This window comes from Loxodonta africana, chromosome 6 (assembly GCF_030014295.1).
Source record: "Loxodonta africana isolate mLoxAfr1 chromosome 6, mLoxAfr1.hap2, whole genome shotgun sequence".
Classification (NCBI taxonomy): Eukaryota; Metazoa; Chordata; class Mammalia; order Proboscidea; family Elephantidae; genus Loxodonta; species Loxodonta africana.
The window spans coordinates 101,444,735-101,733,092 of record NC_087347.1 but is presented as its reverse complement, the minus strand read 5'-3'; positions in this window follow the sequence as shown (position 1 = coordinate 101,733,092).

Genomic DNA, 288,358 nt, shown 5'->3' with positions numbered 1-288,358 from the left:
AGATAAGATACTTAGGAATAAATCTTACCAAGGATGTAAAAGACCTATACAAAGAAAACTACAAAGCTCTACTACAAGAAATTCAAAAGGACATACTTAAGTGGAAAAACATACCTTGCTCATGGATAGGAAGACTTAACATAGTAAAAATGTCTATTCTACCAAAAGCCATCTATACATTTAACGCACTTCCGATCCAAATTCCAATGTCATATTTTAAGGGGATAGAGAAACAAATCACCAGTTTCATATGGAAGGGAAAGAAGCCCCGGATAAGCAAAGCACTACTGAAAAAGAAGAAGAAAGTGGGAGGCCTCACTTTACCTGACTTCAGAACCTATTATACAGCCACAGTAGTCAAAACAGCCTGGTACTGGTACAACAACAGGCACATAGACCAATGGAACAGAATTGAGAACCCAGACATAGATCCATCCACATATGAGCAGCTGATATTTGACAAAGGACCAGTGTCAATTAATTGGGGAAAAGATAGTCTTTTTAACAAATGGTGCTGGCATCACTGGATATCCATTTGCAAAAGAATGAAACAGGACCCATACCTCACACCATGCACAAAAACTAACTCCAAGTGGATCAAAGACCTAAACATAAAGACTAAAACGATAAAGATCATGGAAGAAAAAATTGGGACAACCCTAGGAGCCCTAATACAAGGTATAAACAGAATACAAAACATTACCAAAAATGATGAAGAGAAACCCAATAACTGGGAGCTCCTAAAAATCAAACACCTATGCTCATCTAAAGACTTCTCCAAAAGAGTAAAAAGACCACCTACAGACTGGGAAAGAATTTTCAGCTATGACATCTCCGACCAGCGCCTGATCTCTAAAATCTACACGATTCTGTCAAAACTCAACCACAAAAAGACAAACAACCCGATCAAGAAGTGGGCGAAGGATATGAACACACATTTCACTAAAGAAGATATTCAGACAGCCAACAGATACATGAGAAAATGCTCTTGATCGTTAGCCATTAGAGAAAGGCAAATTAAAACTACGATGAGATTCCATCTCACACCAGCAAGGCTGGCATTAATCCAAAAAACACAAAATAATAAATGTTGGAGAGGCTGCGGAGAGATTGGAACTCTCATACACTGCTGGTGGGAATGTAAAATGGTACAACCACTTTGGAAATCTATCTGGCGTTATCTTAAACAGTTAGAAATAGAACTACCATACAACCCAGAAATCCCACTCCTCGGAATATACCCTAGGGATACAAGAGCCTTCATACAAACAGATATATGCACACCCATGTTTATTGCAGCTCTGTTTACAATAGCAAAAAGTTGGAAGCAACCAAGGTGTCCATCAACGAATGAATGGGTAAATAAATTGTGGTATATTCACACAATGGAATACTATGCATCGATAAAGAACAGTGACGAATCTCTGAAACATTTCATAACATGGAGGAACCTGGAAGGCATTATGCTGAGCGAAATGAGTCAGAGGCAAAAGGACAAATATTGTATAAGACCACTATTATAAGATCTTGAGAAATAGTAAACCTGAGAAGAACACATACTTTTGTGGTTACGAGGGGGAGAGGGAGGGAGGGTGGGAGAGGGTTTTTTATTGATTAATCAGTAGATAAGAACTGCTTTGTGTGAAGGGAAAGACAACACTCAATACATGGAAGGTCAGCTCAATTGGACTGGACCAAAAGCAAAGAAGTTTACGGGATAAAATGAATGCTTCAAAGGTCAGTGGAGCAAGCGCGGGGGTCTGGGGAACATGGTTTGCGGGGACTTCTAAGTCAATTGGCAAAATAATTCTATTATGAAATCATTCTGCATCCCACTTTGAAATGTGGCATCTGGGGTCTTAAATGCTAACAAGCGGCCATCTAAGATGCATCAATTGGTCTCAACCCACCTGGAGCAAAGGAAAATGAAGAACACCAAGGCCACACGACAACTAAGAGCCCAAGAGACAGAAAGGGCCACATGAACCAGAGACCTACATCATCCTGAGACCAGAAGAACTAGTTGGTGCCCGGCCACAATCGATGACTGCCCTGACAGGGAGCACAGCAGAGGACCCTGAGGGAGCAGGAGATCAGTGGGATACAGACCCCAAATTCTCATAAAAAGACCAGAATTAATGGTCTGACTGAGACTAGAGGAATCCCGGCAGCCATGGTCCCCAGACCTTCTGTTGGCACAGGACAGGAACCATTCCCGAAGACAACTCATCAGACATGAAAAGGGCTGGTCAGCGGGTGGGAGAGAGATGCTGATGAAGAGTGAGCTAATTATATCAGGTGGACACTTGAGATTGTGTTGGCAACTCTTGTCCGGAGGGAGGATGGGAGGATAGAGAGAGAGGGAAGCTGGCAAAATTGTCAAGAAAGGAGAGACTGAAAGGGCTGACTCAAGAGGGGGAGAGCAAGTGGGAGTAGGGAGTGAGATGTATGTAAACTTATATGTGACAGACTGATTGGATTTGTAAACGTTCACTTGAAGCTTAATGAAAGTTATTAAGAAAAAAAGAACCTATGTGGTGGTTAATTTTATGTGTTCAACTTGGCTAAGCTAAGGTGCTGAGCTTTCTGGTCAAACATTCGTCTAGATGCTGTTGTAAAGTAGGTACATGCGATTAAACCAACTGACCTTAAATAAAGTAGATTACCTGCCATGATATGGCTGGGTCTCATTTAATCAGCTAAAGGCCTTAAGAGCAAAAAGTGAATTTTCCCTAGAATTTATTCTGCTTCCAGACTATAAATAAATATCTTGCCAGAATTCCTTCACTCTTCCTGTCGCCTGACCTATGGATTTTAAGACACAAGACTGCAGGAATCTCCAGCCTATTGACTGACCTATAGATTTTGAATTTGCCAGCACTCACAATCATGTGAGCTAATTTCTTAAAATCTCTCTTTCTCTATCATGTGTACCCAGTATCTAGATATATAGCTATGCAATATATATACATAAATATTCTCTTCCTCTTTCTATTATATATATATAAGTATATGTATGTTTTTATATACATACATATATATGTGTCTGTGTGTATGTATATATATATATACACATATCAGAGCCCTGGTAGCACAGTGGTTAAGAACTATGTTCTACTCTGTCCTATAAGGTCAGTGAGTCAGAACCTACTCGACGGCACCTAACAACAATTATATGTATATATATATCTTAACTGATTCTATTGCTCTAGCGAGCCCTAACTAAGATAACCCACTTTAAAGATTGCATAGAGCTTTTAAATAACAAGGAATGTGATCACAAGAATCTATAGGATAATAAGATCAGTGAATATTATGAGACCAAAGGGACTATACCTTATTATTTTGGTATCCCTAGATATCCGTACTTGGCATACCAAAGGCCTCAAATATTTGGTAGACTGTATAAAGTCCAGAAGAGTCTTTTGTGAACTGATTAATCTCATAGTGAAGTATTAGAGGACATAAGATTTTTTTTTTAACTTTTATTAAGCTTCAAGTGAATGTTTACAAATCCAATCAGTCTGTCACATATAAGTTTACATACATCTTACTCCGTACTCCCACTTGCTCTCCCCCTATTGAGTCAACCCTTTCAGTCTCTCCTTTCTTGACAATTTTGCCAGCCTCCCTCTCTCTCTATCCTCCCCTCCCCCCTCCAGACAAGAGTTGCCAACATAATCTCAAGTGTCCACCTGATATAATTAGCTCACTCTTCATCAGCATCTCTCTCCCACCCGCTGACCAGTCCCTTTCATGTCTGATGAGTTGAGGACATAAGATTTTATGTGAATTTGTAGTCATATGATTGAAAAATTTTTGGTTGCTGAAAATGTAGACAATACTCTATATTGCTATTTTAGCATATTTCTAAAGCTATACTAGTGAAGTTATTTAACCTCTTTGAGCCTTAGGTTCTTCATCCATAACATAGAGATATTGATAATACTTAGTTCTTTGTGTTCCTTATAATATAATCTATATAATGTCCTTACTATAATATCTTACTTATTGTAAACCTCTGGCAAATAATAGCTGCTATTTTATTGTTAACATAAGGAGCCTTGGTGAATATAAGGAGCAGAGGGATTTCTGCTCATTGATAAGCATTCAACTGCTAACCAAAAGATTGGTAGTTTGAACTCAGCAGAGGCTCTGTAGAAGAATGATGTGGCAGCCTGCTTCTGCAAAGATTACAGCCTTGGAAGCCCTAGGGACAGTTCTACATTGTCCTATGAAGTCGCTATGAGTCACAATTGACTCATTGGCAATAGGTTTATCACTGGTATTATTAATACCATCATTGTTATTAGAGATAGTAGCCGTGTTCCACCATGTTCCATAGGTAGAAATAATTAATATTGGAAATCTATAGACAACTCCTTTAGGCATTTTATATGGTTAATGCAGTCATTTTAACGTGATTGACCAATATAAATATACATGTGAGGTGCCTTATCATTTCTTTCTTGAAAATTTTGCTTACAAAGTAGTTTCCCATTTCTAGGCTGAGTATAAATCTCCTCTTCTTCCTCTTGCCCCTGTAAATGGGTTCAGCCTTTTTAGTGACTTTACTTGAATTTTTGGAAATTTTGAAATTAAAAAATATATATATATTAGCTTTCCTCAGCATCTAAAATTGACCATAGGGTATAAACATTGTGTATTCAAAATTTAAAGACACGCTGAATGAAATATGTTCAGAGGAGCTGATATTTTTATTGCATTGTAGTAAAGATTTCACTAGTTTATGGATGATTGTTTTGGATTGCCTATTATTTTAATAAAACAAAATTTTATATTAATAATGAACTCATTACATAATGAATACATTCAGTCTGTGTGTGAATATTCTCTGATTTATAACTTAAAGGACTACTGCAAAACACATTTGTCAAGTATTAAGGTATATATCCCTAAAACGAGTAACTTTTTTTTAGTATTTAGACTTCAAGCATATCTTTTTTTTTTAGCACACACTCTTCTCTTTTTTCCATTTATAAAAAAAAAAATATAGTACATCAATAAATTACAATTTCCTTTTGTTAAAATCTCAAAATACCAACATAAAGAATTTAAAAACACAAAGTGGCTATTAAAACATCCTAGGCAAATTGCCTCTCAATAATACAATCTGCTTCAGTGACATAGCATTTATGTTTCAAAGATTGCTATAAATCCTAATGACTCAATGGGCACTATGTACTTACATTTTGAGTATGATATTTGACCAAAGTATCTATCATTGGTTTCAAACATATTGGAAAATAGCAATTTTGTGCTTCACTGTAAATTTATTTTATTTGTATTAATCACAATTGCATGTTCCTGTCTATTTAGTCTTTGAAGATATAAAAACAATGAATTTACAACCTGTTTCACTCACAAATGAATTGTGCTCCTGAATTTTAACATGCTTATTCCCAAAACTATTAGCTGTGTATCTGCTTTATGGGATGTTCCTACATAAGCTAGCTGTTCATCAATTTGGTGTCCATACATTTCTTTGAAAGCTATATTATAATTAGAGTTTAGGTTAATACTATTCAGTAACCATAAAACAGACATAAAATAATTATAACTCATTTAGTGAAATTAGAAAAGGCACAATTATTAGACTCCCATTGTGAAGTTTTGCTGTGAGGGATAGATAATCTATCTGTGAGATGTACTTTAAGAACACCATTTTCAAAGAAATAAAGTAGATAGATTACTGCTTTGTTTTTGTGCATTTGGCGCAGAAGAAGTGGGACCGAAAACTTGGGCTGTAGATAGGAGTTTGCTGAACTTTCCTGAATGTTTTATAGGCAAATGAAGAAACAGATCTGTGGGTAGTAAAGGCTTAAGAGGGATTTCTGATCATTTTAATATGTGTGAAGCTGAGAAATTATATGTCTGAGAGTTAGCAAATACGTTACACAAAATAGTTTGTAATTGTGATGTACATTTTCAATAGATATGCAAAAAAAAAAAATTTTTTTTTTCCACATTCCCAGCTACTCAAACCCTGTCTGGATAGCTTAATGCTTAGTCATTTACTTTCAGTATGGTCCTGAGTGACTGGTTTTCGTGAGTGCCAGAGGGAGTACATTAGGATCTACAGTTTGCCTTATTATTCATCTATTCCCTAGCAAAGGTATTCTATCTATCCAGAGATAAATGAGAAAGGATACTGTAAGACTTGGGACTTTAAACAGGGGAAAGTAATAGAATTTCTCTACTTTCCCTATTAGAATATTTTTTTCAACTAAATATTTTACATTGATATGGGAAATTAAATGTTCAAAAAAGGTAAAAGAATATATATGTATATATAAAATAAATCAGACAGATCCATAACATCAATATATTTAATTTCCTTCAACTGTTGCTGAGACCGATGTCTGGTGGCAAGAATTTGTATTGCTGGGCTGGGCAAGATGGCGTATTCCGTGCAGTGAAAGGACCGTATGACATATCTACGTCAGCTCCATGCGGGACTGAGAGGGAGAATAAAGTCACTTGGCATTGAGCTTAAGAGAGGCGCAAAGGTCCATTCTTCCTTCCTCATTATCTTTAATGATCTGTTGTTAATATTTGTCTTATTTAGTAATATAGTCAAATCTGTAATATAATCCCAGTATTTGTGAAAACAAATTTTGACAGCTATTGCAGTGGGAGGGCATCAGAAATTAGGGAATTGAGATCTCATGAAAAAGCTAATCGAAAACATGGAGACACACTGTTAGAAAAGAATGAAGTTCATCACTATTTGACTTGTATGATAACATGAAACTTCTGTTTTGATTCTTGTTAAGTGAAAGCAAAGGTACGTTCAGAGACCTATTTTCTCTGACAGCTGTGAACAAAAAAAAAAAAAATAGACTTCCTTCTGAGAGTACTTTTCTGTCATTTAAACCGTTTACATGTTTCTTTGCCTTTACCTTTCTTTCTCGCTTTCTAACCACCAGGGATCCAGTGCTAGCACCGGGTCACTGCAGCTCTGTCCAGCTCTAGACAGATGTTGCTGTAGTCAGGGTTTTCTGATGACAGAATGAGCTTTCCAGAATGCACTGGTAAGAACTGTGGCAATCGTTAGGCTTGTCATTTAGAACAAATAAAAGGCAAGTCATTGATTACTTTCAACACTCACTACCTCCTCTTTCTGACTACGTGTAATGCTTTTGTTTTTCCTCTCCAAAAACAACAGTAGGATAGTAGCCTCCCAAAACAGGCCACATTATTCATCGAACTGGGAAAGACTCCTAGGCATCATCATTTACACCGAGCTGAAAGGAACGGAGAGTTTTAAGATGAGTTCAGTCTTACTAGACAAGTGAGGGGAATTAATTGAATGAAAATGCAAAATTAAAAGCCAATGATGAATTTGGCTAATTTCTTCCCCTTCCAATGTTCCAGTATATTCCTCTGACCATTCTCCAGGAACACTGCTTGAACTAACAGCTATGAATTATAGGTTTCCACTAAAGTATGGATTTTTTTTTCCTTTTTATAAGAAAAAGTAGGTGATGAACAGTTGTATCAATGATTTAGAGGGTTCATTCCAGTTTTTAATAATCCCATGTGGCTTTAAAATATTTTCATATATCTCTCAACAGGTTTCCTAGTATACAGCTGTGAAGTTAGTAGGGCAACTGAAATAGGAGAAAAGGTGCTCTAATTTTTCTGTAACAGTATTTTTAGGGATCAGGTGAGAATTTAATGGCAGAAATAACTATTAAACTATTATTTAATGTTTATAGTGAATTAATTTAATTAAATTAATAAGTTATTTATTAAAAAATAATCAACCAGTCTGATTTGTTTGATTTTAAAAATTAAAACCACTATCTATCCATCTGTCTATATATCTTTGAAATGTCAAGTCAATTTATTCAAAACCACTAGACAAGTGTATAAGATACAGCATAAAGTAAGAAAATAACTTATGGCAAACTGCTTCGTGTTTGCTGTGGATATTTTCTCTGACACATTTCTCTTAGATCAGTGATGTTTTAATATCGATAAAATTTCATTGTCAGGTGAAGAGAAGATAAAGGGAAGGGAGATTATATTGTTTATCCGAACAGATTTTTATTAGTAACCTTATATATATCAGTGCTAAAAACATTAATATCAAAATTAAAGTATCCACATCATCTAAAAATACTACATGTTGTTGATTTAAAAAATTTGCTAGAACATAGGAAAAATAGACTGGAATGAAGAAAAGATCCATGAAGTATTTACAAGATGATTCTTACTATAGGCACTGAATTTCTTAGGATAGGGATTCCTAACGTCACCATACACACCATTTTAATGATATTAACAATGAAGAAAGAGTAAATAGCGTTTTTTTCTGAAAGTGAAGATAGCATTTAGAAGACTGCTACAATTGGAGAAAATTATTATGAATATTAATAAAAGCCACTTTTTTCAAAATTTTAGATAATTTAAGTCTTTCTAATTATGAAAAAAGAATATCAACATATTATATAAAAGTTAGGATCCAAATATTTTAGATTCTTTGAGACTTTTATTTTTCTCCTGCTTTGATTTAACCTGTAAGTATAATGCCTTTCCCTTTCTATAACAACAAATTATTAAAATAGTTTTAAATGTGTATTTGTGCTATTTATTTGTAATAATTTATAATTTATATAATTGATTTGCAATAAAACTAGATTTCAGACTTATAGATATTCCTTTTAAATAGTCTCAAAATTTATATAGAAAAAGAATGTTTATATAGAAGGTATATTTCTACTATAGATGGACTAAAAAAAATAACACCTTAATATATTTCCAATGTATCTTGAAATGTTAATGTTTGTTTTAGGCCAAATCTGACAGATTTTAGCTTAAAACAATATTAGTTTTCATTGTGAATATGTGAGAACCATGCTCTGTATATTTTAACTGCAATGCTAACATAATAAAATAAGCATGACCTTCCATCTCTCCCCTTCTATTTCCAGACCACTTCACAGCCCTGGGTGTCCTTCAACTTCAACCTCATTCTTTTGAAAGACTTTTAGTTAATTTATTTTATTTTGATAATTTTGGTTCTTTTTACTGTTGGTTACACCTCAGTATAGTATTTTGAAATTTTTGAGATAAAAAACATAGCAAGGTCATGAGGAAATCTGCAACAATAAGCAGTAAGAATTCAAATGATTTTCAAGTTTCAAGTCTTAGATATCCTTTCTGATCTTTAGGAAGAGAACTGTTAGAATAAACAGCAAAAGTTATGATATTTTTGAAACGAAACAACATGCCTATCCTTCTGGTGTTCTTAAGAGTTTTCTTCTCAGAAAAGAGCATTGTTTTCTAGGTTACTTAATCAATGGGAAATGTGAGATCAAATGCAAAACTAAGCAAGATACAGCTTCAGCCATGAGACAGAAACAAATCTCTAACTGTATGCCTTCATAATTACTAACTTAGACGTATTTTCCATTAGAATATGTTACAATCATAAGATGGATAGCTGACATAGCAGTATCAAATTTGATGAGCTAACCTAAACTTATTCATTTTTTAACCTAAGCTTAATCCAAGAAGCTTATTCTGGTTAGAAGTAAAATAAAAGCACAGATATATGCTGAAATATAATTTTCATATAAACAAACAAACAAAAAAAAAATATCATCGTGTTGATTCTGACTCATAGTGGCCTAACAAAATATAATTAAACTCATGAGTTTGAAGTGCTATAGTAAATTCTTTTTCATGAGTCCATTACAACATTAATTCTTTAAATCTAAATCAGATCACCAGCAAATTAAAAAAAAAAAAGAGAGAGAGAGAGAAAGAACGAGACTAAAAAGGAAGGAAAAAATGTGAGGATGGGAGCGGTGGAGGGAGGGATATCAGAAGCAAGAAAGGAAGGAGGGAAAATACAAAGCACAAAAGAAAGAGCAAAAACCTAAACAAAATAAGGCATTACTGTAATATTGATATTTGATATTTTGAGCCCATTTGGTCAGGGTAGAATTTTTTGTCAGTTTAAATTCAGAATTTTAAGACTGGTTTTTATAGGATGATAATTCTTATGATATTTAACTAATGTTTTTCTAAATCAAATTTATACTCTTCATTGAATTTATCATATTCTTTTGTAACTTTTCTCAACTTTATAACAGTAAATTAGCACAGACGTTTGTAACAGAAGGAGCCACTCAAGAAAAAAAATGAAGACATCTGTTTTTTTTTGAAGAGGACAGGGAACCTACAAGAGGAATGAGGCAAGAAGAGCCTCTTATGCGAGCAGGGCTAACAAGAGGCTGAGGTGACTCTGACTCCAATCCGGTCAAAGTGAAGCCACGTAGGTTATTGTTGTATAAACACCGTTATGGGAAAGGGAGGAAAAAAGCCAGGTGGAATGTCATAGGAAAAGCTAAACAAAACAAAACCGGGATCCAAGATACTTTAATACAGAGATAGAAATCACTGTATATCTGAAAATTACTGAGTTACATGAGTCCTATCTAGATTTGAAAATCAAACTGAAGTGAGATTTTCACCGTGTTGCTGTAACCCCAATAAGTGTTATGATTCAAACACGGTACTGGGCAGTGGTTTAAAAAACTCAGAGTTAAGCATTGAGGCGCTTTGTCCAAAAACACTTGGTTTAGGCAATAGAATTCCTTTGCTATGCTCAAATAAAATCCACTTATAATTTTTTTTTTTATAAAAACTAGATTTTCACAACAAGTTGTTGTAGTAGAAACTGGATAGAGGGTAACAAAGTTCAAAGATTTTTAAAAGGGCAAAGAGCTTTTAAAACTATCTTCAATTGTTTAGATATGAGAAAACATAGACCCGGAGATGTTAAACTTCGTTATCTAGAAGTCTCTTAACCACTGAAATAGATGAACAGATTTTATATATATATGTATTTTTTTATATATATATATATATACACATATATATATACGTAATGATGTCAATATATAGATAGGAATGTATATTAATATATATTTAAAATGAATTATATTCATTTTTACATGTTATAAGCTTTTCTAAATAATTTCTAATCATGTCATAACCCACTTTTCTTTTAAAGTGAATATTTATCCAGTTATATTTCCTTAAAAAATCTCTATTTCATGAATCTCTAAAGTTTAAATACCTTCCCTTTAAAATAACTTACTTCAGTCTCTTAAAAAATAAGTTTTACAAGATTGAGTCAGAAGCTATATGTCCCAGCAGTCATAGGTGTCATCTATTTTTCTTTTTCCAGATAAGCCCAAGGTGGATAGATAGGTACAGAGACAGAGATATATTACTTTCATAGCCCCAAATCTCCAACCTTCCTAATAATTCATAGTGTTTTGCTTAAACATGAATTGATATATTTGAAAGAGTGGATAGCTCTTCTGTGTCAAGAATATAGTCATCAATTTATTAGAAAGGGATTGAATTCCAGTTTGTAACATTATTTATATTTCTCCCTGACTCTTATCTGCAATGATTGGCCCAATCTATATTATCTTTTACCTTTTGCCTACTAACATCAAGAGCACTTCTTTTTACTAGTCTCTTGGCACTCACTGATGCTTAAATTTAATTGAGCCGTAAGTTTCTGTTTAATTATGAGGCTCTGTGATACCTTCAGCACTTTTTCCTATGACTACTGTAACGTTTTCTCTATAACCTCTTTAAAACCCTCATCTATTAAACGCCTAGTAGACAAGCCATTTTAAAAAGGAAGACTAATTAAAGCATTGCAATTATTTTAATGTATTTTTTACATTTTAGCAAAAATCTTTCTTTAAATGTACCTTGCGGAATACCCTAAACACTTGCCTTTAATGGTCTCGTTTTTACTAGAAAAGTCTTTGTCTTGAAAATCAAAGACTATATATTTAATCACAGGAAGAAGGTGTCAAGATTCAATTGCGCTTTGTTTTCTAGCCTAGTTAAGTTGTGTTCTTTAAATGATGCTTACTATTTTCCAGAGTAAGTATCTCAGTGTGAAAGCTTCTCTATGATTAGTTAAAAGTACAAAATTTTGAAGAGGTACTGTGACAGGTATTCATTCAATCCAGCACTTAAGAGTTAAATCTGGGAAATCTTCATAATGTATAATATCCACAGGTAACTTTCTAAAACTATTTGTTAATTCCCTGGATAATTTGTCTTTACATCGAAACATTCCCAACCACCTTTCCATTTAATTTGTGTTTTGCTCTTGCCAAAAGACGAATATACAGACATCCAACAGGGATTATAAACTGAGATTTTGAGTTCTCCAAATAAAACTTTGAAAATGACACTGGCTATGGAGGGAACAAATGTTTTCTATGCTCTCTCACATTAGGTCAGAACTCAGAAGCTACAACATTTCCTCTAAGCTGTCTACTTAACTGAGTTTTAGGGAATTGCCGTGGCAAATAAATCCCTCCCCGTTTCTCCCAGGAGAAGCATCATTTGCTTAAGCTATTTCTTAAATTTAATCTGAAGAGAGAACTGTTAATGAAACAGATCTTGCTGAATAAAATTTGTGATATTATTCTAGGCAGCTTTTGTCACTGAACTTCCATGTATTTATTATTCTCCCTCCACCATTTGGGCAGAAGTACCCTAAGAGTGGATATGAATATGTAAGTGTGAAATTCTTGGTGCCTTCAGTTGGGTTTCTTTAAAGTGGAAACTGAAACATGGATTCAAATCCACGTAATTTATTGAGGGCGTGCTCTTCCAGAAACCTCTGTAAGAGAGTGGGGGATGCAATATAAGGAAGGGAAGAGGCAAAAGCCCAAGCAAGTATGTAGCCTCTAACAAAAGTAAGCCTTTGGCCTGTACCATCGTGATAATGTTCTCGTAATCACTCCATTTTGAGGCAAAGGATCTCAGGTGTTTGTAGCCCATATAAGTTCCTGTTGGGGCATTTGTGAAGGTGGTGTAACCTTCCATATATCCTCTGGAGAGGCAGATCCTGTCAAACTAGATCAATTCTTCTGAAAAACTCATGGTGTAAGTATTTATAGAAATCTAAGCATACAGGATGAAATTTGAGTGAAATAGAAATAGCAGAGAGTACATTTGGCTTTTAACCTTTAAAAGCAGGAGCTCTCAAAATATAATCTGGAACCAGCAACATCGGTAAGACCTGGGAATTTAGTAGAAATACAAATTATTTGGTACTGTCCTGCACATGGTAAATCAGGAACTCTGGAAATAGGACCGAAAAATCTGTGCTTTAAAATGTATTCCATGTGATTCTGATGCATGCTAAAGTTTGAGAACCACTGTTCTAAAGTCATCTTGGTAAGTTCGTGGAAGAGTATGAAAGACTATTTGCTAGAGCTGCCCCTCTGTCACCTCAGAAAATAAAAATAAGTCCACTGACTCCAGGAATGAGGGATGTTGAGATGGAGAGGAGAGAAAAGACATGAGACATTGGGACAGATCCCTGAAAATGAGGCCCTAAGTCCTGCCTTTTCTTCTAAGATCAAATGGCAAGAGGGGCAGGAATTACGGAAAACCAAGGAGCTTGAGGTATTCCAGGGTAGAGTAGAAGGTTATCCCGAAGAGGAACCAACTGTGTCTCCCAAATATTCGGATTTTCTATAGATTTTCCTGCTATTGCTACTGCGAAAAATATCTGACTCAAATTTACATGAAAATGAAAACTCAGCATCCATGAAAAGTTTCTATGATGGATAAGAAAATAGCTTTCTTTTTGCAACTTTTAAATCTAGTAAAGGTGGAATAACAGAAACAAGGCTTAGTCTCTCATCTTAAACCTATAGAAACCAAGATAGGAGAGATGAAAAACAATGGTTTTCACACAACAAGCAACATAGGACTCTTAGTCTTGACAGAAGAGAAAAAATGAGGTGATCTTATAATTGTCCAAGTTTATTGCCTGGAGGCTATTTCCAGGCCATGTTTAGGCAGGTGGAATCTAAACGAAGCCCAGAATTTTTTGTTTCCCTAAATTGAGAAGGGAGTGATTAGACTTTTAGGAGGCTTGCTGTTACTGTTAGTTGCCATCAGTTAGCTCTGACTAATAATGACCCTGTGTACAAACAGAACAAAATCCTGCCTGGTCCTACTCCATCCTCACAATCATTGCTATGTTTTCGCTCACTGTCCCAGCCACTGTGTCAATCCACCTTGTTGAGGGTCTTCCTCTTTTTCGCTGACCCTCTACTTTACCAAGCATGAAGTCCTTCTCCAGGGATTGGTTCTTTCTGATAAACAAGTAGAACCTGAGACATGGTTTCAAATCCATGTAATTTTTTGAGGGTGTGCTCTTTCGAAAATTTCTGTACAAAGTCTCTCCATCCTTGCTTCTAAGAAGTATTCAGGCTGTACTTCCTCCAGGACAGATTTTTTCATTCTTCTGGCAGTATTTCATTGTCTTTAGTTATCTAGTGGTGCTATAACAGACATACCATAAGTGACTGGTTTAACAACAAGAAATTTATTCTCTCACGGTTTAGGAAGCTAGAAGTCCAAATTCAGGGTGTCAGTTCCAGGAGAAGTCTATCTCTTTCTGTCAGCTCTGGGGGAAGGTCCTTGTCATCAATGTTTCCCTGGTCTAGGAGCTTCTCAGGACAGGAACCCCAAGTCCAAAAGACATACTCATATTCTCCCTCCTGAAATGGTTTAAGTTGAGCAATTCTTTTTGGTACAGTGACTCTGTGTATTCATTCCATCTTCTTTTGGTGCTTCCTGTGTTGTTCAATATTTTCACTATAAAGTCCTTCAGTATTGCAACTCGAGGCTTGAATTTTTTCTTCAGTTCTTTCAGCTAGAGAAATGCTGAGCATGTTCTTCCCTTTTGCTTTGCAAACTTCACGTCTTTGCACATTTGATTATAATACTTTACTTTGTCTTCTCAAACCACCCTTTGAAATCTTCTGTTCAGCTCTTTGACTTCATTATTTCTTCCATTCACTTTAGCTTCTCTGCATTCAAAAGAAAGTTTCCTAGTGTCTTCTGACATTCATTTTTCTGTATTTTCTTTTTTTCCTGGCTTTTTAATGACCTTTTGCTTTCTTCGTAATGATGTTCTTGATGACATCCCACAATGCATCTCGTCTTCGGCCAGTAGTGTTCAATACTTCAAATCTATTCTTGTCAATGTCTCCAAATTCAGATGAGATATATTCAAGGTCATATTTTGGCTCTCATGAAATTTTTTTCAGCTTCAGCTTGAACTTACACATGAGCAATTGATGATCTGTTCCACGGTTGGCCCTTTGCCTTGTTCTGACTAATGATACTGAGCTTTTCCGTCTTATTTTTCCACAGGTGCAGCCTATTCAAATCCTGGTTTTCCATCTGTTGAGGTCCATGTGTATAGTCAATGTTGTTGAAGGAAGGTGTTTGCAATGAAGAAATCACTGGTCTTGCAAAACTCTGTCATGGGATCTCCAGCATCGTTTCTATCACCAAGGCCATATTTTCCAACTGTTTTGTTATTGTTGTTGTTAGGTGTCCTCTAGTCAGTTACAACTCATAGTGACCCTGTGTACAAAAGAACAAAATACAGCACAGTCCTGTGTCATCCTCACAATTGTCACTATGCTTGAGCCCATTGTTGTAGCCGTTGTGTTAGCCTATCTTATTGAGGGTCTTCCTCTTTTTCGCTGACCCTCTGCTTTACCAAGCATGATGTCCTTCTCCAGGGACTGGTCCCTTTTGATAACAAGTCCATAGTATGTGAGACAAGGTCTCACCATCCTTGCTTCTAAGGAACATTTTAGCTGTACTTCTTCCAAGATAGATTTGTTCTTTCTTTTGACAGTCCATGGTTTATTCAATATTTATCACCATCACCATAATTCAAAGACATCACTTCTTCTTCAGTCCTCCTTATTCATTGTTTAGGTTTCACATGCATATGAGGCAATTGAAAACACCATGGCTTGGGTCAGGTGCACCTTAGTCCTTAAAGTGGCATCTTTGCTTTTCAGTAAAGAGATCTTTTACAGGATATTTGCCAATGCAATGCATTGTTATCTTGTCTGCTGCTTCCATTGGCGTTAACATTGGTTTTCCACTACTGATCCTTCTTTGTTTCCAATCACTAGTAATTATCAATGCATCTTGATTGCATGTTTGATCAATTTCAAACTACAAAGTTGGTAAAAAATTCTTCAATTTCCTCATCTTTGGCATTAGTGGTTGGTGCTTAAATTTGAATAATAGTTGTATGAACTGATCAGTCTAGCAGATGCATAGATATTCTTCTATTACAGACAGCCTTGGTCTTCAGGATAAATCTTGAAATGTTCTTTTTGATGGATGAGTGTTATGCCATTCCTTTTCAATTTCTTTCCCAGCATAGTAGACCATATGATTGTCTGATTCAAAGTGGCCAATACCAGTCCATTTCAGCTCATTAATGGCTAAGATATGGATCTTTGTGCACTCCATTTCATTTTTGATGATGTCCAATTTTCCTAGATTCATACTTCTTGAATTCCACATTCCTAATATGGATGGATGTTTACAGCTGTTTCTTCTCATTTTGAGTCATGCCACACTAGCAAATGAAAGTCTCAAAAACTTGACTCCATCCATGTCATTAAAATTGACTCTACTCTGAAGAGGCAGCTCTTCCTCAGTTGTATTTTGAGTGCCTTCCAACCCGAGGGCCTCATCTGCTGGCAATATATCAGACAATGTTCCACTGCCATTCATAAGGCATTCACTGACCTATTTTCTCAGAAGTAGACTGCCAAGTCCTTCTTCCTAGCCTGTCACAGACTGGAAGCTCCTCTGAAACCTGTTCCTCATGGGTGATCCTGTTGATATTTGAAATAACGGTTACATAGCTTCCAGCATCACAGCAACAGACGAGCCAACACAGTATGACAAACTGACAGATGCATGGTAGAGAAACATGGTAGCAATATTAAAAAAATATATACATATATAATTTTTACTTTTTTGCCCTTTGCTTTTTAATTCTATTGTTTAATTTTTCTAGCAAGCACTCACCACATTTTTAGTGTTTCTTCCTTAATATGATTTCTAAAAATAATTAAGAACTTGAGTGCATAATATGATTCTTTATAAGTAGATCTTGCAGCTGTCATTGCTAAAATTACTTAAAAATTCACCCCTCCCATGTGAAGGATAGCAAAATTTTGTCATATAATGTTTAAGTATTTTTTAAAAAAAGGATAGCACACAATTTATAATTTCATAGTACAAAGCATAAGAAGTAGGATGGCAAGAAAACATGTATAGTTTGTAAAAGAATGATCACTTCATAATGTGAATATTAGAAATTATACCTTAGCAAAATACTCCTTTTGACGCTACGCAAGAGTGACTAAAATGACTTATGGGGGTCAGGGTATTTTAAAAGAATGAAAAACACTAACGTGAAGCTAGATAGTAAAACTTTCTGGGCAGACCAGATTGATAACTAAGACTATACCTTGTTTCTTTTCTCCTTTTTAGCCCAATTCTGAAATGTGAGTATATCAGAATTACTTTTCTGATTCTGATAAGGTAGCTTTCTTCTTCTGTGCCTGAATAAGTCTTGGGATCTTGTGAACTAGGCTAACACCTTGTGACTCAATGTGTCAAGTGTGGACCAGCAGACCCTGAGAGACTGGCAGAAATGCATAATCACAGGCCCCACTGTAGGCCTGCAAAATCAAAATACATATTTTCACAAAATGCTCTGCTCACAGTTTAGAGCAGTTACTCTCAATCTTGGTTGTACATTCAAATTACCAAAGATGTAAACCACAAAATCAAAACAAACAAATAAGAAGAAACAATAATAACATCAAACTCAGACTAATTAAATTACAGTGCTCTTAACCACTGCGCCACCAGGGCTCCAATTGAACTGGAGGTGGATCCCGATTGTGATATTTTAAAGCTCTAAAAATTCCAAATGGCAGATCTGTTGAAGATCACTGTTGATGACGTGGTAGGTATGCAATCCATTTATGACCATACAGGTTTCCTTCTTAGGGACAGAATTGCTGTGCCTGAATCACAAATGCAAGATCAGGACCTTGTTATTTTACAAATAGCCCAGATACCAACTGCCTGCCTGAGCTTCAAGTATTAATTGCCCCAATATTCCCCTTTGTTCTACTTCCTTGTCTATCAGGAATTAAACCTATCATTACTCTTAAAATTAACTACCGCTTTCTATTATAATCACATATTGGCAGACATTTTCCACCCCATGCAATTTCACTATCTATAAATAGTGGAAAAGAACTCCAGGCTATTGCACTTCCAAGACCCTTCTCATGCCCGTTCTTTATGAAACATCTTGGACATTTATTCCGTGGGCTAGACAATGATCATCTACTTTGTACTTCTGTGTTTTTGTATTTTTTATGGCTTATCTTAACTTGCTAAGTATTTATTATTTATGTATCTTATCATTGTCAATTATTTTAAATGCCTTGATCATTTGATTAATCTCTGTAACAAAAGTATTGCTGGTGATCTTTCAGAATTCAAGATCTAATCCTGAAAATTAATAATCCTTTCTTGATCATCAATGAAATTAACCACATTATTTTCTTTATTTTGATCATTTTCATACATGAATGTCATGAGCTCTTCTGCAAGTGCCCATTCCTTGCACACTCAACTGCAGACAAAGAAAAACACTGTTGTTGATGTTAGGTTCCATCGAGTCAGTTTCAACTCATAACAACTCTGTGTACAACAGCAGGAGACACCCCAGATCCTGTGTCATTCTCACAACCATTGCAATATTTGAGTCCATTTTTTCAGCTATTGTGTCAACCCATCTTGTTGGCAGTCATCCTCTTTTTCACTGACCCTCACTTTATCAAGCATAATGCCCTTCTCTAGGGACTGGACCCCCTGATAACACGTCGAAAGCACATGAGTCTCTCCATCCTCACTTCCAAGGAGCGTTTTAGCTGTACTTCTACCAAGACAGACTTGTTTGTTCTCCTGGAAGTCCATGGTGTATTCAATATTCTTCTCCAACACCGTAATTCAAATTCATCAATTCTTCTTTGGGCTTCCTTATTCATTGTTCAGCTTTCATATGCATATGAGGTGATTGAAGATATCAAGGCTTGGGTCAGGCACATCTTAGTCCTCAAAGTGACATCTTTGTTTTCAACACTTGTAAAAGGTCCTTTGCTGCAAAAGAAAGAATCATTTGACTTCTTGATTGCTGTTTCCATGGGCATTGATTGTAAATCCAAGTAAAATGAAATCTTTGACAGCTTCGATATTTTCTCCTTTTATCATGATGTTGCTTATTGGTCCAGTGGTGAGGATTTTCGTGTTCTTTACCTTGAGATGTAATCCATACTGAAGGCTCTGGTCTTTCATCTTCATCAGTAAGTGCTTCAAGTCCTCTTCGTTTTCAGCAAGTAAAGTTGTGTCATCTGTATAACACAAGTTGTTAATGAGTCTTCCTCCAATCCTGATGTCAGTTGTTCTTCTTCACAAAATCCAGCTTCTTGGATTACTTGCTCATCATACAGATTGATTAAATATGGTGAAAGAATACAACCTGATGCACACCTTTCCTGATTTTAAACCACACAGTATCCCCTTGCTCTATTCGAACAACTGCATTTTGATCTATGTACAAGTTCCTCATGAGCACAATTAAGTGTTTTGGAATTCCCATTCTTCCCAATGTCATCCATAATTTCTTATGATCCACACAGTCAAATGCCTTTCTATAGTCAATAAAACACAAGTAAACATCTTTCTGGTATTCTCTGCTTTAAGCCATATTCCATCATATACCCTGTATATAATATGTCTATTTCTATTTCAAAACAATTTGACCTAATAAATGATGAAAATATTATTTTGTACTCAAATGTATCTTTATATCTGTGGACATCTAAGATCTAATACTTCAGTTCATTCATAAAACTATTGATAGCTAAACATTGAGCAGTATCTCTTGCTCAGCTTGTTAAACAATTTGAGTTAACTCATATAATTCTGGGTAATCATGAGTCTAAATCCAGCAGCTAACAACAACAAAACTCCTTTTAAATAAGGTTACATTTATTGTATTTAATCATAGGATAATTTTGATTAGATGTTTCTACTCCTTTCTGCAAACATTTATTGACAGCCAGTTCTGTGTCTGTACTGTGAATGTCCATATGTGTAAAGCATTCTGAGACTGACACACCTTGCACCAGTGTTGAGTAAAGGAAATCTGGAAAAATGTGTGTAGAGCAGAAACTGAATGGATGGATGCTAAAAAAAAATAGTTGTAGGGGGTGACGCAGAAAAAGAGAATGTATAGTGGTTTATGCTTTGCACAGGATTGAGTTTTTTTTTTTAAGGATAGTGAAAATTTAGGGTGTATCTGGTAGACATTAATATCTATAGATGTATTACTGGAATCAGTTCGTCATACTGTGGGGGCTTGCATGTTGCTCTGATGCTGGAAGGTATACCACCAGTATTCAGATACCAGCAGGGTCAACAATGGTGGACAGGTTTCAGCTGAGCTTCCAGACTAAGACAGGCTAGGAGGAAGAACCCAGAAGTCTACTTCTGAAAATGATTAGCCAGTGAAAGCCTTGTGAATAACAGCAGAACATTGTCCGATATAGTGCAGGAAGAAGAGCCACCCAGGTTGGAAGGCACTTAAAAGATGACTGGGGAAGAGCTGCCTCCCCAAAGTAGAGTTGACCTTAATGATGTGGATGGAGTCAAGTTTTCAGAACCTAAGTTTGCTGAAGTAGCACGATTCAAAATGAGAAGAAACAGCTGCAAACATCCATTAATAACCAGAACTTGAGATGTAGAAAGTATGAATCTAGGAAAATTGGAAATCATCAAAAATGAAATGGAACACATAAACATCAATATCCTAGGCATTAAAAAAAAAAAAAAAAAAAAGGCATTAGTGACCTGAAATTGACTGGTATTGGCCTTTTTGAATAGGACAGTCATATGCCGGGAAAGACAACTTGAAGAGGAATGGCATTACATTCATCATCAAAAAGAACATGTTAAGATCTATCCTGAAGTACAATGTTGTCAGTGATAGGATAATATCCATATGCCTACAAGAAAGACCAGTTAATATGACCATTATCCAAATTTACAAACAAACCGCTAAGGAAAAAGATGAAATTGAAGACATTTACCAGCTTCTGCAGTCTGAAATTGATGGAACATGCAATCAGGATGCATTGATAATTATTGCTGATTGAATGTGACAGTGGGAAACGAAGAAGGATTGGTAGTTGGAAAATATGTCCTTGGCGATACAAATGATGCCGGAGATCACATGATTGAATTTTGCAAGACCAATGACTTTTTCATTGCAGATACCTTTTTTTACCAACATAAATGATGACAATACACATAGACTTCACAAGATAGAATACGCTGGGATCGAATCGACTACATCTGTGGAAGAGACAATGGAAAAGTTCAATATCATCAGTCAGAACAAGGTCAGGGGCCAACTGTGAATTAGACCATCAATTGCTGATATGCAAGTTCAAGTAGAAATTGAAGAAAATTAGGACATGTCTATGAAAGCCAAAGTATGACCTGGAATATATCCCACCTGAATTTAGAGATTATTTCAAGAATAGATTTGATGAGTTGAACACTAATGACCAAAGACCAGACGAGTTGTGGAATGACATCAAGGACATCATACATGAAAAAAAAAAAGATGTCATTAAAAAGACAGGAAAGAAAGAAAAGATCAAAATGGATGTCAGAAGAGACTCCGAAACTTGTTCTTGAACATCAAGTTGCTAAAACAAAAGGAAGAAATGATGAAATAAAAGAACAGAACAGAAGATTTCAAAGGGTAACTCCAGAAGACAAAAGATAAAGAATTATGATGCCATGTGCAAAGAGCTGGAGATAGAAAACCAAAAGGGAAGAATATGCTCAGCATTTCTCAAGATGAAAGAACTGAAGAAAAACTTCAAGCCTTCAAGCCTTGAGTTGCAATATTGAAGGATTGTACAGGGAAAATATTAAACGACACAGGAAGCATCAAAAGCAGATGGAAGGAATACACAGAGTTACTATACCAAAAAGAATTGATTAATGTTCAACCATTTCAAGAGGTAACATATGATCAGGAACCGATGGCACTGAAGGAAGACGTCCAAATGGAACTGAAGGCATTGGCGAAAAACAAGGCTCTGGTAATTGACAGAATATCAATTGAGATGTTTCAGCAAATGGATGCGGTGCTGGCAGTGCTCACTCCTCTATGCCAAGAAATTTGGAAGACAGCTACATGGCCAACCGACTGGAAGAGATCCATATTTATGCCTATTCCCAAAAAAGGTGATCCAACTGAATGCAGAAATTATTCAAAAATATCAGTATCACACCCAATTAAAATTTTGCTGCAGATCATTCAAAAGCAGCCGAGGCAGTATATTGACAGGGAACTGGCAGAAATTCAGGCTAGATTCAGAAGAAGACGTGGAACCGGGAATACCGTTGCTGATGTCACATGGATCCTGGCTAAAAGCAGAGAATATCAGAAAGATGTTTGCCTGTGGCTTATTGACTATGCTAAGGCATTCAACTATGTGGATCATAACAAATTATGGATAATACTGTGAAGAATGGGAATTCCAGAACACTTAATTGTGCTCTTGAGGAATCTGTACATAGACCAAGAGGCAGTTGTTCAAATTGAACAAGGGGATACTGCACGGTTTAAAGTCAGGAAAGGTGTGTGTCAGGGTTGTATCCTTTCACCTTACCTATTCAGTCTGTATGCTGAGCAAATAATCCAAGAAGCTGAACTATATGAAGAAGAACAGGGCATCAGGATTAGAGGAAGACTCTCTAAGAACTTGTGTTATGCAGATGATACAACCTTGCTTGCTGAAAGTGAAGAAGTCTTGAAGCACTTACTGATTAAGATCAAAGACTACAGCCTTCAGTATGGATTATGTGTCAACAAAAAGAACACGAAAATCCTCACAATTTGACCAATAAGCAACATCATGATAAACGGAGAAAAGATTGAAGCTGTCAAGGATTTCATTTTACTTGGATCCACAATCAATATGCATTGAAGCAGCAGTCAAGAAATCAAAAGATGCTTTGCTTTGGGCAAATCTACTGTGAAAGACCTCTTTAAAGTGTTGAAAACCAAAGATGTCACCTTAAAGACTGACATGCGCCTGACCCAAGCCATGGTATTTTCAATTGTGTCATATGCGTGCAAAAGCTGGACAATGAATAAGGAAGTCCGAAGAAGAACTGAGGCCTTCAAATTATGGTGTTGGCAAAGAATATCGAGTATATAATTGTCTGCCCAAAGGATGAAAAAATCTGTCTTGTAAGAAGTGCAACTAAAACGCTCCTTAGAAGCAAGGATGGCAAGACTACATCTTACATACTTTGGACGTGTTATCAGGAGGGATCAGTCCCTGGAGAAGAACATCATGCTTGGTAAAGTAGAGGGTCAGTGAAAAGAGGAAGACCCTCAACAAGATGTACTGATACAGTATTTGCAACCGTGGGTTCAAGCACAACAACGATTGTAAGCATGGCACAGGACTGGGCAGTGTTTCGTTCTGTAGTACACAGAGTCATTATGAGTCAGAATCAACTCGAGGGCACCTAACAACAATGACATTATTGGAATGATGGGCAAAACTGAGTGTTTCAGAAGGGGACCCCCTGTGATATTGGGTGATTGAATTTTAATTCTTCATAATTGATTCTATCATGGATGAGAAACATCCATTATGCCAGATGTTAGGGTTCGCTCATAAGCTGGAGAAAAATGGCTACATATGTAATATGTCAGTTTCCTTCACTTGAAACAGTTTGCAAAGACAGACACTGATGACATAGAATTGTGACGATAAATTATGATTTTTACTTAGGCACTGGAAACCCTGGTGCCATAGTGGTTAAGTGCTACAGCTACTAACCAAATGGTCAGCCGTTTGAATCTCCCAGACGCTCCTTGGAAACTCTGTGGGGCAGTTCTACTCTGTCCTATAGGGTTGCTCTAAGTCAGAATTGACTCCATGGCACTGGGTTTTTTTTTTTTTTTTTTTTTGGTGTACTTAGGCAGTGGAGTAGAAAGGTCCCTGGGTGCCACAAATGGTTTGCACTCGACTGCTAACCTAAACATTTCTGGTTCATACCCCCCCAGCAGCACCATGAAGGAAAGCCCTGGCAATCTGCTTCTGTAAAGATTACAGCAGAGAAAACCCTATGCAGCCATTCTATCCTGTAACACACGGGGTCTCCATGAGTCAGAACAACTAGACAGCAATGGGTTTGGTTTTTAGCTTTTGTTTAGTGAATAAGATCCATAAATAGCTAATACCAGTAACTTAAAGTAAATTAAGACAAGGGATACAATACTATTATATAGAAAGTAAACACAATTTTAATGGACAGCTCTATCTCAAGTAATAAGGTTTAGATTAGGGACTAAGTACCATATTGAACTAATGATCTTTTTTCTACAAAACTCTAAAGCTTTGTGGTTATGGTGCATTAATATGACTCAGAATATTTGCATAGTAATCAAAATTTTAACATTAGCATTTACCTAGTCCATTTATTTTAGGATTGTGGCTCTCGTTCAGATCGTCAGGACTTGAAACCCAGAGCTGCTCCTTATTAGCTGTGCGTCCATGGGAAAGTTTCTTATTTGTGACTAAATTTTGTTTTCTGTAAAATAGATTTGATAATTGTACCTACTTCTTGGGGTTGCTTAAAGTTAAATAAATTTACATATGTAAAGAGCTTCTCTATATGGATGCCATATGCATACAATAAGTTCTTTAAAATATTTGATATTATCACTGTTATTTCCAAGTAGAAATAATAAAAGAGTACTAATATCACTACCTTAAATCACCGCTCCTTCATATAAAATTCCAATTTTTGGTAGTATATCTCAAATATTATTTTCCCATTAACATTGAAAAACTAATGTTTCTGAATAATATTACAATAGTGTTTTTTCCATACAAATAACATAAATGACACAACACTGTTTCAACTGAACTTCAGTTAAAAGTTCGTATGTGTACATGTTGAATAGTTGGTCAAACCCAGGATTGAATGATAATGCACAAATACCTGAGATGAAAACATCAATGAATTAAGACATACTCAGCAACATTAGCTGAAGGAATTATAAAAATAAAACCAATATATAAAAGGAAATGCCTTAGAATGTTTTGGAACTTTCTGTTTCAATGGCTTAGGCTTAACAATGCAGAATGCAGACTGCTAGTGAAATTTTTTGGCATAACAGACAAAACCAAGAAAATCCTCATAATTTATACATGCAGATCCTGCCCTTTTTGACACCTTAAAAGCCTCTGACAATTTTTCTTAATGCCCATTCTTGGGTAATGTTGTGATAGTATAATTTGAATCTTTAGATTTGAAGATGAATATTTTATCCTAGTTTTCTTTGTGAAAAGTGAAGTATGGTAGATGAACTAACCTCATTATCAACCACATTAACAAAAGGTAGCAAACACAGTAGAAAGATTGCCTTCCAAAATGCATGAGTTATTAAATGCCAAACATAAACTGTGCAGACAACTGATAAAGCAAAAGCATCTTAATGTTAGCTAGGACTGTTTAAAAAAAAATGTGAACCACATCTCTTGATTTAGAAAAATGGTTATATTCCGATACGATAATAGACATGTTTATCAGTGCTGATGATAGTGAATGTTATAGTGATTGTACAAAAGGTGAAAGGGTGGAACCTTCACTCATGTGCCTAAAACTGTAGAATTAATGAACCATAGGCCATATCTTAATTTGACCTCTTTTTTTTTCCTATTGCTTGCCCTGCCATGCATTCTAAACTATTGTAGGTAGTGCCTTGCTGTTTTGCTTAGCACTTCATTGAAGAATGCCTTTTATTATCTTTATTCTCTTTGTACCAAAAGAAAAGAAAATTAAAAACAAAAGTTTAGATAAAGCATTCATGTAACTTTTCCTAGGTTTCCCTAGGTAAAGCCACATAATCACAGTATCTTTTAATAAAAAAAGGTCTGTTACTCATTCATGCTGCATGTTGGCTGTGGGTCACCTGTGCCTCCTCTTTGCTTTACAGGTCTTCATTACTGGATCCAGGCTAAAAGGGTAGCTCCCATCTGGGACATAGTGTCTCATGGCAGAAGAAAAAGAGAAATAACTGAAATAGTCAATGGCTCGTAAATTTCTTCTCAGATATGGAGTCATCATTTCAGCCTTATTCCATTGGCCAAATTAAATCAAATGGCCATGCCTCATATCAATGGACAACAGAAGCAAATGCCTCCAACAGGAAGCCACTTCCATTTATCTGGCAATGGGAAGGTACGTATAATCATCTTATTGAAGGAGAGTGAATTATTTGGAATAATCTACCATATCCTGTTCTTATTTGAATATATTCACTGCCTTTCTACCTGCACACGAAATAAATACGTTTCCCCAACAAAGAAGATACCTCCAAAGTTCCAACCAATCATGATATCAGACTAAAGTCTATAGTCTTTACATGCTTTTACATCATGATTATGGCTCCTTTTGATCCAGAAACATGTGAACTACAAAGACAAGCTAGCTGTACTCTCCACACCAAACATTTAGTAGTGGAACAGGGATAATATAACCTCAATAAACACTTAATTTGGAAAGGGGAAGAATGAGAGGAATAAAACATGTGATCCGTAGCAAATCTGTAATTAGTCCAGACAGATATTTTATGTGTCCGTCTGCTTTGGGAACAGGGAATCTTCCTTGATTAGGCCTCAGTTCTACTCTTTGGATATATTGTCAGACTATTGTTCTCTATGGAGCTATGGCAGGGCAGTGCTTGAGTGATGACTGTTAACCAAAAGGTTGGCCGTTCCAACCTACCAGCCACTCCGCAGAAGAAAGATGTGGCAGTCTGCTGCTGTAAGGACTACACTAAGGAGTAGTTCTACTCTGTCCTATAGGGTTGCTATGAATCAGAATTGACTTGATGACTTGATTTTGGTTCCACTTCAAATTGATCCTTTTTCATCTTCCTTGGGATCTTCTAGGAAAGTGTTAAATTGTATGTGCTCCCTGGGGCTAACCAGCATTAATAGATGTTACGAGATCAAAGTCATTTAAAGTTTCGTGTTGTGCTTTGTTATTTACTTGTTTGTTTATTTCACAGCCTAGGAGTTATTTTGGAAGTCCACAACTCTCAAAATGTCATTGTGATGGTTAAGGTCGTGTGTCAGTTTGACTGGACCATGATTTTCCCTGGTTTGGGCGTTGTATGATGTTGTGATCACTTCCATAATGAGATTTGATATATGTGATCACCCCCATGATGAAATCTGTTGTGAGTAGCCAGTCAGTTGAGTGGGAGTTTCCTTGGGCCATATGGCCTGCATTTTGTATAAGCAGACATTCTGGCAAGGCTTGTTGATTTTTGCTTGTTCTGGATGCTGCAGCTGCCTCCTGTTCATCTGAGCTCTGGTTCTTGGGACTTGAGCTAGCAGTTTGCCTAAGGTCTTGCCTACCCATCTTGGGATTCTTCAACCTTTGCAGCCTGTGAGCAAGTGCCCTGCTCTCTGACTGGCCGATCTTGAGTTCTCCAGCCCCTGAGGCTACATGAATCTGGAGAAGCCTCTATCATGACCCGTGGACTTGGGACGTTCTAGCCTCTACAACTGTGTGAGCCATTTCCTTTATATAAACCTCTCTGTATATGTACTTACACGCTTCACTGGTTTTTCTTCTCTAGAGAATTCAGCCCAAGACAGTCATCTGTACGATTCCAATAAGGTGCCTTGGTGATGCAGTGGTTGAACGCTTGGCTGCTAACTGAAAGGTTAGCAGTTCAAACCCACCAGATGCTCCACGAGAGAAAAATGTGGCACCCTGCTCCCATAAAGATTACAGCCTTGGAAACCCTATGTGGCAGTTCTACTCTGTCCTATAGGGTCAATATGAATCAGAATCAACTCGATGCCAACAGGTTTATGTTTCCGATCAGCTCTATGTTCTGAATCATGCCCATGAGTCTTTTCACAATGTTCTTTTCTTTCTCTAAAAGTGACTGCTTTTCTGAGTTTAACTAAGGCAGACTAGTATTGTTATGTGCCATTCAGTTGCTTTTTGACTCATATTGACCCCATGTGACAAAGTAGAACTGCCTCATAGGGCTTTCCAGGCTGTAATCTTTACAGGAACAGATTGCTAGGTCTTTTTCCTTCAGAGCCACTAGGTGGGTTAGAACCACCAATCTTCTGGTTAGCCACTCAGGGCTTAACTTTTGTGCCACCAGGGCTCCTTAAGGCAAGCTGGCATTCTCCTTGATTTAATCCTTGTCATAAGGCCAAGGCTTAATCAGTCTTTGTTATTCAAGGGATTTCTCAATTTTATTTTTACCAGTTGAAGATGAGAAACAGCTTCAACCCTGCAAATCCTGAAATTCCTAGTTCTTCGTTTTCCTTCCAACATGACCTTTTATTTTTTTTTGAGTGCGTGTCTTTCCTGTGCTAACTTTACAAACGCTGCCAAAAAGCAACTCAAGTCACTAAAGTTACATTTTTTTTCCCCAACCTCTTCACCTAAAATGCAAGTTTGTTGGGTACATTATCTTTCAAGTCACTGCAAGAGGCAAATTTACCAAACATATTACCATTCTATAAAATTTCTCTATTTTTTCAGTCTCTTCTAACAGTTTCCTCACTTCCTCTTTTTGTAGGTAACAACAATAACATATCATGGTAACGACAACAATAAACTTTAATTGTTCACATTGTAAAGATTTATTTCTTGTTTGCATTGCATTTAAGTTGGAGATCACCTCTACTTCACTTGTCTTTTTCATCCAGAATCTAGGCTGAATGAATAGTTACAATTCAGGGCATACCATTTTTTACAACTGACAGAAAATGAAATGACCTCATCGTTCTTAAAACTTCTGCTCGGACTTGGTGGGTGTCAATTCTGATCACATTCCATTGGCTGATGCGAGTCACATGGCCAAGATGCCAAATTGAGTGGGGGTCCTACGTGCCCTTTTATCAAAGATAAGCAAGTGATTGTGAGCAATACTACCATCTCCTATAACCCATAGTTTCAAAATTAATGTGTAAGAGTGTTAACACTAGTTTCAAAGTTTCTAGTGTGTTTGTGTTTCCCATTTTAAGAATGTAATAGTCAAGTTAAAATGTAATAAAAGGATATACGTTTTTACTTTGTGAGAAAAAGATCATTAACAAAGTAAGCAAAATGAGAAACTAAACAAAAAACCTAGGTGCTATGTGATATTCTTGAGAAAAGCTGTTCAAATAATATCTATACTACTTGTAATAGATTAAATTTTATGGTTAACACATGTTAGGAAAGCTAAATTGTCTATAAATATGTAGCTGAAGCTGTGTGACTCTCAAACAAATAGAAAAAATAGAGGAATTCAGAATTAATATAAAGTTCAAAACCAAATTCTCCAGCTTTGGGGGCAAAGTATGTCTGGATCTATTAGCTGTGCGAATTTAGCAATGAAATGATGCCTATAGAAGGCAAGAATTGATCAGACACCTTTTTACAGTTAATCCTACAAAATTGAAAAGTTTAAGGCGTTAAAAAGTACATACATTGTACAACTCAAACAGATGTGCCTTAGAAATAGAAGAGCACTCAGTACTGGATTAAATGAATCTTGTCCCAAGTATGGGAACTGCCGGATTCTCTCGTTCCTGTACCAGCTGCCTCAGCTGTTAACAATGTTGGCAGTTAATAGAAAAGGTGACTCAGAAGCATGATTCTGGTGGGAGCACCTGTGGGGCTTATTCTCTCCTTGATAACTGCTACTAAATATAGCCTTCATGTACTGAACGTACACTGAATGGGAAAGCCAACAAAAGAGCACACTCAATTATATCAAATTAGCATCTGAGTGTATGTAATCACAGAGTTTAGACCAGAGTTATTAAGCTGTCCTTTTGTAGCACAGTGACAATGACTGAAAATGATCCCATAGTATAATGTAAGGGGTTTTATGAATGCATGGTGGAATCCGTTATAATGTTTGGATGCTGACACTGGAGTTTTGCAGAATATTTCCACATACTCGGGACTGAGAGAAAAGAACAGACTTCATCTTTTCCAAAGTACTGTCTGTTCATTTTAAGCTTTGCCATCTGACAAGTTTTGTATTTTTATGGCAATTCCAAATTTAGAAGAATAGAAGCATGAGTCTGAACTAATAGAGAACAAGTTCACACTAACTGGACCTTCAAAACTTTATAATAATGATAGCAACACTCTAAAGATCTCAAAATGAAAATATTTTGTAAGCTCCACAAATTCTCACAAAAAAAAAAAAACTACATTTCTTGGCAAAGGTGATAGATAAGGTATGGGACCAGGAAGTTGAATTTATTGTAGCAACCAACATCTTTGAATGAATAGCCACAACTCTTATGAGATGCTCCTCTGACACCCTTTCATAACTTTCGCCTAGGCAGAGGTCTAAACCCGATCAAAGTAAAAAGAAGCTTAGGATCTGCCCTCCTGGACCCATGGCCATAGGTGGGAAACCTACCTGCCACCCTGATATTATGACACTGTATTGTTTTGTTTGCTGTATTAAGCCTTGTTTGCTGTATTAAGCCTCTTCTTTACAGAACTGCAGGCCTTTGAGAGCAAAAGCCGTTTATTAGGTATTGAGCAAGGTGGAAAAGGCCCTGGAATCAGACAAACTTGGCTTTGATTTCTGACTCAGGTGCCTATAAACTGTGACTTTTCCAGTTTCCTCATCCATAAAATAGATATAATCATTGTGATAGATGTCTTTCTTTCTTTTTTTTTTTTTTTTGCTTCCTCCTCCCCAAACCCTTCCACTGTGGCCTCTGAGGCTGACCTGTATGGACTATTTCAATGAGCTCATTTTCCCTCTGGCTTCTTTATTAGGTTTAAACAGGTAAGTTTTGGAGATTGGGTGGCAAGGGAAAGTGAAGTTGGAGTCCCTGTGTGGTCACTCAGGGTTGGTGTATTTTAGCACCTGTGTTTTAAGGTGTTCACCTTCACAACAACCCTATCCCTGTGTTTCAAGTTTACTAATCACTGCCTCCTCTTGTCCCTTCAGTATAGGAATAGTGGAGCCCCCATTTTCCTTACTAGCTTCAGGTTTCTCACTATCCTTTGTGGATTACCTAAACCCTGCCCAAGTCTTTAAATTAATCATGTATTAATTAGTTGAATAATCTTAATTTGAATGCACCATCTCTTCTTTTTTGAAGATGCTAATAGAGTAACACATTCCTCCCTGGATTTTTAGAAAATATTAAATATTTATTAATATGTGTGTTTTTATCCTTAATACCTACCACAATTATTTATATATTATATACTTAATAAATTTTGATGAATCAATTAATTATTAAATTAAATTAAATTTGGATAATATAGTTGATCTCAGGAATACCAATATACAATACAGGTATTCCCTGATTTACCACATGTTAGAATTATGAGGAACCACACTTAGGACTGTCTATTTTTTAGGTTTTTTTTTTTTTTTGTACATTTTATTGTTAGTAATGTGTACTACGTACAACTTTGTAGCACATAATTTGCTGATGTTAACATTCTCAGATGTTCACTCACAGGTGTTTTTATGTAATGTTTCCAACCCAAAAGACAAATAAAAATCGGATTAATAAAGATACTGGTAATAAAAGACAATAAAAATGAAAACTAAAAAAAAAAAAAAAGAGGCCCTTAGCTTAAGTCAGAACTTACCTATGGCAAAGTTGTTGGAATGGAACCCAGTCATAAATTGGGCACTACCAGTATGTCCTAATAATGGATCTGAAGAGTATAACTTTTTCCCCTAAAAATAATCTGCATGTAGCCAATGTATGAGCTCCACATCAAGAGTGAAATTTATGAATCTTTAGATAATCCATAAGAATCAGGACGTCCTGTTCATTTCTGTTTGATAAGGTAGTCCAGAATTATCAGTGCAGATTTTGGTATGGAATGTTCTGCCTTTATTCGAAGATGTTATCATGAGTAATAAATCTGTCTAAAACACAGAGCCAACATCAGGAATGACAACTCATATCTTTATTTACTACTTATATTTGATTCTCATAAACCTTAAGAACTGTGATATTTTATCTTAATTTCAGCTCAAGAGTCAGAGAAATCTGTTATTGCCTTATAACACTTCTTGTTTGTAAATCTCTTCAATTTTGAAAAACAAAAATTTCTTTATAGCTAGGCAATTATAAATCCAAGTATCCCTACTCTGTTATTTTTCTGAATAACAGTAGTTGTTATACAATTTTGATTATCTTAATATCCAGTAGATGATATAAAAACTTAATATCAGGACAGTTGAAAGTGAGCAAATGTAACTTCAGTATTTTAAATAACGATTCTTATATAATGGGATCTCTGTTGGCGTAGTAGTTAAGAGATCAGCTGTTAACCAAAAAGGTCAAATCCACCAGCCACTGCTTGGAAACTATGGGGCAGTTCTACTCTGTTCTATAGGGTAGCTATGAGTTGGAATCAATTTGATAGTAATTATTTTTTTCTTATGTAATGAAAAGTCTTCTGTCAAAAGTAACCCAACTTTTTCACAAGGTTTTCATATCAATCTTTTGGCATAACTTTCTATAACCATAAAAAAAAAAAAAAAAAAAAACACGGATATTAGGGAAAAAATAATTTCATTGTCTAATTCATAGGTCATTTTGTGGAAAAATTGTGAATGACCTAGATGCATTTACAAGTAAAAGTGAAACAATAAAAACACAAAATGATTATAAAATAATTGCTTAACTCTTTTAAAAAGACAATTAGTATCCTTATCTAATCATACGATGACCTGAATCACTTTGCTAGAATCAAAATCTTTCATGACCACAAACGAACTGACAAAATTACTGAGAAATTCAACCTGAGCTAAAATCAAAAAAACCAAACCCATTGCTGTCGAGTTGATTCCAACTCATAGCGACCCTATAGGACAGAGTAGAACTGCCCCATCGAGTTTCCAAGGAGCACCTGGTGGATTTGAACTGCTGACCTTTTGGTTAGCAGCAGTAGCACTTAACCACTAAGCCACCAGGGTTTCCGCTTAAGCTAAGGCAAGTGAAATTTTTGTGGCAATAGACTAATGTTTAACACATAAATTCTGTCTTCATTTATATACCTCCACCGACAGTATTGCTATGCTCCCTTTTGCCTCAAAAATGGTTATCCATATCTTGAAAGTAGGAAGAAATTTTTGACGATAGATGTTTAATTGGGTGAAAGCAATCTTTCTCTCCAGCAAAGCCCAATCATTCAAAATTCATGACGATGATACCATAAATCATTATACTTGGTCCAGTGGTCAACTTTACTCATCAGTGTTTTTATGTAATATGAGATAAGTCAATTCCATCTAATTACACCCTTAGAGCTTTACTAGATCTGTAGACAAAGTATGACTGAGAGATGGTATAGGATTCACCAATCAATTTTTGTCAATTTTCTGATCAGCTTTCAAACAGTGTTTACAACCAATTAAAACATATGAACAGTTGCTGAAAACCTGATAATGTGGTGAAAGTAACTAGTTGATGAGGAAAGAGACTCTGTTTTTAGGATTAGATGACCTAGTGCAAACTAATTATACTAAGTCCAATAATATAGTATATGCACCAATAAATGTATTAAAAACATTTTCATTGTGGCATAAAATAATTTTTAATGTTTGAATTGAGAAAACAATATATATAGGATATCACAGTTTAAGAATCAATAGGTTTTCAAAAAAGTGAGGTGTTATTAAGAAGTACAGAATAATTAAAGTCATAACAGCTTGAAAATGCATGGTATTAGGCAAACTAAATTTTTTCTTGTAGAATATAAAATAGGGAAGTGGTAAAAATGCAGAATATTTGCTAAGGGCTTTGAAAGATGTGTTAAAGAGTTTTAGCTTTAATCAGTAGGCAAGAAGAAGCCACTGACGGTTTTTTGAGCAGGGAAAAAACAAAGATCAGGCATATTTTATACAAAATATATCTGATGAAAGAGAGGAAAACCTATGAAAGAAGAAGAGTGTATTAGGAAAGCTAAAGCTTTATAATAAATAGATCCCATAATATAGTGGCTCAAACACAATAGGGGTTTCTTTCTCACGTAACAGTGCGGAGCAGGTGTTCCTGGTAGGGCTAAGGAATAGAAAAGGCTCTGCCACATGCACAAACAGGCTGAGAGCGGCCCTTCCATCTTCAACATGTGGCTTTCGATGACAGAAAGAAGGGGGTTAAAGCAAGAAGGAATACACATGGGAATTTTTATGAGAACAGACATGGGAATGGCAGACATCATATTGGCAGATATTCCATTGACACAAGCTTAGTCATGTGACCAGATCTAACTGAAAAGGAGGCTGGAAATTGAGTTCTCAGACTGAGCAGTAACAGGCCAGGTACAACTCAAATACCATGTAATGAAAATAGTATAGATTTTCCTGAACAACTAGCAGACTCTACTGCAGAAGCTAACACCTCACTTCATTATGGCGAAGATTCTTACTGGAGAACAAAGTGAGTTTGAGAAGCCTAACTCCCCCTCTCTTGATGATTATACTTACTGACTGTTTTAGGCTGGGTTCTCCAAACAAGCAAAACCAGTAAAGCATATAAATATATACAGAGAGAAAGATTTATAACAAGGAAACAGCTCACTCAATTGTTGAGGCTAGAACGTCCCAAGTGGATCAGGATAGAGGTTTCTCCTGATTCACGTAGCCACAGGGGCTGGTGAATCCAAGATGAGTAGGTCAGAAAGCAGGGCTTTTGCTCACAGCCTGTGAAGGTTGATAAATTCCAGGGTCAGCAGGCAAGACTGCAAGACTTCTCCTGATTCATGTAGTTTCAGGGGCTGGTGAATCCAAGATTGGCAGGATGGAGAGCAGTACTCTTGCTCACAGCCTATGAAGATTGATGAATCCCAAGATCAGCAGGTAAGCTGCTAACTTAAGTTCCAAGAAACAGAGGTCAAACAAATGAGAGGCAGTTGCAGGATCCAGAACCAGCCAAAGTAGGCAGTGGCAAGCCAAGCAGGAAGTAGGCAGTGGAGGGAGGAGAGATGAGGGTAGAGAGGGTAGTGAGCAGCCACATATCAAATTTCAACAGAGAACTCATCACAACATTATGCAACTGCCAAAACACTGAGAGTCTTGGCCCAGCCAAGTTTACAAACAATCTCAACCATCACAGTGAAACTACTTCCCATTGATTTGTAGAGCCCTCCTGTTGGAAGAAGATACATCCTTGTACCACGGATACCAGGTTTGTCAAGTGACTTTTCCTGGTTAACAAAATACAAGTTCTTGAAGGAGCATTCTGGTTCTTCTTCCTCCAAGACTCATTAACAACCTGTGCTATGCAGATGACACAACCTTGCTGGCTGAAAGTGAAGAGGACTTGAAGCACTTACTAATGAAGATCAAAGACCACAGCCTTCAGTATGGATTACACCTCAACACACACAAAAAAAAAACACAAAGAAAACAAAAATACAACTGAACCAATAAACAACATCATGATAAATGGAAAGGAGTTTGAGGTTGTCAAGGATTTCATTTTACTTGGATCCACAATCAACACCCAAGGAAGCAGTAGGCAAGAAATCAAAAGGCATGTTGCATTGGACAAATCAGCTGCAAGAGATCTCTTTTAAAATGTTAAAAAGCAAAGGTGTCACCTTGAGGAATAAGTAGCTCCTGACCCAAGCCATGGTGTTTTCAATTGCCTCATATGCATATGAAAGCTGGACAATGAATAAGGAAGACTGAAGAAGAATTGAAGCCTTTGAATAGTGGTGCTGGCGAAGAATATTGAATATACCATGGACTGCCAAAAGAACAAACAAAATCTGTCTTGGAGGAAGGAGAACGAGAGTGCTCCTTCAAAACGGTGATGACAAGACTACACCTCACATATTTGGACTTGTTGTCAGGAGGGATCAGTCCCTGGAGAAGGACATCATGCTTGGTAAAGTAATCAGCAAAAAAAGAGGAAGACCCTCAATGAGATGGACTGTCACAGTGGCTGCAACAATGGGCCAAAGCATAGCAACAATGGTGAGGATGGCACAGGACCGGGCAGTGTTTCCTTCTGTTGTGCATGGGGTCACTATGAGTAGGAACCAACTCAACGGCACCTAACAACAACAGCAACAAATAAAAAGAATATAGCCAATGAGAGAACAATATAAAGCAGGATTTTTCAAAGGAAACCCATCCGCTTATTTCTGAAGCACAGAAAATATCTTCGCTATTTCTATTTATTTTAAATGCTGCCTACCTTAAAAAGGTAAAATTCTGCACTTTTTCTACCCTTGCTATTTAGAGCCTCCCAGTGATCTTCATATGCTGGTTTAATTCTGAGTTTCTCCTCAATTACTTAGCAATGAAGCATTATGTTTATCTCAATTCACTGAATTTCATTATTTTTCTCAGTCTCACTCAAATTGTGTATGTGTAATAAAGACTATACCAAGTCCTTTTCCTCTGCAAACATTTAACAGCTTGGTCTCACTCTATTTCTTTATCCTACGATCTATTTCCTATGTCTGTATTATCTTTAGTTAAAAAGGGTTTGAGCACACTAAGAATGATTATTCTTCCAGTCCTTGTCATTTCTTCATCTGGTCTCTCATGAATTTCCTAACTCTTGGTCTTTCTGTTTTACTTGCAACAAATCAACATAATGCATTGAAAACTATTTACCTCATGATTCTGCAATGGAATGTGAACTGCCTGTCAACTGACTGCTATGGATGACTATTGCTCTTAAAGAGGCTAAATGTCACTTTAGGTTATTTGGAAACATTTTGAATACATCATACATGTTTAAAATAATTATTCATAACAGAGCCATATAAGCAGTGCCTGTCAGTGGAGAGGAGTTATTAAAGAAATGAACATCACACATTATTATGATGGAGTCTATTGCACAAACTTAATATCATATTAGAAACTCTTTGCATTTAATTAATCTAATTTTAAATGATAGTGAATATTCATTCTATCAAGTTCTATATGCTTTCTACTTGGCCAAAATTTGCTGACCTATAGCGTATTTGGAAACCCTGGTGGTGTAGTGGTTAAGTGTCATAGCTACTAACCAAAAGGGTAGCAGTTGAAATCCACCAGGTGCTCCCTGGAAACTCTACGGGGCAGTTCTAACCTGCCCTATAGGGTCACTATGAGTCAGAATCAACTCAGTGGCAATGGGTTTGGTTTTTTGTTTTATAGCATATTTATTGTATGTACCAAAAATACTAATATTGTCATATCTTTTTTTTGAAAAAGTGCATTTCTATAATAGTATGTATAGTGTAAATATTTTAAGATACTTTGTGTGTGTATATATATGAATATATGAATTCTCAGGAATATATATATTCTCAGGAATAATTCTATAATAATGCATATAAGAATGCCTTAAGTAATTGTATTTGTATTATAGAAAATATTTATTTTTACCGTAGCCTGTATTTTTCTACCATGAACTATTATTACTTACACGCAAAAATATATATGTCTAACTTTTCGCTAATACAAATTTGTCTTAGTTTATGATGTATTTGAGAAATGTTTGCTGCCCCTAATTTTTTTCTATAAATTTAATATTGTATCATCCTATTCCAATAGTGTTAAAACAAATTATTAGAAGAAAATTGAGCGATTTATCTAGGAACAAGGTTTTTGCCCTAATTTGGCAAAACTGAGTCCCACCTAAATTAATTAATTATGCAAAGACAAGGGGTTAATTCACAACTTCTAAAGCCAGGCTTATAACAGGAGTCTTAACTGGTAAAAATAATATTCCCATGTAAACAAGGTGTTCGGTTCCAAATCAGCGTATTCATTGCCAAATAAATTAACCATTTTTGCATAAGTAGTTCTTTACCTTTGATGTCCATTGGTAATCCTTGACTCTTACCTCTCTCTAAGTTGTAACATCGCTAACTTTGACACAGAGCTGCTAATAAAACCTCATCCTTTTGTTATATATTTTTTCAATATTCTAAGAAGCCTAAAACCTTCTACTCAATTACTAATCATGTTAGCAACACGGGTTTGCCATCAGTGTCATCTAAGAAATATGTGGCATTAAAAGTAAGCTTTAGTTTTCATCTACTGTTCTATTCTGGACAGTCTATACTATTCACAACAGGTCAGACCATTCTTCTTATATCATATCACCTCTTCAAATGGCTAATTAAAAAGAACAAGAGCTATCTTTAGTATCTTTAGGCACTATTTACACACAATGGCTAAAAGTGAGTAAAGTTTTATTCACCTTTTGAAATACCGCATATTTCTTTGAAAACACACACACACACACACGCAATTGAAAGAATGTCTCTCCCTGAAAAAATCTTATCTGATAATAAACTTTCCTAATATTTTCCTGCTAAAGATTAATAAACTTCTCTTGAAACTTATATCTAATTTATGTGACTTTAAGGGTCATGCTTTAATAACAATGATGAAACACGATTATTACTTCCTAATGCTGAAATTACAGTTTTTACATTGTAAATTTTTCCTGCTATGCGCCCTGTGGCACTAACATCTTTATCACTCCATGTGTTTCTAGTTTTAAAACCTTTACCCCTGCTGTTTGAAAAATATTTCTCATTTTCATCCCCTATGGAGTACAGAAATCCCTAAAGGCAAAGCCATTAGTGATCTCTCTGCCTTTCCCCAAACACGTATTATGATCACCAGTGCTGTTCCTACTGCCTCATTGGCTTTTGGTAAAGTATGCAAATGAGATGTTCAAAATACACACTTTTTGCAACTGTGCAAGTTCATACTGATTTATAAAATGGGCAGGCTATTAAAGTGACTGAAAATGTCAGCAAGATTTATGCATGGGTGACAAATTGTATTGGAAATGTTCATTTTTAACATGCTGCCCTAGGTTTTTTTTAACAACCTAGATATTCTCTGTGATACATTTGTTTTAAGGCCATTTTTCCCTCCCCAAACATACTTTTCACAGTGACTTTTTGACTGGAAAAATAGACAATGCTACTTCACAATCATACAAATTGTATTTTATCACAGAAAGCAGTACTTGGATGACATAATAAATTTCTTTTTTGACACCCATTTTCCCTATATACCATTAGTCCACTATGGTTAAATAGCTTCCCTTTATAGCAGATAACTTGAATTGCATGCATAAATATTTCATCACTAAGATGTAAAATTATGTAACTATCAAAACAATTACCCAGTCACCTCTGAGGAAACTATTTCATTCATATTAAAAATGCACAAGCAAGGAACAAAGGAGAGGAGTGATGAGTGACAACCGACAAAGATCTGCTAGAGTTTATGATTCCGTCTTTGGAAAATTCCACATTAAAAATGGTCTAAGCGGTATTCAGATCACTTTTCTCTATTATTTGTGAATTTGTTCCGGTATATTCCAGCTCTGTCTGTGATTCAACCAGGCACTTGAAGCACTCTTGCCAGGGCAAGTACTGTCTTTGAGCAGAGGTCTTGATATTTTATATCTCTGGATGGCAGCCATTTATTCACTAAATGAGGCAAAGGAATAGGAAAAATCGTGCTGGAGCCAGTTTGGGCAAAGATATTTGAGAAATTAACTAGGTCACCCTGGCAGACCTCAGGAGGTATTATATACATAAGAGAAACAGCGCAAGTAAGTGTAACAGTGTGGTGTATTACAGTTACAGATGAGCGGATTCTGGACATGAGATGTAGTCAGCTGAAGAACCACCTATGATTAATGTTACAATGAATAGATCTTATGTGCATGACTATGTAGTCTTTCTAGCGGGAAAATTTGGTATTAGAATTCTAATTCTACTTTTTATATTCAGATCAGTTTGTAACAATAATATTACTGCAACTGATTTTCCTAATTAGTTCATTAAGTTGCATAACAATTGGTTTATAACCAGCAGCTCTTCCTGATGGAAAGACGATGAAGATAAAACTGATTTAAAGCCCATTTCGGATCCTCATTCTTACACGTCTGTATGTCCTGGTGTCTGATGCAGCTCTTCGTGTAGTAATCCAGCTCGTTGGTTGTGCCAGCCTCTCTCCCCTGTTTTCACTTAAGTACCATAGCTACATACTTGCTTATTAAAGGGAGTTAACATTATGCATTTTACTGAAAAAAATTTCCAAACACCGTTAACGGAAAGAAGAAACAAAAAACATCTGCTTTTCATTGAGAAGTGCCATCTTAGAGCATGCAACAGAATGAAAATTTTAAGAGAAAGTAATAAGAGTTATGAAAAGGCAAAGATTTGTCTAGGTGAAGACGCAGCTTGAGAAGGCTGGGAGACATAGTTTCATCTTGTTTGTTGTCATTTCTGACTAAAAACTGTTTCATTTTAATGGAAAAAATGCCATTTGCAAGATATTATTTGCCTCTTTTCTGTTTAAAATAAGTAAATAATCGTTTATGTTAACGCTGATGTAACCTCATAATATTTTCCTCTACATTTTTAACATTGCTTCCATGGCTGTTCTGACCCATCAGTCTATTCACACCAGAAAGTGTTTGCCTTAAAGTTATTATCAAGAAACATACTTATGATTGACAGTCATTGGCATAGAAACATGTTTACCCAGAGGATACAAGTGGAAACATTCAAGGCAGAGGAACAGAGAGTACATTCACGAACATCTGGTATAACATCAAGAAAATCTGTCTATAAGACAAGCAAAGTCCATCTTTTTCCTTCTCTCTAAATTGAGAAGCATTAGATGGGTAATTTACTACAAGTGGTTGAGTCAGGAGTTTAACCCATGAAGCCTAGGGTTAAATTAAGAGATTGAAACGTACACACACACGCGCACACACACACACACACATACACATATACTCATGTGTTTGGAGATAAGTATGTGTGGCTGTAATATAATGTAGATGAATATAATGCTTAATAAAATATTACTTTAAAATACCACTTGATTTTTAAATTTATTCATAGAAAGAAAATAAAATGAAACAAAAACTATAACACAATGAAGCTCTTAGCATGCTGTTGTTGTTGTTGTTAGGTGCCACGCAAAAATTGCTAATTGCCCTTCTGTACAAGTGGAAATGTCACCATTTTCTACATTGTGTTGACTCTCCCTCTGGAAGTCTCATATTGGTTTATTTCCCTAACAATAATTCTTTGTTTGCAGAGTTAGCAATACAGGAATAAAAATAGTTTTTTTTTTTTTTTTCCCAATCTTTGTGAATTGAGAAACAAATAAATGGTAGATGCTGGATTCAGTTGAAATGACAGAAGCATTAAAAAGTGATACTTTCTCTCTGGGAAGGAGTGATGTATAATGAGAATGAGCAAAGTGGAGTCCCTCTGTGGTGCAAATGGTTAACATGTTCAGCTGCTAACCAAAAGGTTGGAGGTTCAAGCCCACCTAGAGGCACCTCCGAAGAAAGACCTGGTGATCTAATTCTGAAAAACCAGCCATTGAAAACCCTGTGGAGCAGAGCTCTACTCTGACACACATGAGGTTGCCATGAGTCAGAACTGATGTAATGGCAACTTTTTAACTGGTTCCTAGATTATCCCTTGAGATAAAATTTCACTGCCCATACACTCTTCATTGAGGGTGAAGGGGTGGGAAGTGCTCATCAAGAGTCAGAATTTTGGTGTTATCCTTTTCACGATGAAGAGTAGTAGTCCCTTGCATAAATGAGTGACATTCTAGTGAGACAATGTATTTTATTTGACACTATTTCTACATGAAAGTTTGAAAAATATAAGCCTCCTACAACTCCTCCCCCATCAATACAGACCTTTCTAATTTCTCCAAAAGAGGTGAAACCAGAGGCCTTTTATCTAAGTCCCACCCTACTTATATCATTCTCATTTATCTTTTGAAATATCAGCCTTGATGTTATTGCACAGTAAAAAGGCTGCAATGGGGCCCCTGTCAAAAGACAATTTTCTTCCTTGAATGATAAGCAATGGGACATGTAAGAACAAAAAGCCAACTGATTAATGGCATGCAATTCATCTACAATTATCCGGCCCATGTTACACAGTCATTGTATAGATTGGACTAGATCATTAAATTACGTGACAGCAATCAGCCATCTAACTTTAAAAGAGGTGGGAAGAGCCAATTTAAAAACTTAATATCTCAGGATGATACAGTAGCCTGAGAAAACCAGCCAATTTAGAGAAAATTACCATATGTACCAACTAGAATGATAGATGTGAGCCTTAGCTAAGCATTTGGCCCTGTGCTGATGATGTTTAGAAGTCAGTAAAGAGCTCTGTGCTTCTTCAATATGTGTTTGAAAATGGTAGTGGTTGGGATATTTTACACCTACAAAAAGTGAAATACAGATTCCAGAAAGAAATAGTTTCTCATGGTAATTTTCCACTTCCCACTATTTTACTAGGATCTCTGGAGTCAGATTTTAGGAAGTGAAGATCAATGTTTTATTGTGCTCTTCATGTTTAATGCTTTGTTGTGTGTCATATGTATTATGTCTTTGTATGATATACTTATGTATTAAATATGCATGCTGCAAACCAGTGGCCTAAAGTTCTTATTAAAAATGGAAATGAGGGTTTTAGGTAACAATAGAAAGATCCATTGTAAATTTCTCATGTATAATTATCACGTAATTATTATTGACAGTCAAATTAGCCATTTGAAATGTTAGAAATATATGTATACATATAGATATATGTCTAAATACATATACATATATGTATAAATATGTGTATAAAATATATGTATCCTCTGTCTCATTCTTTCAATTAAAGAACATTATTGAAGATGTAACTTTGTGCAGGCACTCGGGGTGTAGGGAAACTAGGTAGCAGACTCTAGGGATGCAGGGAAAAAAGAACCTGCTCTAAAAGAACTCAGTCTAGTGGGGAGGCAGAACCCGTGATTATAGTTGACCTGGACAGACACTGTGCCAGGAATAGACACATGATGGATGATGGGACAGAGTGCATCGGAGAGAAACTCAGCGTAGATTACAATCACGAAGAATGACAATAGTATCAAATTAAATAGTATAACGGAGCCGACGGTAAATTTTTCTAAAATAACAAATAATAAATACTTAAACATACCTTATATCATATATACCTATCAAATTTTCATTCAGTATCTCTCATGATTTTCTCATAAGTAAATGATGGCATTTTCTCTACCTTAAATATGCACTTGAACTTGTGTAGAATGCTTATCATCATATCTTAACATGGCTTTACTGGAGGTCCGAGAGGTTTATGAGCAGTTTTCAGGGTCAGGTAGTATTTGAATTTCCACTGAGGCAGGTGTAAATGCCCCAAGATTATCTGGAATGATGGCTGATTTCTATTTTCTCCTGGTGAAGAGCAATTTGATTATATGACTCGATTGTAGATATGGTGCTTGAGAGACCTGGGTAAATGTGACTTTATATGGTATGATTATATTTTGAATTGCTTTAGAACTCTAAAGGAGAAAATCATATGGTATGATTTTTTTCTCCTTTAAATTGATAAGAAAATCTCCATTATAGAACTTCTGTCTGCTGAACACAAGTAGTTGGTAACTGACTTTGAATCACAGCTGCTTTTTTTTCCCTAAAAGTTAAAAGAACCCAGGATACAGGAGACAGAGCAAAATCAGTATGAATGTAACTCTATGAGTCTCTGGATGACTCTCATTTGATGCAGCACAATACAGGGCACTGAGGTCACACATTTTTCTTTGGGCTAGATTATTAAAACCTATTTGTCTTCATGGAGGCACTCTCATGAAATAACTTTTAAATGATCCATGAGATTGTGCACCTAACATACACTCCCATTTATACCTGCTGCTTTTAAATGAAGTATATCAGGTGAATTTTTGGCCTAATGATAATGCTGGTAATAGTAGTAGTAACAATATTATTCATAATTTGTTGAGCCTTTGTGCACACATAATTATGTGCTAGTTACTCATAAGGGTATACCATGTATTATCTCATTTAGTCCTAACAATAATTTTATTTACTCCACTGAGACATGCAGAGGGCTCATCAATTTGCCACGGGTCACACAGGTAAAAAGGGGTGGGACTTGGATTGAATGCATTCAATCTGACACTTTTTAGCCCTCATGCCACATTGCTTCCATACATCACACTAAGCCTAAAGCTTTTACAACATTAGGAACCCTCTTTAAGAGAAAGGAAAAAGGTTATGACTACATAGATATTAGTGTGGAATGAGATAACATGTACAATTATCAATTTTTTAAAAAGCTGATAAATATTGTGAACAGCACAAAATCTTGAAAAATAATATTTTTGTAATTAGCTACCTGGCACATCTCTGTCATCTTTTTTTCCCCTACATGGTGGGTTGTACTTGTTCGATCACCTTTTCATACAGCTATGAGTTCTTAAAGTTTTTCTAAACAATGAATAGGTAACCAATGTTTCCTCTAGCATATTAGATCATTTTCTTATAGGTAGTTTAGAAAAATTTCCTTCAGGTTCACAACTTGTTATTCGTAAGAGCAACGTGAATGTTTAGGATTGCCTCCAAATTTGAGGAAACTTCTACCAAGGTTCTTTTTAAATATATATACCTACATATGAGTCGTAAGATTTGGAAAAAATTCCCACAGACTAGCTTGTTATTTAGAAAATTCCAAACCTTGTTTCTCTTCCACTGCCAATATTCTTCCAGTGCCTGGGCTCCGTAAGCTATGATCATGCTACAAAGCAATCTCTGAATTTGCACCTTTGAGTCTGATCCATGCAAAGTAGGCACAGCGGGTAAAAGAGTATACCTGGTGGCCATTCTCACACCATGATGGCTAGCAGAAACCAAACATAGATATGTAGTGCCCCTAAATTTAGCAAACAAAAATACATAATGCCCCGTTAAATTTGAATTGCAGATAAACAACAAATATTAGGGAGACATAACTTATATGTTTAAAAATATTAACCTTTTTTCTGAAAGGCAAACTTAACTGGATGTCCTATGAAACCCTACAGAAGTGTCTGTGAACCACATAGATATATCTCAGTAAAGCCAAACTGATGTTTCCCAGGTAAACTTCCTCATAGTAATATCCCCCAAATGGCCCACGGTCATTCCAGCACCAAATGACCATAGAAGATGGGCAAGAAAGAGGAAACTGGAAGGAAAATAGGTAGCAGTTTTAACCAATTGCATTTAAAATATCTTACTTTTTCAAATTTTGCAAAATACGTAACCACGTAAACTCATTTACAGAGCTACTACAAGTACTCTGGAAGGGCCCCTTGCAAGTGAAAAGCTACAAACCTTAGCTTCATAGTTAATCTGCCTCTGTTCACTGTACCTACAAAAGGCAACACTCTACTGGTTCCAAGTGTTCTGAGGGTGCACCAACCTTTCCAAAAAGCTCCACCAAATCAGCCCCACTTGACCTTGAATTGTTTATTCTCTGAGTAGTCATATGCTCAGATTGTGCTATATGATCTCATGCCTATTTGTCTGCAATTGAAACGTGTTTATTTTCTGTTTCCCAACTAGGTATCCAAGTATATACCTATGTATATATGGTATTTGTTCACAATTAGATTTAAAATTTCTCCACATTTCTGCCACCCTTTGCATGTTTCTTAGGGTTAGTCAATAAGACTCAAGTGGTAGGAAGGATGGAAAAGTTAGTACAAAAATGTGTTGGTGCTATTTTTTGTATAATTAATAAAAAAAACAAACCTGTTGCTATATGGGGTAAGTTCTACTCTGTCATATAGGGTCACTTTGGGTCAGAATCAACTTGATGGCACATAACAACAGCATAACTCACATAAGGAGTCGCTGGGTGGAAAGGTTAAGCACTTAGCTGTTAACAGAAAGACAGGAGATTCAAAGCCATCCAGTGACTGTTCGAGAGAAAAGACCTGTTAATCTTCCCCTGTGAAGAGTACAGACTAGAAAACCCTATGGGGCAGTTCTACTGTGTCATATAGGGTTGCCGTGAGTTGGAATTGACTCCACAGCACGAAACAACAATGTATCTCATAAGGAATTCCTGGGTGGCCCAAACTGTTCACTGACCCAGCTAGTAACCAAAAGGTTGAAGGCGAAAGTTCACAACCATTGAAAACCGTTTGCAGTGCTTTTTTATTCTGACACACATGGGATCACCATGGGTTGGAGTCAACTTGATGGCAACTGCTATTTTTGTTTGTTTGCTTGTTTGTTGCTTTTCATAATTCACATAAAGTGATGTGGCTTTTCTGTTTAGGAAACCTGGTGGATGTCTCTTTAGATGTGAGAGGTGAGGCCCCTTAGATTAAGGTCCTAGGGAAAGGGGCAGCAAATGGTTCTACACAACCCTAGGAGAAGAATATTGAGTTTTCACAGGCATCCTAGGGCAAGAGGGGGTAAGGATGCGGGAAAAGGGAGATGTACACAAGGGCTGGATTGAGAACACAGAGTTCAAGTGCCATGTGGAGAGACCAGAGTTCTCAGGACAGATGCGATCAGTGAGACGTTCTCCAAGGTGGAAAATGGTTCATATATTTACAGGTATGCCAAAGTCTGGTATTGTTTTAGTCCACCTCACTGAGTTCTAATAACTGTTTTCCATCTAACAATCATAAGCCAACATCTGCTGCACACAGTAAATTTGAGTTAGTGGTACGCTAGAAGAATTAAGGAGGAAAGGTAATGTCTATTATGGAACAAGGTGGACCAGTAAAACAAGAACTGGATTTTGTTGCAACATAAAAAACTGCTTTGAAGCAGGTTAGATTTTGGGCTGGCAAAGCGAGTATTAAAAAAAAAAAGTCAATTTCAACTCATAGTGACCCTATAGGACAGAGTAGAACTGCCCCATAGAGTTTCTAAGGAGTGCCTGGTGGATTAGAACTGCCGACCTTTTGGTTAGCAGCTGCAGCTCTTAAGCACTACACCATCAGGGTTTCCAAAGCCAGTATAGGGCATTTAAAAATCCATGGACAATTTGACAGAGGCTGTATATAAAATGCTGAAAGCATAATATTTGAGTATCAAAGAAAACTGAAAGCAGAGAGAACATGAAGATATCATCAAGTGGGCAATATTTAGCAATCTATGCTTATTCTTTTAGCAGCTGTTCATCTTCCCTCTCACCTGCTTTGGCCTCTACCACACATTATTTATTTTTTCCTTTATCCTTCATTCATTAATTACATGGGTAAGACAGAAAGAAAAGCCCTGAACTAACTACATACCGCTTCAAACAATGCCTACCACACATTGCGTTTTATTCCCAACCCTGTTGAGTATCTCTTGTTTCCTCACTGTACTTTATTTATAGAACTTCCAGCTACATGCCCAACACAGGTAAAATGTCAGGCAGTGTAAACCATATTTCCCTGTAGCCCTTTGGCCGTAACATTATAAAGGAAGCACCTTTAATTCATCATGTTCTCCTTGAGTGCCCACAGCTGTTTCACTTAGCAGAGCCCAGTATCCTTCCGTGTATGGGCTTGGAGCGATGTAAAAAGACTATAAAATGAAGGGGTTGTATGGGGTGACCTCTAAGGTAGCTTCCAGCCCGAATATTCTGTGTTGCTGTGACTCCATCCTCCATAGATAAATGTTCAGTTGAGTGCACAAGGAAACAGCCAGGCTTTCCTTGTATTCTGTATTAAGGGCAAGACCATTTGCCAGTGTGCATAGTTTCTGGCTAAATATTTGCCAACCTAAGCTATAATATACCTGATGTCATAATATTCTAAAACTGGGACTACACTTCTAGAAGAATCACTTGTGATATTTAATATCTATCCTTAGGTTTTTATGAAGATTTTCAATTAAAGAGATAAGAGCTAAGGTAACAGGGATGGATGGAGGGGTTTCTTAAATGCATTATTTGACACCTAGTGAAAAAAAGAACTTGAAAAAAATAAATACACCCCTAAGAGTAATTTTATATTTATTGCACTTAATTTAACAAATTATTGCAGGAAACACATAGACAGCATTTTCCCAGTAAAATTATTATACTTAAATGAACTTTTGACAATGTATTAATTACAAGGACATGACCACATTTATTCTGCTGATGCAGTAATTACACGCATTAAAGAAATATTTGTCCACAAACCATGCAGTGTACTTCAAAACAGCATTTATTCCCAAATTACATTTCCTGGATATCTGTGCCCTCTTTCCAGTTACTAGTAATTTTTAATTTTAAAGGAAGAGAGAAGTGACAAGAAATTTGAAAAATACTGTATACATGCTTACTGATGTGAAAACATTCAAATGGAGATCTTTTTAATCATAGACTCCTTTTACTTGGAAAAAATAATTATGCGATACCTAAATTCATGCATTTTAGATGGAAAATGGATAACAATAACCACGATATAGCAAGCTTCTTCCCTCTTCCCTGCCTATCTTTAGTAATCAGAAAAAATGCAGCCTAAATTTTAAACCAAGTTATGATTTCCCACGAGATAACAATAGGAGGAAAAATAATATAATTTGTAACTGTCTGAAAGATTCAAATATGCAATTTATCTTAGAAATCGTGAAAACTTTTCAGACATATTAGTAATTGTTAACAATACAATGAGAATAGTTGTAACCTCTCTAGTGATTCATAGGAACAAACATGTTCATCTTCGCTTTGGACACTGCGAAGCTCAATTGCAGAAAGGACAGAAGGATGACTTCCTTAAAGTTGCATAGCTGGTGAAAAGGCATGTTGAATTCTGAATTAAAGAGCTGTCTCAATGAACTTAACAAAAGAAACTTTCTCTCTCAGTGACGGTTCTTAAGCTTTCAAAGTAATGGAGATACAGCTCTCTATTATAGCATTTGGAGCTCTGATATTGAATTTATTCTCCCATGTCATTGGAAGAATTTGTATTAACTCAGCGTTCCAAACATAGCATTTAAGAGATATTTTAAGTCCGTGGATATTTGGAGGAAAATGCAGGATCTACCTTGATTTTAAAGCTTTCCGTGAAAGGAAAACCTATAATGTTCCTAGTTCCTTAGATCATGAGGTGGTTCTGAATCATAACACAGGGGATCACACAGCATTGACGTTCCATGGGCAGTTGGATGGGTGACTAAAAGGTCTATGCACAAAGCAGGAAACCTTGATTTTTGTTAACTTACTTCTGTGAGAACACAGAATAATTCAGATTGGATGATCTCTAAAGTAAGTTTTAACTCTAAATTCATTGGAGAGATTTCATAAATTATAAAACACTACTTAAGTATGTGTGTCTTTTAAAAACTATCAGCCAGGTGTCAATTTGTCATACTGTGGTGACTTGCATATTGCTATAATGCTGGAAGCTTTGCCACTGATATTTCAAACGCCAGCAGGATCACCCATGGTGGACAGGTTTCAGTGAAACTTTCAGACTAAGACAGAGTTGAAGGAAAGGCCTGGTGCTCTACTTTAAAAAATTAGCCTATGAAAACATCATGGATCATAACAGAATATTGGCCTATGTAACCCTGGAAGATGAACTCCCTAGATTGGAAGGCACTCACAATACATAGTGCCTGCAACAGTGGACTCAAGCATGACAACAATCATAGAGATGTAGCAGAACTGAGCAACATTTTATATATAAGGTCTCCATGACTTGGAGGCAACTGGCTGGCAACTAACACCAACATACATGAGATTTAAGATTTTTATATGCTTTCAGCAGCACAGAAAATCCCTGCTGTAAATAAAATTTAAGTATTTCTCTTAATTAAAACACAGATGTAGTTATTACTAAAGTTTGTTTTAAAAATAGTTGTAGACATAAAGTAGAGGAGATTGTTTTTGTTAAGGGAGAAAAAAGTAGAGAAACAAAGGAGAAAAGTAGTAGGACTTTCATGTCCAGAACTCTATTAAGGTTAGAAAATTCCCATCCCCATCTAATTAGAATGTCTGCCTTGTATTTCTGCTTCAGCTGCTATATAATCTATTTCTGCTGCTGAGAATGATTGAGAAATACTATTCATTTAAGTGTGTTAGATCAGTAGATAAATGTATATATGGCTCAAAAGGTCAGTGAAAGATTGACATAAATTATCTTCATTTATTTTTAAATCCTTCGTTTTTATACACAAATGGCTAAGCATGGGACTACCGACCAAAAAATTGGTGGTTCATACCCACCCAGAGGCATCTCAAAAGTAAGACCTGGTGATCTGCTTTTGAAAGGTCACAGTCTTGAAAACCCTACGGAGCAGTTTTACTGTCCACACCTGGGGTCACCATGAGTCGGAATCTAAAAACTAACAATGGCAACAAAAAGCCTCCTGCAAAATTGTGCATAAATGAAAAGCCAGAGGAAAAGCGATGATTTAAAAGGTGTTTTAGACTATTTCTTTTTATGTAATTACACATTTATGGCTCCTGACTAAAAACTACCCATATTTTTGGTTTCCAAAGCACTCAGTGAAAAATTCTGTGATATATACTGTATGTTGATTTCATACACCAAAGCTATGACTATCTGTTCAAAATCTATTTTTGTGGGTTTTGTGGTTATAGAAATTAGTCTTCCACATCTGGCTCTGTCCCAAGAGTCAGAGAATCTGGCCATTAAAAAACAAGACTCTCACCACAGAATCCCACATGTGCGGAATTAGTTTAGGAAAATGTGCTTCTCACTAGAAAAAATTGTGTTAACTCAGGGAGCTCCTGATCAAGAATTCCTCTTTCGTATCTCTTATTTTTTATCAACCATCAAGCTCAAGGTGAGTTTATTCCAAGAAAAACAGAATTTTATCAATAAAAAACTAATTATACTTATAAAAAAATTATACTTATACATATGACTATATAACACATCTACATATTTATATACAATAAGAAAATACATGATAATATTAATATACACTTAAAATATGAAAACTCATCTTTATTGCACATTTACTACAGGTCAAATATTCCTCTAAGCAATTTACCAAAACTATCTCATTGAATAATCACAACAACCCTACACATTAGGTGCTGCTGTTATTCCCATTTTAAAAATTGGAAAATTTAAGCATTGTTTTCTCTCAGCTGGTAAAGTGGTAGAGCAAGGATATGATTCTAAGTGATTCCTCTTTAGATCCTAAGCTCTGGAGCAAGCCCTCGTCAATGACATTGGTCCTCGGGTTTGCAGCAGGTGTTCTGACTCCTGTGTTATGGCACTTGAACACATCAGAAAGTTAACAGAGATAAGTTTCAGTGAATTGCAAATATTCTGTGTATACATATATTCTGTTTATACATGCCCAGTTAAGCGGATTTACCGAGTCTATTTTTTTAACTAAATTACATAAATGCATAAATGATTTCTGGGTAAAATAGAACACTGAAATATTGAACACTAAGCATAATTTTAAATTTATATAATTTTGCTTCTTATTTTTCAATGATTTAGAGAAGCTATTTTTTTTTTTATAGTTCTCAGTTATGATAATGAAGGTAAAGGCTGGACGTGTGTAGCTGTGGGAAGTCATGATGTGTGTACGCACGGGCTCTGCTAGTCGGCTAAAATGCTCCTGTAGGCCAGACATTTCTAGGATACTCATGCCTTGTTTTCTCTTTGAAATACAATTAAGTTGCTTTGTTTAAAATTAATTAATTTAAACAGTTGAAGGTACACTAAAAGCAATGTTGTTGTTGTGTGTTGACATGGAGTCAATTCTGACTGAGAGTGATCCCATATGTGCAGAGTAGAACTGCTCTGTAGAGTTTTCAAAGCTGTGTGTGATCTTTGGGAAGCAGACCACTAACCCTGTCTTCCGGGGTGCCCCAGGTGGGTTCCTACCATCAATCTTTTGGCTAGTAGTGGAGCACTTAACTGTTTGTACCACCCAGACACCTACTAAAAGTAATAGTGATAGAGAAATAAAACTGAGTGCATTTGTTTTTTGAGGAATAAGAGTTATTTTGTCCTAAATCTGTAATTATCAATTTTTTTGGTCTCTAGACAAAAATTCTTAAAATTTATAAAAGATCTCAAAGAGCTTTTGTTTATGAGAATTAGAACTTTCACTATTTGACTTATTAGAAATTAAAATTGAAAAAATACTAAAATGAGTATTTACTGAATCATTTAAAAATAATGAAGATGATGTCATGAATTGTGTCCCCCAAAAATATGTGCATCAATTTGGCTAGGCCATGATTCCCAGTGTTGTGTGATTGTCTACCATTTTGTCATCTGATGTGATGTTTCTGTGTGTTGTAAACCCTACCTGCATGTTGATGAGGTAGGATAGGCAGCAGTTATATTAATGAGGAAGGACGCAATCTACAAGATTGGATTGTGCCTTGAGCCAATCTCTTTTGAGATATTAAAGAAAGGAGCAAGCAGAGAGATAGGGGGACTTCATACCACCAAGAAAGCAGTCCCGGGAGCAGAGCACATCCTTTGGACCCAGTATTCCTGTGCAGAGAAACTCCTAGTCCAGAGGAAGATTGATGACAAGGACCTTCCTCCACATCCAATGGAGAAAGCCTTTCCCTGGAGCTCATGCCCTGAATTTGGACTTCTAGCCTACTAGACTGTGAGAGAATAAACTTGTTTGTTAAAGCCATCCACTGTGGTATTTCTGCTACAACCGCACTAGATGACAAAGGCCGGTGGCCATGTTGTCTACTAACATAAATAATATTTTAGTCTTATTTTGAAAATAATTTTAACCTTTCAGATCACTGTCCTCAAGTAAAATGTGTTTGTTTTGGAATGTTAAAGAGCCTAATGAAAGAGAAAATTTGGGAAATAAATTTTATTTGCCTTGGTATATACTACCTGAGTCTATAAAGAAGTGAAGAAATGTGCTGAATTGTTGACAAAGGTCACTTAATCTTATTAGTCTTGCTTCCTTGGTTTACTGATTAATGTCTTTGCCTAAAATATGAAATGTTATTCTTTATCTGCTTTACCTAATCTGCCTCAAAAACAAAGATTCTGTGTCTTGCCCTGTTCTTTATGCTGACTTAATTATATTCTTGGCTATTGAAGAAAAAAATAAAATAAAGAAACTTCATTTCCTCACTTATGAAAGAAACAGGGTTCTTTATAAACAAGTTAACTTTTATGTTTATTTTAAAGTATTTTATTTCCATTTTGGTTAAATAAGTAGCCAAGTATCATCTTCAGACATCAATGACCCTACCTTAATAATAAATACTTTTCGACAAATATTTTGGGTTTTTCTTTCCCAAATCAGATCTTAAATATGAATAAAAGTTTCAGGATAATTTTGGCACCTAAATCTAGTTTTGAAATTTCCCTGAAAGCCTACTGGATAATTACAAAGTACATATTATTTCACCTTATAAAAAGATACATATTAGAACCAATAAAATTTCTTTGCTGTGCTACTTTTGGAGGGTTTCATGGAAAGAGCTATTAGATCAGAGGAGATAAGCATCTGACCTAAGTTAAATTTGGCTGAAAGCAGAGAATACCAGAAGGATGATTAAAAAAATGTTTTATTGACTATGCAAAGGCATTCGACTGTGTGGATCATAACAAATTATGGATAACATTGTGAAGAATGGGAATTCCAGCAAACTTAATTGTGCTCATGAGGAATCTTTACATAGATCAAGAGGCAGTTTTTTGGACAGAACAAGGGGATACTGCATGGTTTAAAGGCAGGAAATGTGTGCATCAGGGTTGTATTCTTTCACCATACCTATTCAATCTGTATTCTGAGCAAATAATCCAAGACGCTGGATCATATCAAGAACAGGATATCAGGATTGGAGGAAGACTCATTAACAACCTACTTTATGCAGATGACACAACCTTGCTTGCTGAAAGTGAAGAGGACTTGAAGCACTTACTAATGAAGATCAAAGACCACAGCCTTCAGTATGGATTACACCTCAACATAAAGAAAACAAAAATCCTCGCGACTGGACCAATGAGCAACATCATGATAAATGGAGAAAAGATTGAAGTTGTCAAGGATTTCATTTTACTTGGATCCACAATCAACAGCCATGGAAGCAGCAGTCAAGAAATCAAAAGACACATTGAATTGGGTAAATCTGCTGCAAAGGACCTCTTCAAAGTGTTGAAAAGCAAAGATGTCACCCTGAAGACTAAGGTGTTCCTGACCTAAGACATGGTATTTTCAATCACATTGTATGGGTGTGAAAGCTGGACAATGAATAAGGAAGACCGAAGAAGAACTGATGCCTTTGAATTGTAGTGTTGGCAAATAATACCATGGACCGCCAAAAGAACGAACAAATCTATCTTGGAAGAAGTCCAACCAGAATGCTCCTTAGAAGAAAGGATGTGAGACTGCATCTTACATACTTCGGACATGTTGTAGAAAATAGTAATGCAAATGATCCTCACCAATACATTGCAAACTGTTTTGTCCAATAGAATACAATTGATCATTGGTCTGTGACTATTGATCAATTTTACATCTATTTTCAAATTCATTTTGGCATTCCTGCTCACCTCTCTTTTTGTGGCTCTCTCTCTCTGTTTCTCTCTTTCTTTCTCACTCAGTCTGTATAATATGTTCTTTGTCATCTCCTTTGAACCAATTTTAATATCTTACTGAAATCAGTTGCTGCAGAGTTGATTCGGACTCAGTGTCAACCCATGTGAATGACAGCACAACTGCACTCCATAGGGTTTTCAATGGCTAATTTTTTGGAGGTAGATTGCCAGGATTGTCTTTTGAGGCACCTTTGGGTGGATTCAAACAGCCAACTCTTCTAGTTTCCTCATTAGTAACTTAAAGAAAATCTTTGGCATATATTGCTTAAAATTAAAAAAAGAAAAGCTATATAATTTATTCAGATGACAGAGGATGCATCGAGAGATGGGATGCATTCCAGAAGATGAAATAACATACGTAGAATCACTGTAGCAAGAGAGGGCAAAGCCTATGCAAGAAACTGAAAGAAGGGCCGGTACGTGGGACAGACAGTGTAAGACAAGGCTGGGAGGTGTAGGCATGATCCTAGTATATCAGAAACTTCAGGTCACATTAAACAGTTTAATTTCTACGTTTATTTCCAAAGAAATGGAAGTCTGTTAAAGTGTTTTCAGGTGAGCAGGGGAGAGACAGGTTTTAGATAATTAGATCAGATGTCAAAAAGATGGCCCATTAAGGAGAATGAATCAAAGGAGAGACAACGTAGAAGCAGACTGCTGAGGTCTAAGTGATATGTTATAGAAGATTGAAAAAAAAAAAAAAAGTGGTGGCAGTGAAGATGAAGAGAAATGGATTAACTTGTGAGATATTTTCTAAAGCAATGAATTATCCACTCATGTATTTTTCCAATTTTGATACCCATATATTCAAATATTCTTTATAATATAATCTATTGACAAATGAGGAATATTCTATAATTTCAAAAGATTTCTGAATTTAGTTTTGGATGTGCGTTTGGGTCACTGCTGTTTTGTATTGCCTGAGTAGGGACAGGAAGAAAAGACACATGGAAGCACCTGGCAAAACACCAATGACAGGGAGCATCTCTTGAGGATAGATTTTTTGAAGAACAAGGATTGAGTCAGAGTCAAAGTTTTGCCATCAACAGGAAGAGAAATTACAAGTGTCTCAGAATGTAGGAACAATGTGGATTGCCTTGTTATTTTATAACGATTGTGTGTGTGAGAGAGAGACAGAGACAGAGGAACAGAGAGAAAGGGACAGAAAGAGAAATGGGATTGGGTGGGTAAATGGTGTTGACATTAATGGGACTTCCAGTCAGCCCCAGAGATGAAAAACAATCTCCAGTTTCATATGATTGAGGGAGCTGGGAGAACGTTGTGTTTCCGAGCCATGAGTACGGCAGTATCCATCCCAAAGGAATTTGAATAGGACTGAAGCTGTCAGCTTCACTCACCTCCACCACCAACACTTTGAAACATTATTGAAAAATAAATACTTATTTCCAAATGTATTTATTTAAGAAAGAGAAGCGTTGAAAATGATTTATCCCGTAATTGCAGAAAACATGTTCATTTCAATGCTAATACCTCAGCTCAAAAGGCTGCCTTGGTGTTTGTAGTGTTCTCTAGTATGCCAAGGGGAGGAAAACAAAATCAAACCATCCAGTTGGCAATTGTGAAGAATGTATTTATTGGATTAAGGGATGGCAGTGAGAGTAAGAGATACTCTATTTAAACTGACACCCTCCGCTTTTTTAGTATTTTAAGACTCTGTTTATAGAGTTAAGGATGAAATTAGATTTCCATGTCAGAAATTCTAAGTCTTTTAAAATTCTCTTTTAAGAACCTTTTATGATGCCCCATAAAAATAGTGTTATTACCCCCAGAGATTACTTATTATTTATAAGAGTCAAAATGTACCTTTGTAATTGAGAAATCTGGAAGACATCACCTTAACCAAGTGATCATTCAACCTCCCCAGTAATGAGATGAACTGACATTGCTCCCCCGATTGATGCACTGGGAAGGACAGCCCTCTATGCAGTGAAGAAACCAAATTAAACTCTTTGCCTTCGAGTCAATTCCAACTCATGGCAACCCTATAGGACAGAGTCGAACTGCCGCATAGAGTTTCCAAGGCTGTAATATTTACAGAAGCAGACTGCCACATCCTTTTCCTGTCAGAGACTGGTGGGTTGAACCACTGACCTTCTGGTTTACGGGTGAGCACTTAACCACTGCACCACCAGGGCTCCCTTCATCTATGCACTAGTCCTGCCAAAATGTTTGCGAAGAATCTATTCATGAGAAAACAACCAGATAAATCCAGATTGTGGAATGTTATGACCTGGCCTTTTAAAATATCAACGTTACTATGTTTTAAAAAATGCTGCAGGATCAATAAATGCAATACGTGATACTTGACTGCATCTTGGAATAAAAACACAAAGTAAAAAATTGAAAATGCAAAGAAACAACAAAAACAGCTACAGTAAGACAGTATTGGAATAATGGGGGAGGGGAGTGACTATGGAATGCACTTTAGATAACCGAAATATATCAATGTTAAATTTCCCGAATGTTTTAATACATTGTGCTTATGTTGAAGAATGTTCTTGTTCTCAGGAGATCCATGCTAAGTTATTTCAGGGAAGAGAGAGAAGAGAAATGTTAACAATTGAAGAAGGGTAGTGAAGGGTTCCATGTGCTCATTGTACTACTCTTTCAACTTTCCTGTATGATTGAATTTTTTCAGAATAAGAAGCTGAGATAAAGAAAAATATGTTGAAAATTTAAAAGCCATTCCTTTTTTAGCATGTAGTTTTTAAAAGATACCATGAAAACCACAAGGTTAGGTGATTTTGTGAACACCGTATATTCTCAAAAGAAACCTGAAAGTTATATGTTCCTTTCTTTATAGATGAAGAAATAGAAGGTCAAAGCAAGCAAAAGCCATAAGTCAATCCCACATTTCCTGAGCCCAACACCACTGGACTGTGTGCTTTTCAGAAGAGAGAAGACTGCTGTTTGGCAGTAATCCTCACTACTTCTCCTTCCATCATTTACACTATTTAAAAAAAAAAAAAAATTATTTTTTAAAGCCCTTTAGACATAAACAGTGAATATCTTTCTCTCAACCTTTGCATCAGTTCCACCCCAGAATACTTAATAGCCTTTTTCCTCAAGTCCTCAACTTCAAGTTTCCTGGTGACTTTATCTATCAAAATGTCCATCACTTCTTTCCCCAGTTTGAACTTCGCCGTGACCTGCCTAATTGATTTCTCAAACGCAGCTAACAGCTACATAACCTCTGTTGTACACCCCACAGTTGCAGTTAGGATTGTGTTAGCCGTATAGGCTTCCCTGGGGGGCTGCTCCACTGCTTCTGACATTACACCCCACCGTCTTTCCCAGGGGTTCACCATGCAGAGTCACCGGCACTGCAGAAGCCAGCACTGTGCAGCCGCTGTCAGAATGCCTTGTCACCGCTTTATTCGGGCCGTTCTGTAAATTCTGCTGAACCTGCTGAAGGTACGATCACCATAACACTGATCACCATAAGACTGATATGTGTATGTGTGTTTCTTTTTTTTTTAAAGGATATATTTTGAGAGCAGTTTTTGAAATATAAAAAAAATTAAAAACCAAGTGATATTACAGATTTCTTCCCCTCTCCCCCCTTTTTTTGTAGTAGAATATTCACCTTGAACATCACCAAATTTTAAAAGTCAAAGATAACCACATTTATCTGAAGGCCAGCTCGCATGGGCCCATTGTAGGTCAACTTTGGATGAACTGTTCTGAACCATTGGATGTGGGGACAGGGTACACCTTAAAGGAAAAGACAGTAGATAGGGTTCAAGAACAATGAATATGTCAACAATGGGTGATTCAGAGTAGAGTAAGATGTGGGTCACACCTATCTCCCCTGACCTCTAATCTCAGGCCTCCACTGTGAACTCAGGCCTGATTCTTGTGAGAGAAACAAAAAATCTGCTGCGGTCGAGTCAACTCTGACTCATAGCGACCCTATAGGACAGAATAGAACTGCTCTATAGAGTTTCCAGGAAGCACCCAGTGGATTCAAACTGCCGACCTTTTGGTTAGCAGCCATAGGTCTGAACCACTACACCACCAAGGTTTCCTCTTGTGAGAGAGGGTGAGTAAATGAGTAAAACACATCTGTGTTTAATTCCCAAGGACACTGAGGACATACTGTAAGTATCTTAGCACTGGTGGATGTGCTGGTGGCTAAAGAAAACTTGGCAAAGCCAACAGTTGAGATATTGGTGATGGCAATAGTATCACTGTGAGCAGCATCTATGCTGGCAATAGCAATGGTATCTTCAGGGCTTGAGTTAGTAAAAAAGGGGTCTGTTGGTAAATGTGTTAGGCAATAGTAGCCTTCACTTAGCTTCTAAGAGCCTAAGCAGCAGCAATGGAAACCTTTGTAGGTATTGCTGTGATCTCCTTAGTTATTGGCAGTGAGTGGAAGGATCATCACAACAAGTAAGAAAAAGGAAGGAAAAGATTGCACATAGTAACAGAAAGAGGTAGTTCCTAGAGCACATATGAGATTCCCATGGAAATTCCAGCAATTAATTTATAGGTAATTGGTATTATTACTGTTCTTAGGTGCCATCCAGTTGGTTCCAACTCATAACAACCCCATGTACAACAGAACGACACTGCCCAGTCCTGCACCATTCTCCCAATTGTTGCTATACTTGAGCCCATTGTTGCAGCCACTGTATCTATCCACCTCATTGACAGTCTTCCTTTTTTTCTCTGACACTCTATTTTACCAAGCATGATGTCGTTCTCCAGGGATGATCCTTCCTGATAACATGTCCAAAGTATGTGAGACATAGTCTTACCATCCTTGCTTTTAAGGAGCATCCTGGTTGCACTTCTTCCGATACAGATTTGTTCATTCTTTTGGCAGTCCATGGTATAGTCAATATTCTGCACCCATACCATAATTCAAAGGCGTCAATTCTTCTTCGGCCTTCCTTACTCATTGGCCAGCTTTCGCATGCATATGAGGTAATTGAAAACACCATGGCTTGGGTCAGGCGCACCTTAGTCTTTAAGGTGATCTCTTTGCTTTTCAACACTTTAAAGAGGATTTTCGCAGCAGATTTGCCCACTGCAATGTGTCTTTTGATTTCTTGACTGCTGCTTCCATGGCTGTTAATTATGCATCTAAGTAAAATGAAATCCATGACAACCTCAATATTTTCTCCGTTTATCATGATGTTGCTTATTGATCCAGTTGTGAGGATTTTTGTTATCTTTATGTTGAGGCATAATCCATACTGAAGGCTGTGGTCTTTGATCTTCATCAATAAGTGCTTCAAGTCCTCTTCACTTTCAGCAAGCAAGGTTGTGTCATCTTCATAACGCAAGTTGTTAATGAGTCTTCTTCCTCCAATCCTAATGCCCCATCTTCTTCATGTAGTCCAGCTTCTAGGATTATTTGCTCAGCATACAGATTGAATAAAAAGATGATACAACCCCAACATACACCTTTCCTGACTTTAAACCATGCAGTATCCCCTCATTCTGTTAGAATGACTACCTCTTGTCCTATGTACAGATTCCTCATTAGCACAATTAAATGCTCTGAAATTCCCTCTCTCTGCAATGTTATCCATAATTTGTTATGAACCACAGAGTCAAATGCCTTTGCATAGTCAATAAAACACAGGTAAACATCTTTCTGATCTTTTCTGCTTTCAGCCAGGATCCATCTGACATCAGCAATGATATCCTTAGTTCCATGTCCTCTTCTAAATTCACCTTGAATTTCTGACAGTTTCTTGTCGATATACTGCTGCAGCCGCTTTTGAATGATCTTCAGCAAAATTTTGCTTGCATGTGATATTAATGATATTGTTCGATTATTTCCATATTCGGTTGGATCACCTATCTTGGGACTAAGCATAAATATGGATCTCTTCCAGTTGCTTGATGAGGTAACTGTCTTCCAAATTTCTTGGCATAGACAAGTGGGCACTTCCAGTGCTGCATCCATTTGTTGAAACACCTCGATTGGTATTCCATCAATTACCAATTCCCGGAGCCTATTTTTCACCAATGCCTTCAGTACAGCTTGGACTTCTTCCTTCAGTACCATCAGTTTCTGATCATATGCTACCTCCTGAAATGGTTGAACGTTGATCAATTCTTTTTAGTATAGTGACTCTGTATTCCTTCCATCTTCTTTTGATGCTTCCTGCATTATTTCATATTTTCCCTACAGAATCCTTCACTATTGCAACTCAAGCCTTGAATGTTTTCTTCAGTTCTTTCAGCTTGAGAAACGCTGAGCATGTTCTTCCTTTTTGGTTTTCTATCTCCAGGTCTTTGCACACGTCATTATAATACTTTACTTTGCCTTCCAAAGCTGCCTTTTGAAATCTTCTGTTCAGCTCTTTTATTTCATCATTTTTTTTTTGCTTTTGCTTTAGCTACTTCATGTTCAAAAGAAAATTTCAGAGTCTCTTCTGACATCCGTTTAGGCCTTTTCTTTCTCTCCTAGAGATAATCAGGACTTCTAAAATTCCTGTATACTGAGTGGAAAGGAAAGACAAGGCTGAGAAATACTATGCTTGGCTACTACTCTAATCCTTTTAGCACCTCAAGTTGGTGTATCCAGAGGAACAGATGTTAAACTTTCTTTTACTAGAAAAGAAAAAACATACATACTTTTGTGGGTGCCTGACACCATGCTGTCTTTGCCTGAGACTTCTTCTCAACTAATAAACAGTTGGAATCACACAATCCTGAGAATTCTTAGAAATAGCACACAATAGAAACCAATCATCAAACATCTGAGTCCTAGTGCTTTATGTGTGATAATTGTTCTTTGCTGCTCTCCGTTGAGATCATTCTTCTCCCATGTGGGACATCTAGATTCTGATTAAGCTTTCCCTTATGGATTTTTGGAAGTAATTGATAATAACTTTCTTCTGGGTGTGCTAGATGACTTCCTCTCAATTGTAAGTTTTCACAATTCTTCAAACCAAAGAGAAATGTCTCTGAGTGACAGTCGTACAAGCTGGGGACCAGGAGTGGTTAAGAGGAAGCAGGAGTGTTTAACATGCCCAGCTGCTCTTAATGCCATCATTGATTCATAGTCCCCTTGATCAGCACTATTTAAAAGGGGATGCAGGCACCAGCTTCAGTTAGTGAACTGTCTCTGTAATGAGATAAGGAACTTGTTCCTAAAGGCAAATCAGTCTTGTCACTGAGCACACTGTTTAGCTTCTCTGACATTTAGTTGTTGTTGCAAGACTTTCTCAATGAAAGAAGCAGTACATTGATTGACATTTTGGAGTGAATGCTTCCTTATCTCATTGTAAACAGGTAACAAATTATATATATACACACTCAGTCCAAAACCATAACTAGTATTCTAATATGGAATAATCTTTTGACTCCTTTTCTTTTCTTTCCTTTTCATCTGTCACTTACAAATGAGGACAAGGAATCAACATAAAGGTAAGGCAGGTATAAGAAAAGCCTAGCCCTCATGTAATCAACACTTCATAGGCTTTTTTTTTTTTTTCTCTCTCTCTCCTTTTCTTCCTTCTTCCTCTTTTTCTACCTTCTTTTTCCCTTTAGCAAAAATTGCCAAGTAGCTTCAATGTTTGAAACACAGAAACACTGAATATGGAAATACTGAATATGGTGGTAAATAATAGTGATCCATCTTGTCCTCATGACACTTACATTATAGAATATAAAGAGGCATTGATTCTTGATGAAAGCCATGACTAAATTTACTTAATTAGAAAAAATATATGAATTACATTTTTATGGAATTGAAGAAAGCCAAATTACCATTACGGGAAAGTGATCTTTCAGTAATAAGACACTGCTGCTGGAACAGTATTATTTAGTAACTAAAATTATTTAGTGCCCAATTCTGTGGGATTTCAGAGAAACATTTTAAAAGTCACAGAAAAATTAATATAGTTTAAGAAATTTTTCTTAAGAAAAATGTACAAACATAATATTGAACACAAATTTTTAAGGAGCTCATAGACAATCCATGGTCCCTGTATTATGAATCTCTGTGCAAGAAAAAAAAAAATTCATGAACTACTAGATGCTCGTTTAAAATATTGACAAGATAGCAGACATTTCTTTTAACAAGCCTCTAAGGGCAATTTTAAGGGAAGACTATGGATACTATTTTTTAATGAGCTTCTATTTGGTTCTAGGCATACTTGGAAACTCTATGGGGCAGTTCTACTCTGTCCTATAGGGTCGCTATGAGTCAGAATCGACTTGACGGCACTGGGTTCTGGGTGGAGGCATATCAGTTATCTATGGCTTATGACAACCACCACTCGTTTAGTTTGGCCTTCTCCAGACAACGATTTGGGCTCAACTGAGCTGGGCAGTTTTGGGGGGTCTTGCTGAGCTTATTTATGCCTCTCTGTGGTCAGCTGTCAGTCAGCTGGCTTATTGATTGTGGTCTGGTTGCTCAAAGATTGTCTCACTCACATGTTTTGAGGTTGGCTCCCTGTTAACTGGAGCAATGAGGGTGACTAGGTCATTTGTTTCTCCTGCTCCAGCAGGGTAGCTGGGGCTTGTTGCCATGTGACTTGTCTGGTTTCTGAAAGAGAGAAAAGGGCACAAGGCCTCCTATAGTTTTATTTTGGAACAGGCATGGTGCTACTTTCTCAGCGTACCATTGGCCAAGGTGAGCTACCAGGCCAATTCTGGTTGTTGAAGAATAGATTCCACTTCTGAATGGTAAGAGCTGCTAAACTACATTGCAAAATGCATGGACTCAGGGAGGAGTAGAGAATTGAGGCCATTTTGCAGTCAATCACTGGAGAATTTTTATTATAAGTGTCTAATCTAATCCTTTCAAATGTTAAAGATATTATTATCCTTGATTTAACAGATGAAAAATCTGTGGCTGCTCAGTGTGAGTATATAATTTGCCCAGCTTCACTCAGACAGTAAATGGTAGCACTAGGATTTAAACCCAGATCTGGATGACTCCAGAGTTAATTGTTTTCCCTCTTTGTTCCACATGCCTGTAAGCAGGGAGTAATTTTATACAGACATGTGACTTTAGTTATTTCCTTTATAGGATCTTAGAAAACAGAAAGTATATTTGCACCATCCTTCAAGGACTTTTTACTCTCCTTGTCCACACCCTCTGCCTTCTTAACTTTTCAACAGTAGGTATAACAGAAGAGCCATATCAAAGTTCTTGGAAATGTAAGGAAACATAGAAGATACATCAAAGCAGAAGTTAGGATTCTGGGAATAATCTGTAAAGGATGATTTCGAAGCAATAAGTGCTGAATTATTTGAGTGAAAGAATGGCAACAGCAAAAAGCCAAATGTTGAATATTGGCACAGTTCCACAGCTGGGGAGAAAAGAGATAGTCCTTTGTGCTTGTGTTTATACCTGATGATTGTTTCACTCCATCCTATGGACATAACAACGGCCATGTTTGACTGTCAAGGTAAAGAGTTACCTGTAAGCAGTGGTTCTTCTCCAGGAATTCATTCTTTACAAAATACTTGTCTTTCTTGCATTGGTTTCATCAACAATTTTTAGAAACAATACAGAAGCTTTCAATCTCAACCTCGATGATGTATTTATGATTCAAAAGTTTATATGCCTATGACATTCTGAAGGCTTTGCACATGAAGGTGATATAATGATTTGTGCTTTTAGATATTTCTCTTGAATTATTCCTGGTGTCTGTCAATTTGCAAAACTATAAACAGAAAGCTACTTTTGAATTTAAACATTATCAAATACTCTAAATATATTTATAATTTAAATAGTTTTTATTATAATTATAATAAAACAAAAAAACAATGCCATTGAGTTAATTATAATAGATGTTAATAATAAAGCCAATAAAAATAGATATAAACAAGAAAAAGAAAATAAAAATCACTCATATTCTATTATCCAGAAATAGCGATTACAGTATTTTGCTCTATATATTCCCTATTCTTTCTCTAAGCCTAATTGTATCAAGTCAAGGGAAGAGCAGAACTGTGTAATGTCTTCAAATTACATCTGAAATCACATTGTTTCTTTATGTCCTCTTTGTTTTCCTAAATGTATTTTTTAGTTTTAGGTTAAGGAGTCTCAAAATATTGTATTATATAAAGAAAAGGGACTTTCCATCTTACCAACTCTGAACCCAGTTTCTTTCACAGATATCTCTCTGCTCAGGTACCTGGCTCTGGAAGTGACTAAGTTTCCCTACGACCTTGCAGGTGACAGTATTGCCCAAGAACTGGTAACATCGGCATCAGCTGAGATCTTATTAAAACTGCAGGTATGAACTCTACAGACCAACACGATCAATCGTTGATGAGGTCAGCTAATTTCTGAGCAAAGACATTACGGTTAATTTTTAAACAATATATACTTCCACACATAAAAAGAATAATGAATCACTAAATATTCTGATAGTTGAAGCCATAATCAGTCAAAACCTGCTCACCAATCTCATGTCACAAACAGGCATTAATTCTGCTGAATTTTATTTCTCTATTCAATGGACATTTCACCCTGTTAAGGACAATACAGGTAAGCCTGGATAGCCATAAACGTGGCTTCTGATCAAACCTAAATTGCCCCCAGAAATCTAGTCTTAGGTATATGCTGGCATGTGGGGAATTCAGAAACCTCAGAATAACATTGTAACTCACTCTTTCATCTCCTTCTTCCCATCTATCTGCCTAAATCTGTGGTTAGAGCACTGCCTCTTCTAGACAGGGTCAGATTAAGGCATCTGAGTGCCCTAAACCCTGATAATCAGTGGTATCCACTCCTCTGCTTATTTGCACGTTCGAACAGGACACATGAGTAATATATATACACGTATATGTGTAACCTCTTTTTAAATGAGACAATAATATTAGCAATTGAATGTTTTAGCAGAATGAAATGAACTGGATTACAAATTTTTTAGTGGATGTATCGTACTAAGATTTTTGCTATATACCAGGTTTTGTACAAAAAGAATATTCCATTTATTCTACAAAAAGAAAATGACTCAAAAAACTTAGGTGTTTCACCATTCAACGCAAAATTCTGTTGATCTCCCACAGTGAAAAATTGACTTTCACCAATTTTGCTTTAAATGGCTTGCACTTCAGTTTTATAGTTGTTTAACAATAAATGCTATAATTATAAGTTAACAAATGAAAAAAGTCATAAAAGAAAATTTAATATCAGAAAACAAATATTACAACAAATTATTTTATTTTAGATAGTTCTTTCATCTCCAACTTGTTGCAATTAAAAACATTTCTTTCTATCCCTTGCTCTTACAATTTTTTCAATGATTTTGTCACAAATAAGCTGCTGAACAATATATATTAATATATACTTCCATACATAAAAAGGATAATGAATCAAGTCTTTCTTGAATCATTGTTGTACACTCAGGGTTTTTGTATCTCTTTGGAGAGAAAAATTAGCACTCTGTTGTGCAGTTTGTGATCATTAAAGTTAGGAATATGAGTAAAGTAATTTCAACATTGGGAAATACGTGCTGTATTTTATCTGCTATTATGGAATCGTACATGCCTACATGAGTAAAATTTGTCTTTCTTGAATCTGTAAAGTTAGTTCTCATGTAAGAATGAAATTGCAAGACTTCTCCGTAAAGTTTATATTTAAGTCATCGGGATAAGCCGGCACTAATTTCTCGGATGCCTTCCTATTTTCTTGATCGGATATATTCACATTGTTTAAGAAGGAAAATCTATTTGAAGAAAACTTCATACACTTTCACCTCTCTTTCCATGCAAGATTCAAGTGTGTCATTCATGGTGTAATATGTGGTTACGTGAGAGCGATCTCTAGCACTCAATACTTCTGGAGCATTTCTGTCATTTACTTGTTTCCTTCTAAGGCCTCTGTGATGGTAAACTGCTTGATAATCAGTATTTGGCAGTATTTGTTTTGTTGTGCTTTCAACATTGTCAAAATCTTCTTTTAAATTATGTAAATACCCTACTAATGACTGGAGAGATTATGTCTTTAAAATTACTTCTGGATCTTGGAGACCTTCACTAGTTCAGTGAAAATGCTGCAATATATTATTCCAAATAAGCAACATAAATACATACTTTAGTGTTTCCATTCTGTTGGTGATGTTTTCAGCTTCTCTGTGGTATCTCTTTTTTGTGTCTGGCTTTCAGCAATATTTTCTAAGGCATCTAGAATCTGAATGTACAATTCCAGGATTGCACTGGTAGCTACAGCATGAGCTTCCCAGCCTATATTAGACATTTTAATACTCAATCATTGCCTAAATATGTTTTGAGAACTGTCCATCAATGAGTAAAGGTGGCAAAAAAGAAAAAAGGTTATACTAGCTGAACAGTAGGCAAATGATCAACTGCTTCAGGACAATAATCTACTGCACTATGTCCTATAAGATTAAGTGGATCAGTAGCTCATGGTACAATAATGGCATATTCATTACGTTCTAAACTTTTCGGTTGCATGCCGTTATAACGCCCTTACATATTGACAGCATTGTCATAGGACTGGCCTCTGCACTTAGAAAAATCAACTTTGCAAACTTCATAAAAATAGTGAAGTACTTGATTTTCAAATTCTTGACTTTTAAGCTAGTAAATGTGATAATCCACTCATCCAGTTTTCCATTTGTTGGAGACACATGTGTTAAAACAATACTTAGCTGATCTGTATAAGAAAGATCAGGAGCAAAATCTACAGGCAAACTGAAATATCAAGCTATAGTTATTACATTGGAAATAGTTGGTCAAACTTCAGCACTTATTAAGTTTATCGATTCTTCACATTGTTTCAGATGCATACCATGGGTTGCCCTTTCTTGTGTTAACATATTTTGAGATACGAACTGCTAAAAATGGCTCATACTGAACAACAATTTCAAGTAAACCCCAACACTCCATTTCTTCCTCAGAAAGACGCTCCCCATTCAACGATTGTTATAATGAAAGCAATAACCTGTTGCAAAATGGCTTATCAATACTGACATTCTTCATTAATTTGTGTTTCCAGTTCATGAGTTAAGCCAAAACCATGTCTTCAGCTTAAATATGATAAGATACAATCTCTGTGAATTGAACTATTTTCATATTTATCAATCATATTTGAGTTGCGCAAATCGCTAAATCCATCTGTACCAAATTGAGAATTAAATGATGTAAGACTGAATAGCTTGTAAACAAAACAATATATACAGCCAATTGATGCAGAATGCAGTAGCCCCTCCCTCTTATAAGTTTCATCATTAGCATTGCACCCTAGAAATATATTCTGGCTACAGAACCTTGTTTTTTTACCATACAGAAATTTTCGACACGAATTTTGAAATGGTCTACTCTGATGTTGACAATCATTTGGCCCTTTTTTATCCAACAATTTTTTTTTAGTTGTGCTTTAAGTAAAAGTTTACAGTTCAAGTTAGTTTCTTATACAGAAATTTATATATGCATTGTTATGTGACCCCAGTTGCTTTCCCTAGAATGTTACAGCACACTCCTCCTTTCCACCTCAGATTTCCCATTTCCATTCAGCCAGTTTCTGTCCCTTTCTGCCTTCTCATTTCACCTCCAGACAGGAGCTGCCCACTTAGTCTCATGTATCTACATGAGCTAAGAAGCGCTTTCTTCACTAGTATCATTTTATGTCTTATATGCCCATCTAATCTTTGTCTGAAGAGTTGGCTTCAGGAGTGGTTTCAGTTCTGGGCTAACAGTCCGGGGGCCATGTCTTCTGGGGTCCCTCCAGTCTCAGCCAGACCATTAAGTCTGGCCTTTTTACTAGAATTTGAGGTCTGAGCCCCACTTTTCTCCTGCTCTATCAGGACTCCCTGTTGCGTTCACTGGCAGGGCGGTCACTGGCGGTAGTCAGGCATCATCTAGCACTTCTGGTCTTGGGCTGATGTAGTCTCTGGTTTATGTGGCCCTTTTGTCTCTTGGGCTAATATTTTCCTTGTGTCTTTGGTGTTCTTCATTCTCCTTTGCTCCAGCTAGTTTGGGACCAATTGATGCATCTTAGATGGCTTCTCCCTAGCTTTTAAGACTCCAGAAGCCACTCACCAAAGTGGAATGCAGAACATTTTCTTAATACATTTTATTATGCCAATTGACCTAGAAGTCTCCTGAAACCCTTGGTTCTCAGACCCTTGCCCCTGCTACTCTGTCCTTCAAAGTGTTTTGTTGCATTCAGGAAACACCTTAGCTTTTGGTTAGTCCAGTTGTGCTGACTTCCCCTGTATTGTGTTTTGTCCTTCCTTTCACCTAAAATAATTCTTGCCTACTATCTAGATAGTGAATATCTCTCTTTCTCCCTCCCCAACCTTGTAACCCTCAAAGAATGTTTTCTTCTGTGTTTCAAACTTTTCTTGAGTTCTTATAATAGTGGTCTCATTACAATATTTGTCCTTTTGTGACTAATTTCACTCATGTTATGAGATGTTTCACTGATTCATCATCGTTTTTATCGTTGTGTAGTATCCCATTCTCCATTCATCCATTGATAGGCACATAGGTTGTCTCCATCTTTTTGTTATTATGAACAGTGCTGCAAAGAACATGGGTGTGCATACATAAATTCATGTGATGGTTTTTATTTCTATAGGATATATTCCAAGGAGTGGGATTGCTGGCTCATATGGTAGTTCTATTTCTAGCTTTCTAAGGAAGCTCCAAATGGATTTCCAAAGTGGTTGTAACGTTTTACATTCCCACCAGCAGTGTAAAAGTCTCTCCACAGCCTCTCCAACATTTATTATTTTGTGTTTTTTGGATTAATGCTAACCTTGTTGAGCAGAGATGAGATCTTTTTGTAGTTTTGATTTGTGTTTCTCTATTGGATAATGATCATGAGCATTTCCTCACATATCTGGTAGCCACCTGAATGTCTTCTTTGGTTAAGTGCCTGTTCATATCCTTTGCCCATTTTTAATTGGGTTATTTGTCTTTTTTTGTTAAGTTTTGCAGTATCATAAATTTTAGAGATTAGGCACTGATCAGATTTGTTGTAGCCAATTTTTTTTTCCCACTTTGTAGATTCTCTTTTCACTCTTTTGATGAAGTCTTTTGATGAGCTTAAGTGTTCAATTTTTAGGAGTTTCCAGTTGTCTAGTGTCTCTTCTGGTGTTTGTGTATTGTTAGTAATGCTTTGTATTCTGTTTATGCCATGTATTAAAGCCCCTAGCGTTGTCCCTGCTTTTTCTTCCATGACCTTTATCCTTTTAGATTTTATATTTAGGTCTTTGATCCATTTTGAGTTAGTTTTTGTGCATGGTGTGAGGTATGGGTCTTGTTTCATTTTTTTTGCAGATGGATATCCAGTTATGCCAGCACCATTTGTTAAAGAGACTGTCTTTTCCCCAATTAATGGACTTCTGGCAAATATCAGCTGTTCATAGGTGGATGGATTTATATCTGGATTCTCAATTCTGTTCCACTGGTCTATGTATCTGTTGTTGTACCAGTACCAGGCTGTTTTGACTACTGTGGCAGTATAATAGGTTCTAAAATCAGGTAGTGGGAGGCCTCCCACTTTGTTCTTATTCAGTAGTGCTTAACTTATTGAGGGTGTCTTCCCTTTCCATATGAAGTTGGTGATTTGTTTCTCTATCTCACTAAAAAATGCCGTTGGAATTTGGATCCGAATTGCGTTGTATCTGTAGATCACTTTGAGTAGAATAGACATTTTCAGAATATTGAGTCTTCCTATCCATGAGCAAGGTATGTTTTTCCACTTCTGTAGGTCTCTTTTGATTTCTTGCAGTAGTGTCTTGTAGTTTTCTTTGTATAGGTATTTTACATCTCTGGTTAGATTTATTCTTAAGTATTTTATTTTCTTGGGGACTATTGTAAATGGTATTGATTTGGTGATTTCCTCTTTGAAGTTCTCTTAGCTGGTGTAGAGGAACCCAACTGATTATTGTATATTTATCTTGTATCCTGCCTGATACTTTGCTGAAATCTTCTATTAGTTCCAGTAGTTTCCTTGTGGATTCTTTGGGGTTTTCTGTGTATAAGATCATATCATCTGCAAATAGGGATACTTTTACTTCTTCCTTATCAATTTGGATGTCCCTTATTTCTTTTTCTAGCCTAATTGCTCTGGCTAGGACTTCCAGCACAATGTTGAATAAGAGTGGTGATAAAGGGCATCCTTGTCTGGTTTCCGTTCTCAAGGCAGATGCTTTCAGACTTTCTCCATTTAAGATGATGTTGGCTGTTGGCTTTGTATAAATTCCCTTTATTATGTTGAGGAATTTCCCTTCTATCACTATTTTGCTATGAGTTTTTATCATGAATGCATGTTCAACTTTGTCAAATGCCTTTTCTATGTCAAATTTTTATCCAAAAATTTAATAATTAGAAGAAAAATTGTTCCACAAAGTAGTACCTGTATTTCTGTTATTTATGGGGTCTACAGATGTGACAATTTTAGATTCTAAAATATTTTTGCTTTTACAGCATTAGTAGTAGTAGTAGTACTACTACAGCAAGAAATGGATGAGGAATTTGGAAAAAATTCTGTTATAGTCATATTACTATTAGTAATTAGAGCACTAGAGGTACTAGGACAACGATTTATACCCATTAAACTCAAAAGTTCAAGGGAAGAAGTCTCTTCTCATTCATTACATTTTAAAAAGGAAGTTCGTTTTGGAATTTTCTTTAAGAATTCAAAAACGCTTTTCTTTTTATGTTCTGTGAGCTTTTGTTTTTGCACCCCATTTAGTTGTTGCCATTTCATTTTATCTGCATGTAAAGTTATGTCACTTTTTAAATTTGTTTCTATCCATAGCAAATGAATTTGAATAATCAAAAATAAATAAAATTTATAAAACAAGTAAAATGTATAAAATATAATTTACATTCGAATTTGGACATTAACATAAAATTTATATTTGAAAATTAGTAAGTAAAAAAATTGATTTTGGACATGTAATGTTGTTCTTCAGTTCCAGGATAGTCAAAAGAAATAGTACTTACAAGGAAATCAGAAATAATTCCATTTATTTTTAGTATAATGCCTTAGGCTGGGTTCCCTAGAGAAGCAAAACCAGTGAAGTGTATATATGCATATATATGGCTCAAGTTCCAAGAACTGGAGATCAGATGATGACGAGCCAAATGCAGGCTCCACAGAAGAGCAGAAGCCAGTGAGCTTTAGCAGAAAGTCCATATATATTGGATGCAGGCCAGGTGCCTAAGGAAATGCCCTTTCAACCGATGGCTGCTCATCATCATGGAAGTAATAACATTATATCTGTTCCCATCATAGAGGTGATTATAACATTACATAACTGCCAGACTACATCATAATTACCAAATGAAAGAGAATCATGGCCCAGCAAAGTTGACACAGACCCTTAACCATTACAGTCCACCCGCTGTCAACTTGACGCCTGTACAGCTTCCTTAAACCATGCATAATCCCTGAATAAAGACAATTATAAAGTCATACTTGCACCTAACATGATACAGCTAACACATGTACAACCAAAGACAAACTAGTTCTGTTTATGTCTTATATTTTATAAGTGAAGAAAACAAAAGTATTTGTTGCACACATACAATGAAGAAATACTCGTAACAATTACAGTCCTCTTTTCTGCAACTGGTCACATGGTCATAACTGGTATTTAGAACTACCTTCTTCCACATCCATTCTGTCTTCCCTTTACCCTCAGCAAGAACCTCAGCTGATCATGGTTGTTTCCCTGATGGGGTGACCAAAACCTTCATTCCTGAATGATCTGGGCCTTTGGTAGTCGTATTGGAATTGGATTGCTGTAGTTTTCCATTGATTTTAATCGCAGGACATGGTAGTACTAAGAGATGCTCTAAGGGATCACCTATATTCCAGATACACTCTTCTTTACCTCCATTATGAAATATCAATCTGATTTCCTCTTGGTAATCGGATTAATCACACCAGTCAAGCAGCAACTTCATCTTTGCCTATTGATTCAGAGGCATGACAAGCCCTAAGTGGCCACGTAGCATTCTTAACTTCCAGTTCAATGGAATCAGTGTTGCATTTCCTTATTTTGACACTAAGACCTCTCATCCTGGAGAGCACAGAGTTGTTGGGACAGGAGGTAAAAGTTTTCTGAGTGGGTCACTAAAAGTAATAGTGAGTGTTACCACTCCCGTTTTCACCCCTTGATTCCAGTACCCATGAATCCTGGCTATGAGTGAAACATCGCCATACATTGACAGTTGGTTTAGAGCATATACAAACTCCTGGAGAACATTACCCAACCCTGCAAGGTATTGTCACCTAGCTGGCACCATAATTGTATCTTCAGAGGGCCATTCCATCATTCTATCAAGCCGGCTGCTTCAGGATGATGGGGAACATGGTAAGATCAGATAATTCCATGAACATGGGTATAGTCCCATACTTCGTTTACTGTGAAGTGAGTTCCTTGATCTGAGGCAATGCTGTGCGGAATACCATGATGGGGGACAAGGGATTTCATAAGTTCCGTGGATGGTAGTTTAGGCAGGAGCATTGCATGCAAGGAAGGGAAACCCATATCCAGAGTAAGTGTCTATTCCAGTAAGAAAAAAATGATGCCCTTTCCATGATGGAAGCAGTCCAATGTAATCAACCTGCCACAAGGTTGCTGGCTGATCACCAAGAGGAATTGTGCCATACTGGGAACTCAGTGTTGATCTCTGCTGCTGGCAGGCTGAGCACTCAGCAATAGCTATAGCCAAGTCAGCCTTAGTGAGTGGAAGTCCATGTTGCTGAGCCCTTGCATAAACTCCATCCCTTCCACCATGGCCACTTTGTTCATGAGGCCATTTGGCAAAGACAAGAGTGGCTGCGGAAAGAGGATGACTACTTTATACAGAACAGATCATCCTATCCACTTGATTGTAAAATTCCTCTTCTGCTGAGGTCACCCTTTGGTGAACATTCACAAACATTTTCACTTCTTTGGACCATTCAGAGAGGTCTATCCACAAACCTCTTCCCCATATCTCCTTGTCTCCAATTTTCTAGTCACATTCCTTTGAAGTCCCAGACCATTTGGCTACAGCACATGAATTAGTATATAATTGCAATCTGGCCATTTCTCCTTCCAAGCAAAGTAAAGAACCAGGTGTTCTGCTCAAAGTTCTTCACATTGGGAGCATTTCCCTTCACGATTGTCCTTCAGGGAGTTTCCAGAAAGAGGCTGTATTACATCTGCTGTCCAGTTTTGCATGGTGCCTGTGTATTATTCACTACCACCTGTAAACCAGGCAGGAGGTTTCTCTTCCTAAATTAACTAACCTTAAGGAACTTCCCATGAAGCCATAGATGCAGAGTAGGAGAGGGCAGGTAACGTGACAGGAGGGAAAGCCATGGAGTTTGAGCCATTTCCTCATGCAATGTGCCTTCAGGTCCTGCTCAGGCCCGATCATATATACCATTTCCATTTAGTGATGGAGGGCTGCTGTGTACATCAGACTTTATGACTCTGTGTGTCAGACAACATCCAGTTCATGATGGGCAACTCAAACCTCATGGTGACTCAGTGGCCCAGTGTTAAATGTTCAATCTCCACTAAGGGCCAGTAACAAGTGAAAAGCTGCTCCTCAAAGGGAGAGCAATTGGCTGAGAGGATCCCAGAGTTTTGCTCCAAAATCCTAGGGGTCTGAGCTGTGATTCACCAGTAGAGGACTGCCAAAGACTCCAAACAGCATCTCTATCTGCCACTCACACTTCAAATACCTTTGAATTAGCTGGATCCTATGGCTGAAGTGGCAGAGTGGCTTTGCACAGCAGGCTGAACCTATTGCTGAGCCTTCTCTTGTTCTGAGCCCCACTCAAAGCTAGAAACTTTTTGGGTCACTGTAAATATGGTGGAATAACACACCCAAACAAGGGATATATAGCCTCCAAAATCCAAACAGGCCCACCAGGCAATGTGCCTCTTTTTTAGTTCAGGGAAGCGCCAAGTGCAATAACTTATCCTTCACTTTAGAAGGACTATCTTAACATGATCCAGATGACTGGCCCCCCAGAAATTTCACTGAGGTGGAAGTCACCTTAATTTTTGTCAGATTAGTTTCCCACATTCTAACACACAAGTGTTTTACCAACAAGTCCAGAGTCAGTGACACTTTTTCCTTAGTAGATCCAATCAGTGTAACGCCATCAATGTAATGGACCAGTATGATGTCTTTTGGAAGGGAAAGGTAATTAAAGTCCCTGCAGACTAAATTATGACCTTGGGCTGGAGAGTTGATATGCCTGTGAGGTAGGACAGTGAAGGTGTCTTCCTGGTCTTGTCAGCTGAAGGCAAACTACTTTTGGTGGTCCTTTTAAACACATATGGAAAAAAGGCACTACCCAGCTCAATAGCTGCATACAAGGTACTAGGGGGTATAATAATTTTCTCAAGCAATGAAATCACATCTGGACCAGCAGCTGTGATTAGAGTAGACACCTGGTTAAGTTTTTGATAATCCACTGTCATTCTCCAAGATCCGTCTGTTTTTAGCATAGGCCAAACTGGCATATCGAATGGGAATGTGGTGGAAATCACCACCCCTGCATCCTTCACGTCCTCAGTGGAGGCAGTAATCTCTGCAATCCCTCCAGGAACATGGTATTGTTTTGGGTTTACTATTTTCCTAGGTAGGGGCAGTTCTAATGATTTCTATTTGGCTTTTCCTACCATAATAACCCTTTCTTCGCTCATCAGAGATCCATTGTGGGGGTTTTCCAGTTGCTGAGTATGTCTATTCCAAATACGCATTCTGGAACAGGAGAAGTCACTACAGAATGGTTCAGGGACCCACTGAACCCACTGAGATGCCCTGAGCTAAAACTCCATTAATAACCTGATCTCCATACACTCCCATTCTCACTGGTGGGCCATAGAGAAGTTTTGGGTCTCCTGGAATTAGTGTCAGTTCAGAGCCAGCATTCAGTAATCCCTGAAAAGTGGATTCTTTTCTTTTATCCAATGAACAATCATTGGACTCTCATAAAAGGCCATAGATTCCTTTGGGGAAAGCTAGGAGAAAGATTAAGAGTATAAATTTTTGGAAATGTAGTGGTGTCCTTCATCAAGGGGAACCAGCCTCCCCTTCATTAAATGTTTTGGGTCTGTAAACTCGCTCAAGTCTGGGAATTGACTGAGGAGCTGTGACTTTCTATTTTGGCAATTCGAGTTAGACTGCCATTCACTGGACCTAGAATTCTTCTGCTTATACTCACCAAATAAATATTTAGTGTATTTCCCATCTATTTCACTTCTAGGGACACCATAACTAAGCAGCCAATGCGATAAATCCATAAGAGTCAGACTATTCTGATTACTGCTTTGACCCCAGCACCCATTATGGTAGCAATGCCTACCTTGTCTTTGTCCATTGAGTGCTACCACTTGGGATCTACCACCACCGGGTCCAATCAGCCCCATCGTAGTTAGGTGTCTTAATTCAGTTAGGGAAGTTCCCACTGTCAAATCTGACTTAATAAAATAGCATTCACAGCATTCTTCAAGGATTCTGGGGTTCCCTTCACAAATATGTTCCTCAACATTGTGGAAAAAGGTATTTCCTCTGGGCGCTCCATGTGTGTATCTGTGAGTCTAACCTGATAACTCCAATCTACCATGACAATATTCCTAAGCCTTTGGATACCTTCCTCTACAGTATACCAAGGCAGTTCTGATACTTCAACTTGATTTAGTGGAGGGACCATGTAATGCATGCTTCAGTGACCCAGCCAAATAAACTATTAGATCCTTTTATAACCTCTTGAACTGAAATCTTGAATGAAGAGTCAGTGTTTAGTAGTCCCATATCAACAAACTAGACTGATCCAACTTTATGTTCCTTGCACTATTATCCCACACCCTTAATAGCCATTCCTACACATATTCCCCAAGTTTCTGTTTGTACATATTAGAAAAGTCAAGCAGTTCTTTAGCAGCATGGTGTACCTCCTCCTTGGTCACACTTTGTACTTCACCTTTTAGGAGCTCACTGGGACTTAAGCCTACTAATAGGTCTAGAAGCAAAAATCTTGTAAGGCATCTGCCTCAGGCAATGCTCCAGGTTTGACTCAGATGGTGCCCAGACAATGACTCAGACAAAAACTCTTCAGACACATTTGGATTAGCCTCATCAGATGGGGGATATAGGAGCTAATGGTTTTGTTGGCAAGAATGATTCAACAGAATTTAGGGGTTCATTGTCCTCATCTTCCTGATTATCTGTCTGGCCATATGACTTCATCCCAAGTTTCAGGATTCCATTTCTTCCTAATCAATGCCTTCACTTTAACTTCAGACACCATTCGACGCTGAGATTTCAATTGGCCTTTAACTCAGCCACTCTTACAATAAGACTGTAGGTTTTTTGTTTTGTTTTGTTTTGTTTTTGCAATATCAACTCTGTTACTACACACACAAAAAAAGCCTTTCTTTTCTTACACAAGTGGCAACTTTGAGGTCATTTATGTGGCATTTGAGCTTAGACTGTGAAGCCCTGAGCTCATCTTTTTCTTTCACCATTTTGTGTAGTGAAAGTAGGATCATTCAACCAGCTTCCTTATACTTCTTATTCTGAACAAAATTGTAGAAAAGTATCAAACATGCATTTACCCAGACCCTTGCTTCTCACCAATACTTAGTCTATTGTAGGTGATATTTTACATATATCTATTACCACCTCATGCCATGGGTTAGTAGTGCCCTCTTTAATACTGGAAGCAGAGTCATCAACATCTTTATAAGACTAATCAGATTCGAGAGCCAGCTTAGGAAAATCTTCCCAACAATTTTGATTCTCTAGAATGAGTCAGAATCGACTTGACTGCAATGGGTAGAATTACTGTCAATATCAAATATCTTAGGCTGGGTTCTCTAGAGAAACAAAACCACTAAATACTGAGGCTTATATAGAGAGAGAAAGATGGTGGGGGAAGGGAGAGAGAGAGAAAAAGAGAGATTTCTATAAAGGAAATGACTCACATGGCTGTAGAGGCTGGAAAGTCCTAAGTCTCCTGACTCATGTAGCTGTGGTAGCTGATGAACCCAAGATCGGCAGGTTAGACAGCAGGCTGCTGACTTACGGCCTGCAGAGTCTGACACATCCAAGATCAGCAGGTAAGATGGTAGGTTGATGGTTTAAGTCCCAAGAGCCAGTGGTCATATGATTAAGAGCAGAATGCAGGATCCAGAGTAGAGCAAAAGCAGCAGGCTTTAAAGTCTGTATATATTGAACGCAGTCCACACCCCGAAAGAAATTCCCTGGCAACTTTTAGGCTGTTCATAGTAGGTCTCACCACAGATGTTATTACATTGTATCAGATCTCATCACGGAAGCAATTATGTCCTTATATAACTGCCAAAGTACATCATAACTACCAAACCACTGATAATCATGGCCCAGCCAGGTTAACACACCATCTTATCCATCACATACAATGTTTTTTGGTGAACCCTTCGTAGATCTCCAAGAGTGTTTTGCTTCTTGAAATAATACTTGCACACTCAGTTTCTGTCTTTTGATGCATGTCCTCACAGTTCACTGGACTACTGCTGATACCCAACGGGGCGAGAGTGATTGCAAAGAGAATGATACAAAGAAGGGCATCCTCAATCTGAAGATGTGTTCCAGTTTCCTTTGTGCAGGACAGGACCAGATACATCAGGAGTCACATGATTATACTGCCACTGGCATGTTCTTATGTGTTCGATGAGAGAGAACCAAATGTGAGGTTATACCCAATAGGTCCAAAATGAAAACAAAATTGTAATTGTTATTGTATACAAAATTTATGAAATGTACATTATTTCTTTGTGGAATTTTTCAACTTCCATATCTGGAGATACATACATAATTGATGCAACGATAGCACCATACCTTAATTAGTGAGTTTGTTTTGGAAGTGATAACAATATTAATCAATATCTTAAAAGAAAATCAGTCTAAAGAGAAATGGAAAATAAAATACATTTATGTAATTTTAATTATCAAAATATTCATTTAATTTATTTCCTCAAGGAATTGTTTAATTTCCTTTCATGAAGATATGTAAATATTCTGATAAAATATGAACAAAATGTTCTGATAAGCACCCTTTGTTACTTCCTTGGAAGACAAATTTAGAAACATACTCATTCTTGCAAAACAGAAACAAATTTTGTGCAATAAATAAATACTGAAATTTGCATCCTCTTAATGTGCCTAATACCTCATTTATTAGCATATGTAGAGTAATGTCAAGTGCTGTTCCCATGAAACAGACAATGAAAAATGAAACTCCCTTGATAAATACATTAAAACTCTTCCTGTTAGATAAGTATTAACATTTCCAGGATTTTTGAACATTTTTTATGTTAGTATTATATTAAATTACTACCCACTTTAGTATTGTTTAAATGTGTGCTAGATTGCATCCACGTGTATACCAAACATATCTTAAAGTTATACATATTATTATTTACAAAATTTAGGACAAAACTCTGTATGTAAATGTTATATAGTTAAAAAGTAACTTGATGACATCTCCAACCAGCGCCTGATCTCTAAAATCTACATGATTCTGTCAAAACTCAACCACAAAAAGACAAACAACCCAATCAAGAAGTGGGCAAAGGATATGAACACACACTTCACTAAAGAAGATATTCAGGCAGCTAACAGATACATAAGAAAATGCTCTCGATCATTAGCCATTAGAGAAATGCAAATTAAAACTACGATGAGATTCCATCTCACACCAACAAGGCTGGCATTAATCCAAAACACACAAAATAATAAATGTTGGAGAGGCTGCAGAGAGATTGGAACTCTCATACACTGCTGGTGGGAATGTAAAATGGTACCACCACTTTGGAAATCTATCTGGGGTTTTCTTATACAGTTAGAAATAGAACTACCATACAACCCAGAAATCCCACTCCTCGGAATATACCCTAGAGAAACAAGAGCCTTCACACAAACAGATATATGCACACCCATGTTTATTGCAGCTCTGTTTACAATAGCAAAAAGCTGGAAGCAACCAAGGTGTCCATCAACGATGGATGGCTAAATAAATTGTGGTATATTCACACAATGGAATACTACGCATCGATAAAGAACAGTGACGAATCTGTGAAACGTTTCATAACATGGAGGAACCTGGAAGGCATTATGCTGAGAGAAATGAGTCAGAGGCAAAAGGACAAATATTGTATAAGACCACTATTATAAGATCTTGAGAAATAGTATAAACTGAGAAGAACACATACTTTTGTGGTTATGAGAGGGGGAGGGAGGGAGGGAGGGACAGAGTTTTTTTATTGATTAATTAGTAGATAAGAACTGCTTTAGGTGAAGGGAAGGATAACACTCAATACATGGAAGGTCAGCTCAATTGGACTGGACCAAAAGCAAAGAAGTTTCCAGGATAAACTGAATGCTTCAAAGGTCAGCGGAGCAAGGGTGGGAGTTTGGGGACCATGGTTTAAGGGGACTTCTAAGTCAATTGGCAAAATAATTCTATTATGAAAACATTCTGCATCCAACTTTGAAATGTGGCATCTGGGGTCTTAAATGCTAACAGGCGGCCATCTAAGATGCATCAATTGGTCTCAACCCACCTGGAGCAAAGGAGAATGAAGAACACCAAGGTCATACGACAACTAAGAGCCCAAGAGACAGAAAGGGCCACATGAACCAGAGACCTACATCATCTTGAGACCAGAAGAACTAGTTGGTGCCCGGCCACAATCGATGACTTCCCTGACAGGGAGCACAACAGAGAACCCCTGAGGGAGCAGGAGATCAGTGGGATGCAGACCCCAAACTCTCATAAAAAGACCATACTTAATGGTCTGACTGAGACTAGAGGAATCTCGGCAGCCATGGTCCCCAAATCTTCTGCTGGCACAGGACAGGAACCATCCCCGAAGACAACTCATCAGACATGAAAGGGACTGGACAGTGGGTGGGAGAGAGATGCTGATGAAGAGTGAGCTAATTATATCAGGTGGACACTTGAGACTGTGTTGGCATTTCCTGTCTCGACGGGGGATGGGAGGATAGAGATAGTGGGAAGCTGGCAAAATTGTCACGAAAGGAGAGACTGGAAGGGCTGACTCATTAGGGGGAGAGCAGGTGGGAGTGCGGAGTAAGATGTATGTAAACTTATATGTGACAGACTGACTTGAATTGTAAACGTTCACTTGAAGCTCAATAAAAGTTAAAAAAAAAAAAGTAACTTGATAAAATTTGTTGCAATGGTCAAGTTATCTGATTTGCCTTGCTTTTGCATGTCATCTTGGACTGAAGTTCTCATTGGTTACTTACCAAGACATGTGCAAGAGGATGCCCTGTGTTTCTAACATGGCAAAGAGCATTATTGGCCCCCCTGGCTGGAGCTGCTGCATCAGCAGACATGCATGTACCAGGTGGCTCTCTCGCAATGGATCAGAGACCTGTTTTCCATAAATATAGTCAGTCCTTGCTCCGTAACTCCCCATGTTGGATCCAGTGTCATTTTGGGTAAACCTAGCAAGAGTTAGACTCAACAGCCCCCTCCCACCTCTAGTTCTTTAGAAAGAAATAGTATACTCTCAAGAGACTCACTGAGATAAAGAGTTTCAAGTACATGTAGGAGAGGCGTAAGAGACAGATTTCAGTGAAGGTGTTGAAGAGGTAGGGGCCTCATAGCGTAAACAAACTTGCACAGGTGCCCTTATGACCCCGTGTGAACTTTGTTTCTGACTGGCATATTCTCATGTACTGGAGCTGGTATCAGTTTCATTTAGTGCCCTGCCAGTTCCCTTTCATTTCAGCACTTACATTTCCTTGTATCCTGTTTGCTTGGCATCTATGGATCTTTGCTCTGGCCAACTGGTATCCCTGTTTTGTTGATGCCCTAAGCATGTGCTTATCTTGCTTACTGGGTAATCCATCCCTGCTTCTAGGTTTTTACAGTGTCTTTGCACTTTTATAATCCTGATTGTCTCATGATCCCCTAAGTAAGACTAGGTCACAGGACTAGATCATACTTTTCATTGTGGCAAGAAGAGTGTTGTTTTCTGAGGAGCAGAGAATAGTCGAGGGTTATTGCCATATTGGACGATGCTCTGCCATTAAAATGAGAACCCTGTCATACTCAACCATGAACCCCAAGTGCAAGAGACTGTCATCAAGCACCACCAATGACATCAGACACCTTAATCAACCCTAGTTCAAACCAGAACACTTTGTGGTTTTTATATGTTGATGTAAAAAAATTGAATTCCTACAGTGCCCATTTTGTAATCTCTAGTTTTTTTAATGTAATACATGTTAATAACAAAAATAATGAAATAGATATAAACAAGAAGAAAAAGAAAAATCACTTATATTCTATTATCTAGAAATAGGTACTGTGCTAGGTGCTTTCATATAAATTGTCACACTGAAACCTAACAACTGCTTGAGAAATAAGTATTATTTTTCTCTTCATTTTTTAAATGTAGAAATTGAAGTTTTCTAATGCATAAATTCTGAGCCCATCAGATTGGCAAAGAATTGGAAAGTCAGATGACGCAATGATGTGGACAACCAGGAATTTACCACACTTCTATTGAGTGTAAATATACAGTTAATATACATTTTTTTTTAAACTTTGCCAATATTCAGAAAAATTGAAGGTGCACCTACCCTGCTAGCCAACAAGTCCTCTCCTAGTTGTCTAAATCAGGGAAACACTCCCATATCCACCTGCTTACAAGAATGTTCATTGCAGCTAAAGTAATCATGGTAAGATGGAAATAACCTCACTGCTTAAAATAAGCTAAATGAATAAATTCGGTAAGTTGCACTTACATAACAAAATACTATAAAGCAGTTGCAATGAATTACTTAAAGCTATAGGTACCAAAATGGATAAATCTCACACTTACAATTAAGTGAAAATAAGGAAGATATGAAGTGAATGTCCTTTATAATACCATTTGTTTGGAGTTTAACAAACTTGAAAAATCTGAACGAATATATTTATTTCTATCTATACAAGTCAGAATCGACTCGACGGCACTGTTTATATATATATATATATATATATGTAGTAAAATATTAAAAACATGGAATATGGTGATGCTGACTTCTGAGGTGACAGAAAGTATGAGAACAGAAAGAGTATACAAAGGCATTTTGACCTTATTATTAGAGTTGAGTGGTGGATACCCATGAGTTCAATTAAGTAAGTCTCTTGTCTATTTTTAATACAAAAAGAGGGAAAAAATAGTAAAAGGAAAAACTGACATATAGAATGCCATTAATAAATAAAATGACAAACACATGCAAATCAATACAGTAAAACTGGGGTAATCTGAATAAGATCAGTGGGTTACACCAGTGTTGATATCATGGTTGTGATGTGTTATTATAATTTTGCATCATTGAAGGAAACTGGGAAAAACACATTCAAGATCTATCTGTATAAATTCCTACAACTAGTTGTGAGTTTACAATGATCTCAATAACAATTTTAACTGAAAAAATAAAAAATAAAGTTAAAAAGTTCATTGCTCTCACAGGAGTGCCTAAAATATCATTGACATTTACTCATAATTTAAAAAAATGCATAGGGATAAAAAAAATCTGCAATAATTCTCAGTCACAAAATGTTGCTTTTGTTTTTTAAGTTAATAGCCTTTATCCTATGAGAATATTGTGGATAACAGTTTTGTCTATTAGAAAACAACATGGCAAAATGCATAAAAATGTCAACAAAGAAAACATTATCAGCCTTCTAGAAATTACAGATATAAACTTGCACCTTATTTCACTAATCAAATGAATGAAAAATAAAATATTCAAACTCATAGTCTATATAAAAGAATTATACAAGTCATCTTTGTCAATTATAATAATAAAGCTTAAAGTGAATCTCTGTGATGCAATTTTAATATGAAAGCTGACAACCAAACAGATATGCACAGTCCTGGGCCAACTCGTAGTAATCTTTGGTGCCTGTAAAAAAATGCAGATTCAAAGTCTGGACTCAGACTCCTAGACCGGAATCTCTTAGGAAGGGGTCCAGGGAGCTTCATGGTTGCTATACAATGTCTTTTGAGAACTTTTCTTTTAGATATTTCAATTATCTTTGTTGGCCATCACAGTTTATGAAAGTCCCAACTGTATTCAGAACTTCATACATAGTTTACATTAAAAAATTTTTAAATCTTTTCCCCTTTCACCTGGTAGGTTATTTTGTGTCTAAGTGCCTATGGGTAGCCAAGTGAGGCCATTAAAACTCTTGTGATGTTTGATAATAGTTGAGCTTAAGGGCAATTCAAGGCACAAGAGATTCTGCAAATATATATATATATATATGTTTATGAATTGTTTTCCATCCTTGTTATCATGTGAATGTAGTCATATAGGCACATTTTATTGATACAAAACAACTTACATCTGTAAATAAACATGTTGTTTTTATGTGTGGGAGCAGGAATACTCATTGTTTTGTCCCTAGCAATGTCTGGCTAGTGGTATGATTGAATAAATATTTATTTCTTGAATGAATGGGATCCCTGAAGCATAATGTGTTATATAAACAGAACTAGGAGGGTTTTTTTGAAAGTTACTTTTAGCCAGGCCATGGAATAATTAGGTCTTCCTACAGGCAAGCACGCTAATAATCTGAGGTGGATGTCTAATTTCAGTGTCTTGCAGCATCTCCAAGCTATTTTGAGATCACCTGATTTTAACCCGTATCCTGAGCTGTCTTGCTGGGCTAATGGACAGTCCTGTGGTACACATCAGGGGGCAGTTAAATAAGGTTGCTCCTGCTGCTTCCCTCATTGCCCAATTACCTGACTGACTCTTGGAAGTTATAGCTCCTGGAATCCTGGAACTGGGCACACCAGGGCATTGATCAGACAAACATGATTTCCCAGACCCAGAAGTCACATTTCAGCTCTAGCTAAGACCAAAGACCTGCCAAGCTCCTGCAATGATTTTTATTCTAAATAGCTTCAGGAAATGCAAAACTTCCTGTTGGTTTGAATGGTTCCTGTCACTTTTCAGAACACCTGGCACTCAAATATTTAAATTACATTTCCAGTTTTAATTTGAAGGCACTAACAATAAACCCTTTCTGCTCCATAGTATTTTAAGTCTGACTTTTCTTTAATTTTCTAAAAATGCAGATTTGGGAAATGAAATTAGCAATGCAAGGTGAACCTAGTGTGAATTTTACTGAAGATTATGCAAATGAGGGAAATTATAATTCTATCAGGATGTCATTCCATGCGTCTACTTAGACACACATTTTCTGCTATGTTTAAGTTAAACAAAACACTAAATGGCTATGTAGTATGACATCTCATTAATATGTTTCCATTCACATCTGTGCCTTTAGTATAAAAAAAAAAGACTGCTTCAGTGATAAGAGATTAGGTCCTTTAATTAGAAACTAATGACAAATCACTGTTAACCCCATGTGATGCTTTCTAAAACTTCCATCAAATATTCCTCTTAAAACATTATTAAACACAAGTTTCCCAGATCTACTTCCTAGAAAGTGCCATTTAACAAAACCCAGGCAGGATGTTAATACTGGGGCGGAATTACAGGTTGCCAAAGCATTTCCTGTGAGGGGATTGACAGGGGATCATTTTGTTATGGGGCCACCTCCAGTGTGTTGTGACAACCACTCATTACACCTCTGAGCACAGCACTCAGCTGTAGGTTTCTACAAGATGCAAATAGCTCCAAATGGGTTCAATTTAAAGCGAGTGGATAATGTATCATTCACTTCTCGAAGGTAGAAGCTTTTAATTTACCAAAAAACAGGGAAGGGAAGAACATTTCAGTCTCTGGAAATAAAGATTTGGTTAACCAACCACTCCTGAGAAATGGAGTCACAATAGCAATATCTGTTACATTATAAACAAAAACACATCACTTGCCTTGTTTGCCTTGGCCCAAACCAAAACACCAAGTGGTCAAGCGAACATCACCTCTCAATAAATATAATTACCCACTTAAGTGTTCGGCATCAAAAACTCGTAACCTGTAAGTGATGGTAGACCTTTTCTCTTACAAAAGGAACTGCTTACAGAGCTACTATAGTTAATTATAATAATACCCCAAAAATGTTTAAAACACATTTTGATATGGAAAAAAATATCATGGAAAGCTTTTCACAGTTGGGCTTTAATATTTTAGTGTGCAAGCTTTTACATCCCTCTGTGATTTTACTCCCACTGTTCTATAACCGATTTTAGTAAGTTGTGCTAACAGTGGAATACAGCAAGTCCCTACCACCAGCTACTAGAAGAGAGGTATGCTGACGCGAGTCAGAAAAACTCAATAAGCCCATTTAAGATTCTCGCCTTTAACAAAACCACAGGAGAAGCCGGGGAGCTAGAAAACATGCCCGTGTTTAAAGCTGGGGTGATGTGGGCTATGAGTACTTTAATGGTAGAGGCTTTTAGCTGTAAATCGCCAGCATCAATCTGGCTATGATTACTAAAATTCTCTGAATGTTAATGTCCTTTGGTTTTGAGCACTTTACTAAGAAATTAATCATCCACTAGAAATCCACTGAGGTCAGAGCACATGGAACTTATGTGAAAATAATGATAAAAATGTCTGACAGGCTTTGAACTGAAAGAACTGAAGGAGGTTGTCTTTAAATCTAGAATGGATGTAGAATACTTACTAAGGTAATAATTTTCAAAATTTATTCTTTTTTTCCATAATATAGCTTTAAACCTTATTTTTCCAATAGAAATACACACACACATGCACACCTGCAGTATATTTGGGAGGTGATCCCAGGAAAAACTGGTAGGAAACACTGTATCATAAAAATGATACAGGGAAGAGAGAGAAGTCAGCTACTAAAGTGTACACTATCAAGCAAGTTGTTTAATTTGGCTAAGGGATTCTGGGAATCAATGTAGAATATGCATCTCAGAGTTATCCACCCATGGGACAAGGGGGCTTTGCAGTTACAGACTCGCATCCATCAGTCATTGATTGGGTGCTACTCCTAGAAAAAAAAACAATAATTCTCCAACGCTTCAACCACAACGTGTTTGTGGGCAAAGAGTGTCCAAGCCAAAGAGAAATCCCTAAAGCTATGAAATGATGGAGCTGGCATTTGGGAATCCAGAGCCAAGCAGGACAAAGTTTAGGCCCGAGGAGATATTTTGAGATTTTGAAAGTACCAACTAAAATGTAGAAAATGTATTTGGTAAGATTTATCTACTTTTTAGATAAAAAAAAAAATGTTAGCAATTTTGGAATATTTAAATGGTATTTTTTTTAAAGCCTACAGTGAACATCTGACTCGGTGATGAAGTAGTAGAATGTATTTCATTAAATGGAATACATTCTACTGTTTCATCACTGAGTATGATATTCATTGTAGGCTTTAAAAAAAAAAAAGCATTTAGATATTCTAAAATTTAATCAGTAGCAATAAAAAATGTGTAATATCATCATTTCTATGCAATGTAGTACTGAAGGTCTTAGCTATACTAAGAAAATATATGTTGAGAGATATACGGTTGTATGCACATATAAGTAAATATGAAAATAAATTGTTATTTATTGTAGATTATATAGGCTTTATATAAAATAACACATACTACACAGCCAGAGTCTATAAATACTGTATTTATTTATATATTATTTACCTAAATTGATAAGATATATATTTAATTAACATACATATATATAACTCAATATGCATTTGAATGTGTGTATATATAACTTTATATGTATTACACAAGAATTTGAAATGAATAAACCTAACCCGTTATTGAGTAGTCTATGAACGCCAACATAGACAACACCAAAATCATCTACAGAGAAATTATTTGACTTTATAAGAGAATTCATAAATGTTGCCAGATTTATATAAAATATTAATTCATAGCCAAGAAAAGAATAGTTAGATGATGCAATTCAATGAAAGATAAAAGGACAGGTATGTTGACTTCATATTATTGTCCCTTCTTCCTTTTAGTTAGTCATATGGATTAAAAAAAAAAAAAATTTTTTTTGGTCTAAGCAAAAATTAAATTTGCCAGACACACTTGACTGAGTTTTGTCTAATGAGATAGTCAACAGTTTTTTTTTTTTTTTCCTGCAGTTTCTGGTCAGTGTTCTTAAAGGAAAAAAAAGTTTCTTTTTCTTGAATATGTCCTCCTTCCTATTAATTAGAACATGAACCACAAGGCTGGAATACTGGCGGTGATCTTGGATCATAAGAAGAAATTCTTATGATAATGAGAACTAAATTTTAGAATACGTATCTCCAGATTTCTTTTAAATGTGATTGAAATACATTTATATCTATTTAAGAATATAATTGCAGATTTACTTTCTTATGCAGCTAAACTTACTGTCAACTGTTACAGTTACCATTTATAATAACTTCAAAACTTATAAGGCGCCTAGTATCAGAATAGATATCATATATTATTATATATAAAATAATATTTAAATATATTAAGGAATAAAACACATTACAGAGGTAAGACCAACATAAAAAGTCAATATTCCCTAATAACCTATAAATTCTGAAGTTTCTTCAATTCCAAAGTTCAAAGTTTTATTATTATTATTAATTTATTTTTATAGCTTGACAGGATGTTTCTAAATTTCATACAAAACAGAAAAATCAGGAAATAGCCAAGACCCTCTTTAAAAGGGAGGCTTGACTTACTAGGTCTTAAGAGTTCTTATAAAACTGTGTTAATTAAGAGAGTTCAATATTAACACAAGTATAGAAAATTAAATAAAATAAAGAGTTAAGAAACAGACCCAGGCAATATGTAGAGATATATACGCATACATGTATATCTTAGTTATTTAGTGCTGCTACTACAAGTGAATGGCTTTACAAAGAGAAGTTTATTTTCTCACAATCCAGTAGGCTAAAAGCCCGAATTCAGGGCGCTGGCTCCAGGGGAAAGCTTTCTCTCTCTCTGTCGGCTCTGGAGGAAGGTTCTTTTCATCAGTCATCCCTTGGTCTGGGAGCATCTCAGCGCAGGAACCTCAGGTCCGAAGGATGTGCTCTGCTCCCGGAGCTGTGTCCTTGGTGGCAGGAGGTCTCCCAGTCTCTCTGCTTACTTCTCTCTTTTATATCCCAAGGAGGTTGGCTTAAAATTCGTCTAATCTTGTAGACCTCATCAATATAACTGCCGCTAATCCATTTTATTACATCATAGTGATAGGATTTACAGAACATAGGGAAATCACCTCAGATGATAAAATGGGAGCCAATCATACAATCATACAAGGGAATCATGACATAGCCAAGTTGACAGATATTTTGGGGGTACACAATTCAATCCATGACAATATACATATGTATACACATGTACACACATACATAATAAGAAAATGAAAATGATTTTCTATCTCACAAAATTCTATTCCATATGAATCAAAACTTAAACAGGAAATTAACATTTCAAAATATTTTAAAAGGAAATATTTATGAATTAAGGAATTATCTCTCAAGCAAAACAGAAACCACACTAATTATAAATAAAATTTTGGATAAATTGTACGCTAATAAAATTAATCATTCCAGTTTATTGAAAATTAAATACAAAAACATTTTAAAAACATGCTACAAAACATGAGAAGATATTTGCAGTACTAAATGATAAGAGTTAATATACCGGTTACTCTACATATAAGTAAGAAAAGGCTCTCTCCAGTAGAAAATATGGCAAGAGATATAAAAAGAAGATTAAAAAAAAAAAAAAAAAACACTATGAATGGGCTGTACTATCCATCAGCATTATTTACAGAAGAAAATAAAGTGTTAGAAAGAGAGAGAGCAGTACCTGCAAAATAAGGTCCTTAATGGGAAACATGGCATAGCAAACATAGTACTTACTTTGATAGCAGGATTCTAGAACATTCTTCCCTGAATTCTATTAGGAATATGGAAGAAGAAAGGTGAAGTGCAAATCCTACAGGTATCATTGGCTCCAATAAAAGGGAATTAACAGCACCAAAGGAAAATATTATTTACCTAATATTTGTACTTAATAAGAAAGTCACAGCTCTCAAAAAGAGAAGTACCAGGGATTTATAATTTGTCACATTGTGTATCTTCGTATGTGTTTTAATAAAAAGATTCGGGGTGCTGTGATTTTGAACTTTTAAAAAGTGGTTTAATATTCTATATTTTAGGGTTTTCTCTTCTTCTATCCCATAATAGAATGTAGAAATAAATAAAATGGATAAATAATTATGGATACATGTCTATAGTTATTAATTCAATAAATACTTGGATGTATTTCATTTATATCATTTTAATGACAAGTTTTGAAAACATCCAGATGAAAAAAACTTCTCTATCCTTGTGTCTACATTATGGCTGGGCATCTTACTAAAAATAATAAAAGAACTGGAAAACAAAACTACTAATCCATATCAAATAGACCAGAAACACCCAATCATTTTCTCTTGTCAGGTCAAATCAGACCCATTGATAGTGCGGCTACTTAGAGTTCCATTTTGAGATGGACTCTGGTTCGAGTCTGAGTTCAGGAAGAAAAAAGTTTATTAATAGCTTCGAACATCTTCTCTTTTCTAGGGAGGAGAAAAAGGCATTGCAGTTGCCAGATGTTTGCCCTCTCTGACATAGGAAATTATATGACTGAAGCTTTAACATAATTTAACAAACTCATTTCGCACCCCTACTTCTGTATAGGAATGTACCCAATTGATGCTTATGTAGTGATTTGGTGGAAAATTATGATTCCTATTTATTTATTTACTCATTCATGCATTCATTGGTTTATTCCTTCATTAATTTTACAGTTATTTATTGTACTGTGCTGGATGTTGTATTGGGGATGTAAACTACCCAGGCATTAGCTTTGCCAACACAAAGCTTAGAGACAATTAAACAGCTCAACAAGCAAATGCAAAAAGATAAATAAAAGATAGTGTTGAGTATTACAAAGGAAAAAAAAAATCAGAGCCAGAAATGTAGAATAATATGGTAGGAGTCTCAGGAAAAGTCTTGAGTATGAAAAGCACCCGGGGGAGGGGAACTCCAGTAAGAAAGAAGAGCCCTGTGAAGGCCTTGTGAAGGGAAAGAACTTAGAGGTTTGAGGAATGTAAAGCAGACCCGTGTGCAAAAAGATGACCGATGCCAACTAACTAACATTTTGTGGGGGCTGGATCTGTATCACGAAGTGGCTGGTAGGTTCGAACAGCCGACCTTTTGGTTAGCAGCTGTATATCTTAACTACCACACCATCAAGGCTCCAGGAAGTGAGGAAATACATTAAAATTTCAGATGTTTTACTAAATAGTTTGTGGCCTTGGCAGAAATGTTGAGTCTCTTATGAGTTTCGATTTTGTTGTATACACTTTGAAGACAAGGTACTGGATGATCTCAAAGATTTCTCGAGATAAGAAAAAAAAAAAAAATGTGTCTTCTATTCTGTAAAATAGACTGGTATCTGGTACAATTATATAGTAAGTACATGATCATAACAGTTGTGATCCTAAGAATTCAGGAAAATAACTGGAATTTGATGTAATCATTTTATCTTAGATTAAATTGAAACGAACTCTGCTACTTTACAGAAATTCTGAACATGTAGAAAGGAAATGCAGTTTGCTTTTGTCTCACAGTCACTCTAAGGGCAGAATTAAAAAACATTCTTTCTTGCCATACAACCAAACCAAGGGTAAAAATATGAGGAACACTTAACAAGTAATCAAAATTAGAGAGAATCTGGGAATACATTCCCTTTTCATCAGAACAAACAGTAATGTTGCATAAATATCAAGGGCAGAATGTGAAAGTCACTCTTCAAAACTCTATTCACATAATCTGCTATGCCACAGTTTACCAGTCAAGCAAATGGGCATAAAACCTAACCTAGAGCCATCGAGTCACATACAAATGTATATTTATTTTTTACGAAATCATTTTGTAACTTTTTTTTTTTTCATTATGCTTTACAAAGGGATTGAAATCTCCACTGGAGTTTGGTATGGGAGGGGTGGGTCATTAGGTTTCTGCCTCAAGAAAATAGATCTCAGCATGCCACTAGCAGAGCTCAAAAAATGGTTATAAAGTCATCAATTATCTCAGCCCGGATATAGTTTGAAACTCTGGGAAATGATACTTATATCCAGAAAAAGATGAATTACCTTTCTATGGGATTAAGCAGCATAATCACGGAAGACAAGTGCTTTAAATGTCTGTCCAGTATGGCCTAAATATCTCCTAAGAATTAAGGAAGGAAAATCAACAATCCATCCTCTTAGAAATGGGATTGTTTAAATGCCCTTCACCTGGACTTACCTCTTGAACACACAAACACAATTTGTTCACATTGACTTTTTTTCCGAAATAATAGTAATAATAAATAATCATCTTATTTAGGTTGTATTTATTGATATATAAACGGGTATACTTATACTTGGTTTTATTTTAAACAGGTATACCCTGAATGATAAATAAACATGAGGCATAAGTTTAAGGCAAAAAAGAAAAGGGATAAACAAGCAAAACAACAATGGTAAACACAAAAAACAAGATAAATTCATTAAAACAACAAATTAAAATGTAGTTTTAAAGAGCCACTACCCTAAAATGCACCCCCTTGGGGAAAGACCAATTTAAACAAATGAGTTGTGTACTCTGCCCTCAAACTGTTGCAGGGCAGCGTGGCCAGAATAATCCATAAGGGTTTTGGCAAGAAGGCCAGTTCCCTGCGGATGCATTCTGACCCTTGGGATCTGTCCCCAGCTAATTAGCTGAGAGGTAGTGATTTCCCTCGGGCCTCAATGTATCTACACACAAACTCTCACTACTTAGCATCATGCCACTTCCATTCCCTTGACTGCACATGTTGCAAATGATTTACTTATCCTTTGCATCAGTGCACTCTCTCCTTAGAGGGCTGCTTGGCTTTGATTCTATCCCATATTGCTAATTTCAAAGGGCCAGAAACTTGCTGGTACATATGCAGAAGTACGATGGAGTCTGCTTTGCTGGCTTGTGAGAACGGGAAGTTAAATTTCCAGGGACGTTGGGAACCAGTTGTTAAACACCACCTTTATTAAAAATTAAATGATATACGGATTCGGTTAAATAAATTATATTAAAAACAGAGGTAATGAATACACAAAACTCACCACTTCCCATTTATTTTAATGCAATGTTAAAATATTATACTGCTATATACTTTTGAGGTTATTTGCATCTATGTTATCCGTGTAGTGAAAACCATATAATTGCATGCTACTGTGTATTTCTTACCAACTCTGCATCCAAGGATGTCACATTAATAGCTTGAAATGATCCACAGTGAATGTACTGACATCAGAGAGCTCAGCAAACCTACAAAACAGAGCACTACCTCCTCTCGAGCTGGTTATTAAACATTTACCAGCACACCATGACAAATATGCTTCGTACAATGTCTTACTTAAGTCCAGAACATCAAAAAAACCTTAAGCATTGCTTTGATAGTAACACCGGTATAATCAACAGTGAATCCAACACAAACCTTTTGTGAGGGAGACGTGGAGGAAGGGTTAATGAGTAGTAAGATCTAACATGAAGAGTGAGCTCTCTATGTGACAGGTGCTCTGCTTACACCATCTCCATGAAGCCTCACAACAATTGAAAGAGGACTATTCTTCTTTTGCAAACGCACAATTCAAGTTTACAAAGTTTCATAATTTACTTAAAATCATCCAGCTGAAAGGTAGCAGAGAGCCTGGATCCTCAACCAGGGAAGAATTCTTTCTGAGCAGGAACTGTATTCCATCATGCCATACAGACGCTCAAGGTAATCTAGGCAATCAGAAAGATATTCAGCAACTGAAGATTCTATGAGGTATTGGTGGTTTACTGGTAACATCCTTGCCTTCCATGCTAGAGACCTGGGTTCAATTCCTGGACAGCACATCTCGTGTGCAGCCACCACTGGTGCGTAAGTGAGGGGCTATTTGTTGCTGTGACGCTGAACAGATTTCAGTGGAGCTTCCAGAGTAAGAACAGTCTAGGGAAAAATGCCTGGTGGTTTTTTCCTGTTGTGAGGCTCATGTGGCCTTCTCAGTGGGGAAAACTAAAACAAATATTGTAGTGGACTAATACAAAAAGCTCCTAGAGAATGTGGAAGATGAGAGAAATGCTAAAGGACTAAGCTTTAAATATAGTCTATTAGTCGGTGAATAAATTGACAGCAGAGAAAGGTACGGAGCTATTTTCATGACAATAGGGCTTGATGAAAACTTTGCATACATTAGGAATTTTTCTTTCTCCTCCAATAGTTGCATTAAACCTGCTGTAAACAAAAGAAGATTGTTTGTATTGAAATAATGCTGAAAATACCGTTCCCCAGGGAGTTAGTACTAATGCCTATCCTTTACTCTTTACAGAATAAGTACGTAGAGAGCATTCATGCTAAATGCCAAAGTACTTGGAAACTGACATGTTGATTATCACGTTTAGATATTATTCATTTTATTTATCTTTAAAAATGCAAACACTCGGGCCCATTCTATAAATATTATCTCCATTGGAAAGCTGCTGCTAACAAAATATCTACATCTTTTTTGTGGCTACCAAATGCACTGAAACTCATTGTAAATATACAGTACTCATTATAATAACATAGTTTTTCAGTACACACAAAAGACTATTGGGTAGAAGGGAGAGGCACGTGAGAAGAGGGTTGAATAAGGTAGGCCAATAGAAAGATGCAATTAGAGCTGTGTTGGCTTGACAAAATTTGGGGTTTTATTGATTTATTTATTTTTCCCAAACCACTCCAGGCACCTTGGTGGTTTCATGTCTGTTAAGAGGGCCGTATTCCAACAAGTATCTTCTTCATTAACAAACTACAACCAATAAACAAGTGCACACACAGACCTAGGCACACATAACCTGGGCAAGAAACACACCTGGTGGGGAGTATTTGGACTTGCAGAAGGTAGTATTAACTTGACTGTGTGCATCCCATGTATGTTAGGTGAAAATTAAATCATCAAAAAGAGCAAATGAAAATAATCAGTACTGAGTTTTAAAAGGTACACATTCAGTTGGTATTTTAGTATTGTATTGTTCCAGCGAGGATTATGCTTGAAAGGAAAAGATTTTCCTAATTGACTGTAGAATGGTGTAAGCATGCTCATATTCACCAAATTGGATTTTGAAGAAGACACTTGCCCAAAATATAGTAGAAAGGATCATTTTTAGTGCTAAAATGGCAATATTATCTTCATCGTCATTGCCGACAGTACTGTCATTATTATCAACAACAACAACAGCAACACCAACATTATCACTAGTTATCATCAAATGGGCTTCAGCCAGACGGAAATGTTTGGTATGAGAATGTGCCAGAATACTGTTCCAAAAATGTGCTCATAATCGTGCAACCAGAATAGTCTTCCAGAAGAAACGTTCTGCTTGGCTTTTTATCTGTGTTTGTTCACTTGCTTTATAGGAGAGTGGCAAGAAGTGTTATTCAAGGTGAGAGAAGGAGCCACATTGAACTGATACAGTGAGTACCTATTATGCACAGTAGAATCACCTGAGGGGAGGTTTTAAGCAATACCTCTTAAATTACAAAGCTACCCTACTTATTAGCAGCCAGACTGAAGAAATAATCAGAGAGGTAAAGAAGAAAAGACTGTTTTTTTTTTATTTGTTTGTTTTTTAATTTGTTAGAGTGCGAAGCTGTAGCTAAACAGCAAACCTACTGAGTTATTTCCGCTAACTTCCCAAGTGGTGCCCAGAACTCCTTTGGGACTTTTGTTCAAGTGGGTGACGGGACTCTTTTCTCACTTCTGCCCAGATCGTATGAGTCGCAGATCGTATGAGGCAGTCACTCTACTATCAACACCAGTAGGCAAGAATCAAGAATATGAATTCTGATACTAAGATAATACAAAGGATCTAAGGCCTCATATTATAACACAGAATAGGTATTATGATTAAAATGATATAGCTTACATATTGTAAAACTTTGTGCAGAGTTATCAAATTATATTAATAATTACAGTACTAATGATTTATTAGGTTTAAATAATGGGCATAGAATCTCTAACAAATTTAACTTTAATTAAGCATAAGGTATGAAATTCAAGAGGGATAGAGTAAGATTTTTCAGAATGTTTTCTTTTTTCGCTTTTAACAAAAAGCACACTGGTTTCAGCTAGTGTTTTAGGGAACAAAGCTTGGGTACAGCAATGTGCTTAACATGGTCTGGGAACTCTCTAAGTGGACACTTTTCACACCCTATCAAAGCAATGTTTCTAAAATGTACAACTGAAGAAACTAATCCTCTGACTGGGATTTCTCTTCTGCAAGATCATTGCAAACCCTCTGCTTACCCCTCTCTTTTCAATGGGCACTTTCTCAGTCTCCTACCCTGAACACACATGAACTCCCTGCATTGAAAATGCCCACTCTCAATGACTCCAAACAGTCTTTTCCTTCTATCTAAATTAGCAAGTCTTTACTCCCACACCTATGTGGTTAACTCCAAGAAAACATCATCTCCTCTGTTTGGGACATGGTTAAGGAAAAGTTTAACTCTTCATTCCCTCTTCCATCTCCCTAGCCATTTTTTACCTACATCTCCTGTTGATGTTTATGATTCAGAGCTACCTTCTAGAACATGAATTCCCAGAAGTTAAGAATTTCTGTATTATTTATTTTTCCCCAATGACAAACACTTAGATTTTAATAAGTACTTACTGGAAAACTGAATAAAAAGATGTAGATAATATATACAAATAACATCTGATAATAATTAATAGTACAGGAATAAGGGAAGTGTGTGCATATAAGCTTTGGGAGTTATGATTATCTCTTGGAATATTACCCTATTTCTATGCAATTATAAAATTCTTATTAAAATCTTTGAATGACACATTTGAGAGACATGTTCTAGATTAAAGTCAGAAAAAGATGCGTACATCTTACAATCTACCTCAGAGATAATATATATCCATCAATATTTACATTAAGAGGTCACGCTGTTGTTGTTAGGTGCCCTGGAGTTGGTTCTGACTCACAGCGACCCCACAGGATAAAGCAGAACTGCCTCATAGGGTTTCCAAGAAGTGGCTGGTGAATATAAACTGCCGGCCCTTTGTTTAGTAGCTGAGCTCTTAATCACTATGGCACCAGGACCCCAAGAAGTCATGTTAGATAAGTACAATCTTATTTAAGTTAAAATTAAGAATATACGTATCCATTGTTTATGCTTATTTTCTCTTCCAGTTTTTTCTACATGCGTTTTTATTGCGGTTGTTGTTTAATGATGCCCACTATCAGTATCAACTGCGTAAGCATCAGCATAGCAAGGATAACATTCACCAAGTTCACATTTAACCAGCCTAACAAATGGCATCTTTGCTATGTTTTCTTTTAACATTAAAAAAAAAAAAAAAAATGATGGATGACAACTCTCATTTTAGAAATAGATAAATAACAAGTTATAGGTCAACAAACAGATTATTTGGTTCATTCCCTTTGCTCATAAAATTGCCTGAACTAATTATTTTCACCTTTTTTAGGAATACTACTATAAATCATAGGGAGCCCTGATGGCACAGTGGTTAAGAGCTCGGCTGGTAACCAAAAGATGGGCAGTTCAAATTCACCAGCCACTCCTTAGAAACCTGTGGGGCAGCTGTAGTCTGTCCTAAGGGTCACTATGAGTTGAAATCATCTAGACGGCAATAGTTTGTTTGTTTGTTTTTATAAATCATAGAATTATACATAGAATTATAAGATGATCTGGTCTAACCTTAACATACATATGAAGAAATTGAAGAGCAGCAAGGTGATATGACTGGTCCAAGGTCACAGATGTGGTGGAACAAAGGTTAGACACCAGAGCACTCAACTCCCAGGCCAAAGTTCTTCCAATGGCACTTAGAACATTTTTAGAAATAAACACAATGGAATACACATATTAGTGTAACTAAATTATTTCATTCTTTCTGCTGCTATGTATTTTGGTCCTATTAAAACAAAATACTGATTTGATCAATCTTATTCTCATTTTGGAAACTCTATGGGGCAGTTCTACTGTCCTATAGGGTCTCTATGGGTCAGAATGGACTCAACAGCAATGAGTTTTTTTATTCTCATTTTATACCTTAAGTAAAATATAACTTCTTTTTTGGTAAGTAGAATAATATAGCAGAGATAATTAACGAAAGAAAGGTGTGTCGGCAACAAATTCTCTCCCGCTCACAACCCACTTCTCAGGGAATATGCCTCTCCCACCCCTACACCACACACACAGAGCCTACTGTAGGGCATCTGGGCCAGGAAACCCAGATCCATTATTCTCAACAGACTTGATTACAAGCAGATACTTAAGGGAAAAAAAAAATCTATTGGCTCGGCCAAGTGAATTATATTTTCTTCAGTTGATAATTTAAACTGTGGTGACAGTGGATGTTGTTCTGGATTTCAAAAGTCCTGCAGAATTGAATGGGGATGTACCATCATGAATTCATTATTCAACGAGTATTTTTGGAGAGTCAACTACATGCTAGGTACTCTTCTAAGTAATTAGGACACAACAGTAAATTAAAGAGACAAAGATTCCTACCTTTGGGGCCTTATCATCTAATGAGAATGATGAACTGAACAATAAATAAACCAGAGAATTCATAAATAAGACATGATAGAATATATTTAAAAAATGTATTAGAAGGTGATAAATCCTATAAAACAAACAGGAGCTGAATAAGTGTAGGCAAATGTCTGTCCTTCTATCTGCATTGCACATGCAGGCAGGCTGTACCTCAAACTACCAGGTAGCAATTAGACTGCTAGGAATGAGACACATATACCCACTGGCATCAACCTTCTATGGGTGCTACGTTCATCTGTGATAGAGCCAGACACATGAAACACATATTGCTGGCAAAGTGGTTATCATTATTATTATTTATAGAAAGCAAACATTAAATAATAACAGATTCCCAAAGGAGAACCACTTACCCTTCTCCATTTTACTCATGTTAGTTCTTATGTAACTGAGCGGCACCTCGTGGTTCAGGTCAGAGGCTGTGTTCACATCACCACTGCCTCGAGCTCCCACCACACTGCTTGGGGAGCCTGCAAAGCTCCTGAAGCTTCTGCTCTGCTGCTGGGCCTCACTAGACCTTACTGCTGGCTGGAATACCTCTGCATAGGATCTTTCAAGCCTCTGCCACTGGGCCTTTCTAAGCCTCTGCTGCTGGCTCTCAGCATGCTACCCGGGCCTCCAGAGCCCTTGCCACCAAGGTACTCAGGCCCCTGCTACCCAGGTTGGGAGAGGTACAACCCCTGCAAAGGGGACACTGAGGCCTCTCTTGCCCTGCAGGAGCAAGTGTTACTGGTACTTTAGCTCCACTGGTAAGCCTCCTGCCCAGAGGCACCTGGCTCTACCCTCCTTTAGGAAGACCCCTTCACAGGATCCTCTGAGGCCACCCCTGCATGGGGCACACTCAGGCCTCAGCTCTGCAAGGGCAAGTGTTACAGCTCTTTTAATACCTCCAGCAAGCCTCCTGCCTGAATACGCTCAGTTCAAGCCCAGACAAGCCCACTGTCACTGTTTTTTGCCATCTTTAGCATTCTCTCTTTCTTCTGGGTCTAGGAGGTTCTCAGCACTGGAACCCTAGGTCTTTAATCCAAAGGATGTGCTCTTCTTCTTAATATTAGTGAAGTTCCCCAATCTCTGTGGGATTAGCCCTTAGAAACCTAGCAGGAGGGCAAAACTGACCAATCCCCTTGGTAGGCCACAGTCACTTTATTTTCATAGTAATCTGTCCAATCCCTGCAAGAATTTTGCACACCTTATTTGCATACTCCCAGCCAATCATTTTGTGGGAGTTATAAGACCAAGGCTAGAAAGGCTAAATGAAAGCAATTCACTGCACTGGAGTAAAGAGAGTTGGTTTCACCAGGAGAGGAAGGGGATAAGTCACAGTTTTAATTTGGGAAGATGACATTTGAGCAAAGACTTTGGAGGAAATAACAAAGGACTAGCCAAGCAGATATATAACGGAAAAGAGTTCCAAGTAGAGGGAACTCTCAACAGTAAGAATGACCTTGTGATGTTCCACAAACACCAGCAAAGAAGCCAGGGAAACTGAATTAGAGGAACAAGCAAAAAAATATCAGTGATGAGTCAGTAAGAAAACGGATAACTAAATCATGTAAGGTATTGTGAGCAAAAGATTCTTCATGTAAGTCAAAATTACCGAACTGCAGAGAAAACAATTTTGGAGAGATGAAAATGAATCTGATATGTAGAGAGAAGTTGAGATCTTGTGACCCAGAGAGAGGGGCTGCTGTGAATCTTAGACACATTTTCCACAACTTATATATTTCAGATTATTCGTATTCTTTTAGTAAAGTCCTTTATTCACCAGAGCTGTCAAGAGGACGTTTGCAACAAAAGAACCTGAATGAGATGCTGTTAATTTTAAACAAATGTGATAACAACAGCTACTATAGGGTAAGATTTTTATCGTCAGTAAACATATATCAGAAATCCATCTACAACATCAGGACAAAACTGAGAATGACATTAATGTAAATTCCTTGAACGTTGAAAATTGTTGTTCTATACATACAGTGCACTTCCGATCCAAATTCCAATGACATTTTTTAATGTGACGGAGAAACAGATCACCAACTTCATATGGAAGGGAAAGAAGCCTCGGATAAGTAAAGCATTACTGAAAAGGAAGAAGAAAGTGGAAGACCTCACTCTACCTGATTTTAGAACCTATTATACAGCCACAGTAGTCAAAACAGCCTGGTACTGGTACAACAACAGGCACATAGACCAGTGGAACAGAATTGAGAACCCAGATATAAATCCATCCATATATGAGCAGCTGATATTTGACAAAGGCCCAGTGTCAGTTAACTGGGGAAAAGATAGTCTTTTTAACAAATGGTGCTGGCATCACTGGATATCCATTTGCAAAAAAATGAAACAGGACCCATACCTTACATCATGCACAAAAACTAACTCCAAGTGGATCAAAGACCTAAACATAAAAACTAATATGATAAAGACCATGGAAGAAAAAATAGGGACAACGTTAGGAGCCCTAATACAAGGCATAAACAGAATACAAAACATTACCAAAAATGACGAAGAGAAACCAGATAACTGGGAGCTCCTAAAAATCAAACACCTATGCTCATCTAAAGACTTCACCCAAAGAGTAAAAAGACCACCTACAGACTGGGAAAGAATTTTCAGCTATGACATCTCCGACCAGTGCCTGATTTCTAAAATCTATATGATTCTGTTAAAACTCAACTACAAAAAGACAAACAACCCAATCAAGAAGTGGGCAAAGGATATGAACACGCACTTCACTAAAGAAGATATTCAGGCAGCTAACAGATTTTTTTTTTTTTAACAGATAGATGAGAAAATGCTCTCGATCATTAGCCATTAGAGAAATGCAAATTAAAACTATGATGAGATTCCATCTCACTCCAACAAGGCTGGCATTAATCCAAAAAACACAAAATAATAAGTGTTGGAGAGGCTGCGGAGAGATTGGAACTCTCATACACTGCTGGTGGGAATGTAAAATGGTACAACCACTTTGGAAATCTATCTGGGGTTTTCTTAAAAAGTTAGAAATAGAACTACCATAAAAAAAAAAAAAAAAAACTAGTGCCATCTAGACCATACAACCCTGAAATCCCACTCCTCGGAATATATCCTAGAGATACAAGAGCCTTCACACAAACAGATATATGCACACTTATGTTTATTGCAGCTCTGTTTACAATGGCAAAAAGCTGGAAGCAACCAAGCTGTCCATCAATGGATGAATGGCTAAATAAATTTTGGTATATTCACACAATGGAATACTACACATCGATAAAGAGCAGTGACGAATCTGTGAAACATTTCATGACATGGAGGAACCTGGAAGGCATTATGCTGAGTAAAATTAGTCAGAGGCAAAAGGACAAATATTGTATAAGACCACTATTATAAGATCTTGAGAAATAGTATAAACTGAGAAGAACACATACTTTTGTGGTTACGAGAGGGGGAGGGAGGGAGGGTGGGAGAGGTTTATTTACTGATTAGTTAGTAGACAAGAACTACTTTAGGTGAAGGGAAGGACAATACTCAATATAGGGAAGGTCATCTCAGCTGGACTGGACCAAAAGCAAAGAAGTTTCCTGGATAAACTGAATGCTTCAAAGGTCAGCGGAGCAAGGGCGGGTGTTTGGGGACTATGGTTTAAGGGGACTTCTAAGTCAATTGGCAAAATAATTTTATTATGAAAACATTCTGCATCCCACTTTGAATTGTGGCATCTGGGGTCTTAAATGCTAACAAGCGGCCATCTAAGATGCATCAATTGGTCTCAACCCACCTGGATCAAAGGAGAATGAAGAACAGCAAGGTCACACTATAACTATGAGCCCAAGAGACAGAAAGGGCCACAGGAACCAGAGACTTACATCATCCTGAGACCAGAAGAACTAGATGGTGCCTGGCCACAACAGATGACTGCCCTGACAGGGAGCACAACAGAGAACCCCTGAGGGAACAGGAGATCAGTGGGATGCAGACCCCAAATTCCATAAAAAGACCAGACTTAACGGTCTGACCGAGACTAGAAGAATCCCGGTGGTCACGGTCCCCAAACCCTCTGTTGGCCCACGACAGGAACCATTCCCGAAGACAACTCATCAGACATGGAAGGGTCTGGACAATGGGTGGGAGAGAGATGATGATGAAGAGTGAGCTACTTGTATCAGGTGGACACTTGAGACTGTGTTGGCATCTCCTGTCTGGAGGGGAGATAGGAGGGTAGAGAGGGTTAGAAACTGGCAAAATTGTCACAAAAGGAGAGACTGGAAGGACTGACTCATTAGGGGGAGAGTAAGTGGGAGTATGGAGTAAGGTGTATATAAGCTTATATGTGACAGACTGACTTGATTTGTAAACGTTCACTTAAAGCTCAATAAAAATTATTACAAAAAAAGAAAATTGTTGTTGTTAGTTGCCGTCGAGTTGATTCTAACTCATGGCGACCCCATGTATATAGAGTAGAATTACTCCATAGGGTGTTCAAGTTTGTGACCTTTGGAAGCAGATCACTAGGACTGTCTTCCCAGATGCCTGTGGGTAGGTTTAAGCTGCCAGCATTTCAGCTAGTAGTCCAGTGCTTAATCATTTGCATCACCCAGGGACTACCTAATATCTTGAATGGAGTTCCTGGGTGGTGCAAATGGTTAAAACATTCATTCCCTAAACAAAAGGGTGACAGTTCGAATCCACACAGAAGAGCCTTCGAAGAAAGGCCTGCTGATCTACTTTGGAAAAATCAGCTATTGAAAACCTTATGGAGCGCAGTTCCAATACACATGAGGTCACCATGAGTTGGAGTCAACTCTAAGTCAACAGGTTTTAACTGGTTAATATCTTGCATACATTTTATAAATTAAAGAAACAGTTTTTAAAGTTAAATTTTAAGGTGCTATTAATGTGTGAACATACGAGTGTTCAATGTAACCAAATTTATGTACGCTAAAATAACAATTTCTGTATTAATATTACAAGCATAGTTATGGCCCAGTTTATAATCTTAAATTGCAAGCAATGGGCGTATATTTAAGTATCTATAATGATGATGAAGAGGTAGAAAAGTAAGAAACAACTTAGAATCTATGTTCAATCTGAAAAAATAAAAATAAACATTGGGAAAACTCATAAGTTCATCTAAAAGAAGTATGAACACTAAAATTACCAAGTGGAGCTAAAAAAGATGAACTAAATTAGCTAGTTAAGTAGGACCCTTGTTAATATTTTTGAAAAATAAACAATTAGGACTGGATGATCCTTAAGGTTCTATCTGGTAGATATCTGTGTAATACCCAAGTATGTCTACCAACTGGCTCACCACAACCTGTATGTGGAAATTCTTCTCTTGGGTTACCAGTTGGAACCTAACCAACAAATCCCCTAAGAAAAGAAAATGGATTGAATCAGGGAGTCAGGATGAGATGATACCTGAAGAAGAAAAGCAACCGAAATGGCTGAAAAACCAAAGTACATGGTCAGGCCACTTCGAGGATACTTTAGTGTCCTGCTAGGGGATTTCAGCCCTGTATGCTTTTTTTTTTTTTTTTTTTAATGCTAACAGAAAAACATAGACTTTGTTCTTCCAGTTCATAGAATTTTTTAACCCTTAAAAGCCTGCATCACCAGCAGTTGCCATCGAGTCAGTTCCAACTCATGGAGACCCCGCGTGTGTCAGAGTAGAACTGCACTCCACAGGGCTTTCAGTGACTGATTGTTCCAAAGTGGATCACAGACCTTACTTCTGAGGTGTCTCTGGGTGGGCTCAAACCTCCAATCTTCCTGTTAGTGGCTGAGCTCATTAAGCTTTTCACCACTCAGGAATTTAAAAAACTGCAAAGTCAAGTAAATTAAAAAAAAAAAAAAAAAAAAAAAAAAAACCTTTCCATATTACAATAAGAAAACTAGCTCAGAAAAATTAGAGAGTCTTGTTCAAGTTCACAGAACTGGAAAAAGAGCTGAGATAGGAACTCTGGTCTTTTGACACTCATAGCAGAGGTGCTTCCCTTAACCCCACAAAGCGATTTCTTCAAGTGATTAAAAGCAAACGCCTAACACAAATCCTGATTACCAAGTACTGCTGAATGTTAGCAATGTTCCAGCCATGTGTGGCTTATACTGAAAGGTTTACAGCACAGAGGTTGGAGAAAAATACACATCTTAAAATCGTTAAAAAAATAATAATAAGATTAAAATTCTGAAACATAATAAATACAAAAGGAGCCAATGATAAATATTACTTGGAACCTTGTTCTGAGTCTTGGCTTCAAGCGAAGGGAGTTCCCAGAGAAATGTTAAGAGAGAGATCACTCTGGGAGTGAGTTTTGAAACTTCCCATCTTTTTTGGTCTGGCAAATTTGCATGTGCAATTACTACATTTGCATGCCTAATTACTCCACAGGAAGCCACATATGCCAATTGGCATTTGAAAACCTGTTAACTGCTTATACTGAAGGGTGGCCCTTTAAAATGCTGGCCCTAGGAATCTAATCACTAGAAATGGGTCAGATGAGTCAAAGTGTGAGAGAAAGATGGCCCATTTTGAAGTGATCTAAGTGCACACAAGGAGAAATGATTGATGCTCAAGTAGAAGAAATACTGGGTTTGGAGAAAGTACTTTAGAAACCAGCTGAATCCGCGGGGAAAGCATCTCAGGCATTAACTAATTGGATTAGCTGCAGTGTTTTCTGTGGATCCTAAGGAATTCACATGTTATAGATTAAAATCTTCTAACAACTCAGGCCACAGAGGTGGGGAGGCTCTTCTGCTAGTAAACATTTAGTCCTGTGGACTCCAAATGTATGCCCACCTCTGCTTCCTCTAAAAGCAAATTGAATATATTCGCGTGTGTGCCTTCTTTTTTTTTTTTTTAACTCCTGTATTTCATAAACAGAATTTTTGGGAGAAAACAAATAATAACACTGAACCCTTCACTGCAGTAGAACAAAGATTGTCTGCTCTCCCAGCATTGTGTAACTTCCTCCTACCTGGAGGCAATGTGGTATAATAGGTTTCATTGCTTCTCAAGCTATTTCTATAGCTCAGGATAATCCTGTACTATAGCCTTCTCTCTCTGCCATGTAAAAATGAGGGTTTGAAGGTCTGCAGGGCCAGGTACACCCCTTGGAAGCCATACACGTAATTGTAAATCACTAGATCACCTAGGATATAGGAAGAAAAATCAGGTTAGGGGTGTGAACTCCAAAAAATGATGTGGCCTGGTGTACAAAAATGCCTGCTTGCAAACACCCTCAAATCCCACTGTAGGGCATTTATTTTGGACTGTAAGATTTCACTCTGAAGCCTATCTAAGTGGTTTTTATTTTCCCTAAGCAAGCCATGGACACAATCTATAAATTAAATCCTTGAAAATGGAAAGATAGAAACTAGATAGTATTTTTATACACCCTCGCCTTTGAAATCTTCCCTTTTCAGTGCATTGTGCAAATGTATTTTTGCTTTGACTTTATGTAAAGATCTATGCTCCCAATAACCAAAGCTATGCCTTTTCAAATGAGAACTCAAAGTTCTTGACTATCCACACCATCAAATATTACTCCTCATTACAGCAGTAAAATATGGTGAGCTTCCAAGCAATCAAATTTTTTCCCAATTTCAAGTACTGCATGGTTTATCCTTAAAAAAAGACAAATATTAAAAGCAAGCATTTCAATGTATAAACACATTCTTTTGTTGTTGTTACTTCCCATCGAATTGCCTCTGACTCACAGTGACCCTGTGTACAACAAAACGAAACACTGCCCAGTCCTGCACCATCATCACAATCTTTGCTAGGTTTGAGCCCATTGTTACAGCCACTGTGTCAATCCATCTCATTGAGGGCCTTTCTCTTTTTCTCTGTCACTCTATTAAACATGATGTCCTTCTCCAGGGACTGGTCCCTCCTGATAACATGTCCAAAGTACATAAGAAGAAGTCTCACCATCCTCCTTTCTAAGGATCATTCTGGCCACACTTCTTCCAAGACAGATTTGTTTGTTTTTCTGGCAGTCTATGGTATAGTCAATATTCTTCACCAACACCATAAATCAAAGGCATCAATTCTTCTTTCATCTTCCTTATTCACCACCCAGGTTTCTCATGCACGCATAGGGGTTATTAAAAGTACGATGGCTGGCCGTTAGGCCATGGGGATATCGAAAAGAGGCAGTCGAGGTGGGGCCAAGATGGCAGAATAGCCACATGCTTCCTGCAATCCCTCTTACAACAAAAAACAAACAAAACAAGTGAAACAATTATATTTATGACAACCTAGGAGCCCTGAACATCAAACACAAAGTTAGAAAATGGACTGAGCAGCAGAGGGAGGGAGAGTCAGTTCAGAAGTGGAGAGGAGTTACTGGACTTGAATCACTGGGATCCCTCAGGCACCATTCCTGGGAGCAGCTGCGGCAAGCTGGTGGTAGCATTCAGCCACAGTTTCCTCAGGAGAAGCAGCCAGCCGCACAGCCTACTCACACCTTTGGAACCAGAGAAGAATGGCACTCTCAGCAAAAACTAAGTACTTGCACACATTTTACCACAATCCCAGTCCCTAAGCTGGCTTCAGTGGCTGGTGATTTCCCTGGGTCTGTGATAGGCCTTACTGAGTGCCCAGAGCCATTCTCCCAGCCTCGGAATAGGAATAAATTCACAACTGGGGGAAAAGATAATTTGGCAGCTCCACCAACTGGGGGAGCTCAGGAAAGAAGCAGGTCCTGTCCAGGCATAAATGGTCCACGGACTGTGAATGCCTTTCCCCTCTCCATGGACCTGTGTGGGCCTATTTCAGGAGAATAGGTCCTTGTTGGCAGACTGTAACCATTTCAGCTGTGTGGTGAAAGGGTGGGTGTTTGATATTTGACACTGCTTTGCCTAATAAACAGAGTTCTCACCTACCCAAATCAAGGGCATAAGGACTGGTGGCTCCACTCAGGTCAACCAGCCACCCACGAAAGGGGTCCAAGGATAACTGGTACCTTTCAGTCCTTACAACCAAAAGCTTTGGGTGCTCATGGTCCATCTGCAGAGATCACCCACCTGAAAGTTCTATGGAACAGGGACACACTTTTCTCACAGACACTCGGGGGACGGTTCTCAGCCCCCTGCCTTGTTAAGAGCGTGACTCCCTGCTGCTACCAGATACTGGTACCTACACCAATCACACCTGCCCCTCTAAGACTGTAGGACAGAGCCTCTACCACACACTTGATGATCAGCTACCTGGACACCTGAGTTGAATTCATGCAAGAAAAGTAAATGAACTCCTAGACTGATATGCCTGATAACAGCTCTAGCCATCTGATGACAGGATGTCAGAGCTTCAAAGGTGAAAATAATCAAGCTAGCTCACTCAAGCAACGAACCTATTTGGGCATATCAAAACAAAACAAAGCAATAAGCTAGGATACAGAAAGCAAATATAAACTAATAGATGCCTCAGAGAAAACAGTCAATATCAAGTCACTTAAAGAAACAGACCATGATCACTTTAACAAGCTCTCAAAACAAAGAATCAATGGAACTTCTGGATGAACTTACCTTCCTGGAATTACCAGATGATGAATTCAAAAGATTGATATAGAACTCTTCAAGACATCAGGAACAAGATTAGAAACAGATCAGGTAATATGCAGAACAAGCCAAGGAACACACAGATAAAGTAGTTGAAGAAATTAAAAAGGTTATTCAAGAACATAATGAAAAACTTAATAAGATGCAAGATTCCACAGAAAGACAGTGATCAGAAACTGAGGAAATTAACAATAAAATTACAGAATTAAACAGCTCAGTATAAAGGCAAAACAACCAGAGGAGCAGAATTGAGCAAGTGGAAGGCAGAATTGGTGAACTTGAAGATAAAGCACTTGGCACCAATATATTTGAAGAAAATCAGATAAAAGAATTTAAAAAAATGAAGAAACCTGAAGAATTATGTGTGACTCTATCAAGAGAAATAACCTACCAGTGACTGGAGTACCAGAAAAGGGAGGGATAACAGAAAATACAGAGAGAATTGTTGAAGATTTCTTGGCAGAAACCTTCCCTGATATCATGAAAGGTGAGAAGATATCTATCTAAGATGCTCATCGAACTCCTCATAAGGTAGATTTTAAAAGAAAGTAACCAAGACATATAATCGATCTTGCCAAAACCAAAGATAAAGAGAAAATATTAAGAGCAGCTAGGGATAAAAGAAAAGTCACCTACAAAGGAGAGTCAATAAGAATAAGCTTGGAATACTCAGCAGAAACCGTGTGGGCAAAAAGGCAATGGGAAGACTTATTTAAAGCATTGAAGGAAAAAAATTGTCAGCCAAGAATCACATATCCAGCAAAAATGTCCCTCAAATATGAAGGTGAAATTAGGATATTTCCAGATAAACAGAAGTTCAGGGAATTTGTCAAAACTACAAGAAATACTAAACGGAGTACTTTGATTAAAAACTTTGATTAGAAGATCAATAATACCAGGTATCAACCCAAGGCTAGAACGCCGGACAGAGCAATCAGATATCAACTCGGACAGGGAAATCACAAAAACAAATCAGGATAAAAAAACACTCAAAACAGGGAAACACCGAAGTTATTATGTAAAAGAAGACAACATTAAAACAATAAAGAGGGACTAAGAAATGCAGGCATAGATCTTTCCTATGGAGAGGAAGACAAGGCTATATAAAGAAATAAAAGTTAGGTTTAAACTTAGAAAAATAGGGCTAAATATTAAGGTAACCACAAAGGTGACTAACTATACTACTCATCAAAATAACATACAAGGAAAAAATAGAGATTCAGCAGAAACAAAATCAATGACAACAAATAAGAGGGAGACAGTATATAAAGGTAAACCACTCAGCACAAAAAATTAAGTGGGAAGAATAAACTGTCAACAACACACAAAAGAGACTTCAAAATAATAGCACTAAACTCATACCTATCTATAGTTATGCTGAATGAAATGGACTAAATGCACCAATAAAGAGACATAGACTGGCACAATGGATAAAAAAACACAATCCATCTGTATGCTGCCTATGAGAGACATGCCTTAGACTTAGAGACACAAACTAAAACTCAAAGGATGAAAAAAAAAAATATCAAGCAACGACAATCAAAAAACAGCAGGAGTGGCAATATTAATTTCTGACAAAACAGACTTTAAAGTTAAATCCACCACAAAGGACAAGGAAGGACACAATATAATAATTAAAGGGACAATGTAACAGGAGGATATAACCATGTTAAATGTTTATGCACCCAATGACAGGGCTACAAGATACATAAAACAAACTCTAATAGCATAGAAGAGTGAGATAGACAGCTCCACGATCATAGTAGCAGAGTTCAACACACCACTTTCGGTGAAGGAAAGGACATCCAGCAAGAAACTCAATAAACACATGGAAGATCTAAATGCCACAATCAACCAACTTGACCTCATGCATATACAGAACACTCCACCCAACAGGGGCCAAGTATACTTTCTTTTCTAGTCCACATGGAATGTTCTTTAGTATAGACCACATATCAGGTCATAAAGCAAGCCTTAGCAGAATCCAAAACATCGAAATATTACAATGCCTCTTCTCTGACCATAAGGCCATAAAAGTAGAAATCAATAACATAAAAAGCAAGGAAAAGAAATCAAACACTTGGAAACTGAACAATACCCTGATCAAAACAATGGGTTACAGAAGACATTAAGGATGGAATAAAGAAGTTCATAGAGTCTAATGAAAATGAAAACACTCCCTAACAATCTTTGGGACACAGCGAAAGCAGTGCTCAGGGGTCAATTTATATCAATAAATGCACACATCCAAAAAGAAGAAAGGGCCAAAATCAAAGAATTATCTCTACAACTTGAACAGATAGGCAGCAACAAAAGAAACCCTCAGGCACTAGAAGAAAGCAAATAATAAAAATTAGAGCACAATTAAATGAAATAGAAAACAAAAACAATTGAATTACCAAGACCAAAAGCTGGTTCTTTGAAAACATTAACAAAATCGATAAACCATTGTCCAAACTGACAAAAGAAAAACAGATGAGGAAGCAAATAAATGGAATAAGAAATGAGATGAGTGAGAGTACAACTGACCCAACTGAAATTATAAGAATCATATCAGGTTACTACAAAAAATTGTACTATAACAAATTTGTGAAAATCTAGAAGAAATGGGTGAAATCCTGGAAACATACTACCTACCTAAACTAACACAAAGATAGAACAACTAAACAGACTCATAACAAAAGAAGAGATTGAAAAGGTAATCAAAAAACTCCCCCCCCCCACTCCCCAAAAAAAAGCCCTGGCCCTGATGGCTTCACTACAGAGTTCTACCAAACCTTCAAAGAAGAGTTAACGCCACTACTAATAAAAGTATTTCAGAGTGTAAAAAAGGAAGGAATATTCCCACACTCATTCTATGAAGCCAGAATATCCCTGATACCAAAACCAGGTAAGGACACCACAAAAAAAAAAAATTACAGACCTATATCCCTCATGAACTTAGATGCAAAAATCCTCAACAAAATTCTAGCCAATAAGATTCAACAACATATCAAAAAAAATCACCATGACCAAGTGGGATTCATTACAGGTATGCAGGGATAGGAAACCCTTGTGGCGTAGTGGTTAAGTGCTACGGGTGCTAACCAAAAGGTTGGCAGTTCAAATCTGCCAGGTGCTCCTTGGAAACTCTAATGGGCAGTTCTGCTCTGTTCTCTAGGGCCACTATGAGTCAGAATCGACTCGACGGCACTAGGTTTGGTTTAGGGTTTGATGCAGGGTTTGGTTCAACATTAGAAAAACAATTAATGTCATCCATCATAAAAATAAAACAAAAGACAAGAACCACATGATTTTATCAATTGATGCAGAAAAGGCTTTTGACAAAGCCCAACACTCATTCATGATAAAAACTCTCAGCAAAATAGGAATAGAAGGAAAATTCCTCAACATCATAAACGGCATTTATACAAAGCCAACAGCCAACATCATCCTAAGTGGAGAGAGCCTGAAAGCACTCTTCCTGAGGTCAGGAACCAGACAAGGATGCCTGTTATCACTACTCTTATTCAACATTGTACTGGAGGTCTTTACCAGAGCAATTAGGCTAGATTAAGAAATAAAGGGCATCCAGACTGGTAAGGAAGAAGTAAAAGTATCTCTATTTTCAGATCTACATGCTCTTATACACAGAAAACCCTAAAGAATCCTCCAGAAAACTACTGAATCCAATAGTTCAGCAGAGTATTGGGATACAAGATAAAAATACAAAAATCAGTTGGATTCCTCTACATCAACAAAAAGAACATCGAAAAGGAAATCACCAAATCAATACAATTAACAGTAGCCCCCAAAAAGAGATTGAAAAGGTAATCAAAAAACTACCCCCGTCCAAAAAAAAAAAAAATACTTAGGAATAAATCTTACCAGTGATGTAAAAGACATATACAAAGAAAACTACAAGACACTGCTGCAAGAAACCAAAAGAGACCTATACAAGTGGAAAAATATACCTTGCTCATGGATAGGAAGACTAATGTTGTAAAAATGTCTATCCTACCAAAAGCCATCTATAGATATAACGCAATTCTGATCCAAATTCCAACGACATTTTTTAATGAGATGGAGAAACAAATCACTATCTTCATATGGAAGGGAAAGAGTCCCCGGATAAGTGAAGCATTACTGAAGAAGAACAAAGTGGGAGGCCTCACTCTACCTGATTTTAGAACCTATCATACCACCACAGTAGTCAAAACAGCCTGGTACTGGTACAACAGCAGATATATAGACCAATAGAACAGAATTGAGAATCCAGACATAAATTCATCCACCTTTTATGAGCAGCTGATATCTGACAAAGGCCCAAAGTCAGTTAAATAGGGAAAAGACAGTCTCTTTAGCAAATGGTGCTGGCATAACTGGATATCCATCTGCAAAAAAAAAAAAGAAACAAGACTCATACCTCACACCATGCACAAAAAAGAACCCAAAATGGATCAAAGACTTACATATAAGATCATGGAAGAAAAAAAAGGGGCAATGCTAAGAGCCCTGATACATGGCATAAATAGTATAGGAATCATTACTAACAGTACAGAAGAGAAACTAGATAACTGGGAGCTTCTCAAAATCAAACACCTATGCTCATCCAAAGACTTCACCAAAAGAGTAAAAAGATTATCTACTGGCTGGGAAAAAGCTTTTAGCTATGATATTTCTGATCAGCGCCTGATCTCTAAAATCTACATAATACTGCAAAAACTCAACTACAAAGAGACAAATAACCCAATTAAAAAATGGGCAAAAGATATGAACGGACGCTTCACTAAAGAAGACATTCAGGTAGCTAATAGATACATGAGGAAGTGCTCACGATCATTAACCATCAGAGAAATGCAAATCAAAATTTCAATGAGATTCCATCTCACTCCAACAAGGCTGGCATTAATCCAAAAAACACAAAATACTAAATATTGGAGAAATTGTGGAGAGACTGGGACACTTACACACGACTGGTTGGAATGTAAAATGGTACAATCACTTTGGATATCAATTTGGAACTTCCTCAGAAAGCTAGGAAAAAAAAAATTACCACATGATCCTGTAATCCCACTCCTTGGAGTATATCCTAGAGAATTAAGAGCCTTTACAAGAACAGATATATGCACACCCATGTTCATTGCAGCTGTGTTTATAATAGCAAAAAGATGGAAACCACCAAGGTGCCCATCAACAGATGAATGGATAAATAATTTATGGTATATTCACACAATGGAATACTACGCATTGATAAAGAACAATGTTGAGTCCATGAAACATTTCATAACATGGAGGAATATGGAAGGCATTATGCTGAGTGAAAGTAGTCAGTTGCAAAAGGACAAATATTGTATAAGACCACTGTTACAAGAACTAGAGAAATCGTTTAAACAGAGAAGAAAACATTCTTTGATGCTTATGAGTGGGGGAGGGAGGGAGAGAAGGAGAAGGGTTTTCACTTATTAGATAGTAGGTAAGAATTATTTTAAGTGACGGGAAAAACAACACACAATACAGGCAAGGTCAGCACAACTGGACTAAACTAAAAGCAATGAAGTTTCCTGAATAAACTGAATGCTTCGAAGGCCAGTGTAGCAGGGGCGGGGTTTGGGGACCATGGTTTCAGAGGACATGTAAGTCAATTGGAATAATGAAATCTATTAAGAAAATATTCTGCATCCAACTTTGGAGAGTGGCTTCTGGGGTATTAAATGCTAGCAAGCAGGCATCTAAGATGCATCAATGGGTCTCAATCCACCTGGAGCAAAAGAGAATGAAGAACACCAAAGACACAAGGTAATTATGAGCCCAAGAGACAGAAAGGTCCACATAAACCAGAGACTGCATCGGCCTGAGACCAGAAGAGCTAGATGGTGCCCAATTATAACTGATGACTGCCCTGACAGGGAGCTCAAGAGAGAACCCCTGAGGGAGCAGGAGAGCAGTGGGATGCAGACCCCAAATTCTCGTAAAGAGACCAGACTTAATGGTCTGACTGAGACTAAAAGGACCCCGGAGGTCATGGTACCCAGAACTTCTGTTAGCCCAAGACAGGAACCATTCCTGATGCCAACTCTTCAGACAGAAATTGGGCTGGACTATGTGATAGAAAATGATACTGGTGAAGAATGAGCTTCTTGGATCAAGTAAACACATGAGACTATGTTGGCATCTCCTGTCTGGAGGGGAGATGAGAGAGCAAAGGGAGTCAGAAGCTGGCCGAATATATGTGAAAATAGAGAGTGGAGGGAAGGAGTGTGCTGTCTCATTAAGTGGAGAGCAGTTAGGAGTATATAGCAAGGTGAATATAAATTTTTGTAGGAGAGGCTGACTTGATTTGTAAACTTGCACTTAAGCACAAAAAAAAATAAAAAAAAAAAAAGTACCGTGGCTTCAGTCAGGTATTGTGTAGTCCTCAAAATGACATCTTTGCTTTTTAACACTTTGAAGAAATCTTTTGCAGCAGATCTACCCAATACAATATGTCATTTTATTTCTTGACTGCTGCTTTCATGGGTGTTGACTGTGGATCCAAGTAAAATGAAAATTCTTGGCAACTTCAACCTTTTCTCCATTTATCATGATGTTGTTTATTGGTCCAGCTGTGAGGATTTTTGTCTTTTTTAGTTGTGATGTGATCATTACTGAAGTCTGTAGTTTTTAATCTTCATCAGCAGGTGCTTCAATTCTGCTTCACTTTCAGCAATCAAGGTTGTGCCACGTACATATCACAGATCTTAATGAGACTTCCTCCAACCATGATGCCACCTTCTTCTTCATATAATCCAGTTTCTCAGATTATATGTTCAGTATACAGATTGAGTAAGTACATTGAAAAGATACAACACTGATGCACACTCAGCTGCTAACTAAAAAGCCAGAGGTTTGAACCCACCAGCTGCTCCGTGGGAGAAAAATGTGGCAGTCTCCTCCTATAAAGACTACAGCCTTGAAAACTCTACGAGGGAGTTCCACACATTCTTCATTGCCGTTATATAGGAGAAATGGAACTGTGGAAGCAACACTATTCTGGGAATTTGTATATCTAGAGTCTGTAAAAATACTAATGGCTTTCGTGGTTCCTTCTTCCAATCCAAACTGAACTCAAAGTGATCAATACCTTTTGCCATTCGTTTCTCATATAGTCCACTCGAGAGACAGCTTCTCTGACCACCATATGGGAAGTAGCCACCTTGTCCCTATTCCTTTACTCGCTATCACTACACCTAGCTTCATGGTGTTCCAAGCTCTTTTCTGTCTCTAAAACTGTCTTTCTGTTTATTTATTTATCTTAGTCTCTCTCACCCAAACCACTAGAAGGTAAGGTCCATGACATTAGAAACGATGCCATTGTTTTCTTCATGATACCTTCATCACCAAGAACAAAACCTGACATATATTAACTTCGTGAATGTTTCCAATTAATTTATTGATCATCTATTAAATGCCAGATGATTTTTAAAGCATTACTCCATTTAAGCCTCAATGCATCTTATGGAAAAATATTGTACAAGAAAGCTGAGATACTGAGAAGCTGAGTGTCTTGTCCAAATTGTCATAGTTAATAAGTGTGAGGTTTTTTTTTTTTTTTTTAATAGTTTTATAGTTTCCTACTATCAAGGCTATTTCTTTTCACCACATGTTTACTTTATCCTAAATTGTGGCATGGTTATTAAGGGTGACCCTAAATAAATAATTCCATATGGCCAAATATTTAAAAAAAGATGTTTAGACTATGTATTCTTTTTAAATTCTCCATTAATTGTAGAGTTCCATGACTTTAATACTCTTACCTTTTCCATGGCAATTATTGTAAATATTTTACCTCTCCAAGGGGCAAACATACTTTTCAAAAGGCCAATATACATTTTGATTTTTATCAAAGCAAATGATACATAAATTAAGAATTTCCATATAACAATTGGTCTGCTGTTATTAAAACGCATCTATTCAAAACTCTTCCCCTGAAAATAATTAAAATAAAGGTGCGTTTTGTCAATACAAGCCTACAAAGAAGAGAGGGAGGGAGGTGAGTCTGAGAGTCTTACCACTAAACTCTGAAGAAAAACTTTTACTATAACTTACAGGAATGTCAGAGCCTCTTTCATTCTTCCTCTCTCAGATGAATTTTAGTTAAAAGCAAATGTCATCCAATACAGGCTGTAATGTTTTCTTCATTTTTTAAGCATGCTACTGCCAATTATGTCTGATTTTAAAATGTTTCCAGTTTTTAAAGAATCACTAAACTTAAGATATAAATATCTTGGTTCTTTTGAGAATTTTATTTGCTAAAAAGAATGAACAAAATGTAAATTGGTTTGCCTTTTTTGGCTGTAGTTAAACTTTTGTATAAAGGAAATATACAAGTTTCAGTATAATTCATGATAGTCTATGAATTCTGGAACAAAGTTTTTAAAAGTAAATTAGAACCAATTACTGATTTTTAAAAAACTCAATTTATCCAACAGTTTCTCTCTCTTGCTCACTTCTTTATGTAAAAGAATTTAACCAAAGAAAGCCAGCATTCTAATTCAATTTCTCCTCCAAAGTATATAATTTTATTTCATCATAATGGCTGCTTTTATTTCCAGGGTCAGATTTTATTTAAATTTCAGTCCATTAGGAACAAAAACTTGCCATTTTCTGATAAACAAAATCAGCAGGGGAGCCTCTTCAAACGAGAAATGTATTCCCATCGACCTTTGTTTTATTTGATCTAAATGACAGGTATACACCACTTTTCCTGTGTTTACTTTTAAAGATTCTGGAAAAAAAAGGGGGTGACATTTTTAACAACAAAACTAGCAATCACCCTAGTAATCCTGTGACAGGCAGATGGAAGAAATGATAAAAAGATGTAATCCATTGCTTTAGACCACCAAAGAGGCCTAATATGAGTCATTAACAGAAAACCGTTAATTTTCTTTTTCTTTTTTTCCCCCTCTTTGACTGTTGTTTGTAGAAGTGCCCAACCTCTTAGGAATTGGAACATTTAACTGTTTCTTGCTATTTTGCAAGAAGAACACAAAAGCATTAACAGAATGGAATCAAGCAATATGTCATTATACAGTTTAAGAAATCTGAGTGATGTAGGTAACATTTGTAGAGACTCTTAGGTAGAGCTTGATAGTAGCTAATAAGAAAAAATAACACATGTAACTGACTTTTAGGATTATAAAGGGCTTTCACAAATAGTATCTCATTTCCTGAACATCCTTATGAAAATCTCAGTTTTAGAAAGTAAATCATGTTCAAAACAGAAAACTAGAGCTGAGATTCTCTGTCTCCAAATACAAGACCATCTTTCTCCAAGTAGACTAACAAAAATATGGTGGTTTTTCAGACTGATAGGGATGGAAACAATCAGTGTCCTTCAAGTTTATTCTACAGAACATTGGTTTATTCTGCAGGACACCAGGTCTCTAGAATGTTAAAAGGTGTTGCACTAGGCGTAAAAGACTGATTCATGGACACGTGCACGCACACACACAAACACACATACATACACACACACGTGGATTTATTATACAAAGTAAAACACGTGCTTTTCAGCAGGATACCCAGAAACACTTAACACACTTACATGCATTGGTTATCTCTAAGGGGTGAAATCAGCATGCAGTGCTTCTTCAACTTATAATGATTGAAGAAATTTTTACTCTAAGGATTTCTAAAAAACAATGTTAATATATAATTTAGTGACTGCTGTACCAGAATCCTCCACTCTGTTGGACCTGTTTCTCTCTCTGTCTCTGTTGCTCTGTCTCTCTTATTTCTTTTTGTGGGTACAGACAATTAGGTAGAGATAGAGCTGGAGTCCCTGAATGGAGCATACCACTAGCATGCTCATTTGCTAACTGAAAGGTTGCAGGTTCAAGTTTATCCAGAGGCACCCCAGAAAAAAAAACCTGGTGGTCTACTTCAGAAAAAGCAGCCATTAAAAATACTTTGGTGTGCAGTTCTACCCTGACACACACAGGGTTGCCATGAGTTGAAACTGACTGGATGGAAATTGGTAACTAATATAGATATAGGAGATACACATATATACTGGCAGTCCTAGGGTTACGAACATCCAACTTATGGGCAATCCGTGCTTGCGTTTTAATGCTCTGTGAATTTTCCCTCACTTTTAGCAGTGGGTGGTGGGTTTTGCAACGATTAAAGCAACCTCACTCACAACAAATTCTTCATCACAATAACCTTTGCTTGCACGTGCAGCTTTAAAATCATTGTAAAGGCTTCCAGTCTTTTCTTGCACTTACCAAACCCATTGCTGTCAAGGAGATTTCGACTCATAGCGACCTTATAGGACAGAGTAGAACTGCTCCATAGGGTTTCCAAGGAGCACCTGGTGGATTTGAACTGCTGACCTTTTGGTTAGCAGCCATAGCACTTAACCACTAAGCCACCAGGGTTTCCTTCTTGCACTAAAGTAAGGCTAAGTAGAACCATATTCACCTGTTACCAACTTACAGTTTTGACATAAAGGCACAGTTAGATCTTGTTTGTAACCCAGGGACTACCTGTATAATGTATGTATACCCAGACCCGGTGCCGTCGAACATTATATGTATATGTATATGTATATGTATATGTATATGTATATGTATATGTATATGTATATGTATATGTATATGTATATGTATATGTATATGTATATGTATATGTATATGTATATGTATATGTATATGTATATGTATATGTATATGTATATGTATATGTATATGTATATGTATATGTATATGTATATGTATATGTATATGTATATGTATATGTATATGTATATGTATATGTATATGTATATGTATATGTATATGTATATGTATATGTATATACACACATATGCACACATTATGAACTCCTATTGGCACAGTGGTTAGAGCAGTTCCAAAAGGTCAGCTGTTTAAACCCACCCATGGCTCCATGGGAGAAAGATGTTGCAGTTTTCTTCCAGAAAGATTTCCAGCCTTGGAAACTCTATGGGGCAGTTCTACTCTGTTCTATAGGGTCCCTATGACTTGGAATCTACTCAGTGGCAGCAGTTTTTGCTTTTTTTTTAATAGACACATTGTATAAGTACATACATTATATGTATATATGTTTATACACAAGCCTATATATGAATGAAGGAGCCCTGGTTGCACAATGGTTAAGCACTCAGCTACTAGTTGAAAACTTGGTGGTTCGAACCCACCCAGCAGCTCTGAGGGAGAAAAGATCTGATGATCTGCTCCTGTAGAGATTCAGACACCCGCTGCCACTAAGTGAATTCTGACTTGTAGCAACCCTATAAAAAAAAACCCTATAGGACAGTGTAAAACTGCTCCATAGAGTTTCCAAGGCTGTAATCTTTACGGAAGAAGGCTGCCACATGTTTATCCCGCAGAGCCACTTGTGGGTTCAAACCCCCAGCCTTTCAGTAGCAGCCCAGTGCTTAACCATTACATCACCAGGGCTCCTTCCCGTAAAGATAATAGCCTAGAAAACTCTATGGTGTGCAGCTCTACTCTGTCATATGTGGTCACCCTGAATTGAAATCAACATCGTAGTACCTAAAAACAACAAAAACAAGCCCTATGTATGTGTGTGTGTTTTCCTCATTGTGCAAGTATGAAGATTCACTGCGGCTAAGCTGTTTCCAACCAACTTTAGAAGCCTGTTTCCCAATCACTCTGATATGACAGGTAATTAGCAATACACTTCAAAGCACCATAAATCTCAGTGCTTTTTCAGTCAATAAAGTATCAATAATGTAAATGTATTATTTAGGCGTGTTTCTTTTAACAAACTAGGATAGTTAAGGTTTTTATTTTTTCAAAATTAGGGATGACTTCTTCAGATACCACAAATAATTGGTTTACTTATGTGAGATGAGAAACCAAACACGATGGAAATTACTTAACCTTCACCCTATATGTTGTATTACTGGAGTTCTCAAAGACCAGATCCAGACTCTTAAAACAAAGCAGAGCATATACGTTAGTCCCATATCTCAGGTCATGTCTTGCCACCATCAATACTAGGGAGTTCAAATATTTCATGCTTAATTTTTCCCTTTCTAAAATGTGAAGTACCTTTCATTCTTGCTACACTTAGTATCTTACTGCCATTCACACTTTAGGGTTTTTAATAAAATATGATAGATTTATTTTTAAATACTTCAAATTTGCTTTTCAATTTAATGATTTGTTACATTATTTACAGGCTAATTTAGTGAACCCACATAAGATTAATTGCATCGTCTTTTAGGACACGTGACAATTCATTAAAAGTGATAAAACCTTGCAACTGACAAACAAGCAGCTTGTGACATATGAATGGAATCCCCAGTACCATTTGTTATTGCATGCTTTGGTGAGATTTGTTTCAAGATTTAAAGCAATACCACCTCAAAATTGGACATAGGATTGTACAAGATTTGAAAGTAAGATATCTGGATAATCCCATAGATCGGGACACAACAAGAAGTTAATTTTAGTAAGTAGAAGAAAACTCTGCCATACAAAAAAAAAACTTCAGGCACTTTTTTTTTTATTTTAAGAAATAATTGACAAAACTATGCTAGAGGAGCAAGAGAGCTTTTTTATTTTCAAATGTGAAAATAAAAAATTTCTAACAAGTATATTTTTTACCCAGCTCCTGTTTCCGTAGCTAGATATGGTTCATGTTAATAGTAAGGAATGATGTTAGCAAGAAAGTTAGATTGCACAAGAAAAGATTTGAAGTAAAAAAAGAAAAGGATATATGTTGCATGTGGCTAAATAATCTTGTCTTCTATTGAAATTCAGAGGATTCTCTGTGGGAGCCATCTGATATGTTTGGGTAATATTTGGATTACTGTTACTGGGTAGGAAAACCCACTGCCATCGAGTCAATTCTGACTCATAGCAACTCTATATGGCAGAGTAGAACTGCCTCATAGGGTTCCCAAGGAGCACCTGGTGGATTCAAACTACTGACTTTTTGGTTAGCAGCCATAGCTGTTAACTGCAACACCACCAGGGCTTCCAACAGGATAGGAAGGAACAGAAAATACATTAATCTGAATGTTTAAATTAAATTGCTACTATATTGCTGGTTATGAACAATTCTATGCCCAGACTTTTGATAATTTAAATTAAATGAATTTTAGATGAATTTTTGATGAATGTTATTGAGTATGCAAAGGAATTTGACTCTGTGGATCATAAAAAAATTATGGTTAGAATTGTGAACAATGGGAATTCCTGAACACATTGTGCTCATGGAAAACCTGTACTTAGATCAAGAGGCAGTCATTTGCACAGAACAAGGTGATACTAAACCAAAAAAAAAAAAAAAACCAATGCTGTTGAGTCAATTCTGACTCATAGCGACCTTATAGGACAGAGTAGAGCTGTACCATAGAATTTCCAAGGAGCATCTGGTGGATTTGAACTGTTGACCTTTTGGCTAGCAGCCATAGCACTTAACCACCTCTCCAGCAGGGTTTAAAATCAAGAAAAGTGTGTGTCAGGACTGTATCCTTTCACCATGCTTATTTAATCTGTATGCTGAGAGAATAATCTGAGAAGCTAGACTATGTGAAGAATAATTTGACATCGGGATTGGAGGAAGACTTATTAATACCCTGCAATATGCAGATGATACAACCTTCCTTGCTGCAAGTGAAGAGGACTTGAAGTACTTACTGATGAAGATCAAAGACCACAGCCTTCAGTATGGATTACACCTCAACATAAAGAAAACAGAAATCCTCACAACTGGGCCAACAAGTAACATTATGATAAATGGAGAAAAGATTGAAATTGTCAAGGGTTTCATTTTACTTGGATCCATAACCAACACCCATGGAAGAAGAAGTCAAGAAATCAAAAGATGCATTGCATTGGGCAAATCTGCTGCAGAAGATATCTTTAAAATGTTGAAAGAGCAATGATGTCACTTTGAGGACTAACATGTGCCTGACTCAAGCTATGGTACTTTCAATCACCTCATATGCATGAGAAACCTGGATGATGAATAAGGAAGGCCAAAGAAGAATTGATGCCTTTGAATTATAGTGTTGGTAAAGAATACTGAATATACCATGGACTGCTAGTAGAACAAACAAATCTGTCTTGGACGGAGTACAGCCAGAATGATCTTAGAAGTAAGAATGATGATTCTCATGTACTTTGGACATTATCGGGGGAAACAGTCCATGGAGGAGGGCATCATGCTTGGTAAAGTAGAGTGTCAGAGAAAAAGAGGAAGACCCTCAATGAGATGGATTGACACAGTGGCTATAACAATGGGCTCAAACATAGGAACAAATGTGAGGGTGGTGCAGGACCTGGCAGTGTTTCACTCTGTTGCACATAAGGTTGCTATGGTTTGGAACCATCTCCACAGCACCTAACAACAACAAGAACAACATGCCCCTAAATTTGATAATTTAGATGAAATGGACCGATTCCTTAAAAGGCACAATCTAGCAAAATTCACACAAGGGCAAGTAGATAATCTGAATAAGCCTGTATCTGTTAAAGAAATTGAATCAATAGTTAATAACCTTACAAAATAGAAAGCACCAGGACCAGATGGTTCCACTGGTAAATCATGGCAAATAGTTAAGGAAGAAGTAATGCCAATTCTCTATAATCTGATCCAGAAAATAGAAGCAGAGGAACACTTCATAACTTATCCACACAGTCAGCATTACCCTAATACCAAAACCAAGCAAATATGTTTGCAGAAAGGAACAGTATGGACCAATATCATACATGAACATTAATGCAAAAACCCTCAACAAAATATCAGCAAATTGAATCCAGCAACGTATAAAAAGAGTTATACACCATGACTAGGTGGAATTCATTCCAGGTATACAAGGCTGGTTCAACATTTGAAAAAAAAATTAATATAACCCATCACAAGCTAAACCAGCTAAAAAAGAAAAGTCATATGATCATATCAATAGATGCAGAAAAAGCATTTGTTAAAATTCAATACTTATTCATTAAAAGAAAAAACTGTAAGTTAGTAATAGAGGTATAGAGGGATAGAGGGAATTTTTTCAACTTTTAAAAGAATATTTACATAAAACCTGCAGTTAACACCATGCTTAATAGTGAGAAACTAGATTCTTTCCCCGTAAGATCAGGAAGAAGACGAAGATGTCCGTCACCACTCCTATTCAACAGTCCTTGCTAATTCAATATGACAAGAAAAGAATATAAAATGTAAACAGAATGGGAAGAAATTATCTGTCTTTGTTTGCAGATAACTTGATTATTTATGTAGAAAATCCCAAAGAATCAAAAAAATCTTGGAAGTATTATAGTAAGGTTGTAAGATGTAAGGTTAGTATTCAAGAGACAATTGCTGGAGAGTTCAACATCAGACAGATGAGAGAGTAAGAAACTCCAACCTCTTGTTCCCTGACAGACACATCAAAAAGACAAGCAGAAATTGGCAGAACCAAATTTGTCAGAACACTGAAAAACAGTCAAAGATTTACAGCAACCAAGCGAATGCTGATTCAAAAAAAAGGTCACTTCAAAATGGTTGGAAAGCATTATGGCTTTTTTCACTTGTCCATGCCCCACGCCTCTCCATCTAGGTGACAAACTTTTGAGGATAGTAGCCTGTGTTGTTAACATGCACTCTGAGCCCTGGTTCTGGGTGGAGTAGAGCAGAATTTATTCACTAATTATTGAGTTGTTCAGTTCTAATCTGTTGGTTGGCTACCTAAGGAACTGAAGCAAGGTGCTTGTCTCTGTTTTGCCTGTCTTGTTATCAGCTTGTAGCCATCTGGGGCAACGGAGTGCAGCTGAGACATTTAAGAGACTACCTAAGTACTGGGAGGCAAAGCCAGGGAAAAAGTTTCTTTGGGCAACTAGGGCATTCAAAAGCATTCATGTATGAAGAAAATTTTAGAAAGACACACACATGACCAGGGCAAGGTGTCTGTTCAGAAAACAAATGAGAAAACCCTAAACCTTCTCCTTGGGCTAATCCCTAGGGTCAGTGTATGGTTGCCTAAGGGTGAAGGAAGCCCCCAGCACAGAGCCATTTTGAAACAACTGGGGGCAGGGGGGGTTTGTTTGTTTGTTCACTGATGTTCAAGATTATAGACCAAATACAAAAGGCAAAACTATAAAACTTCTAGAACATGACATTTAAGAAAATCTAGATGGCTTTGAGTTTCACATGGGTTTTATATACAATGCTAAAAGCACAACATATGAAAGAAAAGTGGATAAGTTGTACTTTATAAAACTTAAAGACTGCTCTGTGAAAGACGCTGCTAAGAGAATAAAGAAGATAAGCCATAAACTGTGAGAAAAAATTAAAAAAAAAAAACGCATATCTGAAAAGGAACTTGTATACAAATTTATGTACCAAGGATGCTTAAAACTCAGTGAGAAGGAAACAACCTAACTAAAAAGCGGGCAAAAAATCTTGACATATACCTTCTCAAAGAAGTTATATAGATTAAATAAACATATGAACAGATACTGAACATCATGTGTCTTTAGTCAATTGTAAATTAAAGCAACAATGAGATACTACTACACACCTATTGTTATTGTTGACGTTGTGTGCTGTCCAGTGGATATCAGTAAGGAGACACGCCTATTAGAATGGCTAAAATAGAAAACACTGCCAACACCAAATGCTGGCAAGGATGTGGAGCAAGGAACTCATATTTACTACTGGCGGGAATGAAAAATGCCACTTTGGAAATCAGTTTGATGGTTTCTTATGAAGCTAAATATACGCTTACCATATGACCCAGCAATCTTGTCACTAGGTATTTATCCAAATGAGTTGAAAATGCATGTCCATAAAAAAAAAAAAAAGCACATGAATGTTTATAGCAATTTTATTCATAATTGCCCCAAATTGGAAGTAACCAAGATGCTCTTCAACCGGTGAATGGATAAACTGTAGTACATCCCGACAATGGAATATTACTCAGCAATAAAAAGAAATGAGCTATCAAGCCATGAAAATAAATGAAAGAAACTTAAATGCATATTACTAAGGGATAGAAAACAGTCTGAAAAGGCAAAATACTGTATGATTCCAACTACACGATATTTTGGAAAAGACAAAACTATAGACACAGTTAAAAGATCAGTAGTTTCCAGAAACTGAAAAAGGAGGAGTTATATGGGAAGAATAGGAGAAACACTAAGAATATATAGGACAGTGAAACTGTTCTGTATGATATGGTTGTTGCATGACATTATGCATTTCTAAAAACTATAGAACTGTAAACTCAGAGTGAACACTAACGTAAATTGTGAATTCTAGTTAATAATAATATATCAATATTGATTCATCAATTGTAACAAATTTATCACACTAATGCAAGATGTTAATGCCAGGGCAAAGTTGGCAGGGAAAGGTGAGTGGGAAGAGGAGGCATATGGAAACTGTGCTTTCTGCATAATTTGCCTGGAAACCTAAAACTGCGCTAAAAAATAAAGTCTATAAATTAAAATAAATAATTTGAGAAGAAGGCATAAATTACACAAATGACTTATTCGTATTTCAGCTCAAATGTAACCTTCTAAGGTCTTTTATGAGCAGACAATTATTTTATCCTATTTAAATTTTTGAATATACCTTATCCTTTCTTAAAATTCACTTTATATGTATTTCTTTGCAGGTTCATTGTATCTCTTCATACCCTCAATTATAATCTACAGGCTATATACCTTTTCTATGGGGAGTAAATATCTTTTCACTCTTAACAATCAGAACAGAGAGTGGAAATAAGTCATTTAATTAATGTGTGTTGAATGAATAAATGAATAATAAATTAACAAGTAAATATAAAAGACAAAGGGAATAGATGCAATACACAGGGAAGATGATCCCGTCATCCATTTATTCATCATATATTTATTGAATTTTTAATATCACCTGGTGCAGTGGTTAAGAGCTCAGCTGCTAACCAAAAGGTCTGCAGTTCAAATCCATCAGACTCTCCTTGGAAACCCTATGGGGCAGTTCTACTCTGTCCTATAGGGTCGCTATGAGTCAGAATTGAGTCAATAGCAATGGGTTTGTTTGTTTTCTGGCATAGTAAAATGTGCAGTAGTCCACTTAGGATATAGAAACTAGCATCACAATCTCTGTTTAAAAAATAATTTCTAAAAGGCAGATCCAATATGGAGCTATAGACAAAAGCAGCATGCTGTCCATCTGCAGCAAAGACCTGAAAAACTAAGTAAAACAAACATCAATCCTAGAATGCTAAGCATCAAATGAAGGGATAAAGAACTAGATCAAGCACCTACTGGAAGAAGAAACTGACAGAGAACAGAGAATGAGGACAGCTATGGAATGGAGGTCCCCTGCCAGCTATTGCAGCACAGATTCACCTTCTTTGAACACAGTCACCAGTGACCCCAGTCAGAGAGTAGGAGAAGGCAACTTCACGGAGCTCCCAACAGGAGACAGAGCACCTGGTAAGCAGAGGCACACACTTCTCTACCCTGCCCCTTCTGCCCTGTATGCTGCCTCTGCTGCTTTGCATAAGGCCATGGTAGCTAAGCCAGAGAGACACCAATTCACTGCCACACTGGATCCACCTCACCCCCAATGGCCAGTTCCCTCAGTGTCATATTTTTTTTATTGTTGTTTCCTCTTTCTCTTTCCCTTCCTTCCTTATTTTCCTTTCTCCCACCCACCAAGCCCCATGTGCCACCTTCTCCCCTTCTCAATGGGTTGTGTCACACTGCTAGGCTAGAGAGCCACCAACACACAGCTTCCCTGAGTCTGTGCCACTCCCACTGGTCGGCTCCCTTAGTGCCACACTTTTTATTTTTATTTATCTTTATTCTCTCCCTTTTCCTTCTCCCTTCCACCTAGACCTTGCACTTCCTTTGCCCCTTCCTGATGGGCTGCGATGCACAGCCTGGTGAGACTCAGCAGCTCGCCGCCAACCTGGTTCCACACCGCCCCCTGAGCACCATATTTTTTTGTTTCTTTCTCTCTTCTCTTTACCGTCCTTCCTTTCCTTTCTCCCACACACCTAGACCTGTGTGCCACCCATTCCCCTTCTCAGTGGGCCATGCCACATTGCTTGGCTAAAGGGTCACTGGCACATGGCCTCCCAGGGTCAGCCCCTCCACCACCCACCCACTCCCACTGTGCTGCCATTTTATTTTTTTCCTTTATGTTTTCTATTTATGTATTTTTTTACTTCTGTTTCTCCCTCTTCTTTCTCTTCCTGCTCTCTCCCACTTAGCTCCACATATCACATCCTTTCCCTTCCCTCTTGTCTTTCTGCACATGCACTGAGTGCTATTCCCCTGAATGACACTTGCAGGAACTGTGGAGCCCCAGGCCCCATCCTGCACCACTCTATAGCCCCACCCTGAGTGGTACTGGCACAGAGCTCCAGACTCTGCTTCTCTGCCCCTCAACCTTGCCCTGCCAAGTGCCACACCCCTGAGTGGTACTGATGTGGACCCTGGACCCTGTTCTTTGCAGCCCTTGGCCTCACCCTGAAAAGCACCACACTCCAAGTGGGATTGATGTAGATCTCAGGACCTGGCCTTGCCACATCACCCCCAGGCACAGCTAGCTGGCCCCAGTTCTTGCCACAAATGACCTATCCCTGCTACTCTCCACATGCTGGACCTGCCCTGATGCACCATTGCTGAGTGACCAGCCCTGTCCTCCTGGACAAGTTGGTGAGTACTATCGTGCCCACAGATGAGCAAGCAACAAAATACACCCACTCAGACATAACCAAATTAAAAAAAAAAAAAAAAAAGGACAGAACAAATAAACCTACAATCAATAAATAAAGAAAATAATTCCTGAATGCCTCAGAGACAGCAGATAATATCATTACACATAAAAAACAGGACAGGGTGGCTCCAGTAAGCAACCAAAATAAAACACCAAATGACCTCTCAGTAGAAGAAAAGGCACTGAAACTACTTGATAAGGAATTCAAAAGCCTAATATTTAGGGCTCTCCAAGAGGTTAGGAAAAACACAGACAAAACTGAGTTAAAAAAATAGACAAAATCATGGAACACATAGAAAAAGTCAAGGAAAACACAGACAAAGCACTAGTAGAATTCAGGAAAATAATGCAAGAACAAAATGCCAAAATAAATAAACAATTAGAAATGAGACAAAAATAGCAATTAGAAATCCAAAAGATAAATAAGATTTCAGAAACAGTGCAATAGATTCTAGGAGCAAATTTGAAACAATGAAAGACAAATAACAAAATTGAAGATGAATTCTTGGATACCATTTTGTTTGAGGAAAAATCAGACAAAATAATAAAAGAAAGCCTAAGAACTATGTGGGATAAAATCAAGAGCTAAAATTTGCGTGTGTATCACTAGAATGGGACAAACTGTAAAACACAGAGATGATCATAGATTTGCTGGCAGAAAGCTTTCCTAATATCATGAAAGATGAAAAGCTGACTATCCAAGAAAATCAACAAAGCCCATATAGGACAGACCTCAAAATAAATTCACCAAGACATATCATAATTACACTCACCAAAGCCAAAATCAAAGAAATAATCCTGACCGCAGCTTGAGAAAAACATAAAGTCACATACAAAGGGGAAACAATAAGGCTAAGCTCGGATTACTCTGCAGAAACTATGCAGACAAGGAGGCAATGGAATGACACACATAAAACCTTGTAAGAAAAAAAGAAATGCCAAATAAGAATAATATATTCTGCAAAACTCTTGCTCAAATATGATGGCAAAGTTAGGACATTTCCAGATAAACAGAAATTAAGGGAATATGTAAAAACCAAGACAAACTTATAAGAATTATTGAAGGGAATCCTTTGGTTAGAGAACCAACAGCATTAGACAACAACCCGAATTTAGGACATGGGACAGCATCAGCCAGATACCAACCTAGGTAACGAACTCTCAAGGAAAAAACAAAACTTAAAGACTTACAACAGGGAACTAGAGGTGTCAATTTGTAAATGACGACAATATCAGAGCAATAAAAGGGGAATACACGGTGCGAGTATAGACCTTTCAAATGGAGAGGAAGTAAAGGCTGTATCAAGTAATAAAAGACTGGTACAAACTTAGGAAGACAATTGTAAATTTCAAGGTAACCACAAAGTAAGTTAACAAATGTACTCATCAAAATAAAGAGGAAAAATAAAGTCTCAATAAACACAAAATCTACAAAAATGTAAGGAATGAAAACACACAAACAAAAGGAACTCAGCACAGGAGAGTAAGAGGAACAAAGAAAACATCAGCTCCACACACACAAAAAAAAGCACTACAAGATGACAGCAATAAACTCACATCTATTGATAATCACACTGAATGTATGATTAAATGCATCCATAAAAAGACAGAGAGTGATAAATCAAAAAAAAAAAAAAAGACCTGACCCAGCAATATGCTGTCTGTAAGAGATACACTTTGGAAACAAAGACATAAATATATTAAAAATCAAAGGATGGAAAAAAAATCAAGCAAATGGCAGCTAAAAAAGAGCAGGAGTGCCAATACTAATCTCAGATAAAATAAACTTTAAGACAAAATCCACCATAAAAGACAAGGAAGGACATTATACAATAATTAAAAGGACAATCTACTATGATGACACAACCATAAGAAATATCTATGCACCCAATGACAGGGCTCCAAAATACATAAACTCTAACAACACTGAAAAGAGAAATTGATAGTTCCACAATTATAGTAGGAGACTCCAACACACCATCCTTGGCAAAAGACAGAACATCTGGAACGAAACAAGATACAGAAGATCTAAAAGGCACAAGCAATTAATTTGACTTATATAAACACTCCACCCAATAATAGCAAAGTATACACTCTTTTCCAATGCGCATGAAATGTCCTCCAGAAGAGACCACGTCTTAGGACACAAAACAACCCTCAGCAAAATCCAAAACAGTGACATAATACAAAGTATCTTCTCTGATCGTAATGCCATAAAAGTAGAAATTAATAACAGGAAGAGCAAGGAAGAAATAAAAAAAAAAAAAAGCATGGAAACTGAAATACACCTTGTTTAAAAACCACTGGGTGATAGAAGAAATCAAAGATGGAACCAAAAAATTCCGAGAATCAAACAAGAATGAAAACATCACACCAATACCTTGGGACACGGCAAAGACAGTGCTCAGAGGTCAATTTATAACAATAGATGCACACATCAAAAATGAAGGAAGGGATGAAATCAAAATGTTACCTTTACAACTTCAGCAAATAAAAAGAGAACAGCAAAAGAACCCCACAGCCAACAGAAGAAAGGGAATAAGAAAGATCAGAGCAGAAATAAATGAAATAGAGAATAGAAAAACAATCAACAAAAGCAAAATATGTTTCTTTAAAAAGGATCAACAAAATCAACAGACCATTGGCCAAACTGGCAAAAGAAAAACAGAGAAGGAAGCAAATAACCCAAATGAGAAATGAAATGGAGGACATTACAACAGACCCAACTGAAATAAAAAGAATCATTAGAGTACTACGAAACCTTTTTTTTTTTTTAGGAGCTATTATAAATGGTATTGCTTTCCAGAAACTATTTCAAAACATAGAAGCAAGCCTCTCTAGAAAAAAAGTTTTCTAGCTCTCTCTTTTTCTCTCTCTTGCTATTTCTCCCTTTTCCCTCATTCTTCTCTCCTTTCCTCTCTCTCCTTTGTCTTCTTGTAGTTAAGTAGAGAGAGAAGAGAAAAAAAAAATTTTCTTTTTTTTTAGAGAGAAGGGATAATTGAAACTATAAATTAATTCAATGATAGATTGCTGTCTTTTTCAAGAATAAAAGAGCAAATATATTTGCCCTGGATGAATACTCTCGTCTACGGCTTTTTTTTTTTTTTTTTTATGGCTTTCTTAACCTTAGATCAAGTATTGGAGGCCAGACAACCCATTATATGACAACTCTATTGATAGGGAAAATATGTCTCTAGACAGTATTATAATTTAAATTCCATTAGTAAAACTAAATTCAATTTTATGTGATTATTAGATACAATACTAACAATATGAATGCAGTCTTGGGAATTGCTAGGCTCAAGACTAGAGGAAATTATGTTACAGAAAACTAATTAGGAAAACATATATATTTGAATGTATGAAATAAATACTTGTATGTTGTCTGTAATCCATACAGCCAGAGTGCTCCTTGGAAGCAAGGATGGTGAGACTTTGTCTCATATACTTTGGACATGTTATCAGGAGGAACCTGGAGAAGGACATCATGCTTGGTAAAATAGAGGGTCAGGGAAAAAGAGGAAGACTCAGCGAAATAGACTGACACAGTGGCTGCAACAATGGACTCAAGCATAACAAAGATTGTGAGGACAGCGCAGGACCAGGCATTGTTTCTGTTTTACATAGGGTCACTATTAGTTGGAAGCAACTCAATGACACCTAACAACAACAACAAACAACATGTTGTTTGTATCGCAATAACAGATGAACCTTTCCCAATAATAGGCCTACAGATGTGATGAAAGGAGATGGAAATTAAATGAAAATCGCTGCTAGTCCTAATCTAAAATTGCTTAAATGATTAGAGACTACTATCTACTATATAATACTACTATTATAAAATCACTCCCTCTACCTCTTACAGAAAATTAAAGATAGAATTGGAAAACTGCCAAGTTTATTTATTGCCTTGAGAAAGACAGGGTTTGGTGATCATATATTTGTTGTGTCTGATTTAAATTCAAAGTATCTCCAAAACAGAATTTTCTGTACATAACTGCTCAATTGCTTAGACCACCTCACTGCACACTCAGTGATGCTTGAATCTGACCTATAGATTATTTTGCCATCTGTCTTAATCTCCTCCACTCTTCCACCTGCCATGTCCAAGTTCAGTTGACTCTATCGACATGCATTCCTCCCTCCTGTGATCAATACTCTCATACCTCTGGTCCTAGGATTTCTGTCTTTCTTTGACCTGGCATATCAGAGCACCAACAGGAGAAAGACATTAAAATTGACTAATATAAAGAGCATTTAACAAATAGCCAATTGACAAATGTATGGTAAGGGTATAGAGGAACTACAAGGGTGATACAGGATAGGACCAGGAGGCAGGCTACCAATCTTAGTCCAGAAAAGGCAAGGAGAAGAAACTATTATTAGGATTCTGAATGAAGAAGAAACCTTCCACGAACGGATGCAGCCAGTTAAAGCAAGTCAACAAGAAGGAAACTTGGAAATACTCTTTCATCTCTCTCCCTCTCCCTCTCTGAAATCATACTTGTGCTTCTCAATGGCCAAATAGAATCCAAATCCAATTATACAACTGCCAAAGTGCATGATAACTGCAAAACCACTGAGAATCATGGCCCAGCCAAGTTGACACACAACCTTAATGATCACAGGAGCCCACTGATCAATATTGTGTTGGAAGAGATAATAAATGATAGATAACAGCTCTAATCATTGTTACACCTAATTTTTTTTTCTTCCTAAAACCTTACCACTAAGCTCCACAGATTTAGTGATAGTAGTACATAAGAAAAAAAAATCATTTGGGCTGAAATATTACAATACTCTACATCTTACAGGTAATAATATAGTGTACAGGACTATTTGTAAACCAGTCTTGACTTTTATCTTTCTCAGCTAACTGGTTCCATAAAGTGATCAATGTAGAATGAGGAAGAAGAAGCAGTAGGACAAGAATGGGTTCGCTGGAAAATGGTTTATTTACTCATGTAATATACTTGTACCTTTAGAATGGATGACCATGTAATTTATTAAATCAGTACTCTTTTGAGTGCTAAAATGGTAAACTGGATGGAAGGTTTGAACAACAGGCATAAACTGAAATTGTGTTGATAAACTGAATATGTGGTCACTCTATTCATAGATTACTTTCACTTGATAAGGGATTTCTGGTAGACAACTTTGTGGATGGGTGAATCATAACACTCACCCACTCACAATGGGTTTCTCAGTTCTCATGGTTACTTGATGTCCTATGGTCAAGTGTTAAATCCCTACTAGCACTAAGTAGCAAATAAAAACTCTTTCTGAAAATAAGAATAGTTATTTTCTAGAGAGGAAAAGATTCTGATCGAAATTCTAGAGCCTCGAACTGTGATTCTCTTACCAAGGTTTGCTAGATTCTCGGTGTAGCATCCCAGCCTGCTAAAAGCACTTTCGGAAACACCAGTTCTAATATATCATAAGGGGTAAATGTTAGGGCTGGTTGAACTGCAGCCTAGGCCAGTTGGATAAACATCTTTCAGTCTGTCCTAAACTCAAAGATAGCAATGTTATAGACTGACAAATTATTTCCAAAATCAACCGAACACTGTAAATCTTTCTTAAAGGTAGAATGTGTGAGGTCCAGCAACTAACTTATTTTTCTCTTTGGAGCAGACATTCCAGTATGATCTAGGCCATTAAGTGTCAGAAATCTCACAAAAAGGGCATACCCATTAGTTTTCATAGATCTTACTCCCACCCTCTGACACAAATATGTCTCATTAAGGTATTAAGGGCTTGTGAAACTTGCTGATCACAGACCCCAACCACATGATATCGTGCATTGGTATGATGACCTTGATATAAAGATGATCAAGGTCTCTCAGAATTAAATCGTGGTCCAGATGGAAAGTTAGTATAGCTTTACAGCAAGATGGAAGAAAACTCTCTCTGATGCTCTATGCTTATTGGCTTAGGAAAATGAAAATATATTTGTCTGGTCAATAACTACATATTTATTTCCAGAACTGTGTTTATATTTGCTCCAAAAATGAAACTACATCTGAAGTGAATGTTATATTTGTGTTGTTGTTAGGTGCTGTTGAGTTGGTTCCAACTCAATGATCCTATGCACAGCAGACCTAAACACTGCCCAGTCCTGTGCCATCATCTTCACAGTTGTTGCTATGCTTGAGCCCATTGTTGAAGCTACTGTGTCAATCCATCTTGTTAAGGGTCTTCCTCTTTTTCTCTCACTCTATACTTTAGCAAGCATGATGTTCTTCTCCAGGGATTGGTCCCTCCTGATAATATCCAAGGTATGTGAGACTATGTCCCGCCATCTTCACTTCTAAGGAGTGTTCTGGCTGTACTTCTTCCAAGACAGATTTTCAAATGCATCAATTCTTCTTTGGTCAAATGAATATTCGTGGACACTACTTGTTAAATGTATGATAATACACTTTAATTCTATACAAACCATTTGTCTTCTGTGTGAAACAAGCAGTACAATTAAATGGATAGGTGATAAGGATTACAAAATCATATCTTTCAAGGATCTGTTGGTGGTATTGATTTCTGGGATTTTCCTGGAAATATGATATTTTGGTATAGAAGTAAAGCTCCAAGACTTCAATTGGACCATTCTTATCGTGATAGTCCTCATTCAATGGGTGAGAAACGACATAGGGAATCTTAAAATTGCTGAGAATATTTTAAGATTATAACACAAGAACTGGATGTAATTATGAGTGGGTTTGGGGACTCAGTGGACTTGCTGTGAGACAAACTTGCTCATTTATTTCTGTAGATTACCAACCTGACTACTGGTCTGTAGTATTGTTCTGGATCTCCAAGGATTAGTATCAGTTTAGAGGCAGTGCTTAACAAACCCTAAAAGTTATAAATGCTCCAAGGTCCTTAGTGTATAGCCATACTGGTAAATGGCTCCAAATTTTTATTTTAGGGCTCTTTCACCGGCAGTGGGTTGGGTTCATAAGGAATGGAAACCCTGGTGGTGTAGTGGTTAAAAGCTATGGCTGCTAGCCAAAATATCAGCAGTTCAACTCCACTAGGCGCTACTTGGAAACTCTATGGAGCAGTTCTACTCCACCCTATAGAGTCACTGTGAGTCGGAATCAACTCGATGGCAACAGGTTTCATAATGAAAAGTTATCTCTCCTTGCTATAATGGGCTCTATCTCTGTAAAATGACTTAGATCAGAGAATGGAAACTTGTATGTGGTCTTCTACTGTGATTTAAGACAGGAGTGTGGTCCCAGATTTAGAATTCTTTTGTTATACTGACCAAGACCTGCCTTAGTTGTTTCTTAATTAGGAACTTCATGATTAGTTTATCCATTGCCAAAGATGCGTATGAATCCAGCAATTCTGTTACCATTTTGGTCTGCTATTTGTTAGGACACATTGGCCACCTGGCCTTTGATAGGCTAAGTCTTGTTACTTGTTTTCTGTAACCTTTGCATGCCATCATTTTCCTTAAAAGCGTGGAAGTTCTTTTAATATCATTTCCCACTTATCTTCAGTATATAAAGCTCAAGCATTTTTCCAAGAATGTTGGTGCTCTACTCACTCAATGCTTTGGTGAAAGAAATGTACTCTAGATCCTCTCAGGATACATGGTTAGGGGGAAGTGAGTAGAAAATACATGATCAATGTGCTCTAACAAAGTTATTTCCATAGTTCTGTTTACATTATATCATAGAATTTTAGGCATCTCAATTTCACTCATCATAGGCCACCTTTGAGAATCATGTTCCATATGAGCTAGCACACTGAATCCATAATGATAAATTCAGCCCAATCTAAAAGCACATTCTTCCTTCCCTGGAAATTCTCTCGAAATCTTATCCTGCCCATGTACACTTAGTTTTTATTTTTATATTCTAAATAACAACTTATTGAGTTTTTGGTGAAAGTTTAAACAGTAAGTTAGGTTCCCAACTGACATTCTCCACACAAATTGTTCATTGACATTAGTTACATTTACCACAATGTGACATCATTATCTTTATTTGTGTTCTGTTTGTTCCATTTTCAGCACTCTAGGTTCTCTGTCCCCTTATCTTCTCATCTTTGCTTTTAAGTAATTGTTGACAATTTGGCTTCATTTGATGGTATTTAAGTAGAGTACAAATCTTACAAGTAACCTTTATTTTCTGTGACACTCTGCTATTTTGCTAAAGGTGATCTCAGGGGATAGGCTCAGTTCTAGGTTTAAAGAGTGTCTCAGGGCAATAGCATCAGGGAGTCCTCTGTTCCCCACTGTTTCAGACTGGCTTTTTTTTTTTTTTTAAATAAGAATTTGAGTTCTGCTCCACATTTTTCTCACATTCTATCCAGGACCATCTAACGTGACCTCAGTCAGAACAGTCAGTGGCAGTAGCCGGGCATCATCTAGTTCTTCTGGAGTCAGGGTAGATGAGGTTGTGTCTCACGTAGGCTTGTTTCTTCTCTGAACATTTGGTTACCTTCTTACTGTTCTTCTCCTGGTGAGTAGAGGCTTGTAGTTGTGTCTTAGATGGTCTCTCACAAACTTTTAATGCCCCAGATACTATTCACTTCACTAGAATGCAGGTCATGGTTTTTGTGAACTACGTTATGCCAAATGACTGAGTTGATCAATGAGACTATCGTCTTAAGCTTTCAAAACCAGAAAACAAATCTTGATGGTATCTGGTTATGTCTATGAAATATCCATATTTGTGCCTTCAATTAATATATGTGCCAGCACAACATATTTATATTTACACCTACCTTTATAGATACTTCTGGAAACCCTGGTGGCATAGTGGTTAAGTGCTACAGCTGCTAACCAAAGGATTGGCAGTTCTAATCTGCCAGGCACTCCTTGGAAACTCTATGGGGCAGTTTTACTCTGTCCTATAGGGTCGCTATGAGTCAGAATCGACTCGATGGCACTGGGTTTGGTTTTTTGGTTTTTTATAGATACTTCCATTCTAACCTATGTACACACTTGTACCTACCTGTATATCAATATGCCTATATCCGTCATATGTGCTCAAATACTTTTTTACTTTAGTTGTGCCGTGCTCACTGTATTCACATTCAATGCCACTTTTCCCATCACCAAAATAATAATAATAAAATAACAAGTCTCTACACTCTAAGGAATAATTTCTCCTGCCCCCTCCTCTCCTTTGGTAATCACCAATGAACATAGGTCTGCTTATATATAATTATTCTTGTCTTATAAATGAGGGATCATGCAATATTTGCCCTAATAGGCTTTACTTATTTCACTCAGCTTTATGTCCTACAGGTCCAGCCATGTTATATGTTTCATAGACTCATCATTGTTCTTTATGATTGCGTAGTATTCCATTGTATATATGTACCGCAGTTTGTTTATCCATTCATTTATAAATGGGCACTTTGATTTTTACCATTTATTTTCTATTGTGAATAAAGCAGCAATGAACATAAGTGTGCATATTTCTGTTCGTGTCATTATGTTTATATTTCTAGGATACATATACAGGGTTGCTAATGAAGCTGGACTCAATCTATAAAATTAGGTTGTGTCCTGAGTCAATCTCTTTTAAGATATAAAGAGGTACACAAGCAGAGAGACCAGGGGGACCTCGTACCACCAAGAAACAAGAACCAGGAGAATAATGCATCCTTTGGACCCAGTGTCCCTGTGATGAGATGCCCCTTTACAGAGAAAGATTGATGACAAGGACCTTCCTCCAGACCTGAGAGACAGAGAAAGCCATTCCCTGGAGCTGGTGCCCTAAATTTGGACTTCAGGGCTACTAAACTGTGAGAGAATAAAGCTCTATTTGTTAAAGCCATATATTTGTGCTATTTCTGTTATAACAGCACTAGATAACTAAACTAAGACACTGAGAATGACAAATTGAAGAGGAATGGTGTCACACTCATCATCAAAAAGGACATTTCAAGATCTATCCTGAAGTACAGTGCTGTCAGCAATTGGATAATGTACATATGCCTCAAGGAAGACCAGTTAATATGACAATTGTCCAAATCTACGCACCAGCCACTAAGGCCAAAGATGAAGACGTTGAACATTTTTACCAACTTCAACAGTCTGAAATTGATCAAGCACGCAATCAAGATGCATTGATAATTACTGGCAATTAGAATGCAAAAGTTGGAAACAAAGAAGGATCAGGAGTTTGTAAATATTGCCATAGATAGATATGGTGATAGATATGACACCAGAGAATGCATGATAGAATTTTGAAAGACCAACAACTTCTTCATTGCAAATACCTTTTTTGAACAATATATACAGACATGGACCTCAGCAGATGGAATACAAGCAATAAAATTAACTACATCTGTGGGAAGAGATAATTGAAAACCTCCATATCATCAGTCAGAATAAGGCCAGGGGCTGACTGCAGAACAAACCATCAATTGCTCATATAAAATTTCAATTAAAAGTGAAGAAAATCAGATCAAGTCCCCAAGAGCCAAAGTATGACATTAAGTATATCCCACCTGAATTTAGAGACCATCTCAAGAATATATTTGATGCACTGAACCTTAATAACTGAAGACCAGATGAGTTACGGCATGACATCAAGGACATCATACATGAAGAAAGCAAGAGGTCCTTGAAATGACAAGAAAAGATCAAAATGCATGTCAAAAGTGACTCGGAAAGTTGCTTTAAAATGTAGAGTAGCTAAAGTGAAAGGAAGAAATGATGAAGTAAAAGCTGAACAGAAGATTTCAAAGGGCAGCTAGAGAAGACAAAATATTATAGTGAAATGCATAAAGACCTGGAGATAGAAAACCAAAAGAGAACATCCTCGGCATTTCTCAAACTGAAAGAACTGAAGGAAAAATGGAAACCTCTAATGGCAATATTGAAGGATTCTATGGGGAAAATATTAAACAACACAGAAAGCAACAAAAGAAGATGGAAGAAATACACAGATTCACTATACCAAAAAGAACTGGTTGACATTCAATCATTTCAGGAGGTAGCATATGATCAAGAACCGATGATACTAAAGAAAAAGGACCAAGCTACACTGAAGCGACTGGTGAAAAACAAGGCCTCCAGGAATTGAAAGAATACCAATTGAGGTGTTTCAGCAAATGGATGCAACACTGGATTTGCTCAATCATCTATGCCAAGAAATTTGGAAGACAGCTACCTGGACAACTCATTGGAAAAGATCCATATTTGTACCCATTCCAAAGAAAAGAGATCCAACAGAATATGGAAATTGTCAAACAATGTCATTAGTATTACACACAAGTAAAATTTTGCTGAAGATCATTCAAAAGTGGCTGCAGCAATACATCCACAGGGAACTGCCAGAAATTCAAGCCAGATTCAGAGGATGGCGTGGAAAAAGGATATCATTGCTGATGTCAGATGGATCATGGGTTAAAGCAAAGAATACCAGAAAGATGTTTACCTGTGTTTTACTAATTATGCAGAGGCATTTAACTATGTGGATCATAACAAATTGTTGATAACATCAATAAGAATAGGAATTCCAGAACACTTAATTGTGTTACTGCAGAACCTATACTTAGACCATGACGCAGTCTTTTGAACAGAACAAGGGGATACTGCATGGTTTAAAGTTAAGAAAGGTGCGCATAAGGGTTATATCGTTTCACCATACTTATTCAATCTGTACGCTGAGCAAATAATCTGAGAAGATGTACTATACGAAGAGGAATGGGGTATCAGGTTTGGAGGAAGACTCATATCTGCATATCACTTAACCTGTGATACACAGATGACACAACCTTGTTTGCTGAAAATGAAGAGGACTTGAAGCACTTATTGATAAAAATCGAAGACCACAGCTTTAGTGTGGATTACTTCTCAATATAAACAAAAAAATTCTCACAACTGGACCAATAAGCAATCACGATAAATGGAGAAAGGATGAAGCTGTCAAGGATTTCATTTCACTTTGATCCACAATCAACACCCACGGAAGCAGCAATCAAGAAATCAAATGAGGTATTGCATTGGACAAGCCTGCTGCAAGAGATCTCTTTAAAGCTTTAAAAAGCAAAGACGTCACTTTAAGGACTAAGGTGCAACTGATCCAAACCATGGTGTTCTCAATCACCTCATATGTACGTGAAAGCTGGATAATGAATAAGGAAGACTAAAAAAGAATTGCTGCCTTTGAATTATGGTGTTGGGGAAGGATATTGAATATACCATGGGCCACCAAATGAATGAATAAATCTGCCTTGGAAGAAGTACAGCCAGAATGCTCCTTTAGAAGCAAGGATGGTGAAATTTTGTCTCACATATTTTGGACATGTTATCAGAAGGGAGTAGTCCCTGGAGAAGAACATAATGCTTCGTAAAGTAAAGGGTCAGAGAAACGGAGTAAGACCCTCGATGAGATGGATTGACACAGTGGCTGCAACAGTTCAAACATAGCAATGATAGTGAAGATGGCACAGGACTGGGCAGTATTTTCTTCTGTTGCATGTGGTGTCACTATGAATAAAAATTGACTCAATGACACCTAACAACAACGAAAACATCGTTATCTGGCCTCTGAAGTTTCTTAGGAGAAACACACATCGATTCTTATAAAAGACCCTTGGTATGTTATATTGTGTTTTTATTTTGAGGCTTTCAGAATTCTCTCATTCTGGTTTTCAAGAATTTTATTAGAATATGGGTAAAAAAAAAAAATTTAATGGGTAGGAGTTATCTTTTTGTATCTGTTATGACTGGGGTCTATACAGCTTCCTATATTTGCAGGCTTGGCTCTTTGCTCAGGTCTGGGAAATTCTCTTTGATTATCTCTTGGAAATTTTTTCTATGCCTTTATTGTTGTCATGGTGCTCTGGGATTCCAACAATCCTAATGTTATATTTCTTAATTGAATCCCATATTTCCTTTTGGATTTATTATGATATCCTTTGTTTTTTTCTCTTGAGACAGTTATTTTGTCTTCTAGATCATTTATTCTATCTTGTGTCTGTTGACCTCCATTGTTTAGAGTTTGTCTTGCTTTTTCTATTCAGTTGCTTTATTCTTCAGTTCCAGTAATTCTTTTTTTTTTTTCAGTTTCCTTCTTGAGTCTCTCATTTTTACCTCCATTAGTTTCCTGACCTGCACTAGTTTGTTTTCTGTGTGCTTTTTTCTTTATTTAAACATATTTAACACCATAGTCTGAAAAATCATCAATTCTTTGCATTAGTCTGGCCTCCGTAGAAGAAATTTCCTTTTCTTCATGTTTTTCTTTTGATTTGCCCTTCTTTTCTTGTGATTTTTGTGCATTTTACTATTTTTTGCTGAACTTGGGCCCTTTTGCTATCTTTTTTCATTTTACTTTAAATTTTTTATTCTGGTTTTTGTGGGAAAACTTTTTGATTGGGCACCCTGGTAGCACAGTGGCCAAGGGAACAGCTGCCAATCAAAAGGCCAGGGAGTGTACTCACCATCAACTCCACAGGAGAAAGATGCAGCAGCCCACCTCTGCAAAGACTCACAGCCTTGGGAACCCCACAGTGGCTTGGTATCTTCTCCTAAAAAACACTAAAGGACATGCTTATCCTTAGTTTTTTTTCAGTGCTATTTCAGGAGTTCTGGATGCTTGATCTCTGGAATTTAATACACATGAGCAAGAAAGGAGTGGGTTTAGCTGGTCAAAAATGCTGACCTAAGTGGTGGGGCTCAACTTTCTTGTGATGAAGGGGGGAGCTGTCTATGTCTTTCTCCCACAGGCATCCTTGCACAAGCTATCCCACGTTGCCTCTCTGTGGGCAAGTAGCAAGCTGTCTCCTTCTCTGTCACCCATCATTCTGAGGTATTCCTCTTACTCTACTGCCTTTGCAGTTCCTCCTGGTCCTAGTATCCATCTGTCTTGGGCCTCAGTGAGATTCAACAGCATTCTCTTGCAGTGACATGGTCTCCCTTCACCCCTTCCCAGTTGAGTGGCCCATAAACTTCCACAATCAATTTGTGCCACCTTAAAAAATCAGGCTATAGCTTTCTCAGATTAGCTGTCTTACTGTGTTCCCTGTGTGGGGTATTACCCAGATCCACCCAAAAATGGCTGCAATGAGTGAGTGCTTTCAATGTAGTTTCTCCCAGCTTCTGTGCTGTCCCTGCTCCCCCTCTACCCTGCTTCTAGACTCACTCCGACTCTCCAACACCTCAGCTGCCACCCAGAGTTCTGAGATCTCAGTCTGCGCTTGTTTTCACTCATTATTCAGTGAGTTAACTACTGTGAGAGTAAACGTGAGCATTCCCTCATTTTGCCATCTTCCTCCACACCTCCCATGTACACTTATCTTGTTCTGATATAAATGAGCAAAGCCTTGAAAGTTTTTTGGTGAATAAACTTTCTCTTCCAATGTTTTATCTAGTAACCTGACTCTATGGCATGTAGAGAACTGACTGTAGTTATAGATCTAGAAGCAAATGTTGTAGTAGGGGTGTTGCATGTGGAAAAATGGCATCTTTTTATAAGGTGTCACTCAAGTAAAATCACTTTCAGGTATTCATGAAAGACAAGACCAACTTCATTCAATAGAAGAGGAAAGATTATGTTTGCTGGCACAGAAACCTCAAGAAAGTTTTGGATTCAGCATACAGTTATCTGAATTCAGCTAATTGTTGCCACTCTAATTCTTCAGGTACCTGTCTTTGCAAACACTGCCTTTAATTTTAACATAAGAAACCTAGAGGATGAAGTCAATCTACTTTAATTCAGTAAACTATTGGACAGACTGTGTCTAATTTTTAGCTACATCAACCCTGGAAATACAGAACACAAGAAGTTCTTTTAGAGTAGTCTTAGAAAAACCTGATTTTTAAATATTCCCTCAAACCAAAAATTTAAAGATAAGAGCTTGTCATTTTTTTTTTTTTTTTTTTTTTTTTTTTTAGCTTGGCAATGTAGTTAGAAATAGGCCACCTGCCATATGGTCCTTATAATCCTTTTGTCCACCATATTGTTTTTGCTTTTGTCACCTGGTCTTCTGAAGCCATAACTTCAATAGATATGATATTCAAGGTGACCACATGTAGTAAATTAAATATCATTTGCCTCTGAGAATCAAAAAGTGTTTGCATCCCATGCCCTAATGTTTTTAATTCCAATCCGGCAGATAACCAATTACAGATTCCCATCCTTGATGATCTTTTATCTGCAATCACCATCCAAATATTGTATCAGCCCAAGTTCAGTTGAACATTTCATTCATACTGTAGTTATTTAATCATAAAAGTGTAAGACACAGTCAATCAGGTATTTACAAAATCATTGGAAAAGATATAAAAACAAGCTGTAAGCTGGGTCTCCAGAAATGACCCCCAGAACACTATTTCTAACTGGCACCCCTGGAGAGCTCAAACTTCTGCCATAATTAGGAAGCTGGGGAATCACAGATTTTCAGCTTTAACTCTTGGATCCAGGAATAAACTATTTAAACTGTGACCTGAGAATCACAAAGCTACTAGTGAAGCTGCTGGCTCCAGAGTTACATCATATGAGCCATGTCTTGAAGTTTATCTGGAGTTTTGTGTATATAAGACAGCCCACAGAGATTTTAGAGGCAGAAAGAAGCAGAAAGCAAAGCAACAGAAGGAAGAAAGCAGAAAGAAGAAGGAGAGAGATGAGGCAAGGAACCTCCTAAAAAAGCTATAACACAGGTCAAGGGCTGTAACACTGAAGACAGCAAGAGGCCAAGAAAGGGCCCGTGGCAGAGCGAGCAGTGACAGATGGCAGGGTGAAGAGGAGCCTGTCCTCAGAGGGCTGAGAGAAGCCTCTCTTCAGGTAGCTGAGAGGAGCCTGTCTCCTGAGAAGCAAGAGGAGCCTGTCCTCAGGGGGCTGAGAGAAGACCTATACAGCTGAGAAGAGCTGAGAGAGCCATCCTGCACTGAAGAAGGGAGACTTTGCCTACATCCTTCCTGATCCTGATCTCAAGTTGTAGCTTGTTGATTCTTATTCTGAGTTGTACCTTGTTCTTTAATAAACCATTTAACTGTAAGTATGGTCTGTGAGTTCTTTGTGACCATCATAATGAATTATCAAACCCAGAAGAGAAGTAGAGAGTGCCATGGGAGGGACAGTGGTGTCTGAATTGGTAAAAAGATTGGATGGTAGAGGTATGTCTGACCTCTACCTCATGGGGATCAGCTTTGGGCAGATCCTGGTAATTAGCCCTCTGAAGTTAGGGTCTGATGCTATTGTTACTCCCGCCATTTTATGGTGTAAAAACAAGCAACGACCTACAAAAATTATTAAAATACACAAAAAATGAAAATATCAGTAACAAGAGTATGCATAGGTAGTAAAGTAATTAATTGCACAATAAAGGAAAGCAAAAGTCAACATTATGTTTTACAGCAAGACAATTATTACTTGAATCCAGGAAATGTCCTAGAGGTCCTGCTTCTAGAGTTAACTTACTGGAAAATGTGTTACAACTACTGAAGGACAATGAGTTTTTTCCAGTTTTTGAATACTATGAATTATTACTACTACTACAATATTAAGGCTAATATAATCATTGCAAATATGATGTAAAGTAACAAGACTTTTTTTCTTATTCATGGTTGTCTTAGGCTGGGTTCTCTAGAGAAGCAAAACCGGTAATGTACATAAATATATACAGAGAGAGATTTATATCAAGGAAACGGCTCACACGATTGTAAGAGGCTGAACATCCCAAGTCCATGGGTCAAGATAGAGGCTTCTCTCAATTCATGTAGCCACAGGGGCTGGTGAACCCAAGATCGGCAGTTCAGAGAGCAGGGTTCCCCCTCTCAGGCTGTGAAGATTGAAGAATCCCAAGATCTACAGATAAGCTGATAGCACAAGTCCCCGAAGCCGGAAGTCAGACAAACAGGAGGCAGCTGCGGATCCAGAGTGAACAAAAAAGCCAAAACGTCTGCTTATATTTGGATGCAGGCCACTCCTCCCAAGAAAAATCCCTTTCAACTGATTGTCTACTCACAGCAGATTCAATCATGGGAGTGATCACATATAAACACTGAGAATCATGGACCAGCCAGGTTGACACACAATCTTAACCTTCACAATGGTTTTAGACATTTTACAGGTATTACTTTTGTGATTTGTACGACAGCACTGTTAGAGCCTCTATTACAAGGAGATTTTATAGATGGAAAAAACAGAGAACAGTGAACTCTGTGGTGGCATGAGTGATACAAGATCTAGCAGGTTTTGAACACAGGTAATCTGACTTCAGAACCCATCTTTCTTTATTACCCACATTATTATTTGATATTTTGTATTCCCCCTCCATTTTATTGTTCACAAAGTATGAAAGGTGAACTTAATTTCTCTGGTGAGAACTTATCAATTACTTCTCCTCAGTCTCATAACAAAATTCAAACTCCCTATTTTATGAGTCCAAATGCACTCAATGGCAACAGGTTTTGTTTTGTTTTGTTTTTGTTTTACATATATACCAAGGTTCATCAAACTATGTATAGCCTATGGGCCAATTCCAGCCTGATTTTGTAAATAAAGTTTGATCGGAGGAACACAGCCATGTTGCAGTGCAATGAATACTTTTTATGTGGCCTTTCTTGCCATGGTCCCGTAACCCCTAAAACATGATTGACTGGCCACAATTTTGCCAGGGGTTGGTCATTTATTATGCAAAAAGTGGCTTAAAATTCTACCCAATAGGATTGATCTCTTTGTGGTTCACCAGGAGATTGTTCGGTTTTGCCATCCTGCTGCTCTTATATAAAGGCCAATCTCACAGAGGGAGGGACCTCACTACCATCAAGAACAATCTAGAGAAACATGTGTCTTTTGGACCCAGGGTCCCTGTGCTGAGAACCTCCTAGACCCAGAAAAGAGAGCTGTAACACTGAAGGCTGCATGAGACAGTGAGAAACGGCAGCAAGAACAGTAGACTCCAGCATCAGAGAAACAGGGCAGCAGTACAAATGGCAGAAACTACGAAACTGGCAGATGGCTAAGTTGGGCTTGCCAGCCCACAGAGAGAGAACTGAGCACCTTTGTACAGGGATTGCATGCCACCCCCTCATTTTGGGAAGCACGACAGGAGCCACATGGGTCCTCAGGCAGCCTAGACCAGGGTAACATGACAACAGTCAGCAACAGAGGCTTGGAAGGGCCCAGTAGAAGTGGCCTGAAAGGGCCCAGCAGCAGAGGTTCTAGAGATCCTGTACAGGGATCTTCCCATTGGTGAGGCAAGGCCCAGCAGCAGAGCAGAAGTCTCAGAAGCCGTGAAGGCCCCCTGGGCAGTGTGGTGATAGTAGGAGTCATCGGTGACAGAAACATAGCATCTGACCTGAACTACAATGTGTCTGCCCAGCTACATAAGAATGGACACGGGTAATTTGTGGAAGGGTAAGCATTTTCCCTTTGAGAATCTCTTATTGTTAACTGTCTGCTTTCTATGGATAATAATAGTGATGGCTTTCACTTTGCCCACACTGTGCCATTATCTCAGGTATCTGGCTTGATCACGTAGCATACACGGAATGCTTAATACCACTAGGTGTAAAGCCTCATTCCTAGCAGTCTTATGGCTGCCTGGAAGTTTGAGGCACAGCCTGTCTGCAAGTGCAATGCAAATAGACAGATCATACATGTGTTCGTTAATTTCTGTATTGCCTCTGGCTGACTTCCCAATAAATAAGCAGAGCTGAGTGGTTGTGAGAGAGGCTAAATATCCAGCAAAACCTAAAATATTTACTATTTGGCCCTTTGTAGAAAATATTTGCCAACCTTTTCCCTATATTGTCACACACCTGCTTATCTTTACATTCTACCCCCCATTCACTAAGTTCCAACCCACGCTAGTCTTCTTTTCATCGTTGGAAACCACTGATTCTTTCCTTCCCTGATTTCCATTAAAGTACTGTTCCAAGGTCAATAGTCGGCTAGACTCTTACATGATTAGCTGCATCTCTTGGTCAATGTCACTTCTTCAAAGGAGTTGTTGTTGAATAAAACCCATTGCCATTGAGTCAATTTCAACCCTACTTAAATTAGGGTCCATCTGTTATTCTCTCAATAATTCCTGTGAAGATGCAGAAACTGAAGTCCTAACAGGCACTTTATTTCCTTCATCACATTTATTATAACTTAGAGTGTACAATTGTTAACATTTTGTTGTATTTGCTTTATTAAATATGTATTGATCTTTCCATCAACTAATCCAACGTATTTTTTTTAACTTTTTTTATTTTAAAATTATTATAGATTCACAGGAAGTTACAAAATTAGTGCAGAGGTCACATGTGTTCTTCACCTAGATTCCTCCAAAGGTTACCTCTTACATAACTAGTACAATATCAAAGCCAAAAAAATGACATTAGTACAATGTGTGCATGTCATGGATTGAATTATGTCCCCCTGCAATGTGTATCGGTTTGGCTGGGCCATGATTCCCAGTATTGTGTGGTTATCTTCCGTTTTGTGTTGGTAATTTTATGTTAAAGAGGATTAGGGTGGGTTTGTAACACCCTTACTAAGGTCACATCCCTGATCAGAAGTAAAGGGAATTTCCCTGGGTTGTGGCCTGCACCACCTTTAATCTTACAAGAGATAAAAGGAAATAGGAGCAAGCAAAGAGTTGGGGGACCTCATACCACCAAGAAAGCAGCACAGGGAGCAGGACATGACCTTTGGACCCGGGGTCCCTGAGCCTGAGAAGATCCTAGACCTAGGGAAGTTGAGGAGGAAGACCTTCTTCCAAAGCTGGCAGAGAGAGAAAGCTTCCCCCTGAAGCCAATGTCCTGAATTTGGACTTGTAGCCTACTTTACTATGAGGAAACAAATTTCTCTTTGTTAAAGCCATCCATTTGTGGTATTTTTGTTATAGCAGCAGTAGATAACTAAGACAGTGCATGTAGTTCTATGCTGTTTTATGACATGTACGGATTCATGTAACCATCACTGCAGTGAAGATAAGGAAATAATCCATCACCACAGAAATTTTCTTAATATTATCACTTTTAGCCACAGCTACTCCTTTGCCATCCTCCCCCTCCATATACCCTCCTTAACTCCTGGTGATTACTAATCTGTTCTCTGTCGCTATAATTTTTAATCTATCTTATTTTTTGATGTATGCTTATTTGATTTTGGTCTGTGTTTCCTACTGCAAATTAAATTTCAAAAAGGCAGGATATACCTGTGCTAGGCACTGTCTTACCTTAACTTCTGTATTTACTAGAATCTAAAATTGGTCTCTGTGGAGGTTATCTGGTAGATTTTCCTAATCCAATACCCGTATTCTATTTAAAAGCAGTTATTTTTAGAGAAACTCTCAGTCAATTCACTGTCCTGCCAAAATTTTAGTAATAGCTCTTTCTATTAATAAACACTATTATTCACTAGCAGTAGGCAGCAAACATTATTTGATAATGCCGATCTATGCGCTTAAATAAAAAGAGGGATCATAAATGAAACATAAAATTAGAAATATTAAGAGAGCAACTATTTGAATACGTGGAGAATCATAATGCTCCTTAAGAAACTTAGGTTACAGTGTTTTGGAAGCATTATTCATTGTAAAACTTGCAGTTCGTGGATAGCTATGTAAAATTAACAGCTGGATGGAGTCTCAGAATCATTACCAACTAGTCGTATCTCGTGAACAACTGCTCCAAATGCACTGAGATGATTTTTAAAAGAGCTGCTGACAACTTTGTGAAGACCTTGCAAAGCATTTTATTCAAAAACAATTCTCCTGGGACTGCTATGATTTCTGTGTTGATTTTATCTGCCTTTTATTGACAGTGTATTTTTGTTTCCATTGTTGGCTTCAGAAATATTTACCATCCCTTGGAAAAATAATTTGCATCACAGCAGCCTCTTTAGCTGTTAAGACTTTATCTGCCCTGCTGCTTACTTGTCTCCTGACATCATCTTTTGTGTCTGAAATCAGGGCCATTTGAAATTGGAATGATTGTAACATCAAACACAGTAAGGAATCGGAGAAAGATGCCAATTGTGTTTTAGCAGCCAAGAATTCCATTCCTAGTCTGCATTTACAAAGCATTTGTTGCCTTACCCCCAGGATCACTTGCAAATTGTACAGTCATCTTTTCTTTTTTTTTCCTTAATAATTCCTGTGAAGGAGCAGAAACGGAAGTGCTAACAGTCACTTGGATTATGAGCTAGTTACTGTTTTAGAAAAACAAGACATGAAGATCCCAAATAACTCTTAAACATACAATATATATTTCTAAGATATGTATGTATAAATATATATATCTTATTTAAGTAATAAGAGTCAGGTTATAAAAATACTTTGGATATAAAAATAATTTTTCCAAGAAAAAATTAAATAAAATTTTCTCTTTGTACATAGTTTATTAAGGCAATTTTGATGGATATTGACAGGTAAACAAAAATTTTAATTCAGAATTATGATGTGGGTATAGGCATGTCAACAAGCCAGATTCATCACAACTTTGTAACAAGAGCTGAAGTATAAAGTATGGCTAAGTGTAAACCATACCTGAAGGAGACATTGTAAGGCACATTCTATTGTCACCTACTCATCATTTATAATAAAATCAAAAGCATTATAAAATATGTATTAAATGCTATTAAGTAATGCTGCTATTACCATTTCTGCTGAATATATGACTTAATCTTAAGAAGATTTTTACAAATTCTACTTCTTCTTCTCCCCAATGTGTTCCTAATAAAATTTCATATTTTTTCTGATCATATATCTGGAGAAATGCCTGGAAGAATCCAAAACCAAAGAAAGATGAGTGAGAAAAACACCGATGAAAAAATTAATAATATATGTAAATATGTTTCTGAACTGATACCAGATTCAGATAATTTGGCCAATTTTTATTTTAATATCTAGAATAATCTGTTATTTAATCATTTGTGTTTTATTTAATGATAGATAAATAATGTTTTTAACAACAGAAATAAATGGTATAAAACAATTACACCTGACACTTTAAATTTTTAGCCTGTTGACTAACAGCCAAATTGACTTCTAATTTGAAACACTAGAAGTATGGATTTTGAGAATGAGTTCTGGAGGCTCAGTGGTTAAGCAATTGGCTGCTAACTGAAAGGTTGGCAGTTCAAACCCATCAGCCTCTCTGTTGGAGAAAGACCTGACAGTCTGCTCCCGTGAAATTTTCAGTATAGAAAACTCTATGGGGCAGTTCTACTCTGTCCTATAGGGTGGCAATGAGTTGGAATCAACTTGAGGGCATACAACAACAACATGAACTTTGGAGTCATCATGATATAGGTTCAAATCTCAGCTCCAACATTTTCTGGTTAAATGACATCAGACAAATTGTGGTTCTTGCTGGGTCAGTTTTCTCATTAGCAAGACTGGAATATTAAATTTTGTTCTGTAAGAATGATTAATGTTTAGAGTAAATGAATACATGTTCACATATATTAAAAAAAAAAACAACCAAACCCACTGCCATTGAGTTGATTCTGACTCCTAGTGACCCTATGGGACAGAGTAGAACTGCCGCATACGGTTTCCAAGGACCACCTGGTGGATTCAAACTGCCAACCTTTTGGTTAGCAGCTGTAGCTCTTAACCACTACGCCAGCAGGGTTTCCTCACATATACTAGATGTTCAATAAAAGTTCCTCTATTATTCTCATTTGTTTATCATTTTGGTATCTGTCTTGGTTTCCTGGAACTGCCATAACAAAATACAAGTTCGTGGTTTTAAAGAACAGAAATTTATTGTCTCAATTTTTTGTAGTTTAGGAGTCCAAATTCAGTGTGTCAGCAGGGCCATGCTCTCTTTCCATTCTAGGAGAAGATCTTTCCTTGTCTCTTCCAGTTTCTTGTAGCCTCAGGCATTTCTTGGCCATCCTTGGCTGGTAGCTGTGTCTGTCGCATGACCATTCTTTCTCTATGAATGTCATTCTCCTTAGCTGTTCTTCTCTTTATGAGACAGCACTCAGAAAGGATTAAGGTTAGGGTCCACACTATTCTGATATGACTTAACCGATCATAATAAGTGACTTAACTGATAATAATAAAAATTTCCTCAAACAAGGTCACATTCAGGAGTTCAGGGGTTAGAACTTCAACACATTGTTTTGGGGGACACAATTTAATCCACAACAGTATCCGTCTCTGAACGCTGTCTCATCTTTTAATCGTTTAATGCTAATATTCCTTCAAATTTCTACTCAAACCTGTCTTTGTCTCATCCTGTATTTTCTTCCAGAAAATTCACATTTATTGCCATGATTTTCATTACCAGTAAAGGCCAAAATTCCCCAGATGCATACCTCTCACCTTTCCCAACACCCCCTCTATTCTGATCTTACGCTCCTTATATTCAGTTGTCATCCTCGAATGTCACAAAGCATCTCAAAATTGTCATATCCTAAGACAAAAAAAATGATTAGATTATTAGTCCTCAAACCTGCTCTTCTATGCCTACTTTGTAGCTCACTTGTTAACAGTATAATTCTTTCAGGCAGCAAAAAATTTCCAATATACCCCCTTCCTTGACTCCTTTTCATTTGATCACCAGTTTATCTCAACTTTATCTCTGGTTTATTTTTTTCCTGCCCCTCATCCTCATTACTTTTGTAATTGTCATAGTTTAGGCCCTCCCTGCAGGCATTATAAACTTCCTCTAAACCATTCATCACAAATATATTTTCCAGAAAGTACTCCATTAGCAATGCCTCTTCATAACTTACAGGATAAAATTGAAATATAAAAGACCCGAATGTATTTTATCACTTATCTTCATCTTGAGAACGCCATTTGCACTGGCGTCACCATTTGCTCTTCCATATAATGAGACATTTTGGTTTTCTTCACTGCTCCCTTTTCTTAGTTTTCTTCCTTACTTTACTTGGATAAACCCATACTTGACCTTACAAAATTAAATGCAATATAATTTTTTTTTCTTTCTGAAAAGCCTTCATGACATCTCACAAGCAAAATTAGTCTTTTCCTCATTTGTTCTCCAGTGGCAGCTTTGACAAATCTAGATTGTTGTCCTTTCCCCGTCATACTGTATTCATTTGTTTATAGGTTTATATAAACAACATACGTTTATATTTTACCACTGCATGGGGAGCTCTGTAGAGGTAGAGTTTTGGGTTTTATTCACTTTTGAGTCACCTTTGTAGACCTGATTTTGGAACAACAGGAAGCACTCAATAAATCATGTTGAATGAATGAATTATGTGGTGTCCGCTTTGCCTGACACATAGACCAAAACAAAAAACCCAGTCCCATCAAGTCGATTCTGACTCATAGCGACCCTATAGGACAGAATAGAACTGCCCTATAGAGTTTCCAAGGAGTGCCTGGCAGATTAGAATTGCTGACTTTTTGGTTAGCAGCCATAGCACTTAACCACTACACCACCAGGGTCTCTCCTGACACATAAAATATAGAGGTACAAAATAAGTGTTTATTGACTTTAATTAAATTGAGATGGTATGGAGAGAGATAATTGCTTCTAATTTGTGCAAAGAATTTTGGGGAATAAGTGCCAGTTACCACCTATTATTGAATGTGAACTTCAAAACTAATAAGTTATAAAATTGTATTTTCTTAATAACTAATTTACTATTTTTAAACTATCTGGCATCTTCCTCAAAACTACATTTTACAAAATAACCAAGTGAGCAAGCAAAAAGGAGAATGAGGAGATTATTTTCCTCATTCCTCTTTTAAGCATTTATTGGCCTGAATAAATCTCCAAAAATTTGGTCGAAGTATTTTTTTCTTGTGGATTTTTATACACCATTGTTTTTCAAATAAAGCACCGTATTCAAGTAAAACCTGACTTCGGATAAAACAGGAAAATTCTAAGCTACTGAGCATGAAAGAATAGCAATCAGAGCTCTAAAGGCTCTTCCTGCCGCCTGTGCCCCTACCAGTGTGCTGGCTTTCCAGAAGGAACTCCAAAGGTATCGTTCACAAACAGAGGAGGAAGAGTTTAGCAGCTCTGTTCTTCTACCATTATCCAAATCAGATGTTTAATGATTTTAGGAGCAAGAAATTGGGGTGGGAGTGCATTTGTTTTAGTGAATTAACTGAATGTGTTATTAGTTAAATTCTTACCTCTGCTATTTTTATACAAAGTCATTTTCTGTGCTATTATATCTTCAAACTTCTATTCCCTCTTGTGCCAAGTGGCTGTCCAAAGCATTTGATTAGAATCTATATTAAACTAGTTTGTTTATTAGGAGTTAAGTGGCCCACAGCCACCTATAAATGCTTTAGAAAATGTTCTGGAAAATTTCGTTTCCTTTATTTAAAAAATGTTGACACTTGGTTTTTCTTTCTAACTCTGAATTTATCTCAGATATAAGCAGATTCTATGAGGATGTGACAAACAGGTAAGTTAATTTGTAAATAATCAAGGGGGACATAGGAAATTGAAATTACTCAGGTAAAAAAACCTACTTTGTTACAAATTCTCTGCATCTCTGTGGGAGAGAACTTTTAAAATATCCTTTGCTGTGTTGTTATTTTTGTGTGCCATTGAGTCGATTCCTACTCATAGCGATCCATGGTAACAGAGTAGAAGTCCTCCATAGGGTTTCCTAGGCTGCAATCTTTATAGGAGTAGATCACCTGGTATTTTCTCCCTCAGTTGGAATGGCCAGCATTTTAGTTAGCAGCCTAGCACTTGGACCATTGCGCCACCAGAGCTCCTCAAAATATCGTTCAGGGAATGGATTTTTATTTTGTAGGTTAATACTGTTAAAGTTCATAATGACTTTTTTTCCTTATATATACTCAGGATATTCTTTATTCTTTTATCTGGCAAATAGCAAGTTCTGCTTTCTATGGATACAGAGTAGACAAAAAATCTCTAGCCTCATGAAGCTTATATTTTAGTGATGATAATAATCAAGATAAATAAAATATAAAATTATTGGTTAGTAATAAATGGTACTTGTAAGTTGCTATCAGTGTAGCCAGAAAAACAGTTCCTTATATTTCCCGTCTTTAAATTATATAAAAAAAAACTTTTAACATGTTTTCACTGAGTTTTTCTTGCTCTTTAATTTTCCAAATACATTAGGCTTTTCTCTATGGTCCTTACTTTTAACTGTGATTCTTCTCAAACAATTTTTCTCTCTAAATGATTTGTGTTCTTCTGGCAGCTCTGTGCTAAAGAAAGTGATATATCCTGATGAAGCCATTAAGCACTGTACTACAGACATTAAGAGGATGATATAGGCCCAATTTCAATCATGCAAAAGGAAACTACCCTTGTGCTAAGACGGAAAAGCACCAGAAAGCTTAACCCACTCTAGTCTACATTTTCATTTCATTAGACTCAAACCTGGGGACAGCTGACATATTAACACTTTTTCCCCTTACAAAGCAATCACTCTAAGTGTCATCATCATCAGATGGATTTTGAGCACCCGCAGGGAGAAAGGCTAGGATATAGAATATGCAGAATACTAGAAAGAATGAGAGTACAAATTGAGGAGAAATGGGCTGATAATATGGAAAATACTTCATAAGAAATGTTGGACTTTTCATTCTGTGCTGTCATGAAGTTTTTTGTTTAGTTTAAAATCACAGTTATACACAAGCTCTATGATAACCCCAAATTATATTTAAAAAATATGTTTAATTATCCCCCACACTTAACTTATTCTAATTTTAAATTTTCTTTGAAATATAGATGTAACTTGTATCATGAAATAGATCCTCAACTGGTGTCGTGGATTGAATTATGTCCCCCCAAAACGGTGTGTATCAATTTGGCTGGACCATGATGACAGGAATTCTGTGGTTGTCCTCCATTTTGTGATTGTAATTTTATGTGAAAAAATGATTAAGGTGGATTGTAAAACCTTTACCAGGCCATGTCCGTGATTCAATGTAAAGGGAGTTTCCCTGGGGCGTGCCCTGCACCACCTTTTATCTTTTAAGAGATTAAAAAGGAAAGGGAAGTGAGCAGAGAGGGGGACCTCATGCCACCAAGGAAAAAGCACCTGGAGCAGAGTGCATCCTTTAGACTGGGGTCCCTGTGCAGAGAAGCTCCTAGTCCAGGGGAATATTGAAGACAAGGACCTTCCTCCAGAGCCAACAGAGACAGAAAGGCTTCCCTTGGAGCTGACGCCCTGAATTTGGACTTCTAGCCTACTAAAAAAAAAAAAAAAATTTTTTTTTTTCTGTGAGAAAATAAATTTCTCTTTTTTAAAGCTGTCTGCTTGTGGTATTTCTGTTATAGTAGCACTAGATGACAAAAACAACTGGCATACAGAAATTATGTACCTTTGGTAAATCAAATTTTACAGTAAAAACATTAAGGGACAAAGGTCCATGGGAGAACACATTTGCCAAATGCAAAATCCATTTATAATTACAATAATTATATTTAACATGGTATTACTATAGGGGTAAATATGAAATAAGGTCATTAAGCCAGTTCATGTATATTGTCCTTTTGCTAATTTTTTTTCTTTTTTTAATGGAACCACTTTTAATTGAAGCATATATGCCATTTGTATACATAGTATCAAATTAAGCTGTATGAAGCACATGCTACTTTGGTAAAATCATTAATAAAATTCTGTTACAAAATCAGATATGTTTACATTTAAGCAAAGCCAGTCCAAAATGAAAAAAATAAAAATTACTATAATTTCTTTAGCAAATACTTACTGTCTTAGTTATCTAGTGCTGCTATAACAGAAACATCATAAGTGGATGGCTTCAACAAACAGAAACTTAACCTCTCAGAGTTTAGGAAGCTAGAAGTTCAAATTCAGGGCACCAGCTCCAGGGGAAGGATTTCTCTCTCTTTCAGTTCTGGGGGAAGGTCCTTGTTATCAATCTTCCCCTGATCAAGGAGTTTCTCAGCACAGAGACCCTGGGTCCAAAGGACACACTCTAGTCCTGGCTCTTCTTGCTTACTAGTAATGAGGCCCCTCTCTTCTCTGCTTTCTTTTCTCTTTTATATCTCAGAAGAGATTGACTTAAGGTACAACCTAATCCTGATAACTGCCTCATTAACATCACAGAGGTTAAGATTTATAGCACATAGGATTATCAGATCACAAAATGGAGAACACCCACACAACACTGAGAATCATAGCCTAGCCAAGTTGACACATATTTTGGGGGGACACAATTTATCCATCACTTACTAACTACTTATTCCAGTAAAATCTTTGTTGCCTTTGATAATGACAAATTTTGCATATACATACATGTGTGTGTGCTTGGTAAAGTGAAGGGTCAGTGAAAAAGAAAAAGGCTTTCAAGGAGATGGATTGACATAGTGGCTGCAACAATGGGCTCAAACATAACAATGCTCATGAGGATGGCACAGGACTGGGCAGACTTTCCTTCTGTTGTACATAGGATCACTATGAGTCAAAATTGACTCGACGGCACCTAACAACAACAAATATATATGTGTATGTATATATATACATAAAATAAACATTTGAAATTAAAATCATACTAAAAAATGAAGCTCACTTATCTTCCCAATGGCAATTTAAATAAGTCTATTTCTTTTCTACACAAATCCTCTATTTTCTGAAAAAATATTGAATAAATATCAATTTTTATTGGTGCTCTAGGTTCATAATTAATAATACCAATTATCCAACTGAGCTATATTAACTGGAAGACCCCAGAGTCTGGGTCATTTCCCTCTATACAAAATAACACTAATCTGCTCAGCTTTAAATATCTAAGGGTCTGTTTTTCCAAACTTGTTTTCTCATCTCTTTCTTCCCATTATATTGAAAGCTTTTAGTTTCCAATGTCACTTCTGTTGCTAATAAAACTATCTTCTCTATTCGTAGTTATTATTCTAAATTAAGGTGATCTTGGAAAGCAGAAACCAATCCGGTTAGAATTAGACATAAACTAAGAGAATATAGAACTTGAATGAGGATCCTAGTGTCTTCTTTTTAAAATGTATGCAGATAGTGAAATTTCTTCAGATCTATCATTTTGTCTGTGTTTGTGTGGAGAGGGGTGTGTGTGATTAATATGACATGTATTAAAAAAGGAGAGAGAGAAAGTTCTGTGTTTGGAAACTTACAAACTAGGGCCATAATCAAAATTTACCAGAATTTAAAGATGTACAGTTGTAGTTAGATGTAGTCAAGTCCATTCTGACTCATAGAAACCTGATGAACAACAGAATGAAACACTGCCTGGTCCTGCAACATCTTTGCAATTCTTGTAATGTTTGAATCCATTTTTACAATCACCGTGTCAATCCACCTCTTTGAGGGTCTCCCTCTTTTTTGATGACCTTCTACTTTACCAAGCATGATATCTTTCTCCAGGGACTAGTCCCTGCTGATAACATGTCCAAAGTACATGACAAAAGCCTCCCCATCATTTCTTCTAAGGAGCACCGTGGATGTATTTATTTCAAGACAGATTTGTTCATTCTTCTGGCCGTCCATGGTTTATACAACATTCTTCAACAACATCATAATTCGAAGGCATTGATTCTTCTTTGATCTTCCTTATTCATTACTCAGTTTTCCCATGCATATAAGGTGATTGAAAAAATACTATGGCTTGGATTAGGCACACCTTAGTCCTCAAAGTGACATCTTTGCCTTTTAACACTTTAAAGAGGTCTTTTGCAGCAGATTTGCCCAATGCAATGTGTCGATTTCTTAATTGCTGCTTCCACAGACGTTGATTATGGATCCAAGTAAAATGAAATAAATCTTGACAATTTCAATCTTTTCTCTCTTTATCAGGATAATACTTATTGGTCCAGGGATGAGGATTTTTGTTTTCTTTATGTTGAGGTGTAATTCATACTGAAGGTGGTAGTCTTTTATTTTCAGTAAGTGTTTCCAGTTCTCTTTGCTTTCAGCAAGCAAGGTTGTGTCATGTGCATATCACAGGTTGTTAATGAGTCTCCCTCCAATCTTGATACCCCATACTTCCTCATATAGTTCATCTTCTTGGGTTATTTGCTCGGCATACAGATTGAATAAGTGTTGTGAAAGGATACAGCCCTGACGCACACCTCTCCTGACTTTAAACCACACAGTATCCCTTGTTTTGTCTGAAAAACTGTGGATGTACAGGTTCCTCATGAGTACAATTAAGTGTTCTGGAATTCCTGTTCTTTACAATGTTGTCATAATTTGTTATAATCCACACAGTCCAATACCTTTGCAAAGTCTTTCTGGTATTCTCCACTTTCAGCCATAAACAATCTGACACCAATATCCCTCATTCCATGCCCTCTTCTGAATCTGGCTTGAATTTTTGGCAGTTCCTTGTTAATATTCAGCAGCAACCATTCTTTAATTATCTTCAGCAAAATTTTACTCTCTGTAGTATTGATATTGTTTCATAATTTCCACATTCCGTTGGATCACCTTTCTTTACAATGAGTATGAATATGGATCTCTTCCAGTCGGATGGCCCAGTAGCTCTCTTCCAAATTTCTTGGTACAGATGAGTGAGCATCTTCAGTGTTGCATCCGTTTGTTGAAACATCTCTATCAGTATTCCATCAATTCCTGGAGCCTTGTTTCTTGCCAATGCCTTCAGTGTAGCTTGAATTCTTCCTTTAATGCCATTGGTTCTTGGTCACATGCTACCTCCTGAAATGAGGCTTGAATTTTTCCTTCAGTTCTTTCAGCTTGAGAAATGCTGGGCATGTTCTTCTCTTTTGGTTTTCTAACTCCAGGTTTTGCACATTTCACTATAGTACTTTTCTTTGTCTTCTGGTGCTACCCTTTGAAATCTTCTGTTCAACTCTTTTACTTCATCATTTCTTCCGTTCACTTTAGCTATTGTACATTCAACAGCAAGTTTCAGATTCTCTTCTGACATCCATTTTGGTCATTTTTTTCCTGTCTTTTTAATCACTTTTTGCACTCTTCATGTATGACATACTTGATGTCATTCCACAACTCGCCTGGCCTTTGGTCATTAGTGTTCAATGCAGCAAATATATTCTTGAGATCATCTCTAAATTCAGGTTAGATATACTCAAGATTGTACTTTGGCTCTCATCGACTTGTTTTAACTTTCTTCACCTTAACTTGAACTTTCACATGAGTAATTTGATGGTCTCTTATGCTGTCCTCCCCTAGCCTTGTTCTGACTGATGCTACTGAGCTTCTCCATCATCTCTTTCCACAGTTATATTCAATTTTATTCCTGTGTATTCCATCTGGTGAAGTCCACATGGATAGTAGCTGTTTATGTAGTTGAAAATTGTATTTGAAGGCAGAAGTTATTGGTTTTCCAAAATTCTGTCATGTGATCTCTGGCATCGTTTCTATTTCCAAGACCGTATTTTCCAACCCCTGATCCTTCTTTGCTTCCAACTATTGAACTCCAATCACCAGTAATTATCAATGCATCTTGATAGCATGCTTGATCAATTTCAGACTGGCAGAGGTACGGATATTATCCTGTTACTGACAACATTGTACTTCAGAATAGATCTTGAAATGTGCTGTGTGACGATGAATGTGACGCCATTCCTCTTCAATTTGTGATTTCCGGCATAGTAGATCACGTGATTGTTCAATTCAGAACAGCCAATACCAGTCCATTTCAGCTCACCAATGCCTAGGATATCAATCTTTGGGCATTCCATTTCATTTTTCATGACTTCCAATTTCCCTAGGTTCATACTTAGTACATTCCATGTTCCAGTTATCAACATATATTTGCAGGTGTTTCTTCTCACTTTGAGGCATGCCACATCAGTAATGAAGGTCCTGAAAGCTTGACCCCATCCATGTCATTGAAGTTGTCTCCACTTTGAGGAAATAACTCTTCCCCAGTAGCATTTTGAGCATGGTCAAACATGATGGACTTGTCTTATGGCACTCTATCAGAGAATATTCCACTGCAACTCAGAAGTTTTCTTACTGCCCATTTTTTTCAGAAGTGGACCACCAGATCCTTCTTCCTAGTCTGTCTTAGTCTGGAAGCTCTTCAGAAACCTGTCTATCATGGATGACCCTGCTGATATTTGAAATGCCAGTGACATAGCTTTCAGCATCACAGCAACTGCAAGCCACCACAGTACGACAAAATGACAGAGGAGCTGTGGATAGTAGCACTACAATCTGGTAACTGGTTGATCTCTGCAGCTTGTTCTCGTATTTAGTTTTTGAAATCATTATTTTGCTTCTAAGATAGGTGATGTTTCTTAAATACATGAGATATTTTTATATGTTCATTTTACTAAGTTAAGTGATTTCTTGGTGAAGGAGGTGGGTGAAAAGCATCAGCTATGGGCTCTAGAAAAGCATCTAATTCTCCTGGGAGCTTGAAAGAACTTCAGGCATTTAGGCACCATCCTAGATCTACAGCATCAGGATTTGCATTTTTACAAGATATCTAGGCAGTTCATATGCACATTAACATTTGAGAAATATTTCTATAAGGCATCATTATAGGCTTATTATGAATATTTTCCAGCTACCTAGAATCTGCCATGCCAGCCAAAGTAGAGGCACACAAGGAGATACACACCATCAGAGGCTCTGGATCTCAAAATCCAGATAAGATAATCCTATATCCGTGCACAAGGTAATGCATACCTTGTGTGTGTGTTGGTAGATAGGAGAGGCTGAGTGATCTCACAAATTATCTCCTAGTGGTAAATTCCACCAGTTGAAGTTAAAACCCTTACTCTGAAGCTGTGGTTCTTACCCAAATTAAAATACAATGTAATTAACTACCACTCCACTTCTCTCCGTCATAAATCTGTCTGTCTGTCCTACTGTGGGGACTTGCGAGTTGCTGTGATGCTGGAAGCTATGCTGCCGGTATTCAAATACCAGCAGGTTCACCCATGGTGGACAGGTTTCAGCTGAGCATCTAGACTAAGACAGAAAGATGTTTACTTGTGTTTTATTGGTTATGCAAAGGCATTCAACTGTGTGGATCATAACAAACTATGGATAACATTGCAAAGAATGGGAATTTCAGAACACTTAATCGTGCTCATAAGGAACCTATACATAGATCAAGAGGCAGTTGTTAGAATGTAACAAGGGATACTGAGTGGTTTAAAGTCAGGAAAGGTGTGCTTCGGTGTTGTATCATTTCACCCTATCTGTTCAATCTGTGTGCTGAGCAAGTAATCCAAGAAGGAGGGCTACAGAAAGAAGAATGGGACATCAGGATTGGAGGAAGACTCTTTAACAACCTGCCATATGCAGATGACACAATCTTGCTTGCTGAAAATGAATAGGACTTAAAGAACTTACTGGTGAAGATCAAAGATCACAGTTTTCGATATGGATTACATCTCAATATAAAGAAAATGAAAAATCCTCACAACTGGACCAATAAGCAACATCACAATAAAAGGAGAAAAGATTGAAGTTGTCAAGGATTTCATTTTGGATCATTTGGATCAACAATCAACACCCATGGAAGCAGCAGTCAAAAAAAATCAAACAATGCATTGAATGGGGCAAATCTGCTGCATAAGACCTTTAAAGTGTTGAAAAGCAAAGATGTCACCTTGAAGACTGATGTGTGCCTGACCCAAGCCATGGTGTTTTTAATTGTCTCATATGCATGTGAAAGCTGAATAAGGAAGACCGAAGGAGAATTGATGTCTTTGAATTGTGGTGTCGGAGAAGAATATTGAATATACCACGAACTGCCAAAAGAATGAACAAGTCTGTCTTGGAAGAATTATGACCAGAATGCTCCTCAGAAGCAAGGATGGCAAGACTATGTCTCACAAATTTGGACATATTATCAGGAGGGATCAGTCCGTGGAGGAAGACACTCAAAGAAATGGATTGACACAATGGCTGCAACAATGCGCTTAAGCATAACAACGATTGTGAGGATGGCACAGGACCGGGGAGTGTTTTGTTCTGTTGTACAAATTGTTGCTATGAGTCGGAACCGACTCAACAGTACCTAACAACAACCACCACTTCTCTGAATCTAACCAGTCTTTCCAGTGTCCCATTTATGGTTCCTCTCCATTTGGAGATCTTTCTCAGGCATCTCAGTTGGAAGGAGATTCCCTCTCCTTTGAAGTCCCAAAGCACAATCCTATCTGAAGTATCTCCTTGATACTGATATTCTTTATTTTATTTCTGGGGTCTTATGCATGTGTATAAATAATTATGCTTACGTATATCTAAACTTAAAGCATAAACAAGGTTGCGAGATCCTTGTTGGAAGCAGCCATGTCATACGATTCTTTGCATCTCTGTCAGCATATAGCATATAGCACAGTGTCTATTCCATGCAGGTATGAATGAGGGATCTGGAAAGAATAATAAGGGACTGAATGAAAGACAGCATACCTGGAACTAGGAGGTTACAGGGAAGAAGACAAATTTCTGCCATCGTATGCTCCAGGGGAAGCTACAAAATGCTATAGAGATAGCATAGCTATTGATTTAGTTAGCCACTTGGAAGCACACAAGGCTAAATGCAGTTCTGTCACTGATCTGCATTTCCTCCAATCCATCACCAAGTGAACCCTTGTTTGGAACCCTGGACATTCTTTGTATGCTTTGCCCTAACCTACATCTTCAACTTTTAGCATTCCCTGTTGTTTCAGAAAGTAACTTCCACCTTGAAATTGAACTGGAAAAATCCAGGGAAATTCTGGGTAATTTGTCTTGAATGCAAGTATACGTCATGCTTTTCAAAAAGGAGATAAGACGGGTAGAGTTTGAGTGAGCTGCACTAGCTTCAAGACCAGATGAAGGTGGAAACAGCAAGAATAAGTGAGATGAAAGTTATCCTTCCTGGTGGCAAGATCATGGACCTCAGTCAATTAACTACTTCCATTCGGTCAGAGTATAAAACTGTGCAAGTTTACTAATGTCATCATCCAGAAACAAAAACTGAGTAAAGCTAGAAATTTTGCATTAAATCTAGGTGTGTTTTTATTGTTTGCACATGCACATTGTAGTAAAAGTAGTAGAATTTTTAACTTTATTGATTATGAGATGTAAGAAATCAGATTCTGGTTTTAGAATCATTCTCAATTGGACAAATTCCTCTCCTACTTAAGCAGTGGTTCTCACACTTAACCATGCATGAGAATCACCTGGGTAGTGTTCCAATGCAGATTCTTGGAACCCAGGACTCGGTCATTCTGATTTACTAGGTCTAAAACAGAGTATAGGAGCCCTGGTAGGTGGTGCTTAAATGTTCACCTGCTGGCCGAAAGGTGAGCAGTTCGAACCCACCAGCCTCTTCTTGGGAGAAAGATGTGGCAGTCTGATTCTGTAAAGATTTACAGACTTGGAAACCCTATGGAGCAGTCTACTCTGTCCTATAGAGTCACTAAAAGTGGGAATCAACTCTATGGAAACAGGATTAAAGCAGAGTATAAATTCAAATTTTTAATGAGAACCCCTTGTTATTTTAATGCAAACAAACCACTTACACCAGATCTTTATTACAAGAGAGCAGAGTCAAAAGCATGATTTCAGCTGCTAGCAAATTCTTTAGACATAAAACTGGTGGCTTTTGAAACACTTCTTTGTCTCCATATCTTCCTCTCATTCGCCCTTATTTATGGAGTCAGCAGCCCAGAGGTAAAACACTACATGTTTACAGTCTGGTGATGTATATTAGCAAATAATCTTCTGGAGATGGTGTCATTTGTCCTGGTTGCTCCAAATAGTCCCTTTTTAGGCCAGTTGTCCCAGCAATGTCTCCTCTATTACTGTCCAAACTGTCCACATTTGAACAGGGAGTTACACAGTCATCCTAAATCTAAATTTATTATCACAAATAAGGATGTAGAGAAATGCATCTGCATCCAAATATTTATATTTTCTGCTTTGTAAAGCTTTCCTTACATAGACAGAATAAATATCATTTAAAAGTGTTTTTTTTTTTTAAATAAAATAATGTGATTGTATTACTTTTAAAAGGGCTACGATCTGCAAAATGTATCCTTAATGACAAATTCTCCACCCTTATCATTTTTTGGGGGGAGGGGGGTGGTTAGGAAAAGTTTCTAACATCAACAGCTGAGATGAAAATCTAATGTCAATAAAATGTCAAAACATAAATCTAAAAATAGTTTAATTTAAAATAAATGAAACCATCATTTATATAATTCCATTAGGTTTTTCTGCCAAACCCTAATTCGAAATGTGTAAATTATTAACCACATTACATTGTATTCAGTTCTTCATTTTTCACTAATAGGTGGCTGCCTAAATTTTCTCCAGTTACTATAATTTTTCCTGAGAATTTATAGAATTTTAATATTAGATTACATGGAAAAAAACACTAGTATTTTTTTTAATCTTACGTCTTTACTAACCTTGTTCAATTACTAAAAAGTAATTTATTAAAAGTATATGTGCAGCCGGAAGAGGTAACGAATGCTCCTGCAGCTGCTGCAAACTCAAATTTCTAAAAATTGGTCTCTCGCAGGATCAACAGCTTCCACACCTTAAATTAACAGGGAAGCAGCCTTATACTACAAATGTGCGCTCTCTCTTCTTGGAAGTGCAAGGTTCTGCCATTATTGGATTGTTGTGACTTTAATTTGACTTCAGAATTTCTTGCATGCTCTGTGCCAGCTTTCAGAACTTTATCTCTCTACCTATTTACATGTGTGCTTACCTACCGGCCTACTTACCTATCCGTTCTGCAATTGACCACCCCAAATCCACTATGAGGCACTCTGAATACTTTCGTCCCCTGTGACCTTCACAGAAGCTTTGGCTTCTCAGATTTGTACTGACTTTGTTCCTCTAGCCCTTAGCATGCTGTCTTGCCTTGAATCAAACACCTGAATCTGACCATGACTCTTCCACTCCCGCGAAACAGTGCGACTCAAGTGCCACCAACAATAACAGCAGAAAGAGAATGAAGATCAAAGCAAGGTGAAATCTGCTGAGATGATGATTTCTCTGGAGAAGGAAGTGACTTTAGAAGGTGGAGGAAGGGGATAGTTTGTTTATTCTCCTCTCTAGAACCAACTTTCTAGGCATTTCCAGCATCAGTCCAGCATCAGCCTTCATCTGGAGCCCATCACCTCATTTTTCAATTCGTCCACTGCCTTCTCTTCCTGCATAAAGAGATTATACTCAAGGATTTGTGGACTCAGTCTCCTACTCTGGAGGAAGGCAAATCCTACTTGACTCGATGCATCACCAACTTCCTGGACCAGAAGCCATGCTCTGTCCTGTGGGCACCAATGCAGTCACCAGTTTCCAGCTTGGGTTTTAACTTGTCCACCTGTCAGGGATTGACCCCTGTACCTGTCAATGTGATCCTGTTTGGAAATAATTTTTCTTTTGTTATGGTAAGGAGGATTTACAGGAGTGGGGTGGGCCCTAAACCTAATCCCTTCAGGTGGTGTTGTAAAAAGGTAAAATAGACTCAAAGAGATGCACAGGGGAAAACACCATGTGAGGATTCCTCTACAATTTGAGGAATGCCCAGGACTATAGAATCTTAAAAAAGACCAGTGTTACCTGATTAGGGTCTGTGCCCTGGAGCAGTCGAGCCAATGAAACATACTCCAAGTCAGAAAGAGTGAGAAAGTTTATTAAGGAGATGCATACATCACCAGGGACTGGGCAGCAACACAGGCTGTCTCTATGGTGTCCCAAAGAGCAGTTTTACATTAGAGCTTATATAGAATCTTACAAGGGTTACAAGTGTCTTTGTAGTCCCCCGCCAGACATTTCTTTATTAGGCTAAAGATAAACATCTCTGATACCTGGGCTCCAACTTTCCTGTGGAGGTTGTAAGCCACATGTAGTCCAGACAGAACACAAGGTTATTTGCATCAGTTTAAAACAAAGAACAAAGTCATTAACATTTGGTCAAAACAAAGTCATTAATAGAGGTATGGGAAGGAGGCAGGCAGAGGAAGAACAACTTACAGGCTTATCCTGGCCTTAGTTATGTTAAGCTCTCAGTTGCCCATTTTGAAAAAGGAGAAAACATGCTGGGGAGTATTGGGGTCACACTAGGAAGGACCTTCCCCTAGAACACACTTAGAGTGTATAGCCCTATCGATGCTCTGAACTCAGACTTCTTGTCTTCAAAACTGTGAGATAAAAAATTCTGTTCTTTAGTGCCACCCACTTGGATTTTTGTTAAGGCACCGCTAGGTAACTAAGATATCACTGATTGCTTGGAATAAAAGGATCCCTTTGTTGCCTGGAAACTTAACTTCACTGCTGACTGCTTAGATTATAAAAATTAGACGTACTTGTGGAAATCCTAGGTGTTGTAAAAACCTGTATCAACTCCTTCTATTGTTCCTTTTTAAATATACCTACATAACATTCCAGTTCTTACCAGGTGTTGGTTAAACAAATAAGATAGGATAATGCTTGTTGGAATTGTTAGGTACTGAGGCGTTGATTCCTACTCATAGTGACCTCATGTGACACAGTAGAATTGCCCCATAGGATTTCTTAGGCTGTAATCTTTATGAGAGGAAACCCTTGTGGCATAGTGGTTAAGTGCTATGCCTGCTAACCAAAGGGTCAGCAGTTCGAACCCAACAGGTACTCCTTGGAAACTCTATGGGGCAGTTCTACTCTGTCCTATAGGGTCACTATGAGTCGCAATCGACTCGATCGCACTGGGTTTGGTTTTGGTTTGGTAATCTTTATAAGAGCAGATCAACAAGAATTTTTTGTCTCAGAGCTGCTGGTAGATTTGAACTGCTCACATTTCAGTTAGCAGCCAAGTGCTTAACCATTTTGCCACAAGGGCTCGTTAGGATAATGCTGAAACTTATTTTTTAATCAAAGCTTCAGGAAGACTTAGAAAAAAAATTAAGGACCCTGAAAGGACTTCTTAAGCAACCATCACAAATAGGTAAACCAATCTATTTGATCCATGTCATGTATTTCAGATAATTGGTGTCTGTGACATGTGTACAATGTTCAACCAAACACTACAAAATCAAATCAAAACAAAATTGGGAGGGAGGGGCGATAAGATCATGACATTCGTAAGCAGATATTTTTCAATATTTTTGTCAAAACTTGTTCTAGTAATGAACAATGGTCTCAAACTCATTCATAGTTCATGACGAACTTCTGTTGTTGTCATGTTTTTTGGTACCTTCAAGTTGGTTTCAATTGATAGTAACCCCATGAACTAAGTGTTGCGGAGTCCTGCACCATCCTCACAATCATTGTTATGTTTGAGCCCATTGTTTCAGCCACTGCGTCAGTCCGTCTTGTTGAGGGTTGTCTTAGTTATCTAGTGCTGCTATAACAGAAATACCACAAGTGGGTGGCTTTAACAAAGAAACATTTGTTCTCTCACAGTATAGGAGGCTAGAAGTCCAAATTCAGAATGCCAGCTCCAGGGGCAAACTTTCTCTGCTGACTCTGGAGAAAGGGCCTTGTTATCAATCTTCCCATGGTCTAGGAGCTTCTCAGCACAGGAGCTCCAGGTCCAAAGGATGTGCTCCCCTCCTGGTTCTTCACTCTTGGTGGCAGGAAGTCTCCCTCCTCTGTGCTTGATTCTTTCTCTCTCTCTGTTTTTAAATTGTGATTTAGGTGAAAGATTACACAGCACATTAGTTTCTCATTAAACAGTTAATAATCAAATTGCTTTGTGACATTGGTTGCCAACTCTGTGATGTGTCAACATTCTCCCCTTCTCCACCCCAGTTTACCTTTCTCCCTTTCTTGTCTTTGCTTTTGGGCGGGTGTGCCCATTTAGTCTCATATACGTGGTTGAACTATGAAGCATGTCCTTCATGTGTATTGTTTTGGTTCTGTAGACCTGTTTAATCTTTGGCTGAAGGCTGGTGTTGATTCTCTCTTTTATATCTCAAAAGAGATAAACTCAACATACAACATAATACTGTAAATTGAGTCCTGATTTATTAACATAGCTGCCTCTAACCCTGCCTCATTAATGTCATAGACGTAGAATTTACAACAAACACATAGTAAAATCACATCAGGCCACAAAATTGTAGGGAACCATGCAATACTGGGAATCATGACCTAGCTAAGTTTAAGAGATCATCAGCGTATGTCTTACATAAGTGGTAGATCTATGGTTTTTAATTTGTACTAGACTTCAAACTGGAACCTTGAAATCCACCTCTGCAGGCCTCCTTCTGTGATTTTAAATAGGACATAATTACAAGAAAAGTTTAGAACAATTGAGTACTTATCAAAAAATCTTATATTTAGCTGTAGGTGAGCAGCTCTGAAACTTTACAACAAACTGGAGGTGCAGAGTAAGAATCAATAATAATAATAATTTGCTCTGACCCTCATGAGTTCATAAACTGAGATTACTGTTTACATTTGTTAATGAAATAGAATAGGGATGTGGTTGCACAAGACTTTTCTTCCTGGATTTGGCAAATGTTACCAATTATATTAAAATAGTTCTAGCACAAAAAATTTCATAGGTGAGAATTAACATCACAAGATGAGGTCCAGGTTTGTAAAGTAAATCCTACATTTTCAAGTGGATTCTTCAATTCAGTGTTTTTGTAGATCTCCGACTACATGATATGAAACATTTTGGTGATAACAGCCTCCCCAGTGAACTGTAGATTTTAACCTAATACAGGTAGTCCCCGACTTGTGACGAGGTTCTTTTTCGACGACTCCCTCGTAAATCGGTTCTGACTTAAGTCGAATACCTCTCTCTCTTTTTTTTTTTAGTTGTGATTGTTATTGACTTTTATTATCGCTATCTTTATAAAAATGGCAGTGTTTTGAAGAGTAATTCATAAAATTTAACATCTGTGAGTGAACAGCTGAGAATGATAACATCAACAAATCACTTGCTGCAACTTTGTATGTAGTACATACTAATAGCAATAAAGACAGTCATGTTGTTGTTGTTGTTAGGTGCCGTCAAGTCAGTTCCGACTCATAGTGGCCCTATGCACAACAGAATGAAACACTGCCCAGTCCTGAGCCATCCTTACAATCGTTGTTATGCTTGAGCTCATTGTTGCAGTCACCGTGTCAATCCACCTCATTGACGGTCTTCCTCTTTTCCCCTGACCCTGTACTCTGCCAAGCATGATGTCCTCCAGGAACTGATCCCTCCTGACAACATGTCCAAAGTATGTAAGATGCAGTCTTGCCATCCTTGCCTCTAAGGAGCATAAAGACAATCATAAAGGTACTTAGTCATAACTCAAACACATGATAAGTAGGAGACTACCTGTACTGAAGTTAAAACATTTTGGGCATCACCACTATTAATGGTCCTAAAAAATCAGTTACTACTAATAATGTACATGCATAATGTTGAATCAGTATTAGAGAGGCATTTACATTCAATATATCATTCAATCTTGGAGTCAGATATCCTTCACAGATGAAGAAACTGAGCCTTAGAAAGACCCCGCGACTTACTCCAACTTACAGTTCTGGAATTAACTAATCAAGGAACTTACAGCCTGGCATTACAGGTTAATATCTAGAAAGCCAAAAAAATCAAACCGATTCCGACTCACAGCAACCCTACTGGACAGAGTAGAACTGCCCCATAGAGTTTCCAAGGAGCAGCTGGTGGATTCAACTGCCGACATTTTGGTTAGCAGCTATAGTTCTTAACCACTGCACCACCAGGGTTTCATTAATATCTAGATACCTCGTTAACTACACATTTCATGGCATAAATTTACATTCATTGTTTATTCATTTGTTTATTTATTTTGGGCCCTGTTGATGGGAATCTAAGGAAAGTAATACTAAGTTATCCACACACACACACAAATACCTAAAAGAAACAGGAACAACAATAAAAAAAGCAAAAAAGTGTAAGTGGGTAGTTATGTAACACAAATAAAAAGTAAAAAAGATAAATTAAGGCATATGCACAACATTTTGCTCTATGATGGCTTTCACACACAGATCAACTACAAGTAAATATGCTAGTTTAATTTAATACAACAATTAATCAATTTCAAAATAACTATTTTAATTCAGGTACATTGGAGACCCTGGGTAGAGCAAATAGTCACGCACTGGACTACTAACGTAAAGGTTGGCAGTTCAAACCCACCCAGGGGTGACTTGGAAGTAAGGCCTGATTCCAGAAAAATCATGGTCTTGAAAGCTCAATGGAGCAGTTCTGCTCTGCACACGTGGGGTCTCCATGAGTTGGAATCAAGTCGATAGCAACTAACAACAATTCAACCACAACTCACTTTACCAAGCTACTAAAAATGTTTTCAAAGTAAAGTGCTAGAGCTCAAAACTGCAATCCCCTATATTGGATTGAACCTTAAACTTTGCCTCTGCAGGAGTTCTCTTGTGATTTTAAATGGGATTTCATTATAAGAAAAATTCAAATAATTTTTTCAAGTAATTGTGAATGGACAAAGTTGCAGAATGAAGCATATAGAGCAACACTTTCAAATAGGACTTTTGCAATGATCAAAATGTTCTGTATTTGCCCAGTCTATATTCGGTTACTGAGACTTTGAAATGTGGCTAGTGGGGCTGAAGAATTACTTTTTAAATCATTTAATTCAACCAATTTAAATTAAATAGTCACAGGTGGCTAAGTCCCAAGTCCATGGATCAGGCATCAAGCTGGAGGCTTTTCCTGATTCACTTAGCTGCAATGCCTTATGAGCCCAAGGGAAGAAAGCAGGCTGACTCACAGGCTGTGGAGGTTGATGAATTCCAAGATTGGTGGGTAGGACAGCAGACTGGTGGCTCACAGGCTTTGGAGGCTGGTGAGTAACAGGATTAACAGGCAATATGACAGGTTGCTGGTTCAAGTCCCAAGAACTGGAGGTCAGATGGCGATGAGCCGAATATAGGATCCACAGCAAGCTAGAAAGCTTTATCAGAATTTCACTATGTATATTGGGTGCAGGCCATACCCCCAAGAAAACTCCCCTTACAACTGACTGGCTGACCACATCAGATCACATCATTGAAGATAACTACATCATTATATAACTGCCAAACTACATAATTACCTAACTGCCAAACTACTGACAGTCATGGAACAACCAAGCTGACACATAGCCTTAATCATCACAGTTTACCCCTTGTCTACTTGGTATCTGTATACATCTCCTTAAATCATACACAATCTCTAAATAAGGACAATTATAAAGTTATACACGCACCTAACATGATACAACTAACATGCATACAACCAAAAATGTACTAGCCCCATTTACATCTTATATTTTATAAGAGAAGGAAACAAAAATATTTGATGCACACATACAAGGTAGAAATACTCATAATAATTACCGCCCTCTTTTCTGCAGCTGGTCACATGGTCCTAACTAGTATTTAGGACTACCTTCTTCCAAGACTAATTTTGCATTCCTTTACCATCAACAAACATCTCAGCTAGTCATGGTTCTTTGCCTGGTAGGGTGACCCAAATCTTCATGTCTAAAGGGTCTGGGCCATTACTAGTCGTGTTGGAATTGGGTTGCTATAGTTTTCCATTGACTTTAAACACAGGGCATGGCAGTACGAAGAAACACCCTGAGGGTTATCCTTCATTCCAGACATACTCTTCTTTACCGCTAATTCAATATCCCCTTTGTAATTAGATTCAATCACACCAGCCAGTATGTTAACTCCTTTCTTAGCCTGTTGATCCAGAGGCATGAGAAGCCCAAAGTGGCAGGATGGCATTATTAACTTAGAGTTAAAAGGAATCCTTGTCTCCATGTGGAAGCATTCTTCTCTTTGGGACTAAAACCTCTACACAAGCAGAGCATAGGATTATGGGACAAGAAGCAAAATTTTATGAGTGGGTCATTATGGGTGTAGTGCCTGGTGCTATTCCCATTTCCACCCCTTGATTCCTAGACCCGTGAAGCCTGTCTATAGAAGAAAAACCACCATATATTGGATTCTCGTTTAGAGCATATATAGCCTCTTAGAGATGATTGCCCCAAACTTGCGATGTATTGCTACGTAGCTGGTGCCATAATTGTGTCTTTAGGAGGTTTCAGAATGATGACATACATGGTAAGACCAGCGAATTCCATGATTATGGGCCCATTGTTGCACTTCATTTGGTGTGAAGTCAGTCCCTAAACTAAGGCATTGCTATGTGGGATACCATGATGGTGAATAAGGCATTCTGTAAAACCACAGATGATAGTTTTGGCACAAGCATTGCATGCAAAGGAGGCAAATCCATGTCCAGAGTAAGTGTATGTCCCAGTAAGAACAAAATTTTCCCTTTCTGTGATGGAAGCGATCAACTGTAATCAATCTGCCACTAGGCTGCTGGCTGATTACCTTGGAACAGCACCGTATTGAAGACCCAGTGTTGGTCTCCGCTGCTGGCAGATGGGCACTTAGGAGTGGAAGCAGCCAAGCCAGCCGTGGAGAGTGGAAGTCCATACTGCTGAGTCCATATATAACCTCCACCCCTGCCACCACGGAAATTTTTTTCTTTAGTCCATTGGACAATGACAGGGGTGGTAGGAGAAAAGGATGACTTGTTTCCACAGAGAAAATCATCTTATCCATTTGATTATTAAAATCCTCCTCTACCGTGGTCACACTTCCGTGAGCATTTGCTTGAGACACAAATATCTTCACTTCTTTGGCCCATTCGGAGAGGCCTATCCACATACCTCTTCCCCATACCTCCTTGTCACCAATGTTCCAATCGTGTTCCTTCCAGGTCTCTGACCATCCAGCCAAACCATTGGCCATAGCCCATGAATCAGTGTACGGTTCCACATCTGGCTATTTCTCCTTCCAAGCAAAGTGAACAGTCAAGTGCACTGCTCACAGTTGTGCTCTTTGGGAAGATTTCCCTTCACCACTGTCCTTTAGGTAGTCCCAGAAAGGGACAGTAGTGTTGCTGTCGTCCACTCCTGAGTGGTTCCTGCATCTCACACAGAACTATCTGTAAACTGGGTGTGAATTTTCTCTTCTTCGTCAGCTGATCATAAGGAACTCCACATGAGGCCCTAGGTGCAGAGTGGGAAAAGGTAGGTAATGTGAGAACAGTGGAGACCAGGGGCATTTGTGCCACTTCCTCATACTACTTACTTGTCCCTTAAGGTTCTGCTAAGGCCAAATCTTGTATATACCACTTCCATTTAATGATGTACTGCTACTGTGGGTCAGACAACACCCAGTTCATGATGGGCAACTCAGACTGCATGGTGACTTGTGACCCATCTACCGATCCCCAGTAATAAACCAAAAGCTGCTTTTTCAAAAGGAAAGTAGTTATCTGCAGAAGATGGCAGGGCTTTTCTCCAAAATCCTAAGGTTTTGTGTTGTGCTTCACCAATAGGATCCTGCCAAAGACTCCAAACAGCATCTCTATCTGCCATTGACATTTCAAGCACCATTGGGTCAGCCAGGCCATATGGCCTAAGTGGCAGAGAGGCTTGCACAGCTGCCTGAATCTGTTTCAGAGCCTTCGCTTGTTCAGGGCCCCACTCAAAACTAGCAGCTTTTTGAGTCACTTGATAAATAAGCCAGAGTAGCACACCCAAATGAGAGCTATTTTGCCTCCAAGTTCCAGAGAGGACCACCAAGCACTGTGCCTCCATTTTAGCTGTAGGAGGCGCCAGATGTAACAACATATCCTTTGCTTTAGAAGGAATATCTCGACATGCCGCACACCACTGAACTCCTAGAAATTTCACTGATGTGCCAAGTGCCTGAATTTTTGTGGTATTAATTTCCCACCCTCTAGCATGCAAATATTTTACCAGCAAGTCCTGAGTCATTGATTGACACTTCTTCCCTACTAAGTCCAATCATCATAATGTCATTGATGTAATGAACCAGTGTGACATCTTGTGGAAGGGAAAGGTTATCAAGTTCTTTGCCAACTAAATTATTACATATGGCTAGAAGGTTGTTATACCCCTAAGAGAGGACACTGAAGGTATACTGCTGGCCTTGAAAGCTGAAGGCAAACTGCCTCTGCTGTTTCTTCAAAACCGGAATCAAGAAAAAGGCATTGGCCAGATCAATAGCTGCATACCAGGTGCCAGGAGATGTATTAATTTGCTCAAGCAATAAAACTACATCTGGAACAGCAGCTGAAATTGGAGTCACCACCTGGTTAAGTTTATAATAATCCACTGTCGTTATCCAAGATCCATCTGTTTTCATACAGGCCAAATAAGAGAGTTTAGTGGTGATGTGGTGGGAACATCACTGTAAAAATGGCATGGGGGTGCTGTCTGACCTCCTCTAACTTCACAAGGGGGAAGAGAATCAAGATCAACAGCCCAAGGCTGATTCCTATGAGGCGGAAGTCAGACAAGCCTCCTCTCTCTGCCATCTTTACTAATTCTGACACCAACCATCCCTTTCATGACACATTCTACTTCTCTGCTGGGTTCAATAATTCATTGCAATGGCCACACAGAACTCGCAGACCATGATTATGGGGCTTATTAGGCAAGTAACAGGTTACAATTCGGGCTCAGGAACACTCAGGGTGCAGTTCTTCCATCAGGGCATCCTCTTTTCAGTTGTGCCTGCAGGCACACCTCTTCCTGGCCCTCAGTCTCTGCCCAAATGCACAGCTTTCTCTCTCCATGTCCTGGGAAGCCCACCATGCCATCTCCTGCTGCCAGGTCTCTGATGCCACTTCCCAAGTTCTCTCTCTCTCTCTCTCCGTATCCCGGTTCTATGAGCTTCTCAGCCCAGGGATTCCAGGTCCAAGGGACATGCTCTGCTCCCGACCGTTCTTCCTTGGTGGTGTTGGAATCCACTCTCTCCTGCATCTGAGGTGGTTCTTTTCAAATTCAGTGGGATGGCAAAACTGATCATTCCCCTTGGTGGCCACAATTACCATATCTGCACAGTCTGGCCCAATCACTTGGGTGGGAGTTACAAGACCATGGCTAGAAAGGCCACACAAAAATGATGCATTGCACTGCAACCATCCTTGCATCCTTCAAATTCTAGGTAGTGGCAGTAATCTCTGCAGTCCCTCTAGGAATGAGGTATTGCTTTTGGTTTACTATTTTCCTGGATTGGGGCACTTCTTATGGCTTCCGCTTGGCTTTTCCGACTGTAATATCCATTACTACATTTGTCAGGGATCCAATTTGGGAGTTCTGCATGTTGCTGAATATATCTATTCCAATTATACATTCTGGAAAAGGGCAAATCACTATAGGATGGGTTCAGGAACTCAGTGGACTCACTGTGAGATGAACATGAGCTAAGACTCCCTTAATAACCTTACTCCTATATGCCCACACTCTGACTGGTGGGCCACAATGACATTTTAGGTCTCCTGAAATTAGAGTCAGGTCAGAACCAGTGTCTAGTAATACCCAGAAAGTCTGGTTATTTCCTTTTCCTCCATAAATAGTCACTCTCATAAAAGGCTGTAGATCCCTTTGAGAAAGGCTGGGAGGAAGATTTATAGTATAAAATTTCGGTAGTCTAGTGAGGAACTTCTTTAGGGATTTCAGCCTCCCCTTCATTGAAGGGGTTGTGGGTCCGTAAACTGGCTCAATTCTGAGGATTGAGGAGCCTTGACGCTCTGTTCTGACAATCGAGTTAGACTGCAGTTAACTTGAGCTAGAATTCTTCCACTTGTCTGATCAAGTAAATATTTGGTAGATTTCCCTTCTATTTCACCCCTGGGGACACCATACTATGTAGCCAAAGCCATAAGTCCATACTAGTCAAACTATTATAATTAGTGCTTTGACTCTGCTGTCCATTACAGTAAACATACCCACCTCGTCTTTCTTGATTGAGTGCCACCACTTGGACCCTGCCACCACGGGGGTTCAATCAACCCCATTGTAGTTAGTTACCTTAACTCAGTTAGGGCTGTTCCTACTGTCAAATCTGACTTACATGAAATATCAATCACAGCAATCTTCAAGGACACCGGGGCTCCCTTCACAAATTTGTTCCTCACTATTCATTGTGGTAAAAAGTGTGTCCTCTGGACACTCCATGTGTAGGTCTGTGGGTCTAACCTGATAAATCAACTCTAACGTGTCAGTTTCCCTAAGCCTTTGAATATCTTCTTGTACAGGCAGGTCTGGCACTTCAACTTGATTTAGTTTAGGCCACTGTGTAATCCATGCTTCAGCGACCCAAGCAAATAAGCTATTAGATCTTGTCCTAACCCCTCCAGCTTAAACATTGAATGAAGAATCTAGGCTTAGTGGGTCTATATCAATAAACTCAGATTGATCCAACTTTATATTCCTTTCACTGTATCTCACAGCCTTAATAACTATTCCCACACATATTCTTCAGGTTTCTCTTTGTACATATTAGAAAAGTCAAGCAGTTCTTTTGGAGTGTAGTGTACCTCCTCCTAGGTCACACTTTGTGCCTTACCTTTTGAGGCTCACTGGTATTTAAGACTAGATATAGGTCTAGAAGCAAAAATGGGTAGTGGGAGGGCGGCTGATGTGGGTCCTGAGAACACTCATCAGTGTCTTGCAAGGCATCTACCCTAGGCAATGCCCCAGGAAATGATTAAGACGCCTCCCGGGCAATAACTTAGATGCCACCCTAGTAGATATCTCAGACAAAGTCTCTTCAGAACCAGCTGGGTTAATCTCAACAGATGGGGTAAAGGGGCTAATGGTTTCACTGGGAAGGGTTGCTTAGAGGCAAAATGGAGTAATCTCTTCAAATGGGAGTGAGAGGGTTCTGTTGGCAGGAGTGATCCAAGGCAATTTAGGGGCTCAATGTCCCCAGCTTCCTGATATCTGCCCATATGTCCCCATTCCAAGATTCTGGATCCCATTTTTTTCCATTCAATACCCTCATTTTAACTTCAGACGTCATTCAAGGTTGGGAATTCAGTTAACATAGTAAATCAGCCACTCTTACAATGAGACTCTGAGTTTGGTTTTCTGCAATACCAGCTCTGTTATTACAAGAAATAAGGCTTTGTTTCAGGGCATAGGTAGCAACTTTGAGATCTTTTATGTGTGTTCCTGAGCAGTGACTAGTGCCTAGTGAAAGTAGGACCAACCAACCAGCTTCCCTATAATTCTCATTCTGACAACATTGTAGAAAAGTATCAAACATGCAGTCACCCAGAGCCTCGCTTCTTAACAATACTTGATCTATTGGTGGTGATAATTTGGGTGTTAATATTGCTACCTCATACCATGGATTAGCAGAGCCCTCTTTACTACTCGAGACAGAGTCACCGGTATTTTTAACACTAGTCAGTCTTGAGAACCAATTTAGAAAACTCAGCCTTACAATTTTGTTTCTCTAGAATCACCCTCAGTATTAAATGCCTTAAGTTGGTTTCTCTAGAGAAGCAAAAACACTGAAGCGTGTGTGTGTGTGTGTGTGTGTGTGTGTATAGAGAGAGAAGACAGAGAAAGAGAGATTTATCTATTTATCTCAAGGAAATGGCTAATGTGATAAAACCCATAGAGGCTTGCAAATCCTAATTCTGTGGTCAGGCTTCAGGCTGGAGGCTTCTCCTGACTCATTTAGCTGCAGGAGCTGATGAACCTAAGATTAGCAGGTCAGATGGCAAGCTGCTGAGTCAGAGGCTGTGAAGGCTGACAGATACAAATATGGCAGGTAAGATGGCAGGTCACTGGCTTACAGGCAGTGCAGGCTGACAAATCCCAAGATTGAGAGGCAGCATACAGACCGCTGATCAAGTTCCAAGAACAGGAGGTCAGATGATGACAACCCAGATGCAGGATACACAGCATGTGAGTGAACTTTGCTGCAAAGTCCATATATATATTAGATGCAGGCCATATTCCTGGGGAAACTCCTCTTACAACTGATCACATCAGATCACATTATAGAGGATAACTACATCATTACATAACTGCAAAACTATATCATTACATAACTTCCAAACCACTGAGAATCATTAGTCAAATTGACACACAACCTTAACTATTACACAGGGTGCACTGCATCTGAATACTTATTAACACGTTTTCCAGATGATTTGAAGGCACATTTAAGATTTGAGAAACAATAATCTACTGGTATTATCTGTGCCACGTACTTTCAAATCTTAATTGGCATTGCTTTTAATGGTAAAGAGTTTGTGACCATATCAAAAGCAAAACAATTCTATGATCATTAAAAAACCAGGCAATGAGAATATTAAAAAAAAAAAAACAAAAACAAAAAAAACTAGGCAACGGGTTGAATATTTCCAAATATCCAGATGTTTTGCATTATGTTTCTGAAATACACAGCTCCTCCCCATTTTATATAAAAATCTGCCTCCAGATGTTTGGCATCATGTGTTGCCCAGTGTGTTCTCAGAGCTCCTGTGGATAACTTGCTCACTGTATTCTTGTGAATTTTCCATGATGATTGGACGTACACACACCCACACACACACTCACACACACATTTTTTTTTTAAAGACACTTTCTGTCATAAAAGGCAATTACACTTGGTGAGAGTGGCCACTGAAGTGTAGTGTTGTTGTCATTTCCTACGTACACATCAGAAACCTCAACTCACCAGATAATACGTCTTAACACTGCCTGAAATGAAAACCAGATTATCTCCATCTAAATCACCACATCTCCTTTAATGTCTTAATATGGGGATGGTCTAAACTGAGTTAGCTGTAGAAAACTGACTACAGGCCTCCTCTGACCTTTAAAGAATAGGAAAAGAACAAAAACGTTTTATCTGAATTAAGAATTCTGGTATATATATATATATATATATATATATATTTTCTTGTTAACTTTATGAGTCAGAATAGACTCGACAGTGGTAGGTAATTTTATTTTATTTTCATTTACTAGTATGCAGACATGGTACAAACAATCAACATGACTGGCTGCTAACAAAGGTTGTAGGTTCACGTCCACACAGAGGTTCTTCAGAAGAAAGACCTGGCAATCTTCTTAAAAAAATCAGCCATTGAAAACCCTATGGAGTACATTTCTACTCTGAGACACAGCTTAGTTTATTTTGACTTTGAGAGGCATAGAAATCCAAATCTAGTTCTAATGGAATGGTAAGTTTAAGAAAAAGAAAAGTTTAAGTAGACGGAATTGGAAGAAGAGTGACATAAACATAACTAAGAAGGATTTGTGCAGATCAGAGAAGGAGGACCCATGGGGTGGCTCATTGGAGAACTCAAGCAAGTACGCCCTTCCTTGTCTTTCCTTGCTTGTAAAAGGCACAGTCCTTGGGACTAATTTTTTGGAACAGTGGATAAAATATTTTTCAGGAGACACATATAAATGGTTTAACTTTTCACCTAGATCTGGGGAAGTTTAATTTTTAAGTGTGTTTTTAATAATTAAATAAATAGCTGAGACAGTAGACACTGAAGAATGAAGGCCAGGCCCACGTTCACTGGGTCACAGGCCTCCCTCTTTCCCTCTGTTTCTTATCCCACCTCCAAATTCACTTATCGTTCTCAAAGGAAATTGAGCAAGAGAAGAAGAAAAGACTTATAAAAAAGTAAATGAGATAAATGTCTATAGATAAGGGAGAGGAGAACAAATGTAGGAGAAAGAGGTATGAAAAAGAAATGCAGGAGTGAGCTACAAAAGGGCAGGTTAGAAGAGATATTGGTGGTCATACAGGGACAAACAATGGTGCTTTCTGGCCCTCCCTCTCTCCTCTCCCCTCACTTTCATTAATCTTTTCAGAAGGTGGAAACAGTCTTCCATGACTCTTCAGTGGGAGTCATTTATACATAGTATAGTGAGCTGTCTACTTAACATATCTGAGCACTGAGTCTTCCTTACTTAATTAAAGAATGGTCTGCCTGCTGGGGTCAATACCATCAGCCTGCTCTAACCTCCAAGTGCTCTTACTCTCTCCCACATTGGCAAGTTCTCCAGGTAGGACTAGCTACACAAGCACAAGTTTAGTAAAAATAAAAACTCGGATCCCCTTTTTCAAAATGTATTACTAATTATAAGCCTACAACAGGCAGAGCATTGTGGGAAAAAACACGGGCCCTGGGCTACTCTAAGTACAAAGCTTGCACAACCACACAGGCCACACAGCCATGAAGCTAGGTCCAGGCCTTTAACTGCTCCTGTCCTCCCCTGCAGGGTTCCTGGGTGATGCAAACAGTTAATACATCCGGATACTAACCAAAAGGTTGGTGGTTTGAGCCCATTCAGAGGTGCCTTGGAAGAAAGGTATGATGATCTACTGAAAAATCAGACACTGAAAACTCAATGGAGCACAGTTCTACTCTGACACACACAGGGTCGCCATGAGTTGGAACCTACTTGATGGCAACTGGTACTGCTCCCCCTCTCCAGGAATCAGCTATGATCAGCTCTGCCCCAACTCAATCGCATGGTCCACCCCTTTCCACTGCTCCCTTGCCTCCATTCTGGACCCATCTGCTCCTTCCATTGTCTAACAAAATGTCCATCCTTCCTCAATTCCGTATTGTGTTTCCTATTCTCCAACCTCTCACCTCTTGGGCACCACAGGAGAAAACCTCATAGCTATGCAGATTCTTTCACACCAATGTGTAGTCTTAGACTCAGTGGACCCCAGAGTTGTCTGCAAATCTTTGTTTTTCTTTGGTCAGCTTTTTCTCCCGTCCTCCACAGGTGTGAATTCAGTGCATTAGCTCTTTGCAAGCTCCTTACCTTAGGACCTCTGCTAGTCAACTTTCTTCACCTCTCTACAGATAATTTAGAGGCTATAATGTAAGCAATCTTTTAATTGCTGCCCTCTACTTATATATGCTCTTCATAAAATTCCATGTTTTCCTCCTTTTCTCCTATTTCAATGCACAGGATTTTTTTTTTTTTTTCCTCCTTTCCTATGTTCTGGATAATATAGTCCCTACTTCTTATGGGAACTCAATGAATTAACTAACTCTTCTCATTTCTGACACTTAAGTTTGTTCTTTAGGATCTCTTTCCCTTCAGCGCAAAAAGTACAAGTACCTAACTTGTTAAAAAACGTCCATTATAAAACAAAACCTTCCTCAATGTCTTGATACCCTCTAGTCACAATTTGTGTTTTTCATTTCAGAGCCAAATAAATTAACAAGTAGTCTATTTTTACAACCCTTTTCAAACACACAGCAATTTCATTTTCTCTAACCATTTTCTTGAAAATGCTGTCACCAAGTTTTTCAGTAACCTTTGCTAAATAATGTGTGTGTATGTTTGTGTGTTTTTTAAGTTTGTGTCTTTGTTTACTTGACTGCGATAGTTAATCCTGATGACCACACCTTCCTTCTGGAGACTTTTTCTCACGTGGTCTACATTCTGTTTTGCTTTTCTTTCTGTTTTCTGGCTCTCACTCAGTTTCTCCATTGACCCTTCCTTCTCAGTTCCTCTCATGTTGGTGTATTTTCCTGAACACTCTTTTTTCCCATTTACATATTTGTCCTAGTGTTATCTTTGCTCATAACTCTACTTACACAGTTTACACCAATGACTTACAAATCTATCACGAACCTCTTTTTTTTTCTTTTTTCTGAGATCAGCTCTGTGTATTCAACAAAATACAGGGCATTTCTATTTCCTTGTCACACTCACTGCCTTTTAAGTCAACATATTTAAAACAAGGGTTTTCTTCTCCCCAAAACTCTGGAAGTGCCATTCACTGCATCCTCAATCTTGATGAATACGAACAGTTACCACATGCATCAAATCAGAAGACCTCTTCAATATCCCTATGTCCTTTATCTTTCATATCTAAGAGTTTTTAAACTTCAGTAAGCTTTATCTCTTAAAGTCTCATGTATGTATCTCCTATTCTGTACTTGCTTGGCCACTGACTTTGGCCAAGCCTTCAGAATCCTTTAACAGTGGCTAATGCAGGAGCCTTTTAGCTGAGCCCAAAGCCCTTGTGGCTCTGTAATGCTCCTCTCCCAGTCAAGTAAAGAGAAGGATTAGGGTTATGAAATTACTTTAATCAAACTTCTTCTTGCCCTTCAGACTTAATAAAAGTGCCATCTCTACCAGGAAGCTTCTCCTGGCTCAATATAACTACAAACCCAATATTACCATCAAGGGTTAAGTACTTCCAAAATACAGCATATTCTGTGAGTACTGCCCCCCACCCCCCATACCATAATATAATCCTCTCTACTGTGGGTGAAAACCACAAGCAGATTGCACAAGGACAATGACTTATTTGTCTTTTGCATCCTAGTGCCTTTGGACCCCCTAGGATATGCTTAACTTTAGAGAATATCTAATAATGGTATGAATGAATGGGTATCAAAATTCACAGATTGTGAAATCTTCAAATATGAATTTTTGTGAATTTTATGTTCTTGATGCAATTCTGCCTGAGTCATGGAGAAAGAAAAGGGGCAATCCTGCTATGACAGTTGGGTCTGGAGAGATTTAGGAGTTAATTCTGGATCTTCATTTCCTTTGAAAGTGTGGGTCCATCCCGTCTCTACTGGCAAATATAAAAAAAGGTCATGTATTCTAAGATAAAAAAATAAATAATATTTTTTTTTTTTTAAGATACATTGTGCAAAATCATCGTGGGGGTGCAGTCTGATCTCTTCTAACTTCACAAGGGGGAAGGAGAATCAAGATCAACAGCTCAAGTCTGATTCTCAGGAAGCGGAGGTCAGACATGGCTCCTCTCTTTGCCATCTTTACCAAATCTGACACACTTTCTACTTCTCTGCTGGGTTCAATAATTCATTGCAGTAGCCACACAGAACTCACAGATCATACTCACGATTACAAGGTTTATTAGGGAAGTAACAGGCTACAATTCAGACTCAGGAACACTCAAGGATACAATTCATCCATCAGGACAGCTTCCTCCCAGCCGTGCTCACAGGCACACCTCTCCCTGGCCTTTGGTCTCTGCCTGAAGGCACTCAGCTTTCTCGCTTCCTGGACAAGGAAATCCACTGTGTGTCTCAAATGTGTCTCTACTGCTGGTCTTTCCTTCATTGTTGGTGGTGGGCTCTCTTTCCCACCTCTGGGGTGGCTCATTTCAAGGCCAGTGGGATGGCAAACTTGACCACAATCATGGTATCTGCACAGTTCTACATAATCACTTAGGCTAGAAAGGCTACACAAAAGTAATTCATCACACCACACACTGTGTCAATCCTAGGATCTCTGGATTGAGCCATTTTTTATAGTTAGTTGTGTCCAGGTCTCTTTTCTCTACTAGACTATGAACTTTTTGAGGAAAAGGAATGTGTCTTATTTGCTTTTGTGTGCATAAACTCTGGCACATAGCTCATTATCAATACACATTTTTGATACACATTTAAGTAAATACCCAGGTCGTAAGGACTTTGAACACTTGGCAGAATTGAACTATGCTCTTCACTATCCCAGAAAACACGGAGACAATAGAGAAGGTTTGACTGTCTCAGGACTTAAGGCCAAGGTCAATTTAACCGGTTATTTTCGTGTTGTCAAATGACCTTTCCCTATGAACCCGTTAAAAAAAACCTTTGCCGTCGAGTTGATTCCAACTCATAGTGACCCTACAGGACAGAGTAGAACTGCTCCGTAGAGTTCCCTATGATTAAAACAAAAAACCAAACCTGTCGCCATCGAGTGGATTCATAGCCACCCTATAGGGCAGAGTAGAACTTCCCCATAGAGTTTCCAAGGAGCAACTGGTGGATTTGAACTGCTGACCTTTTGGTTAGCAGCCATAGCACTTAAGCACTACACCACCAGGGTTTCTTTCCCTATGTTTAGGTCCTATTATTACTGTGTCTCTGGCAATTCTCATAGGAACCCCTTCTCTACGTGACCTCCACATCCAATCCATTATTAAGTCCAATAAAATAACTCCTAAATATCCCTCAAGTGTGTCCATTTTTATCTATCTGTCCTACAATCACATTAATCTACCTTACTATCATCACTTTCCTGATCTAAAATAGCCTTGGCTCCATTAACGTGTTCCTGTCTTAACCAGTTGCCACATAATCACAGATATTTTTAAAACACAAATCTCTTTGTGCTCTTTGCCAATTGTACTCAGACTACAATGCCAACTTCATACAATCATCTGCTCAGTCCTACATGGCTGGCTCTTCCTTTCCACTCCACCCTCAGCTCATGCTAATTTCTGTCTCACTATGACAGTCACTCTATTCTCCTTTCAGTTGCTAACAAGCTGTATCAGACACTGTTGGGGCTTCTCAGTGATTCAATGGATCCCGTTTACTATTTCAATGCACCCTCCTCTGGCTTCTGTGCACTTTCACTTATAATTTCCTATACCAGCAGCTTTTGTTTGGAATCCTGACCTTTGGCTACCTACTGTTGCTGCTACATAAAAAGGCCTGGAAATACACGAGAGTTTATAGCCCCTGGGACAAGCCCTTAACCAATGTCTAAATTGTACAGGAGGATAAAAGCCAGCTCTGTGGACTTATGTAGGATGTACCCTGAGTTATAATTTACACTCCAGGGCTCCACAGCAGGATCAGGCTGAAACTAGGGCTTCGGCTGAAATCCCACCCTTACTGGCTCCTTCCCCTTCCCTTTCCTGCCTGTCACTCCTGTTCTAGGTTTCCTAGGAGCTTTTCCTTTATAAATCACTTGCACATAAAACCCTGTCTTAAGGTCTGTTCCTGGGGATCTCAAATTAAGACACAACCAAACTCACCCTACCTTAGGTCTTTGCACATGATGTTTCCTTTTCCAGAATACTCTTTAACTCAATTTTTGCACATCTTATTTGATATCACCTCACGGTAGAGACATTCCCAGTCCACCTTTTTATCAAACACCCTGTTTGTTTCCTTCATAGCCCTTCCCATCAGTTGTTATTATTTCTTTTCTGTTTGTTCATTTGTGTGTGTGTCTGAGTCTCTATCACTAGACTGGGTTTCCATGAAGAAGGCACTATGCTGCTTTGTTCGGAAAGGTGTAACTAGCATCTAGTGGTCATTCAAATATTTATTGACTGAATATGTGAAAACCTTCTAGTTTTAAAAGAATGAAACATAAGTTGAGTACACAATGGCTCAAGGAAACCATTAAATAAATCATAACCAACCAAAAAACCAAACCCACTGCCATCAAGTCAATTCCGACTCATAGCAACCCTATAGAACAGAGTAGAACTGCCCCACAGAGTTTCCAAGGAGCACCTGGCAGACTGGAACTGCCAACCTCTTGGTTAACAGCCATAGCACTTGACCACTACGTCACCAGGGTTTCCACATAAAGCATGTTAAACAACCCAAAGCAAACTCACTGCTGTCGCGTCAACTCCAACTCATAGCAATCCCACAGGACAGGGTAGACCGGCCCCACAGGGTTTTCAAGGTTTTAGTCTTTACAAAAGCAGATTGCCACATTTTTCTCCTGCAGAGTGGCCGGTGGGTTCAAATCACCGACCTTTCAGTTAGCACCCGAGCAGCTGGCCATTGTGCTACCAGGGCTCCTATAAAACATGTTAATGCCTAATTATTACTAAGAAGATTCTATCGCCACTTCCAGATGGCCGTAGGAAATATAAGTTGTTTACATAGAGGCGATGATTTGAAGAATATCATATGCTCACACAAGCCTGTACTTTTCTCTAACAAACATGGTATAGTAACGCAGCTTTCTCAATTATTTTGCCATGCCAAATTTATCAGGAGATTGATTTGAAAATAAGTCTTTTCTTATTATTTCCTATGTCTTCTTGATTTTTAGTAATAAAAACCCACATATCTATTGTGAAGGGTTGTTTTCTTCTCGCATTATAGTTTCTGGAGAAAAAAACAATTAATTATTGGCTCTGAAGAAAGGACAAAATTCATAAGTTTGCCTTTAATAAAGGAGAAAAAAAGACCAAGTCAATTTTCAAATTTAGTGTCAGATAATGGCATCTGTCATCTTGTGGGTGCCCAAGGAGTTACCTTAGCTAGGAATTGTAAGAAGTAAATAACTAAACAAGCAACAGAAAATCGAAGGGTAACGAAGTGTTCACCACATAAACAATTTTTGGTAGCTTTCTAACTAATACACAATTTATATTCATATGTATTTCAATAACCTATTTCTGCCTCTTGTGCCTTACACAGAAGATGTATTGAATATGTTTCTACTGAATAAGATATTTTTCATTTCTAGTGAAGCCTGGTCTTTTTTTGTCTTCAGCTAGCCTCTTTCTTTGCTTTTGAACACCTCCGGCACCTAAAATTCTTAACCTGTCATGCAGATTCCCAAGTTTTTATTCTGGTATCACATTTTCCATGAAAATTTATTGCTTGGCCTAATTTTTATAACAGTTTCATGGTATAAAAGCTTGATTCTGAATATTAAATATTGTACTTCTAAATACATACTTTCAGATTTTATTTGTGTAAGGACAAAGACATTTTGTATCAAAGACCGTTAAGACTCTCATTATTTTCTATTTGAAATCTCTGTTTTGGAAGTCTTACCTATTTCCTACGTCTTCTTGATTTTTAATAATAAAAACTTCTGGAAATTCAAGTGGACATTCTACTTAAACATATTATATATGCATATGTGTGTCTGTGTGTATGTATACATGCATGTGTGTACACACATATTTAAATATATAACTAAAGTTAGCAATAATGAATAAAATAACAGGTAATGCAAGTGTTGAGGCATATACCTCAATCTGTCAGTTCACTCCCTTCACTGATGCCAACCTACCCTAATAAAACATATCAATATTTCTAATTTAAGTGGGAAAATGTATTAGAAATTGTCCAAAATGGAAATTTTATATTAAATTGCAACTTCCCAGCTTTCTTAAGTATTTTATAACTACCAATTTTAGAAACTAAATCTCATTTATTGACAGTTGAATAATCTTGTATATTATAGAGTCTAGACCAAAAACCCGGTTGCCACTGAGTTAATTCTGACTCGGAGTAATGCTATAGGACACAGTAGAACTGTCCCATAGAGTTTCCAAGGCTGTAATCTTTACAGAAGCAGACTGCCACATCTTTCTCCGGCAAAGCCTCTGGTGGTTCGAACTGCCTACCGTTTGGTAGGGAGCCAAACACTTAACCACTGCACCACTAGGACTACTTATTATAGAATCTACTATGGTACAAAATGTCACAACAGATTGAATCAAATGATCTATCTAGCCTAGCATTGTAAATAAACCTAAAAAATTGTCATAATTGCCTTATGGTATTCAATTGATATTTTCAATAAAAAGCCAGAACCATGCATACGGCAGTGGTAGGATAAGTTGCCCTTTAAAAGATGTATGGAATCCTGGTGATCAGCTGTTAAGAGTTTGGCTGCCAGCCAAAAGGTCAACAGTTCAAATCTACCAGTCTCTCCTCAGAAACACCCTGGGGCAGTTCTACTCTGCCCTATAGGGTCACTATGAGTTGAAATCAGCTTGACAGCAAAGGGTTTTTTTTTTTTTTTTTTAACACGTGTAAGAAATATCTGGGTTGAAATTAAAACAAAAACATAGTAAAATATGCCTGAAAAAAAAGTAGGAATTTATTAAGTCATATAACCTATGTCTGTGTCTTAGTTATCTAGTGCTGTTATAACAGAAATACCACAAGTGGATGGCTTGAACAAACAGAAATTTATTTTCTCACAGTTTAGGAGGCTGGAAGTCCAAATTCATGGTGCTGGCTCTAGGGGAAGGCTTTTTTTCTCTGTCAGTTCTCGAAGAAGGTCCTTGTCTCCTCTGAGCTTCAGCTCCTGGGTTTCGTCATGTGGCTTGGCTTGTGTCTTCTCCCACATCTGCTTGCTCCTCTCTCCCTAATCAGCTTGGTTTATATCTCAAAAGAGATTAACTCAAGATATACCACACACTAATCGTGCCTCATTAACATAACAAAGACACCATTTCAAAATGGGATTATAACCACAGGCAAAGAGGTTTGTATTTACAACATGTATTTTTGGGGGATATAACTCAATCCATAACAGTCAGGTGGAGCTGGGATCAGTGATATTATTTGGCTGCTGACTTCTTTTATCTTCTAGCTCCATTCTCTGCCATGCTCAAACTGATGTGGTGGTAAGATGGATGATAGCATCTCTGGGCCTGCATTATTCTGGATACAAATCAAGCTAAATAAAATAAAATGGAAAGAAAACATGTCTTCCTCAACAAACAAAACAAAGACATTAGCATTAAACAATATTTTGTTTTCTACTGTCAGCCATGAAGGAGTAGTCCTCTTGATATAAACAACTATAAACCTACATAAAATGTATGGAATTACTGTTTCCAGGAACTTTATTTGGGGCAGTGCAGGATTATGGTTCCTGAGATAAGGGAAATAAGAAGTCAGACCCAAAATTGCTCCAGCTTTCACCTTGGAGATACTTTCTGAACCATGGCGCAGGGGATGGGGCAACGAACAGAGCATAATAACATCAATGACGCGTGAAGGCATTCAAAGTTTGTGGCTGCTTACGAGGCTAGGTATTTGGGACAGTGTACTGCAGAGAAGGGAGCTCTGGAAGGATGGAACCTCAGAAATCGGCACAGGGCTTCACTTAACAACTTGGGCTTAATATTGAGCTTCTCGTGTTCAGAGGGGAAGATAAATGCCACATGATTGCTAAGGAACCTAGGAATAGAAGCTGAAAAGAGACAAGGGCCTTTCCCCAGAGCAGAGAGAAAAAGCTTTCCCCTGCAACTGGCACCCTAAATTCAGGCAACTAGCCTCCTACATTGTGAGAAAATTAAGCTTCTGTTTGTTAAAGCCAAGCACTTGTGGCATTTCTGTTATAGCAGCACTAGATAACTAAGACACACTCTATTAAAATGGTTGAATTTTTTCATTGCACTCCACGTCTCATTCTACAAAATGAAGAGAACAAAAGAGTGGGGCATAAAAAGTCCTTGGAGCATAGGCCATGACTAATTGTTTTTCCATAAAATAGACTACTTTGTGGTTAGGTACTTCATTTCAAATATTAAGGCCCATATTGGATTGCAGCTGGCCCAGGAGGTTTTGTGCCTCATGCTTTCTAAAGACAGGAAACAGCTTCCCCCCTTGAACTCCTCTACTCTTCATAAGACAAGAATGGAAGGGTAACAATTATCACGTGGAACGGTTATTTTAAAAATACAAAAAAATTGTCATGAATGAAACAAAAAGTACCAAAAGGAAAAATATTCTTTCCACAGAAGCAACAGTAGAATCTAGGTAAGCATAAACCGTAGCCTAAAAGGGCATTTTAATAAAGTAATGTGTGCATTAATTTGCTGATTTAGTCATTCAGTCTTTACTTAGTATATGTGCCAGGTAATATGGAAATGAATATCATGCTATCTACCCTCAAAGAACTTGCTTTCTAGTGAATGTGTTTATGAGTCATGATTTGGACCATGGCCCAACTGTGACTATCCTACTTTCACAGATGTAGTCATATATTTACATCTCCATGTAAAGTTCTAGGTTGGTTTCTGTGCAAGAATACAAAATATAACTCATTCTCCTCAAAATATTATAATTATATTTTATGGTATTATAAGCTTTAGGAAAAAATAAAATATTGAACTCTCCTGAAGATCAAAGACTATAGCCTTCTGTATTGATTATGCTTCAACATACAGAAAACAAAAATCCTCACAACTGGATCAATAAGCAACATCATGATAAATGCCAAAAGTTTGAAGTCTTCAAGGATTTCATTTTACTTGAATTCACCACAATCAACACTCATGGAAGTAGCAGTCAGGAAATCAAAAGACACATTGCATTGGGCAAATCTGCTGCAAAAGCCCTCTTGTTAATAGGCAAATATGTCACTTTGAGGACTAACTTGCCCCTGATCCAACCCATGGTGTTTTCAATCACCTCACATGGATATGAAAGCCAGACAAAGAATAAAGAAGACTTAAGAAGAGTGGAAACCCTGGTGGCGTAGTGGTTAAGTGCTATGGCTGCTAACCAAAGGGTCGGCAGTTTGAATCCTTCAGGCATTCTTTGGAAACTCTGTGGGGCAGTTCTACTCTGTCCTATAGGGTCGCTATGAGTTGGAATCAACTCAATGGCACTAGGTTTTTAAGGAGAGTTGAAGCCTATGATTTATGGAGTTGATGAAGAATATTGAATAGACCATGGACTGCTAGTAGAACAAACAAATCTGTCTTGGAGGAAGTACAGCCAGAATGCTCCTTAGAAACAAGGATGAAGAGACTTCATCTCACATACTTTGGATATGTTATCAGGAGAGACCAGACATCACGCTTGGTAAAGTGGAGGGTCAACGAAAAAGGGGAAGACACTCAAGGAGATGGATTGACAGTGATTGACATGGTGGCTGCAACAATGGGCTCAAGGAGAACAAACAGTCATGAGGATGGTACAGGACCTGGCAGTGTTTCATTCTGTTGCACACAGGGTTGTTATGAATTGGAACTGACTCTATGCCACCTAACAACAACAATAACAAAAAAACTCTAAGAAGTAGAGAAGAAAATCCCTCAATCCAACTGGGATAATCAAAGAAGATATTCTAAAACACTGTGAGAAGGTGCTTAAATAGGCTCAGACTTTGAATTAATGACAGATAGCAAATGGGGAGCATCCATGTCAGAACTCATTCCAGTCCTAGAGTAGCACAATAATGAGATGAGTATTTGAAGAAGAACAATTCATTGAGAGTTTCTCAAGAACATGCTGTTTTTGTATATTAACTAGAAAATGCTTTAACAACCCAGGGATAATTTCTGCCTTATCCTCACACAAGCCCTGGCATGGAATAGATACTCAATAACACAATGATGAATTACAGTGGATGAGATGATGAATCAGAAAAGACATCTTTTAATAATTTAAGAATTATAAGAAAGAGGGAAATTATGGTGGGCTATAAAAGCAATGCAGAATTTTAGACTTCATGTAGTAGTGATGCTAAAATAGGAGGACATCATGGTATAATCAAAGTGATACTTTTGGAAAATTAATCTGACAGTGCAAATTAGATCAATAGAGAAGATATTCTATAAGTAGATAAGAGAACATTGCAACGAGAGCACTTTACATGGCATTCGTATGCAATGTTCTAAACTTTAAAGTTCAGAATTAATTAGAAATTAGAACCAAATATTGAATGTTGCCATTTATTTTTATATTATCAAATTGTTCCATAAATTCCCTGAATATACAAAATTTGTGATTGGGTGCATGTATTAGTTTCTTAGGAATGCCATCACAAAGTACCACAAATTGAGTAGCTTACAAGAACAGGAATTTATTGTCTCACAGCTCTGGATGCTAGGAGACCAAAATCAGAGTATTGGCTTAATTGACTCCTTCTGAGGACTCAGGGACAGAATCTGTTCCATGACTCTCTCCTAGCTTCTAGGGACAGCTGGAGTTGCTTGGATTGAAAATCATTCTTATCTCTGCCCCCATATTCATATGGCTGTCTTCCCTCTGTGTCTCTTCTCCTATTTTTATAAGGACATGTTGATTAGAATCCACCCTACTTTAGTATTATGTTAACTTATCTGATAACATGTTCAAAGACACTGTTTCCAAGCAAGGTCATATCAACAGGTGTCCAGGGTTCCTGTTCCTCCTTCAGTGTTCCTTAACTCAATATTTTCTCAATCATGCAGCTTCTTACTGAAGCCGAATATAGGAGGCATCCTTGAATTCTCCATTGCCCTCACGTCCCATATTCAATATATCAAAATTAAATGTTGGTTTTTCTTACATTGAGTTTGCAAATCCTTCATGACTTCCTCATTCCCCTAGCATGATCTGATTATTTTCCTTCATTCTTTTCGTGTCTCAGTGAATAAAATCACTTACTCCAAACAAGAATTTAGGAATTATATCTTGTATAATTTTCTCTCTCTTCCTCAGACACCTAATTCTTAGCAAATTCTATGTTCTTGCTTTAGAGTATATTACTAATATGTCCAGTTAATTTTAACAACAACAACAAAAAAATCATTTATCCTTCTCGTATAATCCCCTCATAATTCATTCTATGCACATTAGTCAGAAAACCTTAAAGAATGAAAACAGCTACATGTACAAAAAGCAAAGCTGAAAACATTTCAAGAAGAGGAAAAGCATTTGCTAGAGTCCTAACTTGGCAAAGATCTCAAAGTGTTTGCGTAACTGAAGAGAGGACAAGGTTACTTGAGTGTACTAAGAGAGTTTGGGGAGATGCTCAAGGTAAAGTGAGCAATTATATCAGGAATTAGTTTGTATATAGCACTGCGGTAACGTAATCTGATTTATTATCTTAGAACACTACTCTTGTTACTATAAATAGGACAGATTACAAATAAGGAGATTGCAAGAAAGGAAGTGGGGTTAAGTAACAGGTAAGAGATGATGACATCAAACAAACAAAAAAAAAACCAACAGATTATGGAAATGGAAATGGAGAAAAGTGCTTGCAACTTAGATATATTTTTGGTATAAAATTAGTAGGATTTTCTGATGGATTAATATCAGTGTGAGGGAAAAAAGAAAAACAACTACTAAAGTTGTGGATTGAGCAATTGAAGAATGTTTGTGACTTTCATGAAGATAGAGACAGAGAAACAGATTTCAGGGAGGGAGAAGTATAAATCAAAATTTCAGAGATCCAGTAGCGATATCATAAAAGTGAATGAATGAGTAAGCCTCCCTACGATTTCTATAGTTTCCTTGTGCAATCCAAACGTCAGGTGAAAGATGAACTAAGATCATTCTCTTCAGGTTCTCATTGCACACATAGGTGACAGACAGAGTTGGGAAATTTCTAACAATATGAAAAAACTAAGATTTGGAGATCAGATCACCTTTCTGGGAAAATAAGACTTCTAATTTAACAGTAAAAATAAATGCACAGTGAATGTTTTCAAGATGGCAACTTAGCTAGTGAAACTGACACAGTCAACCATTAGATAGGACAAAATGATAATTCTAAAACAAAATGCTTCCATTGGATAACCATGTAAAGTCAATATTGTATAAAGGGTCAGTATTCCCTGATCTGCTCCTGATATGTTTATAATTCCTCTTAGAAAATCGTAGTGTTGACAATAACAAAAGGTTTTCATCAAGTTGCAGTATTCTTAGACTTGGATAAGATCATCTGAAGTATTTATCTTAAATAGCTGAAAATAGAACAAGCAATTTTGAGGGAGAGGTGGAACATCACACTGGAAAAGGGAACTTGGTAATCAGAAACAAATAAAATAATAACACATTTCAAGTATCAGAGAGGAGATTAAATCATAAACAGAAAAATAAGAATTAAAGTAAAAATCAAGAAGAAAACAGAAATCAGAATGAATGTTGTATATAGAACCAAGAGAATAACAATACGACACTGGCTATTATAGGTTTGAGAACACCTGCCATTCTTCCCAGCAATCACGACCTTTTGTAGGGTGAAGGTGAGCTACAGAAAATAAAACAAAGTTGGCCCATAGAAATCTGGGGATATCTAGTACCTGAGTAATACGTATCATCTTCCTCAAGCTCACCTCAAAGGATGTATTTTGATCGGAGTTTATATAACACACAGAACTCTGTTTCCAGAGTTAAAGATTCTTTGACTTCTTGGCAATAGCTCCTTTGACATTTTACAGCCATTTAGAACTTTCATGAGTTTTAATTCCTCAATGATTCTCTGTTATCTAATGTTTGCATACCAGAAAGAAGCATAGGTTCTAATATGTTCAAGCTGTTGGATGATGTCCTAAAGTAAATGGTAGATTGGTGTTTTTTTATTCTCATAGCTTATTAGATTCAACTAGGGAACTTAAAAAAAAGGAGGGATACTTAAGCTCCACCCATGTGGTTAAATCATTCTGAGATGTCTCTCTATAGCTAAAACTCTCTGAAATATACTAAGAAAGCAAAAGAAAAGTCTATGTTGCTCTCCGGGCATTTAAAATATTTTGTCTTAATAACAGTCAAACACCTTATATTAAGTCAAAGAAATAGAATATAAGAAAGAATTCTGTAGTACCCTTGTTTGCCCGCATTGTGTCCTATTTTCAGTTTTGGAATTAGATATCTATAATATTTATCATTTTACTTGGATCCACAATCAACACCCATGGAAGGAACAGTCAGGAAATCAAATGAGGCATTGCACTGGGCAAATCTGCTGCAAAAGACCTCTTTGAAGTGTTAAAAAGTAAAGATGTCACTTTAAGGCTAAGGTGTGCCCATGCATGGAGTCTTTCACCTCATATGCATGCGAAAGTAGGGCAATGAATAAGGAAGACTGAAGAAGAATTGACACCTCTGAATTGTGGTGTCGGTGAAGAGTATTGAATATACCATGGACTGCCAAAAGAATGAACAAATCTGTCTTGGAACTACAGGCAGAATACTCCTTAGAAGCGAGGATGGTGAGGCTTTGTCTCACATATTTTGGACATGTTATCAGGAAAGACCAGTACCTGGAGAAGGCCATTATGCTTGGTAAAGTAGAAGGTCAATGAAAAAGAGGAAGACCCTCAAGGAAATGGATTGACACAGTGGTTTCAATAATGGGCTCAAGCATAACTACGTTCATGAGGATGGTGCAGGACTGGGCAGTGTTTCGTTCTGTAGCGAATAGGGTCGTTATGAGTTGGAACACACTTGGTGGCACCCAACAACAACAACAACGTTTACCACATGCTGTCCTGGAGGCCTGTTTTTATGTTGTGCCAGCTGCATGATCTGGTAATACTCTAAAAAAAAAAATTGTTGAGTCAGTTCCGACTCGTAGAGATCCTACAGGGCAGAGTAGAACTGCCCCATAGGGTTTCCAAGAAGTGACTGGTGGATTCAAACTACCAACTTTTTGGTTAGCAGCTGAGCTCTTAATCACTGTGCCGCCAGGGAATATAATAGTCGGGTTAAATTGGACAATAAATAAATAAACAAATTCTAAAACTCAAATTTTGTTTGTGAGAAAGGTTGGAGGAAAGAAAGTTCTATTCTCTTCTTCCACCTGCTTTTCTTGTCTCCTTTTCCCAATGCTACATAGACTATAAATTGAAAATATCAAAATTTGAGCCATTTCATAGCACAAACAGAAAGGCCTGAGAAGAGGTTGACAAGCAGTAATGAACTTCAATTTTATATTAAAAATATAGCTAAAAGACTATCTAAAAAGGAGGGCTTTATAACCCAAAGTAGAGATTCAGGTTACCAGATGAATGGTTGGGTTCTCGATACGAATCATTCAAAATAAAATGTTTAAGATTGCGTCTGCATTGATGTCATATAGAATTTCCAAAATCTCCAAAAAGTCTTATCCTTTATAAAGAGCAATACACTGTTGAGGAAGAAACACCACTTTGTTTCTTACCAGAAACATTTTGGGAATTCCTCTTTTAAAGAAAGAGATAGGAATGAGCGTCCACTGCTTTCTGCACATGCACGCCACACATGTATGAACATGATCTCAGATGTGCTAAAAGTTAAAAAATAGTTGACAGATGACTTATTTTCTTTCAATAGTCATATATACATGAAAATGCTTAATCAGAGAGTGCTACCAGACCTATTCTCTCTATGAGCAAAAGTGATTTTCTTACAATTGAAAGTTAAAAGAAACTGGAGGAAAAATATCTGAATAATTTGGGTCCAGATAACATTTTTTTTTTTTTAATTTAAATGCAGGCTAAATTATATAGTGAAGAGAACACTAGATCAACAGATAAAATACTCAGTTCAGGTTCCTAATTAAGCCACTAACTGCATATGTCCTTAGGCAAGACATTTAAACTCTAGCCTGGAGCACAATTTTCTCAACTCAAATTAAGCACTTTCCATCAGACACATTTTAAAATTGATCTAATTGTAAAAAAAAAAAAAAAACTACAGTATATTGCAAAAGGAAGGCACCATAGCATTGTTGGTGAGGAGACCAAGGCTCTAGCTTTATCTCTACCACAAACTAATTATCTGATCTTAAGTAAAATATCCATTTATTCATTCAACAAGTATATTTATTCATCTGCTATTTCCAGGCAGTATGCTGGTATTAAGGAGCCCTGCTGACACAACAGTTAAGTGTTCTGCTGCCGATTGAAATGCCGGCACCTAGAATTCCCCAGAGAAAAGACCTGGAGATCTGCTGTGGTAAAGGCTGAGACCAAACATATTGCTGGGGAGTAGATTCCGACTCGTAGCAACTGTATAGGACAGAGTGGAACTGCCTAAAGGGTTTCCAAGGTTGTAATCTTTACAGAAGCAGACTGCCACATCTTTCTCCCACACAGTACCTAGTGAGTTGAACTAAGGTCTTAACCCTATGGGACGATTCTACTCTGTCCTATAGGGCTACTGTGATCCAGAATTGACTGTGTGATGGCACACAATGAGAGCAACATGCTAGGTATTGAGAATGCGACAATGAAAAACAGAGACAAATACCCTGCTTTATTTATAGACCTTACACATTAATAGAAGAAAGAGACAAACTAATAGTTAAACAAGATAATTGCAGATTTGGATGAATTTTTAAGAGAGAGTAAATGGAAAGGAACACATTCAATGGAGCCTCTCTAAGGAGGTGACCTTTGAGCTGAGGTGATGGAGAAGGAGCCAGTCATGGGAAGAGTTGAAGGAAGAGCAGACAGGGAGATCAGCAAGCACCAAGGACAGCAAGCCAGAAAGGGCTTGGCACTCGGGGAACAAAAGGCACAAACCTGGACCACAGTGTTTCTATGTATTAAAATGGGAGAGATGAGCTAGATTACTGTATCCTCCACAGGGAGAGTTAGGAATATACAGATTCCAGATTCCAGGGCCCCATCACACGCTACAGAATCAGTATGAGGGTGGGGCCAAAAGAGCTGAACGCTTCGAAATCTTCTCAAATAATCCTGATGCAGGAAAATTACCAACTAAATGGCTTTAAATGTCCTTTTTCACCTCTAATATCCTACGGTACTAAAAAAAAATAATCTGTTAATTACCAATTACCAGTTCTCTAGTATACATACAGATTGTATTTGCATTGCAATATATATAATTTTTATAAGAGAAGGCACTAAAAAGGAAAACACTCAAGCCATGCAGAAGCTTAAATTAGTGATTTAAAGCAGGGGAAAAAAATTAAAAAATCTAGATATCTTCTTGTATACCCCTTCACTAAAAGATGAACTTAAAAATGTATCTACAATTGATTCTTAGCACCCAGTAGGGTACCAGGTACGTGACAGTTTATCAGTATGTGTCTGTTGAATAAAGATACCACAATTGTTGAAACCAAATCATGGAATAATTCATTGATTTGCAAAAATTCTTACAGTGTCTCAGGACGGGTAGAGACAGAAATAAACTAAATCATATACTTCCTTGTTCCTTTCCCTATTTTACAAACCAAGTGTCAAAATTCATAGAAAGTAAAACTTTTTTTTTTTTTAAACTGACATATGGGTACCTTTATTAGCCTCTCCCTCATTTACCAGTGTAACAAAAATTACATGTCATAGGTCATCCAACGTTGAAAAACTGCAGATAAAGCATTAGAATAAGGTTAGGGGCCCAGCTGACATTTATTTGAAGAGTATATACATATATATACATATATTTTTATATTTATGCCTGGTATTTGCAGTATTCTGAGGAGAGATAGACTTCATTGAGCTTATATTTCAGGTGAGAAGATAAAATTTACAATTTGAATTATACAGGGTGATGCATAATTAACTGCCCACGTGTATGGTATACAGAGTATCATCATTTCCATGTTAAGAAGAGTATGATTTAGATCTCTAAAGATAGACAATAAATAAAAACCAAACCCACTGTTGGGTCAGTTCTGACTCATAGCAACCCTATAAGACAGATTAGAACCGCCCCATAGAGTTTCCAAGGAGCACCTGCTAGATTTGAACTGTCAACATTTTGGTTAGCAGCCATAGCACATAACCACTACGCCACCAGGGTTTCCAAGAATATACAATAGGGGGCTGAAATTAATGTGTTTTAGGCAAGAGAGGAAAGTTCTAGGTTACTTTGAGCCTGAGAAGAAACAAAAGAGTATGTTCATGGTGCCTTGTGTTCAACCATTCGTGGTTTAAATTGATAATATTCTTCAAAAGGCACTTCTCTTGTATTTTTTACAGACTTGTTTTTTAATTCCAGAAGCAAAATACTTACCAAATTAGCATGCCCTACACGCCTTCCTAGTTAATATTTGATATAAGCATTATAATATTAAAACCCATGAATGTAATATAGCTAATGTCACTTGTATTCAACCTGTCTTAAAAACCATATGCTATTCTCTTTAAGTCGTCCATTTTATATTGTTCACCCATTTTTCCCTCTTTTTCTAGACAGATGTGTAACCTTTATTAAAAAAAAAGTTTCTAATGTGTCATGTGATCAATAGATATAAGTACCTTCATTTTTTAAATTAGTCTAAAGCTATTTTCCTTTTACTGTTGTATAAACAGGGAATTGAAGGGTAAAATAGTTAAAACTTAATGCTATAGTGCTAATGTGGCTTTTAAATCACGTCACCAGCAATCACTGCATTATAATTAACAATTTATTGAACCAGCAATAAAATGAACATCACATTACTTCTTAAAGCAGCAGAATAAAATGGCTAATAAATAGCATAAGCCAGACAAATTGCAGAGTAATAGAAATTTTCTTAAGATTTATGGTGTGCAGAAAGATGGATGTGCTATTAGCAGGAGCTCCAATACTTGACAAAATTCTTTTACAAAGACATTGTTACCATGCATGTCAGAGTTCACAAGTCTAAGTGGTTTATCCAAATTTCAGCTCTCTGCTATTACAGTGGAAAATACTCATTACAAGGTTTTGAAACGGCAAGCAATGTGTACATTTGCCAACATTCAAACTGCTACTGCCAAAAAGATACTAAAATATTTTATAAACTGTCAAATAACAAGTCTGCTAGCTTAATCTGAGTCTATTTTATACTATACAGACTGTAAAAACTCTTACATTAATTCGCTTCCTGCAAAACTTTTTAAGAGCAGAGCACAATCTATGTAGACAGTGAACAAAGTAACTGCTCTTTACCATTTGAAACCCTGATCATCTCATACTTCCGTTGGGGAACCATTATTGTCTTCCTCCAACGCAATCACACTCCCTTCAAAATTGGCAGCACTAACTGGATCTATTAAATAAAGTGAGATCACACAGATAGATTAGGGTCCTAACTGCATGTCTCCCCATGACAAAGGGAGGATAAAAAAAAAAACCTGTTGCCATCGAGTCAATTCTGACTCATAGCGACCCTATAGGACAGAGTAGAACTGCCCCGTAGAGTTTCCAAAGAGTTCCCGGTGGATTCGAACTGCCGACCTTTTGGTTAGCAGCCGTAGTTCTTAAGCACTAGCCACCGGGGTTTCAAAGGGAGGATGGCCATGGGGAAATGACATGTTTTCAAGGTTTCTGCTGAGAATTTGTGTGGTGATGCTTTGTGTCTGATTTGGGGCTATTTGTGTTCGTAATTCAGAGTAAAAAATAAAATTACATTTAATGATATGCAGCAAAAATTAGCAATACTTTGTAAGGGGTTTCTTTTTAAGCTTTAATTTTTTTTAATTACTGATAGTAGAAGTAGCCATGGTAATAGTAAATAGGCCCAGTTTTCTACTAAAATGAGGAGAGTTGACTCCCTTAGATTTTTGTCTCTCATTAACTCATTCAATAATGAGGGTCATTTTTGTTCATATATAAAGTGAAATACAGTCAATAAATATGTATCAAATATCCCAGGTTCAAATCTACATACTTAAAGGGAAATGTATAGTAATATTTGTACTATTACTTTCTAAAAATGATAGCTGCAGATTAAGCTGCGTGAAATTTTCAAACGATGTGTTCTTGTTAAAAGCAGAGGGTAAAGTGTGATTTGCTCATCTCATTGCCTTATAATACATACGAAATGGTATGATTTAAGGTAGTGGGTTGTTACCAATACAGAGGAATATGTAACACAAAGGGTAAAATAAACTAGAATTAAAAAAAAAAAAACCGTTCACACCTTAGGAAGAACGCACTGTAACATCCCAAAGTCCCCATTCCTTTCATTTTTTTTCCAGTTAGATCCTTGAAAAGAAGGTCTACAGGTCTATTTTTTGCCTTTTTACCATTTCTTGGTGTGTAAAACTGTGGCGGAAACCCTGGTGGCGTAGTGGTTAAGTGCTACAGCTGCTAACCAAGAGGTTGGCAGTTCGAATCCACTAGGCGCTGCTTGGAAACTCTATGGGGCAGTTCTAGTCTGCCCTATAGGGTCGCTATGAGTCGGAATCGACTCGACGGCAGTGGGTTTTGTGTGTGTGTGTGTGTGTGTGTGTGTGTGTAGAACTGTGGCGTATATGAGGTGTTCACAAGATACTTGTTGAATGAATGAACAATTTTTAGATGAGACAAGTCTCCTTGGGCTTCTCACAGCTACATTTACCTACCGCTATTAAGTAAAATAAAGAAAAGCCCAAACACACACATTCACACTCACAAATACCTCTTTTTCTACTCACTGAAACATACTATTATAGTGATATCTCCAGCCATAACTAAAATAATTGCAAAGAAGCCAAGAGTTGATAACTGAAAGTACTTGAGGTATCCCCAAGTAAATTGATGACTCCTACATCTAGCTCCCTACATCTTGGTCTATTTTTGTTTCCTGTGTAGAATCCACAGTTTTTTAGTGTCTTGCAAATAATAGAAATAGATTAAATGGCACCAATTAAATACATAATGCCAAATATTAGAGAATGCATTTCCTAAATTATTCACTTTAAACATTTTGAAAAATAAGATGGCTACTGTGCCTTTATTACTGTGCCTTTTGACTTAAAGTGACCCTGGGCACTCTTCTTCACTCTCCGTGTATTCCAATCCCAAGCACTATTATTTATTTTTCTTCATCATATAACATTTTGGTAGAAATTTTCTCTGCTAAGGACTTGGGATTTATCATTCAACTTTCCTATAAAGTTTCAAGTATGCATAAAGGAGATAAGTTTAATCAATTCAAAAAGTAAAGTCAAATATTAAGTGGTCAATGTGATTCTTCTTTTAGATTCATAAATAATTTTAACTATACAAAATGGCAGAATGTCATCATAACCAAATCCCAAAATCCATTTCAAGATCTAAGAAACAATGACTATAAGGAAGAGCAATGATTTTACCCTTCAAATAACAAACAATAGCCTTGACACATGTATTGGAAAATTAATATGCTTCAAATGTGCATTTTAAGTAACTGAACTCCTAACCGAATTCAAGGATCCCTGGTGGAACAGTGGTTAAGCCTGAGCTGCTAACCGAAACGTTGGCAATTAGAACTCACCAGTAGGAGAGAGATGTGGCAGTCTGCTTCCGAAAAGATTTACAGCCTTGGAAACCCTACGGGGCAGTTCTACTCTGTCAAACAGGGTCACTAGGAGTCGTGATTGACTTCGGGGCAATGGGTTTGATTTGGAATCAAATTCAGCCATGGTATACCCTGAAGGCGGAAGATGCATTAATTGTGTAATTATCCTCTTTGGTTGTTGCTAACCAAGAACAGCAGTTTGTCCATTTGCTTGACTAAAATAAGGAGCCTGAGAAATGGAAAACAACTCACACTTTCACGCACATGCACGCTCAAGTTCCCGTAGATGAAGCAGAGGGTCTTTCTCAGACGCCTTTCACGGACCCCTAAAAGCAAAATCAACTTTTGCTAAAATGATTTTTCAAACAAAGATCAGCTTCAGATAATGGGACTTTTTCTAAAAGCCATACTTGCCCCCTTCCCAGAAAAAAAACTACTTTTTATTTCTGTGTTCTGAGTGACCAATCATGCCAGTTTGCCTGATAGTGAAGGCGTACCTGGAACAGAGAAATTAATTACTAAAATTGGGAAACTCTGGAGCAAACCAGGAGTTGTTGGTCACCTTACATTTATATACTGTCTAAAAGCAGCCTCCAGGATACCCGACAAAACCCTTAAACAATATTAATCATGCCAGGAGTAATTTTCATAAACCAGCATTTCTACTAAATATCTTGAAGACTTTTCTCATTCTCTCTGCCCAGGAACAATTTCCTTGTTCGAGCAATCAATAATCTGAGATATATTTCTCTGTCTTCACGGATCCTCCTACTTCTAGCCTTCATTTTGGCCAGCCTATCCTGTTTTCCCAGCCTCTCTGTGGTAGCTTTCTTACCGTGTGCAAAAATGTATATTTAGGAAGGCATCTAACAGACTCATTCATACTGAGGTATAAATGTCTGGTAACAATCTGCATTTCACAAGAAACCTTGAATTTTGAGAGCGAAAACCTGATTCATGGATAAATGCTGAAAATCCAATGATGCAATTTCAGGTGTAACAGTCAAGTGCACCAAATACCCTCTTTGTTTCCCACCTTAACTTTATTTAGTATTCTCACAGTGATTTTCCTATTTGGTTGTTTATCTATATCCCAGTTATCAGGCACATCCAGGCTGTGGGCCCTAGGGCTTTAAAACCAAAAAAAAAGAAAAAAGAAAAAAAAGCCTTAAAGTCAGTTCATCTTTCATGCTTCAACCCTCCATATAACATCTAGTAAGACTTATTGTATTGTTCTCTTACCTGTTCGACTGACCCAGATTGTGATACCCCATTTCAAATCTTTGCCACCCATGTAGTGCCCTAAATTGGCAAATCTCATGCAAGTCTTTTAGAATTCTGATAAAGAGAGCATCTGTGCCCAAGCTCCAAAGTTTGGTTTATAATACTGGTATCCATGGCAAATCCGTTTTCTCATAACTTATCTATCCTCCCCAAAGGATAGAGCCTTTTGTCATGCTAGTATTCCTTGTTTTAATGTGAATTCTAACCGAATTCCAGTGTCGTGTCTCCAAATTTGATTTTTGTAAACACACTAAAGAAAAATGTCAAATGCCAGCCTGTCTGGTACTCTTAAGTACCACAAACCTGAATTTCTAATTCATGTTCAAGAGCATATTAAGAAACCCCACTGTATCATCTTGAACTGTATGGATCAGCTCATTTGCCAAAGTTGTAGATAAGTAAAATTTCCTTTAGCCAGATGTGGATTCTTACAACTATCCTGTCCTAGAGGGACATCTAGAACCTAGATGAAAGAAACATGACATCATCTGTGTCAATAACTCACATTTCTGTGCCCATGCAGACATCACTAATCAATCACAGAGCACTAAACTGTTGGGTTTAGGTAAGGTCTTCGAGTCCTTTTGTCACATCACTCCAAGCAGCCACTACAAATCAACTAGACTTGACAGCCAAGATTAAACCTATTTGCCATCCCTGATCTACTGGCTAGCTTCACCTTTCTAATGACCTGCCCTGCTGTGAATAAATTTTTAAGCCTTAACAGCTCCCTCCACTTTATTCCAAGGAGGTAGATATTTCTCAAAAAGCTGAGTAGCTACACCATTGTGAATTCAAAAACTTACTTTAGGCTCTCCCTTACACCTTTCACTTTTAACCATCACATTTACCTACAGTCACAGCTTTCTATCCTATTGTATTTTAACTAGGCTGTCTTTTTTTTTTTTTTTTGCCAATTATCTCAGAATAAGATATCATCTGAACAGTCTGCACAGTTATTAATTTTTTTTACTTTTCTTCAAGCTCGCTCTTGGATTTCTTTCTTAGCTTTTTACTCTACATACGGCAGGCAAGTAGCAGTCCTCCACCAAGCCTGACACATACTCCAGAGGAAAAAACACCAGCCAGATGTTAATGCTTATGAGGAGAGAGCCCATGAATCCCAGTAGAAGATAAAGGTTATAGGCCAAAGTGGCACTGCATAGGTGGCAACATTTACCTACTCATGAGGTTAATGCTGATGCCTCTCATTAATAATCTTAATTTACAGAGTGGGTTAGATCAGTTAAGAACGTGTGAGTGTGTCACATACTAAAAAGTACTCTAGAACTCCTTGTACTAAAATCATAATTTAATTTATACATATTTTTAACAATATATACATTGCAAGAAGTATATCAATTACATGTCAAACTAGTTGTGTGTGTGTGAAAAAATTATCCTTCCTCTCTGTGTGTCTCTGTAACTGAAAAGAATGGCGTGAGGTTATCATTTCAAACTAGAATTTATGAATGTTATAAATAGTTGCTTGCAAGGATTTTATATTATATTTAAGCCAATAAACTTCCTGGTGCTTTTTATTAAAAAATATATATATATGTATATTTCCCTTTGTGTTTCTGAATAGTGTGATCTAGTTTGATTCATCTCCTGAGAACCTTGAAATACACCTGATATATATGGTTCTACTAACCAATTCCTCTCCCTTTAATAGCTTCTTTCACATGTCTAGAGTTCCACTAACATCACTTTGGACAGAAAATGCACTATTAGATAATAAGTTTTTCCTCCATCGTATTAAATAATATATGATTCCTAAGTGATTCTGGTGAACCTCCTGGACATATCTTCCAGAGCCATTTTAAGTCTAAGATCCATACAGATGACTGGCTTGGCTGCTCTGCAGTCTTTCATTTTTGCCCTAAGTTTAGTAAATCATGAGCTCTGCATTCTTCCTGACAGTTCCTGACACTCATGTATACACAGAAAACAGGTCTTTTAAGTTGCTTTCCTCTTTCGTGTTCAAAGCTTGTGTCTTCAAATGGTGTGAGGCCTAGGGAAGAAATCTCAGGAAATGTCATGGTTCTGTGTGAATGCTGAGAGTACTTTTGTGAGTATAGGGTGGCTGGTGTGACTTGGCAAGTGAGTTTGGTATTCTTCAGACTTACCTTAGGTTAACAGGACCTTAAGTGCACCAGGAAGCCAGATGTGCAGAGGTGATCAGGAAGATGAGGAAATGAGGAACGTCTCATGTGGCTTTCAAACACTGAAGCCCTATAATCTTCCACTGAACCTGGAAGCTAATAAATGGGACAAAGGAATCTAATCCAGATGAAAACGAAATACCTTTTTGTCTTTGCTCATGTTTTACTAACCTTCAGATGATACATTAGGAAAGAAGATAGGGACACAGGGAATCAGATACATTTTAGAAATACTTTCAGTTTGGGATTCCTTCTGTAATGTTCCTGCAGTTTAAGCAAAAATGCCCAAGGCAAACATGTAGCAAGTTCACCAGTTGGGTGTTCTTTTAAAACTGCAAGTATACTTATTTATTTAAAACCAGTTGCCTAATTTCCAACTGATGTGGTTGGAAAAGCACGGGGAGGGAAATTAGAAGAAGGGCTTTGTTTGGAAAACTATGTATTTTGGTTTGGGCTGATCAGTGTTTGACTATCAAATTTGCCTTTATTTTTTTTTGAAATTGTGTGAATTTAACATAAGCATTATTTTTTTTTTTTTCATTTACAAATATCAGGATTAAATGTGAAAGAAAGTGTGAGGTAAGTATCTAGTTCACTTCCTGGTACATTTCAAGTTCGTTATAAATGTTATCTCTCTTTTTTCTCTTACGAATGTCTCACCTTGGTTAAATCACCTCACGTCTCTGGGCCTGTATCTTCATCTAAAAAACAGAAGAATTAGTCTACATGACCTGAGGTTCTTCACATAACTAAATATCTATGATTTTATAATGTACAACATTGGGTGGATATGGTTATCTAAGCAGGAGTTGCAAACCTAGGTTTCAGTATCAGGCAAATAAAATCAATGTGTGAAGCTGTGTTAGAGAAAACAATAAGCAATGATAAAGAATACATACCTGCTTAAAGACATTAAATTTTTTTAACTTTAAAATAGTGTGCCTGCCAAACAAAACACATTCTTAGGTTAAGTTTGAATTCTTGGCTCAAAAATTTCCCATCTCTAATCTAGAGCTTTTAAATATTGATCTTCACTGCCCCACCAGCATGCCAGTTGTTGATAAGCTGCCAGGGAATGGATCAATCATAATTTTAAGTCAAATTCATTGGCTACAGTCTGTGCAAGGATTTTTCATGGAAGCTGACATGTCTGGAAAAATATATTTTTGGATCTGCCCAGATAAGCTCAGAGGAAGAAGGGAGAGTAGGGAAGACCAAATCAGAACAGGACCATGCAGAGTTTGTGGTTTTGACTATATTGTGGTTTGGCTATGAAGAAATCACCTCCCAGTATTCCATTGAGAATCGTGCTATTGTGACAGACGTGTTTTTTTGTTTTCCCCTCCCTGCCATGAATATGTCTGAGGAACTGCAGAATAAAAATGCAAAATAACAACTATATTTAGGTATGCTCCCACACAGACTCTAAAGATTAATATTTTAGTGAACAAAACACGGAAAGACTGAATTAATATCCATAACTCTTCCATATCACTCATGCTTCAAAGTTCTGTCATTATAGATTTCTTTGACCTATATAGTTGCAAAATTAGCTAACAACAGTTACCTGCCTTTAATATAGCATTCGACTTAGCTGTACAAGAAAAAATATGTCAGATTTGTTCTTCTTTTGGACCTGTATATTCACAGACTGTCCATTAATGTTGCTATAAATGACAAATTTCTACCAGATAAAAATTTAAACACGAATGATCTTAAAACAATTATTTATAATCTGATTCTAAGTATCACAAGCTAATCATAAGATCAAAATTCTTTATTATATAATTTACTCCCAGTTCTGCAATGTCACATTGAGTGAATCATTTAATTTCTCTCATTCTCAGTTACCCTCAAAGTAAAATGCGGAGTTGGTAGAGGTGAATTCTAAAGTTTATGTTGATTCTTACATTGTGAAATGTAAGAATTCTTTTATTGTTTTCCTCAGTGGGATATATTCCCCAAATTGGTCATTGAACAGAGCCCCAAAATTATAACAGATTGCAATTGCAGAAATTAGGAGGGCTAGAAACCAGGCACTCAACCCCTTCGTACATTGCATCTTCATGAAATGTGGATTTCCTATGTGAAACAAGAAACAAATATTTTCAAATATATCTTAAGTTAGAAAAAATAAATTTCTGGGAGAAAATATACCAAATGTTCACAAAGATTATCAGCAGGTGAAGGTATAAAATGGGTTTTTCCCCTTGGGCTTTAAATGTCAACTAAAAATTATTCAGCTTTGATGACTAAAATTAGTTTCAAGTTTGGGAATTTTTAGAGAAGTATCTTTAAAAGTGTGGTTTTTGTTATAATGTGAATGAAATGGAATTTAAAATCTTGAAAATTACATCATTTTTAAATTCATTTTGTTGTTTTCTTTTTTTTTAATTCATAACAACCACAGTAAAAATAAACAACATTACAGCCTTTCTTTTACATTACCCAAGAGATCAAATTTCTAACATGGGATGAAAGAGACACTAACATCTAGCAGCACTAAAGAGTATTCTAGAACCACTAAATAGGTCTGTATGTGGATTTGTTTTTAAATAAGGCATTGTTTTGACTATACAACAATTTTAAACATCAATGTTTCCTTATTGAATCACATTTTAATTTAGATACGCTAAAAAAAATCCTGGAGTGGAATTTCAAGGAGCCACCTTTATCAATTCATTGATTCATTTAGTAAGTATTTACTGAGCACCAATACATCTCAACATAAAGAAAAACAAAATCTTCACAACTGGACCAATAAGCAACATCATGATAAGTGGAGAAAAGATTGAAGTTGTCAAGGATTTCATTTTACTTGGATCCACAATCAACACCCATGGAAGCAAAAGTCAAAAAATCAAAAGATGCATTGCATTGGGCAAATCTGCTGCAAAAAAATCAAAACCAAACCAAATCCATTGCTATCCAGTTGATTCCAACTCATAGTGACCTTACAGTAGAACTGCCCTGCAGGGTTTCCAAGGAACACCTGGTGGATTTGAACTTCCAACATTTTGGTTAGCAGCGGTAGCTCTTAACTAGTACACCACCAGGGTTTCTAAAGCAAAGATGTCACCTTGAGGACTAACGTGTGCCTGACCCAAGCCATGGTGTTTTTAATAGCTTCATATACACGTGAAAACTGGCCAAGGAATAAGGAAGACAGAAGAATTGACACCTTTGAATTGTGGTGTTGACAAAGAATATTGAATATACCATGGATTGCCAAAAGAATGAACAAATCCGTTTTGGAAGAAGTACAACCAGAATGTTCCTTAGAAGCAAGGATGGCAAGACTACATCTCACATACTCAGGACAGGTTATCAGGAGGAATCAGTCCCTGGAGAAGGACATCATGCTTGGTAAAGTAGATCCCAAAACCACACCCACTGGTGTCGAGTCGATTCCGACTCATAGCGACCCTATAGGACAGAGTAGAACTGCCCTGTAGAGTTTCCAAGGAGGGCCTGGAGGATTCGAACTGCCAACTTCTTGGTTAAGAGCTGTAGCACTTAACCACTACGCCACCAGGGTTTTGGGTAAAGCAGATAGTCAGCAAAAAAGAGGAAGTCCCTTAATGAAATGAATTGACACAGTGGCTGCAACAATGGGCTCAAGCATAGCAATAGTTGTGAGGATGACGCAGGACTGAGCAGTGGTTCGTTCTGTTGTACATAGGATTGTCATGAGTTGGAGCTGACTCAACGTCACCTAACAATACCCTTCACAGCATTCCTGTAAAACCCATTGCCATCAAGTCGATTCTGACTCATAGTGACCCTATAGGACAGAGTAGGCTTGCTCCAAAGAGTTTCCAAGGAGCGCCTGGTGAATTCAAACTGCCGACCTCTTGGTCGGCAGCCTTAGCACTTAACCACTATGCCACCAGGGCTTCCTTCACATTAGGTGTGATAATATCCATGCTCTCTGAAGCTACTGCCCCTGAGGAGACTTATAATGATTTAGAGAGAGTGTGTCATGGAAATGCTCAAATAGCGGTTCATTCTTCCCCCAAAATGATTTTTAAATTACTGTCTCTTTGCCACAGCACAGAGAAATCTGATAAATGGCAAAGAATAGTAGAACAGCACATATAACATGACATAAAGATGTGTCCTGAAGAAAAAGCAATAGAAAAACAACATCTTTTCTCAATTTCCTTTTATCAGTAATGGGAGAAGCCACAATTTTGCTGAGATTATTAAAAGAAAGCAAACACAGTGTAAAAATCAGTGTATAAATTCCCAGTAATGAAAACTCATTCTTTGAGCAAATGAATACACAAAGCCTAAGGCTTTTCCTTAAGGCTGTGGTGCTTCGATGGTAGAATTCTTGCCTTCCATGTGGGAGACTCAAGTCTGATTCCCAGTCAATGTATTTTGTGTATAGTTACCACTGTCTGCTAGTGATGATGAACAGGTTTTAGTGGACCATTCAGACTAAGACAGACTAGAAAGAAAGGTTTGGCGATGTACTTCCAAAAATCAGCCAGTGAAAACCCTGTGGGTCACAACGGTCCGATCTCACTGTGCATAAGATCTCCGTGAGTTGGGGACTGATTCAATGGCAGCTAACAACAACACATTTTCCGCAATTAATAATAAGGTCCTTAAAGGAAAAGGCAAGCATCACAGCTCAGGTACCACAGAATAGCATAGAAAAAAGATAGAGTGTACTTTGACCTAGACTATTTTCTTAGATGAATTATCATCTTTAGTGATGAAGAACAGAACAGAAATTAATATATGTGTCTCATTTAAGAGTTACGGGTCCATTTTTCTCAATGTATTCTTTTATTAAAATCATAGACTTTAATTATAAAAATACTATCCATGTCCCTATAGGCTTCTTTGAGTAAAATCTTCTAATTATTATTTTCAAGATTCTGGTGCCATGAATGGTTCATTCAGAAAAGTATGTCTTTTCCTGAATCCTACCAGTTGGGAAGGAGAATGGGATTTGGATGACACTAGATGTAGTGGGTAGATGGTATTCAGCTGGATGGCACAAGAAGGCTTTCATACTGTTTAGGCAATCAGTCCTCCCAAATGGAAGTTCCTGCCAGGGCTATATACTTTTAAAGAAAAGAAGTAAAATGGTGGATGTGTTTTCACATTGCAATTAGCCTGGCCCAAGCTTGGTGACAGTGACTTACTCACTGTCCCACAACCCGAACAGAGTCCCTCACTCAGTTTACTTAACCAGCTGCTTGAAGAAGTAAAAAAAAAAAAAAAAGAAGAAGAAGGGAAGATCATGTAAGCATGCAACACTTTGGAATATAATGGTCCAGCCACTGAATAAAATGACCAAAGGAATAACTTGCAATGCTACCAGTCATATTGCCTCTCTCTCTCTCCTCTTGAGATTGGCAAGGCCAAAGAGATGGACATCATGTTCCTTACCTTGCTACCTTAAAGAATGATTTCTGTACAGATATGCTATAACTTGGCATTCTGCTAGATAGCATGCTTATAAAGAATAATGCATTGTGATTTCATGTTCATATTCTAGTCAATTTTAAAATCCAATGGAACCATTATTAATTCATTTTATTATTTTAATTACTTTTACATGCCCAAAAAAGCAAACCAAACCCATTGCTGTTGAGTCAATCCCTACTCATACTAGAACTGCCTCATATGGTTTCCAAGAAGTGGCTGGCGGATTCAGACTGTCTACCTTTATGGTTAGCAGCCAAGTTCTTAAATACTGCACCACCAGGACTCCAGGGTACCATGCTGAAATGGCCAGGCAAGTAATATAGATTTGTAAGGAACTAAATGGTAGATTTCTGGGCAAACTAGCCATCTTCTTCCAGATTCAACTAGGATGCTCATTACTCAGCGTCAGTCGATTGCTGTCACATAAGTATATGCGCCAAGTATTTCCAGATTGTCCCATATTTAAGAGAATATATAAATCTAAATATTTTATGTAAAATTTTTTGTAATTTATAAATATTTAAAACTTACTCAAATTAAAAAAAAAAAAAGTGTGCATACCAAACAGAAGAGAACTACAGAGCCTATACGTAGTCTCAGACCTAGATTATAGATGATTTTCAAACACTATGTGGTGGAGACATGACAATATGTTTTATGGATTTCTACTAATCAAAGTACACTAAACAAAGGAAGAATTTAAAATAACTGTACCATAATTGGTTTCTTTTGGAGTACCTTCAAAGAATGCTTAATATGTGGTAATTACAAAGTAGAGAAATATATTTGTATGTTTTTCACCAGTTAAAACATGCATTTTATTTTATAGTTCTTAAATGCACATTCAAGTAATCTTATAAAGATGCCAAATGTTTGATCAAAATGTCATGAATTTAATAAACAAATATGTATGAATTAGATATTTCTTATATGCTAAGTTCTGACCATATTCTCTACACCAGTGGGTCCCAGATGTTGGTTCATGAGCAAACATTGTAACAGGTGTAAATCAGCCACCTGAAAAACAATGAAATATGCACGTTCTCAACGTTCATCTCAAGTAAATAGCACAGTATATCTGGAATTTTAGTTTGCTTTGTTTTTGGTTTGTGTAAAGATTCCAGGTGAGTCTGATATGCAGCCATACTTGGTACCCACAGTTGTACAGGCTTCAGTAGAAGTATGACTCTGAACTCACTAATTTAATGCTACTACAGAAAATGTAAACATATATCAAAGAATCAGAAATAATGTTATATATAATATAATAATGTTATATAATTACATTAAATGTAGGAATTCAGAGTAAAGTAATGCATGATCCATAATTGTTGCTTGGACTAAATGGAAGTGGGGTGGGTTTTCACACGGATGTTCCAATGTAGATATGTGAGGAGGAAATGGAAGAATTTATTAAGTTGCAGAAACAACATGGCTGAAAATCTCTGGAAACAAATGGATAGAAAAATATTAAAGAGGTAGTAAGAACGTCAATGTAGTTGAAGAAGAAAATTCAGTTTGATAAGTTAGGGATCTTGGAATTCAGACAGTGGTTTAGATGGTATGGTTGATGTTGTTGTCAGGTGCCATCAACTCACAGCGACCCTGCAGATTAGTACTGCCCCATAGGGTTCCCAAGGAGCTGCTGGTGGATTTGAACTGCTGACCTTTTTGTTAGCAGCCCAGCTCTTAACCACACCACCACCGGGACTGTGATATGGTAGGAAGTAGTATTTGAGAATAATGAAACTGCCAACTTATAAATTCCACTGTGTTAAGCTTGAATAAGCATGGGGTCATGAAGACCAAGCTTAAGGAAGTAACATTTCATGGATGCAAGAGTTGAATGAAGAAGGGTGACTCCATTTTCAAATAAGAGAAAGGTAATAAGAAAAGGTGACTGTTTTTACTTAATACTTTATAAAATGAAAGGTAGAGGTTAAATTTAGTGGCTGTATCATGGATAATCATTTTCTGTACAAGATTTTTTTTTTAATACTCAATTCTCTGTCTTTGCATGTGTTTAAAAATGTCCACAATAAAATGTTTAAAAATGAGTCTAGTTTGCAGTTTAGTTAAAAGACGATACACCATGCTGTTTCCCTCAATCTTAGATGGACTGTTTTCCTAAATTCAATAGTGCTAGGGTAATGATGGTACTACAGGGAGTCTAGCCTGTATACCCATCTGGGAATGTTGCTGACATGTCTGAAGAAAGCAACTCTGAGTAGAGGCAGGCTTATACAACCACCCTTATTACTTGTCCATGCAAGTCTTATCTCTCCCAACTTACTTGCAACTTCTGGAATAGAAATGGCTCATGTGCCCTTGTCTTTCTCTCCCTGGTGATTGCCAGAAGGGTAACTTAGAGTGAGCAGAAGAACAGTTGTTCCCCTGGCACATTCTCCAAAATGGAAAAGTTGTTTGCTTCCCAGCAATCCCCAGCATCCAGTCTGCATCTCTCTGAGGACTGAACATACTTGTATCTGGGAGTGTAATAATTTACTGTCAGATTTGGAGAAACAGAGTAACTGCCTCTTTAAAAAAAAAAAAAGGGGCAGGGGGGAGTTTCTGTTGAGTCAGTTCCGACTCACTGACTAGATGGAGGCTCAATTTGTGTTAGAGTAGAACCATGCTCCACAGGGCTTTCAATGGCTAATATTTTGGAAGTAGATCATCAGGTCTTTCTTCTCAGGCACCTCTGGGTGGACTCAAACCTCCAGCCTTTCAGTTAGCAGCCAAGCCCATTTACTATTTACACTACCTGATATCTCTATCTGATATTCCCTCCCAGATATATTTGCCTCTATCAGATACCTCTCTTAGATTTACATTCCCACAAGAGACCCAAATATTCTTGTGCTTCTTCCAAGCACAGAGGATTTCTCCTACCCTGTAAGGGAGTACTGCAATTTTCTTCATTCACAGCTTGTGTATGAATGGATAGGTCCATACTTGGTTCTCTTCTGCACACTCTAATTATGGGAACCCCAAAAGGGAAAAGCAGAAAATTGTAAGATTGAGCCTTGGGTTTCTGTCTGATCCACTAGCAGAGAAGAGACATGTTTGAAGGATCTTGACATTTTGGGTCCCCTTATTGTGCTCAATTTTTCCCCCAGGCACTTATCAGATTGTGTAGGGTTTGAGAACAAAACTTAAAAAAATTATAGGGTTTTCTTTTTTTTAATTCTTGATTATTTGGTTTTTTTGTTTGATGGTTAATTCTTAGCTGAAAATTAGGGGTCAGGTACATTCAGACTTTTATGCCTTTGCCCTACCTTCTTGTTCCAGAACTTTAATCAAAATACATGAGCATCTTACCGCAAACGATCATTACGTCTTCAATGCAGTTTTTCCCAGTAAGCCCTTTCATTCAACAAATATTTTTTAAGTGCTTGTCATCTGTCAGGCACTGTCTTAGGCACTGGAACACATCAGTGAACAGGAAAGAAAAACATCTCTGCTTTCATGGAGTTTCTGTTCTGTTAGGGAGAGGAAGACAATACACAATAAATTAGCTTCAAGTTAGCAGGAGGTAGATTTTTTTTTTCCCAACATTTCATTTTGAAAGTTTTCAAACAGAAAACTTGAAAGATTTTTATGTATACTTAACATATGAATTCTTTTTTTGACATTTTGCTCTATTTGTTTTACCATGTATGCATTCATCTACATATTCTTTGGGAGACAGGCTTTTGGATATCACATTTTGGCACACCTCTCAAAAGTTTTTCCTATCCAATCTTAGACGATGTTCTTCTTAATGGAACTGAACCAAAGAATCATAGTAAAACCAACAAGTACATTGGACTTCTTATAATGTGAAATAATAACTTTCCTAAAGTCTCGAGTTGGGATTTTTGATAGCTATAAAAATCCTAACTTGTACATAGCCTAATATTCAAATGGTCACTGATGCTTGCAAAGTCCACTTCCAAATAATTATTTAATATACCCCTTTCTCTCTCTATTTCCACTACTTTATGTCCGAAGAAATACCTACCTTTGAGCCCTATCTAAATTATTCTACAGTGAAAAAGGAAATGCTAAAATACCATTTCATTCCCAGCACTCCTCAGTTTATAATCCTCTAATAGTTCAGCATTTCTTGCAGAATAAATTAAAATTCCCACAGTAGCACTAAGGTCTTTTATGTTGTAGCCCAATATCCTTTTCTACCTTCATCTCACATCTTTCCTTCAAACAAACTATTCATTCCATCTATAATCAATTACTCATAGCCTAATATCTTATTTTGTTGGTAATAGTTATAATAATGACAGCCTTTACTCATCAAAGCATGTGCTCATGTGCTATAGTCCTGAGGCCAAACAGAATACATCAAGAGTCTGGATGTTCAGTGATCAAAGCCAAGCAAATCACAAATGATAAAATTCCAACAAAACAACCAACCAAGAGGGCAAGTATTACAACCCCATTTTATTGATAATGAAATTGAGGCTCAGGATATTAAATGAATTTCTTAAGATAACATACCTAATAAGTGGCAGAGCTGGAACCTGAATCCAGGGAAATCTGCTGACAAATCAAACTGTTCTGTTTGCTATACCATGCTGTTTCCCTAAATCCTAGACGGACTCCCTATGCAATGGATTTATCTACTCAAAAGAAAGATTTTAAACTATCAAACATCTTAAAAGATAACAGTTTGTTATCTCCTACATGTTTTGAGATCAAGGAGATTAGCAGCTAGGCAATACGAATGGTTAACCGCATGTGATCCCAAGCCTTCAGAGTTACTATTCCTATATATGCTGAAAATCTAACATGGCTCATGATGGACGAGAGCAATAGTTGATGTCTCAGGTTTCCAGGATCAGGACCATCAGTTTGCTCTTGAATCCTCCTCATTTGCTGTCATTTCTTATTTTAAGCTAGAGCAATATGCATCAAGATTAAAGAAAGTGTGGTCTACAGACAGCGGCAATGAGCATCACCTGGGAGCTTGTTAGAAAAGCAGAATCCTAAATCTTCTGAGTCAGAATCTGCATTTTAACAAATCCTCAGGTGACTAGCATGTACGTTAAAGTTTGTTAAACACTGATCTAGATATCTGAAAGGTGCCTACTTATAATCAGTATACGCACCCTCCTTCTTCCCAAGTCCTAGCTTTGAAATATCACTTTGCTGACACCTTCTGTAAGGCAAACCTTGCTTTTAACATTCCTTTGAGATAGATAATATGATAATTACTTAAAACCTAAAAATCAACCATAGAATTTAAGGAACACTCATTTTCATACCAAAAATAAATGAAGTAAATGGCAAAAAAAATCATTGCTGTGGTTTATAATTTTTTTTCTACTTTTTACATTTATTTTTTCTGAAATTCAATCCTATATTAAAACTAAACCTATACGCATCTAGCTCGAGGTAGAAGGGTTTCCTGGGATATAAAAGCAAGAATTTTTTTCTTTGTTGTTGTTTGTTGTCGGGTGCCCTCAAGTTGGTTCCGACACATAGGGCTCCTATGTCAACAGAATGAAACACTGCCTGGTCCTGTACCATCCTCCCAGTCGTTGCTTTGTTTGAGTCCATTGTTGCAGCCACTGTGTAAGACCATCTCCTTGAGGGTCTTCCTCTCTTTCGCTGATCCTCTGCTTTACCTAGTATGAGTTCCTTCTCCAGGGCCTAGTCTCTCCTAAGGACACACCCAAAGTATATGAGATGACATTTTCTAAGGAGCATCATGGCTGTACTTCTTCCAAGACAGATTTGTTCTTTCTTCTGGCAGTCCCTGGTATATTTAATATTCTTCATCAACACTATAATTCAAAGGCATCAATTCTTCTTCAGTCTTCCTTATTCATTGTCCAGATTTTGCATGCGTATGAGGCAATTGAAAATACCTTGGCTTGTGGCAGGCACACCTTAGCCCTTAAAGTGACATCTTGGCTTTTTAACGCTTTAAAGAGGTCTTTCGGAGCAGATTTGCCCAAATGCAATACGTAGTTTGAGTTCTTTACTGTTGCTTCCACGGGTGTTAATTGTGGATGGAGTAAAATGAAATCCTTGACAAATTCAATAGTTTCTTCATTTATCAAGTTGTTGCTTATTGACCCAGTTGTGACAATTTTTGTTTTCTTTATGTTGAGGTGTAATCCATACTGAAGGCTGAGGTCTTTGATTTTCATCAGTAAGCATTTCAAATCCTCTTCACTTTCTGTAAGCAAGGTTGTGTCATCTGCATATTGCAGGTTGTTAACAAGTCCTCTTCCAATCCTGATGCAGAGTTCTTCTTCATATATAATCCAGTTTCTCGGGTTATTTGTTCAGCAAACAGATTGAATAAGTATGGTGAAAGGATACAACCCTGACACACATTTTCCTGATTTTAAATCACACAGCATCCCCTTGTTCTGTTCAAACGACTGTCTTCGTCAAAGCCCAGGTTCCACTTGAGCACAATTATATGTTCGTGAACTCCCATTCCTCACAGTGTTATCCAAAATGGTTATTATCCACACAGTCCAATGCCTTTGCGTAGTCGATAAAACACAGGTAAACATCTTTCTGGTATTCTAAATCTGGCTTGAGTTTTTGGCAGTTCCCTGTTAATGTACTGCTGTAACGGCTTTTAATGGTTTTCAACAAAGTTTTACTTGTATGATATTAATGATACTGTCCAATAATTTCCACATTCAGTTGAATCAGTTTTCTTTGGAATGGTCACAAACATGGATCTCTTCTAGTCTGGTGGCCAGGTAGCTGCCTTCCAAATTTCTTGACAAAGAAGAGTGAGCAATTCCAGAGCTATATCCGTTAGTTGAAACATCTCAATTGGTATTCCTGCAATTCCTGGAGCCTTGTTTTTCACCAGTGCTTCCAGTGTGGCTTGGACTTCTTCCTTCAGTGTCATTCGTTCTTGATCATATGCTACCTGTTGATATAATGGAACGTCAACCGATTCTTTTTGACATAGTGACTGTATATTTCTTCCATCTTCTTTTGATACTTCCTGCGTCTTTCAGTATTTTCCCTGTAAGATCCTTCAACATTGCAACTTGAGACTTAAATTTTTTCTTTAGTTTACTCAGCTTGAGAAGTGTAGAGCATATTCTTCCCTTTTGGTTTTCTATCTTCAGTTCTTTGCACATTTCATTATCATTCTTTGCCTTTTCAAGCCACCATTCGAAATCTTTTGTTTGGCTCTTTTACTGCATTTCTTCCATTTACTTTAGCTGCTCTACATACAAGAAAAAGTTTCAGAGGCTCTTCTGACATCCATTTTGATTTGTTCTTTCTTTCATGTCTTTTTAACTATCTTTTGCTTTCTTCATACGTGATGTTTTTGATGTCATCCCACAACTTTTCTGGTCTTTGGTCATTAATGTTCAATTTGTCAAATCTATTTTTGAGATGGTATCTAAATTCAGGTAGAATATACTCAAGATTGTACTTTGGTTCTTGTGGACTTCTTTTAATTTTCTTTAGCTTCAATTTGAACTTGCATATGAATAATTCATGGTTGGTTCCACAGTCGGCCTCTGACCTTGTTCTGACTGGTGATATTCAGCTTCTCCATCTTCTCTTTCTATAGATACAGTTCATTTGATTCATGTGTATTCAATATGGTGAGGTCCAGGTGTATAGTTACCATTTATGTTGCTGAAAAAATTATTTGCAATGAAGAAGTCATTGGTCTTGCATATTTCTACCCTGCAATCTCTGAAATCATTTCTATCATTTTCTAACTACTGATTCCTCTTTGTTTCCAACTTTAGCATTCCAATCAACAGTAATTATTAATGTATCTTCATTGCATGGTTGATCAACTTCAGGCTGCAGAAGTTGCTAAAAATCATCTGTCAGTTTGTTGTACTGTGGTGATTTGCATGTTGCTGTAGTGCTAGAAACTATGCCACTGGTATTTTAAATACTAGCAGGCTCACCCATGGTGGACAGGTTTCAAGGAAGCTTTGAGACTAACTAGAAAGAAGGACCTGGCTGTCTAGTTCTGAAAAAAATTAGCCAGTGAAAACGTAATGAATAGTAGCTGAACATTGTCTGATATAGTTCTGGGAGATGAGCCCCTCAGATCTGAAGGCATTCAAAATATGACTGGGAAGAGCTGCCTTCTCAAAATAGAGTCAGCCTTAATGAAATGGATAGAATCAAGCCTTCAGGACCTTCATTTCTTGATGTGCCAGGACTTAAAATGAAAAAAAACAGTTACAAACATTCAATAATAATTGGAATGTAGAACATATAAAATATGAATCTAGAAAAATTGGAAGTCATGAAAAATAAAATGGAATACATAAAGATCTATATACTATGCAGGCAAGCTCTTAACCACTGTACCACCATGGCTCCATCCTAGGCATTAAAAAAAAAACTAAAACGGACTAGTATTGGCCATTTTGAATCAAAAAATTGTATGATCTACTGTGCCGGGAATGACAAGTTTAAAAGAAATGATGTCATATTTATCATCAAAAAGAACATTTCAAGATCTATCCTGAAGTACATTGCTGTCAGTGATAATGTCCACGTCATGGATTCAATTATATTCCAACAAAAATGTGTATATCAATTTGGCTGGGCCATGATTCCTGGTATCGTGCGATTTTCCTACATGTTGAAAATCCTGCCTCTATGATGTTAATGAGGCAGGATATGCAGCAGTTGTGTTAGAGAGGCAGGACTCAATCTACAAGACTGGATTGTGTCTTAAGGAAATCTCTTGAGATATGAAGGAGAGAAGCAAGCAGAGACAGGGGAACCTCAAACCACCAAGAAAGCAGTGCCAGGAGCAGAGTGCATTCTTTGGACCTGAGGTCCCTCTGCTGAGATGCTCCCAGACCAAGGGAAGACTGATGACAAGGACCTTCCTCCAGAGCCAACATAAAGAGAAAGCCTTCCCCTGGAGCCAGCACCCTGAATTCAGACTTCTAGCCTACTGGACTGTGAGAGAATAAACTTCTCTTTGTTAAAGCCACCCACTTCTGTTATATCTGTTATAGCAGCACTGGACGACTAAGACAACCCATATACCTACAAGGAGGACCAGTTAATAGGACTATTATTCACATTTAGGGCCAATCAGTAATGCCAAAGATGAAGAAATTCAAGTTTTTTTTTTTTTCTATAGACATTGATATTTCAATGAAAATAAATAAGGAAAAATGAACTGAGAGAATTCACCATAAAGGGTCATAGGTTTTACATTCAATATTTTCAATATCATTTTATTTTCAAAGTAGAATGGAAATTGAATGAAACCTCATTTTATTTTCACATTTTAACTACATTTTTTCCTTCAAAGAAGCTGAGAAAAAGGAACAATTTTTGTTTACATTATCTTGAGTGAGGACATTCACTAAAGGATATGACTTTTTGGCCATGACTGCCTCAGTGATAAGGCTATTAAATAGCTGCTGTCCCCTCAATACTGACGCTTGGTGACATCACATGTGCAGAGTAGAACTGCGCTCCACAGTATTTTCAAGGCTTGACCCTTTGGGAGGAGATCACCAAAGCTTTCTTCCGAGGTGCCTCTGGGTGGATTTGAACCATCAACCTTTCCGTTAATAGCTGAGCATTTAACCATCTGCAGCACCCAGAAACTTCAGTGAGGCTATAGGGAGGAGGATGAATTCTCTCATTTCCTCCCCAGAGTATTGACTTTATACCAGCTATTTTCAAATCTATTTCCTGACACTCAATATTCAGAATTTCTGAATACATATATCTGCTCTTGAGCTCTTTACCTTATGTAGGTAAAAACATTCTGCAGCTTTTTACTTCACATAACTAAGCAGACTTTTGTTGATTTTAGAGATTAATCTACAAGTAGGAGATGACACAATTTTACTCAACTCATGGTAGGCTCTGCTTGCTGGAGAGGAGTGCTGTCGTTAAGTCGTATCAGCCCTTCAAAGTATTCAAACCAACTGAATTCCCAGAATATTCCATAAGAGTAAAACTGTTGGGTAATCTGCACTGAGATCCTATTCAGTAAGGCCATTTTCCTATCAAACTATAAATTTGGTAACAAAAAAAAACTGCATTTTAACATGGTACAATGAACATTTTAATTCTGTTAAGGCCAAAATAATGATAAACATGGATAATAGTAATAATCTCTTCCCCAAAGAGTCCTAGAAATCCTAATTTACTGACTGGTAGCTACTTTCACTAAGTAGAAATACAGTAATTTAATAATCTTAGCATAGCAGTTTTCACTAAAGAAAATTAACTAATTCATTATTGCTCATAATTTGCTGAGGCATAGCTGCCATATTTGTAAAATCAGCAGGTTCCGAAAAAAAAAACAAGTTTTTAAATGAATGTTCAATTTTCCCCCAAACACATAAATGATACAATTACTTAGCTCCCTCTAGTGCCAATTTCTAATATAAACTTAATTGTAATAAGCATATCCACCATGCAGTTTTGTAGCAAATTAAAATTTTACTTGGCAATAATTAACAAGTAAACTTCAAGTTTTAGTAGCTTGAATTTGGAATTAGAACTGAGAAAGATTCAACTGAAATGCTGTAATACTCAAAGGATATATGTAGGCCCTTGCCTGCAGTTAAAGTGATGGCATTTTTCCCCCCAAATTTCATTCTACATGTTTCAATTAAAAACAAACCAAAGTAACATTAAAAAAAAAAAAAGGTGATAAGGTAAATTAGGACTCATCATTGACTATCTATCTACGTCGCTTTTCAGCTATAATAGTCTCCGCTTATTTGTGGTTCTTACTGATGATTAGCTAAACACACAAAATTAAAACAAAAAAAGCACTTCAATGCTCCTGTCCAGATATATAGGAATACCATTTTATTTGCAAGTGTAAATGAAAACAAAAAAAAAAGAGTATATAGATTTTTTTTAATCCTAATAACTAAAACATCTAACTTAATGACTTACGCATGTATTTCTTTAGGATTCTTCTCTTAGACTGAAGTATATAATTGATGAGTTTTATTCTGAATTAAAAGTAACACATATGCCTTTTACAGGTAATCATATTGTGTTGATTAAATTTGAAGACAAGATGACACAATTTGGAGGGCGAGAGGAATAGAATTTCACTCAGTAAAAATTCGCAATAAAACTGATGGCTTTTTATGGGGACTGATTTTTTTTTTTTAACAACAACAGCTTGTGTGTTTGTTTATTTGTTTTGTAACATGTTATATAGACTAAGAGGGATAAGAGCAGGGACTTTGGACCAGATGATATGCATTTGATCACCAGCTTTGTTAACCGTTACTCTAGATGAAATGCAGGGATTACTACATAAAAACTAAAGAATATACTTTATATATGAAATATATGAGTCAATAATAGCAGCTGATAGTATTTTTCCTGGTTTTTAATTGAAATATACTTGTGGTCACTGTGAATATAAACATTATTCCTGAGGGCTTAGAAATTCATTAGAATTAGATTTTAAAAATATGTATCCTTTTCTTGTTTCAATAAATTCTTATACACCAAATTAGAAAAGAAGAGGAAACTCCTTGGAAGATTTGAAGATTTTTTATGCTTAAACTGTAAAAATATAGGCTGTCTTCTCTACAAGTTGAGTGCAAAGATGTTACAGACAAGAGTTCAAGATTTTTTATTGTATCTAAAATTCCCTGAAATCTACTGTGAGGTTACAATCTCAATGAAGAACAATATAGAAATATTTTCAACTATTTTGGAAATTAGAGTAAATAAATAAGTAAACCTACACTAATACGTGACTCTAATTTTCTAGATTTTTGTTTTTTATTTCTATACTCTTTAACAGATAACGCCCCCCCCCCCAAAATAAAACCCAGTGCCGTTGAGTCGATTCCTACTCATAGCGACCGTACAGGTCAGAGTAGAACTGCCCCATAGAGTTTGCAAGGAGCGCCTGGCGGATTCGAACCGCCGACCCTTTGGTTAGCAGCTATAGTACTTAACCACTACACCAGGGTTTCCCTTTAACAGATAGAGCCTAGTAATTCAATATTAAAATTCAATTAAAGGATCAGTATTTTGGAATTCCATTTTTCCTCCCCATCCTTGATCCAATAAAAGAAGCATATGTTACTATAAAGGTGAAATTTTCCTTCTGACTTATAAACAAGAGGGTTTTGATCTATATTTTCAAAGACACAGTTACTTTCTGGTCTTGCTTACTTGTGTCCACAACTTTTGAATAATTACTGGTGTCCGTTGTTCTAAGTCTGCTCCCTTTCTTTATAACTGGATAGACTATGGGCTATCAGAATGAAACTAAATGGGCATTTAAAAACAAACCAACAAAAAACAACCTTCTTTTATTTAAAACTGGGGATACAAGTTAGGTTTATTTTCCAGTGGAAAGCTGAAGTGTGATTTTCTACATGTTTGGGAAAAGTAATTAACTCCTAGAGAAGAACTGCTATAGAAACTGCCAGGAGTTCTATCAGCCTTCTCCATGCTCAAAACTACATAGAAACCAAACCCAGACAAAACAAAATCCATTGCCGTTGGGTCGATTCTGACTCATAGTGACTCTATAGGACAGAGTAGAAATACCCCTTAGGGTGGTTTCCAAGGAGTGACTGGTGGATTCAAACTGCTGAACTTTTGGCTAGCAGCAGAGCTCTTAACCACTATGCCATCTGCGCTCCCCAACTACATGGAAGAGGTGCAAAATTCTAGAAAAAGAAAGTAAGTTGCTTCAGGAGAAAGCACATTTTTAAAAGAAGAAATTGTTCCATTATTCCTGATTTATTTGTTGTTGTTGGGTACCATTAGGTCGGTTCTGACTCATAGTGGCTCCATGTGACAGAGTAGAACTGCCTGATGTGGTTTTCTTGGCTGTAATCTTTATTGGAGCAGATTGCCAGGTCTTTCTCCCATAGAGCTTCTGGGTGGGTTCAGACCACCAACATTTCTGTTAACAGCCTAATGCTTAACTGTTGCACCACCAGGGCTCCTTTCCATGAGCAAATCCAGGTAACTATAAACATTTAACCACCACCCTACTTGTCAGTTTGTCATACTGTGGTGGCTTGCATGATACCACAATGCTGGAAGCTATGCTACCAGTGTTTCAAATACCAGCAGGGTCACCCATGGTGGACAGGGTTCAGTGAAGCTTCGAGACTAAGACAGACTAGCAAAAAAAGGCCTGGCCATCTACTTCCAAAAATTAGCCAGTGGAAACATTATGGATCACAGCAGAACATGGTCTACCCTGCTTGCTTTGTCTATGTTATCGCGAGGAATCAGTCTCTAGAGGGGAATATTATGTTGGGTAAACAGGGGGCCAGTGAGGGAGAGGGAGACCCTAAGTGAGATGGATTGGCACAATAGCCACAATGATAGGCTCAAACATGCTGGTGATAGTGAGGATACCAAAAGGATCAGATGATTTTTTTTTTTTTTTCTGCTGTACATAAGGTCTCCATGAATTGGAGTCAACTCTATGGCAGCTGTCTATCTATAAACATTTAGTATTTACCTGTAAACATCTGGAAACCCTGGTGGTATCATAGTTAAGTAATATGGCTGCTACCAAAATGTCAGCAGTTCAAATCCACCAGGAGCTCCTTGGAAACTCTATGGGGCAGTTCTACCCTGTCCTGTAGGGTTGCTGTGAGTCAGAAACCAACTCGATAGCATAGTTTTTTTTTTTTTTTAAATAAACATTTAATATTGAAGATGATGAAAATGTAACAAACCATAGTGAGAAAAGAAGGACATGGGTTTGGTCAGAACATTTTACCAGAGCTCAGTAGTAAGAAGGTAAATTCCATGAGTACCTATAGTAAACTAGTTTAGTGGGTCTCTCTCTGAGCAGAAAGTCAGACAATCATAATCTACCTAGCTACGCCTACATGAGGTGACCACATTTAATCCGAATTACACTTTAAGCAAGTTTCAGTTTTCTTGGTGCACCCACCTTGTCTATATGGTATCATTTTGACTATAATCAGAACGTTTCAAAGAATAAATTAACTTCAGCTTTATTGATAGGTATGGATCATATGGTTAGAATTGTCCTAATTACACAGTAAGTTTCTTCCCAGGAAACAAATCCATTGATCGCATGTTTAGAGGATAAAATTTGTATTTTCTAGAATAGTGAAGATAAATATTATTTCACATTTCCATTTCTCTTAAGAAGCCCTTGTTATTGAAAAAGAATTGAGTACTATGCAGCTGAATAAAAATTATGTTTTTGAAACATATTTAAGGAGCCCATTTTGACAGTTCTCCTCCTATCATTGCCTCAAGCTTATCTCACAAGGATTTGAGTGGAACAGAATATGGTTGACTATTATTTTTATGTTTGGATCAAAGGTGAATAGTAACTACAGAACAACAGCAGCAATAAAAACAATTTACTTGTCTTATGTTCCAAGGGTTTTCTTTGTATTAACTCATTTAGTCCTCCCAATAAACCTATGACTTAGGTTATATTATATTATATTATATTATATTATATTATATTATATTATATTATATTATATTATATTATATTATATTATATTATATTATATTATATTATATTATATTATATTATATTATATTATATTATATTATATTATATTATATTATATTATATTATATTATATTATATTATATTATATTATATTATATTATATTATATTATATTATATTATATTATATTATATTATATTATATTATATTATATTATATTATATTATATTATATTATATTATATTATATTATATTATATTATATTATATTATATTATATTATATTATATTATATTATATTATATTATATTATATTATATTATATTATATTATATTATATTATATTATATTATATTATATTATATTATATTATATTATATTATATTATATTATATTATATTATATTATATTATATTATATTATATTATATTATATTATATTATATTATATTATATTATATTATATTATATTATATTATATTATATTATATTATATTAAAGTTGCTTGTTAAAGTCTATACAGTAGTTAAGGAGAAGAGCAGAGATTTCAAGAAGCCTCAGCAATTTGACTCCAAAAACTGAACCTTTAGCTGAATGAACAGTCTTCTAAACCCGAGATAAAGGCCCAGTTTAATAGCACAATAATAATAAAACTTAATTTCTTTGCCACTTGACAGTTTTCAAAGTGATATTCTCATTTGATCCTCACAAAACTATGAGGCAAATGCTGCTGTCTACCTCTTCTCTTGAAAATAAGGCCCAGTATGATTTCCCTAGATCACACCCCTCAAAATCTGAAAAGCAAGATAAAGCACATAAAATACATAAGAATTTTCACTCATAATCACTAAATAGCTCACGCTTGGGATCATAAGATTATACAATGTTAAATTCTATTAAGTGGCTATAACTCTGAAAACCAGAGAAATCTTTTAAATGAACCTCCAAATCAGAACGTTTGAAGTTCAAATCTTAGCCAAAGTTCATAAACCTAACATTTCCAAAACTCTAATACTTTCATCTGTTCATAATAGAGTACTTTGTAAAAAGTAGTCCCAAAGCAAAATGTAATAAATAAAATTCCTTCCAATCATATCATGCCATGTAGTTCTGTTATGCTGCAAGAAAAAAAAAAATGCTGCAAGAGCAACATCAAAAGCAAATATCCCCCTCAAATGCTTTCTGAAGAGGATGAGAGATAAAGCAGGTAATGTAACAGTGATCTTATTAACAACTAATTGTATTTCCTATATTTCTAATGAGCTGAACTAATGAATTGATGGATATTGAAACTCAGGTATTTCATGGCTAAATTATACCCATAATTTCTTAAATGTGTAATTTTTTTTTTCAATAAAGCGGTAACACCTGCTGCTAAGTACAAAAACGATTAGCCACAAACCAACCTACTATGGAGTATCAGAATGCATTTGCCCAATGAAGAACTAATGGGAATTATGCAGATTATATTTCCTTCCCCACTGAAGCCAACCAAGCTTCATGTCAATAGCAAAATGAAAATATAACTCAGATATGAAACAATATATACACAGAGACGTAACTAAATCTGTTTCTGATTATTTCTAGACATGTTTCTTTTTCATGTAATTATTTGGCAACAAAGAACTGAAATAAAGGTTTATAGCATTTGCTGGGTACCTGAAGAGCTCTAAGTATTAATCAACTAAGAATATTATTCAGATATTTCGCATCAAAACACATTCAGAATTGTAACGTAAATTGGGCATGCTAACAGAAACCAATTTTTTACAATACCTTATCATAATTAGATTTATTCCGTAACTTTCCTGAAAGCACTATCCTACTGATAACAAAGAACTGAGAAAAGTAAAAAAAAAGACACTTGGTTGGTCAACTTTGGGAAGTAAAATGAGTCATCTAAATTTGCTCTTTCTTTAGTACTGAATGCTAAGGAAAAATGCATTACTTTAAAATTGGTCCCGTAGTACTGTGTGGTTGAGAAATTCACGGAAAAGGTAGCTATTTTTATTTTATTTTATTTTTTAAATTTTATTTAGTAGCTATTTTTAGTATTTAAAGGTAGCCATTTTTAGTTTTTTTTTTTTTTTTTTTAGCTGTGTAAAGCTAGGGTCCCTTTTTTGAGGACAGCTTTTTTTTTTATCCAAAGGGGGAATGAAAAGATGGTATGTCATCATCCTTTTATAGATGAATATCGCTGTATAACATATAATAAAATATATTTTTCACTCTGAGAAACCAGCAAAGGAAAAAAAAAAAAAAAAAAGGCATGCTTTGAAACGGGAGGTATTCAGCATATATTTAAATTTAGTTATCTAGATATGTGTTTCTATTACTGAAGCTTCGGGGCATATGGGCAGATTTTAAAACTAACTACCTAATCATTTTGCTGAAAACCAGCAATAGTTAGACATTGCCCAAATCATAAAGTTCTCTGCACAAACTCTGGGAACTGTCTTGTCTAGAAAAATCTTCCCTTAAGCAACAGCAGGGAGAGACAGATGGGCCATACCATGCTTTAAAATGCCCACAGGTTTGGATTCTGGTTGAAAAGCTGGCAAAATTATATTGAGAAAAAATTGACTTAATTCCATTTGGATGTCATTACGATCATTTATGCAAAATGGAAAGAAAATGTTAACAATTTCCATTAAGTAAAAGAAGGATTGTAAGATCAAAGCCATTTGCAGAGTATACCATTCTTTTCATATTGAAAAATGATCAAAATAAATGGGTCTATTGAAAAGAGTTACTTCTTAGATGTAAAAAGATAAAGGATACAAAACCTACTAGAGCAGGGCCTTCTGAAAAGACGGCCAATAACTTTATTCATTCTCTATCAGTTGTTTATTATCATGTCCTTCTCTGAACTGTATTCAGTAATTTTCTGTTTGTTTTTAATTCTGGCGTCCCTCACACTTAGTGCACAAAATTTGCCTGACCAACGCTATATATAAGGGAGTTTGGAAATCCAAGAACTAACCAATTGTAAGGCACAAATCTTGAAATTTACAGTTGATTAGTGAGCTTGAAAGTGTGCTGTGAAGTCCAGTTGAATCTTCCTAAACACTGAAATAACTCTTTTGATTTTGAACCTTCCACTCCAGTAATAGGAAGTTTTACAGTCATTGTACTGGGCAACTTGGATGATTTAAAATACGTTCTTAATAATAAAGGCTGACTTTTAACTAGTTTCTACGGAATAACGTATTGAACAGCAGTGGCTACATCAAGTTTATTGGCCATTCGTTTAAACTCTTAAGTAAAAAGTATTCTTTGGTTTAATCCAAACTGCTGAGGACAAATCAGCCAGATGGCCATGGTGCCGATTCGGCAAATACTAAACTGCTTACTGGAATGAGTCAACTGCAGGACTGATTAATTGATTTAGTCACATATTCAAAACTTTTGCTTCTTATCCCATTAAAAGTAGCACTAATGAGCCTTGGCTATGACCTTCCAGTGAGAAGCCACAAGTTCCACAACCCTTCAATATTTACCACCCAAATTTAATCTTTTTAATGGACACCTTAAAAGGGATCTGATAGGAAATACAAAGAGCTGCTCAGATACTAAAACACTTAGGGAGGCTTTTGATTAATGTTGCATGATTAATCAATTGATTAATATAGTTTTCAATACAGATGTTAGGACACTGTCTACTTTAATCAACCATTCTGAAAATAGTGAAGATAAATGCCATACTTTTGCGTCTGCTAAAAAAAAAAAAAAAAAACCTTTCTTTAAGGGTTGTTAATTACGGCACAAGCCTTATTTACCACACACAAATTTTATCTAATGTTGACATTTTTATACATAGGGACCATTAATGAGATAAGTGGGATCCTTTTGGCAAAACCATATTTTAATAATTTTAAAAATAATGTATTTAGCCAATGTATGGACCTTTGTCTTAATGAAAAATGATAAGAGAATACTGCTGGCAAAAATGCATTAAAAACTTAGTTTTTATTATTATTTTCCAAGACTGTAATTTGTGATGATCCTTTCTACCAGACTAAAACTGAAATCTTTATTCCAGTCAAAAATAATCACCCTGTAATTACTGTGACAAAGTGCCCAAGCTGTATCATCGTGGCCATTTCAACTAATGATATTGTATTAGAATGCCTAGAAATAGACTTCAAATGGAAAATATAATTACGTGCATTAGTTTGTCTAAGCATTTATAAGATCACATATCCATCAGTTTTCAGGTCTCATAAAAAGGACCATACATCACTGTCACTGTGAATTTTGTTATTCAAAGTGTGGGCCTTTACAAACTGAGCTTAAAACGTGTATCTTAAATTTCACTTGTTTTGTGGATAACTAAAATCCCTGTAAGTTAAACCAGCATAATGGAGAAGAGCTTTTCCTCCGCTGATGGAGGAAGTCTGCAGCATAGACCACTTCACACTTGGACCAAATAGAAGATTAGACAGCCTGAAACAACTTCATCTAGCTTTTCCACAATCCCTAAATCTGTGGGAGTCTGATTGGGTATAAAAGCCCATGGAAAGGTTTTTGGGCAAGGTATCAAATTAAAGGTTCCTTACTGTCAGCTCCAGTGGCCTGAAAGAAATTAGGAGGAAAAAAATTTTTTTTTAATGTAAAGCGTAATGTAAATGTAAGTCGGGGGTGGGGGTGGGGGTGGGGGCAAGGAGGACTGATTCTTTGAAAAATACATTATGAACTTAAAGGTATTGGTAAGGAATGAGAGCATTTAAATGAAAATATTGATAATTAACATAGTAGACTAGGAATCTGGCCCTGACTCTGCACATCACAAACTATGTGACCTTGGGAAAGCCTCTCAGCCTCTTTGTCCCTCATTTTTCTCATCTGTAAAACGAAGAGGCCAATAGATTTCTTAAACCCTAACTGGCTTTAACTTACTATAATTATGCTAGTAAAATATTTGCTCTATTTGCTCAAATAAAAATATACATTACAACCTGTAACCTATTTATAGATAACCAGAAAATTGTTTCTAATTGTTTGCAGAAAATCATCTGTCAACAGGTGTTTGAGGTTCCTCTCCTACCAAAGATAATTAAGTTACAAAATATTATATCTCCGTGTGCTCAAATTAGAATGCTTTAATTTCTCATGCTGTGTGTTCACTGTCGGTAGGAAGTGATAATTTTTGTGTGATTTCCTCCTGAAATGTATCACCTGGGCATGATGCTGAAAATATGTTCAAATGCATATTCTAGCATCTGCAGATCAGTCTTTTACGAGATCTGAAATGAAACAATTCACCTCTATGTGATATAAATCTAATAGAGGCGAGTTTACCAAGAGTGGCGCTTTTGACATTAGAACTGGGTAATTCTTTGACAGGATGAGGGGCTGTCCTGTTTATTGTTAAGATGTTTAGCGGCATCCTTGGCCTGTATCTACTAGAGGAAAGTAGCACCCTCCAATAATGACAATAAAAAAAGCCACCAGTTATTGCCAGATATTTTGTGGGGGAAAAAATCACCCCTGCTTGGATACGTCTGTCTTAGAATAAACGCGACCAATGAAAATACTATTTTGACCAAGAACAAGCAGAATGCTCTAAAGTCATCAATATATTTTAAAACAAATCTCCTGCTCATTTATTGTTGTGTAACACCTCTATATCAAAGCATGTGAAAAAAAACCTAAGTAACACAAATGTTTTCTGGCGTGAATGTGTGCTTTTTTTTTTAATTGCTGGATCTGGGGATTTTCCTTAAGTTCCTCTATCTGAGAAAAATTTCAACTAGGACAGATGACTTAACCCAATTTAAATTTAACTAGGAAGAAAAGGTCAAAGTGAAAGAAATCAACAAAACATTAAAGGAGGCAAGATTTGTTCTAACTACCAAAAGGTAGCCAACTGATGCAAGATTATTTAGCTCAACTAGTTAAGGTCTCCATGACCTTGATATGACCTTAATGATATAATAAGGTGTTCCAGGTGTCATGAACACATACACATATATACTTACAGTTCACATTTTTTAAAATCAATATGTCATCTTTATAAGCTAGGAATTACAATTCCTATTTTATAGACTGGGAAACTGAGGCTTAGAAAGGACAATGCTGCAATTCATTAGTAGAACTAATATTCAAATCTAGGTTTTCTAACTTACTGACCTGTGATCTTAACCAGTGCCCTTAACTGGACGTTTCATTAAATTCTGCCTATATTTTGTACAAATATAAATTATTTTTACTCAGTAAGTGAAATATTGGTCAGCCTAGTTTACTTCAGCTGTCTTCATACCAAAAACCAAGGAAGAAATAATTTTACAACTTAAATGTCTGTGCTGTCAAATCCTTGATTCACAAATAGGAAAGAATAAAGAAAAATTAATTAAATCTTTTTTACTCTTAAGGCCATTAATCCACGAGTGAGTGGTCTATAGGCGGGATGCTAAGCTCAATGAAATATTGCAGCACTAAAGCCATTACGGAACCCTGGTGGTGTAGTGGTTAAGAGCTACGGCTGCTAACCAAAAGGTCAGTAGCTTGAATCCACCAGGCTCTACTTGGAAACCCTATGGGGTACTTCTATCCTGTCCTATAGTGTCACTATGAGCCAGAATCGACTCGACTGCAACGGGTTTAAAGGCATTATTATTAAATCTTCAAATTTCAGAATTTCATTTGGCATTTCCCTGAGGTATTTGCCAGGAGCTTTATTTTTGACTTTATGAGGTCTGGCAGGCTTGTGGGCCATATAGAATATGACAGTCATCTTAAAAGCTCATGTCAAAGAATTATGCCTACGATTGTAGAAGAACATCCCTTTTTCTCAGTAGGAAATGTCACTATTCCTTTGACAGTCTCATGCTATGCTACCATTAAGTAACACTTTGCAAAATTCAGCCTACATTGTGTTATTGCCGTGTTTTGGCACCTTATACATTTGTCTATGCTTTCAACTCAAAAGTTGAGCAATATTGCTTGCTGTATTTTGGTGCCAGCATAGATTTAATCCATCCAAACAAGATTGCGTATTTGAACTGACAGAGAGTAAATGATTTGCATCTGGCATAACTGATGGCAGTGTCAAAACCTTGGCATATAATTCCTTGGTAAACATATTCCTCTGCATGCCTAGCCACACATGCCCAATTTCCTATTGAAGGATGGAGCCAGAGCAGTGCCAGAACAATGCAAAATATTTTATACAGATAATTCAGGAGATTATTTTGCTCTGACAGAAAACAAGGGGGGAAAGTGGTAGAGTTTTTCTCATTGATGAGACATAAGATAGTTTTTCAACCTTCATTGCAGAAATTAAATTTCATGCAAAAATGCCTTTCTGACAACTATGGAGTTGATGAACTAGTAAGAATAATCACAAACAGCAAGCTAAAAAAACTAGTCTGATCTACAGTTCCAAGATGTAATTGGTGAAAATATGTTTGAATCAGGCCAGGGCTCAAATTATGGCAAAGAAAGAATAGAGCTGTAAGGTCTTAAAAATATATTCTTGAGCTATTCAAACTTCCTGAAAGAAATAGCTGTGATTCTAGATACTGCCCTTAATTTACGACAGGCTTCCAATTGTAGAAGTAGTTTTACACTAGTAGCCTTTTAAGACATACAAACTCAATGGAATTAACATATTTTAATCTTTCCATTCCAGTTCTTTAGGAATTTATACATGTACTCAAGCTGATTCCTACAAATGGTACACATTCCAAATAATCAGGGATCGGGACTAAATCAAATATTGCATTGAAGAATGAATATACATCATGTATAAATTTTTTTTTATATGTGTAATCAATTTCAAAATAATTCAAATTAAAACATCACTCTTGTCATTAAACTCTATGCATCATGATGTAATCTTTCTTTGCTCATTTAGATGACTTTTCAGGATCTTATGGTTCAATCAAAAATAACTATTGAACACCTATCCTGTCATAGACTCTCTTCTAAGCATTGGATATGGTACAAAGATGATGAGGACATGATTTCTATCCCTATCTGGCTCATAATCCAGGGAGGATATATTAGAAATTCACTTGAATAAGAACCACGATTGTGGAACACATTATTTATATTGACAGAGGCACAGACCAGGGAATGATAAACTCTGACTGGGTCATTTCAAAGAAGGCTTCACTATGCAAGTGATGGTGATGGTGATATTCCAGAAACATTTTGAAGGATGAGCCAAAAATTTCCTCTGTTGAAGGAACATGTAGAATTAGGAATCAGTCAATAGGGAGGAGAGGCAGATAAAGAATAAAGACAAGGTTAAAAAAAAAAAAAAATTTTTTTCTTTTTTTAAAGAATGAAGCCAGGGAAAGAAACAGTCTGAGCAGAAGAAGCAAGGGAAGCAAAACAGGCTCACATAAACATACTTATTTAGAAGGTGAATGTGGGGAACTTGACATGTGATTTTTTTTTAAGCCATGACAAGCTAGTCTTCTGATGTTGAGGCAAGCCAGGATAAAATCGGTGGCCTGAAGTAAATTATAAAGGTTTAGGGTATTTGCTACAGGAAATGAAATAGTAAAATAAGTACAAATCAATAGCAGTAAAACAGCATTAAAGGTTAAGCTGAAACTATAAACAGTTTCGTAATGATACTAACCCATGGTTATATTGTTGTCGTTTTCTATGTGGAACAGAAGTAGAGAAAGCAGATAATTGGATTGTTCAAGTACGGAAGGCTGACAAGGTAGGCATGGTAGAAAAACTCGCAGGTGAGGCAATTGAGGGTAAGGGCGAGAATGCCACCTGGCTGACCAAATAATCTGGGTATAGTAGAAAAGAAAAGCTAGAAAGAACCAATAAACTCAGTGAATGGGACAAAGTGGGAATAAGGTAAAAGAGAGGATAAAAAGAAAATTTTGGAGAGAGGCTGAAGTAAAAAATTAGATATTTTATTTAATGGGCTTAAGCACCAAGGAGAAGTTTGGAATAAAAGGGGAATTTATTTTGACTTGGTAAGCGTGGTATAGATTGGTTAGATCTTCACCAAATCAGTAGATACCCAGATAAATTACCTTTACCAACTAGCCAATGTAACATGAGAAGAATTGATATAAGTCATTTCCATGACTGTCCTGTAAAAACCTCCAAATGTGATTTTCATGTTCTTTGCCTTTTCATGGCAACCACGGATACCACATTTTAAAGACAGCAGAGCCACAGAATAGAAGAAAGAAACTTCAAAGCTACTTACAGATCAGGAACAACTGTTTTGATCAACCTTGCTTTAATCAATACAGGAAGAAATACAAACCGATATTTAGAATATTTCAACTGGATAATTTTCTGCAGATACTATAAGAACATTTTGAATTTCTACAATGTAAATATTAAATAAGCTAATATCATGTGTATCCTTGCAATATCATTACTGTACACAACTAATCTGAGAATTGTTGCCTTATATTTTTATATGAAATCTTTCTGGGGTTCATAAGAGGGCAATTATAGTGATGACTATGATATTTAGAGAATCCTAAAGGTGCTTAATCAAGTATAATGATTTTTTTTCAGACAAATGCTGACAGATTTTTAAACCAGTATACTAGAATGTTCCCTTTGATGCATATGTGTATTCATTCAAAGAACTTTAAAATGAATGCTTTATACCAGGCACTCATTCAGGCACTGAGGATACCACGAAAAAAAGACAGAGTCCTTGACTTCTGGGAGTCCTTCCAAACCAGGGTGGTAGCTTGGGTCTTGAGTATGGAAGAGGGGATTCAGAGAGGTAGAAGCTCTGAGGAAAGACACATTTACTTATCTCCCTACTACTAATAGCTGCATCTAAGCAAAGTTCCTCCCCTTTCTGTTTTCAACAGCTTTTTAGTCACATAAACAAAGCCACTGTGTATAATAAAAAATGCAATCCTTTCACAACCATTTTTCCTTTTAGTGTTTTTCTAAGGGTATTTTACAGCTTGTTCCTCCAAATTGAAGGAGAGAGCATAAAAAAGGCAACCTCTAAAGCTCCATTCTTTGTCTTTTTCACTTAGAATACAAGAACTGCATGTAAATGCTAATGGAATGCCCTTGTATAAACAGACTAAGAGGCAACAAAAAGCTTGTTCCTTAATGCCAGAGGTGGCAAAAATAAATTTTTACCTCTGCTTCTCCCTAACTTGCTGTTATGGACTGAATTATGTTTCCCCAAAAATGTGTCTATCAATTGGGCTGGGCCATGATTCCCAGTATTGTATGATTTTCCTATATGTTGTAAATCCTGCCTCTGTGATGTTAACGAAGGACGATGAACAGTAGTTGTGCTAGTGAGGCAGGACTCAACCGAGAGGAATGGATTGTGTCCTGAGGCAATCTCTTGAGATATAAAAGATAGAAGCAAGCAGAGACAGGGAGACCTCTTACCACCAAGAAAGCAGTGCCTGCAGCAGAGCACATCCTTTGGACCCTGGATCCCTGTGCCTGAGAAGCTCCTCGACCATGGGAAAACTGATAACAAGGACCTTCTTCCAGAGCTGACAGAGAGAGAAAGCCTTCCCTTGGAGCTGATACCTTGAATTTGGACTTCTAGCCTACTTTACTGTGAGGAAATAAATTTCTCTTTGTTAAACCCATTCACTTGTGGTATTTCTGTTATGGCAGTAGTAGATGACTAAGACCCTTGCCAAACTCTACAGCACTTTCCTTTCAAACTCCCTCTTTTCTCTGGGTGACCAAACCAAACCCATTGCTGTCGAGTCAATTCCAACTCATACTGACCATATCGGACAGTAAAACTGCCCCATAAGAGTTTCCAAGGAGCAGCTGGTGGATTTGCTCTGCCGACCATTTGGTTACCAGCCGTAGCTCTTAACCACTGTGCCAACAGGGACAGGAAGACCTGAAGTAGCATTTGTGAGCTTTAAGGGAGGAAGAGAAATTCTGATGACTGGGGGAATCATTCAACAAAGAGAGAGAGGAAGACAATGGAGTGCTGTGGAAAAACAAGGGTTTTGGAATCACTGAGATCTGAGGTAGACATGAGTTCTATTACTTAAAATCTGTCTGCATTTCTCTTCCTTGAATCTCCATTTTCCTAAACAAACTGTGGAAAAAATAATATCCACTTTGCACACTGGTTATAAGAATTACAGATAATATGTATAAGCAATCAACAGAGCCTAATACAGGGAACATCATATGAGGGCAACTTGATCAGTCAAGCAACACATATTTAAGCACCGTAAGTGTAAATGGTTAATATGCTCAGGTGCTAATTGAAAGACTGAATGTTTGAGCCACCCTGATGCACATTACATCTTGAAAGCCAGAAAAAAAAAAAAAAAAAACAGCCATTGAAAACCCTATGGCGAACAGTTTCTACTCTGACATGCCTGAGTTGCCATGAGTTCCAGTTGGCTCGACAGCAACTGCTACATGTGATTTCAGCTTCTTTAAACTGGCAGGAAAGTATTAGGGGAAATGGGCTGATATATATGTGGGAATCCTCTGGACTATTTTTGCAACTTTTCTGGAAATCTAAAAATTTTCTGAAACAAAATATCTCTTAAAAATAAAATGCAGGAAAGCCACAACTGCATATCTAATAAGCATAAAATAAATTGATGGTATTGTCCATAAGATTTGCCAAGATAATTTTGTACAGAGTGTGGAACCTATAGCTGAATTTAGCTAAGCCATGAGCATATGTGTTTAAAATAATGCCTCACAGCTTGTAGACTTTTAAGTTAGACCCAGACAAGTTGTAGACAATCTGCTTTGGAAGGTGGGTGGGATTCTCTAGAATTTATTATAGATCCACAATCCCCTATCTGAAACCTACGGAACCAGATGTGTCATGAGACTCAGAATTTTCCATACTTTAGGGAAGAAGTATAAAATATCCTAGGCAGGGTCTGGAGCAGCACCTTGTAATTGAACACTCCAAGAATTCTGCAGTGAAATTATGACTATTCAGGCAACTGAGATAAAGAATATAAATACTAGAAATAGAACTACCATACGATCCAGCAATCCCACTGCTGGAATATATCCTAGAGAAATAAGAGCCTTTACGTGAACAGATATATGCACACCCATGTTTATTGCAGCACTGTTTAGAATAGCAAAAAGGTGGAAGCAAACAAGGTACTCATCAACGGATGAATGGATAAATAAATTATGGTATGTTCCTACAATGGAATACTACGCAACGATAAAGAACAGTGAGGAATCTGTGAAACATTTCATAACATGGAGGAACCTGGGAGCCATTATGCTGAGTGAAATTAGTCAGTGGCAAAAGGACAAATATTGTATAAGACCACTATTATAACAACTTGAGAAATAGTTTAAACAGAGAAGAAAACATTCTTTGATGGTTATGAGAGGGGAGGGAGGGAGGGTGGGAGAGGGGCATTCACTATTTAGATAGTAGGTAAGAACTACTTTAGGTGAAGGGAAAGACAACACACAATACAGGGGAGGACAGCACAATTGGACTAAACCAAAAGCAAAGAAGTTTCCTGAGTAAACTGAACGCTTCGAAGGCCAGCGTAGCAGGGGCAACGGTCTGGGGACCATGGTTTCCGGGGACATCTAAGTCAATTGGCATAATAAAATCTATTAAGAAAACATTCTGCATCCCACTTTGAAAAGTGGCGTCTGGGGTCTTAAACGCTAGCAAGCAGCCATCTAAGATGCATCAATTGGTCTCGACCCAACTGGATCAAAGGAGAATGAAGAACACCAAGGACACAAGGTGATTACGAGCCCAAGAGACAGAAAGGGCCACATGAATCAGCGACTACATCATCCTGAGTCCAGAAGAACTAGATGGTGCTGTCTACAATCGATGACTGCCCTGACAGGGAACACAACAGAGAACCCCTGAGGGAGCAGGAGAGCCGTGGGATGCAAACCCCAAATTCTCATAAGACCAGACTTGATGGTCTGACTGAGACTAGAAGGACTCTGATGGTCATGGCCCCCAGACCTTCTGTTGGCCAGGACAGGAACCATTCCTGAAGCCAACTCTTCAGACGTGGATTGGACTGGACAATGGGTTGGAGAGGGATGCCGGTGAGGAGTGAGCTTCTCGGATCAGGTGGACTCTTGAGACTATGTTGGCATCTTCTGCCTGGAGGGGAGGTGAGAGGGTGGAGGGGGTTAGAAGCTGGCAAAATGGACACAAAAAGAGAGAGTGGGTTGTTTCATTAGGGGGAGAGTAATTGGGAGTGTGTAACAAGGTGTATATGGGTGTTTGTGTGAGAGACTGCCTTGATTTGTAACCTTTCACTTAAAGCACAGTAAAAATTATTAAAAAAAAAAAAAGAATATAAATAGCCTATCATTAGAGCATATCCAGGTTTGATACCATAAGGGCATTTGTTTTGGTCTTCCTAGCTTTCAGGATTTAGAAATCTCAGATAGGGATTTGTGGACCTAAATACTGAGAAAATTCCTAAATCATGGTCAGCCAACATTTGCTTTTGTTGCTTGCACAGTCAATGTCCTGTGTACAAGTCATTAGCAGGGGAATTGTTTTTGCCTCAGAAGTAGCAAATAAATGTAGTCTATTTTCAATTTTTATAAAAGAAAAAGTAAAACATAACAGCAAAAATCATCTCTCCCCATTCTAACAATTCTGTGCCCTTTGTCTTCTTGGGATTAATTACTTGAGTTTTTTCTTTTTCGCTTCTACTCCCTAGATGGGTCACAGGCAAGTTTTCTTGCTATAGTGAAGAGGAAAAACAAACAAACAAAAAGTCAAGTCACTATATTTTCCTGAAATTAAACTTTCATTGGAAACTATTTTATTTTCCTACCCATAAAAAAAGCTCTTATTCACAAATTTGTTTTACCTTTTTTGATTTTTGACTTCTACCATTAACAATAATGAGTCAACTGAACATTTCAATTTGAATAATTTAAAAATGTTTGATTTCTGTCTTCTTTATAAATAAAATTAATTTAGAAATGGCACTTATTGAAACCGGGCATTCTTTCTAGACTAAGAATTCCAGATGTTTTTAGTTGCTGCCTATGACATTTCCACAATCAGAATAAATTGTGTTTCCAGAGTAATGTAATATATAGAAGTGCTGAATAAATCTCGTGCAGTTGAAATGACAAAATTAACATGCTGATGACATTTTAATGTTTCAATATAATCAAGGGGGCATGGATCATGCCTCCACCACTTCTAATATAATTTTATTCTTTAATCTTTTTCCAAGATGAAATAAAATATAGATAGATTTCAAAAAGTATATAAGTAGAGTGTGCTTCTGTCTTCAGGCAAGCTATTTCAGATGCATCGGAAGCACCATTTAGGTCCAGATATGCCAGCAGATATCTTACCAAAAGAATTGTGTTATATATAAAGATCTTGAGATAACCACAAACATCCTGTTGCTCTTCCCCCCCACCCTTTGGTAGTTGTTGTTGATACTTTTGTTACAATTACTCTTTTCTATTTAGATAAAACATTTCCTGATTTAAAGAGAGAAATTAGTATATTTTGATTGGATCTAGTGAACAGCTGTTATTGACCTAGTTTCACAAAAGGAAACAAATGAATGAATAAATAAATAAACTTTTTGGACCCAGAGTAAGAAAAAAAGATGAATATCTGGAAGTAATAAAAATAGGAAAGGCACTTTTTAATAACCATATAATGCAAACTGAAATCTTAAAGGCAAATTTATCACTGGGGAAAACAAAAACAAAACAAAAAATCTATGTGTGTAGGTTGAAGATCTGTGCTAAATATTGACAAAGTAGTATGCTCCTTTCTCAGTAGCATTGCAGAGGAGAATGAAAGAAAGGAGATGGAATGGCAGTACCTCTTTCCTCATCGTCACATACAAAGGGTGCTCATGACATGCTAAATGAGAATAAACAGAAATTGCCTTTCCAGAATTCAGGTATAGAAGGGAATGGATGATATAAGTGGTTTCTTGAGCGTTCATCACATTCACCAAGGAACAATAACAGAATAAACATTTATTGCTAAATATGTTTTTAAATCTTATATTTGATCGTAAACGTCTGTTTTCCAAGAAAAAAAATCTCTTTCAGAGACATGATATATTAAACTAATGAAAGAAAAATCCCCAAATGAAGCAGCAGTGGCAGGCCTTGATGTGGTTTCCCAGAGTTGTTGTTAGCAGCCTTCAGGTGGGCCGTCAACTCATGGTGACCCCATGCACAATGGAACAAAATGCTGCCAGGTCTTGCACCATTCCTCTGACTGGTTGCAGATGAAGTCATTGTGATTCATAGGGTTTTCATTGGCTGGTTTTTGGAAGTAGATCATCAGGTTGTTCTTCCTTGTCTTAGTCTGAAACCTCCACTGAAACCCGTTCAGCATCACAGTAACCACAAGCCACCACTGACAGACAGGTGGTGACTGCACGTAAGGTCATTGGGTAGGAATCAAACTGGGTCTCCCACATGAAAGGCAAGAATTCTAACACTGAACCGCCAGTATTCCTCTTCTCCTAAAGTTCAGTATAAAATCTACCAGGATAGATTCACCAAAACATGGGGCAGGCAATTTTTTTTTTTTTCCAAGACTATCTTTCCAACATGTTTTTCTGTTTGTCCCTGCCAATAAAGTGATCTTTCTAAAGCATGAATTTGAGTACATAAAATCTTTCACTGCCTTCTGCTTTTCCAAAGCCCATCCCAATCCCAGAGGATGACCAGTAAGGTTATTCATGTGGGCCTCTGCTTACATCTCTACTTTTCACGAGAACACTGTATCTGTATCAACTGAAGCTTTCAGCTGCAATTAAAAGAAATCCTATTCAGAGTGGCTTCACTAATGAGGAAGTTGATTATTCTGCCCTAGAGTTAGGGCAAATCTAGGCAGGGCAGGTACAGTGCCTTGAGGATGTCATCAAGAAGCTTAATTCTCCCATCTCTCTGGTTTATTACCTTGTGACTGCTCCTCCTGATAATTTTAAGGTGGCTGCCAGACATAATTGGGCTTCATGCTTTTTTGTTCAACTCTAGCAGGAGACACACACACACAGAGAGACTGAGAGAAAGTATAGCAATCTCTAACCCTGGAAAATAAGTACTGTCAGTCTCATTAGCTCAATCTCAGAACAATTAACAATTGGCAAGGGAATACAAGGAGTGAGTTGGCTTAGACTAATTGGGATCTTCCCCAGGAGTCAAAGATGAGATGGATACATGGACAAAATTGGAGGTCTGTTAGGAGGAAGAAGGAATGGGTGTTGTAAACCAACAGTTCCACTGTATACCCTGTAACTTTGTCACACTAAATACTTGTTCTTTCCATGTAACCTGCTGCCTTTTCCCTTCTGATCTTTGCCCATGGGTTTTCCACTGCTGCTCATGTTCTTGTGCAACCTCTACCCTTTCAGACTCAGATATAGAGTCATCTTCTCAACAAAGCCTTCCATGAACCTCTTTGCAACCCATAGATAAATTCAGGGCTATTTCTTTGCCACACCTGTTATGTTTATAGCATCACCTCAGTACTGTGCTGAAAATATGGGTACATGTCACACAATAGAATGAGAATTCCTTGTAAAAAGTGCTCTTCCTGGTTCACCTTTGTGCTTTTCGTGCCTGGCACAGAGCCACACTTAAAATGAATGTTTAATGAAACGATACATGGATACAAAAGCAGTTTTATTTTCTGTCACTTACATACTAAATTGACATTCTGAAAATGTACTTAAAGGAAATGAGGTTGAAGACATAGTCGTCATTACCATTTATTTGTTAAAGAGACTTGAAGAAAATTTACGTTCTTAAATAGAGATTTGAAAGAGAGAAAAGGGATATTTTATGAGAGCACCTGTTATCCTATCTCTATTTAAGTCTATTCCACAACCCCACATCTGGTGAACTGATAGAAAAATTGTCATGGATTGATTGTGTCCCTCAGAAATGTGTGTCAACTTGGCTAGGCCATGATTCCCAGTATTGTATTGTTTCCCTCCATTTTGTGATCTGATGTAATCATCCCACGTGTTGTAAATCCTAATCTCTGCCTGTGGTTAAGGAGGCAAGATTAAAAAAAGGAGGCAAGATTAGGTTATGATAAAGAGAATTAGTGTGGAATGCAACACCCTTACTCAGGTCACAGCTCTAATCTGATGTAAGGGGAGTTTCCCTGGGGTATGGCCTGCATCACCCTTTATCTTACAAAAGATAAAAGGAGAGAGAAGCAATCGGAGAGAGATGGACCTCCTACCACCAAGACAAAAGAACCAGGAGTGGAACATGTCCTTTGGACCTGGGGACCCCACACCGAGCAACTTCTAGGCCCCAGAGCCAACAGAGAAAGAAAGTTTTCCCCTGGAGCTGGCGCCCTGAATTCGGACTTCTAGCTAAGCTGTGAGAGAACAAATTTCTGTTTGTTAAAGCCTTCCACTTGTGGTATTTCTGTTATAGCAGTACTAGATAACTGAGATTATCATCCACACCCAGCTGCCAAAGTAAGTATTCAGAGAGGTTGAGTGCAGAACCTGAACAGCAGCTCTGTCAGCAGAGTCTGAGTTACCATGGCTGCTTTGTTTCTCTTAGCTTTTAGGAGAGTTTGTTGATCATTAAAAAGAATATGTTTTAATGTCATACCCAAGTGATGCAAATGCACAACGTAGAACTATGTTCATTTTTCTCTTTCTTTTTCTACTTACATACTTGGAAAGAGTGTAATCATACATTGACCCTAACAGTAAAAGACGGAGGAATCTCCAGAACGTAGGACTATTTTACACTAAAATCCTATCACCCATGCCTTGTATCACATACACACAGAAACACTCCAAGCTGTCAGCTGCTTTAGCAGATGGATGGCTCTAAAGGCCTCCCATATAGAGGGTAAGGCTAAAGAACTCAGGTCCAACCATGGAGGTTTGGTTGAGAGATGTCTCCCTTCTAACCTTGCTTATTGAATTTGAAAAGTGCCATAGCTTTTTCTGCCAGGGAAGCTACAGAAAACAAAATTGCTATAGGAATGAGTTAAAAGGAAAGAATGAAAAAGTTTAAAGTTAAGATAAATCTAAACTAATTTTTTCAGTTCAACGCAATGACAAAGACTATATATACTTGCACTGCAAAAACAGGGAAAAACCTTTTTTATGAGATTTCTAGCCACAGAATACTCCTAACCATGATATAACACTGCTACAGCTGCCTTTTACTTTCACTAAGAGGAAAGCAGTAATTTAAAGTTTTTTCAAGCTCGTATACACAGTAAAAGTGTTCATCTTTGTTTCATTAAAAAATAAATTACCTGTGCATTTCTGCCATTAGCTCAAGGTCAAGTCGAATTTGTGAAGGGGATAGAATTGTTATGGTGACTGTCATTCTTTCAGGCACCTCCAAATGTAGTACCAAATGGCTAAGAATCCCATTGCAGGAAATCTCACAGATCTCTGGAATTTCTTAAGCTTTTTTCTCTCTTATAAATCCTCCTTTTTTGTGTGCTTTGTGTTAGGCAACAATATATACTTATGAACTAACCTTAATTATTAAATAAATTAATTAATAAACAGCTTAAAAACACTGTTAACATTAGGCCTATGTAATATACTCCTCTCCCGATAAAATGTAATGACTTAATCAGCAGCGGATGACTTAGTAAGCAAGGTACACCCAGGCTTACTTGTACTTACTAATCTGCAGTGAACAATTTCACATGGATGTCACCACGCCACATCAAAGTGAAATCGTTCACTATAGGTTAGTAAGTAAGCACAAGTAAACCTGTGCTTATCTAATTTATTGGATAATCTGCCTCTGGATTTAATCAAGACAAAATGTAGAATTTCCTGGGTGGCTCTCCAAAAATAACTTTTACAATAGACATTTCAGAGACATTCTGATAGGAGACTGGGGGATATATTTGCATAGATAAATTCCTTAAATGATGTCACTTAAGCAGAGGCTTACTTTGTCTACATGTTAATCTAGTTTTATAAAAGATGTCAGATTGTCATTCTCAATTCATTTTTTATAAGCCTTACCAAATAAATGTTTTGAGTATTGGACTTAGGGTCTTTTTAGTCTCATACTTACTGGGTATAAGATTTTGACCAAATTATTTAAACTTTTTAGCCACGTGATCCCCCTCACCCCTGTAAACAAGAATGATAATTGCAGGAGAGTCTTACTGCATGGATTAAATAAAATAATAAAGGGAGCAAATTCAAATATAGACATACCCACAAGGGCCAAGTAGTAATAGCATGTGTCAAGAAATTTGAGTCAAGTCATCAATCAGAAAGAAATACTAGAAACAAACTGGGATATTTTGAGAAGTGTTTATGTGATAACCAATCACCAAGATGGCCCCCAATGATCTTTGCCTCCTGGTATTCATGTCCTTGTGTAGTAACCTTACACTTTGAGCAGGCTTGTCCAGTGATACCAATAAGATATTGTAGAAATAACAATGTGACATCTGAAACTAAGTCATGAAAGACATGTGTTTTCTGCCTTGTACTCTCTGGGATCATTTGCTCTGGAAAAACCAGCTACCATGTTGTGAGGCCACTCAAACAACCTAGGGAGATTCATGGGGCAAGGAACTAAGGCCTCTTGAAGACAGTCAGCATCGATTTGCCAGCCATGTGAGTAAAGCGTCTTGGAAGAAGATTCTCCAACTCCAGTCAAAACTGCAGATGACTACAGCCTCTGCTGACATTTTGACTTCTACCTCATTACAGTCTGCGACAGGAACACCTGTCAAGAACTCTGAAGGATCTTCTTGTAGAAGGAAATATTACTGAAACCAATAGGGAACAAGAATCACATAGAATAGGCAATCATTAGAGGAGGAGTGACCTTCAGTTAAAGTAGGTGATTTCACATGGAGGGTAGCCAACCAGGGCAATAAACTCTCTAACCTCATTCTTCTTATTTTTTCCACGTCCCCATTGGCTGAAACCAAAGGAAAACCAAAAAGCATGAAAGCCCTGAAGATGTCATCTATACAGGTCTGCCTTCCCACTCCCAGGCAGAGAAGGATGAGTAGTGAATCTGGGGAAGCAAGTAGGAAATACCTGGCACAATCTAACAAAGAAGAGAGTTCACGCATGCCTCTTCGAAAATGATTGTATCCCAACTCGGTATTCAGTTGGAAATGCGGTAATTTGAGAGTGGTGGGGAGGGCATATCATTAGACATCCTTCCTGCTAGAAAAACTCATTGAGGTCATGCCCGACAATATTCCCATGCCCAAGTCCTCCTCCCCCATACCCCTCCATGTTGAAGACAAATGTGGAGACATTGATTCTCTGAACCCAAATTTCTGTTTCAAACCATTCTAGGAGGCCACAACTTGTGAATAACTAAAATTCTTTTGTGTGGTTGCATTGGTTTGAGCTTCCAATATTAAGCTTATAGTGTAGGTAAAGTGCTTTGTAAATTATCACATAGATGAAAAATAAAGTAGAATGCTGTGAACCCTGTTTATAAAAAAGATTATTTGCTCGTTATAAAAGTCTTTGCAAGTAATCCAAAGTTTCTCCTGATTTCTAGGAATTTAGCTACTTTGGATATTTACTATGTGTTTGAATTTAATATAAACTTAATTTTTATCCACAACTTGGACTATGGACCAGAAGTAGAAAAACTGATTTTGATGGTTTTACTAAGAGATAAAAAAATAAATAAATTATAATAATAAATTTCTCTATTAAACAAGTAAATTGTTTTATCATACTTAACAGGAATTAATATTGGATAAATATATATGTCTTTTAATTGCATTTTTAACTTGAAACACCATAAAATTTTTATCCATAACACAGAAATAACATGTTTAATGTATAAAACCAAAAAAACTCATTGTCGTCGAGTCATTTCCAACTCACAACGACTTTATAGGACAGAGTAGAACTGCCCCATGGGGTTTCCAAGAAGCAGCTGGTGGACCTGAACTGCCAACCTTTTGGTTAGCAGCAGTAGCTCTTAACCACTGCACCACCAGGGTTCCTAAGTATAGTAAGTTCTAAACTATAAATAAAAGCACTAGCTCACTGAGATAATAAGAAGCAAGAAAATATTAACTAACAATTCACAGGAGATATTGAACCAGATAATAAGCACAAAGAAATGATCAACACACTAATAGTCAAATATGTAAAAGGAAAAGACAAAAATTTACCTTTTTTAAACTAAGCTTTAAGTAAGTAAGCTTTAGGTGGGAGATTGTATAATTATTGGTATATACTTTCTAGAATGCTCCTAGGCAATACATAGAGACTTTTTTTTATGTTTATATAGTTTAAATAATAATTCCAGTTATAGAAATCTATTTTAAGGAAATAATAAGACATTTGAGAAAAGATGTATACAGAGACATGCTTAACAAAGAGCTATTTATGTTATTAAAGCAGTCGAAAACATCTCAATAAAAAAAAAAATACCCAGCTACAAAAATGATACATTAAATTCTGATATACCCATAATTTCAAATGGCATTCATCTATTAAAATTAGATATATTTTAATAATTTTGGAATGAACAATGTAATAATGAACACAAAAGGGAGATAACATTGGATACAGAGTGATTTCAAGTATATTAGACAAACACATATGTATGACTGAAAGGCTATAAGTCAAAATGTAAATAATAAAAAAGATCTTTCTGTTTGGAAGGATTATAAGTGATATATGATTTTTTATACTTTCTGTATTTCCCAAAATTTCTAGTAATTATGAATATTATTAACTTTAACTTATTCTTTGTCCTTGGCCTCAAGGAACATCTAGCTCAATTGGCATAACACAGTTTATAAAGAAAATGTTCTACATTCTACCTTGGTGAGGAGCATCTAGGGTCTTAAAAGCCTGTGAGTGGCCATCTAAGATACTCCACTGGTCTCACCCCTTCCAGACCAATGGAGAATGAAGAAAACTAAAGACACTAGGGAAAGATTAGTCCAAAGGACTAATGGACCGCAACTACCACGGCCTCCACCAGACTGAGTCCAGTACAACTAGATGGTGTCCGGCTACTACCTCTGACTGCCCTGACAGGGATCATGATTGAGGGTCCCAGACAGAGATGGAAAAAAATGTAGAACAAAATTCTAACTCAAAAAAAGAGATCAGACTTACTGGCCTGACAGAGATTGGAGAAACCCCTAGAGCATGGCCACCAGATACCCTTTTAGCTCAGTAATGAAGTCATTCCTGAGGTTCACCCTTCAGCCAAACATTAGACAGGCCCGTAAAACAAAATGAGACTAAAGGGGCACACCAGCCCAGGGGCAAGGACTAGAAGGCTGCAGGGGACAGGAAAGCTGGTAATAGGGAACCTAGGGTCGAGAAGGGAGAGTGTTGACATGTTGTGGTGTTGTTAACCAATGTCATAAAACAATATGTGCACTAACTGTTTAATGAGAAGCTAGTATGTTCTGTAAACCTTCATCTAAAGTAAAAAAAAAAAAATTCTTTGTCCTTATGTTAAAAGCTCAAATGAGTAAATACTGCCAAATGAATAACGTAAATGCACACTAAAATACTTTCTATGTACTATCAAAACAACATTCTCCTAACTTGCCATTCATAAAGGGGTTTTATAATAAATATTACTGTGTACTCTTTATAGGACTTTATTACTAAAAGCCATCAATCATATCTGTGCCTTTTCACCACACATAATATATATATAATTCAGGCCTAGTGATTACTTACTGATACCTTATAGTAAGAATTAATACCAAATAATTGCTAACTGATATTTTATAGTGAAAATTCATAGAATTTGAACTAATAACTTTCACCATAATTGTTATTTGGCCTTTTGCACCTTATGAACACATTGGTCCTTAAAGTCCTGATTAAACACAGCTGAATGGTATGTGATCATCCTAGAGAAGGATCTGGACACAGCACTGTCTTTCCTGCCCTGTGGGAAAAAAGCAAAATAAATAAATAGTTTTGTGCCATGACAGTTCCTGTATGCATCTCTGTTTCTTTGATAAAATATAAAGGTGGGGTAACATTTTGAATTTTCATATGAGACCCATAATGAAGCCTGAAGGCTATGGGTTATCTTATTATTGTTTAATAACTTTGATTTTCATAAGCCTCAGAAACACTGATCACAGTAAACTTTTCATATTACTCTATAAGCAACTCACTTAGAAGTGTTCATTCCAACTACTCAAGGCATTATTTCCTATCCTCTTTACTGGATCTACTAAAGAATAGCAAAATACATAGTTTGAGGATCTCTTTTCTGAATTGTTTCAATAGACTCTTGACCGTTACCATTTTCTTTTTTTCTTCTCTCTTTCACGCATTCTCCACGCTGACCTCAGGGTTACTCTGCAGAAAAACAAAAATGAAAATAAACAAAACCAAAACATAAATTACACATTTTTCACACTCAAAATTCCTCAGAATGGCATTCAAGTCCCATATGAATATTCCTCAACTGACCTTGCCATTCTCTGTACAAGTTTTATATATCCCTGTCTCCACAAGTTTACTTCTGCTATTCACTCCTATTCTTCCTGGAATCGCATAGGATTCCGCCTTTACCTCTAGAGTTGCACTTACTTCATGCTCCCATTCTGTTCCTCTTTATTTGGCTTTGCTCTTTATATTGCAGGCAGTTGTGGTCCATGTTTTTCAGTTCTCTAGCTCTGCAGGATTTTGCAGTGCTTTCCCTGGTGTCATAGTGGTTAAGTGCTACAGCTGCTAACCAAAGGGTTGGCAGTTCGAATCTGCCAGTTGCTCCTTGGAAACTCTATGGGGCAGTTCTACTCTGTCCTATAGGGTTGCTATGAGTCGGAATTGACTCGATGGCATTGGATTTGGTTTGGGTTTTTTAGGTTGCTTCCAATACAAACTCATTAATTGTTAAATGGACAAAAGGTCAGCTGTTGACTAAACTCAAAATTCTATTCCAAACATGTACGTGGACCACTACTTCTGTGATGCGCCACTTGTCTAAAATCTTGCTTCCAAGTGAATTAATTTCTTTTTCATTTCCTTGTGCCAGTTTGGTGTCTGTGATGCTGTTTTTCTTTCTCAAAAGCTTGGTGCTTTGTTACAGCCTTTAGAAATATTATCTAATTATAACTTTGTAAAAATATATTATCTTCTGGGCATTTTCAAAGTAGTTCCTATGTACCAGGCTTTTCTAATATGGGCAAAAGGAATTGAAAAATAGTCAGTTTATTCATAAATTTCACTCCTTTTCCCTTTTTTCTTTCAACAAATAATTACTGAATACCTCATGTGCCGGGCACTACACGAAGCACTAGGGACTTAAGAATCAACAAGAAAGACATGGTTCTTGCCATGATGACTTTGTAGGCTAGGCACAAAGCAGATAGAGAAAGATTTACAGAAAGATTTTACTTATTCATTAATTGTAAGTGTGGTAAGTGCTAAGAAGAAGTACATTCTCTTATGGGAAAGTTTATTTGGAAAGCCCACCAAATTTGGGAAATTAGGAGCAGTCTACAAGAGAAACTCACATTTAAGCTGAGATTTCTAGAATGAATAGCAATAAAAATCAAGAAAGACTTAGCTAAAAAGAAGAGGCCCTGAGGTTAGAAGCAGCATGAAGAACCAGAAGGCCAGTATAGCTAAAAGTGCAAATATTTTTTCCAGAAATATGAGGCTGCAATGTCTCCCTGAGAGTCCCTCTATCATTGTTGCTAATGACCAAGAGTGAATGCAGTCAAACAAAAAGACCACAGCCTGGTGACTGATGGACAGTCAACTTTCGCCTTCTTAGAGTGGGAAATGAGAACAGAGATGTCAGATAGGACATCTCTGTGCAGAGTGACCTGGCCAGAAATAGTTGTCACATATGCATCTTCCATTTTAATTTATAAAACTCTGTTCCATCCATTGCTTTTGAGTCGATTCCAACTCATAGTGACCCTATAGGACAGAGTAGAACTGCCCCATAGTGTTTCGAAGGAACACCTGGTGGATTCAAACTGCTGACCTTTAAGTTAGCAGTTGTAGCACTTAACCACTACACCACCAAGGTTTCCAAAACTCTGTTAGTAAGGTTTTTATAAAGAACCTTAGCAATGGACTTAGGATTCTTCACTTAAAATAGAAGAAAAATCAGAGCATTATAAGAAATATAGACTCTTTAACAACAAGAAGCTCTGTTCCATCCATTGCTTTTGAGTCGATTCCAACTCATAGTGACCCTATAGGACAGAGTAGAACTGCTCCACAGTGTTTCGAAGGAGCACCTGGTGGATTTAAACTGCTGACCTTTAAGTTAGCAGTTGTAGCACTTAACCACTACACCACCAAGGTTTCCAAAACTCTGTTAGTAAGGTTTTTATAAAGAACCTTAGCAATGGACTTAAGATTCTTCACTTAAAATAGAAGGAAAATCAGAACATTATAAGAAATATAGACTCTTTAACAACAAGAAGCATTGGAAAAATTACCACCACAGAAATAAGATTATAACTCAGGCAAACTAACTTTGATCAATTTTTTTTTCTCAATGTATTTCCAAGCGAGCGTTTAACTCTTTCACTTTCTTTACAAATTCCAGAGTTATTCATAATAAGCTTCCTTAAAACATCACAAGTATATGAATATTAGTCTTGCAAGAAGTTATGTGAAGGCAAGGGCTTTAAAAATATAACAGAAAAACACCAATCATCAAAGGGTCTCACCAACACAAAATATCTTGTTAATATGAGTGATCTAAAAACTCATCGACGTTGCTGCATTTATACGTAGAAAGAAAGCTGTTTGCAAGATATGGTTGCTTTCCCTTTGAAGTACAGCCTGATTAATAATTTTCCAATTAGTTATCTTTGAAACTGCAAACAATGTTACAGACGGAAATTTATAGTGAGATTCCTGGTGACATAGCAGTTAAGAGCTCTTCTGTTTGAATCTACCAGCTGCTTCTTGGAAACTCTGTGGGGCAGTTCGACCCTGTCCTACAGGGTCGCTATGAGTCATAATTGACAATTTCATATTCTAAACCCTTTTGTTCACCTTGCAAATAAAGTTATTCCAGAAGCAGTTTCTTTTAAACATCTATAGCGATATTAAATATATATATATACATTTATTGGGATCAGTAGAGATTGTAGATCAGTGAAAATCAAAACTGATAACCAGCATTCTTCTCCTGGGCAGAGATTAGAGGATCTCTGCTCTGAAAAAAAGCCCTCCTGGGGTTTTCCAAGCTTGCATGAAACTCCACTTATGTAAATCTGAATAAATTGGGGTTTGGTCATCCAGATACAAAAAGTTTATAATATAAAGCCTTAGATACCATTAGCTTGAACATCTACTTAGTAGACTATGCACAGAGCAACCAATATTACAATATCTGATTTCTGTTTACATCTCTTTTTCTAAGACAATGCTTTATGTAGGAAACAAACTAGATGCAGGGTTCAGTAATGAGAATTTGGCTTGTTGAAGACAGAGGGGACAGAGAGGAAGGGGAGAGGTGAAGGGAAAGAAGAAGGAATAGAAAAAAGAAGTAATGAATAAATTATAACTAGAAGGACAATGATAAAATATAGCCATGAGGAAGATAAGAAAATGAAGAGAGGGAAGTGTGGGGAAATGAAATATAGCCTTCGAATCAAAAGTTCAATTAAGTGTATTTCAATGAATAGTCCACCATTGTCTTCTAACTTCAAATTTATCAAATTCACAGTGATTTAACTAATGGAATAAAGGAGAAAACATTTTGAACATAACATTACTTTTGAAGGCAGCATCTAAGGAAGCAACATTATGTCTACAATATTCACAGATTATACTATTCAAATTCACAAATCTGCATTTAAAACTGCTTTATACTTCTGTCTTAGTTATCTAGTGAGTGCTGCTATAACAGAAATACCACAGGTGGGTGGCTTTAACAAACAGAAATTTATTCTTTCACCGTTTAGGAGTCTAGAAGTCTGAATTCAGGGTGCCACCTCCAGGGGAAGGCTTTCTGTCTTAGCTTTGGGGGAAGGCCCATGCTATCAATTTTCTCCTGGTCTAGGAACTTCTCAGTGCAGGGGTCCCAAGTCCAAAGGACATGCTCCACTTCTGGCTTTTCTTGTTTGATGGTAATAAGATCCCTATCCTCCCTGCTCACTCTCTCTTTTATATTTCAAACAGATTGACTCAAGATACAACCTAATCCTGTAGATTGAGGCCTGCCTCATTAACATAACTTCCTCTAATCTTCCCTTATTAACATCATAGAAGTTAGGATCTATAGCACATAGGAAAATCACATCAGATTATAGAGGACAACCACACCATACTGGGAATCATGGCCTAGCCAAGTTGACACACATTTTGGAGGGACAAAATTCAATCTATAACAACTTCTTTCCTCAAAAAATGATGACCATGATAGAAATACACAAGATGTCATGTAATCACAGCTCAGACTTCTGAAATTTGTTCTCTCGATGCTGTTATCTTTTATTGAACCAATCATTTTATAACATTTATATCTTGGGACCCAAGTGTCTCTTCCAGTTACTTTTTTAACTTTTTAGTCAAGGAAAAAGTTCATGCCAAGTTTGGATTAGGGATTCCAGATTTTCACGAAATTGATTTTTCCTGAGCTCTGTGACATGAATGAAATCATTTCCCTCTTAAAAGTTGAAATGCAACAATAGTCAGAGAGCAATAGCCCCCTACCCCCAAGTTCAAACTATGAATGTGAAACTCAATTTATCACAGATTTTTGTGGCTACACTCTGAGGCATGTCTTTTGCTATGTAAATTTAAAGGACAATGTGACATATATATATGTGTATAAGAGTTTCTAAGACAATCTGAAATGAGTCACAACTTGCCACATTACAATAATTATGTGAGTCCAGTTCAGTATTCCCCTAGCTTCCGTCTACTCGCGTCAACTTCCAGATGCACGTTTCACTGCCAAAGCTGCTCAACATCCTCTATTATGTGTTCCCTATAATTTAATATCTTTTGTACGCTGGTTAGACACTGTTTGACACAAACATCTATACATAGCCTAGGGAAGAGGCCACAGAATTCAGGGTCAAGCCGCTAATACGCCTAAGTACTGCTAATTACTCTGAATATAAAGGTCTTAATTCTGGATTCTAATCCATTGCTAGAATGCATTTATTCTGGGAGCAGAGTCTGAGATATTTTCATAGTATTGCAGTTATGTGAATAGTACTGAAGTCCATAGGAGTCACTTACTTCTGATTTACTTTTCGAGAAGATTAAATGTAAAAATTCAGTGTACGTGTTTCACACATCTGTTTACAATTCAAGGAGTATTTAGAGTCACTTTTGAAAGAGAGATGACCTTGATAGTGGTGGCATACACTTTTCCAGTAACTAATTTCATATGAAATCATTATAAACGCCTCTTCTTATAGGATAGAGTGTACTTTCTTTTTTCACATTTGCTGCTAATTTCATTCCTCACATCCCATTCATTAAATATCATTTGTACTATAAAATACTAGGTGTTTTACGGAATATAAAATAAGCACTTTTTTTTATTGCAGTGAAAATATACAATCAAAGCATTTGCCAGTACAATGTCCACATTTACAATTCAAAGACATTGAATACATTTTTCATTCCACCATCTTTAACATAAACTCAATTCTCCCTAAACAAAAACGACTTTTTTCAGCTGTCATGGATTGAATTGTGTCCCGCCAAAATATGTGTCAACTTCGTTAGACCATGATTCCCAGTATTGTGTGGTTGTCCTCCATTTTGTGATAGTAATTTTATGTTAAAGAGGTTTAGGGTGGGATTGTAACACACTTACCAGGTCACATCCTTGATTGAATGTAAAGAGAGTTTCCCCGGGGTGTGGCCCTCACCACCTTTTATCTTACAAGAGATAAAAGAAAAGTGAGCAGAGAGAGGGGGACCTCATACCACCAAGAATGAAGAGCAGGCGTGACTGTCCTTTGGAGCCAGGGTCTCTGAACTGAGAAGCTCCTCCACCAGGGGGAAACTGAAGTCAAGGACCTTCTTCCATCCAGAGCCGACAGAGGGAGAAAGCCTTCCCCTGAAGCTAACAACCTGAATTTGGACTTGTAGCCTACTAGACTGTGAGAGAATAAATTTCTCTTTGTTAAAGCCAACCACTTGTGGTATTTTAGTTATAGCAGGACTAGATGACTAAGACATCCCTCTCCCTCCCACCCCTGATAGCCGGTAATAACCTTTGGTTTCTATATATTTGCTAAATTTCATATAAGTAAAACCATACTGTATTTGTCCCTTTGTGACTTATTTTGCTCAGCATAGCAGTTCAGCCATGTTGTGGCATGCATCAGAACTTTATTTCTCTTTATGACCGCATAATACTCCATTGTGTGCATAGATCATATTTTATTCATTCATCTGTTGATGGATATGCCTTTTATTTTCACGTACTGGTTATTGTGAATAGTGCTACGATAAACATTGATGTGCATACATCTGTTTGCTTCACTGTTTTCAAGTCTCTCGAGTACACACTTTCAAATGGAATTGCTGAGTCATGTGGTAGTTCAATGTTCATTTTTGGGGGGGAAATGACAATCTGTTTTCCACACTGGATGTGCCATTTTAAAATAAGCAATTTTTATCTTCGAGTTGCATAAAATGTAAAAGGACAAATCAAGATAACTGTGAGCTATTTCAGCTATAATTTTCTTTTTTCATTCATCCAATGACATTTATTTAGTCATTACTACCTTTGGTTTGCTATTAAATGCTAAGGACAAATACCAAGACAGGTAATATTTATTAAATGTTACTATAAAATCATGTTACATGGATTTTCTTTCTAGTCTCATAACTACTCTATGAGACATGTACTATTTTATTTTCTCCAATGAGTCACAAAATGGTGAAGTGAAGTGGCCTGAGTCATGTAGATAGAAGTGGTAGAGCTGGGATTGAAACTCAGGAAGTCTTCTCCAAAATCTATACTTTCAATCACTACATTCTATTGTCCCTCAAATGCCATTGAAGAAGTGGCTCCTGAATTCAAGCCTAAAACTAAGTTGGAAAGCTCTATCTGCAGATCCAAAGGGAGTTATAACTACTGAAGACAGGGAGAGCATAATTTCAGAGCAGCATAGACACAGCTGAATTATTAATACTATTAATTATTAATACCATAGACGGCCCATGAGTTCCTTCAGAACTTCGGAATTATCTCCGGGGGTAAAAACTAGAATATGAAAAAAAAGATCTAATTGTCTCACTTATGGGGACAAAAATGTCCTCAAATATCAAATGGAGGGAGCCTATATGGCATAGGAGCTACCCTGCATCACCGATACAGCAAACTGGTAATGAGCTAGTACAGCAAAATTCCTAGGCTTGAAATGAATATACAATGTCACCAAATTAATAAAATCTAAAAAAAAAAAATTTTTTTTTCACCACTCTACCTTGTTAGATATCTGGGCTGGTGTATACATATAAAACAAATGAGCTACTTTTGCTTTGTTTTTTTTAATTATCATACTTTAAATGAAAGTTTCAAGAACAAACTAGCTTCTCATTAAACAATTAGTACATGTTTTGTGACATTGTTTACCAACCCCATGACATATCCGCACTCTCCCTTCTCGACCTTGGGTTCCCTATTACCAGCTTTCCTGTCCCCTTCTGCCTTCTAATCTTGCCCTGGGCTGGTGTGCCCCTTTAGTCTCATTTCGTCTTGTGTGCCTGTCTAATGTTTGGCTGAAGGGTGAATCTCAGGAATGACTTCATTACTGAGATAAAAGGGTGTCCGAGGTCCATACTCTCGGGGGTTCTCCAGTTGCGATCAGACCAGTAAGTCTGGTCTTTTTTTGTGAGTTAGAATATCATTCTACATTTTTCTCCAGTTCTGTCCAGGACCCTCTATTGTGATCCCTGTGAGAGCAGTCAGTGGTGGTAGCTGGACAACATCAAATTGTGCTGGACTCAGTCCAGGGAAGGCTGTGGTAGTTCTTGTCCGTTAGTCCTTTGGACTAATCTTTCCCTTGTGTCTTTGGTTTTCTTCATTCTCTCTTTCTGGGCTGATATTTTTTAATGGCAAAGTTGGTACCAGTACAAGGACATACGCACTAGTCACCAGCGAGGTATAAATGTATAAATCATAAAAGGCTTGGAGAGTAACATGCTAAACTTAGTGTCTTCAGTAAGCATTTTACTTTGATTTACTAATGCAGTTATTGCAAGTTAATTGAACAGTCCTATTAGGTATATACAAGATATGAGTTAATTATCTGTCACTTAAAATGATTATATTGAGGGCACACATTAATGGATTCACTACTGGCTTATAGCAGGCATTATTAACACATCCTGAGGCCAAGGCTGTTTGCAATGACAACTATTTGTGGAAGATCCCAATGCAGAATATGGTTTATGCTCTGACATCTCGAGCAGAATTTCTAGTCATCTGCAATATTCTTTGTACGCGATTGGATTTTGCCCCAAAAGAAAATACTAGCATTGTTCATCAGATAATTTAATTTTTCTTTTACCAAAATAAATGAAAGACTCAACTTTTGTGAACCTCCTCTCTTTCTCTAACCTTTTATTATGTATTATGTTCTTCTGAATCACTTTTATTATTTTTACCTAAGTGTTTCATCTAGAATTTTCCATCCATTAACCTTATCATGGAAACCCAGTTCAAATCCACCAGCTGCTCCTTGGAAACCTTATGGAGCAGTTCTACTCTGTTCTTTAGAGTCATTAGGAGTCAGAATCACTCCACGGCAATGGTTTTTTTGGAAACTTATCATGGGAAAATTAATACTAAATCTTAAGTATTAAATCACGTATGATTTGAAGCAGGAGGACAGAGATTCCCGGTGTAGCAAGAAAGCAATAACCTTAAGTAAGGCAACCAACCAATCAAATTTTAGTATGTCGGTGACACCTTTGTAGTCCACCAGTTTTCATTTTTCTCACATGTAATTAAGATCATCAAAATTAATAATCAAACTTAAATTTCTTCTAATAATGATTTAATATACTATGCAGCTATTAAAATTCATATTATAAAATATTTCAGAAAAAAAAGATCCACATAAAAGTATGTAAAATGTTATTCCATTCTATTAAGAAACTGTATAATAAATGAAAAATTACCAAAAGCTTATATGCCAAGTATTAATAATTAGAGAATACCTCTTTTTATGATGCATAGTCTGTAATGCCTCCGTTTACTACTTTAAAAGGAACTCATACATAAATTTCACCCACCTAAGCTTATCATGGAGCACTGATGGTGCAGTGGTTAAGAGCTACGGCTGTTACCCAAAAGGTCAGCAGTTTGAATCCACCAGCCTCTCCTTGCAAACATATGGGGCAGCTCTATTCTGTCCTATACAGTTGCAATTAGTTGGAATTGACTCAACAGCAATGGGTAAGGTAAGATAGATAGACCATTGCAAATATATCATTATAATGGCCTACTGTAATCATCATTATAAGAAATTAAAATAATATACAATAAAGTAACACTTTAATTCGTGAAACATAAGACTTAGAGAAATATTTAGATATTTGCACAAATAGATCAATTAGTAAAAGATCAAAAACAAATGTAGATTGATAAAGACACATTGAATTATTGATTCAAACACTATAAGCAAGATTCCTGTTGATTATACAATTTTTCCCCCAATTGATCAACTCTGTAATATTCCAAACGAAAGAAGTATTTTTTTGTAATTTTTGTAAAATTTTTATTCCTAGAAAAGTTAATATGTGTTAAAACTGTGTAAAAATATTCCTTCTTGTGTATAAAATGCAGTTAGGTTCAAAGTTTAATGATTATAAACAGATTTTCCACTAGCATGAATGACTGGTGGAACACTGAAACATAAGCAAGAAGAAGGATAATTTTTTTTTTTTTAATTTAAGGACTTTCCAGTGGATGCGAGACACAGTGGCTGCAGGAAATCTACCATCCCTGTCATTTGCCCACAAAAAGACAACTACGCCCATGTCATTAAGACAACCAAAATGTACCTGCAGATTTCCAGCAAGCCTGCAGATTTAGAACATTGAATATATTATTCTGAAAGTTGTTTCTCAGTATCTCCTTAGCATTGATGGTTGTTCTTGAAAAAAGCATGATCAATTATATAAATGCTACTACTTGCTAAACTTAACTTTTTAAAAACTGATTTTGTTCTTCAAGTTCTCACATTTTGTCCTTCATGTTTGTGAAATGCATCTTTCACTGTTTTCTAAAATTTCTGTGCACCATGAGCAGTCTCTCTCAAACTTTATTCATTGTGTCTCCATGTGATTTTTTTCTTACAACATACCTCCTTCCTTCCTCTACTAAAACAAGTTTAACAATGACAAAAATAACAACAGTTAAAAACTTCTCAACTCCAAAACCAAAAAAAAAAAAACCCAAACCTACTGTGGTCGAGCCAATTCCAACTCATAGCTACCCTACAGGGTCTCAGCTCCAGTGGCTTTCAAACATAGAGTCGCTATGGGTCGGAATCGACTCGATAGCAACTTTTTTTTCAATTATGTGGATACAAAATTAGCCTTCTAAGCTCAGATTTTCCCACTCTAGTTCCTTGATGACCAATTAGCAACATCATGATAAACGGAGAAAAGTTTGACTTTGTCAAGGATTTCATGGTACTTGGATCCACCAACCAAATCCAAAGAAATAGCAGTCAAGAAGTCAGATAACATATTGTATTGGGCAAATCTGCTGCAAAAGACCTCTTTAAAGTGTTAAAAAGCAAAGATATCACTTTTGAGGACTAATGTGCGCCTGACCACCGTAGGCGCACCTGTACCATGGTGGGCTAAAGAAAACAATCTCAAAACCTGGGTTTTTAGTGGTAATAACCAGGATTTTTTTTTTTAACATAATTTAGATTTAAAAAAAAAGATCGAAAACATTACCTTAAGTTGTGTGTAGTAAGATGAACACTTTTGTGAAACTTTTTTTTATTTATGTATATATTAAAATTGAGAACTGGTGGCACAATAGTTTAGAGTTCAGCTAGTAACCAAAAGGACAGCAGCTCGAATCTACCAGCCGCTCCTTTGAAACCCTAAGGGGCAGTTCTACTCTGTTCTATAGGGTCACTAAGAGTCGGAATCAACCAAACGGGCAATGAATTTTGGGTTTTGGTTTGAATATATTAAAATATTTCGTATATACAGAAAAATGTATTTCTTACTGTGGGTCTAGGTCAGAAGAGTTTGAGAGCTATTGCTCTAAAACAATCTGTATAAATAGGTGAAGATACCAAGCCATAGAAGGATTAGAACATTCACCTAAGAAGTGGCAGATTCAGGAGCAGTATCCATTTATAACTGCCTGTTGGTTATCTTACTTGGGCTGCCATAGGGCACAGTCTGTAAATCAAAGAACGGCAGCCAGCTCCGATGCATCCAGTATTTTAGAATTTCTTGTCCTTTTAACTCAGAAGTCATCTTTAATACAGCAAGTATGGAACACTCTAGAAGAAAAACAAAGCAGATGTATTAATTTATATAATCAATAAAATCATTTTAATAAACACTGTTTCTAGTCTCTAAAAAATGATGATACCAAAAACTCCATACTTTGCCTCCATTAGGATCAATTAGTAACACATTCATTTCTCAATTATACCATTGTCTACCATGCATGTATCCAATATTCTAAAATTAAAATCCAGTATGCTGTACCATTCTCATTAAATGCCTTACATCTAATCTGTTGCACTTGAACTAGTGAAGGATATTGTTTTGGAAAGGTAATTAGCAATATTACTCCTTACAACATTCTCTCTGCTACAGCAGAGATTTTTAGAAGCCAGCAAACATTCTAATTGAACTACCCTTTTAACTTACACATTTGCACTGATACTGTTAATTATTCTCTGCTTTAACTGGTCAATTAAAACTGTAAAAGGGATGGCCAGTGTGAAAGTCTGTTTTTAAAATGTAGCCTCCTCATCATTTAACTCCAATAACTTAATAATATCACTTTCACCAAGTAAATCAAGTGCTTCCAAATGCACGTATCTTTCTTAAAACAAAACAAAAAAAAAAAAAAACACACAAGTAATAGCCTCTGTCTCAGGGTGGCAAGTACATTTCAAAGAGCCATTATCACTGTTCTCATGGTGATAATTAATCCCTTAGTCATTATCATAATAAGAAACCATGTTCAGAAAATGCTGATTGAAAAATTCAGATCTCAAGCACAAGTCACTCATTGCCTATCATCCAAATTCATTCTAACACTTAGGGCAGATGAGCACAGAACCTTCCAAATAATTTATCTAGCCTCCTCCAAACTTTTCTAGCCTTCTTATGTTTCACTTCATGATTTTTTAAACGGCCTGCTCTAACATGAAGTGCCAGCCTCACGCTCCTGTTCTTTAACTTTCGATGACTCTTTCATCCCGGTCAGCATCGTTTCCTGATTTTGTTTTGGCAATGGTTTATGCTTCACCCCTTCGCTGAAATAATTGGAATAAATTTGAAACTATCTGTAGTCAGTTAAGTCTGAAAACTTTCAAACTTCCAAGCATAACTTGATCAATTTCAAAAGAACTGATAGTAATTTGTACATCGACACAGGCAAACAAAGTTAGCCTTTCAAAGGAAACCAACTCTGAATGCATCCAGAAGCTTACAGGTGCAGAATAAAATGCTGCTTTTTTCCAACATGCTTATGATTAGTGTTTTTTTTTTTTTTTTTTTTTTCCCCTCCTTAAATTTCAGTCCTATGTCGGCATGCTGGACATTTCCACAAAGATGCTCTATAACTACCTGAGAATACGCTGAACTCCGCTAGTTTTAGCTTAATTCTTCCCGCCTTTCTATCTCTCTTTGCCCCTACATTTTTCAAGCTCAAAACTTGAGCATCACGTTTCAATCCATTTTTCTGTCTTTGGTAATCGCAGCCAACCTACATGCATGTGCACACTCATGTATCCAGGAATCAAGCATCCTTTGACACTTTTTCTTATGGTGTTGCTGAGCCATGGTTGGTTGTTAGCTGCCAGCCCCTGACTCATGGTGACCCCATGCACAACTGGATGGAAACTTTATGATCCATAAGGTTTTCATTAGCTGACTTTCAGAATTTCCAGACCTTTTTCTTCCTAACCTGTCTTAGTCCGGAAGCTCTGCCGAAACATGTTGGACATCATAGCAACATGCAAACCTCCACTGACAGCTTATAATATAGATTTTTCTATATTAACCAAAAATTGTAATTCTACTATACTAGAATATAAGCAATGTTACCAGTTCAGCCAATGCTTCATTCATAGAGAACTTGAATTGAGATCATTGCCTTCTGTGAACCATTCCTCTAGGGGTACCTTTCCAAATCAAAGACTCATTCAATATGCCTGTTTATTATCATAATCTAATAATTTTCTGCATCACCTTGTGGACTAAGACTGGTAGGAATTGAATTTACATCTTTAATCAAGATGCTTGAGTTATTATCTAGTAATCAATAACAAATAAAATAACCTTGTACGGGATATTTAAAATCAAGGTTGAAGGCGGTCATTTCTCTCTGAATTATTCTTACTCAACAGTGCCAACTAAAATTTAACCTTACACTCAATTGGGATTTACAATTTGTGGAAGCATGATTGCAGGAGAGGTTCTTTCCAAGTTGATAGTAACCTTCTATGTTCTAGAGATGCCTTAGTTCTCTATTCCAGTGGTCTTTTGTACATAACCATCTATTAAAACAAGACAATCTTGACAGTCCCCTAGCTAGGCAATCAGGGAACTAGCCATCTTATCTTCTGGGTCAATAAATTCTGCCCAAAACATCCTGACTAATTCAGCTAATGGATTCTTAGAATATGTAAAGTTGAGGAGCTTGTCAGATTGGACAGCTGGGGGATCGTTATGCATTGTATCATAACTAATCAAAAGTCAGGAACTGGGACATGGATGATTGGTCTCAATTATTTAGGTAACTACATCCCTCTACTACTATAAGAAAAAAAAAAAAAGACCACATTTCTTTTCTCTATCCAAACAATATTCTATCTCAAATCTGGACATTTGCACATGCTGCTCTCCCGCCCAAATCCTGACAGCATCTAATGTACTTTTGACTTTACTTGCTTCTTTTCCTTCCAAAGATTTCCCCAATGTCCAACAGAAAACTAAAAACTCCATTTTTAACTCTCTACCCATTCAACATTTTTCCTTTTGCCTCTATATGCACTTCCTTGTGATATTTTATGCTTGATATGATCAACAACATTTCATCAAACAATACCAGTTATAAACATTTTGAGTGCTCACTGTATGCCAAGTATTTTAAGGATTTTACTTGAACGGCTTATTTAATTCTCATGGCAATCCTCTGAGCAAACTACTAACATTATCCCTATTTAAAATTTAAAAAACAAAACAACAACAACAAAAAAAAAACTGAGCTAAAGAAAGGTTAAGTAACTGTCCCAAAGTCAGACGACTAGAAGTGTCAAAGTATGATCCTGACAATCTGTCACCAAGGCCAAGGTACTATCCACTAAGCTTAATCCTTACTATAAATCATCAGCAAACCTTTCCCTCTGTGACGCTTACTTGAACACATGATCTAAGACAAATATTTTGTGTCTTTTGGTTTCCAATAAAAAGAAAAAAAAGAGAAAGATACTAAACATATTTATTTTATTTTTAAATTACCCATATTTCCGTAGGGCATCTGATGGACTTAGTACATGCTCATAGACACTCAGTCAATGTCTGCTAACCACTCTTAATGTGAACATAAAGCACATTTAGGAGCGTGCTAAATGATTATGATTAAGGCAAATAAGTAGACGAGTTAACGAGCATATAGAGCTTTTCTTCTTCCACTTTCATTTCCTTTCCATTTTCTTTATACTTTCATTCTTATTTTTTTCCTTTCCTAAAAAAACTCAGGTCTGAAGTTTTATGTGCAGTAGTTTAAGAGTTCTGGGTGGAAGGAGACGGGGTCAAGTAGCAGTGGTCTGGGACAGGTTACTGGTGCCTGAGCCAGGTACGAGAAGTATCCACTTGGAAGGGCAGGCCAATGGGAGATATCAAATCTCAAGCAGAGAAGCAAGGATGTCCTTACACAGCAAAAGCCCAGCATTGGGCATGGGAACTCAAGCTCTGTTAGCAGAGAGTGTATGCCAGGGAAGGTATGGCATATATATATATATATATATATATACAAGTCAGATACGTAAATATATTGAGAAAAATGGAAGGTAAGTTTCTCATTGTAGAATAAGAAATTTACAAATATAAAAAAATTGAATAAGCCCTGTAATGGACTGAAATTTAAGTTATTGGTGTGAATACACATGCACAGGTTATATAAGAGCGTGCCTTGGTGGTGTGGATGGGTAACACACTTGGTTGCTAACCTAAAGATGGGAGGTTCAAACCAGAGACACCTCAGAGGAAATGCCTGGTGACCTACTTAAGATAAAATAAGCCTGTAAAAATGGCATGGCAGAGGCATCTGACCTCCTCTAACTTCACCAGGGAGAAGGAGAGTCAAGATCAACAGCCCAAGGCTGATTCTTAGGTTGCAGAAGTCAGACACACCTCCTCTGGCCAGCCCTTTTTACCAATTCTGACACCAAGTGTCCTTCCCACAGCACTCTACTTCTCTGCTCAGTTCGATAATTCATTGCAATGGCCACACAGAGCTCACCGACAATACACACAATTATTGGCTTTACCAGGGAAGTAACAGGTTACAACTTAGGTTCAGGAACATTCAGGGTATGGTTCTTCAGTCAGCCAGCCTCTTCTCAGCTGTGCCACAGGCACACAACTCTGTGGCCCCTCAGCTTCTGCCCTGCTGGGGCAAGTGTTGCAAAGCTCTTTTAGCTCTGCTGCCAAGTGCCCCAAGGCACCGCACTCCACCAGTAAGCCTCATCCTAAAGGTGCTCAGCTCTAGCTCCACAGGTTGGCAGACCTAATTTTACCAAGTGCCCAGAGACACCCAAAGGCACTCAGCTTTCTCATTCCCTGGGCTGGGCAGTGTCCTGCTAGTCTCCTGGTTCATGCCACTGTTTATCTGCTGTTGTTTTTCACCATCTTGATGTTATAGCTCTCTCTCTCGGTCTCCTGGTCCCAGGAGCCTCTCAGAGCAGGGATCCCAGGTCCAAAAGACATGCTTTACTCCTGGCTTTTCTTCTTTCATGGTGGTGAGATTGATCCTCTCCTCCCACCTCTGGGATGGCTCATTTTAGGCCTACTGGAATGGCAAAACTGACCAATCCCTTTGCTAGGGTTCCGTAGGCCTCGTTTACATGGTCTCACCCCCCTACAGGTGTCATGAACTTTATTTGCATTATTAGCAAGCTATCTAATCCCTTTGGTGGGCCACAATTACCTTATCTGTATAGTCTCACTCAGTCATTGTCTGTAAGTCACAAAAACTATGGCTAGAAGGGCAATATTAAATAATTCATTGCATCACACAGCCATTGAAAACACTACCGAGTATGGTTCTACTCTGACATACATGGGGTATCCATGAGTTGGAATGAACTCAACAGCAATTTTTTTTTTTTTTAATTGGAGGTTATATCTGGTGATCTGCTTCTATAAAGATTACAGCCAAGAAAACCCTATTACAGTTCTACTCTATCACATGGGGTCACTATGAGTTGAAATCAACTGAATGGCACCGAACAACAACAACATAAATAGATAGATAAAGAGAGAGAGAGAGAGATTAGATAGACAGACAGACAGACAGACAGATTAGATAGATAGATAGATAGATAGATAGATAGATAGATAGATAGATAGATAGATAGATAGATAGATAGATAGATAGATAGATGATAGATAGATGATAGATAGATGATAGATAGATAGATAGGTGATAGATAGATAGATAGATAGATAGATAGATAGATAGATAGATAGATAGATAGATAGATAGATAGATAGATAGATAGATAGATAGATGATAGATAGATAGATAGATGATGGATGGTTGGATGGATGGATGGATGGATGGATGGATGGATGGATGGATGGATGGGTAGGTAGGTAGGTAGGTAGATGACAGATAGACAGATGATAGATAGATGATAGACAGACAGACAGATAGATAGATAATCCAAAGCAATAAGGAAATATAGAGAAGCCATATCCTGGCTTCTGACTACCACCCACCACTGAAAAGAACCAGAGTACCTTGGAGAAATGGTTGGTGCAGGGAAAGTACAGAATGAGGCAAGAAACCTTATCTGGACAGAAGGAAAAGGAGTACTCAGAGAACGAATGACAGGAACAAATCATAAAGCCAGAGAAACTAGCTTGGAAATCTCTCAGTGTACAAATCAGGATAATCTGAGCATCATAAGAAGTGATAGTAATGAGTTAGAAAACATTGAATAAAATAGGAAGCATCTAGATACATAGATATATAAAAAGAAGTATGATGAGGAGTGTTTTGCATATTCTGAAAGTACCTTTTCACAAAACACTTGTTAATTGCAAGGGCAAAAATAGTGCAGAGAACTTGCAAGATTCGGAAAGAATCAGCTCAATAATTGTGTAAGGTGATCGATGGGATGTATGACATATGCCTGGTTTGGGAATCCTTGCAAACACCAACTTGGCCAAGTAACAAAAATGAACATCCTTAGTAATGGGACAAATAAAATCTCATGAGCTACTTCACAGGATGCGATGAGAAAAACATAGCATCAGTTCTTTGATATTCCTTTCAGTGATGCATAATCTGAATCTAATCATGAAGAACTATCCAGATTGAAAGATACTCTACAAAATAACCAGTCTATAATCTTCAAAGCCAACAAGGTCGTGAAAGTAAAAGAAAGATTGAAGATCTGTTCTAGGTTAAGGGAGATTAAGGCTGTATAGCAACTAAATAGACCACTTGACTCTGAACTGGATCCTCTGAAAATTAAATGGCAGTGGTATGTTGATGTTAATTTACTGATTTTGATGGTGATATCATGGCCAAGTAGGAAGTAAAAGCTTAAATATTCAAAGGTAATGGGACATGAAAGCAATGACTTAAACTCAATTGACTCAGGAAACAAAAAAAGTTATTTGTATTGTACTGGCAACTTTTCTGTTAGTTTGTGATTGTTTCCAAATGGAAAAAAGTTAAATCGTATTGAAGAATGGATAGAAGATAATCAAGAAGTGATTACCGCATTGCATTGAATACATTTGTCAAATTGCTCTCCTGCAGTCTCCTCTATGGCACATATTTACAGCCCTAATGCTTAAAAGAGCTGGTATCTGTGCTTGTTCATAATTGTTGTTGTTGTTGTTATGGATAATCCACCTTAGTTTACCCTTTTATTTCATAAAAAAGTTATGGTATATTTGAAAGAGATAGAGAATATGAAACAACTCTCAGCCTGAAACCAGAATACATACATTCAACCGATAGGTAGAGTAACTGTTTTTTTTTTTTTTTAACAATCATTCAGAGAATTCTTTCCAAGTCTTGAAAGTTCTGTGCACCATTTTGTAGTAAAGAGTTTCATAGAAACTCTTCACAGAAAAAATGTCATAACTAGGAGTCAAATACAGTAATAGAATGCCCCTGTTTGTGAACTATGCTGAAAATTCTCTAGTGCTCTGAAGCTTGTTTTGGTTGTACTTTACTGATCAAGGTAATATTTGTGCCCTGTCCCTCCTTTTGCTAATCTGTAAAATAAAGGTTTATGGATTAGGTGACTTCTAAGATTTTTCCTAGTTTCTTGCTTAAGGTTCTGTTCGTTGTTTACGTTGATCAAAGCTTTGAAGTAACCAGGGATCACATTGACTGGAATTGTGCATGCAGAGAAAATCTTTATTTGCATTTGGGGTATCAAATACTTTTATGGCATAACTTTAATATAAAAAATAATAATAATAACTAATTGCATGTTGGATTCTTGTTCAGTTAAAACTGTATGTGTCTTATATTTTTATATAAATACTATATGTGAAATGCAAAATATGCTGAGCTAAGTATAACATCCGCTGCCTACTATGTTTCTCACCTGCAACTGGTATAATACAGCTGGTAGGTTTAAAATGGAATGCATTTTGTGGTCTTTCTTTTTCTAAGTCTAATGCTCACGTTAAGTTAAAAATTTTTAATACCTTGCTTTTCTCACTGTAACTGCAGTGGGCTGAGGGAGGATTTACAGGTTTAAAACTATGCTCAGGACTCATTTTGAGTTGTTTCAGTTGTCCCCCCCCTCCACTCCCTGCCTTATCTCTTCTCGTTTCCATGGACTGTATCGTATTAAATTACAATAATAGCAATCAAAGTCATGGGGAGCAAAAGGATTTTCGATTGCAGCCCATGCTTGGCTCTCAGTAGCCCGGCAGAAGGAGAGACTGAAAAGCACAACAATTCAGAGAACTTACCAGCAGACCCCATTGTTCTTCAGTTTCTAATGACACTGAAGTACTTCCATGATTAAAATTTAAAGGCTTCCCAGTATCCAAGTAATTTGCCCAAACTCCTTATCTAGCACTCACCAAGCATGCTCTGATTTTAATATACTATTCATCAAGCTCCAGCCAAGTTTACCACTGATACTTTCAATTACAGAGAGACTAACTTCATCTCTCTCAGTGTGTTCATGTAAGGGGGACTGTTATTTTTTTAAATTCTTTTCTGTTTAGTCAGTTTCTCGTTAATAACCCCCAAACTTGGTTTAGATACATATACTACAACACTATTCATGGATTTGGTAGCAACAAACCAAAACATTTTAAACCATTTTAAATTATTAATCCTTTGTAAGAATGATGACAAACCTGAGTTCCTTGGAACACATTGCTAAGAATGAGTTATTAGTATCATAAAACGTACATCCATTAAGACGAGCTGAAACATGTTTTACAATATAAAGATTGACTAAGGAATTTATTTCAAGAAAATAGTGACAGCTATATGCAAAGATTTATCTATAAGTACATTTCTTTCGAAGTTCTCCGTAATACCTAACATGTAGAGCAATACGAATCTTCGAAAGAGAAAATTGATTACATAAATTCTGAATAATTCCTCCAAGTAGTTTAATAAGATAATGGCATGTTTATAATTCTTTTTGATAACATGGGAAATATTTATAATACATTAAGTGGGAAAAGCCAGTTTTATTTTGTTAAAATATGTGGATATGCTTAAACTGTAAACAATTCTACATATGACCGGTGCTTATCTTTTGATGGTTAAAGGTCATTTTTGTTTGCTTTTCTTAAGTCAATTTTTTTTGTATTTTTACCACTAAACATTGACTGTTTTTGTAACTAAATAAGTGACATTAATTTACCTCATTTCACACATAAGAGGGCATCTACATAACCACGGAAAAATTGAAGTAGTTTATCATCTTTTTTTTTTTTTTAATTTTTTCACTAAATACTTATTTACTACTATAACGACTACAATATAAAGTTACATAATTCTTCAAAAAGTAGGATCTGGGTGCCAAAACCCATTGCTGTGGAATCAATTCTGACTCATAACGACTCTACATGACAGAGTAGAACTACCCCATAGGGTTTCCAAGGCTGTAATATTCATGGACGCTGACTGCCACATCTTTCTCCCTTGGAGTGGCAGGTGGTTTTGAACCACTGACCTTTGAGTTAGCAGCCAAGAACTTAACCACTGCACCAACAGGGCTCCTTAATATCTAGATAGCTACTATATAATAATTAATGTTTGCAACAATATGTAAGCTGTGTATCATGCAACTTAGTGAATGATGAAGACAATCAGTTATCTTGGTCAACTGAGTAAAAAAAAAAGTAATAATATTTTGTTGATTTATTTTTCCATTCAATTTTTGGTTTTCTATATTTTTAAATATAATTAAGGCCAAAGAATTTTACTATATCTCTTTTTTGGAAATTTTAGGATGAATCTAACCAATACATGACCATTTGGCAACATTTGCTAGTGGGAATAAATAAGATGAAATAACAAAATTGACTGGCCCTGCATAGCTTGAATTATACAAATCAGTAGTGTATAGTACCTTACATAATGTTTTAATGTCAATTAAATTTTGATTATTTCAACTGACTAGTGAGGAACACAGTGATATAGGAGAAACGTAAATTTTTAAAAGAGTTTTTATCTAAGGAAATGAACAACCACTAATTCTGGAGACACACGGGCTTATTACTGTTACTATGCTATTTTAAAATAACAATAATACAATTCCAAAATCAGATGTGTAGGGGTTATTCATTAGTATGTTACTGATAAGAGCTTATATTTGTATAATACTTTACAAAGCACTTTTAAACAAATTATCGCAAGTAAATCTCAAAATATAATTAGTGTACTGAATTTCATATTTTAATCACTGCTTTGCAGATGAGGAAATTATGGGTCAGAAGGCACGTAAGAAAATATTCAACTTCACTAAAATGACAGAGAGACAAGAAAGAACAGGCTCTTTTAATTTTAACATTTAAAATTAAAATACATTGTTGTTATTTTGATGCTAATATATGATGCTGTAAGAAATAACAGAAGTTTTCTCACATTTCTTGGGCAAAGTAGAAATTTCAGAAAGTAATGAAGCAGTACACATCAAGTTTCAAAGGTATTTATAGCACTTAAGCAAATAAATTCACATTGGAGAATCAGGCCTAAAGAATTTAACTGAAACACAGGAAAGTTTTATAAGTAAAGATGTTCATTGCTTCATTGCTTATAATTAAAAATATTGATATAACTTAATATGTAGCAATCTCAAAATGAGTAATTTTATGAAAATCTATAAACTTACTAAAATGATATTTACAAAGCTTTTTAGTAGCATAGACATTTCTCATATTATGATGTTATATTTTACTACTTATATCATGGATAACATCTTTCAAAATATAGGTAGAATTAACTGGTAATGAAAATCAACATGTTAACTGTAATTTTTGCAATAGTGACATTAGAGATTTTTTTATCTTTCTACTTGTGTTTTTCAAAAAGTAACAATGAATAAACATCACTCCTTTAAACTTTAAACAGAAAAAAAATAAAACTAATTGAGTTTTAAACTATTGCATGTCACCTAAATATTCATTGGACTTGCTTTAGATCTAGCTTGATTTGGTAATATTTATTCACTTGAAATCCTCCAAAACAATTTACTTTCCAGGTGACTGAGATCAACAGAGGGATAACAGAAGACATTCTGCAAATTACAACTGAAAATATTTCTAAAATTGGATTTTTTTTTTTTTTCCTATTCATACTAACTTTACTCAGATGTTATCTGGGAAAATTTAAGTTTTATTTCAGGGCAAAAAATAAAAAATAACCACTTTTTGGTTTTAAACACTCTTGATGGCTTATTTATATTTTCTATATGATTAAAATGATTCATTAGCCACAGAGTGATCAGTAGCTCACATTTTTTAAACATTCTGTAGTAAATGATTCATGAGCCCTACCTCAAGTAGACTCACTTTTAACATCTACTTACACTGGGGATAAACACCTAAATGAATAGCCATTTCTTCTTAAGTCTCTTTTCAAAAGGCTATGGCCTGAGAACAACAATTTTCTGTGTAACTACATACTAAGTGGGAGATAGAGTGACACATTTTAACCAAATCTAAACATACTGGTCATGTGAACATATATATATATATATATATATATATATATATACACGTATTTGAAATAAGCAAATACATAACTGTAATATACTACAAATGCATACACCACAGAAGATTTCTTGAGCCCTTTCTAAACTAATTCTGTACAAAGTAAAGAAAGACCTACTTTTCTGTGGGCTTTGATTTGGTATTAAAATAGTGGACAACCATTTGTATATATAATAAGCTGGAAAATTACTCAGCTCCAGTGATTCAAAATGTCAAGAGTAAAACCTATTGGAATTAAATTAAAAACATAAAGTCACAGGTAGTTTGGCTCAATTCCAAAGGAAAAAAGATCAGTATAAATTTTATAATCATTAATTTCTAATTGATTTTGTCCTTTTTAAGATATGGTAACTTCCTTTAACACCAAAAATATAGCTGTATGCTTTCTTTTAATTATGTATACTTTACCTAAGGTCTTTCTTACCTAGACCTTCAAAATTTAATAACTTGATATATAACTATTTTAAAATACTCTTCTACTCTAAATTATTAAAAGTTTAGAAGGTTATTAGAAACCATGAAGTGATGCTACAAATGTGTGATGTATCTACCCTCTATAATAAACACACAAACACTTATACTGTATATATTAATGTTGATGGGTAGGGTGAATAAATAAAAGTGAGGATCTGTGACCTGAAAAGCAGTAAAAATAAATCATGTCATTCAAAATTTCCATTTCCATTTCTTAATGAAGGCTCTTTCCACATATACTCTTTGCATACATAAAAAAAAAAAAAAATACTTAACACATATTCAAGTTGGATACTTCATGAAAGATTAGAGCCCTCCCATGACCTGACCCTTCACTAGTGTGTAGGTTCACCCTTCATTAAGGGAAATTATCAAGTTTGATTAAGAGTGCTAAGTGAATTAAGTGTATCTTACAATAAGATATTTAGACAATTGTCTACAGTCTAAAATAATGTTGAGTTTCACTCTGCATTACCTTCCCACAAAATGCACAGCGTTAACCAGTTCTTTTCTGTCAGCCAGCAATTTTTGGCAGATCCCTTTTGCATGATTCATGAAGGACCAGTAAAAGGCTAATTGTTCAAATTAATTTGCGTAAATGACTAAGCAAGAGATAACAAAATTACATCTGCACTTGTTTGGCAAAGATTCAATAGCAGCAGCCCTGTACTGCCAGCTGCTTCCAGACAACACTCTTGCAGAAATTAAAAGCTACAAATATTAATTAATACACTTTTTTGGTACGTTAATTTGCACTGAAAGGTTCCGGAGTACAAAACTGCTGAGAAGATGAACCATGATAATTAGAATTAATGGGATGGATGCATGTTTTTTGCAGCTGAAGTTTTAAAAACCCATGAATGGAACTGGGAACTTGAAACTGACATTCTCATAAATCTCTATGATAATGCAGCTATTAGTATTAGAAGGATTAAGTACTATGGCTCCAGAGTTATCCATCACATGACACGCTATATCCCATCTGTCATTGCAGTAGCTAAGACATGATAGCTGTCCTTGAGGAAGCCCCATGAAGAGCTCTGGGAATTCAAGGAATTGTGGTGATGACTGTTGGACGACAAAATGAATAGCTCAAATCTCTGACTTCCAAACAGAAATAACAGCCAACACTCCGTATTTGTCAGTTTATTGCTTTGGACACACCCTAACTCTCGTATCTATATTTAAGTTTAGTTAGGAAATTTGAATTATAGATAGATCAGACTGGGGAAAAATAGTAGTAAGATGTCACAGGTTTTATCTTTAATTCATGTATGCCATTAAGACTATAAGTTCCCCGTAGAATGATTTTTACTGATTGCATTATTAATTATACATAGAAAAATCTCACTGTTGAAATATCAGTAAATATGCTGAAATCAAGCTTGATACAAAGTGACCAAGAAATGAAAATTCAATGTCTAGGCAAACACCCAGCCTTTAGTTTTACTCATTACTTTTTTTTTTAATATGCTTCAGAGTTCAGTAGCTGGAAATAGAGTATCAATTTCTACATGAAACTTTCCAAATATTCCTATTGTGTGCTATACAATTATACATGTGGAGGAATTTACTTTTATTTATTTATTTTGCTTAAAAATATTAAAAAAAAAATGAAACTTGCATGAATGTTTACAGAGTAAATGTAACACTTTGTTTAATTAGTTTATATTTAAGAAAGAAATATGGCATCTAAAAGCTGGGAAGTAATGGTTTTACTGCATCTAACTTGGATCAGTTACACCTTCCAGAAGTGTTGTGCCCATCTTGGAGTACTGTATTTAAACATAGGTTATGGTGAAAGTAAAAGGAATTTTAAGATATATATATATATATATACAAATATAATATTTGAACAATTACATGTTTTAACCAGGGGGCATATAGGCGAAAGGAAAACTCCAGACCTAAGAAAATTTCTACATCTAATCAGTATCTGAAATTATACCCTAACATGGTTTATTCATTTTACTCTGTAATTTTTAACAGGCCTTCCTTCCTAGATTTTATCCTCCCCTAAAATTTCAGGAGAAATTGGGTGTATTTTTTTTTTTTTTTTTTTTCCTGTGAAGGAAAGCCTGACTACATTCTATTCTCAAGGTGTTAAGACCCAGGCTTAAACTGGAGACTTTGACTCTATTGTAGTGGACATATAAGCATTGCCAGTAAGGCAATACCTAAAGCTGCTAACAGTCCTTTACTGTTCTTAGAGATTTCTGTTCTTACTTAATAGCAGTCTCCTTAGGGAGCTGCCAGGAAGACACTGATGTGATCTCAGGGAAAAGGCAGTCCTAAAGTGGAGAACAAGGGTCTGGAATTAGAAGACTGGATCTCGCTTAGCTTAGAGTTGTTGTACTCAGGACTTATGTTGTTTTTGAAGAACGATAAAGGACATAAGCAATTTATCTTAGGTTCGTACAGTAACTTAATAGTTTAAATATTTGATGACTCATTGCCATAAAGGGAAAATAGATTTGACTTTATAGGAATATCTTAGTGACCAAATTGATGAAACCTAATGATATGCCTCAGGAATGGAATTAGAGTTTCTCAGGGAATGAAGCAGAACTCAGTCATTTGCTTGCTCTATCACAATAATAAAATTCCAAGGAGATTTTCCTAAAATAGAGGAGTCTGTCTGTCTATCTATCTGTCTGTCTATCTGTCCATCTATCTATCATCTATCTTTCTATCTATCTCTCTGTCTCTCTCTCTAATCTATCTCTCTCTCTATCTCTGTATCATCTATCTATCATCTATCTTTCTATCTCTCTCTCTCTCGATCTATCTGTCTACCTGTCTACCTATCATCTACCTATTATCTATCTATCTACCTATCATCTATCTATCTACCTATCATCTATCCACCTGTCATCTATCTACCTATCATCTGTCTACCTATCATCTCTCTACCTATCAATCATCTATCTACCTATCATCTATCTATCTACCAATCATCTATCTACCTATCATCTATCATCTACCTACCTATCTACCTACCTACCTACCTATCTATCATCTATCTATCTATCTATCTTTACAGAAACTCTGGTGGCATAGTGGTGAAGTGCTACAGCTGTTAACTAAATGGTTGGCAGTTTGAATCCACCAGGCACTCCTTGGAAACTCTATGGGGCAGTTTTACTCTGTCCTATAGGGTCCCTATCGGTCAGAATGGACTCAATGGGAACAGGTTTGTTTGTGTTTTTTTTTTTGTATATGTATATATATATATATATATATATGTTGTTGTTGTTAGGTGCCGTCAAGTCGGTTCCGGCTCATGGTGACCCCACGCACAACAGAACGAAACACTGCCTGGTCCTGTGCCATCCTTACAATTGTTATTATGCTTGAGCTCATTGTTGCAGACACTGTGTCAATCCACCTCATTCAGGGTCTTCCTTTTTTCTGCTGACCCTGACTCTGCCAAGCATGATGTCCTTCTCCAGGGACTGATCCCTCCTGACAACATGTCCAAAGTATGTAAGATGCAGTCTCGCCATCCTTGCTTTTAAGGAGCGTTCTGGTTGTACTTCTTCTAAGACAGATTTGTTCATTCTTTTGGCAGTCAATAGTACATTCAATATTCTTCTCCAACACCACAATTCAAAGGCGTCAACTCTTCTTCGGTCTTCCTTATTCATTATCCAGCTCTCACATGCATATGATGCAATTGAAAATATCATGGCTCGGGTCAGGCACACCTTAGTCTTCAGGGTGACATCTTTGCTCTTCAACACTTTGAAGAGGTCCTTTGCAGCAGATTTGCCCAATGCAATGCGTCTTTTGATCTCTTTACTGCGGCTTCAATGGCTGTTGATTGTGGATCCAAGTAAAATGAAATCCTGGACAACTTCAATCTTTTCTCCATTTATCATGATGTTACTCATTGGTCCAGTTGTGAGGATTTTTCTTTTCTTTATGGTGAGGTGTAATCCATACTGAAGGCTGTGGTCTTTGATCTTCATTAGTAAGTGCTTCAAGTCCTCTTCACTTTCGGCGAGCAAGGTTGTGTCATCTGCATAATGCAGGTTGTTAATGAGTCTTCCTCCAAACTTGATGCCCCATTCTTCTTCATATAGTCCAGCTTCTCGTATTATTTGTTCGGCATACAGATTAAATAGGTATGGTAAAAGAATATAACCCTGTTGCACACCTTCCCTGACTTTAAACCAATCAGTATCCCCTTGTTCTGTCCAACAACTGCCTCTTGATCTATGTAAAGGTTCCTCATAAGCACAATTAAGTGTTCTGGAATTCCCATTCTTCCCAATGTTATCCATAGTTTGTTATGATCCACACAGTCAAATGCCTTTGCATAATCAATAAAACACAGGTAAACATCCTTCTGGTATTCTCTGCTTTCAGCCAGGATCCATCTGACAGCAGCAATGATACCCCTGGTTCCACGTCCTCTTCCGAAACAAGCCTGAATTTCTGGCAGTTCCATGTTGATATACTGTTAGAGCCATTTTTGAATGATCTTCAGCAGAATTTTGCTTGTGTGTGATATTAATGATATTGTTGTATAATTTCCACATTCGGTTGGATCACCTTTCTTGGAAATAGGCATAAATTTGGGTTCCAATCAGTTGGCCAGGAAGCTGTCTTCCTTATTTCTTGGCATAGACGAGTGAGCACCTCCAGCGTTGCATCTCTTTGTTCAAATATCTCAATTGATATTCCATCAATTCCTGGAGCCTTGTTTTTCTCCAATGCCTTCAGACCAGCTTGGACTTCTTCCTTCAGTACCATCGGTGCCTGATCATATGCCACCTCTTGAAATGGTTGGATATTGACTGATTCTTTTTGGTATAATGACTCTGTGTATTCCTTCCATCTTCTTTTGTTGCTTCCCGCATCATTTAATATTTTCCACATGGAATCCTTCACTATTGCAACTTGAGGCTTGAATTTTTTTCTTCAGTTCTTTCAGCTTGAGAAATGCCGAGCGTGTTCTTCCCTTTTGGTTTTCCATCTCCAGCTCTTTGCACATGTCATTATAATACTTTATTTTGTCTTCTCGAGAGGCCCTTTGAAATCTTCTGTTCAGTTCTTTTACTTTATCAATTCTTCCTTTTGCTTTAGCTGCTCAGGGCTCAAGAGCAAGTTTCAGAGTCTCCTCTGACATTCACCTTGGTCTTTTCTTTCTTTCCTGTCTTGTCAGTGACCTCTTGCTTTCTTCATGGATGATGTCCTTGATGTCATTCCACAACTCGTCTGGTCTTCGGTCACTAGTGTTCAATACATCAAATCTATTCTTGAGATGGTCTCTAAATTCAGTTTGTCAGTCTGTCAATTTGTCATACTGTGGGGGCTTGTGTGTTGCTGTGATGCTGGAAGCTATGCCACAGGAATTCAGATACCAGCAGGGTCACCCATGGAGGACAGGTTTCAGCTGAGCTTCCACACTAAGACAGACTAGGAAGAAGTCTGTCTTAGAAGTCATAATACCTTACGAATAGCAGTGGAACATTGTCTGATATAGTGCTGGAAGATGAGCCCCCAGGTTGGAAGGTACAGAAAGATGACTGGGGAAGACCTGCCTCCTCAAAGTAGAGTCAATCTTAATGACGCGGATGGAGTAAAGCTTTCAGGACCTTCATTTGCTGATGTGGCATGACTCAAAATGAGAAAAAACAGCTGCAAACATCCATTAATAATCGGAACTTGGAATGTACGAAGCACGAATCTAGGAAAATTGGAAATTGTCAAAAATGAAATGGAACGCATAAACATCGATATTCTCGGCATTAGTGAGCTGAAATGGACTGGTATTGGCCATTTTGAATCAGACAATCATATAGTCTATTATGCTGGGAATGACAACTCGAAGAGGAATGGTGTTGCATTCATCGTCAAAAAGAACATTTTAAGATCTATCCTGAAGTACAATGCTATCAGTGATAGGATAATATCCATACGCTTACAAGGAAGACCAGTTAATATGACTATTTTTCAAATTTATGCATCAACCACTAGGGCCAAAGATGAAGAAATAGAAGTTTTTTTTCAGCTGCTGCAGTCTGAAATTGATCCAACATGCAATCAAGATGCATTGATAATTACTGGTGATCGGAATGTGAAAGTTGGAACCAAAGAAGAAGGATCAGTAGTTGGAAAAATATGGCCTTGGTGATAGAAACAATGCCAGAGATCGAATGATAGAATTTTGCAAGACCAACGGCTTCTTCATTACAAATACCTTCTTTCACCAACATAAATGGCGACTATTATTTTTTTTTTTTATACACATGGACCTCGCCAGATGGAACACACAGAAATCAAATTGACTACATCTGTGGAAAGAGATGATGGAAAAGCTCAATATCATAAGTCAGAACAAGGCCAGGGACCAACTGTGGAACAAACCATCAATTGCTCATATGCAAGTTCAAGGTGAAACTGAAGAAAATCAGAGCAAGTCCACGAGAGCCAAAATATGATCTTGAGTAGATAAATATATATATATACCAATAATACATTTAGATATAACAGATAATCTTTTTTTCATAAATTTTGTAAATAGCTTTTGTGCAGAATAAAAGCTTTTTGGCTAGAGTAGAGAATGCGATATGTCAATATGGCAAGATGTTTGTCTACTAGATTCATAAAATCTATACACTAAGCATAGAATCCTTCCATATGGCGACATTTGTCCCTCCAATCTTCAATTGTCTCTTACTCTTTACCAGCTATACTAGTCTATACTTAGAAATACGCCCACTCCACAGAGCAGGTTTCTGTTTGTTACCCATTAAGACTCCTGTCATGAATCAAAAATCTCACAAAGTATAAACTTCTCAAACACTTTTTTGGAAATTCAAGGACTTTGTTCTATGAAAAATAGTTTTTATAAACCCTTTAGTAGTGTAAGGAACCTTGGTGGCATGGTAGTTAAAGCACTCAGTGGCTAACCGAAAGGTCAGTGTTTCAAACCCACTAGAGGCCTGTGGGAGAACGATGTGGCAGCCTGCTTTTGTAAAGATTTACAGCCTGGAAAACCATGGGGGCAGCTCTACTCTGTTCTATAGGGTTGCTATGAGTCCTGCTCGACACACTGGCAGCAGGTTAGGTTTTTGGTTTTAGTAGTCTACTTCCAAAAACTGTAAAATATATGCTATATTTTCTAGCTTCTGGATTAAACTGTGTGTTTCCAAAACACTTCACTAAGTTATTACTATCACTCTTTTGTAAAGAAGCAACTTCTGTACCTTTAATATTTATAGTTGATTTAAGTCTACTAAGGTATTTGTCAGAGTAGTGGAATCATTTCTTTACAGAGCACACGAAAAATCATGTCTACCATTGGGAATAAGTTTCTACACATATACTTAATTCCAGAACCATCTAGCCTCTTTAATTTTGTGGGTGCCAGCTTAGCACAGTGCCTATTACAGAGTAAGTTGTTATTTTACTAGCTCAGACTCCTTGGCCACTGTCTAAACAGGATGATATTGCCTGGCACAACTTTATGTATTTCTATTATAATTTTCCTTGTAAGTAAATATTTCAAAACATAGTACACACTGACATGCAACAATAATCCAATTTGAAAAGGCCCCATTACACAGAAAAATACACACAAATGTAAAGCAATACCATGCAGATATTTTATTTCCTTGGGCAAAGTGTCAAAAGTTGAGAGAGTAAACAGCTGGCACAACAAAATAAACATAATTTAAACAAAATCAAAGCCAGTATATTTTAAGGGACTAAATCCTTGTCATCTATTTCTAATCTCCATTTTATTTTGCTCATGAAGAAACAGTTCACAAATAAAACTAAAGAGACATTTCTCACAAAAGTCTTAAGGCAGTAAAACAATTCTCCTGAATTCATTTTTTGATATTACGGTTTCATAAATCAAATAAAACACATGAATGCAGTTTGGTCTCACTTCGAAGAGCATACATAATAAAATCTTCATAAATGAGTAGAGTACAAAGTCTCATGGCCTGATATCTTCTACCCAAAATTTAATTGTTTTTATCAAAATAAAAGAATCGTATTAGGTCTTACAGTGTATTTCTTCCACCAAAAATGCTTTCAGAACAAATTACTGCCTTTGGAAGGGCCCAGTTTTAAAAGAACAACTTTCTGTCCCACAACAACTACAAAAGCTTCATTCGTCATTCCAGTTGAAAGTGACCTTTCTGGACTCTTACATGTTACTGTCTGCACAATGTATAGAGCAGTTAAGCATGCCCTTCTTTGGGATATATATTATTTTATCTCATCGAACTATTATTTTCATAGTTTGTTCTTACTCCTCCTTCCATCTGTCTTTGTATTACTATTTAGCTAACTAGGTTGTAAGCTAATAAGAACAGGGACCATGTTCTCACACTTCTTAGTACCCATCAAAATCCTTAACAGAAGAAAACATTCTTTGATGGTTACAAGGGTGGGGAAGGAGGGAAGGAGAAGAGAATTCATTAACTAGATAGTAGACAAGATTCATCTTAGGTGAAGGGAAAGACAATACACAATACACAATACACAATACACAATACACAATACACAATACAGGGGAAGTCAGCACAACTGAGCTAAACCAAAAGCTAACAAGTTTCCTGAACACAACCAAACACTTTGAGGGACAAAATAGCAGGGGCTGGGGTCTGGGGATCATGGTTTCATGGAACATCTAGGTCAATTGGCATAATGAAGTTTATTAAGAAACTGTTCTGCATACCACTTTGGTGAGTGGCATCTGAGGTCTTAAAACTTGCAAGTGGCCATCTAAGATGCATCAGTTTGCCCCAATTCACTTGGCACAAAGGGGAACGAAGAACTCCAAAGACACAAGAAAAATATTAGCCCAAGAGACAAAAGGGCCACACGAGCCAGAGTCTCCATCAGCCTGAGACCAGAAGAACTAGATGGTGCCTGGATGCCACCAACAACCGCCCTGACAGGGAACACAACAGAGACTCCCTGACAGAGCAGGAGAAAAGTGTGGAGCAGAACTAAAATTCACATAAAAAGACCAGACTTAATGGTCTGACTGAAACTGGAGGAACCCTCAAAGCTATGGCCCCCGGAAGCTCTGTTAACCCAAAACTAAAACCATTCCCAAAGACCACTCTTCAGACAAAGATTAGACTATAAAACGTAAAATAATACTTGTGAAGAGTGTGCTTTTTAGTTCAAGCAGATACATGAAACCAATAGGTGACTCCTGTTTGGAGGCAAGATGAGAAGGTATGAAGGAACATAAACTGGTTGGGTGGATACAGGATACCCTGGGTAGAAAGGGAGAGTGTGCTGTCACATTATAGGGATTGCAACTAGTATCACATAACAATATGTGTATAAATTTTTTTATGAGAAATTAGCTTGAGCTATAAACTTTCATCTAAAGTAGAATTTTAAAAATAAAATCCTTAACATGAATTTGATTTATCTGGTAAGTTCTGGAAGGTCTTTCAAGCTCACACTGACCCTCATTACCTGGAAACTTCATATCATAAAAGTTGTCCCTCCCACACCCACACCACATATGGTTGAAATGCAGAAATCTGTCAGGATAAAGGGTGCACCTTACCCAAGCTAGAAAATCAGATTTTTTCTCCAGAAAATGGAAATGTTTAACTGAGGGATCACTGACTGAAAATCTTTGGGACTGAATTAGTTTGATTACAGTACTTTAAACAAAATGCCTGTGAACACTTCTAGCAGGTTCCTGGATCTGTTCTGACTTCAACTCCTATTGAATCATGGTTGTTCACTACTTTTTGGATTCCACAACATACCTTCCACAATTGTGCCTTGGTATACTTAGAAAATATTTCCTTTTTTGGAAGCTAGATGGAGTTTTTTTTTTTTCCTATTTTTAATCCTGTTTTCAATTACTTACAATTCTAAGAATCCTAATACATGTACCACTATATTCACTAGAGTTAGCATTATAAAGGGTTCCCCAAATTACCTTGCTTCCAAAATAAGGATTGTAGTCTTTAGAATAAATTTTAAGAGGGGAAAAAAGAAATAGCTTCTTAGCAAACCCTTTCCAAGTGAATAAAATACCCACCTTGTTATATATAAAAGATGGCAGGTGTCTCTGAATATAAGTTTCGTCAAGCTTTATTACATGCACATAATCAAAATTTTCAGTCTTGTTGAAATAAATTTGAAGATCCCCATTCACTTTTGCTTCATTGTCAACTTAAGTTTACCTCAGGGTAAGCAGGCAAGTTTTCACTTCCTAACTAGAATTCTCATGCTAACATCAAAAATAGCTGACTTTAGGAAGTGATTTTATCCATCTCCAAATTCTTGATTGCATTTTCTATGACATATAATGAAATGCGTTTCTGATCATGAAAAGCCGATGTCTCACAAGACTTATTATATAAAAAAAAAACACCTCCATAAATGACATGTCCAAAAGTAAAGACTCCATTTTCCCATCAGTGAGTAGGGGGAAAATTAAAACAGTCATTAGGAAATCAAATGACACTTTGGGGATTTGGAGGACAAAGGTACGTGAGGGTGAGCATCTGTCAGGAGAAAAATTACTTCTTTTCTGAGAAGCACAGAGATTCTGTAGGGTAAATGTATTCGTTATTCATATGAAAGCCAGAAGAAGCAAAAACCATTTATTTTCATGACTATTTTTTGAACTCTTTTTTTTTTTTTAATAACTTTTATTAAGCTTCAAGTGAACGTTTACAAATCCAATCAGTCTGTCACATATAAGTTTACATACCTCTTACTCCGTACTCCCACTTGCTCTCCCCCTCTTGAGTCAGCCCTTTCAGTCTCTCCTTTCTTGACAATTTTGCCGGCTTCCCTCTCTCTCTATCCTCCCATCCCCCCTCCAGACAAGAGTTGCCAACACAATCTCAAGTGTCCACCTGATATAATTAGCTCACTCTTCATCAGCGTCTCTCTCCCACCCGCTGACCAGTCCCTTTCATTTCTGATGAGTTGTCTTCGGGGATGGTTCCTGTCCTGTGTCAACTGAAGGTCTGGGGAGCATGGCCGCCGGGATTCCTCTAGTCTCAGTCAGACCATTAAGTTTGGTCTTTTTATGAGAATTTGGGGTCTGTATCCCACTGATCTCCTGCTCCGTCAGGGGTCCTCTGCTGTGCTCCCTGTCAGGGCAGTCATCGATTGTGGCCAGGCACCAACTAGTTCTTCTGGACTCAGGATGATGTAGATCTCTGGCTCATGTGGCCCTTTCTGTCTCTTGGGCTCTTAGTTGTCGTGTGGCCTTGGTGTTCTTCATTTTCCTTTGCTCCAGGTGGGTTGAGACCAATTGCTGCATCTTAGATGGCCGCTTGTTAGCATTTAAGACCTCAGATGCCACATTTCAAAGTGGGATGCAGAATGATTTCATAATAGAATTATTTTGCCAATTGATTTAGAAGTCCCCTCAAACCATGTTCCCCAGACCCCCGCACTTGCTCCCCTGACCTTTGAAGCATTCATTTTATCCTGGAAACTTCTTTGCTTTTGGTCCAGTCCAACTGAGCTGACCTTCCATGTATTGAGTGTTGTCTTTCCCTTCACCTAAAGCAGTTCTTATCTACTGATTAATCAATAAAACACCCTCTCCCACCCTCCCTCCCTCCCCGCCTCGTAACCACAAACGTATGTGTTCTTCTCAGGTTTACTATTTCTCAAGATCTTATAATAGTGGTCTTATACAATATTTGTCCTTTTGCCTCTGACTCATTTCGCTCAGCATAATGCCTTCCAGGTTCCTCCATGTTATGAAATGTTTCAGAGATTCGTCACTGTTCTTTATCGATGCGTAGTATTCCATTGTGTGAATATACCACAATTTATTTACCCATTCATCCGTTGATGGACACCTTGGTTGCTTCCAACTTTTTGCTATTGTAAACAGAGCTGCAATAAACATGGGTGTGCATATATCTGTTTGTATGAAGGCTCTTGTATCTCTAGGGTATATTCCTAGAAGTGGGATTTCTGGGTTGTATGGTAGTTCTATTTCTAACTGTTTAAGATAACGCCAGATAGATTTCCAAAGTGGTTGTACCATTTTACATTCCCACCAGCAATGTATGAGAGTTCCAATCTCTCCGCAGCCTCTCCAACATTTATTATTTTGTGTTTTTTGGATTAATGCCAGCCTTGCTGGTGTGAGATGGAATCTCATGGTAGTTTTAATTTGCATTTCTCTAATGGCTAATGATCGAGAGCATTTTCTCCTGTATCTGTTGGCTGCCTGAATATCTTCTTTAGAGAAATGTGTGTTAATATCCTTTGCCCACTTCTTGATTGGGTTGTTTGTCTTTTTGTGGTTGAGTTTTGACAGAATCATGTAGATTTTAGAGATCAGGCGCTGGTCGGAGATGTCATAGCTGAAAATTCTTTCCCAATCTGTAGGTGGTCTTTTTACCCTTTTGGTGAAGTCTTTAGATGAGCATAGGTGTTTGATTTTTAGGAGCTCCCAGTTATCGGGTTTCTCTTCATCATTTTTGGTAATGTTTTGTATTCTGTTTATACCTTGTATTAGGGCTCCTAGGCTTGTCCCCATTTTTTCTTCCATGATCTTTATCGTTTTAGTCTTTATGTTTAGGTCTTTGATCCATTTGGAGTTAATTTTTGTGCATGGTGTGAGGTATGGGTCCTGTTTCATTTTTTTGCAAATGGATATCCAGTTATGCCAGCACCATTTGTTAAAAAGGCTATCTTTTCCCCAGTTAATTGACACTGGTCCTTTGTCAAATATCAGCTGCTCATATGTGGATGGATCTATGTCTGGGTTCTCAATTCTGTTCCATTGGTCTATGTGTCTGTTGTTGTACCAATACCAGGCTGTTTTGACTACTGTGGCTGTATAATAGGTTCTGAAGTCAGGTAAGGTGAGGCCTCCCACTTTCTTCTTCTTTTTCAGTAGTGCTTTGCTTATCCGGGGCTTCTTTCCCTTCCATATGAAATTCGTGATTTGTTTCTCTATCCCCTTAAAATAGGACATTGGAATTTGGATCGGAAGTGCGTTAAATGTATAGATGGCTTTTGGTAGAATAGACATTTTTACTATGTTAAGTCTTCCTATCCATGAGCAAGGTATGTTTTTCCACTTAAGTATGTCCTTTTGAATTTCTTGTAGTAGAGCTTTGTAGTTTTCTTTGTATAGGTCTTTTACATCCTTGGTAAGATTTATTCCTAAGTATCTTATCTTCTTGGGGGCTACTGTGAATGGTATTGATTTGGTTATTTCCTCTTCGGTGTTCTTTTTGTTGATGTAGAGGAATCCAAGTGATTTTTGTATGTTTATTTTATAACCTGAGACTCTGCCAAACTCTTCTATTAGTTTCAGTAGTTTTCTGGAGGATTCTTTAGGGTTTTCTGTGTATATAATCATGTCATCTGCAAATAGTGATAACTTTACTTCTTCCTTGCCAATCCGGATACGTTTTATTTCTTTGTCTAGCCTAATTGCCCTGGCTAAGACTTCCAACACGATGTTGAATAAGAGCGGTGATAAAGGGCATCCTTGTCTGGTTCCCGTTCTCAAGGGAAATGCTTTCAGGTTCTCTCCATTTAGAGTGATATTGGCTGTTGGCTTTGCATAGATGCCCTTTATTATGTTGAGGAATTTTCCTTCGATTCCTATTTTGGTAAGAGTTTTTATCATGAATGGGTGTTGGACTTTGTCAAATGCCTTTTCTGCATCAATTGATAAGATCATGTGGTTTTTGTCTTTTGTTTTATTTATGTGATGGATTCCATTAATGGTTTTTCTGATATTAAACCAGCCTTGCATACCTGGTATAAATCCCACTTGATCAGGGTGAATTATTTTTTTGATGTGTTGTTGGATTCTATTGGTTAGAATTTTGTTGAGGATTTTTGCATCAATGTTCATGAGGGATATAGGTCTATAATTTTCTTTTTTTGTAATGTCTTTACCTGGTTTTGGTATCAGGGAGATGGTGGCTTCATAGAATGAGTTGGGTAGTATTCCGTCCTTTTCTATGCTTTGAAATACCTTCAGTAGTAGTGGTGTTAACTCTTCTCTGAAAGTTTGGTAGAACTCTGCAGTGAAGCCGTCCGGGCCAGGGCTTTTTTTTGTTGGGAGTTTTTTGATTACCGTTTCAATCTCTTTTTTTGTTATGGGTCTATTTAGTTGTTCTACTTCTGAATGTGTTAGTTTAGGTAGGTAGTGTTTTTCCAGGAATTCATCCATTTCTTCTAGGTTTTCAAATTTGTTAGAGTACAATTTTTCATAATAATCTGAAATGATTCTTTTAATTTCATTTGGTTCTGTTGTGATGTGGTCCTTTTCATTTCTTATTCGGGTTATTTGTTTCCTTTCCTGTATTTCTTTAGTCAGTCTAGCCAATGGTTTATCAATTTTGTTAATTTTTTCAAAGAACCAGCTTTTGGCTTTGTTAATTCTTTCGATTGTTTTTCTGTTCTCTAATTCATTTAGTTCAGCTCTAATTTTTATTATTTGTTTTCTTCTGGTGCCCGATGAATTCTTTTGTTGCTCACTTTCTATTTGTTCAAGTTGTAGGGACAGTTCTCTGATTTTGGCTCTTTCTTCGTTTTGTATGTGTGCATTAATTGATATAAATTGGCCTCTGAGCACTGCTTTTGCTGTGTCCCAGAGGTTTTGATAGGAAGTATTTTCATTCTCGTTGCTTTCTATGAATTTCCTTATTCCCTCCTTGATGTCTTCTATAACCCAGTCTTTTTTCAGGAGGGTATTGTTCATTTTCCAAGTATTTGATTTCTTTTCCCTCGTTTTTCTGTTATTGATCTCTAGTTTTATTGCCTTGTGGTCTGAGAAGATGCTTTGTAATATTTCGATGTTTTGGACTCTGCAAAGGTTTGTTTTATGACCTAATATGTGGTCTATTCTAGAGAATGTTCCATGTGCGCTAGAAAAAAAAGTATACTTTGCAGCAGTTGGGTGGAGAGTTCTGTATAAGTCAATGAGGTCAAGTTGGTTGATTGTTGTAATTAGATCTTCCGTGTCTCTGTTGAGCTTCTTACTGGATGTCCTGTCCTTCTCCGAAAGTGGTGTGTTGAAGTCTCCTACTATAATTGTGGAGGTATCTATCTCGCTTTTCAATTCTGTTAAAATTTGATTTATGTATCTTGCAGCCCTGTCATTGGGTGCGTAAATATTTAATATGGTTATGTCTTCCTGATCAATTGTCCCTTTTATCATTATATAGTGTCCTTCTTTATCCTTTGTGGTGGATTTAAGTCTAAAGTCTATTTTGTCAGAAATTAATATTGCTACTCCTCTTCTTTTTTGCTTATTGTTTGCTTGATATACTTTTTTCCATCCTTTGAGTTTTAGTTTGTTTGTGTCTCTAAGTCTAAGGTGTGTCTCTTGTAGGCAGCATATAGATGGATTGTGTTTCTTTATCCAGTCTGTGACTCTCTGTCTCTTTATTGGTGCATTTAGTCCATTTACATTCAGGGTAATTATAGATAAATAAGTTTTTAGTGCTGTCATTTTGATGCCTTTTTATGTGTGTTGTTGACAATTTCATTTTTCCACATACTTTTTTGTGCTGAGGCGTTTTTCTTAGTAAATTGTGAGATCCTCATTTTTATAGTGCTTGACTTTATGTTAGTTGAGTCGTTACGTTTTTCTTGGTTTTTATCTTGAGTTATAGAGTTGTTATACCTTTTTGTGGTTACCTTATTATTTACCCCTATTTTTCTAAGTAAAAACCTAACTTGTATTGTTCTATATCGCCTTGTATCACCCTCCATATGGCAGTTCAATGCCTCCTGTATTTAGTCCCTCTTTTTGATTATTGTGATTTTTTACCTATTGACTTCCATAATTCCCTGTTATGTGTATTTTTTTTTTTTTATTAATCTTAATTTGTTTGTTTTTGTGATTTCCCTATTTGAGTTGATATCAGGACGATCTGTTTTGTGACCTTGTGTTGTGCTGATATCTGATATTATTGGTTCTCTGACCAAACAATATCCTTTAGTATTTCTTGTAGCTTTGGTTTGGTTTTTGCAAATTCTCTAAACTTGTGTTTGTCTGTAAATATCTTAATTTCGCCTTCATATTTCAGAGAGAGTTTTGCTGGATATATGATCCTTGGTTGGCAGTTTTTCTCCTTCAGTGTTCTGTATATGTCGTCCCATTCCCTTCTTGCCTGCATGGTTTCTGCTGAGTAGTCAGAACATATTCTTATTGATTCTCCCTTGAAGGAAACCTTTCTTTTCTCCCTGGCTGCTTTTAAAATTTTCTGTTTATCTTTGGTTTTGGTGAGTTTGATGATAATATGTCTTGGTGTTTTTCTTTTTGTATCAATCTTAAATGGGGTTCGATGAGCATCTTGGATAGCTATCCTTTCGTCTTTCATGATGTCAGGGAAGTTTTCTGTCAGGAGTTCTTCAACTATTTTCTCTGTGTTTTCTGTCCCCCCTCCCTGTTCTGGGACTCCAATCACCCACAGGTTATCCTTCTTGATAGAGTCCCACATAATTCTTAGGGTTTCTTCATTTTTTTTAATTCTTTTATCTGATTTTTTTTCAGCTATGTTGGTGTTGATTCCCTGGTCCTCCAGATGTCCCAGTCTGCATTCTAATTGCTCGAGTCTGCTCCTCTGACTTCCTAGTGTGTTGTCTAATTCTGTTATTTTATTGTTAATCTTTTGGATTTCTACATGTTGTCTCTCTATGGATTCTTGCAACTTATTAATTTTTCCAGTATGTTCTTGAATAATCTTTTTGAGTTCTTCAACAGTTTTATCAGTGTGTTCCTTGGCTTTTTCTGCTTTTATCCTAATTTCATTTGTGATATCATTAAGCATTCTGTAAATTAGTTTTTTATATTCTGTATCTGATAATTCCAAGATTGTATCTTCTTTTGGGAAAGATTTTGATTCTTTTGTTTGGGGGGTTGGAGAAGCTGTCACGGTCTGCTTCTTTAAGTGGTTTGATATGGATTGTTGTCTCCGAGCCATCACTGGGAAACTAGTTTTTCCAGAAAATCTGCTAAAAAAAAACTGCAGTCAGATCCCTATCAGAGTTCTCCCTCTGGCTCAGGCTATTCAGGTGTTAATGAAGCCGCCTGGGGAGGATGGGGGAGGGAACAGAGAGATAGGAGAGTAGCACCTCAGAATATAGCCAGAGTTGCTTGTCTTGCTTGGAATGACTATTATATCTGAGATTCCCGCGGGCGCGTCGCCTATGTGTGCTGGCTCTGAGGAGATTGCCCCCGGGGGCTCTGGCCCGCTGGAGTCACGGTCAGATCCTCCGCTTCCAGCCCCACGCCCAGCGTCAAGGCTCCCCTACTGGGACGGTGCACTCTCGACTCCAAAATCAGTCTCTGCCTCCCGGGGACTTCTCGTCCCTCCAGCCACGTGGCCGTGCTGCCTCCGAGAGCCAGTTGGGCCTCCTCCCGGGGTTAGTTCAGATGGGTGGAGTAGCTCCCCGTGCTTGTGCCGTGACCGAGTGTCCCAGCTGGGATGCTGTTCTCCCCGCTCCACTACCAGTCGCTGCCTCCCGGGGACTTCTCCTACCGGCTGCGTCCCACGCCGCCCGCGCGACCCGGCTGGTCCCCTTCCCGGGGTTAGTTCAGGGGGGTGGAGCAACTCTCCGTATTTATGGCGTACCAGCGTCCAGTCCAAATCCCTGCGGGACGGTTCCCCGGCTCGGGTGCTGCTCTTTCTGCTCCAAGATCAGTCACTGCCTCCCCGGGACTTCTCCTACTGGCTGCGTCCCACGCCGCCCGTGGAACCGGCTGGTCCCCCTCCCGGGGTTAGTTCAGGGGGGTGGAGCAGGTCTCTGTGCTTGTGCCATACCTGACTGGTACGCTGGCTTCAGGCTCTGGAAACAATCGCTGCTTCCCCGTATTAGTTTGTTCTCCGTCTCTAAATCTGTGTTTGTTGTTCAGGGTTCGTAGATTGTTATGTATGTGATCGATTCACTTGTTTTTCCGTGTCTTTGTTGTAAGAGGGATCTGAGGTAGCGTCTGCCTAGTCCGCCATCTTCTATTTTTTGAACTCTTATTATTTTGGTTTCTTAAATCAAGATACTGACATTGATACTCAGAAATAAAGACAGGTTTCACATACAGTCACTAAGGTTATCATGCCATTGGATGAAATGTTTAACATGGCTATGTATAAGTTGCATAATATATTTAAAATACAGAAGATACAAATAAAGTGGCATTTTACATTTAATAGATTCTTAGAAAATAAGCCACAGTCCTGTGTGATGCTAAAAGCCTTAAATTCCTCCAGAAACATGTGACTATGTTGGAATTTTAACATTCCAAGTCCTGCTATCAAAACTCCTAACACAGAGAGAGGGACTGATTGCAGCATAGTAGATGCAAAGGCTAAAAAGGCATTATATTTCTTCAACACTATGCATTGTGTCTGAACAATTTGCCACAATGCCTTTGGCAACCATTTCTTTGAAATCCAACTTACAAAAGGAAAATGAACAAACGCCTGTTTTACTACTTAACAGTAATAACTTACCCTAATCTTCCCAAGGAAAGATCTGCTACCAGGTTTCCAATCGTCTTAGGTTTTTGCCATCCTAATTCCTTCCAAAGGAAAGCTTTCTTTGAAAGAACACTAGAAGAAGTTTCCTTCTGAGATTACATTTCCTAGCG